General features: G+C 48.4%; 1 protein-coding gene across 2 annotated transcripts; it reads left to right on the top strand.

Annotated features, from left to right (window-relative positions):
- The first annotated feature begins 95,595 nt into the window (after nucleotides 1-95,595).
- On the top strand, nucleotides 95,596-250,397 carry TOX2 (TOX high mobility group box family member 2). Of its 2 annotated transcripts, none has more exons than XM_068207461.1 (9): nucleotides 95,596-95,784; nucleotides 158,309-158,374; nucleotides 186,708-186,953; nucleotides 224,719-224,958; nucleotides 229,143-229,370; nucleotides 239,073-239,153; nucleotides 241,452-241,859; nucleotides 243,399-243,555; nucleotides 243,901-244,130. In XM_068207461.1, exons 1-9 carry the CDS (start codon nucleotides 95,683-95,685, stop codon nucleotides 243,963-243,965), a joined length of 1,593 nt encoding a protein of 530 aa, XP_068063562.1. In that variant the 5' UTR covers nucleotides 95,596-95,682; the 3' UTR covers nucleotides 243,966-244,130. The 2 variants fall into 2 exon arrangements, with proteins under 2 accessions (XP_068063562.1, XP_068063563.1); XM_068207462.1 differs by lacking the exon at nucleotides 243,901-244,130 and adding an exon at nucleotides 250,208-250,397 and having other exon boundaries at nucleotides 95,597-95,784; nucleotides 243,399-243,529.
- The last annotated feature ends 31,987 nt before the right edge of the window (nucleotides 250,398-282,384 follow it).

Below are 282,384 nucleotides of genomic sequence, written 5' to 3'. Positions count from 1 at the left end.
TGAATTCTGAAATTCAGCTGCCAACTGAAAAAAAACCCAAATAAGCCAAGAACATGCATCTCAAAGTGTACTTTGTTCATTTATTTTGACAACTCTAGTGTTTCTTTAATTATTTATAACACTTCTTACTGGAGTAGATTTTTGTAAAAATAATGAAGCCTTAGTAGTATAGCATCTATGATCACATCTGCAGGGGAAGGGGGAGGCAGGCAGCTGCTCTCTGACGTGAGGGGAAAGGAAAATGTAGGTTGGAAGTAAAGTCTTCTTCACTGAGAAAAGTATTCAAGCACCAAAGGAGAGGGCTGACCTGTGAGACACAGCACTGCAAGGGTTAAAAGGAGATTTTTTGGGGTGTAGGTGGATTCCAGAAGAGCAGCTTCCTTCAGGGAATGTGGATTCAATGGCATGTGGATTTTGGCCCGTGGTGCATTTGTCTCTGGAATGCTGTCAGTGAGGAGCTGAGGTTTGGAATGCCATCGGGGGGAGTTGAGGTGCAGAAGGAAGCTCTGCCCCGCAGCCGGTGAGCGCCTCAGCAAGGTGACAGCAAGTGGCTCCACAAGGTGTTCACACCATTGCATCAGGGGAGAATGTTCCACTTGAAGCATCATCCTCCATGAATTCCAGGACCCTGGTAAGAAACACGTTGACACACTTGATGTTGCACAGTGGGCTGAATTCCCTCCTAAGCCAGGGTGCAATGTGATACCACATCTCAGGGCTCCAGCAGGAACGAAATGCTTTTCCCCATCCCTTCCAGGGGACAGGTGGAGGCTGTGCCTGGCAGAGGGTGCACAGGTGAGCACCCCAAGGTTTGCTATCTCTACACCTGGTTGACATTGGCAAGGTGTCTTGGTTTGAAAAGCCAGATTTCTGCTAAGGAAGGCAGGAGCCTTCCTTGAAATGGAAAATGCAAACCCCCTCCCTTCGAATTATTATAATTCTGAAATTAAGGGGCTCTCAGGCAAAGATATGGGAGCATGAATAACAGTTCTTTATTAGGGAAGAAAATAAAAATAAAATAAACAATGCAGTAATACAAAACAACACTGCCAGAGTGAGAGCAGGCCCTGGCAGCCTGTGGGTCAGGGAGGTGGCAGCAGTCCCATCCCATGGTGGCTCAGCCCTCCTGCAGTGCCAGCTGTGCTTCTGCTGGAGCAGGGATCCTGCACAAGGGTGGAGTTTTCCTCTGAAGCTCCAGGGCTGCTGGAGATGGGCCTGGGCTTCCTCTGGGAATGCAGTGGGGAAGAAAGCTGCTCCTCTGGGAATGCAGTGGGGAAGAAAGCTGCTCCTCTGGGAATGCAGTGGGCAAAGGCTGCTGTGGGGCTCCAAAGTCAGATTGGATCCAGGTAGGAATGCTTGGCTCCTCCCCTGGGCGGAGCATCTCCCCATGGGATGATGGCATTTTCTCAGCCATGCAGGGACACTCACTGGCCATGGACAGCAGAGATCTCCTGGAGGGAGGATTGGCTGTGGGAGCGATGAAGAAAAAACTGCCCAGTGAACAGAGAGAACTGCCCCAGCTCTGACAGGTGGTGATAGAATTCACACATATTTTACAGCCCAGGACACAAGGGAGCCTTTTCCAATGGGAAACTTGTACTTTTTTGCCCAAATTCCTGAGCATGTTCTCCCCAGGTAGTCAGGAGCTCCATGGCTGTGTCCTCCTAGGAGCACATACCACCACAGGCCTCTGGACCCACTGTGGGTGCACCAGAGAGGCGGGGAAAGAGGGAAGATCCCAAAGGATGTGGAGCATGTCCCAGGGGTCAGAGAAGATTTCTGGCAGAAATCTGTCCCCAAAGCAAGGCACAAAAACATGGGCTGTGCCTGGCTTCAGGTGAGGGGCCACCGAGGATCCAGACCTCCTTGCCAAGAGGCCTCTCCTTCCCTTCTCCTTATTGAAAAGTTCATTCTACCAGGCAAATGCTGGAAGAATGCAAAACCACAAAGAGTTTATATATTTAACCCACATGAAGAATGTAATTATTCTTTTTAATCAAGTCTATTCAAACCATTTATTACTTTATTCTTCCATTTCAATAGCAGAATGATTAAGATGGAATCTTAAAGGAATTCTTCACAACAATAATAATGTCTCTTATCGCAAGAGGCAGTCTCTGCTCTGTCCTGCAAATTTTCAGTGTTAAAATATTAAATATATTCAATACATCAAAAACCTCCATTTCACTCCTGTAAAACAATTCAAAGGATATGAGGAAGAACCAGAAAGGGGCCCATTACAGCCTGCAAACAAATTCAAAAATAGGGAAAAGGGAAAAACTCCAGCATACACAATGAGCTGCAAATGGAACTCGGGCTCCAGAAATCCAACTTCACGGCAGAGCAGGCCTGGGGGAGAAGGACATTATCATTTTGAAGACTCATTTATATCAGCACACTCTGTGTATTATATAAGAGCCAGACTTCTTTCAGCTCTCGATTTGTTGTCATCTTGTTTTTCAACGCACCATATATCGGTGAGAGCAAAACTTCATCTGCAGCCTATACAGGACACACTTCTCAGAGGGCATAACAGAATAATAAAAAGGTAGAAAGTAGTGGGCTATGAATAAAATCTGTATCTTCCCCAACATGAGGGATACCTCGGCAGGAAAGGCACAGAGGCACAGCAGAGACGTGGCAAGGGCAGGTCTGGCTGAGCCTGTTGGGGCTCCCAACCCTTTTGGGATGGCTCTCATGCTCTTATTATATTTGTTTTTATTATTTGTTATATTTATTATTAATATTAGATTAATTTATTTGTTATATTATTGTCATGCTCTTGTTGTATTTTTAGGTTGTTAATATGCCTCGCTTGTAAGATACAGCTCTCCTGGCTGAGGGGTAGGCATGCTGGTTGTATTTTCTAGGCTAATTTTTCCTCCTGCTGTTGACTAGTCTGTGGAAAGATTTTGGACAGCCTGAAATGGATCTTACATAATTCTAGGAGAGGTCTTTTAGAGCCTTCGGTTTATAACACTTCATATCAGATTGTTTCATGTATGGTTGACAAAGGCCTGAGTGCTATGAGTAAACAATAAGTAACACAGGAATGAGCAGGGATTTCTATGTGTCCAAATTTTATTTATTAAATAGCTCCTGGGACCAGCCTCTATTCATGACTCTGTGGCCTGGCAAAGGGGTTTCAAAGCTGCAGCAAATTCCAGGAGGCTGAAAATGTTTCTCTTCACCAGTGATATGAGGTTTGGGGTCCCAAACAGGCAGTGGACGTGGGAGGTCATCCCTGGAGTGGGTGAGACCAGCCAGGGTCCTGCTCTGCTGCCTTGGAGCACCACTGGCCCCACAAGCACACGGCTCTTTTCAGTTTACAGGGTAATCCAGCACCCTGGGGATCTCACCCAGAACTTTGGGAAGTCTTCAGAATTATCTTGATGGCCTTCTGGATCTGGCCTCTGTAATTCCAGAATGGGATAATGTCTAATATTTTCCATCCCTTTTTTTTTCCTTTCCCAAAATGTTCCCAAAGCATTTTTACTCTTTTTATTTTGCACTGTACCAAGGATGGCCAAACTCAGCCCTGCAGGGTGGTCCGAAGCCTGCAGGAGTTTAAACTGGCTGCATCTCTGATGGCTTTCACAAGGAAGAGCACGGAGGAGGCTGAGTGTGGTTTCTGGAGCTGTGCTGAGCCAGGACACGAGGTCCCCGTTGGCAGAATCTGCCATCAGCACAAAGAGCCCAAAGGTTCGGTTGGCACCTTCATTCCTGCCCAGGCTGATGCATGAGGGGGAAAAGTTACAGGTTAGACCCTTCACCATCCTGTGGATGTGTCTGAGCATCTCGTGAGCAGGTGCTGACCCATCTCATTTCTGTTGCCCTGATTTTTAAAATTGTTAAGTTTTCTTTTATAATTCTTTTGAAAGTTTTAAAGTTCTCATAAAACTTCTTTAACCTTCTGATAATGTTTACATATTTAAGAGTCAGAGTTCCCACACAATTTCATGTATGAATAGAATAATTTACATAATTCTTTGTGAGTAGAGAGAAATAATTGATTGATCTTTAGAACAGTGTGGTTGGAGAAGTGGTAATTCCATCCTCCAATCCACGGTCACTTCTAGAATTCTATAAATACCAGATGTTCGAATAAAACTCTTGCTTTTTTCTCTTTTAAACTTACCAAACTTCTGTGTACTCATTTTGTGTCCAATAGCAACACATTTCTTCTTAATACACGGGCATGGAGAAACCCACAGCATCTGCTGGAGATTCTGACCAATGACCCAGAGAGGGAAATGTTACAGTTTGAGCATTGAAACCATCATGTTCATCCTACATTTATTTATTTTAGCTAGCAGGCAAGTTGAAAAGCTTGGACTGGCTGTGCAGAGAAAGGAAAAAACTCTGAGGAGCAGGAGGTAGAGCTCTGGGTGGGCTGGGGGCTGTGATGGCCTCTGGGTAGGGTGGCAGAGACCTCCCAGGTGGGATGTGCATCTCAGCTTTGGGCAAAAGCTTTGTGTGCAAGCTTGAAATGCTCTCATTGGAATCTCTGGGCAGCTCCAGCCACCCACATTTCCATGGGATGGGTGATTCATTCAGAGAGGGGGGATGATTGCTGAGAGCAGAGGGACCCTTAAACCAGAAGGACTTTTTGTGGTTCAGACCATTTGAACAGCATCAAAACTAATCTGACCCAGCTGCTCCAAGCCACCAAGTGCTCAGCCTGATTTTGGGGACAATGCACTGTGCATGCCCAGGGATGCAGGAGCAGCACCTCTGGAGACCCTCAGCCCCTCGAAGCATCCGTGAATAAATCACTCAGGGCCAGGTTAACAGGCAAACAGTGACACTGTGTGTTCCACCGGGCTGAGCAGGACTTGAAGTGAAAGCAGAAATCAAACATTTCTTTGGCAATCTCTGCCAGGCTCCTTCCCTTTCCGCTATCATTATCAGGGTTGATTTTTGTACCTAGCATTCAAGGTTAAGCAAACTGTGCCCACTGTTCAGCCTTGCTGGGTTGGGTGGAAGGAGGCAGGGCACACCATGGAGGCAGGTACAGAGGTGTTGAACAAACTCCATTTGCTCTGAGATCAGCTCCCTCCAGCCCTTCTTGTTCCCTCTCTCTTGGAAGCATCTAGACCCTGAAAGTCAGAGCCCATCCTCCCTCTGCAGCTTTTGACTCAAAATCCTGCCCTCCACTCCAGCTGTGCCTTTGGAGAAGTTTGACTGCATGCCAGGAATGCTCTGACTGAGGCTCTTGATGGCTTTCATCTTTGTCCCTCCCCTCCTGCCATGCAGAGCTGGGACCTGCTCCCCAGTGAGGCTCCAAGGCAAGGATGTGACCCCACCATAGGGAACCCCACGAAGGAAAGCACACAAAATGTCCCAGAGCACCACAAGGTGCTGAAATCTGCAGCTCCCAGAAATCAGCTTCCTCCCAAAAGTGTTATTCTGCCTTTCTTTCCAGAAAACCTTCCTGAACCACAAATACCTTTCTTATTTTCCCCACATCCTTGCAGTTATCCCCACGGCAAGACAAGGACTTCAGCCTCCAGACAGGGCTGTCTGTCCATCCCTGCAATAAAGGATACAGTGGTTTAATTTGATTTTCAGGCTATGGTGATAGATAGGAAAAAATGTGGAGAAAACTAAAAGGACCAACAAGAAGGGAAATGCACAAGGACAGGGATAGCAGCAATTCTGCAAGGAAAGAAGCAAGGATGGACCAGGATTGTGAAGGAAGAAGAATCAAACTCTGCTCCTCACTGCAGGAAAAATCTGCACCACAGCCACCAGTTCTGTCTGGGAGTAGCACCAGCCCCTTTGTTTTGGGATATTTTTCCAGCAAGTTTTGTCCCAGAATGGTAGAAATGTAAAGCACATTTTTGCTCTTCCTCTGAGGAAACAGCAGGGATATGTCTGTGTGGGAGGGAGCTTTGAGAGGTATGTGAGAAGGAGCAGGGTCTCACAGGCTTGGTGTGCCCACACTTGGAATGGGGCTGCTTCTCTCTGGTGGGAGAGGCAAAGCATTTAATGGAGAATCAAATCAGGCTGCAAAAAGGGTGAAACCCTGCTTCCTCCTGCTCCCACCAACAGAGCTCTAGGTGTTGGACACTTAGGAAAGCCAGGAGAAATGGTCCCAAAGTGACTCTGGGAGCTCAGTTCCAGCCTGGAGGTTCCTCTGGTGAAAAACCCCACAGCCAGCCTCCTTTGGCATTGCTTGCCCAGTGGGGAAGGAGCCTTTTGGGGCTGTGATGAGGTCAGCTGGGAGCTGAAGGCCATCAGCCTCTTCCAGCTGATTGTCCATGGGATTGATGGAAATTGCAGAAATGTGCCCCAGGGCTGGATCGGGGCAGATTCCTTTTACCTTCATGCACCCCAGGAGCTCAAAGTGAGCTTTAGAGCAGGGGAAACCTGCACACCCTCACGGCCTTCCCCAGCTGCCTGCACCCCCTGCACTGCCCCTTCCAACCAATCCACAGACCCCAAAAATGGTCAGGAACCTGGAAACATCCCAAGTGCCTGGTGCTCAATTATCATTAATGATCATAATGATAATTCAGCCTATTCTACTCTTACTGTCCTTTTGAAAAAAAAAAAAAAAAAAAAAAAAAAAAAAAAAAAAAAAAACCACAAAAAACAAAACAACACCCAAAACCTCCAGAACTCCCAAACCTGGATACAGTTTCGAAATTTTCTTTTGGCCTCCATAAACCATTTCCAAGTAATTATACAGCGAGTGGAGTTGAAAAGGAGCCGTGTACAATTGTCATAAAATGTAATTAATTTGGAGTAATTCACAATGGAGAAAAAGTGCTACAAAGAGTAAATTGGACAGGAGACTTGTGTGCTGGGGAGATGTGGTTTTGAAAGGCTGCTGACTAATACAGCACTGACCTGAAAGCAAATCCTTACATTCATGCTGGACCGGCTGTTTCCATGACAACAGTTGTTATTAGTAACTGAAAATGTATTGCTCTTACGAGTGGCAGCATATTTTTTTTCAGTTGAATTCAAGAGCAGCTGGGTACTTTACTCATGAAGATAAAGTGCTCAGATCGCTACGGCACTAATGTTGTGTGCTGCACCTCTCACAACACCAGCCTTATACTTACACATGACACAAAGAAACGGGAGCATTGCTTTAGGGAAAAACCTCCCGAGGCTCGGCGTAAATGGCAACTTGTATCAAAGAAATCAAAAGAAAATAAGCACGGTCATCACCGTGCTTTAAATTAACCCTTCAGTGAAATTCCCGGCGCGTTCAGGCCGACTGGGGCGTTCAAGGAACGGGTAAATCCTGGTAGGAGCTGAGCAAGCCAGCCTGACACTCCCAAATGTGATGCCAGCCCCCCAAGGGACATCGAGGACACCTCACCCTTTAGGTTAAGCTTCTTCTCATGCACTACCCCCTCTTGTTTCTGTCCTGAGAGCAGCAATTTTTATGATATTTATGAACAAACTCGGGAGAGAAAAACTCCCCCCTGGTTCAGACTGTGCAATGGCTCTGACTGTAAAAGCATCCCTCTGATTTTTCCTGAGGAGGACTTTTTTTAAACTGAAAAGGAGTAGGTTTAGATCAGATTTTAGAAAGACATTCTCCCCTGTGGGGTGGGCAGGCCCTGGCACAGGTGCCCAGAGCAGCTGTGGCTGCCCCTGGATCCCTGGCAGTGTCCAAGGCCAGGCTGGACAGGGCTTGGAGCAGCCTGGGATAGTGGAAGGTGTTCTTGGCAGGGGTGAGCTTTAATGTCCCTTCCCACCCAAACCATTCTGTGATTCTTTGAAGAGGACCACACATCAAAGAGTTTGGACCATGCTACCCCTTGAAATAAGCAAAATACTGTGGGTAGACTCCAATTGCCACTAAACCAAGATAATCTCTGAGAAATTCATCCGTGGCTGTTGTGTGGTGTGTATTTCAGATGTCCCCTTCTGGGATCTGTGGAGAGAGTGGAAATCTCTTTACACCAGAGTAAGAGGGGAGTAGAGCTGAGGAAAACATCAGTTGTCAAAGTTGCTTGAGTAGGCAAAACTGCATATTATATTGTGTGAATGAGCCTGTGAATAGCAATAACATATTCAGGAAGCAAATAAGTTACAATCCATAATCAAAAAATGTTGCAAATTACATCCTTAATAGATTACATTTATAATCTACTTGAAAGAGATCTTTAGGCACTTAATTGACACATTCCAAGATAGCTATAACATATTGGCTAGTTAGATACCAATTGACATACTTATTAAATATCAATTAGCGCATTCCATAATTTGGTACCTAATTAGCTTGCTATAGCTATTCTATCAAATGCCAATTAAATGCTTGAAATTTCTTACAAGTTGGCTGTACTAAGATAATAATTAAGAATGCATTGCTTAAGTCATTTTTAGTTAATTACATGGCAAACTAATTTTGACTACACACATTAGACCTTTCAATAAATCCCTCTTTATCAATCAATTGGTATCTAATGAACTCATTATTCTTTTGCTACCTCTGAATAAAACCCTGCTCTGCCATTCTCCTAGATGGATCCCAGCCTGGATGCGGGGCTCTGTGGGTCTGGCACCCCCAGGGCTCCCACAGGGATGTGACATGCCACGTTCCCAGCCTGGTGAGCAGTCGCTGTGCTCCCATCCAGGCTGTTTTAGGAGGGGTGGGTGTGCAGGAGTCACGGCCGTGCCCCCTCTGCAGTGCCACTGCTCCAGCCTCCTGCAGCCTGGAGGGCTCAGCACTGACCAGCAGCCACACCCAGGGCGGGTCTGAGGAAGGATGGAGAGGCTCCTGGGCTGGGAGGAAAGGGACAGCTGGCTGAGGCTGCTCTGAGGGGTGGGGAGTGAGAGGATGGAGAGGGATGAAGGTGTTGGAGCTCAGGAGAGATGGAAGAACAGCATAACTTGATCTGGTGCAATACAGGAATGAGCCTCGCAGAGCTCTCTGTGTCCCCTACAGCAACAGAGCACCACTCAAAATACAAAAATAGCCTCTTGTATTGATGTCTTCTCTCTCTTTTCCCCAGCAGCTATGAGTCAGCTGCTTGATTAGGCTACTGCTGTGTGTGGAGCATCTTTTCTGTCAGAGGAGTCCATTGCATGAAGGTAGACAAGTTTCTGTGGATGTGATGTCCCTCTGGGTTCACAGTTCTGTGCTAGGGGAGCTGCATGGTGACTGCCCCACTCCTGTGACTGACAGAGCTTAGCTGGGCACCTGTAGCATCCAAACTGGGAGACCTCTGGGGGGGCTGCTGGTTTGGAATGTCAGGGTGGGAGTGTGGCTACGGACTGCAGTGAATATGGAGACTGATATGGCAAACTGCAACACACATCACTCCAAGAGTGGGCAAAGGGAAGGTGTCCCTGCCCATGGCAGGGGTTAGAACGAGATGATCCTCAAGGTCCCTCCCAACCCAAACCATTCTGTGATTCTGAGATCGTGCCCATGGGTGGCTGCATCTTGTCTGAGAACACACTCAGGAGATACAGCCCATGACTGCTCTGAGCACTCTCTTTGTCTCTCATTCTGACTAAATCACTGAGCTTCTAGCACCCAGCATTTTGCCCCTAGGTTCAAGTCTTTTGTTTAATTACTTTTAATAAATATAATGAAGATATACCTAAAATGCCTATACTTCCCCTTTCCCTGTTTTTGCTCCCATGTATGTTTGATGTGTACGTGTTTAAATTAGCAAAGCGATTTCAGTGAAGTGGAAAGGGGTTTTTCAGAATGGTCTGGGATGTCTGAATTTCTTCTGGGCTCTCAGGGTTTGCATCCTGCTGCAGAGCATGTCCCAGGATGCTGGTGGAAGCGACCTGGGGCACATGGAAGGGACACAAACAAGTCTAGGAGGGCTGGAATGCTGCTTCCTCTTCCTCATGGACCACCCACTGTTTGTTCTTCACACACTTGCCATCCAAGGAGTGTGTCAGGGGAGTGACAGGACTCTGTCCCTCCATCCCTGTGCAGGAGTGTGTTCATGCTGACAGGGTGGGGAAGAGTAATTCACTGTGTGGGCCTTGACAACTACATTTTTTACATCAAGCAAAGCCAGAAGCTTGAACAAATGCCTTTGTGGTGACAGAGTGAAAGGGCTGCACAATTTTTTCTTCATCCTGACATAATGAAAAAAGGCTTTTGACAAAATCCGTTCTGTCCTTTGAATGAAGTTATTTGTTTGACTAAATGCACTGACTCCATCCAAATTATTTATTAGACTTGCTTGACATTGCAGGCAACCTGGATTCCTGCAGGGCTAGCAGTGAGAGGTAGGCTCTGGATTAATCTCATCAGCTGATAATAAGGCAAATCGAGCAAAGAGATGCTTTTACTTTAAAAAAAGAAGGCTGGTGGGAATACAACCAATGCACACCTCACAGTCTCAATCTGGGACATTCTGGTTGCACTGTGTTCTTCCCACACATCCATGACAAATCAATAAAGTTCATCCCTGGAATCCTGCATTCATGTTGTTGTCAGCATTGGTTTTTCAGAGGTTTCACAGGAAAAAAAAAAAAAACCCCAAACATATGTGCTGGAAGAAGGATTCCAGCTCCTTTCCCTGTGGGATTAGAAGTAAAGAAAGTGAGAAGGAATCTTTGCTGAAGACAAAGAAAAAGGAGAAGCAGGAAATGAATAATTTGATGATTCTATCATTCTGAGTTGTGGTGATGCAGGAACAAGGTGCTTCTCCAGTGCCACTGAGTGCTCCACCAGCACACCCCAGCTCTGCAGGATCCATGGGGGGTTAAGCCCTTCCAGCCACTGCAACAGCCAAACCCAAGTCAGTTGTCTGCCTTTTCTTGAGTAAGCCACGTTCTGGCATTCTACGTGAGAAGAGCAGGCTGGATGGTGTGAACATTCATCTGGGTCAGTTTTCTGTTTAATGGGACTTTTCCATCAACTGAGCACCGTTTTTTACCCCTATTAATATGCAACCCTCACTGACTTGGCCTGAGCTCTCAGTGGAAACTACTGACATCTGAGATGCTGAGTCTGAGGTTACTGAAACTGAACTCACCTAAGCTGCATGGAGGCAAACAGCCCTCTGCCCTCCTCACTCTTCCTCCTTGCCCGGAGCTTTTGTGGTGCTTCTTACTTGGGGTTTCACACCTTGGGGGTCACAGCTCCTGCCTGGTGGTGGTGGGTGGCTAGGGCAGGCTGGGATGGGCTCCTTCAACTTGACCTTGGAGTTACTTTTTCTTGCAATCAAGGATCCTGCGTCACAGGGAGCAGGACCTTCCAGTGACGCAGGGGGAAAATCTAAATCAGTTGTTTTGCGGCTCTGCCGTGCCGGGAATGGGGCAGTGAAAAAAACCCAGCCGTGCCAACAGCCGGGGTCACACTGACTAAACCTGAGAGCAAAAAAGGGCACAAAATCTGTGGAAATTACCAGGCAGAGTGAAACCAGCGGAGGAAAAGCGTGCAACTTTCCACGCTTGGCTTTGGTGCGAGGATCCTGCATTACGGGAAATGTTTGCCGTGGAGCTATTAATAAAACCTGCTGAACAAATACCGAGCCACTAAACAGCTCTCCTGCACATTAATAATCAGATCCAGGGTAATATTTAATCTAACCATTTAGTCTGTAACAGACTAGCTGTTCCTTTGCTTTTAATTACCACTTTCATTTTAAGCTAACTGTACAAATTGGCAAGATTTATGAAGCATCACTGAACACCATACCTCAGCCTGCCTCGTGGCTCTACAATTAAAATGCTCATTTTTGAACACTAGATTTGTTTAATCCCCTAAAGAACCCTTGAAATCATTTGGACAAATATTTTAGCCTCTGTTCTTTCTGAATGAAAGTGAGTACAAAAGAGATTGAAACCAGCTCAAAGTTGGTGCACATCAGTGACCATGACAATTTGTCTGACTCTTAATGGGCAGCACAGAGATATTTGGGATGTTTTTGAGATGAGATGGGCATTTCAACTTGTTTTTCATTCATACTTTCTACTTTTGTCCTCTTACTTCACATGAGCAAGTCTGTTGCTTCTGTGAGCAAGTTATCCCAAATTTATCCCAATGGTTTGTGGGTGGGGCAAGAGGTCCTGTTCAGGCTGTCTGAGGTCTTCATGTTTCTCTGGAGAGTGCTCACTTAGGTTTGTGTTGTAAATGCACACTTTTCTTGGTGCAGTGCTCACTTAGGTTTGTATTTTAAATGCTCTGTTGTTGGAGCACTGCACAAACACGGAATACAGACATTTCCTTTGCTTTACAAAAGAAGTCACTGTCCTTGATGAGAAACATCGATGGTCCTTCCTTAGTAGATTAAGTGAAGATTTAGCTCTTCACCACCCCACTAGGAAACAGCTCCATCCAGATCCTCACAATGGGCAGTGAGTTATCCAGCCAAACCTGACTGACTTCTCCCTCTATCCCTAGGTAGAAGTTGGAAGTCTCTGCTTTCTTTTCCTGCACATTCCCATTGTGGAAATCAGGCAGATTCTGTGAGGGCAGTCTGGGCTGGGTGAACCCCTGCCTGGCTCAGCTCTGGCTCAGGGTCTCCACGTTCAGCTCCAGCTGTGTGAGGAAGAGAACCTTTGATGCACGGGAGTTGCTTATGGAAAAGGAGCCTTGCAATGTAATTTTTATCAGGGCTAAGGCTGTTCCTCACCCTGGAACAAAGTGGAGCAGGAAGCTGGTGAGGAATGGGAGATGACACGTCCGCTCTGCTGGAGCACAGGCAAACAGGCACTTGCCCAGGGCAGCAGCCTGAGGCACAGACAGAAGTACACATGGGATGCTCCAGGGCTTGTGAAAGCTGCTCCACGCCCATAACAGCTCCAAAGTGAGAACAGGCTCATCCCCTCCAGCGCTGCTTTCTGCAAAGCCAGCAGGAGAGAAGCTCTTTCCCTTTTCTCATCGCCTCTCTGCCTTCCTGGACCCCTTCTCTGCACTTGTAAATGTCTTACCTACATTTACCCTCTCCTTCCGAGCAGAGTGGGCGCTCAGCCAGCCCCGCGTGTTGCCCAGAGCTGTGTCTGCTTTGTGCACACCCAACCCAGCAGCCACCCCGTCCCTGCATCCTATGACCTGTCATTGTGGTTCCCTCCATCTCACAAAGCGCTGGCACGTCTCTCTGTTTCATTTCTGAGCAGGGCAGCCCGTGTCTGCGAGGAAATGAAAACTCGAAAGAGTGATTTGCAGCCCCAGCACCCCCCTGAGTCACAGGGCTCCGTTCTCAGCCAGCCCACCTCGCCCTCAGCCCGGGGCGTGGGAGGCTGATTCAGCCCCTGCCGCCCGCGGGGTCTCTCCCGCCTGGCACGGGAACCCTCCCGGGCCGAGCGATGGGGAAACCGCTCCTGAGGCTGCCCGGGCCCGGGCAGCTCTGCAGAGCCACTCGTGCTGGCTCCGCAGGCCAAGTGATGCCACTGTCACCAGCGGACAGTGCTGGTGCCCTGCCGCTGCCGTGCTGCCCCGGCACTGAGCTGGCTGCTCTCCTGCTCCCTGCCTTGCTCCTCTCCCTTTCACTCCTTGCTTTTCTCCACCTCTCCTGTGCCCGGTTCGTTCACCCTTCTCTTTCTTTACCTTGTTCTTGCCCCACTCGATTCTCTTCTGAAGAAGGGAGGAAAGTGTTGGTCCATAAATGCCCCATTCCCCTCTGACAAGGCACTGCACATCCTGGGAGAGGGTCTGGATGGAGGATCCCACCATTCTTTGCACCCCCTCTGAATCTCTCTGCCATCAGCAGTCACGGGCAGCCTGGAAGGTGTAAATCACGGGAAGAGCAGCCCCCACACCATCTTCCCAAGCTGGAAGCCTTCCCAAGTCATGCTGCTGTGGGTGGCAGTGGTTATCTCCATGACAGCAGCCTGAGCTATTCCAGCTCAGCTAACTCTGCCCAGTTCCTGCAGAATCCTGTGGGGTCCTGCATGCTGCTACAAAGGATCCCAGGCCCCACCTAAAGATACCCAAAGTGGAAGGTTGGCCTCTTCCTTTATGAATTTGTCCCAGTGCTGTTAAATGTCATCTGTCTCAAAAGCGTGTGCCTTGTTCCTGAGTGGAAAATGTTCACACTCACCTTCCAGCCTTTTCTTGCCCTGCCTTTCCTTGGCAGAGCTATAAGCTCTTTAGTATCAGGCATTTCTATCCCAGCTTAATTTTTATTATTTTCTTTGATTTCCATAAATGTCTCGTTTCAAGATATTTTTCTTGCTTTGTTATGATTTATTTGGCTGTTCCCTGAATATTCCAACATCTGACTTAATGTATGGATGCCAGAGCTCTGCAGTTCGGCTGCAGGAGTTTGAGGAAGTGCTGAGAGGAGAGGAAAGACAGCATTCCCTCTCTCCCTCTCTCCTCATTCCTTGTCAGAGACACCCCATGTGCTGCAGCAGAAGTTCATGTTCAAGTGCTCGACCACCCCTCAAAGAGCTTTGGCTGGGGGTACATCCTGCCTGGAGCTCCCCTTTCTCAGGCTCCTTTTTTCCTAATGCAACTTTGCATTAGGCTGGATTAAAATGATTTCCTTTCTTTTCCTTTTGACTAGGCCCTGTTTTCCAGGTGACACCAGTGTCTCCAGTGGCAGTGTGGGACTGGCTCTGTGCCACTCACCAGTTCACCAGGCTGTGTGTGACCTGCAGGTCTGATCAGCAAGATTCCTCCAGGAATTTGCTGGAAGGACTGGAATTGGCCAGCCCTCTGCCAGCTGTCCCTGCCACCAAACACTCATTCTTCTCCCTCTGCACACAGTGGCTCCTCTCTGGCAGTTTTTACTCCTTGGCAAATTCAGAGTCATAGCACAGTTTCAGTCCTGCCTCCACAGGTGGGAGAGTTGTAGAATGGATTGGGCTAGAAGGGACCTTAAAGATCATCTGGCTCCAACACTTTGGGCACAGGATGGAGGTTATTCTCCAGTTATTATTAGAAATCATCCTGAAGTCAATCAATATCTGCAGACTTATAGGTGGGGTGAGACTCAGAGCCTCCAGCAGCTGAAGGCAGCAGCCTAACAGCTCATATCAGACAGCTCTGCCTGAGACAGACAGTGTGAAATTACCTATTGAGTGTAAAACACAGAGAGAAAGTTTTTTATGCAGGTCATGACCTGGAGCAGAAAGTCTGGGTTGGGTTTTTTTTTTTTTTTTTTTTTTTTTTCAGTTATTGCCATAGATTTTTTTATGCTTACAGAAACCATCCTTCCAGTCTGTCCTGGAGTAAGGACATGGACAGTGGCTGGCAACCAGCCTGAACTCCTGCCTGCTCTGGGATCACCCAGCTTCTCCCTGGTCTGGAAAACTTTCATAAACAAAAAGTCTCTGAAATAATAGGATTAGAACCACTAAAAGCAGGTTGTAGACTGGAGGGAGAAGTCAGATTCAATTAAATTTCAGAAAAAATTGAACATCCCATCCTACTGTGTGCAATTATTATAACACCAGAACAGTCTTGGAAGGTGTTGGTTTCCCTCTCTTCACTGCCAGGAAGGTGCTGAGTGACTTACAAGAGAATTAAGTCCTGCTACTCTCTTTAGCCTTCTTCTGACTTTTTAATTTGCAAGGATCAGTTTTTCTTCTTGGCTCCACTCACAGGGAAAATATTACTAAAAAAATATTTTTAATGGTAAAACATTGTCTTTGCAGAGTCTAAGGACCTGTTTTGGTGTATCTTGTGCATGAAAACTTCATTGAAGAAAATACACTCCTCACATAAAAGGTTGGGTTTCAAATTGTAGATGTCCTGTAATCATCAAGGTTTTTATTAAGAAGTCTAAAATAGAGATGCAATATACTTACAAAGCTGTAACTAACCCAAAGTGAACTTCACATTCACAATATTTGCTATTCTGACTTTGAAGCCAGTTCTGTGATCTGCATGCCAAGGAGCCCTGACATTGTGAGGGAATCTGAAGCTCAGGGGTGAGTGATGGGACCTGATCTAGAGCCACCCATCCCAACTTTTCTCCCAAGTCTGTGACAAGGAAAATCTGCAGAGATTGGACTGAAGCAGATGAGGAGGTCAGGAAAGAGAAGAACAAGGAACAGGTGAGAACTTGAGTGTTTTGAAGGCCCACTAGAGAATTAAAACCTCCCTCAAGCCAGGAGGTCCAGCACTCCAAAAAGTCCATTTCACTCCATCACTGGAAGGAGTGAGAAGAGTCTCCCTTCGGATTGTGCTGTGCCTGCCTGACAGTACAATGGAACAAATCACCTCAGCAAGGGGCTCTGGAAAGATGAAGAGTTGTCTTGGATTAATTCCCAGCACCATGACTTGCCTCTATTAAACCTGACTAATCCAAAGACATTTTTCCCCAAGCTAGTGAGAAAACATGAGAAAAATGCCCAAAAAGACACCTTTAAAGACAATACGTGTTTGATTTTTTTTTTTTTTTCTTTTGCAAGGCTCTGAGACATTTGTGTGGGACTCTTTTCTCAAGTACATAAAAGGAGCTAAAGACTTAAAAATGTGAGTAAGAAAAGAAAATGGAAAATAATAATGCAGGCCAGTAGCCCACACAGATTCAAGAAAGTATCACTGATGTTGGCTGCAGATGGAAAAGTCACTAATAAGCCATGCACAGATCCCTCCATGGAGCTTGAAAAATCTGTGTTTGCATTAAACTCTGCCATTACTTCTTCCAGAAAGACAAAGTTTCTCCATGTCTGTGCTCCTCACGACTCCTCACATTGCCCTGTCCCTGTTCCTGCAGGACCATGCCCAGCAGATCCAGCTCATCCACGGGCACAGCAGCCTTGTCAGGAAGATGTGCCACAAGCCATGGAGATGAGCTGCTCGTGCCTCTGCTCCTGGGTGGAAAACATACAGTGAAGACAGCCCAGAAAATCAGTGTCCTCTTCCCGTTACTCCCTCACTTCAGCTCGTTATCCCTGCATGTCTTTCCCTGGAAACTGGAATTTAGGGAGTTGCTGAGGTGCAAAGCACTGCCCAGCCTGTGAGCGTAGATGTGCTCCAGGCAGCCCTACTGCTCCCAGGGCCTGCACAGGTTTAGGGGCACTGAGGTTTGATCCTAAGGCAGCTGATCCCAAGGTTTGCCTCAGTGCCCTGGGACCTTGTGAAGTGCCTGTGCAGTTTCCAGATGCTCAGGGCACCAGAATTTCTCCAGGTGAACATCAAAGCATGAACGTTTATGATGGCAGAGTTAGGACAACTTGGAAATCAGAGAATCACAGAATGGTTTGTATTGGAAGGGACCTTGAAGGTCATCTGGTTCCACCCCTCAAATACAGCTTTAAAGGAGGGAGAGTGAGCTCAAGGCTTCAGAGGAAGCCCAAGAGAAGCAGTTGGAGCTGGATGCACACCTTGAGTTCCCTGCCCTATATCAGCTGCCAGGTGAGGTAGGAAACCTCCTTCCCTGTGCAGAGACCACAAACTCTCAGAGGAAACAAGTGAATTTTATGACCATTTCATCAACACTTCAATCCAGGAAGCAGATTTGGTTTTATTTTGAAATCTCCCTCCACCACCACTACCATTTTCTTCACAGAATCTTTGAAAGAAGGAATTGCATAATTGAATAAACAAGTCTAAAAGAGATAAAATAGAATTTAAGAGTAGGAAATATGTTTTTAATGAGTGATTAAGTCAACTACTTCACAAGAAAGCAGATTAAAAATGTTTATGGGTTGTGGTGGGGTGCAGTGGTGGTTGTAAGTGTGGGAGAAAGCCAGCAACAACAGAAATGAAGACAGGCTGGGACAGCTGGGGCTGTTCAGAAGACCTCAAAGCACCTTCCAGTATCTGAAGGAGACCTCCAAGAAAGTCAAAGAAAGACTTTTTATCAGCAACTGTAGTGACAGGACAAGGAGTTCAAACTGAAAGAGAGGAAATACAGGTTAAATATCCACAAGAAATATTTCCCTGTGAGGGTGGTGAGGCCCTAGCACAGGTTGCCCATCCCTGGAAGTGTTCCAGGCCAGGTTGGACCACCCCAGTAATGCAGAACAGATCATAATCCCCCTTCCCTGCCAAAGGTTTTTGAAGCATTGTTCAGCAGTGCCTGAGACACTGGGCTGAGCCCAGGCACAGAGTAAAAGGTCATTTGGTAATACAATGCTCCCTTCCCACACACCCATTTTCACTCGACTAGAAACTGCTAATAAGTTAACACCAGCCCCAAATAGTGCACATGGACCTCAGATATTAATAGAGGGTTTCAGTATAGGTTTGAGATGAAAGTATTAATCAAAAATAGGTGTGGGTGCATTAGGAATATGAAATAGGCACCTTCACAGAGCAGACTTTCAGCCACAGAAACCCTGCCTGAATGGAAAGTCACAAATATCTGCAATCAGCAGTTTCCAGAGCTGATGCACTTGTCAGTCCTCCCTGGAAAACCAGGGATTCCTCAGGCTTGAGCCCAGCCTGGGGTTTCCTCCTGCACAGGCTGGGGACACAGGCCTAAGGCAGCTGGGAAGGGACACGGCCTGCTGCTCCCACTGGACACAATGGATCTGATGGGACATCCTGTGCCATCCTGGTATCCACATCAGCCCACCTGGGATTAGGAGCAGCCTCACCAGCGTTCAGGGGACTCATGATACACCATCAAATATCATTCAAACTGAGACAATTGTCCTGTGAATTGCAAGCTGCAGAAAACACATGGATGTGGGATCTCCTGCTTGATTTTCCCCTTCCAAGCTAAGGGATGCACCAGGGAGAAATATAAGAGCTGGTCAGAAGGCAGTGCTCTTGGTTCTCAGCGTGGGATGGGTCCTTCTCATTCCCAGAGTGCTGCTCAGGTGTTACCAGCTCATGCTTTCTTTTTGTAGTTCCACCCACCCAGAGGGTTCTAAAAACATAATGCTTGGACAGCTTGACACCAAGGGAGAAATGCCATTTTTTTTTTTTACTCTTTTAAAATCCCATGACATCTTAAACCCACTCATCTGGATCATGAGCAATGATCACTTGATGCTGACAGAACCAGAAATGATCACACTGGCTGTGCTTTGGGAACCGTCCCTCCAGCTGAGCTGTGAGGGCACAGCTTCAAAGGAAAAGAGGAAGGAAAGAAGGAAAGCAGACAGCAGGGCCATGCCAGTATCTTTGTGGGAACCGAGGGTGCCTGTGAGTCCTCAAAGAAAAGGAAATTGCAGGACATTCAAGGAAGAAGTGGAGTTCCATTCCACACAGATTAAGACACAAGAATGCTGTTCCAGGTGCCCAGCCCTGTTTCAAGAGAATCACAATGGAGGAAGCACTGGGAGAGAAAAAGCGAACAGATGGAGGGGATTCTCCATCCAGTGGCATTCCCATTCTGGGCAGGGCTGTCCTACCTGGCACCGACCCCTTGCTGCAGTGCCAGACTCTGCAGAGGGAGTTTGAGGAGCCCAGCAGAGTGCAGGCATGGCAGAGGCAGTGCAGGGACAGGGTGGCAGAGGTGGCAGCACTGTCAGGGTGTGCTGGAAGGTCTCACACAGTGGCAGTAGTGTCCCATCTGCAGGAGCAGCTCTGTCAGGTGTGAGGTCAGCCTGCCTGAGGTGCACAACAAGCTCTGCCCACCCAAGAGGAGTGACTGCACAGCTCAGCAGCCTCTCACCACCTGGGAACTGTCCCAGAACCCACTTACACTGGTGGGTGGTGACAGCCTTGCCTTGGCTTTCAGATGCTGCTGTGTCACTGAGGTAACCTTTCCCCAGTCACTGGGGTTTTGGTTTTATGCTGGCGAGTCAGGAGAAGATGCTGATCATCATCATCTCTGCAAAATGAGTTCTCAGTTGTAAGTCAGCCAAGTGTGATGTTGGCTGGCCACAGACACCTTGCAGAAAGGGAAGCACACCCTTGAATGGATGAAGCAATGACTGCTAGAAGGGTTTGGGTTGGGATGGGATGCCCAGATTTGGTTCACAGATGATATTTTACCCTCACCAAATCGTTGTTGTGATGTTGTCCTTATGCTCACAGCAATTTTCCCTCTTCAAAACCCAAACCAAAAATAAGGAAAAAATTAATTCAGGATGATTTCAGATATTGGAGTTCTGGCTCCACAGCATCTTCAGAAATGACCTGTGATCACATAGCATGCAGTTTTGATCCAAACTTGACATAATTACGTTTTTAATGTTCCCATTAGCTTTGTTGTTTGCTAAAAGCAGTCTCCTGACACTCCTGTCTTCCCATCCTCTTTGTGCACCTTCAATCCCCTCTGGGTCTAAACACTCAGTTTCACATTGTCCTTTTCTTTAGCTTAAGACCACGTCTGCTTGGCTTTTCTTTGGGTATCTTTCAGAGATGCACCTGAGAACCTCACTTAAAAATAAAAGCCACGGGAGGCCCAGCCAGAAATGCATAAACCTGTCCTATATTAACGTTTTCCAGGTCATTCCAAGGTGATTATATTGAACCTCTTAAAATTCTACCTGTTAGTAACAAAATATCATCCTTTTTGGTAAATGTAGCAAACCAAATATTCTCATGTTTTTTCTGTACCTCCACTGTGTGACTGGAGCTAAAGGTAGAGCTGATGGGACCCAAACATTTCCAATCTTGGAAAAAAAAATTAAAACCCAATCAGAACATTCAATTTCAACATCTCAATGACAGATGGGGCTTCCCATTCCAGGCCACTTCCTCCATGAGAGGGAATCCACAAGAATCGGAAGCACAATGCACAGCCTGTGCAGCCTCTTGTGCTCATCTGGTCCCCTTAATGTGTGGAATGTGAAATTCCATCTGGCAGCCATGTGCACTCCAAGCACATTTGTGGGGAGAGGGATTGCAGAGCTGCGGGAGGCACTGCAGAAGCTCCGCTCATGGTGCCACCAGAGGAAGGGGCACAGAAGACAGAACAATACCAGTGGCACGCTCTGCAAATGGCGATTTGCAAAATGGGGATTTTATGGGGCTGTGAGAGGTGGAGGAAGTGAAGGAATAAGGTTTTCTTTGCTCTGTTCTGTCACTGAGTGTGGTTATGTCCTGTTTGCAGCAAAGGGCAGCTGTCCTCAGGCTCCTGAGAGCAGAGGTTGTGGTGGAGGGCTGGAAGACCAGGAGGGACTGCTCTGGTACATGACTCTGAGCTCTCCCTCTTTGATCTGGTGCACTAAATATGATCCTTTTGCTCGAGCTCCGTGCTTTGATTACAGGCTGAAAGCTGCGTGTGTACTTAAACGCCCGAGCAAATAGAGTGAACTGTTCTTGGAAAGCGAGCACTCACAGTTTAATTTATCTCACTTATCCCTCCAGTCTGGCAGCTTATAAGTAACTGCTATGATCAGAGACAAGTTGTTTCCCCTTCTATCTGAAGGCAAATAATAGTTTCACAGAAAGGGATCTGACACTCTCTGTACCTAAGTGTTTCTCACACACAGAACATTTGAAAACCATGATTCAAGTGCCGGGTGTGAGGCGAGGAGGCAGCCCTGGCTTTTTGTGGGGAAGCTTCTCCCTGGACCAGAGCCAGCCCGATGTGCCATGGATCAGGTACATCCTGAGGGTAATGAGGCAGCAGCAACACAACTACCACTGTGTTCTTCATAATAGGGATTAATGGGGCATTGCTGGAGAGTGACTGATGCCACGTATGTAATTGTGAGATGGATGTGTGAATTTAATAGGGCACAGATTAGAGAGTAATCAATAAGTCTGGGCCAGAGCCTTAATGCAGCTGATACGGTGAGGAAATGCTGCATGGCAGAACTATCTTTGCAAAACAGCTAAAATTCCTAAATGGTGTTTCAATGTTGCCTTCAGGAGCCATGGAGGAGGATGCTGCGCCCCAGAGGAGGGATTTATGGATGTTCCTGATATGCTGGCTCTTCCCTCAGGTAAGACATGCACCTTTTACTCAGAGAACAACATCTTTGGTGACAGTGCTCAAAGTAGAGCCCCTTTCTTCATACCAACTATTTTGGTGCTCAGTGGGCTCCTCATAGACCCACCTGCTCCTTTGGGACTTCCCTCAAGAGCTGACACCAGAGCAAGAAACATTGCATGGGATTAAAGCCCAAGCTCTGTTTTTGCAGATGGATCCATTGGCTACAAAATTATGTGGGTTTTGAGGGAAAGCCCAACCCAAAGGGCTTTAAAAAACATGACTCAGTGATGCCCTTGGGCTGGGGGAGGGTTGCACTGTGGGAGAGTATCTCCATGTTCTGAGGACACTAAGCTAAAGTGGATCTGTCCCACTGTGCAGGAAGGATTCTTTGTAAAACAAAGTGGAAAGAGGCACGTTACACCCTTTTATGTGAATGACACCAGCTTAGGTAATAGTGTTTTACTCCCTGTGGTGCTAAGCAAGGCATAAATCCTCTGAGAATTGAAGTAATAGACATAACCCCTCCCCTCTCTTCTTCCCCCTGTGACTCCACTCTTCTCCACTCCTGTATTAATGGATATTTTATATCTGGAAGGAATTCAAGAGTCTGTAGTAGGTAGTTAAACATCCAGATGTATCAGTAATAATTATGCTCAGCTTGGGGAGGCTAGGCACTTGAATAACAGGCATGGTTTCCATGGATGGCTACAAGATTATAAACATAAAATTTATAAGTGGAATGGGAACATTTGGTTTATTTTCTCTTCTCTTTACAATCACTGCAGTTTAAATTGAAAACAGCGAAGGGTAGCAGGGCCAGGCAACAACCTGAAGACTGTAAACAAAATAATTCATGTCTTACTGATGGGATATGGTCATATAATCAGTAAATTAATTTAGCCTACTCTAGTTTCACCATTAACTTTCTATTTTCTCATTTCAATGGCATTTCCCTGCCCAGTTTATGTCTCTCTTCAATACATATTGTGCTATAAAACAGAAGCAAATATCTTGAAGGGTAAATAAAGAGGTAACGAGTCTACAAAAAAGATGTTATTGAAGTACATTAAATTCTGCTTACTATCTTTTAAAATCTTCTTCATCCAAGATTCATTTTTACTATTTGATCAGTTTCCAATACAAAAGTAGAATGCCAAGATATTTGATTTTTACACCGTGTCCTTAGTACCTAACAGCACCAAATGTTTCCCTGAGACAAGACAAGAATTTATGACCTGGAAAGGAAGGAAAAGCTTGCAAGCCTGAGGGTATGAAATCAGGATGACTCAGAACAGGAGCTGGAAAATCACTTCAAAAGGTCTTCCTAACCCAGACTGGGACAGTGGTTGATCTAAGCCATGGTCCGGCAAGAGAGGAACCAATAATTCATACTGATTTAAAGCCATGTTTGCTACAAAACAAAGCAGACACCTGATATCCATGTACAAAACCTGTCTGTGCAATAGCGCATCTGTGAACGTATGCAATTAGTGCAATTAGACAGCAATTTATATGTAAATGCCCATCCAGTCAAATGTGTCTTCACTTAATTTGTGAATGCACTGGAATATCATTTCAGAGGGGTTTTCTGCCTTTTCGAAACCCGCCCCTTGATAACTGAATGCAAGAACCCACAGTGCCAACCACGGGCTGGGCTCTCCCTGCTGGGCCAGGAGCTGGGGCCAGCGAGGGACAGGGGTGTGTCCTGGGCAGTGCCATTCCCCCGGGTTGTGCCAGGGAAGCAAGACCCTGGAAGAGTGGCCTGCACCCTGCATGAGCTGCTTTCTCTTCCTGGATGAGAGAGGGCTGCTGTCTCATCTCCTGGAGGATCTGTCCCTGACTCCCAGCATTGAGGGACTGGAGCACCTCCAACTGCTGCCTTGTGTGACCTCAGGCTCGTTCTACGAACCCTGTGATATGGGTATAACCGTCCTGATGGAAGTGTGATCTCCGATCAGCCAAAGCCTGGGGCAGATTTGGGCTCTGGTCTTGTGTTACACTATGACACAAAATAACTCACACATGAACACTAGATGTAAAAGAGGGAAGAAAAGAACTAAAAGAGAAATTTTATTTTCTGACTCCACTATATATAAAATTTCAAAAGTGACAGTGGATTAGAGGGTGAAACTGTCACCTCTCCAACCACACTGGTCAAACCAACAGTCCATCAATTATCTCCACCCACAAAGAAGAATGCAAAACAATCATTATTTACATCAACAGTGTGAGAAGATGCAGTAGAAATATGTAAACATCAGAAGGCATAGAAAACTTTTAGAAGAACTTTAAAACTCTCAAAATAACAGGGTGACAGTCTTGTACAAGAGCAACGTTTGGGTGTTAAAGCTGGCAGCTCTGCTCAGGGATGTGGTTCCATGACTGTCCTGAGAAAGATTAGGCTGTCACTCAAACCTTGGCTTTCACCCACTGCCCTCAGGTGACTATCAATTCTTCTTTGGCAAAAAACTCCAGGTAACAGTCTTTTGTGTCCTTGACATACCCCCGAGGACAGGAGGACCTCAGTCTGTCCAGCTACCAAAAAAACACATCCTCTGCCCTCATCTCTGCCTTGAGCCACTGGGGAATTTGGATGGATAGGATCTGTAGGTCCATGAGAATTGAGAGTGCATCTCAAGAGTCTGCTGGATGAGGTAAATAAAGCACAACCTCTCTCCCTGACACAGGTTAGAGGAGGCTGCTGAAATCAGTGCTCACGGAGCAGCAGCTGTGTGAGCACAATATGCAACGTGTACATAAGGTTTACCAAGAAGAGAATAAATTTTAATAGCAGGAATATTTTAACTGTTCAGCATGCAAACAGGCTGCTGTGCTGATCTGATCAATGCTGATTTGCAGGCCACATTTGCCATGGTGCTATATATAGTGTTCCTGGAGTTTTATTTAATAGGATGCTACATTTGATCCTAATGTGCCATCTCAGAAATAATGAAGCAGAAAAGATCTTTATCTTCTGTGAAAGTTGCAGTTATTGGCAGCCATTCAGAAAAAAAAATAAAAGTAATTGCACAATCTTTGGAGATATTGTATTGCTAACTGATTTCAGTGTGAAGCTTGGGTGGTTTTCATTCTGAGTTAATCAGGCAATGGACCATATATGTTGCAAATACATCACTTTCAGACACTCTCCACATATTGACAAATACAATTGCTGGGGCTGCTGCCTGAACCAAAGCTTTCAGTATCTTTGGATCCTTCTTTTGGAGCAAAATAAATAAATAAGTGAGCAGAAGAAGGAGGACTCTTTACAATGTGCCAAAAGCACTCCTCTTGCTGGAGCACAGCACCGTTTGCCATTCGGTTGCTTTATTTTGGAGCAACTGATGCAGATGGCTCAGGAACTGGTGTGTTTGGGATTGCTCAATGGGCTAAATATAGAGCTGGGAGTGGAGACAGGGCCCTACATTCAGCAGGACTCAGTGATGCAATGGTTACATTTTAGTGCTGCTCCCTGTGGCACAGGAGCTGGACACCTGGAGCCCTCAGTAGCCCCAAGGGGCGCATGGGGCAAGCAAAGAGCAAACCAGGAGCTGCTGAAGTGGCAGGAGGTACTGGGGAGAGGTCTGTAGGGTTAGCAGACCCTCTGAAGATGTGTCTCCATGACTCCAGGGTCATGAAGGCTTCTCCACTGAGTGTTCAGGTCTGTCCTTCAAGGACAGCAGCCAGGCCATGGGGCTGTCTCCATGCTGAGAGGAGGAGGCAGCCCCAAGGCCTCCAGCTTGGCAGTGTCTCCACTGCACCCTCAGCCTCAAAGTCAGTGAGCATGTGGGGGGAAATGCAAGGAATCTTAAGATTTTGAGAAGCTATATTTTGAGTTGGTGCCACAATATGCTATTGGAGCTGCTTGAAACCTTCTTGTGAATCTCACTCCATAAAACCTTTGAACATCAGGCTTTCCTGAGGGCTGCATGAGCTCACTCTTCTCTCCCAGAGGACTTTCATTTTCTGAAGAGCAGAACCCCAGGATTCTTTACTCACATACATGTGAAATTAGGTACTGTGCACACAGATGTGTGACAGATGTGGGCATGGAAAAGCAGGAGCACAACACCTCCAAGCAATTCTTTGCCCTAGACTCCCAGAGACAGCTGTGGGGGGACAGCTGCATTTGTCACAGAATCAGCTGGGAAATAATCAGAAGCACCAGTGGATGGATGGTTCCCTCCTTGCTGGTAGTGATGCCTTAGGATTTTAGCTTTTCTATTTTTCAAACCCTGTACTGCATTAGTGTATAACTCCAAACTCCATATAGAGTGTTAGCTAACTGTCTTCACATTTTGGTCAGACCAAACAATCTCTGTAGGCCTGAAACTCAAGGACACTGCCTCAGGCCCTGAAAAGTATAAATAAAAGTGAGTTGTGGGGCGGGGAGCAAACTGGGGGTAAATGACCTCATTACCTGCAGCTGTAATAGGAGGATTAACCCCTGATATGTAAATAGATCAAACTTATAATTGTCTGAAAAACTCATGACCATCATCCACCTTGGGTGTAGCCCCTCAGAGGCTTTTGGCTACCCAGGGTGTACCTGTTTGAAGGCCTTCAGTAAATACCCAATTTTTATTATCTTAATCTTGTCTAATCTCTGTTCTAGGTAGCCACTCCAAGGCATCAGTAGCAGCTGCAGAGCCTCTTTCTCCTTTGCTGTCTGGCAGGGCTGGTTTTGCCACCATTCCTTCAGTTTGTGCTGGAACCTCGGAACATTGCCAATAATTCATTGGAAAGGCAGTGAACAGTGCACAATAGGATTTGTCACAAGAACACTTTCTCACAGGATCATGGGTAGAAAGCCCATCAATTTCCAACAATATTCCCTAAAAGATATTTGGAACCAACCTGGATCCCTTTGTCTACCTATAATTCGTTTGTGGGTCACCTCAAGCTAGTCATATAACATAAGTGTTGTTATAACATATCGTCGTAACATAAGTGTTATAAAATAATCTAGTTTGGAAAGGTTTCCTGGAAGTTTTCTGTGTCACTCACAGCTCAGAGAAGGACCCACCTGAAAGTTGGGTGAAGTTGCTCATGGTCATCTCCAGTCAAGTTCTGAAAAGTTTCTAAGCATGGACATCCTTGGGGTGTGCTCTCCAGCGCACACACAACACATGTGATGTGAAATCTTTGTGTATTTACACGTCCTGATTTACACAGCACAGAACTCCACCAAGAAGTTGGTAAGCTGGGTTGATTAGAGGCTTTGCTGGGGTTGTAAAGCCTGTGGGAATAACCTGTCTCACAGAAACTACCCAAAATAGCATCACAAGGGCTGCATGCAGGAGGCCAAGCAAACACTGCAGTAACATCCTCAAAACAGGGGCACAGCCAGCACTGGCACCAAGGACAAGGGCCCAGAACATGAGGCCATGGCCTTCAGGGCAGGAATCTGCAGAGCCTTGTACCTCCCCAGGCTCCATCAGAACTTGGAAATAAGGGGTTTGTGACTCCACCTTCCTTATAAAGGGTTCCTCATGAGCTGCAGGTTTTTCTGTGAGTGCCCATGAGCTGCAGTGGAGATAGAAAATAATTTGTTTTACAATGGAAACTTTATGTAATTAGAATGGTGAGGCTGGACTATTTGTCAGCAACCTCCAGGTGATGAGTTGACCTCCCTGACTCTGTCTCTTGAAGAGATGTCCATCCAGTGGCGTTACCTGCCTTCATGTACAGCCCTAAAATGATAAGTGAAAAACATCCTAAAAGGAAAAATGACATCCCACATGCTAAACCTCCTTTTATGATCTTTCACACCCCATTAACAGCTGGGTGTTCATGGTCCTGGACAACAGGTACCTGCACTCAGCATCCTCCAAAAAGGTGAGTTCAGGATGGGCATGGAACTCATCCTGCAGAGAGCTGGGAGGGGCTGTAGCTCTCTACAGCCTGCTCAAGCTCTCCTGCCTTTGTGAGAGTGTTTCCTGGAAGTTCTGAGGGCTCTCCTGGTTTGAATCCTGTTACTGTGAAGATTTCTGCAGGCTCGGTGATGTGTTCAGCAGCTTCCCCCCCTCTGCTTGGTCATGTAAATGTCAATGTGAATCATCAGGACAGAAGCAAGGGTATCAAAACTGCTGCATTTCCTGTCCCAGCAGTGACATTTAGAGCATTATTCAAGCCAGTGATGGTGATAGGGAGGACTTGCAGGAGCTTATCAGAGGATCCAAATAACTCATGAGGAGCCTCATCAGAAATGTGTGATAAAGGGCACCAAATAAACAAAACTGTGACAAAATCTGAAGTGTTTCAGGCTCAGTCACAGCACACATATCTTCCCTGGGATGTTCCCAGAGATCTCTCACCATTTCCCTGCCTTGGGCTGCCTCAGTGCTTTGGGACAGCTTGGCTGCACCTCCAGACACTTTGGGCTGCTCATGGATGCTCCATCCCTGGGGGTGTCCAAGGCCAGGTTGGATGGGGCTTGGAGCAACCTGGGATAGAGGAAGGTGGGAGGTTGGACTAGATGGTCTTTAAAGTCCTTTCCCACCCAAACCATTCTGGGATTCTCTGATTCTGTGGAGGACTTCATGAATGCTTGTGGAGGGTGGGTAGAACCCACTCTTTTCATTGTACTCTCATCCCAAAGGCTTCAGACACCACCCCTAGTACAGCCCAGACTCAATCCATGTTCCCCAGCACCGAGGTGGGCAGGGATTCCTCTTGCATTCTTGATTTTTCATTGGGAGATCATTTGTCCCAGTTAATGCTCATATTTAGCAGGAAGGGTGCTGCTGAACTGGTAGAGTTTTTTCCTGTTTTCTTTGAGTGAATAATGTACAGGAGCCTCTGTGCTCCTACTCCCTGATTCCAGCACTCAAGCTTTGATTGCCATCTCAGTGGTCCCAGTGAAACTTGTTTTTCAGGGATTTATTATAAAAAACATCGAAATTCCCTTTGGGGCAGTAGCTTGGTAAACACTTAATCAACACAAAGATGGGAGCTAAGCTCTAAATGATCCATTTTCAATCATCTTCTCCCTCAGATACACTCCTGCTTCCAAGATTTAAATGAAGAAAGGCTTTTTAGGGAAACTAAATTAAAAATAAAAAATCCTCCCTCCAGCCCCCATGCTGGCAATTATTTCTTCCAACCTAAAAAAACTGGTACAGATACTCACTGGAGCGAACTGATCTGAGCAGCACAGTCTAAGATCAGTAAAAGCCCCCTCAGGCAATATCTTTTAGGTTTGCTATTTTCTTCTCTGAAACTTCTCGCTGTGATTTGCGGTGAAGGAATCTTTCTCTATTTTTAATCACCTTCATCACAATCCCTGCTCTCTCCTCCTCCTCCTCTTGGCTCCTTCCTGGGAGCTGCCTGGCTGTCTGTCTGTCGGTCACGTTTGGAAGAGTGACAGATTGCCAGTTGGAAGGGAGGCGCAGTCTGGGAGTGCAGTCTTTAGCTGATAATAACTATTTCATCAACATCAGTTCTCCTGTTTTACAAAGCGTAATTCATAAAAAGAAAACCCTCTCGGAGGTTCTCACAATACATAAAAGCCTATAAATAAAATATAAACGAAGAAAACAAGACACATTAATTACATACAGCAGAACAGGCTCATCTAAAAAGCTTGCTTGTCAGTTTTGATCTCAAGTTTGCTGGTGATATACTGCTTTTTATGGCTGGTGGAAGAGAGCTGGAGAATAATCCAATCCAGGGATGAAAGGCCAGTGTGGCTGGAGCCTGGACAACAGGGCCACACACAGGCCCTGGGCTTGGGTGGACAAGAGAGCCAAGGGGAACAGAATTTGGCAGAACTAAACTGCAGAGCAAGAAAAATGATGGATGCATCTCAAAGTGGGGTGGAGACGTCTGAAATTTGATGGGGTCTGAGCACAGAGGAGGCACAAAGCAGGAGAGGTGGGCACATCCCCAGCCCACCCAAAGCTGATCAGCCACCTTTGTGCACACAAACGAAAATGTCAAGAAGGGAGCAGGAGTTTAATTAAGCCTGGGAACATTCATGGGTGTATGAATCAATGTCTCTGTGAGACAGGGGGAAGCTCTGACAAGAGCCACAGGGGCCAGCAATAATTCATAAGCAGTACAAAATGAAGCTGGTCCTGCAACTGATACAGAGGCACAGCACGTGTTTGCTCTGGGAGAACACCATGCCAGTGCTGGGGAGAGCAGAGCTGCAAACTGCAACCCTGAACACTCCTGGGGGCTCCTCCCCAGCTGCAGCCCTGCTGGCAGGGTGCTGAGGTGGGCTGTGTCTGCAAAAGGACATGGGAAATGGATGGTTAAAGACAGAGTTAGAGCAAAAGGAGGGACCAAAGTTTGACAGAGTGGAGTCACAAGGCAGAGGGCTCACTGCAGCCAGTGCCACCACTCCTGGGGAGATGAGAGAAGTCCCTCTGAACCCACAAGGTGGTTGCTGTCTTGTTTTCATGCCATGGGACTGAAGGAACACCGTGATGGGGCTACTTTGGACTGAGAGCTCTCAGCCAGGAGGGCTTGAAGACTGTCTGGGTAAAAAATGTTTGGCCAAGCAGGGAGAAATGCTGTGGGGCAGATCTGGACTAGGGAGTCACAAAGTGCAGACTTGACATGATTTCTTTCACAGCAAGACAAAACCTGTTCTATAAGCTCTATGTCTTGGGTGCCAGCAACATTTGGAAAGTTCCTACAGCACGCAGAAAGGCCTTTGAAAAAACGTTGTGCCATCATTTCTAAACCTTGCATGCAGCACAGAAATTCAGCTGCTCGTGCTTTGTGAGGGCAGGCCCAGGGGCTATCGCTGTGCCTATCAGTATGTGAGGGACATGTGGATAAACATATGATCAAATGAGTGTCACAGCTCCCTGGTGCCGTGCCAGGCAGCATCTGTGTCAGCTGCTGGCAGGGACTTCTGCAAACTCGCGTCTCTCTCCATCCCGGAGTTTATCAAAGATCACACAGCAGCCAGCAGCCTCTCGCAGCTGAAAGACCAAATAAATCTGTGCCTTGTCTCCCAAGGTCCTTCCCCGGGGGCTGTTATCTGTGCCAAGAGGAGCAGGGATGTGGGAGAGCGGGGGGTTCACTCACAGTCTGCACCCCCTGGGCTGCCTGCCTTGAGGGTGTGGAGGGGCTGGAGACACCTGGCAAGGGCTGAGGAGACAGCACCAGGCTCTGCTTCTCCATAACAGCCACCGGAGTCTCTGGGACTCTGGGAGGCAGTTTTCCATGGAAAAGTGGGCTGGAGTATTGCTGGAGTGAAGGCACTGTGGGCAAGCATCACTGTCTTGGTTTGAAAAGACAGGGGTCTGCTAAGGAAGGCAGGAGACTTCCTTGAAATGGAAAATGCAAACCCCCTACCTCTGAATTATTCTAATTTTGAAATTAAGGGGTTCTCAGCAAAGATATGGGATCAGGAATAACAGTTCTTTATTAGGAAAATTAAAAATACAAATGCAATAGTACAAAAAGAAAAAAACAAACAACACTGCCAGAGTGAGAGCAGGCCCTGGCAGCCTGTGGGTCAGGGAGGTGGCAGCAGTCCCATCCCATGGTGGCTCAGCCCTCCTGCAGTGCCAGCTGTGCTTCTGCTGGAGCAGGGATCCTGCACAAGGCTGGAGTTTTCCTCTGAAGCTCCAGGGCTGCTGGAGATGGGCCTGGGCTTCCTCTGGGAATGCAGTGGGCAAGAAAGCTGCTCCTCTGGGAATGCAGTGGGCAAAGGCTGCTGTGGGGTTCCAAAGTCAGATTGGATCCAGGTAGGAATGCTTGGCTCCTCCCCTGGGCGGAGCATCTCTCCATGGGATGATGGAATTTTCTCAGCCATGCAGGGACACTCACTGGCCATGGACAGCAGAGATCTCCTGGAGGGAGGATTGGCTGTGGCAGAGATGAAGAAAAAACTGCCCAGTGAACAGAGAGAACTGCCCCAGCTCTGACAGGTGGGGACAGAGCACACACATATCCTACAACCCAGGACAATCACCCTACAACCTTTGCTGCCTGGTAAGTGCAGGACCTGCTAAATGCAGGCTCAGTGCTGGTTTGGCTTCTTTCCTCTGGGTGTTCAGGATGTCACCAACCTGTTCGTGGAGCTTGCAGGAGAATTTAGTGCGTTTTCTCTCAACATTAACACTACTGTGTTGGCAGCCCCACTGGGGAGCAGTTTTTGAGAAAGCCTAATTTGGGTAAAAAAATTGCAGGCATCTAAAAACACGGAATGCGTTCCGGCTCATTATGGTTATGTAACCATCCTCACACTCTGCAAAATACAAAATGCATCCCTGTCATGATTTGAAGTTAATGTAGTTTTACTGAAAACATTGTTAAAAAAAAAAAAAAAAAAAAAAAAGAAGGAAAATTTGAAATTAACAACTCTATTTTGGCCCAAAAAAGTATTCCGTTTTGCCCACAAAGACTTTTTTTCCCTGATATTTTCTGGTTGTAGTACCGCTGGGTGGCTTCAGTCATGGATCCCTGTGCCGTGGAGGTCTGCTGGCACAGGGACTTCTGGCGTTCAGGATGTCACTGGGGAGGGACCAGCAAGGCTGGTGCAGCTGTGCAAGGGCAGGGTCGATGTACTGATGGCTGTGGGTGTCTGTGCTGGGCCACCAGGACCCAAAGTTGGGCAGCGCTTGTTCACTGGGGTCCCCAAGAGAAGAAAGGCATGGAGCCATTGGGATGAGTCCAGAAGGGTCCACAAACATGATCCAAGGGCTGGAGAACCACTGCTGTGGAGCCAGGCTGGGAGAGCTGGGCATGGTCAGCCTGGAGAGGAGAAGGTGAAAGGGAAACCTCAGAGCCTCTTCCAGGGCCTAAAGGGGCTCCAGGAGAGCTGGAAAGGGACTTGGGACCAGGGATGGAGGGACAGACAGAGGAGTCATGGCTTTACAGTGACAGAGGGTGGGGTTAGGTCAGATATTAGGGAGGAAATTCTTCCCTGTGAGGGTGGTGAGGCCCTGGCACAGGGTGCCCAGAGGAGCTGTGGCTGCCCCTGGATCCCTGGCAGTGTCCAAGGCCAGGTTGGACGGGGCTTGGAGCAGCCTGGGATAGTGGAAGTTGTCCCTGCCCATGGCAGAAGTGGGAGTGAGATGATCTTTAAAATCCCTTCCCACACAAACCACTCTGTGATCCAACAATTCTGTGATCAGCTGCTTTTATTCTCCCAATGCCCCAAAATGTCCTTTCCAAAGGACAAGTCCAAGGTGGGAAGCTTAGCTGAGCTGGGGATGTTACAAGCGTGCCTGGGCCAGCAGCAGTCCTCAACTGGGCTGCATGTGGCAAAAGCGTGGTTAAAAGCTGTTAAACTACTGCTGGTTTGAGAAACCCCTCTGGGTCTCAGGTTGTGAAGTGCAAAGCCTCCCTCATCACTAACTGCTGTCAAATATTAATGCAGCTCCCCTTCCAGCTCTTATTCACAACAAATTTTCACTGCAGCAGGCAATGTTGCTACCCACAGCTAGTCTGAATAGCAAAAATGTGGGATTAATTGACAGCTGTAAGACTAAACAAGGAGGCTCCTAACTAAGATATGATTCCCTGCCATGCAAGATGCTGTCAGTCCTGGCATGAGCAGCAGTGAGGGACAGGGAAGATGCCTCCAAGGAGAGAGCCTTCAGTGGAATGGAAAGGAGAATTCTGTTAAAAAATCCCATGGCCTCTTGACAAAACTGAACCTCTCCTGCCTGGGTCAGAGGTGGCAAGACATGTGCCCCATGTTGGATGACAAGGTGATGCCCACACTGCTGCCACAGAGCCCGTGGCACTCACTGCAGCCTCTTCTCCCTCCCACACGTCCCTTCTGCTCCTCCTGCCTCCCACAGAAAAGTGCAGGGCTGCAAGGAGCATGAAGAGCTGATCAAGACAAATCCCAGGGTTACTCTTGTTCCTGGACCCCCCAAACCTTGCCCTGGTCTGCTGTCCCTCTGGCTTGGCAGTCTGCTCTTGCTCTCCAGCTTGGTAAGGTGGTTAGTGAAGTAAAGCCTCACCAGGAACCAAATGGTGGCAGCTCTTTGGATCAGGACCTGGTCTCATCTGAGTGCATCTCTGAGCCTGCCTTGCTGCTTTGCTCTGGAGCCAAGGAGCAACAGGCATTTGTCACCAGCATCACTCTGCCCCTGAGGATTCAGCCCTTCCTGGCTGTCGTGTCCTCTGTGTGTGCTGGCTCTGCTTGGCCACTGCCATGTCCCCTTCTCCCAGCCCTGGGGAGGGATGGGTGAGTTAAAAAGGTGTTAGTTTGCCAAAGGGAGAACAAATCGTGCTCAAGTCCTGCCTCCACCAAAGGCCTCTCTCCCCTGGAGAGCAGCAGCAGTTTGTGAGCTGAAATCGTGCCACAGGACATGGGCCAAGGCTGGGCAGATGGAGATGCTGCACAGACAGGCCTTTTCTGCAACCAAGCAAGCCCAAAATAACAGAGTGCATGAGTCCATCCTCCCTCTTTACACCAGCCTTCCTTTCCTTCTGACTCATTCAGTCTGGGTAATGAATTTTCTTTATTAGTCAGAAATCAATTCCTCCTACTCCTGACCAGTAGACGATGCACTGTGCCACTCCATGTTGTCTGCACTTGTGTCTGGCCTGCCACAGAATGTGGCAGGGACTGGAAATTTCAAGCTGAGGGGGCTTGGGAGGCAGTGAGAGCAGGATGGCCTGTGCTCCACAAACACCAGGATTCTCCAATTCAGTTTTTGAATGTAAATTTCAGATTTAATCTCATCTGGTTTTGCAGAGTGAAGCACTATTAGTGGGGAGGATGGGGTGGAGACAGAATCACAGAATCATAGGATGGTTTGGGTTGGATGGGACCTTAAAGATCATCTCAATCCCTCCTCTGCCATGGGCAGGGGCACCTTCCACTAGCCCAAGTGGACGTGGAAGGTGTCCCTGCCCATGGCAGAGGACAAGGACATGGTGCTCCAAGCCCTGTCCAACCTGGCCTTGGACACTTGCAGATATCCAGGGGCAGCCACAGCTTCTCTGGGCACCCTGTGCCAGGGCCTGCCCACCCTCACAGGGAACAATTCTTTCTCAATATCCCATCTAACCCTGCCTAGGCAGAGGGAAGCCATTCCCTCTGTCCTGTCACTCCATGCCCTTGTCCAAAGTCCTTCTCCAAAGCATTTTTTAATATGTCCTGAAAAATGCAGAGAAAACCTTTACATTTTCAGTGGTTGTAATTGCATACAACCAGTGAAAATCTTTGCCAAATATGACTTCACTCCTTTTACAACAGTCAAAAAATTCTGGGGTAACAATTCTCCATATAATGTGCATTTACACTTTTCCCTGAGTGTGTGTGACTCTGAATGCCAGAGATATTCACAGTTTCCTTGTAGGTGTAAATGCTGCAATGTAGGAATGCTATAAAATCCCAGGGAGTATCACAGGGGTTTGTTGAACACACACAACTGCACTGTCCTGGGGGGATCTAAGCAAGCCCTGGAGAACATCTGACACAACAATTGCCAGCCCTGGAGTGATTCCTGCAGATCTTCCTTCATTTTCCCTACAAACTGCTCCTGGCTCCTACTGCTGGGTGTCAGGAAGGTTGAGCAAATACTGGAAAAGTTGAGTGTGCAAGGTAAATGTGGGTCTGCAAGGCCAGCGAGTCTCTGCTTTTTAGAAAAAACCAAACTGGTTCAAGGTTTTCTTTTGACCACAGTGAAAGCAGGGCTAGGAAAACAAATGATAAAGACAGAAAGAGAAATTATCAACTCAGCTAGTCCTACCCAGTGCTTTGCATTTCTTCTCAGAAAGAGCTATGAACTTGCAAAGTTTTCACATTCAAGGTACTCAAAATTCTTTCAGAAAACAGGAAATGAAAGGAAGGGTCCTAAATACATATTGAGTGTTCATTTACATACCCTACATATCCAGGGTTACAGCTTGGGACCCAGATACTGCAGTAGCTCTGCTGGAAAACTCCAGTGACCCAGGCCACTGCAGTCTGCTTTGGAAAGCCAATCCAAGCAGAAGTAGCAGCAAGAGTAAGTTTAGCCCTTCTTTCCCAGGAAGGTGTTGTTAGGAGTGCAAAAACTGGTTATTTGTACTACATTTTTCCTGGTTTCAAAGGAATGCACCTGAAAAGCCTCGTGCAGGATGAATATGGACATATGAGCAGAATGGAGAAAAGCAAAGCTCTTTTCTGCAAAAGAGGCAATTTTGGAAAGGAGGAAAAAAAAAAGAAACAAAATAGAAGTTCTAAAGAGTTGGACCTGACTGAGGGAGTGTTTTTTTTTTTTATGGGCAGTCGTGAGGGGTCTGTAAGCCTGTACTTTGCAGTAAGGAAGAAAGAAAGAAATCCCACTGTTCTACAAACAGCAGCGAGGGTTTCCCAGGAAGCTCAGAAGACTCATAATCCTGGATGGCACGTGGATCCAGCAATGTCCTGCTGTGTCAGGATAACCAGGTGCCATTAAGGCATTAACAGAGCTGCAGATTATAAGGTCGGGGGGAACACTCTGATCAGAATGAGATACTCCAGAAAACATTCACTTTTCAAGGTGAATCACTCTCAAAAACAGAATTAATGCTAAGGAAGCACTGAAGACCTCTGGCAGAAATAATCTCCAGCAGCCGGGCGCACGAGGCTGTGAGGAAGCTATTTATTTATAGAGCTCAGCAGAGCAGCTTTGCCTGGTGATTGATAATAGTGCCCTCATGGATCATCCCATGTGTGAATCCAGGTGAAGAATCTCCTCCTGTGTCTGGGGTGAACAGGGGAAATGCAGAGCCTTGCTGGGAGCAGTGAGATCCAGGGAACAGGAGCTGTTTCTCTCACAGACCATCCTGCTGCCCATGTCCCAGCTTCTTGTACATCCTTCTCATTGCTCCTTGTCCCTGTCCCAGCTCCCTGGAGTTGTGGGAAAGGTGGAGACCAGAAACTGCCCAAGAGGAGCTGCCATCACACCCTGTGCATCTTCCCACGTGGAGACTGTCATGCCCTGTGACTCCCACTTCGTCCTGGAGGTAACAGTTCAGCTGAATTTCAAGCCCCAAGCCTGGAAGAGCTTCCAGCTCATCCCAGACTGCGTGGAACATGGTCCTGACAATGAGGAATGGGCCAGCTAAACAGAACAAAGCCATTCAGCTGGAAAAAAGGGTTGCCAGGATGTTTGGAAGCTGGCAGCCTGAACTCTGCTGTAGATGTTCTCCTACCAGGTGGCCTCACATGTAGGCAAGGCATTAAAACATGACCCTGAGTGGTGTCTGATGGGTTGGAGAGATGAAGGTGGGTCCATCTGCAGTGGAGTCCATGCAGGTGCATTCACACAGGCAGCAGGAGGTTCTAAATCACACTGGTAAAGATTTTTCAGTACTCACTTTCATATCTGTGGCATTATTTCATTCCATCTCATCAGAGCTGCTGCTATAAATTTCCTGGTCTCAGATACAAGTGTGAGAGATACACACAGACAGCTGACAGTGAATACAGTTTTGAGTCTTTAAAGATTTACTTCCTTCTTTCTGTAAGCTGGTTTTCTTGTGTTCAGTGACAATCCAGAAAGGGTGGGACATGGACACACACCGGAGTTTTCAGCAAAGGCAGGATGTATCAGCATTTAGGTCACAAGCTACCCTTAAAACCAAAGAATAATAACAATATTTTCTGAAAGATGCATCTGTAGGAATGGTCTAAAAACATTTTAAAATAATTTAATTTTATTGACACCTTGATGACAGGATAGAAGCTGAGTTTCCAGATCAGATGAAATTTAAGGGGAGATGGTGAGGTCTTTTTTCTGCCTTTCTGAGGTTCTTCATTCAATGGGCATCTCTTGGACAATTAATTTGGGGATATTTTTCAGAGGCCATCAGAGGTGAAAACAGTGTTGGCTAGTGAATGGCACCACTCAGAGCAGCTGTAGTTTCTGCCCAAACTCCCTTGCAGGGATGCCAGCACCTCAGAGACAGCTAACCCTTGCATCAGGATGGTTTTGGTGGCTAACAGGCCTTGAGAAATTTGTGGCAATGTTAGAAAGCTCTAACAAGCCAAGTGGCTTTCTATTTACATATCTACATCTCTGACCTGATCAGGGCTTGCTCCCAAGTCCCCATTCCTTGGCAGAAAACTAAATCTGGGGATTTTTTTTGCTTCGACTAGAGCTGGGTAAGCAGAGCCAGCATCCCAGAGAGGGCAGCTCCAGGCAGGGCACTGCTCATGAAGATATTTTGTTTTTCCTTCACAAACAGAGTTCCTGGTGCAGGTATTTAGGGAACAAACAGTCCTTTTGTAGACCAAATATAAGTGGTTTGTCATTATCTTGAGAACAAACTGTTTGTCTCGCCAGTTGTAAACACACTGAGAACAGCTATTTAGTCCTGCCACTACAATTAATAGTAATTTAGGTCACTTTTGCAGTATACACTGTCTGCAGATGTAGTCTCCCAGAGTTTCTTGCTGTCCTGGTAGAAAGGATAGAAGGAAAAGAATTATGTACCATTTCTTCTCTACAACCCACAAGTCATACACCAAAATGCAGAGAAAATGCTGCAAACAAGCAGCTGCTTTGTGTCCATGTGTGTATGACAGAGGCAGAAAACACACCCATGCCTTCCTGACAGAACATTTCTTGTCAGGCACCAAAGAGGCCATGAGCTTATTTAAGTGAACATGAGAGGAATTTGCAAATCACATGGGTTTGCCAGCACTCCCAGCAGCCTCACAAATGTAAACTCTTCATTCTCCCAAACCCTTCCCTCTCTGAGATCAGACACTGTCATGCATAATGTCCTGTGCTAATTTTTCTCTAATTATTTTCCAGCAGGAGCCATGTATTTGTGGAGGAGAAAACCTCCTCTTCTAAGTGGCAGCATTCTTACTGTCTCTTGCCATGTTTCTGGGTCATCACAGATCTAAGGAAGAAATTTGCTCTAAGGAAGAAATAAGTCAAATTCTCCAGTTTGGGACTGGAATTGAACTCCTTGGCTTTCTTGGCTGGCCCATTATAAAATCATGGAATATCCTCGGAGGAAAGGGACCCACAGGGATCACCTACTCCAGCTCCTGGCCGGGCACAGGCACCCCAAAAATCCTACCCTCTGTCAGAGAGCATTGTCCAAATCCTCTTGGAGCTCTGTCAGCCTTGGGGCTGTGATTGCTTCATAGCCAACCCCAAATCTCCTGACCTGTGTGGAAAGGCCCCTTCCAGGTGAGTGTGTTTGCACCAGAAAAGGAAAAATCCTAGGATTTCAATACCATAAGGCTGCACCATTGACCCTGGCCTCACTGACAACACAGACTCAGCACTTTCATTCATCCATCTGTCAAAGTTTTGGGGCTATTTCTCTTCCAATCAATCAGCTCCAAAAGACTGGAGAGAAAATTGGTGACAACCTGATCTTTTAGGTTTGGAGAAGAGGCAAAATATCTTTTTTGCAGACTACAAAAAGCAAAGTTTGGCTTTTCCAGTGCCCCTTAGTCTTGTATTTTATACCAAATGAGAGGTAATGGGAAAGAGCTAAAGAAACTGTGGATTTCAAGGGGGAAGAGTTTTGGTGCTGGTGCAAACAAACAAAAGTAGAAGGGATGTACAACAGAAGTGTACCTGGGAAAAGCAAGAGGAGTTCCCCAGTACTGGTGGATCCCCAGGTGTCCTTTGTTGTCCAGAAAAGTCCAGGAGAGAAGGAACCTAAAAGAGAACTCAGATTGGAGCCCTAGAATGGACAGATTAAAAAGAAACAACTCTGGGAAAAGTGTAAAAACAGAGATTATTTGCTCTACACCTGTATCCCCTTGCCTGTTGCTAGCAAAAGATCACCCAAGCCTTTTGAGAGAAATCCAAGGGCTGTTGCTTGTACTCAGACTAATATTTGACAGCTGGAGAATATTAAATACTCAGCTTTCAGACAAGCAAAATGTTATTGTTTTACAAAATCATAACTTGAGTGTGGTAATTAAAAGCATTTTCATTAGGCATTGCCAATTCCGCCCACACGTCAGCGCTCACAACAACTTGTCATCCGTGTGGGAATGGATCCCAAACAAGGAAAGGGCTTTTACAAGTGGTTTTTCCTTATTATTTTTAGGCCATTTTCTACAGTTTTCTGGACTGTTGGGGAGCCACAAACCTGCAGCTGATTAAACCTGTCTAAGGAGAGGAAAAATAGGGAAAATGTCCTCAAGTAAAGAGTTGTGAAGAGGAACATGACTGACTCTGGTGGTGGAGAGAGCAGAATTCAAAGGGCTTCTCTCATGCTGGGAAGGGTCATGAATGCAGAGAGGAATTAAGGAAAACTGGTTTTTCACTCCAAGGACAGTGAAATACTGGGGTGGATCAGCCAGCAGGGCTGGGGAGAGAGGGAAGAGGATGTGAACGGGAGGTTCAATTAGTGAACTTTAAAAGAAATAGGGTTTTTTTAGGTTCCTGTCAGAAAGAAGAAGTATGAAGGGAATATTGTTTGGGATTCACTTTGTGAGGTCCCTTCTAGCCCTACTCTTTGGGGGTTTTGCCAAAAGGTAAATTTGTGTGACCAGGTGTCATGTGCCTGATTCAGGACACTGCTCTTCTTACACCTTCAAATCACTCCTTGGCCACCTGATAGGCAAGCTCTGGATTCTAGGATAATAAAACCTAGTGAACCTTATGGCTTTGCCATGTGCAGGAGACTCCACAACCTGCACTGGGGCCTGGCCTCTCACCTTTAAAATGCAGGGAAATTGCTCCTGGCAGGGCTGGCATGTCCTGTGCAGGTCTGTGAGGGCAGGCAGGGCAGGCAGGAGCTGAACTGCTGCATATGGAAGGCAGAAACCCCCGAGGGCTGGCTCAGTGTGTTACACAGTGCTCACAGAAACACTTGCCATTTGAGTCTAATTTATGGTTATCCCACTCACTTCAGAAAATCCTGTTTATTTTTCCGAGACATTAATTTTTCTGACCGCAGAATAATTTTTAACCCAGTTTGTAGTCAGATGCCTGGAATGCTGCTGCTGCTGCCTATGGAGCACGCTGCTCCTGGTGAGCACTTGGCACTCGTGGGACACAGGAGGATGAGGATACAAGGACAAGCTCCCACCAAGCCACCTGCCCCTCTCTGTTCTGCCTCATCCTGTCCTTGTCTCAGGGTCTCCATCCCAAGCACCTCCTGTGCTTTTAGTGGAACAATTTCCCATCATATGAGAACTTTGCGTTGAAGTGGTGCCTGTAGAAGAGAGAAAAGAGGGACAGATCACTTTGCTGGCTACTGTCCCTTGTCACAGAAGCTCTGGTGGCACCACTCTGGGCTATCTGACCACCCTATCTGACTCTCAGTTTAAGCCACTGAGGGCTTTGCCTTCCAGAGCAGAACAGTGCAGTACGTCCACAATGGTATTCCAACAGGCATTGTCTTGTTCCCAAATTCCTGTGTTCAGCCTGCACCAACAGCAAGGTCACTTGGAGCAAGCCTGGATTCACTACGAGCCTTTTCAAGCCAACCTGAGGAAGGCTTTAAACTTCTTGGCCCAGGCTGTTCTCCCCTCTGTGAGGAGATCACCATTGCAACCTTTGTATAATTTATGTTTTCATACCAGGAGATGAGTGACAGTGGTCACATGTAGATAACATTCCCACCACCACTGCCACTTTCACACTGCGGCCTCAGCACTGGAAAACAATTACAGCCACCCTGGGCATTCCCTGATAATCAATTTAACCTCCTTTAATTAAAGCAGAAGATGGGTCATCAAGCACCCATAACCTGCTACAAAAGCATATTTAAAAGATCCCTTCTAGTCACTTTTGTGGGCAGTAGATGAGCTGATAAAACTTTTAGGCTGGGAAGATCATATTCCCCAGTTCCACACCACCTGTGGGGTCAGGCTGGGATTTTAACAAGAGCTGGTTGCAAAGCTCTCTGTGTGCCATGATTTCTGTGCCAGTTTGTTTTGCTGGCAGAACTGAAGGCAATGGCATTGCTTTCGAGAAATATTTTCTGCAGCTGAATATTTTATTTTGAAGAGTCAGTTATTGTCATTAATACCAGTTTCTAGCTGCAGAGAGCAGGCTTATTTTTCCATCTCAGGGGAGATGAAGAAACAGCCTTTGGGTGCAGTTTGGGAAATGCAGTTGTTTGCCCTCACCCCTTACTGGCTCCTGCAGGTGTGTGACCTCTGTAGCAGATCATCCCAATATCCAGTTTTCAGAACATTTTATTTGGCTGGAAAACACCCAGCACTGGATCCTGCCGGGAGCTGCCTGGAAGCCAGTTACTCCCCACTGGGCTAAGGAGCTAAGGACATCTTAGGACACTGGTTTAATCCATGGATTGTAATCCAATCCATTCCTTTGAGGACAGGACTCCTCCTTTGCTGGGTGGGGGAAAAAGATACCACGGCCCTCCCCTCCTGGAGCTGCAGGTCTGGCTGCTGGGCACTGCCCAGCACTTCTTTCCCTGCCAGAAGAGAGAAAAATCTCTTAATTCCAGAGAGAGATAATTATCCCTGACCAAGTCCTCAGTCTCTAATCTGCAAACAGCTGCCAGTACATAATCACCCTGCTCATTAAAAGTGACAGTGCTCCAGCTCCTTGCTTCACCCACGTCCTCTCCTCCTGCCCTGACATTCCCTCTCAGCTCCTCCTGCTCCTGACTGAGCAAGCTGATCCCTCTCCAGCAGCACCACGGACAAGGAGAAGTGGTGATGGCTCGTCCTTCTCATGCCTTTCTGGAAAATGAAGGCAGAGCTGCACCCATGAACCTTAGATCATCTCTGGCTGCCTCTTGCTGCTGTTTGGACCCGGTCCTAATTCCCAACTGCATCCAACTGCTCCCCCATATACAAATGCTCCTAACTGGATTTCAGTGCCAGAGCTGTTATCAAGGCCATCATGGCAAAAAGGACAGAATGTTTCTGTGAGCAATGAAAAAAGTCACTACAGAGGAGTGAAGTTCTCCTGCTGTTGGGACTGGAGTGAGTTGCTCAGAGCAGAAGCTTCTTATCAGGGCCAGGAAGCCTCTGGTGTCTCTGTGGCATTGGGACAGTCTCAGCCCTTCTCCCTTTGAACCTGCTCCTGCCAGACACTGCTCAGACACAGGATATGTGGGCACATCTCCTCTTCTACTTTTCCTCAGCAATACCTGAAAGAGTTGTTCATCTGGGGTGTGTCCCAGCCTCTTCTGTCAGCACGGTTCCTGTCTAGCACAGGCTGAAACAGCAGCCAGCACTGATGCCTCCCAATAAGCATTTGCCTGTCCAAATTGCCCTGTTTATTTTGCAGATGTTCCCATGTTATTCTGAATTAAATGAGACACCAATTTTCTTTTTGGAGTAGGTTGATCTCGCAAGCTGCCTGCTCCTTTTGGAGGAGAAACTAGGAAAAAACCCACCTGCCTGAGTGGCAAAAAACCTCATTCTGTGTCTCAGGCAGAGTTCTGTGTGCACGTGTGTATGTGTGTGTGTGTGTGTAAAGCTATGTGAACTCCACTTGCCAAGGTGGAAACGATGACAGAAAGCCAGAGAAAGGTCTCATTGGCTCTAAAACTTAAAGGCACCTGCAGGACTCTTGCATGTGTTCCCATGGGAAGTGGGTTTTGAAGTCTCTGTGGTCAATTTTAAAGCCTGAGTTTGAAGCAGCTCCAGGCTGTGTGGGGAAGGCTGCTGGAAAGCTGCTGCTGGAGCTGTCTCTGCCTGCTCTCCCTCATCCCTTCTGGGGCCAGTGCTGGGCCTGACATCCTAACAGCTGCAAGATCCAGCTAATCCCATTGCACCAGTGAAATGGCCCTAAATCATCCCTGTCTGATTCTGGACTCCAAAGAGACATTTCATGGGTGATTGTGAGTGATACAGTGTGTGGTAATGGATGTATTTAAATGGGATTTATGGGTGACACCTGTCACATAGAGCCTTCCATCAGTGACAGGCTGCAGAGATTTACACAGTGACACTGAGATGTGAGCTGCTGTAAGAGCTCCCTCGGCAGTGTTGGAGCTTTACAGGGTTTGTCAGGAGCACAAACTGGGCTCCTTTGGCCACTGGCTGGTACAGCACCACACAAAATCTGTGCCAAAGGCTTGAGTGCATCCTGGCATCTGTCCATAGAGGATTTCCTTAGCACCAAAGCTCTGTTTGCCTTTTCCTCAAACGTTGTGGGAGGTGTTTCAGTGAGTCTTTGGTCACAAGAGCTTCACAGGATCAAGCAGCATGACAGAAAAGCCCCACCACATGATTTCTCCTCCTTCCCATGTGTTTCCCACAGTTCACAGTGTCCTAGAATGGAAGGGACTTCAAAGCTCATCCAGTGCCACCCCTGCCATGGGGAGGGACACCTTCCACTATCCCAGGCTGCTCCCAGCCCTGTCCAGCCTGGCCTTGGACACTGCCAGGGATCCAGGGGCAGCCACAGCTTCTCTGGGCACCCTGTGCCAGGGCCTGCCCACCCTCACAGGGAACAATTTCTTCCCAATATCCAAGGTGAATGTAGTCTCTTTCACCTTAAACCATCCTCCCTTGTCCTATCACTGCTTGCCCTGGGCCTCCCTCAGGTAGGTTCCCTTCAGGTACTGGAAGGCTGTTCCTCTTTGCTGATGACTCTGGCTAAGGTGGACACCCCTCAGCTGTGCCACCAGGCTTCTCCTCTATTCCTGCACAGACCTCTCAGCCCAGCTTCCCTCTCCCCCTTCCTCCAGGATCCCCCCTTCTCCCTGGATCTCCAAGCTGTGGCTCCAAACACTCTCTTCCACCTCCAGATTCCCCCACCTCCAGCAGACATCTCTGCCAGCCCCATCCAAGAGATCCTTCCTGCCCTTCCTGTGGAGGATTGGTGGGGATATCTGCAGTGAGGTTGTTTCTGGGAGACTGCTGACACGGGCCTGATGTTAACTCACCGTGTCAGCTCCGCTCAGGCACAGCCGGGCTGCGCCAAGGTTCCAGGCAGGATTTCCATTGTTTCTGATTTTATTTGGGGGCAGGGAGGCCTGGTAGATTGATTTTGTTTTTCCTCATTGCTTTTTCCCCAAGATCTGTCTCTGGCTGTTTACGTGAGGCAGTTCATATCACAGCTCTCCCAGACACACACAGGCATGGATCAAACAGCTGAAGTCACCAATCAGTCTAAACATGCCCAATATTCACAATATTTTGCTCCATGAGCTATCAAAGGTGGCTGGATACTACCTTGAATTGACCTGTGGGAGTTGACTGTGCGAGAACATTTTCTCAGCAGCAACATGATACATTTTTTGCTTCTTGGGCTTTTGGTTTTTTTTTAATCTATATCTTTATAATTCTGCCGTAAGGCAGCCTTGGATTTGTAAAATTAGCCTGTCATAACAAATTCATGTCCTCATCAAATGCTGCTGTTGTGCTTCCTCCCAGACTGGAGCATTCACAGACTAAAGCTGTATTATCGCAGTAATTTCAAAGTTCAATAGTGTATTTTCAAAAGCAATTGCTTTTAAATGCAGTTTGTTACATAACAGCAAATTTAGACTTACACTTTTCCTCAAAACGAAAATTAAATTCTTTAAATAGTAAGTCAGCTCCTGTTCACTCTTGTCTTTGCTTTTCTTATTCTAAAATGATCCAGCTACGCTTGGTGCCCCTTAAAGTGCAAGGTTAAAAGGACTATATAATGTCCTTTTATTATAAAAAATGGGATTTTTAAGCCCAGAGAAAAGTGAATTCCACATTTTAAATCTCTCAAAATTCTCAAAAGACTTTCACTTGACTCTCTGGCCTGAATGAGAACCTTTTGTGCAGAGAGGTCCAGAGCTGACTGGGATTGAGAGTTATGGATGGCTGTGGTGGAGACTGGGGTTGATGAGAAGGGGATATTGATTGAAACATCTCTGACCAGAAAAAAAACACTCAGCAACCCAAACCCCCTCCTCCTTCTGTTGCAGGACACCACCTTTATTCTTCTGGATGAATCACTGCCCTCTCTTGTCAGGGTGGAACAAGTTCATCTCCTTCAAATCTTGTCTGCTTGTGTTTCCTAGTTGGGATTTGCTCCTGACCCCACAACTCCTCTTTTGTCACATTGCTCAGGACACTGCCTCCTGCCACGGGGTATCCGTGGGGATGCCCACTTTGGCCATTTTTGGCCCAGCCTTTCCTTCCACACCCATGCATGTCCACCTTTCTGCCTGGGATGCTCTTGCCTGAGATACATCTCCTTTTTTTGTGAGGTGCAGAGTTTGGACACATCCAACCCAGTGAGCATCTTTAGCTGGCAAGAGAAAGGAACACCTTGAGTACCACAATTAACTTGACCTCTCTGTTTTACGTGTCTTCAGAAATACCCTTAAAACTACCTCAATATCATTCTGCAAATCCATCCTGAAGACTTTCCTTTCCCCTGGCAGGCACCCACAGGTCCTGGGTGCAATAAAAGCATCATCTATCACATTGACCAATAAAATCAGGCTGTTTAGTTGTATTCCTTCCTCTTTCTGCATGCCCTGTTTTATTTTCTTTTGGTTTATGGTTAAATTGTAAGTTTTGGAGGTGCTGTCTTTTAATCAAATTCCTAATAACAATAATAATTATAATAATAATTTGATGATACACATTTCTAATTAGTTGGGACAGATTTTCATTGGTAAATCTACACAGGAGGATGCTGGCTAATAAATGTTTAAATGTTTACATCCCACTGGAATCTCTAGGACATTTTCCTTTCTTTTCCACAGGTGCTGACTTGTCTTGTAATATAATTTGGAGACACAAGCACTGAGCTCGGTTACTGCTGAATCAACACTGCCACGTCCATTGTTATTTCTGAAAGCTGTAGACTAAACTGGCAGCTTTGGGAGCCTAAAGGCTCCTTAACTCAAAATGCTGATCATCCCAAACCACCATCCATGTGCAAAGACAAATAATAATTTATATGAATGTGAGCTGAAAAGCTGCAGGAATTTGAGCCTCTAAGTCCAGTGCTTACTGTGCCATTAATTAAGGTTATCTCTTTATTAGTCATTTCCCTTGTGAGGGCTCAGACAGCATCAGTCCTAGTGAATAGAAGATGCTCCTAACCTTGCTTTTTTTGGCAGTTTGGGAAATTTGAGTTTATTGATTGTAAAGGAATTCGTACCAACTGGTGCTATGAGTGACATGGGTAAAGGAATGAACTGCAGCAGATCTGGAGCTCTCGGGTCTATCTGTGTGCTGGGGACAGATTTAATCCAGTCCTTTCCCATAAAATATGTTCAATAATCAGCAGAGATAATGTGAGAAGTAGCAGATGGGCTTTCCCAAGGAGCAGGCAGACAGCATGATCATGTGGGGTTTGGGAAGGGTGGCTGTGGAGCAGCAAGGAAATGAACAGAAACAGGTGCTCACTTTTGAACAGTGATTTCTGGGCTTGAATGATCCGAGGTGTTAAGGTGCTCCTAGTTCAACCCAGCAGTGGGCAGTGGGAAACGTGTAAAAACTGGGGGTGAAGAGGGTAAAATTGGTTCCTGAGGTCGCCATCACCCAACACCACTTGACTCTTGTGTTATGGTGACTCTCACCCAAAAAATGTGCTTGCAAACGCAAGGAAATTGCCCAAGAGGCTTCCATGTCCAAGGAGGACCTGGTTGCTGTGGTTTGGAAATGGAGAAGGCTGACAGCACCCATGGATTTGCCTCCGGAGTCATCAAGTTGGCTTCTTGTGACAAAACACAACTTGGCCATTCAAAGGAAGTTCAAGAGCCTCTCAAGTTTTATGTCTTTGCTAAAGGCTGATTCGATCACAAAAGAAATACACTTTTGGCTCTTGGTTGCCTGTCATTCCTTGCTTAGTCATCTCAGCATCCAGACACATTGGGGCATCCATGCTACAACACAGAGGTGAACCAAGACCATGTGAGTCATGAGGAGCAAAGAGTGAAAGCAAAAGGCTGAGAATTGCAGCATAAAGTTCACAGGATGAATTAATGAATGATTTTCATAGAGAAATAAGAACTATACTCTCCAAGGAGATTACTCACAATGAACAATTCGATCTGCTCAGCCTGAAGAGAGGAAAAGGGGAAGAATAAATAGTCTTTCTCCAAAAGGAAAGGCTATTAATACTACAGTGTCTTAATGGCTCACATGAGGACCATTGTTATCAAGTGTATTTATTAATAGCCTGGATGCCTGAGCATTCATCTCAGTGCATGGGCAGTGAAAAGAAAATTTGTGGATAAATATGAAACTACATGAAATGGTCAAGTCTTGAAAGCTCAGGGAGGAAATTCCATGAGTTCCATGATGGGGCAGTGCAGTAGCTCAACGAATTTGGTTTATAAAAGGCAAAGTAATGGGAATTGGAAGGGACAATCTGGACTATTTGTGTCCACTAATGGGTTCTAAATTGACTGTAACTACCCAATAAAAGCTCATCATCAATGTGAAATGCGATGAGAATATCTGCCTCGTGTGGTGTGCAGAAGCTGTCAAACAGCCAACAAAATTTGTGAGCTAAGAAAGGGAACAAGGAAGACATTAAATCAAGCAAGGTCCTGGAGGATCACACTGCCAGAGACCTCTGTGCTTGGATGTTCATCCTCAGCCCCCAGAGCACTGCAAAGCCACTGCTGTCACCTCCCCAGCTCGGAACAGCAGGAGCTTGGGGGAGACAGCCCCAGGTGAAAACTTTCCAAACCTCAGTTCACCAGTGTCTGGGAGAAGTCCTTGTTTTCCAGCCTTGACACAAGCATGTAATCTCCACCATAAGGTCAGATCCCTTCCTACACAGGGGGATTATTCATAGAATCCTTTAGGCTGTAAGAGACCTCCAAAAGCATTGAGTTCAGCCATTAACTGGCACTGCCAAGCCCACCACTGTCTCATGACCCCAGGTGCCACATCTGCTCTTGGTGTTTCCCACCCTGACCTTCTATAAAAGAGCTCAGGACAGCAGCCATCAGCCCTGTGCACTGTTAGTACCAAAACAGCAGCCAGCACAGAGGGAACTGCCCCAAAACCTCTTCCAGAGCTGGAGGTTCTTCCCTCCCTCTTGCTACTGGGACCCAGCAATGTCCTTCAGCAATCCAGGTTCCTTGTCTTCCTTTAACAGCACTAATTACTGTGCTGAACCATTTTAATGTTTTAATCCCACTTCCCCAGGCTCCTTCCTTTGGAAAATGAATACCCATTGCAAGGAGGGAATTTTGTGATTCCTGCATGAACATCCCTCCCTGTGCAACAGCAAATCCCAGGCAGCAGCATGGATCTTGTGTCTCACCCCTTTGCACATGGATTCCTCCATCACTTGGTCTGCTGCTGTCACTGCCTCCAGTGTTTTCACAAGTCTTTTCTCCCTCTCACTTCAGCCAACAATAAATTTCACATTTTCTGTAGGAGAAGAGGCTCTTCCCTCACCTGCCCTGACCCCTGATTGCCCTTGGGTTGCTTTCACACACATGATATGTGTTTGATTTGGGTGTTGGGGGATTTGGATTATAAAACTTTACATATGATTTCATCCAACCCTGAACTCAGTGCTGGCTTTCTGTGCTGGCTCTTTGAGCACCTGTCAGCAGACAATGAACCTTCTCCAACTTTCCTGCTCAAAACCTTCCCTTACCCTAAGCCTACCACAGTGGACGTGGATGTTTGGCAGAGCAGTTTCCTTGGAGTACTGCTTGTCTTCAAACCCCTTCCACATAGTGCAGCATTTAATACACATCACTCTCTTGCTTTTCAGCTGCTCCATGCACCAAGTTAAAATCCAATCTCATGCTCGTTCCATAAACAAGCTTCCAGCTAGCATTCTCTCCCTAATGTTCTCTACTCCCTGCCTGGGCACTTAAAATCTTCCATTACTCTGCTCTTTCTACATATTTTATTGTTTGCTCCTATCACCTCCCAATCCAGTCTTTTTCTCCTGTAGAGAAAAGGAGAGATGATTTTCCCATCACCCCATTTATTGCATTTTTATCTCATGAAGTCTGTGGCTAAGCAAATGCTCATGGTCAAATCCTTCAAGTAAAACTGATGTATATAAAATATTGTACAAGCAGCAGTGATAACTCCATTAAGGAAAGCCCCAAATCTGCATAATTCCACGGGCTTCAGTGGAGTAGGTCTTCATAGGAACCAGAGTAGATGGAAACTGTTTCCAGCACTGGCCACATTAGAAATTGCTATTTTCAGGTCCTATTTAAAAGCTTGCAAAATGTTGTCCTTTGGGCTGAAATTGCCTATAATCAGCACCTATCCCACAGTGATTTCTCCCTTGTTTTGAAAGTTTGTGCAGAATTAGGAGATCTGCTTTTGAATACAGTAAAGAGGAAAATATCTTCTTTTTTTAAGTCTTTCTGACCTTTTTTCCTTGGCAGCTCTACAGCTGAATTGGCTGTGGTTTGAAAGATGCAATTTGGCAGGAAAATAGCCCTCACTGGGGAGCAGTGCAGGGCTTTGTATTGCAGGAAATTGGGTTTGATTTGCCCATGCTAGAAGTATTCAAAAATTGCAATCTGACCATATGCAGTGGAGGGCTTTTGCTAAGCTGATTAGAGGACATGGAGACCACGGAATAGGAGTCTGCATGAGCCAGAGGAAAAGGGAATTCCTGAGGGACGGGCAAGGGGACCCCAGTGTGGTGGAGAGGGATGCTCAGCTCCTTCCACCTTCAGCACAGAATCCCAGGATGGGTCAGGTGGGAAGGAACCGCGGTGGGGTCATCTGGTGCCACCTCTGTGCTCAGGCAGGGCCATCCCCGAGCACGGGGCACGGGGTTGTGTCCAGAGGGTTCTGGAACATCCCAGGGAGGAGACCCCACAGCCCCTCTGGGCTCTGCTCAGGGCTGGCACTGCCCAGGGCAGGAGTTCTGCCTCCTGGGCAGGGGAATTGCTGGGCTCAGGCCCTGCCCGGGGCTCTGGGGCCATCGCTGGGCCTGGAGCAGAGCCTGGAACTGCTCTGACCTCCTGCACACAGGGACAGACTGGGACACACAGACAGGGACACACAGACAGGGACTGGGACACACAGGGACACACAGACAGGGACAGACAGACAGGGACTGGGACACAAACAGGGACAGACTGGGACAGACAGACAGGGACAGACAGACAGGGACACACAGACAGGGACAGACAGACAGGGACTGGGACACAAACAGGGACAGACTGGGACAGACAGACAGGGACACACAGACAGGGACACACAGACAGGGACACACAGACAGGGACTGGGACACAAACAGGGACAGACTGGGACAGACTGGGACACACAGACAGGGATGGACAGGGACACACAGGGATGGACAGGGACAGACTGGGACAGACTGGGACACACAGACAGGGACAGACTGGGACAGACTGGGACACCCAGGACACCCAGGACACCCAGGACACCCAGGGACAGGCAGGGCTGAGGCCCCTCTCACTGGGGCTCCTCTCCAGGCTGAGCAGCCCCAGCTCCCTCAGCCTTTCCTGGGCAGGGAGATGCTCCAGGCCCTTGCCCAGCCCCAGGAGCTCCTGTCCCTGCTGTGCTGAGGAGCCAGAGCTGGGCACAGCACCCACAGGTGTCCCCAGGGCTGGGCACAGGGGCAGGGTCACATCCCATAAGGGCACAGCAAAAGCAGTGGCCCTCCCAGGGCCCCAGAAAAGCCAGGGGGGGCTGAGCCCAGAGGGACACAGGCAGCAGCAGAGATGTCCTTTCCTGTGCCAGACACAGCTGGACATCCATGGTGCAGCCCCAGTGCTGGGGCTGTGTCCCACTGCCCTGTGCAGAGGGACAGGAGCTCTCTGGGCACACAGAGCAGGCACTCTGCAGAGGGCAGGAATGGCTCCATGTGAGGCTGGGCTGGAGATGGACACGAGGAAAGAGCCACCCACAAGCTGCCTTTAGGTCCTGACCCTCAGCTCATGGCTGTGGTTTGATTTTATGTGTTGAACAGTCCAGTTTCTGCACCCCAATGCCTGTTCAACCATGTTATTGCCATGCACAGGAGCCATCCTGCTATTTTCAGTGGCTTTTTCCTGGTTATTTGAGACCTCGTAGGATTAGATCCATACTGCATGATGAAATAAAATTTTTCCCTAGGCTGCATTGAACACTGGGAAAACTGAGTCTGCAGCAATAAACACAATCCATATTTCTAATCCATTTTAAACCAGAAAGGAGATTTTTCACAAACTTCCTCAGCTATGAAGATTCTTCAAATCCTCTTCAGTCCCTTTAAATATTAAATCATTCTCATGCACACACCAGGCATAGCCCATCTCAAAAAGCAGGAATACCAGCAAATCATATTCACATGCACATTCTTTGGAGCAACTTGTGGGTGAGCTGACTGAATTAGTGGAACAGAATATTTGACTAAAATAAAAATATCTTTGGGCCTGGCAACTGGAAATCAGTTTGCTACAGTGATTTCTGATAGACAGTTGTACTGCATGAGCAAATTCCATGCTTCAGGAAAAAGGATCAAGAGACAGGATGAATAAGAGGTATAGTTAATAATAACTAAGCATTGAAGAAATTATCCCTCTGAAACATGGTGCTGGCCATCCTGGACTGCTCTGCTCTCTCTGACCCAGAACTATGTTTTCCTAGTAGAAGTAATTAGGTTTTAATTCAGATGTAGTTTCCACACCCTTCTTTCAAGCTGGTTTGTAGCTTACTCTGCAAATCTCCCAGCTGAAACCAAAGTGTGGGGATAAACTAATGAGCGACCACATAAATCTATCCACAGAGAGGGAGGATTTGATTAACCTGGGCTCTCTGCATTACAAACACCTTCCACTGTGATTTGCCAGGGAGATGAGGATGAGCTGTTGCAGGATGAGTTTATCTGATCCATGCCCTACCCACGGCCTTCATCCTTCCTGGCCACTCACCAAGATGGGCAATTCATACTTTTTTTAATTCTGCTTACCAATACTTCCCTCCTTCTTCACAGCAGGAGACCACACAGAGCACAAAGAGGGAGGCAGTGCTATTCCTGCCCCGCACTGCAGCACAAAACCCATTAATTGCACTTTTGGCAGTGAAGCTCAATGAGGTACGTGCATATAGGCCTCAAAGCTCTTTAAATATGCAGGAAATGTTCCCCTAACAAGCCTTCACTACTTGGGAGCTGCTCTGCGAAGTTCCAGGGGCAGAGGAGTGGCTGTTCTGAATTCAGTGTCATTGGGATGGGAGATTGTGCTTGGGGCAAAGGTGGCAGCAGCTGGTTCAGGCGTGTGAAGGCTGGGGCTGCTTTTTAATCCAGTTCTGAGGAAATCCTGCACCTCCAGGAGTACTGAATGTAGTAGCAAGGAGGATAATGTTATGCAGCTTGATATAACTCAATGAAAAACCCACACCAGGGCACCCTGAGATTAAACAGGTGGTCTTTGAGCCCCTCATGTTAATGTTCTGTGGCTTTGCTGGGTGGCTGCATTCTACCATCTCACAGTGAATCATATCCACATCTTTCTGCCTTGGCAACCTCCTCCCCCATAACAGTGGAGACAAAGCTATGGCAAGATTTCCTGCCTCTCCACCTATGTCCTTTAATTTGGACCTAGAGTTGTTTTTTACTACCTGTCCTCAGTTCTCAGGGCACAGCTGAAGAGCCCCAGGCTGGGTTTCAGGGTGAGAGGAGGTAACTGGTGCTCACAGCAAGCAAAGAGGAGCTCGGGATCAGCCTGTCCAGCTTCCCACGGCCACGCTGTGCTTTGGGATCCAGATGTATGAAACAGAAGGTGGGCTCAGGAATGAAACAGCAGCTCTCAGAATCAGCTAACCCCGGTTGTATCCAATTCAGAAATGGCTGCTGATCCAGAGGAACTGGAAAGAAGAGCCCTTAAGAGAGTGAATTTATATTCTGAGCTTTTGCTTCTCACTCACAGCTGTCTGAAAAACATCACTCCCCCCCCCCCCCGCCCTGAGCTACTCAATGAGAAGAGCACAAGGAGAAGGAACAGCTCAGATCTGGATGGGCTGTTTGTCAGGTATGAATTCTCTCATCCAGCCACTCTCACTTCTATTCAGCACATGTAATGAATGTCTGAAAAATCTGGAAATTTATGTTCAGATCAATGGGAGCTGATTAATTACCTAAGATGTATTCAGATAACAGAGTTGAGAGGAAAAGCAAAGGCAATGCTTTCAAAAATGCTCAATGAAGTAAACCAAGTACATTGCGAATGTGTTTAAAGGATAAGTGCAAAGACGACCCAGGCAAGCGAGGTATCAAAGAAAGGAGACATCCAAAAGCCAGTCTTACAATCAACAACATAGACATGAAGGAGAAAAGAAATCTCTAAAGCTATTAAAATCTGGAAACCTATTAAAAATGGATTAAAAAAGGTACAAGGAAATCAAATCAAGAGACATGGAGTGGCACTTGCAAAAGAAACCCTAAACAGAGTGGAAAAATTACTCTGTGATCCAAGTGAATTTGAATAGTGGCTCCAGCCATGATGGAGAGCAGCACTTTCTGATTTCACAGGCCAGCAGCTAACAGATGGAATGTAGATGTGCCTTCAGTCCAGGGGAACACTCCAGGGGGTTCATCCTGCTGTGCCAGCTATGGTGTCCCCACCTCAGCTGATCCATGATTCCAGAGATCGTTTAAAATCCAGGCTCTGCTCTGCCTCCGGCTCCAGCAGCAGATCAGCGAGCCCTGCCCAGTGTCTCAGAGGGCCAGAGCAAGGGAAGGGCAAGTGAGAGCTGAGCCTGTCTCCCACCTCCCTGCACAATTAACCCTCTCAACACCAGGAGCTGCCAGGGGCCCTGCACAGATGTCGTGCCCAGCCTCCCCTGCTGGACACAGCTCGGCACCGTGAGGATTTAATCTCTTGGTCAATGGAACAGACTCTGAGCCATGGACATGAGAGAAAGCTGAGTTAATATTCACACAGAGAAAGCTCGTGGGTTGGTGTCCAGTCTCAAAGCACAGCCCTTCTACAAAGAACTAATATTTTATCCAGCATGTGATGAGGAATCTCTTGTGCTGCAGCATCAGCTGCCTTCTAGGAACACCAAAGCCAAGCATCAATAGCTGGGGTGAAAGCAGGTGCTTGTGCACGTTAGAATGGACTAAGAGTGCCAGCTCTGCCTCTTCTAGGTAAATATTGCCCAAATCTGGCTTTCTTGTCTCTTCCAGATGAAAATCTACTGGCAGCTCTAACTTTCCCCACTTTCTCACTTCCAGTTTTTATTTTTTCTGTACAAACATCAGCACTAACACCCAAAACATTACTTCAGTGGCAAAGGAATAATAAAGTTCCCACAAACCAGGTGATTTACCTAAGAGAATCATGTGAAAGGTTGAACATTCAGAGATACCAGAGGCACTTGAGTGCTGACCATCATTGCTGCACCTCCAGGAGAAGCAACCTGGCTGTGCTGCAGGAATGCTGAGCCACACCTTTCACCTCCTGCCCATCCCCTTTTTTCACATCGCCCTCCCCAGCCAGAGGATGGGAAAAGACCTCCAGCACGCACACCACACAGCCCACCAGGAATGCCTCCATCTCTTCTCCAAGCCAAGGTTTAGTTTCCTTCTTCCCCTCATCTTCAGGAGACTTTTCCAGACCATTACTGCTCTTCTATTAAAAATCTTCTCATAGCTTCCCAAATGCTTTCATGGCCTGTATGCTGCATTTGTTCTTGTTCCAAGACCGTCCTTTAGCTTAAGTAGTTTTCTTCATCTTCTCTGTTTATTCCCCCTTCTCTTGTTGCACTCAGGTCTTTTTTGTCATTATTTGCTCCTCCTGCACCAGCCAAGCCTCCCTCAGATGAGCTCAGATGAGCAGATGAGCTCAGCCCCTCCCAGAGCCTTTCCCTGCCCCTTCCTGTTGCTGTCCTTCCAGGGGGAAGATGTCTGCAGAGCTCCTGGCTGTGGCCACACCTGGGCAGGGACGCAATATTCACCCTCACCCATTCCCAGTGGGAAAAACCTGTCCTGGGATGAGCCTTTTCCCAAGCTGCACCATGCAGGCAGCTCCCCATCCCCTGTGACAGAGGAGTGGAAACAACTTTCTCTCCTGTTTTGCCATTTCCAAGTGATGAGGCCCAAGCTCCAAGCAGAAATTCATGTTATTACTCCCAGCATGCACAGCTCTGCCCTTTGTACTATTACATTTCATTCTGCTTCTAGTACTTCCCTTGTCAGGATCATCCAAGTGTTTTATTTGTTATATTTGATCCGATTTTCCATTTACCTTCGGGTCTTTAATTATTCTTTCCTTGCAAATTTATTCTGAGCTTTGCATACTGTTGATGTCTCTAGTTGCCTGGATCCTTTATTTCTTTTTTAAAACTGGAGAACTGAGCTTGTCATTTTTCTGCTCGACTTATGTATTAAAAATCCTGGAGAGTGGACTCATGATTTTGTGTGCCAGTTCTTTTAGGAGTCTGGGTTGGATTATGTGTTCCCTCTGGCTTCAGTGCATTAAAGCTCTTTCAGTTTTGCTTTCACCTTGGATGCTGAAATTTCCATTTTTATAAATCTCATGCCCATTAGTGATTGTCTCTGTGCCCTTGTGTCCTGCAGCAGCCTCTTTATTGAAAATTGAAGCAAAGTACTAATTTTTTTTTGTTTTTTATTTCATCCATTTTGCTTTCTTTTTTGTCTGTGTGACCTGGGATTTTTTATTTAAAATATATTTGCAAGTTGTAACTCTGCTTGAGTTTTGGGAACTTTCATTTTAGTCTTGCAATCTCTGCACTCTAAGGGAGTTTGCTGATCCATCTCTTCCTCTATCCCTTCCAGGTCCCACACCCTGCCATGGGCAGGGACACCTTCCACTGTCCCAGGCTGCTCCAAGCCCCATCCAGCCTGGCCTTGGACACTTCCAGGGATCCAGGATCAGCCACAGCTGCTCTGGGCACCCTGTGCCAGGGCCTGCCCACCCTCCCAGGGAACAATCCCTTCCCAATATCCCATCCATCCCTGCCCTCTGGCAGTGGAAGCCATTCCCCGTGTCCTGTCCCTCCATCCCTTATCCTAAGTCCCTCTCCAGCTCTCCTGGAGCCCCTTGAGGATCTGGCAGGTCTAAGGGGTCCCTGGAGCCTTCTCTTCTCCAGCACCAGGAACATCTGCCATAAATTTGATGGAACAACCAGGGTCTGCAGGTGACCACATCCCCTCTCCCCCTGGGAATACGCTAAACACTACTTGTAACATTACTGGGTAGCAGAAGAAAAAGGATTCAGGTTCCCTTCTTCTGATCTTATTTTGTAACAATAAGAACAACTTTGTTCCCTTGCTCACCTAACAGCAAAATCTTATGGCAACAATAAAATAAGAACCAAAACAAGAAACTTTTCTGAGAAATCAGCAACCTTTTCCCCTGCACACGTGGTTCCTGTGGTTGGAGTTTTATTCAAAAGAGCTCAGGTTACTCATATTGCAATTTAGATCTGATTAAAAAAACACCGCTTTGCTAAAAGCTGAAGTTTGTCCTCTGCATTTCTTCTACTTGAAGATTCCTTAGATGCCTACAAGTGCAGTGTCTCTGGATGGGTTCTAAAAAGCCCAACCAAACAAAGAAAAAGCCATTTTAAGGGGAGCCTGGAGAGTTTTGTTCCACACAAAGATATTCTGCATCAGCCTTTCTCATCCTCTCTTTTGTTTGAGTGTTTCTCATCTGGTTTGTTTTGTTTGGTTTTTTTTTTTTTTTTTTTTGGGTTTTTTTTTTGGTTTTGGTTGATTGGTTTGATTTGGTTTAGTTTGGTTTTAATGAGATCCATTACTTCACTGAAATATTAAGTCTAGGGAGAGACAGCACGATCCACTCATTTTTAGTGTCCAGTGAAAGCATTTCTCATCCCAGTGAAAAGTGTTGACACGTCAAAGACTTTCCCAATTTATACTGAGATTAAACCATTTTAAAAATCATTCCCATTAAAAAGAAGAAAACATGATATCCCTGAGTTTAGGGTCACATGAACTTGGACCCAGCTCTGGCTTTTCCTTGAGCTAATCCAGCACCTCATGTCCAACACAGTCCCGTGTTCCCTCAGGATTCTGCTGTCCCCAACACTTTTGAGGTGTTCCAGGAGGGACAGGAGTCTGCTTGTGTCACACAGAGCTGGGGGTGAAACCAAGGAAAGAGTGAATTCCAGTGGGTGTGGGACTGGCATGGATGGAAGCACGCATCTCAGGGAGAAGGGGAGGTTGTGGGAGCAGCAGAAAGGGATGGCTGAAAGGCAGGAGAGGATCATACAAATAGAGAAACAAATGAACTCGCCATCTCTGGTGCCCAGAGATTCCCCAGCTCTTGGTTTTCCGTATGGGGGATCCTCACTGAGGAACCGTTCTGGGGGGCCCAGTCCAACCCCAGCACTGCTGATGGTGCTGAGGGTCCTGCCAGATGCATCCTGCAGATCCCATTGGGGATTTCCCAAATGCTGGGCCCAAGCCCTGACACAAAGCTGTTAGGACAACCTCATAAATCTCTGTCTTTGGAACGATGAGTCAGCTCTGCTGCAAAAGAGAATGAGGACAGAGGTTCTTTAAATGCATTTGATCAAGAAAAGAGTTCCAGTTTTTGTCTGAACTGTTAACTTCCTTCACAGTGAAATAATTCCTTTACTAATGAGGTCCAGACCAACTTAGGAAAAGAAAGTGAGCTAATTCAGCATTTGTTACTCCTCTGATTAACCAAAATCATGATTTTAAGCAGTGATTTTTCCCTATCAGACCTCCAGATGTGATTATTTGCCATGCAATAAAATCTTTTTCTAATGAAATCTAACATGCACTAATAAAGACTAGATTGGCCTTGACAATGCCACCTTTTACTCCATTTCATGCAAAAACTACCAGAGAATGATCTTAGGAGCACAGGAACGTTCTGTGGGTGCTGTTGGTGGAGCCTGTGGCTCCCTTTGTGTGGGATTTTCCACAGGCTGCATTAATGGGACTGAGCCAACGCAAAGGCTCCATCTGAGAGCTCATCACACACTAATTTACTGCAGGTCCTGCTATAAATAATGCATCCAGTGGGGAGCTGAACAGCCCTTTGTGGAGTAATGCACTCAGGCTTCTTCCTCCCACTGAGGCCAAACCTCACGTCTGTGCTGGGATCACAGGAGAACTTTCCCAAATCACCTCGGTGACTTTGGCTCAGGATAGGAAAGACTCTGGGATTTAGATCTTACATCTCAGTCAAGGTATTTATATGTCTGTCAGGCTATTCCTTCCTTTATTGTCAGGAAATGCTGGCTGAAAAGCAGAAAGCAGGCAAAAGACCTGGTTAGATATTCCATGGGGATGAGATGTGGGTTCCCTGTGGGGTTTTCCAGTCACTCCACTGAGGGCCAGCAGTGGAGGGGAGGACAAGAATGGTCACAGCTGCACTGTCCCTAGAGCCCCTCAGGCTGCTCTTGGCAGGGATGGGGATGAAGACTTATCACAGCCTTAGTCCAACACCTGCAAAATGAGAAAATTATTGGTCAGAACTGATTTGGAGAAACGGAGTCAAAAGTTTTTCTGAAAATCCGTTTGAATGCCTTTTTTTTTTCCCATCCAAGAGGAGGATCCAGGTGATCCAGTCTTCCTGCTCTAGCATTGCCCGTGTAGTGAGGATGAAACCTGGAGTTCCTCCCACAGAGCTGTGCAGTCTGTGCCTCTCCAGGTTTCCAGCACAGGGGCGGTTTTAGTGACAGACTGGATATTTTTGGTTTCTGTTCCACCTCTTCTCTCTCAAGAATCTGAAGAGATCTTGGCTGACACCTTCCCTGCCTTGTGTGTTGTTTTGCTTTTTTTTCCCCTCCTTATTCTTTCAGTTAACCCCCTCTTGTGTCCCTTTACAAAACCCTGATGGGGCTTTGGCCTTTCTAGCCACAAACATGCCACAGCTGTGTGGGGTTTGTACTGTTCAAGATGAATGATGGAGATTCTTTGGAGTTTTCATGCCTTTCCTTCCCTTCACTGGCATTTCAACAGTGCCACATTTTTTTGCAGCCTTCCAGTCTCTGACACAACAAGCTCTCTTGCTGCCTGTTTCAGTGGGGGCTGTTTTGGCCTCAAGTCCCCTCCCATCCTTCACAAGGGTGGTTTGTTCTCTCTGTTCATGAAGTTTCTATCGGACAGGAGAAGCGTTTCCCCAGGCCAGGGATCAGTTGTGGATATGAGGACTCTAACACCTCCAGAGTGTCGTCAAGGTGTGAAGGCTTCTTCTGGGGAGTGAGCTGAAAAAGCAAATAAAGAGAGTTCTGTTGCATGCTCTACTTTGCCTTCACCCTGGAAGGGTGTTGTGCACGTGCCTGGGTATGGAGCAGGGATGTGTTGGTGCAGGTGAAGGTACCACACACCCAGGGATGGTGCTGATGGCTTTCTTGGGCAGAGATCCTCAATCCAGAACCATTTTTGCCCAGCATGAAGTGCAGGGGTGAAATAAGGCCATGCCCACACCCAGTGAGGCAGAGCCTGAAGGCCCGTCAGACATTCAGAAGCTGATTTTTGCCAGCTGCTCTGAAGAAAACCCTTCAAAGTCTCCTAAAAACCACCATAAACTTGATGTAGCTCCTTGGGACCCTTGAGACGTGTTCTGTTTGTATGACAGCGAGTTTAACAACAGCACATCCACAGGCCCTGAGAAACAGCCTCTGGAGGTTGTCCTTGGGGTCTAGTTTGAGCTGCAGACACATCAGGGGCACCCGCAGCTGCCCTGGAACTGCCCCTGCCCCCTCCAGGCTCCACACGCACCCCCACCTTTCCCATGGATCTTCCTGCCCCACAATCTCCCCATCCCCAAGGCTGAGCCCACAAGAAGCACTGGGGTTGTGGGAGGGGTTCCACTCTGGGCAGCCTCCACCCCCAAGTGGGATCAAAATTCAGCCGCTGGAAACTTGGGTTGGAGTCAAATCCCTGGTTACACCGTGAGAGTCCCCAGCTTATTAAGCACGGAAGCAGCAGCCCAGTTTTGTTTGAGAGAGGATTTAGGAAATGTAACAAGCTGTTTTGCTGTTAGATGCTGAAAGGGGAAGAACAGAGCTGTAGTAGTTGTGTTGGTTGGTTGCTTTTTTTTTCTCAGTCCCTTTTTATCTTTTGGCAGCCCTTTGTACAATTAAATAGCTCCACGGGGATGCCATATGTTGCCAATAGTTTTACACTTCTCAGCAGTGGGAGGCTGGAACACTTTCCAAATTGACATGATAGGAACCCATTACAAAATTCTTCTTTAAGAGGAACGGCTAAATGTTCTGTCAAGGAACCGAATTAAAAATAGACCCACTGCTATTGTTATCTCCCCCAAAGAATGCACTTGGCATCACCCACAACGAGGTACAGCTGGTGGTACATCTCTGCTCCTGGGAGCCCCAGCAGGAGCCTGGAGGGCTCTAAGGGGTGAGGGATAGGGCTGGGGCAGACCCCAGGGGCAGAGGGGTGGGTTTGGGACCTGCCTTCCCTTCCCCACAGCAGCTGAACAACGTGGTCCTGCAAACCCACTGCCCTAGGCAATGTGCTGTCCCAGCGATGTCCCTGCCTGCCACCATGGAGGACACCACAGGAGGACCTCACGGGACTGTCTGCCTTGCCTAGCTCCAGCACCCTCCAGATAAGCTTTCTCCTGGTGTGCTGGAGCACGATGTCACCCAAGTGCTCCTTGGGTCAAAGCTGGGAAGTGTCAAATCCACTTCAGTGCTGTCTGCTGGTCCAGCACACAAAACTTGCTCCAGATGGATTTTACTTCTCTGCAAGGATGGGGAGGCCCTGGCACAGGGTGCCCAGAGAAGCTGGGGCTTCCCCTGGACCCCTGGAAGTGTCCAAGGCCAGGTTGCATGAGGCTTGGAGAAGCCTGGGTGGCCCTCCCCATGGTATTTATGGTCCCTTCCAACCCAAACCACTCTGTGATTCTACAGTTCTATGAACTGATTTCCTCACAGTTTGATGCTATCGATTTCTGGGCCTCACGTTAAGCCCCTCCCTGGGGGTTCCCCTGTTGGGGGGAAACCCTCCTGGAGCAGTTCTGTGTCAGGAAAAGGAGACACACAGGACTTTTTGGGTCTTCAGCTTCTTGTTTATTGTTATCTTATCTAAAGTTTTGCACGCCGTCTATACCAGACTCTGCGTGCTGGAAAAGCACCGCAAAAATGGCCCACAATTTCTTGTTACGTCTTTTAAAACTAAGCTATCCAATTAAGAAATGACACCTGGATTATTTTCCCTTTTAACCCAACAACTGATCCCTCAAAGCCCGCAATGCAGACTTTTCTGCCCAATTACAAGACATCACCCAAAGTCATGAAGAAGAAGGAAGAAGAAGGTGAAGAAGAACAACCTGTCTCCGCCCTGAAACCTCCATCTTGCTCCCATCTGCAACATACTAAAAATCCCAAAACCTAAATTTCTCACCCAAGTGACATGCCATACTACTCTCTGTAATCTATTTCACACTTTTGTGGACTCTAGTCTATCTTGAAGTCTTGGAAGCTTTCTCCACGATTGAGGGTCAAAGTCAGTGCTTTTCTGAGGGTCAGGACTCCTCAGAGCAGACAGAGAAATATTCCCTGTGCCCTGGGTTCCCACAGGTGCCTTCATGAAAATAGACATTTTTGCCCTCCCCCACCTCCCCCTTATCTTTGCCTGCCCTGTTCTTTACTTGTTTGCTCAGTGCCTCCTCTCTGCAGGGCTGGTTCTGCTGTGGGCCTCGTGGTGACACATCCAGCACGCCGCTGTGGGTGGTGCAAGGGGGATCTCTTAATAACTTGATAACAGCTATTAAGTAAATACCACATACTGGAATAAAATACTTCATTTCAACCTCAAACAGGGTGAGGTTAACAACTAGAACGGAGCTGTTTACCTTGGGCTGAAATGCCTGAATAGGGGGACTTTGAAAATCTGCTCCAATGAATTACTGGTTTCCACAAGGGCTTCTGTTCTAAGGTAGTGACAGCTTAAATAAGCAAAAGGATTTTCTTTTTGTCTCAGTTATGCCTCTTCTACAATCCCAGAGCATCATTCACACAATCAAAAATTGCCAGTGTGTCAGGTACTACAATTGCAATCAGAGCTGCCCCTTTATTTACTCTGATGTTGTGCTGATACTCAGTTAGTTAAAAAAAAAAAAAAAAAAAACCAAAAAACACAAAACCCAGATTTAAAAAAGCCTCTGTGATTCTTACTTGAAGTTTGTACTAAGAAAGAATAAACCAGCAGCAAAATAACCAGGTGTCAATGTTGGGTCAGGGTGAATTTATCTGGTTTTGGTTGCCTGGCCCTGGGAGTGAGCCATGCCGAGCCTCCCTGGATCCCTTGGATGAACCTGCCCTGGGGTTGTGTTTGTGTGCTGGGCACAGGGGAGCTCTGCTAAGAGGAAAGGTGTGTTAACCTGATTGCATGACACCTTTATGGGGTCTGCACACCTCTGTGAGCCTAGTGAACATGTGTCTGTGCTTACAGAGCGCTGTAGGTCCCTCTGGAGCCATGTCCAGAAGCCAGATGCAGTGGTGTAAAATATAACCAGTGTAATATAAACCACGTCATTCAGACACCTGGGCTATCAGAGGGTCAGCTGCCAAAACAAGGGATTTCTCATGTGTCTGCCAAAAAACCCTCAGAGGTCAGTACCTAGTGGGCTAGAGCATATCCAGAACTATACCATAGCAATGCCAGTTTGACAAATTCAAAGTCAGAGGATAACATGCTCCAATTGTTTTTTTATCTTTTTGCCGCTGGGGTCACTTGATCAAACGCCACGTCAGCTCCTTCTCCTGCATGCATCCCACCATGACAGCCCACAGCTAGAGGGAGGGCTGTCCCCAGCCTGTCCCCCTGCTGCAGCTCACCATGGAGCCTCTGAGGGCTCAGGAGGCCTTTGGGTCACCCATTTCTGGGAGGATGCTGCCAACACTCCGTGCCTTTGGTGGGAGCAGGTATGGACCCACCTGGCCCTGAGTCATGTCCTAGCCAATATTTTGCCTTCCAGACAGGAGTAAGTGCCTGTAGGCTGGAGTTAATCAGCATTTCAGCCTCTGAGGCCAAATCCAGCCTCAGGCAGGTGGAGGATTTCAGGTCCCCTCTCAGAAGAGCCTGGACCTGGCTGCCCTGGCTCCCTTTGTGATGCTGCCAAATTTGAGCTGGGCAGAATTGCACTTTTGAAGGGCTGCACAGAGTTGGAGTGACTTCCCCCTCTTGTCCTTTCTGGGCCCTGAGTGTGGCCCCACATGGGAGGATCGAGCCACCCCTGGAGGAAGGAGATCCATTGTGCCTTCCTGGGACATGCAGAGCTGCTGGGCTCATGGAGGGGCTGTCGGGGAAACCTGAGCTGTCTCTGTGCAGGAGCTCAGGCTGGATCATCGAGTTCTGTCTCCTCTGAAGCTCAATGAATCTAGAAAACCATCTCCCCTTGTCATCTGTGCTAAGAGATTCACAGCATCTGCACAAAAGTGCTTTTATGTCTGCTTCATGCATATTGAGAGTTGACATTAAAAAAGGGGGAAAGAAAGAACAATCCATTAGGCTCTGTGCACTAAATCCTAGATTTCAAACTGACACATCTAAAAATACCTATGATATGAAAGCAGATACAGCATGATAATTATATACTGCAGGTCTATTGTACCATTGTGTTCTATATGGGATTCCAGGAGCAAACCAGCCTGGTTCAAATGGGGAACCTTGCTGCTGGATGGATTAATATCAGCAGCATCTCAAAATGCTCCAGACGCTGTACCAGGGCTCTTCTGTGCTGGGAGTTGGCACTGGGGGGCTTTTCCTTGCCCAGGTTTGATGTATTTCTTTGAAGAGTCTTTGGTAGCTGGTCTGAAACCAGTTTCTTGTGAGAAGTGATAAGCATCTGTGCCTTCCCAATTTCTCACGTCCTTGAATGTGGTAGAAAGAATGTGTCATTAAACTACTGCCCTCACATTGGCATGGGGGAGCCACCCAGGCTCTAAATCGTTTAACCATGGCAAAGAATGATTTTTTTTTTGGTGTGTTTCTGGCAATTTCCTGTAGTTAAAAACATTAGTGAAAATTAAGATTAAATTGTAGTCTCATTAGTTAATGATTTAATTTTATACAAATAGACCCAGTAAATCATGCTCATTATTGCATAATAACACAATAATGTGTTTGTTTGTGTTGAAAATGATCTTGAGAAAATGCACCATCCGTATCCCTGCATATGAAACATCTCCCATGGAAAGGAAGCTTTTAGGAGCTTTCCCACTCTGACTCAGTCACAACACAGGACAGACTTGCCTAAAAATCAAGCCTGCTGCTAGAATTCTGCTGCCTGCCTGAGAAAACATGAAATATCCCCTTGATCCAGGCAAAACAGAAACTGACTGGTTTGGAAGCAGCTATTGAGGGAGCAGGGTGGAAGACAGACCCATGCTGCAAATTCCCAGTGTCACCGAGTGTCCCTGGTGCTGGGATCTGTGCTGGCCTTTTGCAGTTTGCAGTGATTCTAAAAGCCCAGTCCTGGTCAGCTGGGGTTGGAGAAGGTCCCATTCCCTTGGTAAAGGTTCTTTGGGAATCTCTGGCTGGCTCTGCCAGCCTCACCTTCCAAGTGGCCGTGTCACTGTGGTGATTGATGTGGGTTTAGCTGGTGAAGCTGGCTGGGATCCCCCAGATGAAAAACTCTATAAAAAGACAAGTTATTCCCTGTAATTTAAAAGTGTTGCCAACCTCAAATGTTAAAAACTTCTAAGGTTCCCAAACCACGAAACCAGCCAAACTGTCACAAGGTTTTCACTTTTAATTGGAACTCCTCCTTATTTTCCTTCTGGTTTTTGAGCCTGGGTATGGGACCTGTTCACATTTACAGGGAAAAGTCACGACGAAGCACAAAATCTCTGGGTTTCAGAAGTGAAACCCAAATATCGCTCCATCACGTGTCTCTCTTAGAAATGGGGTTTCTGAAATGTCAGAGAGGGGGGAGCATCCTGACAACAGCCCCAGCATGGAGCAGGTGCCTCTTTGCTTCCTGTGCGTGTCTCACATGGCTCCTCATAGCTCTGCTGCTCCCAGAGGGGAACACGGACCCCCAAGGCAGCTTTGTCCTTTCCCAGGGAGAGCCAGGGCAGCTCTGTGGGAGGAAATCACTCCTCCTGCTCTCTGAGAAAAGCACCTGCGTTGAAGTGGGTCAGAGAGAGCTGTGAAGTTCACACGTCCCTGCTGTGAGAGCAGGGGACGTGTGACAGGGAGGGTGCGGATCTCACCTCTGGTGCTGAGCTCTGCTGCCAGCAGAGGTGGCCAGGACAGGGCATGTGATTGATATTGGTGCTCAATGCCAGAATTGCTAAAAAACCCCTCAGAAAGAGCCCCAGAGGGAGGTGATTCGTTTTTGTAATTGCTTGCTGCCTTACAGGGATGGTCTCTCCCGAGTCCAGCCCTCTCCTGGCAGTGACTTCCCTGAGTTTTAGGGGCACTAAAAACAAATACCTCCCAACCACGATGTTTCAGAACTGAGGTTTGAGCCTCTTTGTGTCTCTTCCTGTGCTCAAACCACAGGTCAGGCTCTCAGCTGTGCTTCTGGAGACAAGCAGAAGTTTTCTCCCACAGACCCACCAGCTGGGACCTACGAGCAAGGGTTACAGTCCCCTGCCAAGTGACAGAGCTTGCTTGGCTCATGTCCCTTTCCTCAGGAAATGAATGAAAACAGGTCCCAGCTCTCCCAAATCCTTGTCTCCAGCAGTAACTCCTGCACGAGGCACGGCCACGTGTCCAGGTTGAGTACGTGGTGGGAGCATGAGCCAAAAATGAAACCCTCAGGGGTTGAGATGGGCAGTGCCACACTCCCAGTGATGAAAGGGCTGGAATGGGATCCTCCAGCATGCCATGGAAAAAGCTGCACCTCTGTGCCTCAGCTTCCTCCTCTGCTGCTTCTGGAGACAGGGCTGTGACAGGCATTCCTGGAAAAGGCCGGGTGAAAGGCAGGAGTAGGAAACCCGAGAGGACAGAGCAAGCCCAGATTTGCTCAGGAACCCCCCTGGCAGCACCAGGACCTGCAGACAGCTCTCTGAGGTAGACAGTGATGGCCCTAGGGAGGGGTTGCCTCGGCCTTTGGGGCTGCTTTACCAATACAGCTCTTTCTGTCAGGCTGCTTTAGCATCTGCCCAGAGCAATGAGGCTTTTCCCCAGCAGAGACCCCTTCTCTTAGCACTGACAGGACCCAGGCCTTGAAGGAGTCAGGGAGCAAAAGGCTATGAGGTCGTTGAAGGCAAAACACAATTTCAGTGACTGTGTAACCCTGGCTCTCCCCATATGTGCTTTTTCTTGCTTTTCCTCTTGCTTTCAAGAATCTGTCAAAACAGTTTTCCACTGAAACACCTATCCTGGCAGAAATCTGGCTTTAGATACCATTATTTGTACAATTTCCTAAGAATATACGCTGCTGTAAGGACTTCCCTACTTGTTTAAGGTCACTCACCCTGCAGTGCATCTCCCTATCAGTACCAGGTGTGTTTGTAACACAGAATTTCTCAGGAACAGGAGCTCTGAAATCAGTCCTACCAGGAAATTAGGACAAAGGGAGATACTACACCTTCCCTCGTTATTGTTCAGAGAGAGAAAAGAAGTTGCAAAGCAGGAAGAGAAAAGGGGGTTGTGTGAGTAGGAGAAAAGGAAAAATAAAAGTTAGAAAATAACAAAAAAAAAAAAAGTCCATAGAGAAGGAAAAAAAGAAGGGGTAAAGGTGGAGGAAGGCAAAGCCACCTGTCCCGGTGGGTGGTGTCTGGGCTCCGTTACTCGATGGCTCTGCAGCAGGTGCTGCTTTGATCCCACATCCTGCCCTGCTCTGTGATAACAGCCCACAGGACCCCTGCCAAGGGCCTCATCCCAGAGTTTATGGCTCTGTCCTGTCCCCAGAGGATCTGTGGGTGTGCAGCCCCAGGTACACGGTGTTTGTAAACCACCTGCGAGGACAGAGGTGTGCCATTCTCCTCTGCTGAAGAGGCAAAGGAGGGAAATTTGGGAGATAAATGGAATAAAAATTCCCTGTGGGTAAACTCCAGGAATCCCGTGTAGCTTGGCTTGCTTTTTATAGGATTAGCTGTTCCTCTGCATCATCACACAGGGATAGATGTGTCAAAGGACCACAGATTACTGTCGCTATTAAGGTCACCTGCAGGAGCTACTCCGGATTCCCTCTGATAGCACAAACCCCGAGTCTATTCAAGCAACATAAAGTAAAACAGGCTGTGACAAATTTCTAAGCTACTTCCCCAGTGCTTATCCTGCCTCAGCCATGAATCCCCACCGTCAATGTGCTGAGCACAGGGAGCAGGGGCTGCCAGGGTGGGCACGGCCAACGTTCGGGAAAATCCGGCGGCTCCGGTGTTTGCCGACAGGAATGGAAATGATATTTGTTTTCTGATAAAAAGGTTGGTACTTTGCTCTTTTGCAAGGTGCTTTTAAAAGCAGGTACTCTAGGGAGGGATTTAACTCCTTCCATTAAGTTCTGTCCCTGACTCTGCCCATAGAGATGTCATAAAACCTTGTGAAGCTCCTGAATACTCAAAGACATCAAGATCCTCTCGCTTTGGGGAAGAAAGGTCCTTCCCAAATGAAAGTCCATCCCAAATGAAAATCATTACAGCTGAAGTTTTTAGGAGTCTGGCAATGACTGTATCTCACAAAGCATCTCATCCCTGAGAAAAGTGCTGCTGGGCCTGGTGCCTCTCTCTGCTCTCATATCTCCCCAGTGGGAGAAGGAATCTGGAAGGACCATTTGGGATAGGAAGCCCAGCCCCACGTGAGAACTGGTTCCCTGGTGATTCACATGCTATGGGAGGAGTGGTGGTGCCCAAACCACTTCCTTTGGCTGAGACACGAACTAGTTAATCAGAGAAAGTTGACTAGGAAAAATTATATTGGTGAGCACTCTTTGCCAAGCGACAGAAAAAAGATTGGTGATTCATTTCAGGGGGTAACTATAGTTCAAAGCTCCTCAGAGAAGGTTAACTACTTGTGACAATATGCCCAGAAATAATTTATTTGGCAGTGGATGAGAAAAGATTTAAAAAAAAGTTGAATAAACTATTTTTGGATAGTGCTGGATGGCCAGGACCAAGGAGCAGAACATGGGATGGGTCCATGCAGCCAAACCCGATGGGGTGGTGGGTCCCACACACACCTGCACCCACAGAACATTGCAGGGACAAGCAGGAGCTGGTCCTGCTTGGATCATTGTCCCTGGAGTGCCCAGCTTTGTCTCCCTCCCACCCTCAGCCTCCCCGAGTTTCCATGCTCTGTGGTGGGCACGGGGCCAGTTTGCTGGAGGAGCCTTGGAGAAAGAAACCTCTGGTCAAGGGGTAGAATTCCTTGGGAATGAGAGCTGCCGTGCCAGGCAGCAGCAGAGCCAGAGCAAGAACCCCTGATTAGTATTCCTAGAGCTCTGCACTTTTTCAGGAGAGAAGCACCTACATTTAGCAGCCAGAGTAAATATCAGGCCTTAATATTGTGTGTTAATAGACTCGCTTCTGCAGCTACTGATGACTGTAGTTTTGGAAAAATTATTGTTGCTATAAAACGAGTCTCTCTCTCTCTCTCTTCCCTCTCCCTCTCTCTTCTGCTAATTGACAAAGAGGCCCAGTAATTAAAGGACAATAAAAGTTTTCCAGTAATTAGTTTCTGTTGTTTGGTTACAGGCCATCAATTGTTCTTTAATAATACCAATCGTTAGCATGCAGTAGTCAGTGGGCTCTCAAAGGCTTCTGGGGCACAGCCACTTACCAACACTACACATTCCATTCCCATGAGGGCATCCTGCATCCAGCGGGAGATTAACCCTCTCCTAGGATGAAGCACTCCTACCCTGCCTTCGTGTTTTGGGGTAAACAGCTCACATAGCTAATGACCAGGAGATGGCAATTAGGGGAAGGTAATTATCTGTACCTGGGGAGGAGCAGGGGGCAGAGCAGCTCACGTGGGTACGGGGCAGGGCTCTGGCAGCACGGGGGTCTGCCTCTGCTGGGAAGCTGCCATTCAGCATGCCCTACCCTGCTGAAATTCACGGCACAATATTCTTTCAGGGTCTGATTTTGCAGAGGGGCATTCCCACTGATTACAGCAGGATTAAAGGATGAAGTACTTGTGGGGGTTCTATAAGAAAGATGGGGACAAACTTTTTGGCAGGGGCTGTTGAAGTAGGACAAGGGGCAATGATTTTAAACTAAAAGGTCAATTTAAACTGGATATAAGGAAGGACTTTTTTTTTACAGTGAGAGTGATAAAACACTGGCACAGGGTGCCCAGAGAAGTTGAGGCTGCCCCATCCCTGGAAGTGTCCAAGGCCAGTTTGGATAAGGTTTGCAGCAGCCTGGGACAGTGGAAGGTGTCCTGCCTATGGCAGGGGTGGAATGAGATGAACTTTAAGGTCGCTTCCAAGCCAAACCACTCTGGGATTAAGTGACCAAATAGGCAATAAGCAAATCTCTGATGATTACAGCTTCTTATCTGCCCCCCCTGAATGGTGCCTTTGAAGCTTGAGGCTGAAGTTGTTTGAGATTTGGCACCCATCTAGGGAGGGCTGGAGACAGCATTCACTGTTGGCCTCTTTTCCCTTGCTGGACCCAGCTGAGGCTGAAATGAGAACAGATCCAGAGAGGCTGTCTCCAGGAGAGACCTCAGCCTGCAGAGATGTCAGGATCTGATCATCCTACATCAAACTAAAATAGATGCTGAGGGTTCCCTAATGGTGGAAGATCCCACATCCAGGAGCTGTTGCCCCTGCCAGCTCCTCCTCCCTACTGATAGTGCAGGTATCTCAGCAGGCCTGGGTGTCCCGGACTGAGATCCCAACCCAGGCAAGCTCCCTACCACCCACCTGCCTAATTTTGGGACAGATGGATTTGAGGGAAGTATTTAACAGGCAAAGAAGAAAGTAAATCCTTCCCTTCCACAAGGTATTTCACAGGCATTTATTTATACACCTGGCTCACAGTTAATTTGGAAGTTGTCTCTCAAATGAAATCCTTTTATGGTTCTGTGAATGCTGACCATCTCCACTGGTGTTGCTGTTTTTTTCATCACAGGAGTCCTTTGGAAGCTGTGGCTCCTGGAGCTGGGCCCTGACCAGCAGTATCAGCCACCAATTAAAAAAAAAAAAAAAAGACAAAAAAAAAAAATTAATCTCACCATTGCAGAGAAAATATTCAATATATGGTCTTCAAAATTCAGAAAGAAAATTTAAAGCCTCTTCCCATCCTCTGTTCACACTGAGATACAGATAAATACTCATGGATAGTTTTTGTAAGGCCGAGACCCAGTCTGGGGAGATACAACTCCCAGTTTCTGAATCCTCAGGGTTGCAGTGGAGGGGAATTTTGCACCACCTCCTCAAGCTGCAGCTTTTCCCTAACATTCACAGCAAGCTGGATTTTTTAATTTGTTCTCATATTCCATTTTCTCCTCCTTTCCTCCCACAGCAGGTGCAATAGGAGCTGGCAGAAGTTCTCCAGTGGTGTGCTCCTCAAACACACCTCCCTGATGGAGCTTTTATGGACAGCTGCTCTCGGGGATGGGGTTGAACATCAATGGAATCAGTGGAAGCTGTTCCCAGGGGGCAAAAAGGATCCCTGCTCCTGAGCTGGAGTCATTGCTGGCCTGGAGGAGCTCCTCTCCTGCAGGCAGCTCCTGCCCTGCCTCTGCCTGTCTCTGCTTTCCATCAGAGGTTCCTCACATGCCACAGCTGAACAGCTTGGTAGGCTCCTGTGAAAAAACCTTGATTTTGCCTAATCAGAATTTTCCGACATTTCCTGGAAGATTCCCAAAGAGCACTCAAAGCCTTGGGGAGCCTGGATCCTGGACATGATTCCTGGCCATAAATAGCCAGGCTGAAGTTCAGTTAAATAATCATGGCATCCAACTGTGTGGGCCCTGCCAGAGCTTGGCACGGGCTTGTGACCCTGAGCCAAGCACAGGGGGCTGTGCTGGGGTGTCTCAGCCTTCCCTCGGTCTCTCTGGCCACCATTTCTGCCCAGCTCCTCTTCTTCATCGTGTCCTTTGGCTCCTCTTTCTCCTCCTGGGCATGCCCTTGCCCCAGGAGGTGCTAAGGGACATCAGCCCAGATTTCCCCCAGCACTCCAAGGCTTGGGGAGGAGCTGTGGAGCTGCAGAGGAGGATGGGGGGCTCCAAGGTTGGCAGGGATGGATGAAGTGTGGGCAAGTGCCATGAAGGGCTCCCAGGGGTGGTTCACCTTGCTGCAGGGCAGGAGGGAGATGCTGCTGGTGCACACAGGGCAGTACCTTGGGTCACGGGCACACCTCTCCAGTGCAAATGAATACTCAGCAAAACCATCTCCCACACAGACCCCAAAACCTTTTCCATGCACTCCTTGGCAATGGATTTGCCTGCAGTGAGTCCAGGTGAAGCTGCAAGACTACCAGAGAGACCTTGTCCATAAAAACATGTTTCAAATTTAGTTATAACTTCTACCCTCCTCGTTTCAGGCTTCCCTTGGTCCCCACCTTGGCACAATCTTCTGAGGGACCTGCTGGTGTCCCCAGGGCTCTGGGCATCCGTCCCAGCCTGGAGATCACTTCCAGGTGGACACCAGGAGCTCTCTGGAAGGACCACCCAGAAATGAGCCCAGGGCCACTGCAGGGGACTCTTCATCCTCCATTCCTGCTCCAGCCCAAAGAGTGCAGAAGTCCTACTGACACCTCCCAAGGGATTGAGCTGCACTCCCTCAGCCGTGGGAGACTCTTCCATGTCCTCTTTAAGCACCTGCTTTCCCACCTGTCTCCTGCATATTCTGGATTAGACAGGAGCTGAAAATCATCAGCAGAGAAACAACTCTTTTGGAGCATCAATCCTCTTTCTCAGTCTCCAACAGCTGATTTTTTCAAGGAATCAGTCTAGCTCCATCACAGTTGGTGCTAAGGCATGGAGCACACCCAGCACGAGGGATAAATCTGGAACGTGCCCTCCCTTGTGCTGAGATGGATCAAGTCAGGAAGACTTTTGCTCTGTTTGTCACTGTTTTCATCTGTGGCATCAGATTTTGGGCCTCTTCCAGCAGTTCACTAATGGAAAAGATAAAAATGCAAGGGAACAGGATAATAAACTGATGTCTCTGCTTTCACTTGCCTCCCTAAAGGCTTACTGGGAGGCAGCTCATCAGAAATGGGGAGTGCAGATTCTCCTTCAGGCATCTTAGCAGCAACATCCTCTTCTGTAACAACACAGGTACCTGCTCTAGCAAAATGCTGAGTAGCCTCAAATCCTGCTGCAATCAGGCAGGATGGGAGCAACTTCTGCTGCCTAAGACAGGGCCCTGCATGAAGCCTGCCACTTCACCTCTGGTTTTTTTTCAACAAGAGGGATGAGTGTTATCAGACAAGTTTTGCACACGCAGTTTGCCCAGTTCTGCCTCTGTCTGGTGAGGTGGGGAGATCTTAGAGACACGGGGTGAATTCCTCTCTCCATCCACCTGGTGCAGCCCTGGCTTGAATCTGTACCCCATCCTTGGCTTCAGGGATTGCAGAGTGAAGGAAGAGTTAGCCGTGTGTTTAAAGAAATAATTCTCTACTACCTGCCAGTCTGGATGACGTGACATCTTCCTGTGGGCAGGGTTGAGTCCATGCACTCCTCCCTACATCTTTACAGAATTATTTTAACCTCTGTTTAATCTGAGGCGAGCAGGTTGAAAGGAGAAAACTTTGGTGCATGAACTTATTATTTCATAGAATAATGGAATATCCTGAGCTGGGAGGGACCCACAGGATCACCCAGCCCAGCCCCATCCCTGCACAGACACCCAACAGCCCCACCCTGGGCACCCCTGGCAGCGCTGTCCCAACGCTCCTGGAGCTCTGGCAGCCTCGGGGCCGTGCCCATCCCCTGGGGAGCCTGGGCAGTGCCAGCACCCTCTGGGGAAGAGCCTTTCCTGATCTCCAGCCTGAACCTGGGATATTTATCAATATGACAAAGTGGTAACTATCAAAATGCTGGGGGAAAAGCTGGCAGGGCAATCAGGGCATGAGAAGCTGCTGGCTCAGTGCTGGGGGGTTGCAAAGGGTTACATAAAGATTGACTTTCCCTGTTCTCCCTGCTCAAATGAGCTTCCCAATGCCTGGGTTTGGCCCTGCTGCTGGAGCCCTATAAAAAAGGCTGGACACATCCTCAGACTGCACAGATGTGGTAGAAAGCCAGGGGAGGAATATTTTTGGCAAAACCTGAGGCATATCAGACAATCCATTTCTGAGACATGGGTCTTAGGGAAAATAAGTGTAATTCAGAGTGTTTGAAGCATCTCCTAATGCTTTTTCATGTCATAGCTCAGAAATGGCTTGGCCTAGAAACTTCAGATTTGTTTAATTCAAGAGCTCTTGACGTAATCTAGCACAGATGAGGGCTTCTGAGAGGCTGCAGTGCTTATTTGGAGTTATTCTCTTCTGAATTAAAAATATATTAGTGTTTCACCAGCTGTGACAGTGAAAAGTTAAGACAGGCTTTCCAGATTTGTAAAGCAACCTTGGAGTCCTTTTCCAGGATCCCTGTGTCAGACTTGTTTCACGCACACAAATGGTGCAGCAAGGCCTGCTGAGAAACACTGGAAACCAAAGGCAGCCCTGATGTCTACATCTTCCACACCTCCTCAAACCTGCTTTTTTCCTCAGCTAGCAGGGAATTCCTTTCTTCTGACTTCAGTGCCCCGCTCTGGTGTCGTTGCTCCCTCGCCAGGTGCACCCACAGCAGCATCCCAGAATGGTTTGGGTTGGAAGGGACCTTAAAAAATCATCTTGTCCCCACCGCCATGGGCAGGGACACCTTTCACTGAGCCAGGGTGCTCCAAGCCCTGTCCAGCCTGGCCTTGGACACTTCTAGGGATCCAGGGGCAGCCACAGCTGCTCTGGGTACCCTGTGCCAGGGCCTGCCCACCCTCACAGGGAGCAATTCCATCCCAATATCCCATCTATCCCTGCCCTCTGGCAGTGTGGATCTGTCCCCCCGTCCCATCCCTGCAGGCCCTTGTCCAGAAATTGCTGCAATAGACAGGTTCAATGCTCAGGCAGAACCCGATTTCCCTCCTCCCAAATGCCCTCAGGAGCCCTGCCCTGGGATTGCCCACCTCTACTCCCCTGCCAAGCCTGTGCCACCTTCTTTCTGTGGCCAAGGGTGGGCTGAATTTCCACTCATCACCCACATCCCATTCCAGCCAAACCAAATAAAATTAAAAAGTGTCAGACAACTCCTGGCAACAATTCATCTTAGAGAAGGAGTGAGCCAGCATGAAGTTTGGGAAGAGATCTATTTGCAGTAATAAAACTGGGGAGAAAAAAACAACCCCTACTGAAATTCATTTCCTCTCTAATGGCCGGGGTGGCTGGGGAAGTGTGGACTTTTTATTTTTCTTTCTTTTTAAAATAATTATCAGAGCTAAGGAGAGATGTTGCAGACAGGGTGTTAATTAGACCTGATATACTTGGGTATGTTGCATTTCATTAGGAGAGTAAATAACCCCAGCAGATTTTAATCCTGCTGGCAGTTGGCCAAGTGCTGCAGAGGGATTATCTATGAGGGTTCAAAGTAGGCCAAAGAGCTAAAAGCACCCTTTCACGAAAGAAGAAGGCCAAGGATACAGGTTAGGAGTGGAAGGCCAAAGCTGTAGGATAATCAGATTGAATTCCTCAGCAGAAAGTGCACTAAAAAGGAGATCAGTTATTGTAAAATGCAGGCAAACCCAGTGGGAAGAAATGCTGATGTCCAACTCCAGTTCAGAAGGTTGAATGATTTCTTTATTATAACTATGCTATAATACATTAATATACTATTTAAACGAGATACTAAAACTACAAACTTACTTTCTCTAACTACCATATCTAACTATTCACAACTTGTGACCCTCTCTGAGAGTCCAGCCACAGGTGGGTTGGATTGGCCATCAGCTCATACAATCCTCACCAGAATCCAATCAAGCAATCACCACAGGTGAACAATTCTCCAAACACATTCCACATGGGAAAAACAATGAGCAGAAATAGGAATTGTTTTATCTTTCTTTCCTCTGTGCTCCTCTATGAAAAATCCTGAGGGAGAGAGAAGAATGTGCCTGCCACAATCAATCCCAATTGCCTTTCTGCGGGCGAGCAGGAGGGAGGCCAGCCTGGACACTTTCTCCAGCTGGAAGGGAAATATGGCCTGATGTTGTTTGTCTTTCCAGCCCCAGGCTGATGGAGCTGCCTTGGCTGTGGGGCTGAGGGTGACCCAGCACCACTGCCAGGGAATCCTAAGGGCACCAGAGACCCCCACAGCTGAGGGGACAACGGTCCTGGGGTGCCACAGCACCTCTGAGGAGAGGGAAGAGAGATCCCCATGGAGAGGTCACCCCCAAAGCCATGCCTCACAGCTGTCACACGCTGTTTGTGACCCCCAAAGGGTGACAGTCATTCCCTGGGGAGGTGACACTCTGCAGAGGAGAAGAGTGACCCTGCTTTGCTTTGGGTGGGATTTTAGGGCAGCACTGACCAGCCAGCATTCACCCCACAGGGATTTCATTGCTGCTGAGCTTCTCTTCTAAAGGCACAGGTGGATATGAAACCCAGAGGTGAGCTTTTAAATTGATAGGAAACAGGAAAGAGTTCCCAGTCCTGCCTGGTGCCTGTGGTGCAATTGCTCAGAAACTGGGGGAGCTGACCCTGTGCTCCCCCAGGATTTAACACAATCACAGAATGGTGTCTGGGGAATCTAAAAAAAGTGTCATTCCCTCCTGTGGCTACTCCTGTGCAATTCTCCACAGGCACTTGAGAGGAATCTGGGTCCCATCTCAGCATTCAATTGCATTTTAATTGAATTAAGCTCTGTCGCTGCAATCCAGCCATCCTATCACCAAACTCCAGGAGCTTAAAAAATCATCCTGTTCCTGCCAAGGGGAGGGACACCTTCCACTAGACCACATTGCTCCACCAGCCTGCCCCTGTTTACTGCAGCTGCTGCTTGGGAGCTGCTGCTCAGGAGAGATTGATGGACTGAAAATCAGTGGAAAAGGTGCAAATAAAAGGTAAAAATGAGATGTTCTCAAAGCCTTCAGGGAGAAAAAAGAGCTGAAGGAAGGAAAGAGGGCCTGTCTCTGGGTGAACAGCCATGACCCACCCTTCATCTGCCTCCTTACTGCCAGCAAGATTTGAATGTAGCAAATCAATGCTGAAAAAATCAAGTTTCAAAACTTTTCAGCCTGGAAACGAGGGAGAAATTAATTTTTGTCCTCTTCACTTGGGAGCATGACTTGTAAATCACTCGGAGAGCTATTTCAGGGCAGGGCTGGAGTTTGGTGATAGGATGGCTGGATTGCAGTGACAGAGCTTAATTCAATTAAAATGCAGTTGAATGCTGAGAAGGGACCCAGATCCCTCTCCAGTGCCTGTGGAGAACTGCACAGAAGTAGCCACAGGAGGGAATGACACCATTTTATGATCTCAGCTGTGAGTAAAGCTGCTCTTACCCTCCTGTGCCCACAAGGATGCCTTGGTTGGAGAAACCATGGGAAAAGCAGTTTGCTGAACAGCTTCTCCCAGAGCTGGAGAAGAACACAACCATCTAAACATCTCCATCCACTGCAGTGGGGATGAGAAGAGCTCACTGGAGAATGAGTCTCAGTCTTTGGTGTCTGTGGTTCCTGCTGTCCTTAACTGGGCTGGAAATCCTGCTCATGGGTCTGAGACTTTAATATTTAAACCAATTCTTCCATTTGGATCTTCTCCTCCATCTCTGATGTAGTGATCCTTTGGAAATGAGAGGGGAATGAAGCCAGCCTGGAGGGAGGAGCAAACACCAAGGATGAGTTTTGCATTTATTGAGGGATCAAGCCTAGGAAATTGTTTCCTTCCCACATGGATGCTCGTAATTCCCCTTTGGAGACGCTGCTCATTAATGTCTAAGAGGCTTCAGTGCTGTAGGTGGATGTGAAAGAACAGCAGAGCATCTGTTAGGAGGTCTCAAAATACCTTCTGCTTCCACATAATCATTACTTCTAAAGCTAAACAGCGATTTGGAATGTTAAAATTTGGGAAAATAAATTAAATCTAGCTTCAGCTATGGGAAAGGCCAAACCTCAATCGAAGAGGACCCCTACACTGTGCCTAAGAGCGTGGCTGATCAGTTCAAGAGGTGTTTGTTATTTAACCATAGGAGACAATATTGCTGGAAACAAACAACTCTATTTATTTCTTTACATCTGTTAATTTAATCTATTTTATATATGTATTTGTGTTTTATTCATATGTTCAGATATAAAAATATCTATTTATCTTTAGTTATAACACTGCTAGAAACAAAATCTTCTCCTGTGTCATACCTGTTACATCTCTTATTCAGGATAACAATCCTATACAAAACTTGATTTTCATGATAGTTTTCTGAAATCACCACAATTTAATCACAACCTTAAAATTAAGAATATTGAAGTGTTTTCCTGTGCCCAACGTTGATGCTGCCCGTGCCCAGCACTACTCCCTCCAGCCACAGGGAGCAGCTGTTGGTGCTACGTGGGGCTAAAAATGATAAAGCAACACAGCTTAAATGACAAAATCTTTTTAATTATCCACAAGGGACTAAACTGTTCATCTCATAGAGCTGTTCCTAAAAGCCCCAAACTGAGGTGAAGAGGTGATAGATGATGAAGCACAGTGAAGAATAGGAAGCAAACAGCAAGAAAGGGATTTAGGGGCTTTTATGAGTGGATTTCTCAAAACTTTCACCTGTGAGCTCTGACTCAGCTGCTGCTGGGGAGCACTGGGTGGGTACTAAACAGCCAGCCCCAGGTAGGGGCTGAAAACAAGAATTTTAGCAGTGTCCACGTGGTGGAGGTTTAGGTGTTTTATTCCCCAGTGTTTTAAAAAGGCTCCATCCTCTAAAATATAAAGGAAAAAATATAAAGTATTAAAGGGACTAGTTCTCCAGCTTTGCCAGGTGTGTGTGGTTCCCTCTCTTGGATGCCAGGAAGGTGTAAGCTACTGATTATCTGTTGTTTTGAGACTGTTTTACATCTTCTGGGTTCGAAGTCAGGTGCTAATACCTGATTTGAAGAAGGAAAAATCCAGCTGCCATGTGTCATTTAAAAAAGAAAAAAATTAGGAGATGGAGCAGTAAGTTTGGGAGTAGAGAGCTGTGGGAATAGCTTGTCCAGTAAAAAGGCCATGGAAGGGAAAGGCCTTCTCCCTCATGGAAGGGAAGATGCCCCTGAAGAATGTCAGGAATATCTATTCCCTGAAGTGCCCAGCTTGGAAGAATTCCTGTAGCCAGCATGCAAAGCTCTCTCTGCTGTTGTTATCAGCTGCACATCAGGCTACTGCTGAACAATTAGTATTGTTTGCAGGTAATTCAAGAGTAGAAAAAGGTCTCATGATTAAGGAATTTAGGGCATCTAATTATAGAAAAAAAAAAAACAAAAAAACAAATTCCATGTAGTTGAGGTGTCTAGTCATAAAGCTCTTGAAGACAGTCAGAAATACTACAGCTGAGTTTGTCTGTGTGTCCAGCCACACCCTCCCGTTTGGTTCATGTCCAAATGGCTTCTGGCCGAACCAGGGTAACAGAAGTGACCTCAGAGTCAGGGCCCACCTGGTGCCAGGCAGGTTGGAAGCTTTGCTCAGTGGGAGAAAACTCTTCCTCCAGTGGCCTAGCTTGGGTTGGTACTTGGGGCACACTGTGGCAGTTGGGCTAAAATTGAGTTTTCCCATAATAATCTATTTGAAAAGGATGCTCAGGAGGAGATGCCACTGGCTGCTGGAGATGAACAGGAATGGGATGGGACAGGAGCACAAGCACAGGTCATTCGGTGCCAGCTTTGCTCAGAAGGAAGCAACTCCACTTTGCCTCCATTAGATTTGGGATGCAAATGAAGAAAAATGAAGTCAGCTTTCAGGTTCCTGGGGATAGATGACATTCATTCACTCTGGTATTCAGCTATTTCTGTTGTTTACATTTGATGTCTCTCATAAATACACTGTTTCTGATTAAGGAGAAATATTTTTCTTAAGGTTTGCTTAATTTTTCACTTCAAAGTCAATCTTTAAAAACCTCTTTGCCATTATCAAGCCTGCAATGGTTTCATCCTAATCCCTCTTACTCTCTACATTCTTATCCTTTGCTGAGGAGAAATGATAAAATTTATTCTGACACGGAACTCGGATCCAGTGCTGAAAGATAAGCTGTTTCAAAATAAAATCATGGATTTCAAGCATTGGTTAATATTGCCATTTTTATAGATCCATTCCTACTGCAGATTGAACAAAGCATATTAGCTAAAAGGCCTTCTCCTGAAAGAGGAGCTCATACTTTTCTAACCCTCCTTCTTCATTCTAAGTTTCCACTTCTAAGCATTGTCTTTCTATAGTAATGAACATACAGACATCAAACCCAGCTTAATAATTATAAGCGCAATCAAAAGTAGGTCTGGGAAACTTCCAGTGGGTGAGAAAGCTTTAGGTGAACTTAGGTTTAATTGGTAGCTGGGTTTGTTCTAAGACTATTTTTAAGGTGCTTAAAGCCTCCCTGTCTTAAAAACTGGCACTTAGATTTTGTCAGACACACTGACAAAAAGAGATTAGAAAAGGATGCACGAGTAGTCTTGAGCACTTTTATTTGCAAATCCCACTGTCTTTCAGTACAGTTTGTATTGGAGTCGAGGCTGGGAGTGCTTCCAGGTCACATCCAAAAAGGTCTGCCCAAGGGTTCAGAAGAAATTGTCTTGTCTATATTGGAATTAACTGGCCCAGCATAGCTTTTTTGGGTTTTTTTAATGGGTGTGACCTGGAATAATTTCACAAGAGTCAATAGCATCACCAGCTGGGAGTGCTGAAGCAAAAAATCATAGGAAAATGTGGGTTATAACACAGATTTAGTTAAATGTGCATGTTCTGATGGAACCAGAGGGTGGAAGGTCTGCTCTGTTTATGCTCTGGCTGCTTTACTTAATTTTGGGGATGAAGCAAAGCATCCCTGACAATGTGTACACACACAGCCATGAGCTGGGCCTCCAGGGTAGGATACATGGATTAATATGAAATATTAAGTTTTTTGCATTCTTAATATCATGAGGGAAGTGTTAACCCAAGGAGGGAGCAGTGGTTCTGGGGGTTCCACTTTGCCTCACCCTGTCTCTCCATTCCCTAATGAACACAAATATGGAATTAGAGCCTGCAAAGAGCCAGAGACAAACCCAGTGCCTCTGGGCTGCTTGTTCCTTGTTCAACAGCCAAATAACATCAGCAGCCCCTGGAGTTCCCCACAGGATCCTGCCCACCTAGAATCACAGAACGTCCTGAGCTGGAAGTGACACCCAAGGATCAGTGAGTCCAACTCCTGGCCCTGCACAGGACACCCCAAGAATCCCACCAAGTGCCTGAGGGAGTTTTCTAAATGCTTCTTGAGCTCTGGAAGGCTTGGGGCCACTTGTCCATGGCTAAAGCATTTCTATCAACTGGTCTCCAGCTACAAAGTGCCATTAGCAAATCCATATTGCAAATCCAAGTGGTAAATAGTCCTAGAAACTCGCAGCCAGGCTGGAAACTCTTATCTTTAACTTCAAGTACAGCTGTGGCCAACACCAGGTTTGTAAAAAGCTGGCAAAATTCTGCATTGCTGGAAGGTGTCCTGGTAATGCTGTGCACCAAGAATATTGTGTAGTTCTGAGGATCAGCTCTGCCCCACCAAACCTTCTGATGTCCCCAAAATGTTCGTGCAGGAGGACAAGAGGGTGGTCGTGGTTACAAGAGAAGAGTGCCAATGGGGGTGTAACCAATCTGTGTGTTCTACTCCCCTCTACCCGTTTTCTGACAAACTGTTGATGATGGGTCATTTGCAGGAGCTGCCCAGTGCACACCTGACCCCTCAGGCTCAGAGCTGGATGTTAGATGGGAGAAGGAAGGAGAGGCAAACCCTGTGGGGCAGGGCAGTGTTTCTTTTTCAAAGAACCCAGCTCTGATAACTCCCTCTGAGGAAGCACCAGGACAGAGGGGTTCTCTGCTAATGGGCCATCATGGGCTCAGTGGCACCAGCACAATGGGCAGCTGCAACCACTGAGGGCATCAAGGACTCCCAAAAATATCCTATTACTCATAGGATTCCATCATTCCACTGTGAACCCCCCACTGCAGCCTAGGGCGAGGGACTGAACATTCCTGCCTGAATTTGAGCGTATATAATCTGGAAGTTTGGGGCCTGAGGACACCACCACCACCGCTGGATGGAAGCAGAGGAGGAGCAGAACTTTCACAGGATCACTCATTTCAACAGGACTGCAATCACCACTTGATAGGGCTGTGCCACCATCCTGACCAACAGGGTTGTACTCTGAATTTGTGAGTTCAAACCAGTTTTTCTGTATCGCTGCATTTATTGTAATCCTTGTATTAAATTGTAACTCTGACCTGAAATCTCTCTCAAAGTATTTGTGTGGGTTCATTTGTCCCCCCCAGTTTCTTTTCAAAGCAGCACAAAGGTCTTCACCAGCTAAAGACCTTTACCTACCCCATGTTGGGGTTTAGCAATGCTGAGGTAGGCAAAGACTAACCCTCAGACCCGAGAAAAATCATACATTCCGTTATAAACTATGAGATGCCTTAGGTCAGGTGTCTGACCAGGAACTTGGACCCATATGATGGACAGAGCAGATGCATGAAGGACTGTGGGATTGCTGGTGTAGGACCTGTGGCTGCAGCTTTTCCCACGGAGCTTCATATTTGGGGGAGGCTTCAATGAAGGCAGAATGTCAGGACTTTCAGCCACTGGTGTGGAAAATGAAGTGTGAAGTCACAGAGTCATTGAAGGGCTTATTTACTGTGTGGAGGTTCTTGCACAGGAGGCAGGGGTAAAACTGTACGTGAAGAGCCCCCTTGTCCCATATTCCAGTGTCTGTCCTCACCCAACATCATTCATGCTGTGTGTTCCCATCTTTGATCCAAATTTTCACTGCTGATCAGAGAAACCTTTTCTCAAGCAGATTTTGTCAGAATCAATACATTCCTAACACTTAGATGAATCCTAAATGTCTGATTTTTAAGAAGTGCCATCCAGAACCCCAAACCCAGCCCCAGTCTGATGTTAATGAGACCTGAATTGTTGCTTTCAAAGCATGAAATTGGTGGTGATATCTCAAGACTGAAAATGATACACAGGCATCAAGCCCTGTTTAGTTTGAGAGGGGGGGGTTACATTTCACAGCACTGATGGGTCTTATTTGCTGTGTTTTGTACATAAAACCTCTTTACCTTTTAATAACATGAGGAGGGGCTTGTCCACTTGGGTGACTTTTAGGTTTAGAGCTTATAACCATCTTTTCATCTCCGTTCCCGCCACGCTCCGTGTTTTCTAGTAACCTTTGGAAATTGTTCACTTCAATTTTATTCACCAGAGACAAAATGCTAATCTGCTGGCACTTCACATGGTGAGGGAGAGAAGGAGGGGAAGGAAGGAAGACCTATGTGATCTATTCATTCATTATTCCACGGCGCATGGGAAGTCATCTCTTTACATGATTGACCTGCCTGGGTTTGATTACAACACACAGCTAACCTTTTCCAAATCTGCTTGTGTCATACAAGAGAAGGGTTGAAGGCTGTTGCCATGGCATTGAGGTATCTCTTGAGAAAGAGGAAGGGGGAAAAAAAGAGAGAGAGAGAGAGAGAGAGAGAGAGGAAATGATGCTTCTTTACTTCCTAGCCAAGTATAAACAAGAAACACACGCACATGTTTTTGTTTTGGAAAAGCTTTCAGCTTCTTATCGAGTCTCATCTCTCGCTGTGTTTCCTTGGGAAGGGAAAGAAGAATTGTCTGCTTTGCAGATCAGTGGGAGGGGGATGACAATTGGAGGGAGAAAAAAAAAAAGAAGAAATCAGTCTTGCCACCATTCATGATTTATTCATGAGACACGTGAGTTTTGCATTTAAATGTGACATTCTCATGATCTCAATATTGTATATGCAAATCTAAAGATTTCTGCATCTCTCCACATGCCCAGCTTAAGTCTCGCCTCAGATCCACAGCTCTGCAAATATAAAACCAGAGAGGTTCACACAGCTTCTGCTTCTCTCCCTGTTTGTTCTGTGCCTCAAAGACTGGAAGCAACACCAAACTGCTCTTAATAGCAGAGCTGTAATTTAGATTTCATTTTTTTTTTTCTGATAGTGAACGCTCGCGGTCAGGAAATTACCTGTAGGTTCATGAATAGTTTAACTTTCTGAGGTCTGGCCTTGCCTGAGCTTTCCAAGCCCTTTCCTCCTAAGGCAGATCACTTGGGATTAGCACAGAGCAGTGCTGAGCACTGCTGAACAAAGAACTTACACCTTGCGCAGTGCCTGCTTCAATGCTCCAACAAAAACGTGTCACTTGTCACTCAATAAATAAGGGGAATGACCTTGTCTGCAGGTTTTTAATTAAGATATGATTGATAGAGTAAAACATAAGTACCAACTCAAGGCCACGTGATGAGGCTTTGAGCACCCTGATCTAGTGGAAGGTGTCTGGCAGGGGGTTGGAATGAGATGAGCTTTGAGGTCTCTTCCAAACCAAGCCATTCTGTGGCTCTGTGAAATGTGCTGATGTAGGGAGGGCAGGCTCAGTTTGGGGCAGAATCCAAACCTTGGTGACATCTCTGTCCCCAGCCAAGGCACTGACTCCAGGGCCACTCAGCAGCATGAGGGGTGTGAAGGCAGGACTCTGCAAAGCCACACAAACCCAGCTCCCAGCTAGCCCAGGATGTCCCAGCCCCTGCCCAGGAGAGACCTTTGGGCCAACACTTGCAGGAGTGACTTGTGTAGGGAAAACCCTGATCTGTGTGCCTGCAATGCTGCTTCATGATCCTCTTACTTAGTGAACCAACCAGAGCATAAGTATTTTTATAGGTTTTTGGATCAGCTCTGATGCAAAGGTTTCTAAGTTATTAATGACCAACCACAGCATTCACTGATAACAGTGAAATTTGTAGTTTTTATAGCACTTACCCTCATTCATCGCTCAGCACCTGTTTTCTTGTCATATTGAAGCCAGAGCTCGTTGAAGTTGATCACCTGGTGTTCACTTCCTGAAGTCAGGGCCCCTAACAGCAAAATTCTTCCTATTTGTTTCATTATTCTAAAGCCATAAATGTTTTCTGGCTATCCATATAGCCTAAATATCCCATCTCCACCAATGACTGCTTCAGGAAACTGGAAAAGAGACAGAGCTTGTATTGAATGACATTTCACGAGGGTGTTATCTTAGATTTAGGAAAATCTGGATATAGAGACTTCCTGATGTCATGTATTCAGGTCCAACTAATTGCTTTCAAGAAGTTGTCCCTTTCAAACCCACCTGCACATTTGCTCCCCCAGCATGGCAATGGGTGTCACAATTTAATTTCCTATAGGGTGGACAACTACTTATGGTTGGGAAATTTAATGCTGTTGATGCCTACTGTTTTTACCATTACAAGAGCTAATAAAATAGTTGTTCTTGAGCATTCTTCTCCATGCTGCTTATGATTTCAGGAGCCTGTGTCAGAACTCCCTCAACAGTCTCATCTCCAAGCAAATATTCTTAGGTATCTACCTACCCTATTAGGAGCTGCTCTTATGGAAGCTGCTTACAACTGTGATGCTTTAAACCTGTCTCTATAAATTTTCCAGTTCTCTAACATCCTTTCTAAAAGGGAACATTAGGGCTGCCTGCAATATTTACGAAGATGGTGCACCAGGAATTTATGCACTGGCAAAATGACTTTTTCTTTTCAGTGTCTCATCCCACAAACTCTGGCATTCATGTTACATTTTTGACCATCCCTGATTGCTGAGCTGGTGAGGGTTTTTGAGAACTGAGGTCTTTGTGACACAAACAGCCACAGCCTGTCTCAGGGCTGCAGTTGCTGTGCTCTCATTTGCAGTACGTGGCATTTCTTGCCTCTGAATTCCCTCTGCTGCTGCCTCTTGCTCGGTTATTTGGGTGGCTGTCCCACAACACTTCTCCTCCAGCAGCAAAGCTGGTCAAGGGAAATACCTGGATACTTTGGCCTGTGTGCAAACATCTTTGTTGTGTTTAATTGATCTCCTTTCCAGACCACACAGACCCCAGCCCACATCCCTGTGGGGTTCCACTGGCCACCTCTTGCTCAGGTGAGACCATCCCTTTTTTCCTGTCTTTGTTTCCCATCTCCAAACAAATTATTTATCTCCACAAGGCAACCTGCTTCTAGTCCATGACACTGGCTCAGAGCCCACAGTGTGAATGTGTTTTCCTCTCCCAATGATCTCAAACTTGCATTCAGCAGAAAGACAGGGAAAGATTAGCAGGCAAGGAAAAATCTCTGGACTTTAATATTTTTTTTAAAACTGGGGGTTTTTTTTCCGTCATTCTCACATCCTCTTATGCCATGTCTTCAATACTGATACAAGCACCTGAAATAGCACAATTCATAGCTGGCCAGACTGTTTTAGCAGGCAGGGGAAAGAAAATCATGCAGGGATTCCATTGTTATTTAAAGATACGTTATCAGTTTTAGCCCCTATTTAAAAGCTGAGAGATAAAAACATTTCTTTGCAAAGAGAAAAACCCAAATGTGTGTTGTCCTAAATTCACACTGAGTTTCTTCATTTATTCTTGTTTAGCCTGGATTTAGTGGCAGGATCTGCAGCCACGGTCAGCAGTGCTGAAAAAAAGTGGTTTATTCCTGAAAATGCCCCAGTGATGCATTTTCTTCTGCCCAGGGCTCTCTGCCCTGAGGAATGTGAGAGCCTGTGAGCTGAGGGTACTGCTGGAACACCTTTGGGCATCATTTGGGGCTGCATTTGTGAAGAATCATGAAATCCCAGAATGGTTTGGGTTGGAAGGGCCATTAAAGCCCATCTCATTCAACACTCTGCCATGGGCAGGAGCACCTTCCACTCAACCAGTTTGCACAGAGCAAGGATGAAAGGGGCAGGGGGGATAGGCAGAGCTCACGCTGATTTAATTCATGCAGGTGGGATTCACCTTACTAAAGTCTGCTGGTGCCTGCATTCACGTGGAGCAGGGGTGTGTTCTTCCCACAAGTGAAGAATGCACTGCCTTGCAGACCTTGCTTTCTGCAAACGTGGCCCCTGTGAATGTAATCAACGTTGTGCAGAGCTGCTGAAACTGAAAACAAAGGCAGAACGATCATTGTGCTAAGTTTGGGTTCCTCATTGTTCATTGAATTACATCAGTGTTTTCTTTAGTTGCACAGTCAGCTGGCAAAGGTTTGTTTGAAATCTCGAGACTCTCCCCTTTCAGGGGAAAACATGAATTTCCGGAGATGAGGGCTCTGCTCTGCATCACAGTGCTGGGCTGCCCTGGCCCAGGACACAGCCCAGCCACACAGGGGGCTCAGCCAGCCCTCAGCCCTTCAGCCAGGGCTGAAAATGCAGCCACAGGAAAAAGATTTCTACTTTTTTTTCTTTGTATTTAACTTGACTTAATCTGCTTTAAAAAAAAAAAAAAGTGATTTAAATATATTTTGTAGAGAATTCCTCTCCCCAGCTCATGGCCAGTGTTTTGTTTCACTGGCATTTTGTTAAGGTGATCCCATGGGGTAAAACTTTTGCTTTCTCCAAAGATTTAGGGATGCAGAGAGTGAGAGACATGTCCCCCTGGAGCCCTGATGTCCTGCCTGGTGACATGGTGAGTGGCAGTTGTGTCATTGTAATGTGGGAACCCCTGAAATTCCCCCAGGAATATCAGGATGGGAATCAGAGAGTGGTTTGGGTTGAAAGAGACACTAAAGATTATTCTGTTTCAGCCCCCTGCCATGGGCAGGGACACCTTCCACTAGCCCAGTCTGCTTCAAGCCCTGTCCAGCCTGGCTTTGGACACTGCCAGGGATGGAACAGCCACAGCTGCTCTGGACACCCTGTGCCAGGGCCTCACCACCCTCACAGGGAAGGAATGCTTCCCAATATCCCATCTAACCCTAAACTCTGCCAGTGGGAATCCATTCCCTGTGTCCTGTCACTCCAGGTCCTGCCCAAAGTCCCTCTCCAGCTCTCCTGGAGCCTCTTTAAGCACTGGAAGGGCTCTGAGGTCTCAGAGGATCCCCCTCTTCCCCAGGTGAACACCCCCAGCTCCATTGCTCATTTGCATTTAAATCAATTTCCCTCTAAAGGTCTGATTTTCATCATCCACACCCTAACTTCTCCCAGAATCATAGCCCATGCTGTCAGAGCAAACTCTTCTGGAAGGTGAAGTTGACAGAACAAGAGCTGATAAGTGGTGGGGCTTGGCTTTGTGAAAGTTGTATTTTTGTTTGATCCAAAGGATGCTCTGAGGGGCTCAGCCTGCACAGCCCAGCTGATTCCAGGCTCTTTTCCTTGCTCAGGGATGGGCTTCTTTCCTTTTTTAACCGCTTGGAAGAAAAGAGTGATAAAAAGGCAGAGTCTGGGATGAAGTTTATTGAGAATCAAAGCAAAAATCTATCTTGGAGGAAGCTGTACAACATCCATGTTGTACAAGTTTCCTAAGAAACATGCAGAATTTAGGAAAGTCAGAAAGAAACTTTGTCAGGTGTTGTGATGCTGCTTCTGTTTGATGGGGGAGGTCTTGTATAATAACATAGAGAACTGGAACTGCAGCTCAGAAGACCAAGGAGAGGATGCAGCAGTAAAAGGCAGGATGGAGAAGAGGGCAGTACCAGAACAGGGAGTAGGGGAAGAAAAACAGGAGCAGAAACTGAAAGGAAGAGTGTGGATTGTATTTCACCGGGGTGCTCAGAGCTGGGGACCGAGGTCTCTTCAGATGGGCCTGAGGCAGACAAAGCTCATTCTGCAACACTGAGGTAGTGAAATCTGAACTTACCAAGGTTAACCAGCTTGTGATTTGTGTTAATTTTGCAACTTCTTTCTGTAGAGAAAGAGAGGTGCATCAAACAAATTGAAAATATCTCATTTCACATTTTAAAAATGAACCATTTTCAGTTTCCGCTTGGAAAGAAGGCCTCTGTCTCCTCAGCAATGTAATTATCTCATGATAGAGGCAGGAAGTAACCTGACACTGAGCTGCAAGCTCTGTGTCAGACAGGGGACACTTTGGGGTTAACCCCTGATAATTCCCCGCACCCACCCTGGCATTGCTGGAGTCTTTAGTTCTGCCATTGAAATGAAAATCCATTATTTGTGCAGCTCAGCTAATAACACCAACCAGCATTTCCATGGGCAGCAGAAACCCTGGAGGAAGGCTGCCAAAAGCCCGGGGAGTCAGAGTTCCTTTTCATGTTCAAAGCTTCAGCTCTGAAATGCTTTAGCAATGCCATTACAAATGCCTAATGTCAGACCTGTGTCGAGGCTCTCCTCTCCCTCACTCCATTAGCCCTGCAAGGATGATGACAAACCATCTGAGGAAGCAGGAGTCATCCCAGGTCAGGCTGAAAGAGCTGAAAACCTCTGATAATCTCCAGGTTCATTAACATTTTTGTTTTTAAAAAGGTAACTTTCTGTCACTAGGAATGTATAATATATATATAGAGCAAGTGGAAGCTGGGATGTAATTTTAGCCTTGATTCTTGAGGCGATGTATCCTAGGTTGTTGATCAGGGGTGCAGCCCGTCTTCATGTGTGGGAATACATGCAAAACCATTTTAAAAGTGTAGTACATGTGCTGTACTTCAGCTCAGAGGTTACCCTGGGAAATTCCCACCCTGCCCCAAAATGCCCAGTGATGATTTGTTGGGTGAAAGCAAAAACAAAGACTTGGAAATGCAAGAAAAAAAACACAGCGATGAAACTGAGCTAAAATGCATTTTGACATTTAATCCTAGATCAGTTGGCAAATCACACAATAGATATTTTTTTCTTGTCACCTTGGCAAAGCAGAGCCATGGGAAACTAACTTAAAAAAAAAAAAAAAGAATTAATTTTGAAGATCAGCTGCCAATCTTCTCCCTGGGCTGAGGGTGAGCACGAGAGCTCTCCTGCACTGTCAAAATATTAAGTTTAGAGAAAACACAAAGCTCAGGGGATCATTTATAAAACAAAAGCCACTCTCTTCTGCATTGAGGAGTCTGAGAGCTGCTCTGAGAAAGATTAATTTTCTGGGTAGAGGAGGGGAGCTTGGCTTCACCCCCCAAAATGAACTGACGAGATGATTCAATTGCTTCACTTTCCGAGCGCGAGCCCGAGACGCTCACGCAGAGCGTGGTTATAAGAAATGACTCCTTTACTTCAGGAGGAACAAACTGAAGAAACTGTTAAACTTGGTCACAGTATGTGACATCCTTGAAATCAAAAGCAATACTTCTTCCCGGCGACTGCACAGTAAAATTAAAGATACGAAGCCAAATTTGTCTCTGGAGTAATTCTCTTGCCAGTGGCTGGGGAGGCACCTGGGATTAATTTCCTCTATTATACAAGTGGCACAAGACCCTGACAAATTATTTTGAATGTTTTTTGTAGCACTTAGTTAACAGAAACCTTATTCACTACGTGTCCCACACCTGAGAAATGGAGTAGCTGGGATTTGCCTGGCTGAGGATGGGATGTGGGGTGGATTGCAGCTCCCACTCCCTTCACGTGAGCAGAAAGTGGGAACCCCATGTGAATGTACTGATTTCCCACAAAGTAAAAATGCCTCCATGGGGGAGCAGGAGATCAAGGAGGGCATGTCTGCCTTGGTGAAGGGACAGTCTTTGATCAGATCTGGGCTGGATTGTTGCTCTTGCCCCAAACTCCTGGGTTGTCCTGTGGCACCTTCCCCAAAGGGTGACAGGGCTCACTCACCTCTCTCTTCCTGCAGTCCTTCTGTTTGGCTTTGGGGTAGACCTTGCAAACCGTGTGAGATACATTTCTGCTCCTGGACATACGTTCCCATTCTTGGCTTACAGTTTGCCTGTGAAAAGTTTATGTTTTCCTGGAGGAATTCTGAACAGCAGCGTGGTGTGCCAGTGCTCAGTGTGCCAAGGTGAGAGCTGGGGCAATGCTGTCCCAAAATTGCCCCAGATGGGTCCAGCCTTCATCTCCAAACCATCCTGGGTCCTCACTCCTCCCCAGAATGCAAACTCCTCTCTCCTCTGCAGCCATCATTATTTGCTGCCCCAAATTTGGAGGATCATCTCAGGCCAGGTCAGGTTTAAACACGCACAAACCATTCAGAGTTTTTCTTTCCCATGGAGCAGCACAAGGAAGGAGGGAAGCTGTTACACTTCCCTGGGAGACGAGGATCCCAGGCAGCCAAACAGGCAAATAATGACCAAAGTCAAATGCAAAGTCAGACACATGTGAGCACAGAGCCCAAGGTCGGGGTTTCAAGGAAGCCACCTGCAGCTGCCTCCCAAGGCTGCTGCTGGCAAGTAAATCCATTGTCTACACATCTTGGAGGCTTTGAAAAATCAGGAATGGCTCTGGGTATGGGTCTAAGGAGGTGAGGTTAAGGACAAGGTTCTCCCTTGTCTCATGTGTTGAAACCTCTGGGCAGTAGAAGCAAATACATGCGACTTTTGAGAAGATCCTAAAGGTCAGGAGGAAGGTTGCCCAAGGAATCTGTAGTTGCCCATTCCTGGGAGTGTTCAAGGCCAGGCTGGGCAGGGCTTGGAGCAACCTGAAATGATGCAAGGTGCCTGTCCATGGTCTTTTAAAGGTCTTTTAAAGGTCTTTTCCAACCCAAACCATTCCATGATTCTATGAAGAATGGTTCCAAGGTTTGATGCATCAAGCACTTGTATCATCTTGAGCACGAGAAGAAACTTGCTGATATATTTTACAGTATTGGGACCTTCTGTCTTTAGCATATTTCTGCTAATGAAGATAATTTTTTTTTGGGGGGGGGGAGGGGAAATTATTTGCTTATATGCACAGCCAGGTTGGTGTTTGACCAAAGGTGAGATGTTTTCACTCGGGCAGAAGAAAATTGTCAGTCGATGTTGTGAGTGTCCTTAATACTTCCCTGTCATGTTTGAGCTTGTTTTGTTTTGTTTTATTTGGGTTTCTGGAATGTTTCATCCTATCAATGACATTAATTATGGAGTAATTGCCTTAGTAGCATGGAACAACTCTCTTCTTTTTTTTCAAAGAGATTTTCACACAATGTGTAAACTTTGCTGTATATGTGCTACGTTTCTTGTGTCATGAAATAACGTGTAGACAAAATAATGTTTTTCCTGTCAGAAATTCAATGGGCATCTAAAGCAAAGTGACAGGTGGTTAAATAGCTGCATTTAAAGGATGTCAAGAAGATTTTTTGGACAGGTACCAAAACCCAATGCCAAAAAGAAGGCCTAATACCATCTGTTTTGTTTAGCAGAGAGATGCAATTTTACATTAGATTTTAAACGACACGAAATGCCAAATTCATAACCTTGATTTGTGGGTCAGATCTAGCTTATCTAGATTGTGAATGTTTTTATTTACCAGCACAGTTCCTGATCCAGAGCCCACACAGGTAAATTATGATATTTTCAATCTGCCCCATTTTAAAGTCACAGGAAGCTCTTGAGCTGCATTTAATTTTGTTTTGTATTACATGTAAATCCAGATGCAATGTGGATTTAATTAATCCAATTTCACTGCATTTAAATGTACACATTTGCATTGTGTTTATTGGCAATTGGCTTTATCCATTTGTTCAGCATTTTTTATGACCACTGAAACTACTGAATATTTAGAGATCCCTCTACTTCCAAGTGGGAACGAGAAGTGTAGCTCTGAATTAAATCATTCTCAGACATAAACTGTGGATAAGACTAAAATGTCAAAATATAGCTGCATAATACAGTGGGGAGAATTATATCAGTATTTTAAAGTAATAAACTGCACTGAGCTAAATTATTTTAAAAATTGTTCAGCAGGCTTTTGGTTTGGTTCAGATGGTTTGTTGAGAGGAGGAGGACTGCTTTGAAACAAATAATGAAACTGATAGATTTGGAGGCTTTTTCCTGCTTCTGAAAGGTGCCTTTGAAATGATGATTGTTCAGGTTTAGCCTAATATTTAGAAATACTCACAGTGGAGTTTTCCCTTCTTTGTGAGGAGTCTGTGTGGCTTAAATGGGATTGCTGAGATAATCACACTCTGCTGTTTCTGTTCCAGAGCTAATGTTAGCCATGAAATGTGAGTTGTCATGTTGGGAGCTTCTCTTTCAGCTGCCCAACCAAAGCAACTGCAGACATTCTGGGGTTTTGGGGGTCTCAGCTGGGACAAGAAAGGAAAAGATCCCGGTGTTTGCAGCCTGTTTGGCTGCTTGGCTCAGCCTTGTTGGGGATCCTGCAGCTCCAGTGGTATTGCTGGTTCCCTTCAGCCATCCCAGAGCACTCCTGTTGCCTGTGGACACCTGGGCAAAACCCAAAGTCCTGACCTGTTGTGGTATCACAACAAGCCCTGGTAATAAGTCTGTCCCAATCTTTCTTACAGGCTCCCTTCAGCACTGGAAGGAGCTCTAAAGTCTCCCTGGAGCCTTCTCTTCTGCAGACTGGACACCTCCAGCTCTCCCAGCCTGGCTGCAGAGCAGAGGGGCTCCAGCCCTGGGACCACCTCCGTGGTGCACTGTTGATCCTACATGGAGACATCCTGGAGGAGAGCAGAGTTCACACAAATCTGCATCCCCTGGCAGACCCACATTTGCTCGACAGCAAAGTGCTACCAGGACAAAACACATTGAAACACAGGGAAAAATCCTCTTGAAGGAGAATTCAGCAGCAGGCACATGTTGGAGGCTTCCTGGACACATGGTGAGGCCGGGCAGAGGCAGGAGCTGCTGATGCATGGGCAGAGAACCATGGAGGGAGGCTGGAGGCACCCATGGCTACCCAGGCCCTGACCAAGGTGAGGCTCAGCTCCACTGAGTTGTCTTCTTCTGACAGTCTGAGGAGGAGAAGCACTGGAGACACGAGGGGAGCTGTGAGAGCATTGCTCTGATAAGGAGCATTCCCTCTGCCAGCTTCCCTTGGCATATATATGTGTATATACATACATCCATACACACACACACACACACACACACACATATATATATATATATATATATATATATATAAAAAAGCATTCTGGCTATTAATAGCAATAACACTTTGTGACGCCGGGTGTCTCAGATCACTCTCTGTTCCAGGTCTAACGGAGGCAGATGAATGTGCAAAGTTGGACAGGGCTGAGCTGTGTAAATCTGAGAAAACAGGGGGAAAATGAGCTTTGAGAGGGTCTGAAAGGGAGCGATGGGGTGGCTCAGGCACTGCAAATAAATTGGATTGTATCAGCCAGGGAGATGCTGCATGTTTGGTGACAAAATGTGTTCATTTTTGTAGGAAACAACAGAATTAAATCCTGCTTTTAGTGGGAAAGTCAATTCTGCCTTAACTGCAAAGCGACTAGCAATGACTCCACAATATAAGAAATATAATAATTATGATAATTAATAAAGATAATAATACAGTCAAACCTTGCTAATGACTCAGAGGCTGCTTACTAATTACTGACTTTGTGGATAAACAAGCCAGAATAATGCATCAAAAAATACACTTTGTTCCATTATTTTGACATCTCTATTACTTTAATTATTTATACTTCGTAATAACCAGTCACTCTACTTGGGAAGGTTTTACAAAAATAATGAAGCTCTGATAATGTGACATGTCAGTTCAGTATTTGCTGAAACAGGGAGACAGGAAAACCAGTCCTTTCGGTGGATGCGTAAATCAGGAAGGGCACAGATCAGTGGAGCTCAGATATTCGAAGTTTTAATGCAAAATATTAGACATCTCTATTATGCTTTTGACTGGGAGCCCTCGGAGCAGCTTCCCTGGTGGAGAACTCCTGAAGCCAAACTGCTTCACTGCTAAATGCAAAAAGATCGATGCTGGTTCTCCAGAAAAAAATCACAGAGTTTGAAAAATAATAATAAATGTGAAGTAGTTTTTCTGCCCAAGTCAATTTTTATCCTTAAATCAATTTTTCCACCACCACGACAGCTGAAATCTTGTTTTTAATTTAAATGAGAGCTGCAATTTTCACATAATCACTTGATTCCTGGAGCTGGCATTCCCTCGAAACCCCAGCCCGCCTCCCCCTCCCTGAATTTGGCAGGAATTGGCCCCACTCTTGCAATGAACGACACTGGAGGAAGAACTCAGCATTTATTTAGCTCAGTTTTCCAGCTCCAGAGAGTCCTGAAGGGTGCATGTTGGAAATAAGCCTTCGGAGTCAGTCAGGAGGGTTTTTTCTAAGAAAAGAAAAAAAAAAAAAAAGAAAAAAAATCTCCAATTTCTCTTGGAGATTTGCCATCAAACTGACTCGACCAGCACCGTCCCAGCTCTTTGCCAGCATATGGACCGGTTGTTGCAACTTTCAAGCGTTTCCCTCTGCCTGGGGATGGGATAATGTACTGCAAAACCACTATGTATATTACATTCTCTCCCACTGGGCTGCTTTTCCAGAGGGATCTGTTGGGAGCCGCTGGAAGGGAGCGGGAGAGAGCGGAGCCTGCGGCAGCGGGGAAGGGAGGGGGAACCCTGCACGCCCAGCCTGTTCACCTCCGAGCATCCTCCCTCCCCACGGACACATTTGGGTTTTCCATGCCGCTGTGCCCTGAAAATCCCGGCCCGTGGGAGTCAGAGGGGGATGGCCGGGAGGGTGGTCATGGATGGAGCTGCCTTCCAGCAGCGGGAATTATAAAGATGCATGGATGGGATGCGTGGAAAGCCGAGGTGGGGGGACAATGGGGGTTGTCCGTGCCCTGGGGAGCGGGAAGCCAACGCCAGGTGCAGAGGTTGAGCCTGGCTGTTCTCTCCAGCCTGGGGGAGGCACAGGCCTTCCACAAATAGGGCGTAGTTAGGGGTTCTAAATGGGGGACCTATTTGGGGTTCCTACTGAGGGTGGATCAGCGCGCTGGACAGCATCCTTCATCAGCGGGCGGGCACCAGGTGCAGAGGGAAACGAAGCTGCTGGGCGCCGTCCCGTGTCGGGAGAGGGCACACCGGGCACGGTGCGGCTTGTGGGGCACGGAAGACGTGCCAGGGTCCCCAGCGGGCAGCGGGAACCTGTGGGGGGCTGTCGCAGCCTTCCCCTCGCCGGGGCGGCCGGGGATGGGGGCCGGGGAGCGCAGCGGGCTCCTCCGCGGGGCTCCAGCGGCGCTGCCCGCGGTGCCCGAGCTCCCGGCGGTGGCGGCCGCGGGAGGAGCCGCCCGGCCCCGCCGCGAACAATAGCGGCCCCGGCGCGGGGCGGTGCGGAGCGGGGCGGGCCGGGGGCCGCCGCCCGCCCCCCCGCGCCGCCGCCCGCCCTCTCCCCGCCCTCTCCCCGCGCCAGAGGCACCGCCGCCGCCGCAGCCGGGTCCATGCCCGCTGGAGCCCCCGCCTGCCGCCGCCCGCAGCCCCGGCATGGACGTTCGGTTCTACCCCTCCGCCCCCCCCGCCGTGGGCTCGCTGCCCGGCGCGGACCCCACTTGCCTCGGCCCGCTGGATTATTATCACTGCAACAAGGTACCGGGGGCGTGGGTGCCCCGGGCTCGGCGCGTCCCGCCGCTGCTCACGGGGACGGGGACGGGGACGGGGACGGGGACGGGGACGGGAACGGGGACGGGGACGGGGACGGAAAGTGCCGGCGGCGCCGGCTCCTGCGGGAGGGAATTTTGAAAGTGGTCTGGAAGCGGAGCGGGGGGAGCCGTCGGGTGCCCGGCCGCCCGCCGCGGGCGGGGGAAGCCCGAGCCCGGGCGCTGCTCGGCGGGGCGGGCCGGGAGCGGAGCGCCGTGTCCGTGTGTCCGTGCAGGCTGCGTTTAACCTCCTCCGCTCCGGGAGCGCTCGGCCCGGGGCGATGCGCGCCGTGGGGGGGTTGTTGTTGCGGTTGTTGTCGGGTACTTTTTTCCTGCTGCTCTTCGCCGTGTTGTTGTTTTGCACCTTCTTCACGAGCTGCGGAGCCGCCGGGCCGGGTCGCGCCTCGTCCCGAGCGGGGTCCGGCCCCGTGCCTCGCCTCTGTCCCGCAGCTGCCGCTGCGCTCCCGCGGAGGGGGCACCCAGCTCCGTGTGGGGGTGTCCGTGTGCCCCCAGATCCCCAGCACGGCGGAGAGATCTCCCTCACCCACATTTTCCCCGCTCGCTGCAGCTGCGAGGCGAAGCATCCTGCACTTGTAACGGGAGAGGGATGCGCAGGGGATATCTGAGAGCGAGGAGGTGCTCTAGGAAATTTCCCTCATCCTGGAGAAAGCGCAGCGAAGGGGATAGATGCTACTTCAGGGATAAGGAGTTTTCTGCGAGTATCGCCTTGCTCGCTGTGGGTAAACAGAGTTGATGTTTCAGCTACAAAGCCCTGGGATCCAGATCTCTTTGGAAGAAGGGAGATCGTCCCAGACGTAATCCTTACTGCCTTCCGGGCCAAATTCGGGTAATTGCGTCGAAAAAAAGTTAATAAAAGGAGAAAATGCTCTCCTGCGTCGGTACAGCAGCTCAGGATGCTCTCGGCTCACCTCACTGTTGTGATACTTCGGGATCAAACTCTCAAAACACAAGCGGAGGGAAGTGTGTGCGGCTTCCCAGACGCGGCAAATTAATCTTAATGTATCAAGAGATGTATTTAACTGTTTCTCTGTCAGTGGGCTATTTATCTCTTTTTATTAAGTTGTAGCAAACCTAATAGTTCTCGTTTATTTTGAGATGCCGGATTATACTGAAAGGAAACAACTTTCGTTGTTTTCGCCTGTATCTGCGTACTGCTGGCTTCAAAGCGTTTTATTATCATTGCCGTTGCTCTTAAAACACTAAATAAACTCTTAAAATACTAACGAGAGCCGGATCACCTGGGAGCAGGACATTTGTCCGGCTAAAACATCCGCCCGTGGTGTGTGAAAGCACAAATCTGGGGTCATGTGAGCGTGAGCCACTGGCAACTGCGGCTGCCCCCAAATCCTGCTGGCTCTCGGAACTCGCTTTTACCAAGAAGTTGTTGGATGCCAACATGATTTACTTTGCCTTGCAGTGCTTTGTGCGGGAGCTGGGGCTGGCGGCCGCGCTCGCAGTGTCTCAGCCTTGGGGCTGCGTGGTCCCGTGTCCCCCCGGCAGCGCCGCCCGAGCCTTGGGGCGCGGGGCCCCTCGTCGTCAGCTCATCCGTGGCCTGAATCCCTGAGATTAGTCCCGGATTAGGCGGTCGCAATTGATCCGCGGGTCCTCGCCGCCGCTGCGGCCGGGAGGCTGCGGGAAATCGCCTCTTCTGGGGGAGCAGCGAGCTCAGCCCCGGCGGGCGAGCGGGTGCGATGGGCGCTGCTGCTGGCCGGGGCGGATGGGACAGCGGAGAGGAGCAGCCCAGGTACTGACCACAGCCACCAGATGCTGCTGTTGTCACTGCTACCGAGGATCGGTAACAGCGGCAGAAGAAAGGAAGTGACTTACCCTTTGCTGATATTCAGGGTGCTTTTTCCATCCCCCCTCTTCTTTTCTTTTCTGAGTTATCAAATGACATTTGCTTATGCACAGCCGTGCACGTTTGTCTGTGGCATGAGGCCGCTGGAATGAAGCCAGGGATGGAATGGGCTGACTCAGTTTCCCTGACGGGCTGCAGGTATAGCAGCTATAACTTCAGCATCAAACCGTGGCCCGGAGTGGCGCGGGAGGAGCTGTCTCCTGCTGCTTTTCCTTCGGATGACTCCGGCAGGTGCGGGGGGGATCCGGCCAAGGATCACCAGCAGCGTGATGTTCTCTTGTGCCTGCCATGGAACAAGAGTTCTCCTGCTTCCTGGAGCCACATGGGATTCTCTGGGAAACTCCAGAACCTCACACCAATCCCAACCCCATTGCTCCTGTCTGGTGCCAGTGGCTCAGCCCAGGGCTGGGCTGAGACAGTGTCTGCCTCGAAGCATTTCCACTTTAAAAAGCTACAGAGGAGAGTAGGGTGGAAAAATCAGAATTTTCCCACTATGGCATGCAGATATCCCGGATAAAATCCATCTCTGGGAAGGACCTGGGCAAGGAGCACTTACAGCCTCTTTGCTGTCCTCCTGCTTCGCTGAGTTCATGGAGACGCTCTAAAGCCCTTTGATTTAAAAGGCTTGTTTTGTTCAGGATTGTTTTTTTGTTTGGTTTGGGTTTTTCCCCCTTTACTTATTTATTTCTTTAGCGGGAGGCAGCAAAGCTGGGCTGTGCAGTGTCACTGTGCATAAATAACTCACTGGGAGCACGGCAAAGCTCTGCCATCGCCGTGAGCTGCCTTAGCCCAGAGCAGCCTGAAATGTTAATGGAATTGTTTTGTGCACTTACTGGACATGATATTGTTACCAGATCTCCAATCTCGCCTGCACACTGCAGTCAGCCACAATTCCTCTTTGCAGCTACGCAGGGGCCTATTGCACATCAGCATTTCCATTTCTGCAAGGACAAGGGATGTTTAGAGGGATAATGAAATAGGAGTGTGTGCTCAGCCCAGGCCTCCCCAGAAGGGGGGAATTTGCACCCTTTCTTTAACTGCTTCCACAGCGTCCCTGTTTTCCCTGGAAGGGCTGGCCACTGGGAGGGATGGAGAAGGTGCTGATGGGGTGGATACCCACAAGTGGATAACGAGAGCTCTCCTGCCCCATCAGACAGGGTGAGAAGGAGCCCTCCCTGCTGCTGACTGCATTCAGTGAGGAGTTCTGACGGATCAGGAGTATTGGTGGCATGGAAGGTGGGGAAAAGGGTTCCCTGTGTAAACCAGTCCCTGTTACTGGTGATCCTGCATGGAGCAGCCTGCCATGGCAGATGGGGAGAGGAGCCAGCTCCAAATTTCCTGGCACCCAGGGAGCTGCTGATCACAGCCTGATGCTCCCCGGCAGGATTTTTAGGGCTGCAGAGTGCTCAGCCCAAGGTGTGAGGGTGATAAGGAGCCACCTGAGAGGACAAACTGCAACGAGCATTTCCCATTCTGGAGTACTGGCCCTTCCATCCTGTGGGCTGGATCCAGGACCTGCTCCATCCCTGGGACAGCAGAAACACCTCTGGTGTCTTCACAGTGACCACGGGGAACTGGGGAGGGTCAGCTGAAAGAGTGAGGAGCCCTCATCCAAACTGTGACACACGTCCCTGTCATCAACCTCCTGAGCACCACTAAAGGAAACACCTACCTCTGGTTTGGATTCCTTGTTTAAATTTGGGTCTAAACCCCTTTTTCTGTCCCCTCTGGCCATTTTCCTGGGCCATTGGTACCTGCTGCATTCCCCTTCCTGCTCGCTTGCCAGGAAAGCTTTCACAGGGTTTTGAGCAGCTCATGTGTGGTGCCGGTGTTCTGGGGAGAGCAGCATGTTCCTGCACCACCTAAGGGAGTGTTGCTCCCTGGTGGGGCATTTTCCCACCCCTCCAATTGCTTTGAGAAAATGTAGGGATTTTTCCCACTTGAGCTCTAGGGAGATTCTGCAGCTCTATTTCACAATAAGTAAAGCACGGTACAGTGAAAAATGTGCATTTTAGTAATGCCGAGACTCGTTCTGCTCTTAGCAGAGCTTTAGTGACAGGATCTGGTGTGCTGGCTGATACACCAGCATGGAAGGGATTTTCCTAGATCCTAAATTGTGTGTGTGGGTCCACAAAGCTCAGGAGGGAGTTTTTCCTTCTCAGCCTAAGCAAAATTGTCTTGGCAAGGGAGGCCTGTGACAGGAATCTTGCCAGACCACGATACCCTGTGCTCTTTCATGCAGGGTGTGCAGGGATGCTGGGATGCAGGAGGAGTGATCCTGCTCCCCAGGGACATCTTTGGGGAGTGAATTACCATCTCTATTCTTCCTGCAGAAATAAATGTAAATATAAATTCTTTCTGCTTGCTTCTGGTGTTACAGTGGTCAGACTGGTTTAGCACGATGCCCATTTTCCAGCTGGTGGAATTGATGGGGATTGATAAGGAGGAGGAGGAGAACTCAGCCTCAACCAAATCCACGCTGCTGTGAGACCCTGGGAGTGCCCGTGGTCCTTGGGAATTCCCGTGCTGGGGGCCCTGTTATTAACCCTGCAGGATTTCTGTAGGATTCATCAGCACCATCAAACCTTTTCCTGAATCCTGTGGTTTCCTGTAGGATCCTGTGGTTTTGCCTCTCCAAACACACCCTCTCTCTTGCCTTTTGGGCTGATAAATTGACAAAAACTATTTTGCCAATACACCATTAAAATCTACTAGTCATGTGATGGGTATTAGTCTGCAACCAACGCTCTCTTCTTTTAAGAACCCTTCTGAAATGGGATCTGAGCTGGTACGAGCCCGAGTCAATGTAGGAAATACATTTCTGTGAAATGTTCTGGTTTGACTTTTACAATAAATTATACATTGCAATGATAAACATTGTCCCTTTTTCCTTGTTCCAGCACTGCTTTGCCATTCTGGAAGAAAAAATACATTCTTTCCCTTCCTATTTCCAAAGCCAACTCTGTTTTGAAGTAATATAAATCTTTCTTTGGAGATGGAGGATTTTGGATGGAGAACAAAGTCCAGCAGATTTTTAATTTGGGGCCCATTTCATTCTCATTTGGCAGGCAGCTCCTGTTGATTTGCAAATGTAGATTTTTAATTTTTTTTTTCTTTTAAGCCCTGAATATGGGCAAGGGCTTCCTCTGAAAAGTGGTTGAGTTACTCAGTAGGACAACCCTGTGTTCTTCAGAGTGGCCTTTGATGGGCTGCACAGCAGAAAGTGTTTGAAGCTCCATTTTTTTGCCTTGGGCTTGAAGTCAGGGATTGGGAGCTAAATAATGAATGTCCATCCATTCATAGAAAATGTTGTTCTCTCTGCATGCACGGAGGGGAGGCTTTAATCTGGTTGTTTTGGGAACAATGGGAGATGTTTTGAAGACCGATCTGACTTGTGTGTAACAACATGTTTGTTTGGGCTGCTTCTGAATAACCTTGTCAAGGGCCTGATCCATGGAAGTCCTTGCAGCAGAGGAGACACCAAGAGACAAAAAATTCAGGATCAAAACTGTACAAGTTTGTCTGATTTATTTATGATTCTTAAAATCAATGATTGTCCCCTGAATTGGTGTTCCAGAGCCTGTGGGTGTTACACCACCAAAACTGCAGAGTAAATCCATGAACAGCTCTGCCTTGGACCTCTGAGCCTGCAGCAGGCACCAGGATCAGTTTGTGCGTCCGTAACAGAGAAAACATCCTGTTAATAAAGTGAATTTTCTGGTACAGACCAGAGCACTCAATAACTTGGAGGGTGCATGGCTGATCCTCATGCTAGGGCAGTGGGAGAGCACCTGGAACCTTGCAGAGCTCTTCCAGCTTTTCCTGCTTGTAAGGACGGGCACTGCCAGCTCCTTTCCTGGGGGTTGTTGTTCCCATTGCGATCTTTCTGCAGCAATTGCAGAAAAATCTCTGTTTTCATGCTGCCTTCACTTTGCATCTCCTTCCTGCTGGATACAAGGAGCAGGAGGTGAGGATGCTCCAGCACCACAGACTGGCCCCACTGGGAGGGGGGGAGCGTTTTCCCCTCAAGGTACAATTTTTCCCTATTACCTTTGTACTCCTCTGTTTTTTTTACAAAATGAGCTCTAAATGCTTTTACCATAAGTTGGGTTATATCTTGCAGTATAAATGAAGCATATAATTGTGTTTTTCTAACAGCTCCACATTAAAAATAAGTTATTGTGTTGCTAATGTGTTTTTCCTGACAATTTTCCATCCGGTGAGTGCGAGGCTTCTGTCTGAGCTGTCGTGTAGCAGCACCTCTGCCTCCTCTTGAGATCTTATTCAGTATTCCTCAAGTCAGGCTGAAGTGTTAGTGTGATTAGAGCTTTCAAACTATTAATTCCTAATTGGAGGTTTGAGCTCTAATGTTCCACCTTTGTGATTTTACACTCGTTTTAATATAATTAAATAATGCATAATGTATGTTCTATAATATTACACATAAATTATAGATGGCATATACTATATTCTATGGTGTACATAAATTATCTATTATCTAATATATGAGAGAAATTATATTATGTATTATATATGATATATATAATTATAGTAATTGGGGATACACAGCTCAGCTTCAGCAGGAAGAAATCTCTCAACAAAACTTACTGGAACAAGCACTGATCACACCGCTCTTAAAAAATAATAATTTAAAAAAAGATAGAAAACAGCATTAAATCACCAGATTTTGTAGCTGTATGACCAGATTTAAATATCTTAATTGTCTGCCTCCCCCACTACCTTTTCCTATTGTTTCCCTCTGGAGGTTTTGTTCTGATGGATGCTGTTTCTTCCCTGAAAAATGGCCCTGGCTGCCGCGGTGCTGCAGGCAGAATCTTTGCATTGTGCCACAGAACCTCTCTCTGCCTCCCCCATCTTTTGCATGGATTGCTTGACCTCTGCAGATATAATTAAATCTCTTCCTGACGACTGTGAGATTGCAGCTCGGCTCCGTGGCGAAGGGAGCAGGGAGGGAAGTGTTAAACGGGGGCCTGAGCCAGGAATTGGTCTTGTGGAGAGATTATTGGTTTGTGTTGGTCGCTGCACGTGGCTTCAGAAGAAGCTGATCTGCAGAAATCAGCCCAGCCTTGGTCCGAGGCAGCTTCTTGACCTCTAATTCTGGGCTGGGCCTGGACACAGGAGGTGGAATTTTGCCAGTGTTTAAAATGAAGAAGGTTTAATTTTTTTCTATTGGTTTGAGGACTCAGCCCCTTGCTCTCATGCTGCCTTTTTTTCCCTGGGTTTCTAAGGATCTCATGACTTAGCAGGTGATAGGAAAGGGGGGTGACATTTTAAGGACCTGTGGGGCAGGTGGCAGAACTTGCCACAGCTCTGCTCTGAGCCTCTTCTCCCCATTCCCAACGAGCATCATCTTCCAGGCAGCAGAGACCCCCAGCCTGGAGGAGAAGGTCTGGGACAGCTCTGGCACTGTGGTGCTCAAGGGAGGTGGAGGACAAGCCCTGGCACGTGCCACCTTCCCCTCTGGTGACATGCCACCATCCTCACTGTCACCCAGGTTGTGTTTTCCCCATGACCCCATGGATCCTGTTCCACCCCAGTGGCACGGAGCACTTTTCTATCAGATTAGCTGGATCACATCAGCAGGTTTCTCTTCCCACAAAACTTGCTGATGAGTCAGAGTTTCCATCCCCATCTGGGCTCATCAGGGAGGCTCCATCCCCTTTCTTCCTGGCTGTCTGCATGTGCATGGTGCTTTTCCTCTCCACTTTAGAAAAAACAATCATCTTCCTCTCCATCTCTGTTCTTGCCAGTGGCCAAGATTGGGAGATAAGAGCTGTGTCATGGCTCTGCTTTTTATCCTCTCCAGGAACTGGCCAAGCTCACCCTCTCCAGATCAGCAGCTCAGTTCAGGGCCCCCCAGATATGTGGGGGTTATTTTAGGAATAATTTGAGCCACGCTGAGCACTGAGTATCCATTGCAGGAGATCCAGGCCTGTGGATAAGTGCACGCAGAGCCTGGGACATCTGAAAGGCTTCTCTCTTCCAAAGATGTGGAACTCCACATTTATACCCATGAAGGAAGTTTCACCTTTCCAGCCAGGTTCATCCAGCTGTTTACTCCTGAACATCTCCCTCTCCCTGGGAAGGTGGTAGGGCTGTGTAGGCTCTTTAGGAGTTGTCAAGCCTTTTGAAAACCCTCAAATGCAGCAGTTTTAGTGTGAAGGATGATGCTGGGAAGGGAAGGAGATTGTCATGGAGAGCTTGGCCTCGTGTGGAGCTGGTGGAGCTCAGCCCTGTTCCAGCAGTGCAGGCTGAGCTCCTTTCTCCCCTGAGAGCAACCCCTTGGTCAAGGATGAGCTGTTTGATTCCACCCCACCCTCACCTCTCCTTTATGCAGAGGGGAGGATGCTCCCAGGGACCTCTGTGGTGCTGTGGGAGGCACAGGGTGGGCTGCTGAAGGCCCCCAACACAAGAAGGACATGGAGCTGTTGGAGCAAGTCCTGAGGAGGCCACGGAGATCCTCCAAGGGCTGGTGCCCCTCTGCTCTGGAGCCAGGCTGGGAGAGCTGGGGGTGCTCACCTGGAGAGGAGAAGGCTCCAGGGAGAGCTGAGAGCCCCTTGCAGGGCCTGAAGGAGCTGCAGGAGAGCTGGAGAGGGACTGGGGACAGGGGATGGAGGGACAGGACACAGGGAATGGCTCCCAGTGCCAGAGGGCAGGGCTGGATGGGATACTGGGAAGGAATTGTTCCCTGTGAGGGTGGGCAGGCCCTGGTACAGGGTGCCCAGAGCAGCTGTGGCTACCCCTGGATCCCTGGGAGTGTCCAAGGCCAGGTTGGATGGAGCTTGGAGCAGCCTGGGACAGTGGAAGGTGTCCCTGCCCATGGAAGGGATGGCATGAGATCCAACCCAATCCATTCAGTGATTTTGTTGCATCACTTAGAGTTACTAAACCCTAAGATTTTTATTTCTTTTTTGTCAATATATAACAGATCAATTCCCTGTTTCTTAGTTTTCTTGGGTGCTTCTTTGAATGGAGGGGTTTTATACCCTGAGCCATCTCAGAACATTGTGCCTGCAGTAGAAGAATGAGGTATTTTTAGGGAATTAGATCTGTTGTCTGTACTGTCAGAAGAGGGGCAGTGTACCCTGGAGTCCTCAACAAAAAGAAGAGAAACTTTGACAGCATGGAAATGAAATGTATGAAAACCTTTGTGAATTCTAGCTGAATTATTTTGGTTTGTTTCAGCTTACACAATGGCCCAAAAAGCATTAAAATATCATATGAAGAAGAAAAAGCAGAAATACTGGGAAGGGGGGACATAAAGAACAGAAACTGGGGCTTGTAGCAATGGAAAACATTCCCCCCCATCAGATCCTGCTCTGTTTGTTCATGCTCATCCCAGGGAGGCAACTTTCCCCCTGCCACATTATCTTGTCTCTAAATAGCATTCAAAGGAGAAGAAGAATGTGCTGTTAAAAATATCAAACTTTTGGGGATGGCTGGCAGACTTTAGCCCTGATAAGCATTGTTGATTGAAGATCAAACAGCCCTGGAAGAAAAACCTTCCAGCAAGCACCGTGGGCCCAGCCCTGCAGCCAGACAGTGAGGTCAGCCTTCAATCCAGGGATATTTAGGGACTGACACTGGAATTATGGTCTGGGCTCCTCTACCCCAGACGGATGTTGGTGACACCGTGGTTTAAACTTGATAAATCTGTTCAAGCTGAGACCAGCATTTATTATGTGCGAAGAGTTTGCATTAGTAGGTGGTAGCTTTATATATTTTTTTTCCTTCATTTAAGATAAAGAGAAAAGGCTGCAAGTCATAATGTGAACTGAAGACTGCTGGCATTTGTTTTTTAATTAATTGACAACCTGAATTTCTGTGTCAAGGTTGCAAATTAATAGTGGGTGGCCATCTGTTTGCAAAGCATATAGTTCTGGCTGTGCCAAACATGTGGAGTATTTAACCATTTGATTTAAATCAGACCAGAATGGTGGTTTTTTGAACACTCTATTAAGATGGGTTTTCCATTTAAGAGTTGGGCTTTGAAAAGGTGAAAAGTATTGAAATGGTCTTTTTAGTTCAGAAACTTGCAGGCCTTTAAGTGAGTTGTTTGGCATATTTGGCCTTCTTTTTAGGAGAGGCCAAATCCTGGTGGGAATAACAACATGGAGCTTCAATCACCTGTGGAAGTGGGGTACCAAATTCGTGTGAGAGCACCAAAGGAACAAATACATGTTAAAAATCATAAAGTAGCTCGGGCTGGAAAGGACCTCTGGAAGTGTATTTGAACTAATTTCAATAGCACCTTCTGGGATTGAGATGGCAGGAAAGAAAAATATCAATAGATTTTCTATTCTAATACAGTAAGAGTCTCAGTGGTGGTGGCTGCAATCAAATGTTAAATAGAAAGTTTGCAATAAAAAGGGCTTTAGTTAGAATTAATAAAATGTGAAATGCCTCGTTCCTTGGAAAACATGTGGTATTGACTGAGATTTAGAATATGTCCTGGGAGCAGGGATCTGGACTGCAGGCTCCAGAGCTGACTCTGGCATCTTTTCCCTGCATGCATTAATAGTATTTTTTTTTTAATTTTATTTTTTGCCTGGAAAGGTCACAGTGTGCAAGCTGGAGAGGAAATAAATGAAGATCTGGAATCAAGGGCAGCCCTGCACAAAATTATCATCCCATTCCTTCACCTTCCTGTGCTGTGCATGGCAGGGAGATGATCTTTAAGATTCCTTCCAGCCCAATCTGGATTCTAAACCAGGATCCCTGTATCACAGGCAAATCCAAGTTTATCATGGATACTTTCCTGATTAAGTTTGATTTTAAGTCCTGCTATCCAAGCTGTCCCCAGAATCTGCATGTGAAGCCACAGGTAGTTCCCATTTTCAGGAAAGCACTGCTTGAATTCTCTGGGAAATGTGGATTTTAACATCCTCCTGTTTTGAGGAATTGTCTTAGGATGTTCTGAAGCTCAACTGGGGCTTCTCATTTGCCGCCAGAGATGGAAATCTTGGATAGCTCAGAGGCAGGAAGAGCCTGCTGCTGGATCTGGGGCTTGAGCTTGTGTCACTGTCATCGTGCCATGAGCACAGGGATGGTGCCAGCTTGGAAGGGATGCTCTGCTTGGCACAAAAAAGTCTTGGGAACAGGCTGCTTCCTTGCTTAGCACAGATACAGCAGGAAGGCTGCAGGACCCACAGGCTCCTGGAGAGCTGCTGGGGCTCTTCCCATCACTGGGACACCAGGCCACGGTGCTGAGGGACCAGATGCCCTCAGAAGCTGTGAGATAGGGCTGGTTGTTGCTGTCCTGCTCTTTGGGTGAGGGCATGTGCCTCCAAAAATGTGGAGACGAGGTGCTTGGGGACATGGTTTAATGCTGGCCTTGGCAGTGCTGAGTCGATGGTTGGACTCGATCTTGGAGGTGTTTTCCCACCTCTAGGATTCTCTCATTCTCTGGTGGCACTGTGGGACATACAGTAGGACAAGGCGAGCTGGGCCACATGAAACTCATCCCTTTGGCCATTGTGGAGCCACTCACAAGGCCAGTGGGGCAATCCAGCCTTCTCTGGGGCTTTTTCTGGATTTGGTTTGGGATTCTTAGGGCTGTCCCATGCCAGGCCAGGAGCTGGACTTTGATAATCCTTATGGGTCACTTCCAACTCGGAATATTCTCTGGTAAACATAACCTGCCAGAGGCAAACCCAGCCACACCAGGCCGAGTTGAGTTAAAAATGAAGAAGTTTGTGTGACGGAAGGTTTCACGTTGCCGGGTGCGGTGATGGAGCCGGGCTCTGCAGGGTGGGTTGGCCAGTGAGCTCCATGCCTTTGGGACCCTGCCTGGGCTCCTCTGAGCCCCAGAGTTAGTGGGAGCTGCTCATCCCTCACAGCCCTGGAGCTCCGTGAGGCTCAGCTTTGCCCTGGTCATGACTGAGTGTGGCAGGCATGACTGGAGCGCCTTGGTGAAGCGCAAAGCTCGGTCCCACGGGGGTGGGAAGGAGGTGACAATAGAAAGTTTAATTCCCTGCTCGTCTCAGCCACGGTTCAGGCTTGGTTTCCCTCTGTGGAGGCTTCCCCTCTCCCTCTCTGCTGTCCAAGCTTGTTTCTTTTGCATTTGTTATTTATTTTCTTCCTAGCCCGGGGGCTGCTGCGAGAGGTGTCTCTTTGCTCTGCCGGCTGTTCCTGATGCTTCCTTTTCCTTGCTAATACCAATTGTTTCTGCCAAAAGCGCTCGGTGGTGTTATGTAAACCTCGAATCACACGCTAACGCTTCGATCTGGGGGCTCCCAAAGGCACTGGCTGGGATTCGCCCCCGCGCCAGCTCCGCTGCCATCAGCCTCGTGCTGTGCCAGGGGTGCCTGGGCTGCTGAGCCCAGGGCTGGGGTGGCACTGGCCACAACAACCCCGGCCACCTGAGCCAGCATTGCTGCTGTCACCGGCAGCTTTAGTGGGGGCAGGAAAGCTCCCTGGGCTGGGCTGGGGCTGTTCGTGCGGAGCAAAGCTGCGTTTTTGGCACACTTTGTGGTTTTTGTAGCGGTGTTAGTGGATGCTATGGGAGGGTTCTGCTACCACTTGGTGCATCTCCACCCCACCCCTGCCCTCGGTCCAGGGCAGAGCTTGCCTGAGCAGTCCCTGTGCTTGCTGCTGGAATTGGAGCTCCTGGAGCATCTTCGTGGAGATACCATGTTCCTCCAAGGCTCCTGGGTGGGCACCTCTTCTCCTCAGCCAGGTAGTGTTCTGTCCAAACAACTTATTTACCTGGAAAGTGATATTAGCAAAATCCTAATGAATTTCCAAGTGCTGCTTTGTGTGATTTGGCAGCCAGGATTCTCTCAAAAAAGAAAGAAAATAAAAGAGAGAGAAAGAGATCCACCACTGCTGTGTGCCCAACCTCTTCCCCATCCACTCCACTGCTTTTGAGAGATTAAAAAGAGATTAAATCCTGCTGAGCTGGCAGGTGATGTTGATGAATGTTTGGAGGGGATTAGGGTAAATCCATTCCTCCTTGTGGTTTAGCTCAAGATTTGAACTCATTGATAAAATTTGTCCAGGCTTTACCTCTGAAACCTCCTTTGAGCCGGTGAAGGTGTAAATGAAGGCAGAGCTTGTTTTTGGAGCACAAAGGATAATGAATTAGCCTTTGTAAGGCTGATGAAGGCTTAAGATTGCTGTGCATCTACAACTGTTGCAGTGTCCAGTTAATCCTCACTGCCACAGAGTTAGAGGATGCCCAGGCCTGTTCCTTGGCTGGGGGAGTCTGGCCTGAAGCTCCTGCTCTAGTGCAGCACAGCTGTGAGATGCTCTGCAAGAACCAGCCTGCCTGTGAGGACGCTGTTTCCATGTGGGACTCGAGTTCCCACCAAAAAATGCCATTTCTCAAACTAGGGATGGCATGGAATGGACACAGCTGCAGACTGGGGCTCAGGGGCTGCACCCAGCCAAAGCTGTCCTGGTGTTCTGGCACTGTTTGGGTTCTGTGGTGGCACAGCAGTGGGACGGGAGGTAAAGAGGATGTTCTGGCAGCCTCCAGCAGCTGTTGGACCTTCTGGTCCTCCATGCCTCCTACAGCATGGGAGCAGGGATGGTGGGACTTCAGAGGGTGTTCCTGCCAGGTGTCCCAGCATCCAGAAGATTGTCCTCAGAGGAGCACTGAAACCTGCAGTGTGGCCCTTTGGGCTGAGGCCCAGTGCTGGGACTGGCAGCAGCAGAGTGTGCTGGGTGTTGTGCTGGGGCTGCAGGAGAGGGTTCCAGTTCCAAGGATATATTTGGGACAAGGCTCAGCATCAGCACTGAGTGACTGTCCTGGTGCTGGGAGGAACAATCTTCACTGCTCTGTGTTGCCTCAATGAAGTCCTTGATGCACAGGAAGATCTGCTGGGAGGGCAGAGGTGCAGTGTGGAGCCTCCAGCCTGGAAGAGCTTTATAAACCAGGGCAGGGCATTGCTGCCAGAGCTCTGCATTGCCCAGGGCATCCATGGCAAGGCAGAGGGAGGAAAAGCTCTGTGCAAAGCCACTTGGGTGGTTTTGGTGAACAGCTCCCACCTGCTGCCCTGTTTGGAGCCTTTCCCTGAGACTGCTCATTGCAGAGGGCATGGCTTGGTCACCTCAGCATTCCATGCCTCCAGTGCCCAGCTCTGAGTTCCCCTGCATGGAAAGAGTGGTAACCTTGGGATAGCAGCTTTGCAGGTCTCTCTGTGCTGCTTGGCAATACTGACATTTAGAAATCACCTGGATAGAGGTGAAGGTGCCAGGTGGCTGATGCTGAGGGTGACCTGGAGCTGCAGGCTCAGTAAAACAGGGCTGAAGTCAGAGATGGTCTGAAGAAGCAGAGCTGTGGCATGGAGGATACCAGGATCAAGCTCGTTCCCTCTGGAGCAAATCTGCTGCCTCTGAGCTGCTTTGGATTTATGCAGTGATAGCAGCAAACACAGCCCCCTCCCAGTCCTTAAGGATGCTGGTGGGGTGGGTAGGAAGCCTGATAATGTCACAGACAACCGGGAATACTTTCAAGAACATAACTGGGAACAATTTAGAAATAATTTCTAAAGAAAGATATTTTTTTTCAGTGTGTCATTAGAATGTATGTTTTTCTAGAAAGTAGGAGGAAAGAGAGCTTGAAATTAAATGTATTATTAAACAGACCTTTCTTAACTCTCATTAGGGAAGAGGATTTGGAGGGAAGTGTTTTCCAGATTCTTTATCACGTTGCTGCAAAATCTGGTGTTTGCCAAGCCGGTATTCTTGACTCCTTCAAGAAGAGCAAAAATGAAAGTTAAATTCCTCTTATATTGGAAAAGAATATTTGGTATCCGTTGTTTGTGATGATGTTAGTCTGTTTAAAATAAAGTTACCTTTGTATTTGCTTAGTTTGACTCTAAACAGGAAAATAATGGCTTTTGTAATGTCTCTATTAGAGGAGCATTGTTTGAAAGCACTTTGGGCTTACATTAGCTAAGTGCAAAATGAATTCCTGCTCTGGAGCAAATAAACCCCAGTGGGGCTGGATGCTGGGAGCTGCCAGTGTGATGTGGGGATGCGCATCACACAGGTCTCTGGGGGCCAGTTCTTGATGTAATTCTTCATGCTCCTTGTCTTCCCTCCTCCCTTCACTCACCTCAGTGATGCAGCATCTCACCCCAACAAACTGGTTTCACATTTCCATCTGAAACTGGGGGCACTGGGCAGTGTGAGGAGGGGGCCAGGAAGCTTTTCAGTGCTTTAAGTAAAGCTTCTCCGTGTGTCAGCACGTGAGTAAACAGACTTTGGTGAAATAGCTTTTATTTTCCCATGTGAACAAACACTTGCACTTTGGGGGTTTTCTTGGCTTTCTTTTTTCCTAATGGTGATGGGAAAACGGGAAGCAGAAGGAAAGTGCTCACTGGTGGTGCTGGGTGTGTCAGGAATTGCACAAGTAGCTCTGGGGTGTGTGAGGTGCCTTGCACAAGCACCAGAAGCAGCTCCCAGAGCTGCAGGTGCACACACAGGGTGTGAGCTGAGGCTGCTGAAAACTCAGCACAGTTTGGTTTTCCAGCAGTACCCAATGATGTGGCTGCCCCTGCATCCCTGGCAGTGTCCGGGGCCAGGCTGGGTGGAGATTGGAGCACCCTGGGACAGTGGAAGGTGTCCCTGCCCATGGCAGGGAGGGGGATGAGATGAGTTTTTAGTTCCTTCCAACCCAAAGCTCTTTTGAGTGCTGTGTCCAGCTCTGGCCCCTCAGTTTGGGAAGGACCTTGGGACGCTCGAGCACATCCAGAGGAGGCAACGAGGCTGGAGAGGGGCTGGGAACACAAACCCTGTGAGGAACGTTTGAAGGAGCTGGGGTTGTTTAGCCTGGAGAAGAGGAGGCTTATAGGTGACCTTATTGCTCTTCACAACTCCCTGAAGGGAGGCTGTACACAGGTGGGGTCGGTCTCTTCCACCAGGCAGCACTGACAGAACAAGAGGACACAGTCTCAAGCTACATCAGGGAAGGTAGAGGTTGGATATTTGGAAAAAAAATTCACCAAAAGAATAATAAAGTACTGGAATTTTCTTCCCAGGGAGGTGGTAGAATCACCATCTCTGGATGTGTTTAAAAAAAGACTGGACATGGCACTTGGTGCTGTAGTCTAGTTGAGGTGTTAGGGCATAGGTTGGACTTGATGATCTTAGAGGTCTCTTCCAACCTCATTATTCTGTGGTTCTGTGATTCTGGGATGATTCTGTGTGATGCAGCAGGAATTAGGAGAACAGCATCTGGGAGCTCTGCTGTCCCCATGGCACTGCAAGCAGCTGTTCAGACTCAATGTTCAGTTTAGTCACATAACAGCATGGTAGGGGACCCATGGCACAAGCAGTCAGGACCACCTGCTTGCCTCTTTTCACAGAAAATAATGAGGACATTTTCATAAAAAGTAGCTAAATGCATTAGAAAGAGAAGCCAAGATCTCTCTGTGCAAAGGTGTCAATGCTTTGATTTGAAGCTGGATGTTGCCTTTAGTTTGTTATCTACATATTATAAAATGTGGGTGTGGATGACTCTGGTATCCTGCTGGAGGGATGGTGCCCCACTGCGAGCAGGAGGTGTTTTCTGTGCAGAGCTGGGTGGGACGTGCTGCTGGGGCAGCTCTGGACTCTGGAGCTCTGTCCCACAGCTTCCCCCAGGATGCAGCGTCCCAGTGGTGGTTGTGGCATTGCCCCTTTTCTGTTCCAAAGCAAAACAGAGCTCATAGCTGGGGTGAAGCCATGAATTTGGGGGATAAAATGCAAGCTCCTGCTCTTCCATATTCAGTTCTTAAAGGGGGTCAATAAAGATGGGGACAAACTTTTTTTTTTTTTTTTTTTTTACAATGACAGTGGTAAAATGTCAGATTATGCCCTTTTCTGACCCAGAGATGGGGAACTGAGAGGCATTTTAAAAACTTTTATTCTATTCTCAGTCTTATGTGAAGGGTGAGACAATGCAAATATTATAATTCATGCAATACAAGTGTTATAATTCATGTTATAATTTTTCTACAAATTCATTTCCTACAGTAGAACACTGGCACAGGTTGCCCAGAGAAGCTGTGGCTGCCCCGTCCCTGGACATGTTCAAGGCCAGGTTGTGGCTTGGAGCAACCTGGGATAGTGGAAGGTCCCTGCCCATGGAAGAGGAGTGAAACTGGATGGGCTTTCCAACCCAAACCATTTTTTCTGGCTAGGATGTGCCCAGAGGATGCAAACCTCCCTGACTGCTTTGCAGGCAGATGTGTGGCGGTGGCTGTGGAGTCTCCCAGTTCTGCATGAGCAGAGGATACAGATGAGCTCTGCTGGCTTCCTTTGTGGCTCCTGTGGGTACAAAGCTCTGTTTAAACTTAGGACCTGGGGCTGTTGGGTACTACTGCAATGACGTGTGGCCAGCAGAGTTTTGAGGCTGCAGCTCAAAAATGTCCTACTGGGCACTTAGGAAAGGATGGTTCCTAAAAAATATAGCTAAGATGGACAATGAGTGTGAAAATGTGGGTGCATAAGGGAGAGAGAAATCATACTGCTCCCTGGGAATTTCTTTCCAGGGTTATTTTTCAGAAGAATCTCAGTGCTGTGAGTGCTGCATTACCAGTGTGTGTGACACGTGGTACCCCAGACCAGAGCAGGGCCCTGGTGTCTGGCAGAGATGTCTGGCACCATACTGCTCCTCCCTGTCCTGCTGCCAGGGAAATCCATGTCCTTGCAAGCCATGGGCTTGGTGAGATTGCAGCTGGGCTGTGGCCTCTCTCTCTGCTGCGGTGGGGAGTTTGCACTCTGGGTAATCATTAGATAAGCATAAGAAAGTACAGGGGTGATGCAGGTAAGAAAGTGTGGTTTAAGCTCAGCTTTAGCTCCAGAAGACCTCTGAGAACATCGATGTCATCAGCATCCTCCAGCTGCGTTACACAGGGGCTGATGCAGCCACCCATGGTTGGCACCAGGCTGCTGTCTGTCAGCAGCACTGACCTTGGAACAGGCTCTGAAAAAAATGGGACTGGTCACACATCCCTGGTGGGTTGCAAAAAATGTGACTTCAGTCATCAAAGAGTCAACTTTCCCTCTGAATCCCTGGGCACTGTGGTTGATTAACTTGTGGAGTGGGTTCCTGGAGCATTCTGAGGTTTGTGGCTTTGGTTTTACCAAAATAAACAAAGCTGGAAAATTCATCAATCCTATTCTTTCCTCCCAGTGACCACATACTTGGCAAAATTCCCACATTTTTCCTTTCTCTTTCTCTGTGTGTGAGGTGTCCCACTTTCCTACATGAAGGGCTGCAGGGATGAGGATGCTGCCTGTGCTGTGGGAGCCCTGGACACTGCTCTAAGCCACGATGGAATGGAGCTCCAGCTCTCCATCAGGCTCTCCAGGCTGCCAGGATGGTCCCTGTTCAGCATATTGTCTGCTTCTTTTCCTTTTGGAAAACTCTGGGAAAAAATGGTAAAAGAGGAACTTGCCCATTTTCAGGCTCTTGCCTTGCCCCAGTGGTGAGAGGGTTAATGGAGAGGTGGCCACTGGACTGGTCACCACTGTCCCCATGGGTTTTGCTGAGTTCCTAAGCAATGAACTTCAGAGCTGGGCTGAGATCCATGCTGTCAGTGAAGATCATGGGGCGCACAGCTGTCCTGTGCCCATGAAACCGTGCTTTAGGAGGGAAGGGTGGCGCTGACAGAGGGAATTCCCCCAGAGAGGCCAAGTCACTGCTCAGTGGTGGCATCAGAGGAGGCTCCCTGGAGCCCCCACAGGGGCCAGAACCTGGGTGTTGGCTTGGATTGGTGTCTCTGCACCTGCCTGGGGATGAGGGGGCCGTGGAGGGGAGGGAGGGGTTAAGATCAGTGCAGCTTGTCCAACAGGAGCAAGCACCTGGCTGTGCAGAGAGACTCTTCTGATGCATTGTGCCCTTTCCAGACAAAGGATTGCAAAGATCAACCACGGAGCAGAGAAGAGCCCCCACTCCTGTGCCCCTGGCACGGAGGAGGTGCCCAGATCCATCCCCAAGGCCTGGGCCTTGTCCTTAAAGCCTTCTCTGATACTTTGGGGCTCCCAACTCCTGTTCCCGCCTCCATTGATCCTGAGCACCAACAAACATATGAATGGAAAGGAAAACAGTTCCAGTTTACCACATTTGTAAATTTGATATGTGCAGACTTTAATAATGAAAAAAAACCTCAAAAACAACCAAAGAAAATCTTCTAGCATGAAGCCCACGAGATGGGTGGATTTAAGTGCTATTAAGAGATTACTGGTAATGCCCAGCTGTTTGTGTTGCTTCAGCTGCGAGGCAGCAGCAGCAGCACAGCCTCATTCCTCGTGCAAGTGCAGCTCATCCCTGAGCTCTGGAGCCCCATCTCTTCTTAGCAAAGATTCTTTGGTGTCCCCATCTCTATCTTTTCCTCTCTGCTTGTCCCAGCAGGCTCCATGAGCCCTGCCAGCATCATCCACAGGGATGGGAAGGAAGGTTTCCCTGGGATGTCCATTCTTTGGTCAAGATGCCACTTGCTGTTGGACATGGACCTGCAGCCCTAGAGCTCCTGGGTTTGAGTGAAACAGCTCCTGGCACTGCTCCTGCATGTGCCAGGAGGTTGTGGCCTGAGGTCAGGGTGAGAAGCCTCAGCTGGAAGGTTTGTGTTCACTGGTTTTAGTTTAATCCCTTCACATTTCCCATCACAGCTCCTTGATGATGATGATGATAATGAGTGCTTCTCTCCAGCAAGTCACTCCTGGTGATTAATTAAATCATGGCATCCCCCCACACCCCCTTTCCAGTATTCAGTGTTCGGAGCTAAATTAGAATAGGAATCTTTTCAAACCATTCCCTTAATAAAAGTATTTGGTTAATAGATGATGCATAGCTCACAAAGCTTGCAAGAATCTGACACAGGGTATCACAATATTATGATATTTAACAGCAAAACCTACTGCATTATCAACTTATCTCTATAGCATGGAGGAGGCAACAGCTGAGGCATAAAAACTAATGCTTCAGTGTGACAGAGCTAAAATTGAACTTGGCAATTACCGCGTGCCTGATTCGCAGTATTGTGAAGTGAAGCTACTATATAAATCAGCTCCAGTAATCACAGGGTTTAAAATTAGTCAGTTACTATTAACTCTGCCAGTGTTAGCATATGCTGAAGAATTATAAAAGTGAAAGGTATGGAATATCTAAAGTACAGGTTTAAAGTAAACCACTTGAACAAGCTCCCAGTGGGAGGATTTGAAGTTCATGCAGAAGTAAGGTTTTGGATACTCTGACAAAGGGTTGTGGAACACATTTAATTGCACATTGCTGTCTAATCTTTTGAATGCTTAACATCCTTTCGAAAGCACCTTTTCATGTTCCCAAGACTTTCACAGTTCACAGAGGGTAGAGTGATGATTGAATTTAATTTTTCCTCCCCTACAGGATTTTTTTTTTTTCAGAGCAGCGCAATTCAAATAGTTTGCCGAGCTCTTCAATGCCAGGCATAGAAAAAAGGAAACAGCAGGATAATGTTTAAAAATCATTACAGGGAAGTGAAAGGCTGCTCTGAGCACAGCACAGAAATTAGCAACTGCTATGATTGCTAAATTTTTATTCCATGCAAAATTCATGGAATTTGCTGCTATGAAAAATAGGGGAGTCAAGTTATTTAATGGGAGTCTAAATTATGTAGGATGCACAAATATTTTATATGGGGCAGGGAGCTGTGTGCGTTTCTGTAGGAGAGCAGAAGCTGGGAGCAGCTTTGCTGGGGTCAGGTGGCTGTTGCCCTGTCCAGTCCTGTTCCCTCTCTCCTCTGTCTCATAGCAATGTTTTTAGCTCCTTTTTGGAATTATCGCTGGCTTGGTCTCAGTGACACTGACTGTGGTGAGCGTGCTGGGGTTTGTCACCTCTGAAGGCTTCCTAGGAGAGGTGGGGACAGGCAGCTGCCTGCAGCAGGGTCTGTGCCCCTTGCTCCGTGTCAGGGGACGTGTCACACGTGGCATCTCTTCTGGTCACAGGGACCTCGTGCTTGTGGCTTTTGTTGTTGGGGCTGCGCTGTGCCGGGGTGATTCTGAGTGAGTGCCCCCAGGGTCAGAGTGATGGAGGGGATGGCACAGTCCCCTCGGGGCTGTCAGCCTGCCCTGGGCTGCTCCTAAAGGATGCTCTGGCACTTGGTGTCATTTCAAACGCCTCAGTCCCTGGTTTGTCCCTCTTGCATCCCCTCCAGAGAAGGTGGGCTGCAGTCTCATGGGATTTCCTAGCTGCAAGCTTTTTCTGCCAGTGGATCTAACTCCCTGTTTCCTTACCTTCCCCACAGCTCAGGCTGAGCTCTCACACCCCACAGCATTCCCAGCACTCCTGCAAGGCAGCTCCAGCCATGGCTTTGCTCTTTTCATGTCTGACCTTCAGATTCCCACAGAAGTCATGATGGCTTTTGTGGGTTTTCTTTCCCTGCTTGCCTCCTGTCCATACTGTTTTGTTCAGTCACAGCCACATCTGGTTTTCCAGAATAGGCACCTTGTGTCTTGTTTCTGACTCCAGTGAAGTGGAAACGTTGCAGCAAATCTGTGCTTCAGTCTTTCTTTACTTTTAGTCCCCCCATGTGTCCTAATTATTTAGTGCAACTTGTTCAGCCGGTGGTTTTGAAGATGCTCCTGCTCTGGCAGGGATAAGGATCAGATGAGACTGTTTTTTCTCTCTTTCTCTTTTTTTCCCCTCTTTTTCTCTTGCTTTTTAAAATAGAGAACCAGAGCAGTGGCAGCAGCTGGACCGTGCCATGCTCCTGGCAAAGAGCACACAGAAGATGCTTTGTTAATCAAAGTGCAGCCTGATCAAAAGGAATTACAGAGTCACAGAATTATTTGGGTTGAAAAGGACTTAAAGGCTCACCTTGTTCTACCCCTACCATGAGCAGGGACACCTTCCACTAGCCCAGGTTGTGGAAGGTGACCAGGGTGGCCTGGCCAGCCTGGCCTTGGACACTCCCAGGGATCCAGGGGCAGCCACAGCTTCCGTGGGCACCCTGTGCCAGGGCCTCCTCACCTTCACAGTGAGGAATTTCTTCCCAATATTCCACCTATCCCTGCTCTCTGGCAGTGGGAGCCATTCCCTGTGTCCTGTCCCTCCATCCCTTGTCCCCAGTCCCTCTGCAGCTCTCCTGGAACTCCTTCAGGCCCTGCAAGGGGCTCTCAGCTCTCCCTGATCCTTCTCCTCTCCAGGTGAGCACCCCCAGCTCTCCCAGCCTGGCTCCAGAGCAGAGGGGCTCCAGCCCTTGGAGGATCTCCGTGGCCTCCTCTGAGCTCATTCCTCCACTGGTGGGTGCAGCAGTGGAGGTGGAGTCTGATGAGAGCAGGAAAGGGGCAGAAGGCCCTGGCTGTCCTTGTTGGGATGAGCCCAGAGGGAAGAAGAGATGGAGAGGTGAACACCAGGGGCTGTTTGGGTGCTGCCCTGCACGTGATCACAGAGTCTGTCCCTGTGCTCTGTGATAAAGATTGAAGTCTGTGAAGGTCACTGTGCACTGATGAGCCTGTTTGCCATCACACTGGGGACTTTGCATTTTGGAAATAGGCTCTGTTATTGGCCTCGTCCTCAGGAAGGCGTTCCTTTATCAGTCAGAGTTAAACCTTGCTGCGTTCCATTAGAGGGTTTTGAAATATATAATTTTCAATTGACTGGTACAGGGCAAATTGCCCCCATTCTCTCTGCCAATAACTTTAAGATTCATGAAGAATTTATCAGTACATTTAACTCTTCCACTCAAACTCTATTTCGGAGGTTATGGAAATGAGCTACAAATGAAAGTCACAATTCAGAAAGCAGGAAACAAGCCTGTGAGTGAGGAAAAAGCTGTCACTGGCATTGTGAAGAAAGAGAGGTATAAATAGGGCACTGGGTTAGAAAGCAGGAAATCTGCGTGCTGTGGGTTTTACTTGGAATTTCTTCTGGTGACCCCAGATAAGATTGTTAACCCTTGTCTCTGCAGGCAGCTGTACGTGCTCGCTGCGGGCTCTGCTTTTGGGATTGTCTGCATGAGCTGGCTGTTTGAAAGGGGAGCCACTCCATCAATCATGGCCCTGTGGTTTTCGTGCTTAGGAAGGATCACTGCACCAAAGAGACTGGATTTCTCAATATTTCCTGTGCAGTAGTATTTAGCCTTGTGCCCACACTGCACAGCCTGGGGAGAGCGAGCTCAGGGAGAAGGGTCTGACCTTGTGAGCAGCCAGGGGAGGCTGGGTGGTGTCACAGCCCCGAGGACAATTCCTGCTGTAGATGAACTTGCTGCAGTCCATGACCACAATTTCATGTTCGGTTTTATTTTGATGGAGAAGGTGAAATAAACACTGTAAACCAAGAGGGACTTTTCTCATCTCCATGATGGGCCAAGAAGAGCGTTCCACGTGAGCCATGGGTGTCCCTGTGTGTCAGTCCTGGCCCGCAGCCTCCTCAGGACCCAGCAGAAATGGCTCCAGTGACAAGGCTGTGTCCTGGGTGATGCAAAATTCCAGTTTCCAGGAAAGGACAGGTTTCTGCCCAAAACATGCTGTGGTGTTTCAGCCTCCTGCCAGCACTGCTAAGTGTGTAGTGTATCTACAGAACATGATCTGGTGTTTGTTACATCCTTCAGTATAACTTTGTTAAAGTGTTTGGGGTTTTTTCCAGCATACACCACATATGCTGATAGTCTTGGTGGGGGAATCAAGGTGGATAGCAGGAATGGAAAAGGCACAGAGACAGGAGGGATTGTTGCCACTAAGACACTGTGCAGGATCCCACCAGAGCGAGGTGCAGGGATGTGCATTGCATCACAGAATCACACAATGGTTGGGCTTGGAAGAGGCCTTTAAAGGTCACCTAGGCCAACCCCCTGCCATGGGCACCTTCCACAAGACCAAGCTGCTTGGAGCTCCATCCAGTCTGGCCTTGAACACTTGGGGTTCAAGGGTTGGGGCATCTTCATTCTCTCTAGGCAACCAGTGTTTTACCATCCTCATTGTAAAAAAATTTTCTAATATCTTATCTAAATTGACCCGGTGGCAGTGTGAAGCCATTCCCTGTGTCCTGTCCCTCCATCCCTTGTCCAAAGTCTCTCTCCAGCTCTCTTGGAGACCCTGTAAGCACTGGAAGGGGTTCTAAGGTCTCCCTTAAGTCTTCTGCAGGTGAACACCCCCAGCTCTCCCAGCCTGGCTCAAGAGCAGAGGGGCTCAGCCCTCAGAGTATCTTGGTGTCCCCCTCAGGGGAGATGTGGCAGTGAGAACAGCCATCCCACTGTGGTGTTTAGTGCCTTAAAATCCATACTGAGACAAAACTGATCCTGGGAGAAGGGGCCTGGCCTCTCTGACAGCTCTGCTTTCAGTTCCTGGGCTGGCAGCTCCAGAGCCTGTGCAGGTCAAGGGGTCGTGCTGGCCTTAAATAAAATGACAAGTGACTATGATAGTTCTGCCTGTTACCAGTTGTAAATTTGGCCTAGGGAGTTATTTCAGGCTTGTGCAGCCTAAAATTTTCTCACAGCCTGAAATCACATCTCCAATAGCAATAATAACCCCCAATTGCTGCCATCTCTGTGTGCTCTGTAATAAACAAATGGTGCTTCCCTGGAGGTGTCACCCTGGGAGTGCTGGTGTCGAGGAGTGCTTGTCTTGTGGATGAAATTCAGCAGTCAGGATGTTTGCCATGCAGCTCCTGGTCCCGGAGAAGCTGGGAGCAGTAGGTACATTTTGATCTTGGCTCTGTTCTCCAAAGGTTAAAACAAAAGGGGAAGGTATTGATTGCTTTGTACCTGGGCAGGGGCGGCTGATCAGCTCTTGCAAGCTCAGTCTGAATCCTCCATAAGAAAACGTGAAGGATTCCCCATGTTTCCTATTCTTTGATGTCCCTTGTCCCCGACACCATCTGGTTGTGAATCCCAGTGCTTCCACAGGGACATTCCTGGTGCCAAACCTGTGAACTAGTGACTCCACGCAGGGAATCTCCTGCCTTTGACTACAGTGAAACCCCCAGTCCTGAGCATATTTGGGAAAGGATTTGCCCTGCCTGTGTGGCCCTTTGCAGAAACTGTAGCTGAAACTGGTGGGGACAGAGCAGTCATACTCCTGTGCAAGAAAAAGCAGAATTTGTCCTGTCCCTGGAGCACACAAACATTTGCTCTGTGGGCTCTGCTCTTCTCTGTGCACAGGTTGTTTTGTTTCCTGTGGTGTCTCTGCTGCTGTTGAGGCAGTTCCACGAACCTCCTGTTTCTCCTAGGGCTTGTTTTCGTGGCAGGTGTTTGCTGTGATAAAATATTGATGGGGAGGAGGAAGGAAAGCTCTGTGCTCTGGCTGGCCCTGCCTCTCGTTGTTTTTCAGGTGGGAGGTACAAAAAGGGTGACATGGTGATTTAAAAATCAACCATGGTCAAGATGGAGAGTCTGAATTGTGGAACTTGAATATAACTGGGTTTTGGTATCATTCAGGATAACTCTGTTAAATGCCTGCCTTTGGCAGAAGTTGAGGCTGATTCTGGCAGGTCTGACTGCCATGGACCGAGGGGCAGATGCAGCGAGGTCTCCTGCAATGATTTGAGGTGTACAGCAGCTTGTGCCAACCTGTGCCACTGCACTGGATGTCCCAGCAGCTGAGGTCACCACATGGCCTTCAAATGCCCCAAAATGCAGCGTGTTCCAGCTCTTGCTGTCTTTGTTAATGTCATCAAACTGTAAGACCTAAAAGCCAGTGGGCTCTGATGAGCAGAGCAGCTCCTGACTCTGACCTGCCTGGATCCCTCCAGGAGGAGACTCCAAAGTGATGCCAGCCCATGGCACGTGGTGGGCACAGGCTGAGCCCCAGCCTGGGTGCCTGCCTGTGGCAGAGGGGCTGGCACAGGTGGCTGTGCTGCAGCATCACCTGTTTGGCACCTGGCTGAGGGAATGAGCTGTTTTGCACCCCTGTAGGACCCGCTCCTGATGGGGAGAGGAGACTCGTGGGGCTGGGAGGAGAAGCTGCATTCATTTGCTTTTACACTCATTTCATTGCTGCTTTTGTGCTCTTGCCCAACCCTCTGCTGCCTTTTCTTCCTGCCTGCTCTTCCTGCCAGTTCTGATTTTCTGCCCCAGCAGGCTGAGGCTTCCCCAGCTGTAACTAAAGGTGAAGCACAGCGTGTATAAAGTGATTTTGTACTGTAGTGGACAGAGATGCTGAGTATTTAATAACCAACCTGGAACCTGCAAGCAGGAGAGTTTCTCCCCTACATTGCAGGTGGCAGGTTGGGCAGGTAGGACCTTGCTCCATCACATTTCTGTTTCATTCTGTAAGTAAATATGTTGGATGATCCTGTTCCCTTCCCAAGAAAGAACAAACCCTGATGCTTCTGGACCTGTTTTATGGAGTAATGAGAAACATCAGTGTGAACATGGTGAAATCAGGAATGAAGGGAAGAAAACCAGAGGAGACCAGCGTGAGGGTGGAGACTTTCCTCTGGCAGTGAAGATGGGACCTTGCTGCACCAAGTGCAAGACTGAATGGGGTTTTGAGGAGCTGTGGAAAAGCTGCACACAGCAGGGTGGCTTCCAGTGAGACCAGTAAAGCTCTCTGCGTGGCTGCTCCCTGCACACCCAGTGCAGGGCTCAGCAGCTTGGCCTTTGGTGTTTTATTTTTAATACAGATCTGAAAATAAAACGCACTTTTGTCTTAATTGAAACAAAAACAGGAGGTGAGTGCCTCAGAATTTCACAGTGCACAATCTTGAAGTGGCTGTGGTTTTTGTTTCTAGCTACTTATAACTATCTGATGAACCGTTTCTGCTGGGTTTCTTTTCTATTTTTTTTTCTTTTTCTATTTTCCCTGCATGAAGAAAAGCTGATTTTTTTTTTCTGGCCAGTTTGTAACTCTGCTGTTCCCAGCTTTTGCCATCAGCAGCCGTGTTCATCCTGGGCGCAGCGAGCGTGCCCCAAATCCACGTGCACGTGCCAGGTCTGAATGTGACCTCCAGGGAGGACTTTAAATGACTCTAAAAGCCTTTCTGCAGCAGTGCAGGTGTAACACACCATGGATTTGCTGTTAGCTCTCACTAATGGCAACAACATGAGCTGCAGGGTGAGGGCTGCAGTGCCTGGTCAGCTGCACTGGAATTCCCAAATACCAGTGGGAGTCACACACGTCCGTATGGGCATAAGGTGCTGTCCACTCCTCTGTGTACTGGTTTTGGCTGGGATAGAGTTAATTTTCTTCTTAGTAGCACAAAACAGTGCTGTGTTTTGGGTTCAGTGTGCCTGTAATGCTGATAACACACTGATGTTTTAGTTGTTGCTAAGCAGTGCTCACCTAAATGAAGGACTTTGCAGTTTCCCAGGCTCTGCCAGCGAAGGAGAATGGCCAGGACAAGTGACCCGGACTGGTCAGGGGGATATTCCACGCCACAGGCCATCATGCCCAGTAGAGAAACTGAGAGGAAGTGGCCAGGAGGGACCAGTTGCACTGGGCACTGGCCAGCAGGTGACAAATGACTGTATTTGGCATCACTTGTCTTTCTTGGGTTTCATTCCTGTCTCACTCTCTCCTGTTCATTACAATTATTATCATTATTACTAATAAATTTTGCTTCATTTCAATTATTAAACTGTTCTTATCTCAACCCATGGGTTTTACTTCCTTCTGATCCTCCTCCCCATCCCACTGGGAAGGGGCAGTGAGGTGGCAGCTTCCTGGTGCTGTGCTGTTCTCTGGGGTTAAATCAGCACATACCTGCCACAACTAAATATCTGCTAAGAGTTAAACAAATGTTCACTCACTATTAGTACTAAGGAGAGACAGACCTGTGCTCAACTCAAAGGGACATCCAGTAACTGATCCATGAGTTTGGAGTTTGGTTTAGGTTGTTACAGTGAACACTTCTGCTTCACAGGCTTTTTTCTTCATTTCTATGGTCCTTTGGACTTGCTGTTCCTGTTCCTTGTCACTCATGGGCTGTGCTGCCCAGGGACTGCTAAAACCCAGCAAGGGCTTGTCAGACCTAATCCCCAGAGGTGTTTCATCCCTTTGCAGTTCCAGGCAATACGTGGGTTTAATTTGTCATTATCCAGACACCTTCCTATATGTGGAGTTTGGGCTTTTTAAAGCCTTCCCAAAACAAGGGTTCTTTCCAAAAAAAGGCATCGAACTAATTGGCCTGACCAGCTGCAGCAGATCCTACAGTGCAGGATTCTTTGAAAGCAGACTGATGTGACTTCTTGGTGGAGTTGGCATGTGGGTATTGGGGGGAATTGCTGGAGCAGGGAGGAAGATCTGGTTGGAAAATGGGAGACACTTACTCTTTTCAATATTCTGCTATTAAACAAGATGATGCCCTTCACTGGAAGCAAAGGAAACTCAACAAATATTTACCTGGTTGTAAACCTAGATCTTCTTGAGAAAGGGGACCAACAGCTTTTGGGGAGTGAAATTCCAGCTGGTTTTTAGTTCTGTCTTCCTTGCACAGTCTCAAAGTCATAATACCCAACTATCAGCTTAATAAACCATGGATTAAAAATGCCAAGTTGTATCTAAACCTTTGAATATGGTATCCCCTTTGAATATGGTAGTCAGAAAATCACAGAATGGCTTGAGCTTGAAGAAACCTTGAAGAGCATCTGGTTCCACCCTGCTGCTGTGGGCAGGGACACCTTCCACTATCCCAGGGTGCTACAAGCCCCATTCAACCTGGCCTTGGACACTGCCAGGGATCCAGGGGCAGCCACAGCTTCTCTGGGCACCTGTGCCAGGGCCTCAGCACCCTCACAGGGAGGAATTTCTTCCTTATATGTAATCTAAATCTCTTCTCTTTCATTTTGAAACCATATTGCCAGCAACTGATGGAGCACAGACTCACAGCTTAATATTTCCAGCGCTTGGTTGTGGTTTCTGCACTGTTCTGCTGGGGACATGCTCAGTGTTGATCATAATTTGTGGCTGGCATTGAAACAGGCTCAGGGAGGAGCTGGTGGTTGGTTGGCTTGGTGGTGGTGAGCAGAGCCAGGGAGCTCAGCTCTGCAGGTGGACATGTCCCCACAGCATGGGGACCTCTCTGTCCTGCCCTGTGCCCAAGGCCAGCTCAGCCCTGCGGCAGTGTGCTGTGCTGACTCTGCTCTCACCCAAAGAGATGCCAGTCCCTTCTGTCATTGGCATCTCCTTACAAAGAACCGCAGCAACGCCTTATCAGATAAGCAGGAGAACATTTCTGATGAAGGTATGGAGACAAAGTCCTTTAGATAAGATTTGTGTGAATTATGAGGCCTCTGAAAATAGCTTGTTCTTAGAGGTTTGCGTGGTGCAAGGCAGACTCCTTGTGCGTCAGCCCGGTGGCAGATGTCAGCTGAAGGATGTGCTGAGTTCCACTGGGGCCCTGTGCCAGCACAACTGGCCGGGCCTGGCATCCTGGGCGAGCTCCCTGTGCCACTGATTCTCCTGGCTGTTCAGGAGCGGGCTGTCAATGCCCTTGTGTTTCACTGCGACGCCCTCGAGGTATTGTTTGAGGAGCAGTTCTGTGTGCCTTGCAGCCTTGCTGGATGTTTGCAGACAGTTTGGCGTGGTTATTTATTGGTTTTCGTGGGGCTTGTGCACAGCTGAGCAAACGAGTGCTCGTTCCTTGGAGGGTTTTTGCACGAAGCACCTCAGAGCCAGCTCGAACAAGCAGCCTCAGCCTTGCTCTGCATCCTGTCAGCTGTCCTGGGCTGCACCAGGAGAGGGGAGAGCAAAGACCCTTCCTGCAAAGGAGAGTGAAAAAAATAGTTGTCTCATTAATAAGTCAATTGGCAATTCATGTGATTTTTAAACTTTCTTTAATGTAATTTTTAAACTTTCTTTAATGAAATTTTTAAACTTTCTTTGAAGGCTCCTGACACAGATTACCACTCTGTAGCCCTGCCTGTTTTGGTCAGAGGTGTTGCTGCCATTGCCCTGAGCTGGGTCGTGGCTATTCCCCCTGGCCAGCTGTGGCAGGTCCCACCTGGGGCATCCTCCCACCCCTGGGAGCAGCAGCTGCATGTGCTGACCCCATGAATTTCTGTTAATGGAAATACTATTTATTACAGAAAACAAGGAAGTGAAAGATATTTAGGAGTCATAAGGCCATCAAATTATGTCATGGTCACCCAATGTTTGACCATCCTACCTTGTGGTGAGTCCCACCTCCCTCAGAGCCGCAGAGATCTGTGTCTGGCTGACACAGCTCTGGTCTCCTCACTCACAAACAACTCATCCTCCTCGTTCAAAGCGACCTGTGCTAGCCCTTCCCCTGTTCCTGGGGCACACTGGGAGTCCTTGTACCCTGCTGGGGTGTTCAGTGAGAGCCCTGGCACGAGCTCTGTGCCCCTGCAGCCCGCGGTGCAGAACCACACTGTCAGTGTGCGGTTTTGTTCTTATGTTCTCTCTCTCTCAGTGGGAAGGATGCACCCTGTGAGAGGGGCCAGGGTGCAGCACCTTCATTGTTCTGGCCACCACACACCCCAAGCAGCCGAAGTCATCACTTGTAGATTGTTATCCTGCACTTGTGTCACGTCCTGTAACCACCTGCCTCTTCCGATGGCAAGAGCAGTGTGAGATCTGGCGGGGCAGTGGCTTCCCAAAGACGCAGGGTTTCAGTGTTTAAAGATTCTTCTGTGTGCCACGTGCTCTGGTCCAGTGCGGGACTCAGAGGGCAGCAGCCCCCAGCTGGGCATCGTTTCAGTGTTGATTTAAGCCTTTCCATGGGGCATGAGGCATTTGCTGTGATCCTGTTAATTTAACAAACCTTTGGAGGGATTGCTGCCCTGCAAGCCACCTTAGGATAACGACGTCCCCTCGGGCAGGCAGGTCAGCATCCACCCCAGGAGTTGCAGTGGAAGGAGGGCATCCCTGAATGAAATGATCCCTGAATGTTTGAGCAGAGATGAATGAAATGATGCTAAAAGCCATGCGAGGGGGGCCGGTGCTGAGTGTGGCAGATCCTCCTTGGCTGGGCCTCAGGTGAGCTCGTGGCACGATGAGCAGGGCTCTGTCTCTGTTAGCAAAGCCTACAAAGAGCACATGCATTATTTATGCAGCCCGGATCCTGGTGTGACGGCACAAAAGCAAAAATGACAGTAATTAGAATGGATCTGCACTCAGTGACCCAGGGAAAAGGGAAAACCTGGGAAGATAATCGTGAGCGAAAGAGGCAACGCACGCCACAGAACAGTGATGCTTACAATCTGAATGAGGAAACGAGCTCCTAAAGCAAACTAGCTCCTGGAGATCCCATTAATGCTGACAAATACCCAGCTCCAGGATTCAGGAAGTATCACAGCGAACATCTGTTCAGGTAAATAATGAGGATGAATCCAGTTGCTGTTTGGAAACGCTGCCTGCTCCCCTGCTTGAGGTGAGCCTGTTAATGTTCTCTGCCTGGTAAAAGCACCTGTGCTCGTTACAGTGCTAACAATTATAATATTCTCTGTGGCCGGGGATTAGGGAACACCTGGCTCCCACATTAACTGCGGCCGAGGATAACCCCGCCCCTCGTATTAGGGATGATGGATTGCCAGAGGAGAGCTGAGGAGTGGTTTTAAACTAAAAGAGAAGAGATTTAGATTAGATGTTAGTCCTGGCACACGGTGCCCAGAGAAGCTGTGGCTGCCCCATCCCTGGAATTGTTCAAAGCCAGCTTGAACAGAGCTTGGAGCACCCTGGTCCAGTGGGAGGTGTCCTTGCTTGTGGCAGGGGGCTGGAACCAGATGAGCTTTGAGGTCCTTTCCAACCCAAACCATCTTGGGATTCAATGAAAATGGGTGAGATTACAGCAAATTCAAGTCTGGATTCTGTTTTGATATGTTCACTCTTCCAGCTGACTGTTTCAGGTCAGGTTTTAAATCTGAACAAATGTTCTCCTCTGTCTCCTGAATCTGTCTTGGGTTTGTTTACTTTTCATAAGGAGGCTCAGCTCATGAGCTGAAGAAGTCCTGAAAGGTCCCCTCTGAAGACAACTTTGCCCTCAGCTGGCTGGAGAAGTGATTTATTCAGCATCACCATTTTGCAGACGTCCAGCATAAATCATTTATAGCCATAAAAACAACCCTGGAAAAGAGCCCTTCTCATCCAGGAGTGCTGGAAGCATCACACTGGTTTTGGACATGGCAGCCCTGGGGACTCTGAGGTTTTTTGGATGGCTTTCAGTTTTGTGAAGATAAGTGGAGGTGCATCAGACTTGTGACTCCACCAGGACGTCTGGGATCGTGTGTGCCTTTGGAGAGCGGCCTCTCCTCCTGCATCCTTGGTGACACACCCCGTGGCACTGCCTGGGCTCCTTCAATACAGGAAAATAAGGACATTTTGGTCCAAGCTGCCTCTTGGCCAGAGAACAAAGCTGTAGCTGGATGGGGAGAATGTTCCAGGCTGCTCCACATGCACAGGGAGGGGCAGTTGATCAGGGCTGGGTCAGATGCTGTTCCAGGGCTTTATTCATGTGTGAGGCCCATTCATGTGTGAAGGAAGCTGGCAGCTCTGTGTGTGAGCCCTGTGGTCCTGCCCTGCACCCCCATGAGCAATGTGAACATTTTTGGGACAAAAACTGCTGCTTTTCAGGGTGCCAGTGACAGCAAGACCACCTGAGCCATCACCCAGAAGTTGACTCCTGTGTAATTTTCTCTGTCATTAGTCCCAGTGGTCCAACCTTGTCCATCCCTGGCGTGGTGGTTTTCATCTGGGACAGGCCAGTGGGGCTTGGGGCAACTTGGGAAAGCAGAAGATGTCCCTGCCCGTGGCAGGGGGTGGAACAAAGTGATCTTTAAGGTCTCTTCCAACCAAACATTTCCACAATTAGATGATAAACTGTGAGTGAAGAAGGGACACAGCTAAACGGGGAAGGCTTTTTCATGGGTTGAGGTGTTTTGGCTGAAGCCTGGTGTGCAGAAACCAGCCCAGAGTGAGCAAGCTGGGATCACTTTGATCCCCAGAGCATGCAGAGTTGCATTTCCAGGTCCTGTTGTCATCCCTGCCATCCTCCATGGGGTTCTTTGCCTGCAATAAGACACCAGAATTTCTCTCTTGGCTCTATTTGCTCACCAAAGGCAGTGCTGCAGCGGGACAAACTGCAGGAAGGAAAACTTGGAAGAGATCCTACTTATTTTCTATTGTTTTATCCTTGTAGTAGGATTTTTTTTTTCTTTTCATGTAAAGAGTGTTAAATGTTTCAGAAGTGACAGGGCTAGGCTGGGACCCAGCACATGTGGGAGAACAAAGCGTGTCAGCGAGTCCCTTGTCCCTGGGCTGGCTGACAGCCCTCTGTTCTGGCTAATTTTTGGTGTCATCAATCACAAGCAGCCAGACAGCAGCCTCGGTGTGCCCTGCGTGCACCGTGGAGCTCATTGAGTGACCTATTAGTGCTTCCAGTTAATTCTGGTGACATATTTATAGCAGGGAGATCTACAGCACCGATTTCCTACAGGACACATCAGCCTTTGACATCAGATTAAGTTATAGAGTCCCTTTTCCTGGCTGGATCAATAGACAGAGTCAAACAGAGCCTCGTCTATATGCAGATGAGGAGGATTAGATTTAAATTGGCAAATGTCAGTAATGGCTGCTTTTCCCACCAAGGGAAGAAGAGGCAAGGAAAAATTTCCATCATTAATAATTGAAGTTTATTGGGGGGGGGGGGAGAAAAAAGAAATGAACGTATCATATACCGCTCCTGCAGATAACAGGGCCCTGCTTTTGCTGATAATTCTGTCTGGCAGACAAGTGCTAAAAAATTATTATGATTATCACTGGGTTTCTGAATCTGTTATGAGTCTTCTGCAGTCATGGAATATTTTAACAAATGCCCTTTTGTAGCACAGCTGAAAATAATATCAGTAGCACGAAAGAGTTCATAGAAAAATACAGACAAAATAGCTGGAAAAGAGAGTTGGTTTAATTTGCCAAAATGGGGAGAATAACAAATTCTGGTGGAAAGCAGCGTGGGGTGGGTGGCTGTCTCCCTCACCAGCTCACAGCATGGTGGGCACTGGCCAGCAATCCTTCCCTGATCCCATGGGAGAGCACTGGGGCTTGCTGGGTGTCACCGTGCTGCTCCAAGGGGCTGCCCAGGGCTGACAGGAACCTCCAGAGGCAGTTAAAAAAGAGCCTTTTGTATCTATTTGCAGCACAATGTGTGAAAATGCAGAATTCTACTGACTTGAGGAGGACTTTTCTGCACTTTTTTGTGTTTTCAGGGAAGGCTCCCAGTGGTAGCCCAGGGATTTCATGTGCAAGCCATACCGGTCGATTGTGCTGGCAGGGACCCATCAAGTGTCCATAAAACGTTTTGGTCCCTCTTCATTGCTGCTACTCTTCCTGCTGCCAATAATTTCTCCAGGCTGCACAGCACTAGGGGTCGTGGTGCTCTGCAGCAAAGATCTCTGCTCTGTGCTCCCTTGGCTTCCAAGAGCCTTAATCCCAGCAAGCATTCCAACAACAACAGCCCATGTAAATCACGCAGGAAATAATACATGGGAAGGAGGCAGCATGAATTTCTAATTAACTAAATTTGCAACTGGTACACACAAGTTAAAGGGCATGTGATTTATCACCTGTCAGTAAAAATATTGGTTGTAGCTTGTGCTTCCAGTGCTGTGGTGTGTGCAGAGCTCAGCTGGGGAGTTAAAGGGCATCGGATTTATCACCTGCCACGAGCCATACTGGTTAGAGCATCACAGCTGGGGTGGCACAGACACCCCCAAATGGCCGTGCCTTGGCCATTGCCCCAGCAGAGAGAGGGGGAAAAACTTTGTTTCAATAAACAGGTAAGGAAAAGAAAGAGTGGCAGCTGCTTAACCCAGCTGAAAGGGAGCACTGGATAGCTGTCAGAGGTTCCTCAGGGGTGTTGGTTCCATCCCTGGCAGTGTCCCAGGCCAGGCTAGACTGGGCTTGGAACAACCTGGTCTAGTGGAAGGTGTCTCTGTCCATGGCATGGTTGGAATGAGATTATATTTAAGGTCCTTTCCAGCCCAAACTATTCTATGATAATTCTGTAAATGAACTTCTTTGTCTGTGGAGGATTGAGTTTGTTGAGACCAGACTTTAGGAAGCCCCTTTAATTCCAAGCTCCTTCCTATGTATTAGGAGCTCTGCTTGTGCTTCCTGGCCTGAGCAAAGCTTAATTTTTTAATACTTTCAAAACCTAGATCCTTTCTATTCCCAGCAAAAAGATGAAGGAGCTCAAGCTGTGTGTGGGATGGTGTGGCCTGCTCCCTGTTGGATTCCAATGCCATGGGTTCAGCTGCAGGAAGTTCAGTGCCATTTTAGCATGCCCAAATCAGCCCAGTTATCTCTCTATGCCAAATTCCAGTTTCCAGGGGTTTGTGAAGGAATCTCTAGGAGCCAAGTGTTCACTGTGCGTGGAAGGTTGGCCAAACCGGATTCCGGCCTTGGGCATCAGCAGGTACTTGCAAGTGTCAGTCTGCATTGTTGTGTCTGTGATCTCCTCTTTTGACACCTGCTAGACTTGAGGAAAGGCTGCAGTTTGACATGCTTTTCTCAAGAATTAGGTGCTCTCTGAGAAGAAGCAGCTGTAGGTGGAAGTGGAATAGATGAGTTCCTGTTCTTCCTTGAGAGTCCACACAGAAGCCACAGTCCTATCAGGCACAGGAGCTGTGCTGCTGGAGAGGAATCCTGTGAAATTCTTCTTCCCAGCTCCTTGTGACCTTCAACAGGCACTTTGGGTAGCCCATCACCTCCCAGGGTTTGGTGGGGTCTGCCACATCTCTGTCACATTTAGGGACCAGTGGTGTGAGAAGCCAGCACAGTTCACACAGCTGGGGTCTACCAGAACATCAACCTGTTGTGCCTGGGTCATTCTAACTGTAGCTGTTAAGACAGACTGGGGTAAGGTTTGTGTGTGATCTGACAGTTTCTGGAGTATCTAATGGAAAATCCTGAAAACTTTTCTCTCGGTGTTTGTGTGTGTAGTCATTGCTGTTGGCTGCAAACTCAAGAGAATGAGTGAGAAAGCTCTGTGGACCACAAAAACCTCATTACCTAATGTCTGGAAATACAAGACATGTATGAGTTCAAGTAGGAGCTACAGTAAATCACGAGGCTCTTGAGGATGGAGGAAACTCTTTTAAGTGGGTTTGAATTACCAAGCTCAAAAAATCTCCCAGCCCAATGCTGAGTAGAAGTTGGTGCTGACTGGAAGGGTTGGGTGCTGAACCTGATGTTTTCAACTGAATCAGTTCCTGGATGACGCTTCCAAAAAGCTCTCAGATGATGAGCAGAAGCTCAGGGTGGTGGGAATCTGTGTTCATCACCTGGCTGCTCCCCATCATGCAGGTGAGTTAGAGCAGGTTCTGTGAGGGACAGGGAGTGAAGACCTGTCTCCAGCTCATCACCCAGCTCTTCTCCTGGGCCCTCCACTGTAGTCTTGCCCTAGTTCCACTTTTTTTCTGTGTCCATCTCACCTTTAGGTTTGCTCCTTACAGTCCCTGTGATCCACATGCCAAGATTTAGTTGCTTTGGGGCTTGATTTTTTAAAGCTTTTAGTCTTCCTCTTGCTTTGTGTTTCGAATGTTTTGCAGAGGAGGGCAATTATTTATCAGGGTAACCAAAGTGTCCCACTAACAAGGGAAATATTCCATCAGCTAATAAAATAAAAGTCTGGTGAAGTCTTCCACATTCCAGGGTCTCAGAAGGAGTACAGGAATGAAAAATGGGCAATGCAACAGCATTCTGCTGCTCCCTCAGCTGAAGGATGGAAGGAATCAAGGTAACATGTTTGTTTGACAGGGAATACTTCGTGTTCTTGTGTAATCCGTTGATCTGAAAATTAAATCATTTTCTTCTTTGCCTTCCGTGCCATTGATCTCGGAGTCATTAGTGGAGGTACAAGGCGTCATGGTGGCACGTCCCCTGCCTGGCACAGCCCACAGGGAGCACAGCCTGCAGCAGCAGGTGCTTTATTTGTGTGACTCACACTGGGCTGGGCTTGTCCCAAACCACTGCGAGGAAGAAGAAAAACAAGGAGTTGTGAGACTCATACAGATTCAGTCAATTTTCCCTAACAGTTCCCCTTTCCCTGGTTTTGGAGCTGACTCCCCCGGGTGGGCTCTGCTCTGATGCCTTCGAGCTGGGGTTTGTGGTTTTACAGCTGGGTGCCTGTGGCTGTGAGGAGTGGGGGAAGAGGGGTGCAGGAGGCTGCAGAGCAGCACCCACCCGGTCCCACAGCTCCTGCTTTCCCAGCCCTGTGCCTGCCAGGCTGCTATAGCACCAAGGCAACAAATTGAGCCCCCAGTCTCAGTGTTCATATTCATACATGTGTGGGCTCTTGTGTTATCTTTGTGTGTGCATATAAATATACAAGTATATGATAGCAAGTCTGTGTGTGTGAATTCGCATGTGTGTACAGTCTAATTTCTACAGAATTTTAGCTCAGGCTCACAGTTGTACTCTAATCATAGAAACACAATCAATTTGTGCTTTAGAGATGCAGACCAAAATGAAAATTTGATAAATTCCACCAGAGGACTTAAACAATTGCTTTATTTAAATTGTTGCTCTGTATACAGGATTCAAGGTGACCTTATATTTACACTACATTATATTGAGACATTTAGATTTAAAAGAAAGGAGATTTAGATTAGATATAAGGAAGTTCTTTACTCAAAGTGTCAGGTGAGGCCCTGACACAGGGTGCCCAGAGAAGCTGTGCCTGCCCCTGGATCTGTGGAAGTGTTCAAAGCCAGGTTGGATGGGGCTTGGAGCAACCATTAGCAAAGTAATGGAAGGTGTCCCTGCCTTGAGAAGGACAAAGGATGGGTTTTGGACAAAGCATGCCAACCTTGCCATCCATCATGGCAGGAGTGGTTGTGGGTGCCTTGCCACCACCATCTCCTCTCCCAGCATGTTCCCACTCAGCTTTCCAGAGAGGAATTTTTGTGCTGCTAAAGCTGTTGTTTAAAACCCTCTTCTGCTGGTTTATTCCAGCTGCGAGGGATCCCTTAAAAACCACAGGCTGCTTGCCCATGAGTGCTTTTGGGATAGAGGCAGCATGAGACCTGAGTAGGGCCACAGAGTGCTGTGCCATAGCTGGGAATAGATTAAAGGAAGGTGGGTGTTGAAAACATTGGGCGAAATAACACAGCACGTGGCATTTAGGTTTGAATCTTGCAGCTGCCTTCTGGTTGTTTTACTGCATTTCATCACTATCCCACAGGGATGGACATGACCCAAAGGAATGGGCTCGCTCCCCACCATGCTGTTTCCCCTACACCTTTCCCTACACCCTCCTCCTGAGCTCCCAGTTGGATTTCCTGTCAAGCAGGGTGCCAGGTAACCAGGGACAGGTGCCAAGAAATCAGCCCCATGCTCCTGCCAGTGCAGGGAATTGTCCTGGAAAGCAGAGCACAGGGCCCGGTGTCTCACACCACTGGGAGGGATAAAGAGAAGGGAAGATAAAAGAAACAATAATATTTTTACACTTACTGTTACTCGGGTTCAATTTTGTATTTCATTAATTATTGTTTTGCCATGTTAGGAGCCTGGGGAGGAAAATATTAATCACAGGTTTTGCTGAGTGCTGTTTCAGTAAGCAAATTAATTTCAGACAGGAAACTTGTTTGTGGATATTTGGCTCCTTCCCGCTGTCGGCAGGCGAGCTCGCCGTGCTTCCCGGCACCCTGCCGAGCCCCAGCCACCCCCTGCCCGACTTTTTGGCACATTTTTCTTCAGGATTCACTGTCACCACAGCAAGAAAGATTGCAGGTCCCCTTGGGTTTCCTTTTGCTTATTTTTATTTGGTTTTTTGTTCTCCAATAACTTCTGGCAGAAGCCAAGGCAAAGAGATGCTGAGTGTGTCTGAGGCAGGAGGTGGTAGCAGCCATGGGATGCTGCAAAAATCCAACCTGGTCTTTGCAAAACTCCTCTGGCCTGAGGCAGCTGTGTGAAAAGAATCTAATAGCCAGGACAGAGGATGGCCCATTGCTCCTGTCCCCTTTCCATCCCAAATCACAGCTCACCCTGGCTGTGTCCCGCATCCCTCTCCAGGCACAGGGCTGTTCCATCATCTTTATTTGCCCACTCATGGCCCTGGGGAAATTCCAAACACACTTTTCCATCTTTTTTAATAAACCATAGCCAGCATTTCTTTGTCAAGAAGAGAGCCCTGAGGTAGATCTGATTAATGGCACTCAGCAGGTTGCCCACCTCCCTGTCTTAGAAGCAAGCAAGGAGCAGTGTTGGCTGAGCGTGGATCAGAGCAGTTACACCTCAGCTCCTCAAGGCAAACCTCCCAGGTGCCTATTTTGGGAGAGGGCTTAGCATCCTTTCTCACTTCTGGAATTTGTGACCCCAGACAAAAATAAATAGCATGTAACTGCTCCTGCTCTGGGTTATTTCTGGCAGCAGCACCAAGTAACTGAATTTCAGAGGGCTGTGAGTGTGTGTGTGTATAAACCAGTAGATCTCAGTAAGATAATCAATTATATGCAAGAGGAAACCAGAACTTTTTCCATTGATTTTATCAGATATTGTGGTCAGTCAAGGCAATTCAGAGCAACTCGGAACCCGATTACGTTCATTCTTCCTATAATCACTCCATCTCTGTTTACCATATTCAGTTAAAGTGGCTTGTTTGCTACATCCGCTCTGCTGCCAAAATAACCTCATTTACTCTTGCAAACGGCTCTGCTGCTGTAGTGTTCCTGCCTCGCAAACACACACTTGGCCACAGCCCTGAGGTTTGGATATACAGTTCTTTGAATCCTGACCCAGAGTTGATTGGTTGGCAGCTCATTCACTTTCAAATACCTTTTGAATGACAGCAGGCTGGTTTGGGTTTTTTTGGAAACATGGGCTTTGTTTTCACCCGCTGTGGAGCTGAGCAGTCTCTGAACTCCAAACTGCTTCCTTGGGGTGTTGGTGCTTTGCTATTTTTGGGTGGTTTATTTTGTTTTGGTGGGTTTTTTTTGTTGATTTTTTTTGTGGTTGCCATTGTTTTTGTTGGATTTTGCAAATTTAACCTTCAAACAGAAGACTCTGTTAAAAATACTCAGGTTGCTGCTTGATGGAAAGTTGAACGTGGAGCTGGCAGGAGCCTGCTGCAACTGCAGGGTGCAGGAAAGGGTTTTCCTGCACAGCCTGCAGCCAGCAGCCTGGGCTCTGTGGGCCTGGGTTGTTCTGCTCCTTTCCTCCTGCCCCTTGTTTTTGCTGGAATCACATGTGGGAAGTGCCACTGGGATGGGTTGGTTTGGTGTGATGCTGGAAGAGCTGTCCTGTTTGGGGGAGTCCTGGCATGGTTTGGGTTGGAAGAGACCTTGAAGATTTGTTTTAATCCCCTGCCATGGGCAGGGACACCTTCCACTAGCCTGGGCTGCTCCAAGCCCCGTCCAGCCTGGCCTTGGGCAGTGCCAGAGATCCAGAGGCTGCTGGGGTCAGGGCCTCCCCACCCTCACAGCCAGAAATTTCTTCCCAATATCCCATCTAACCCTGCCCTCTGGCAGTGGAAGCCATTCCTTCTTGTCCTGTCCCTCCATCCGTTATCCCAAGTCCCTCTCCAGCTCTCCTGGAGCCCCTTAAGGCCCTGGAAGGGCTCTGAGCTCTCCCTGGAACCTCCTTTCCTCCAGGCTGAAAAACCCCAACTCTCAAACTGTGTTCATGGGAAAGAGTGCAAGGAAATCTGGGCAAACCATTTAAACCCCGGGTTTTTGCCTTGCATTCTCTCTCTTTGCCATGGCTCAGCCCCTGCTCCTCACCCTGGCATGCTGACTGAACGTGCATGAGCATTGTTGGTGCAAGCACAATTACCTTGGCCCAGCAGCTCCTTGGTCTCCAAGGACCATTGGCCAGGTTGGATGGGGCTCAGGGCAACCTGGGCTAGTGGAAGGTGTCCCTGCCCACAGCAGGGGTGGAACCAGACGAGCTTTAAGGTCCCTTCCAACCAAACCATTCTGGGATTCTGTGATATCACCCTGTGCTGCTCCATCTTCTGTCACTGCACCTGGGATGAGGGAAGCAGATGGCGCTGGGCACCAGGAACCTGGATCTCGTGGTGGGATTTCATGTGTCCCTGCTGGGCACCTGGATCCTGTCCTCTCCCTCCTAGTTAGGCTTTGCTCCCGCGTGTGATGTGCACCATCACTCGATGGGAAGAAAGAGCTTTGTCTTCTTGAAGCTCAGGAAACCACCATGGAAACAAAGACCCAAAACTACCCGAAGCAGGGATGGTTTTATGGTGCTTTTGAGTTTCTCACGCCTCTTGGCTCAGAATGTGATCTTAGTGCTCCAAAATGAAACTGTCTTGAAAACATTGTGGGGGTTTTTGGTTGTTTAGGTGGGTGGAGAGAAACTGCTCAGAGAGAGAAATCTAAAGCCAGAGGTGAATTTGTCCCTCTTTGTTTTCCTATAAGAATTACCTTCTTCTTCAAGACATATAAGCATTTTTTAGCCTGAAATTCTGCTTTCAGTGTACAGAGCCCTGATTTGTTTCGCTATGAATCGTGGCTCTGACCCAGCCCCCAGTGGGAGCTGCATCTTCGTTACAAAACTGGAGATAGGAGGCTAAAGTGGCAGGACAGGGGATTCTCCTTTCAGTGAACCCACAGGCTTTGCTCCCCGCAGGAGCATCATGAAGTGATTCATTGCTGTGCTGAAGATAAACACAGTTATCTGGATTTCACATGTGGGGATATTGATAGTTTCTAAACGAGCCCATTTGGGGCAAGATTAGAGCAGTTTTTCCCAGGGTGCTGGGACTCCCACCAGCTCCTCAAGCGACCCTTTCCCAGGAATAGCCCCTATGCAGGGCACTTGGATCCCTGCATTGAATGATTTGCCAAAATAAATGATTTTATATCTTGTCATAGGTCTCTGCCACCTTTTTTGAGAAAACAAGGCCTTTTCCTTTTTTCTCCCATGAAACATCTCCGTGTTTCAAATGTCCTCTCTCGCCCCAGGGCTTTGGTTTCCCGTCTTTCTGTCTTTCTTCCCTTGTTTTCTCATCTCTCTCTGCTGAGAAGGGGGGAGTGGAACTGAATTCAGCACCTGGAGCAAGTGTGTGCTGACAGTTTGGGTAAGAACATTACAGGATTTTCTGTGTTCTCTCCTGACCCTTTATTTTTGCACTCTGTCATTTTGATATTGCCGTGCTTTCAGTGGAAGTTTGTGTGGGGCAGCTGACATGATGGTTGGTATTACCACTAACTGCTCTCTGAATTTGCCCTCTGCTAAAGTCTAGAAGGATTTCAGACCCCTCCTTTCTGCGTGGACTGTTTTGGATTTGTCAGCACAGGGTTTCTCCTGCTCTGATGTTCCCTTCTGCTTGGTCAGGTGGCTCAGAAATTCCCAAGACTTCATTTTTAATTAACCTAAATAATGTTCTTTTCATCCGCAAACTTTGTTTCAGTCTGCATCCTAGTTTTCAGGTCATTAATAAAGATATTGACAACAGGAGACCTGGTTAAATACTTCTGCTGGTGTGTTGTTAATTATTTCCCTATTGAAAAACAAGCCCCAGGCTTACTTTTGTCAAGGCCCTTAGCAGCCTCAGGTCTGTGTTCAGTGTCACCCACATCTAAAGCCCAGTTTGGTTAAACCAAAGCTCAGCTTGGTATGGGAGGTCTTCACACAGCTGAGTTCAGCCTGGTAATAATTTAGGCTTAAGTCAGCTCCTCACAGAGCAGCTGAAAAAATGAAATTTCAGTTGAGAGCATCCACAGCAGTGCAAAATACATCTTCATTGAAGTGGGCTGGAACTCAAATGGAGGTGGGTTCAAAGCTTTAGGTTTCCTTTCTAGAGAACTCTGAGAAGAAACCTTGGAAAGCATCAACACACTGTGTCTCTGAAAACCCTCATCGCTGAGGGTGAGCCCCAGGATGCTCTCTGGGACCATTGTGATCTCTTACAGCTCCTCTGGCTCTTTTGCTGTCACCAGTCTTCCTCACCCTACCACAGTCATCCTTATTTTCAGGTTTGCTTTCCAAGTCTCTCTTAGGGCCAGATGTGCCATTTGCCGACCCTGAGCTCTTTTTCAGAGCAGCTGTTTTTGCTGGTGATTTTGTGCCTGTCGCGTTTTATAGGCTCCTTTGGGACTATTGTGCTTGGAGAGGCAAAGCTAAAGATGCTCTTGCCGTGACATAAGCTGGAGTTTAAGCTGGTGATAAAATGCTTGTCCTAATTGGATGTCTGGGGTGGGTAGTCTGAATCCTTATCCCCCAACATCATTGTAAGCCCTGGCTGGGAAGCCTCAGAGAGGGGCAGAAGGATGGGATTGCTGCCATCCTCTTCACTGGCTGATGGGCCTGTAGCTTAGCAGTGGTGGGAGAGAAGAAACTCCCCAGGAGGGGCACAAGGAACCTCATTTCTGAATTCAGAGGATAATTAAATGCCCTCAGGTGTTGGGAGTTGTCAGGTGCTGTGGCCCAGGCTGCTCTGAGAGCCAGGGGATGGATGGATGGATGGATGGATGGATGGATGGATGGATGGATGGATGGATGGATGGAAATCATGTACCAAAATGATGGTCTCTGGGCTGCCTGCAGTAAATATCTCCAGCAGGCTTAAACTCCAGCCCTGGCAGGCAGCAAAGGTGAATGTGATTTGCACAGAAAGTGTTTGCTGGGGCTCATCTGTGTCAGCACTTGCAGCTCCTTCAGAGCCAGCCATGTTGCCGCTTGTTTCCACTCTGACTTGCAAAGATTTATAGATATATTTTTAGACCTAATGTATTAATACACTCTTTTCCAAGAAATATAAACTATGAGCTTCCTGCTCTCTGGGAGATTCATTATGTTTTGCTGAAAGCAACCAAAGTTGTTTTCCTTTCCAATGAGCACACAAGTGTCTGGTCCACTTACTGACTGAAGAAGGTGATTAATTCCTCTGGTTTTGGAGGCAGCAGCAAAACACAGTCTGCAGATGCAGAACCACCCTGCAGCCTTGCTGGGGCTGAATTATCTGGCACAATGGAGCCTGTAATTAGCAGGTGGAGAAGATGCTGCACGTGGAGTATTAGAGGATCACAGAGGGACAGGTTACAGGGCAACAGAGGGAAACAAAAGATTAGGTCCAGGCAGTAACAAATTAAGTGTTTTCATCTCTCCAGGATGCTTAAATCTCTATAATACAAAATTGAATAAAGAAAGCCTTCACTGATGTAAAAGAGCTCAACCAAAACAGAGTCTGTGCTGTACCACATAACATGCAGCACTGGTATAATTCCTGCTGCTCTCTGTCAGAACAAGGAGGATTCTTTCTCTTAACAGTTAGGAAAATTTGGGAAGTGGAGGAAAAAAGGTATCTTTACAGAGGTGCAGGTGAAATACAAAATGGAACATATTCACTGGAGGGCCTGAAATCTTGGTGTGACTTCCTGAATCAGGATGCAGAGTATTGGTGGAAATCACTTTCCACCATTAAATGGTTTTGGAGAGAGTATGGGATACTAAGCATTACCCAGTGAATAGGATTTTTTTAGGTGTCTGACTTGGGCATGGTGAAAACCTGAGCAGAGAGTCCTTTTCTCTGGAAGCATGGGGATCAAAATAATCTCATGAGATGTCATAAGATGTGGGGCAGTGCCATGGGCATAGCAATGATGGGACAATGGGCATGGGCACAGCAGTTCTGGGACAGAGGGCAGTGCCATGGGCACAGCAGTTAGGGGACTGAGGGCAGTGCCATGGGCACAGCAGTTAGGGGACTGAGGGCAGTGCCATGGGCACAGCAGTTATGGGACAGGGAGCAGTGCCATGGGCACAGCAGTTATGGGACTGAGGGCAGTGCCATGGGCACAGCAGTTATGGGACTGAGGGCAGTGCCATGGGCACAGCAGTTATGGGACTGAGGGCAGTGCCATGGGCACAGCAGTTATGGGACAGGGAGCAGTGCCATGGACACAGCAGTTATGGGACTGAGGGCAGTGCCATGGGCACAGCAGTTATGGGACTGAGGGCAGTGCCATGGGCACAGCAGTTATGGGACAGGGAGCAGTGCCATGGACACAGCAGTTATGGGACTGAGGGCAGTGCCATGGGCACAGCAGTTAGGGGACTGAGGGCAGTGCCACGGGCACAGCAGTTATGGGACAGGGAGCAGTGCCATGGACACAGCAGTTATGGGACAGGGAGCAGTGCCATGCACACAGCAGTTATGGGACTGAGGGCAGTGTCATGGGCACAGCAGTTATGGGACAGGGAGCAGTGCCATGGGCACAGCAGTTATGGGACTGAGGGCAGTGCCATGGGCACAGCAGTTATGGGACTGAGGGCAGTGCCACGGGCACAGCAGTTATGGGACAGGGAACAGTGTCACGGGCACAGCAGTTATGGGACAGGGAACAGTGTCACGGGCACAGCAGTTATGGGACAGGGAGCAGTGCCATGGACACAGCAGTTATGGGACAGGGAGCAGTGCCATGGACACAGCAGTTATGGGACTGAGGGCAGTGCCATGGGCACAGCAGTTATGGGACTGAGGGCAGTGCCATGGACACAGCAGTTATGGGACAATACCTGCTGCTTAACTCCACTGGCACAAACGGGGTGGACATCCTGGGATGTGGGCAGTGGGGCTGGTTACTCATCTCCTCAGGCTTTCAACCTGGCCTTGCAACCCCTGTCTGGAGCTGTTGGCTGCAGGTGTGCTCAGGGCCTGGATCCATCCCAAGGGTAAAACTGTGCTTATGTGGATGAAATCCAGAGCCAGCAAGTCCATACACAGCATCCCTCATGTGTGCTTGTGGAAAGTGCCCCATGGTGGGGAGGGCTGCTTGCAAGGACCCGGCCCTGGAGTCCCGTTTGCTCCTCAGGTGATGTTTTCTCCTCTGGGGAGGAGATGAAGCCCAGGCAGGTGACTGCTCTGACAACCCAGCCCACACAGACATGGACTGGGTGGACAGCAATATTCCATAATACCCCTCACAATTGTTCCTTTAACAGGCGTTGCTTGGATTATTTGCAAGAATTAATAAATATTAGAGTGGATTTAAGAAAGTGGATTTAAGAAAACCCTTTGGTGTTGGTAATTGTGACTGGCAGCCAGCACCACTGAGCACAGCTCCTCTCTGTGTGTCCTGGCAGGTGGAACATGAGCTTCTTTTCTTGTAAAGCCCGTGCTGGGCTCCTCAGGGCCATTCTGGTGGTAGCTCCAGTGTCACCTTTGTGGTTTCTCAGGCAGGGTACAGAGTGTTGGAGCACAAGGATTTCAGCAGGGGTTAATGCTTCCTCGTTAGTGTGGCTGTGCTGATTAATGCCTGTACCCACACAAGGGACAACAGCCAGGCCTTGGTGCTCCATCCCCATGAGAAATCCACAGCAGCCAGTTTGGGGAGCATCACCAACCCTGGAAGGGTGGCACAGCCAGAAATCATCCATGATCCGAGGGTGAGGGCTGTGGGAGGAAGATGGGAGCTCAGCTTGTCAGGGCAGCCTTTGCATTTTCACTTTGTCAGCGCCAGCTAATGTTGAACAGGGCAAATCCTTCCCCCCAGAAGGAGCCTGGCAAGACCTTCCCTGTGAATATATGAATAGCAGTTGGGTAAACAGTGCATCTGAATTTATGAATGATTTGACACCGACAGGCTGGAACGAACTCTGTAATTTTATTGTGGTAGATTTAGTAGGTCAGACATATACATGCCAAGTCAAAATGACCTAGAAAACCTTTCTAGGTCAAATTATTGCTTGAAAACTTCTCTTTTTCAAAGGCAAGGCCATAAGTTTTCGTGCTTACTATGACACATTTTCCTTCTGAAAGTGCAACATGAGTCTTCAGGACAGGATTTGTCATGTCCTACACTGAGAAGAAAGAAAGAAACCTGAAGAAGGGGGATACTAATTTCTGAATGGAACAAGACCTTTTCTGGCCACCTCTGTTGTCCTGGGATAGAATGTTGGATACCTGGCTGGCAGGAATTTAGGGCAGAAGTTGCAACACTGATTGTATTCACACTGTGCTGTTTCCAGTGGTGCTAAAACCTTTCAAACTCCTGGGTCCTGCAGCAAGCAGCACCTCCAGCCTGCCTTTGGAGCCCTAATCCTTCATGAGATGGGAAATTGTTTATTAGGAGCTCTTTCTCCCCTGAAGAGGTTCGGGGAGGCTGGTGAGGTTTGCATCTGATGGTTCCTCACTGGAGCTTTGGGGTGGGGCAGAGCCATACTCTGCTGCCCTGGACACTCCAGCCTAGGAGCCACAGGTGTGGGTGAGGCTAGAAGGATCCAGGATCTCAAAGTTGTCATCCTGAAGCTCCTTCCTGCTCTGGTAACTCCTGAGTGTGATCAAAGGCAGCTTTCGTGCTGTTAGGAGGAAGCCTGAGCTGCTCATAAAATCTCAGCTTTTCTTTTGGGTTACTTATTTCAGAGTGCAAACAGAACATAACAGAACCAGGGCTTCAACAAGAAGTGCAGAGGGCTCCTCACCACCCTCATTTGTTTTGGGGTGGGCTGAAACATTTTTGTCCTGTGGTGCTTGTGGCCATGCTGTGAGATGTGGCCGGCTGAGGACCTGGGTTTGGGTGGAGCCCAGCTGTTGGTAGAGGCTGGGCTGAGCTGGCAGCATCCTCAGAGGCGCCCAGATCATGGAATCTTTGGATGGAAGGTTGGGAAAGACCTCCAAGATCATCAAATCCAGCCTTCCACTGAGTGTCACCGTGCCCACTAAGCCACACTGGGAGATGCCACACTGGGACACGCCACACTGGGACACACCACACTGGGACATGCCACAGTGGGACACACCACACTGGGACACGCCACACTGGGACATGCCACACTGGGACACGCCACAGTGGGACACGCCACAGTGGGACACGCCACACTGGGACACGCCACAGTGGGACACGCCACACTGGGACACGCCACACTGGGACACGCCACAGTGGGACATGCCACAGTGGGACATGCCACAGTGGGACATGCCACACTGGGACACACCACACTGGGACACGCCACACTGGGACACGCCACACTGGGACATGCCACAGTGGGACACGCCACAGTGGGACACGCCACAGTGGGACATGCCACAGTGGGACATGCCACACTGGGACACGCCACACTGGGACACACCACAGTGGGACACGCCACAGTGGGACATGCCACAGGGGAACATACTGGGACACGCCACAGTGGGACATGCCACAGTGGGACATGCCACAGTGGGACATGCCACACTGGGACACGCCACACTGGGACACGTCACACTGGGACATGCCACACTGGGACACGCCACAGTGGGACACACCACAGTGGGACACGCCACAGTGGGACATGCCACAGGGGAACATACTGGGACACGCCACAGTGGGACATGCCACACTGGGACATGCCACACTGGGACACGCCACACTGGGACACGCCACACTGGGACATGCCACAGTGGGACACGTCACACTGGGACACGTCACACTGGGACATGCCACACTGGGACACGCCACAGTGGGACATGCCACAGTGGAACATACTGGGACACACCACAGTGGGACACACCACAGTGGGACATGCCACACTGGGACACGCCACAGTGGGACACACCACAGTGGGACACGCCACAGTGGGACATGCCACAGTGGAACATACTGGGACACACCACAGTGGGACATGCCACACTGGGACACGCCACACTGGGACACGCCACATCTCTCATGTTTTTAACACTTCCAGCCATAGTGATCCAGCTGTGCCCTGGGCAGCCTGCTCCCAGCAGGAGCTCCCAAGCAGAAGTCCTGCTTCCCAACTGGAGCCAAAGGCCCATCACCCCTCTGGCTGTACTCCCCATGAAGAGTGGGCATCCATCCCATTCCCCATCCCATGCCCAGGGCTCCTCCCTGCTCCCCTCCACCTGCCCAAGGTGGGGCTGTTGGTAAGAAATGATGTTCAAAGGCCTCCCAAGCCAAACCATTCCACGAATCTGTGGTTAACCCCACAACTGGGCTGGGTCAGGTGGGAGCCATCACCGTGGGCATCCCACCAGCTCCCTGCCAAGGCTCCCACCGGAGCAGCACAACCCAAACTCCACAGGTTCCAAATGGGTTTTTCAGCCCAGCCCTGACCTACTTGAAAGTAGCTTTTGCCATCCCAGGGAAGTGGGTAATGGGAGGCTGCAGTGCCTTCAGAACAATTACAGCTCACAGCAGTCCAAATGAAAATGTTTGTTGAAAACAACATGTGCATAATTAAGGCTTAATGAGCCCTTGTCTGTTTGGAATCTGCAATTAGATTTATAATAGAAAATACCAGCAAATGCCAAATAGCTTTAAAAGAAGATGAGATAAAAGATAATTTTGCTGCAAATCTATAGTAATACTGTAATTTAATGAGCTGGAAGTGGTGCAAAGAAAGACTGTAAAAGCTTTGGACAAGTTTGTATTGTGTGTGTTTATCTTATCTGCCCATTTCCCTATCTATAAAGCTGTCAGTCTTGCTTTTAACTGCTTGGAAAAAGGCAGGACTTTGCTAAAATCAGGAAGACTCCCTTTGTTTATTTTTATTTAAGTCATTAATTAGTCAGGCAAAGCTGCTCTTTTCTCTTTCTCATCAACATGCTTTAAACTTCTTGTTAGGGTTAATAATAGTAATAATAATAATAATAGTCATAATAATATCTTTATTCAATTATTTACAGTGAGGCAGGGGCATAATAATAATCAGAGGTGCTTTTTTCTGGTTAGTTTCATTAATTTTAATGAGTTTTTAACTGTCTTTTTAAGATGTTGACAATTTTCAGCACTAAGGGAGATATTGAACAAGTGAATCTAAGGCCGGCTTGGCTGCAGTAAGCACAGAATACCTTTAGCCCTAATGAAAATGTTAGAGGGCAGTAAATTGTGGTGGAATGATTAATAAAGTGAACAGACAGGTAGCAAAAAAAAAAAAAAAAAAGGAAGAGAAGCTGAAATTAGAAGTGCTTGAGGGAGATGGTTGGGGTTTTTTTCATATTTAATAGTTGAGGTTGGGAATGAAGCTTTAGGTGTGACACGTGGACCAAGGGAACCAAGGCCAGGGCAGTGGGGTGGTGGGGCTGTGATGTGCACACCCCCCTGGAAACACAGCTCAGCAGCTTTGTGTGACCAGCCTAACTCAGCACTTGATGAAACAGGGCCACAAGGATGTGGTGCTGCTGCCTGGGGAGGCACCTCCCAGATATGCTCTTATGGCCCGTGGGAAACACTGCTGAGCCTCAGCTTCTGTAAAACCCTGCCTCTGCCTGCCTTGGGTCTCCTGCGTGTGAAGCTCCAGCCCTGGTGCTGTGTTTGCAGCTTGGGTGCTGCAGCTCCAGCTCAGCCTTGCCGGCAGTGATGGGGGCCTGTGCATCCCCCAGGGCTGCACCTTCCCAGCCCTGCTCCTGACCTGCTCCACAGAACCACAGGACACAGAATGAACCAGCTTGGGAAAGGTCTTTGAGATCATCAAGTCCAACTTACTAACACCTTCTCATCAACTAAACTGATGCCTTAGGATTTTAGCTTGTATATTTTTCATCTGTTTGTAACCCTGCAGTTCTTTAGTGTATAACTCTCAACTTCATATTCAGTGTGAGCTGCTGCTTTCCCATTTTGAGCAGACACAACAATTCCTCTCCAGGCCTGGCAATCAAGGACACCTCACTGCCTCAGGCCCTGAAAAATGTAAACAAAAGTGAGCTGGGGGGAGCAAACTTGGGGTAAATGCCTTCATTGCCTGAAGCTGAAATTGGGAGATGAGCCCCCAATATGCAAATGGACCAAACTTATAAAAGTGTGAAAACCTGTGACCTGTGGTCCATTTTTGGGTGGACCTGGGGGGCTTTGTCTGCCCAAAATGTACCTGAAGACCCTTCAATAAATAGAAATGTGTTTTTTTAATCTCTTAATCTTGTCTACCCTCTATTTTTAGATAGTCCCAAAAAGGCATCAAAACCGTGGCACTGAGTGCCACATCCAGGCATTTTCTAAACACGTCCAGGGATGGTGACTCCACCACCTCCCTAGGCAGGTGATTCCAGTGCCCAATGACTCTTTCAGAGAAGAATTTTTCCTGTTATCCAGCATGAACTTCCCCTGGCACAGCTTAAGGCTGTGTCCTCCTGTCCTGTTCCTGGTTGCCTGGGAGAAGAGCCCGACCCCACCTGGCTGCACCCTCCTGTCAGGGAGTTGTAGAGAGTGATGAGGTCTCCCCTGAGCGTCCTCTTCTCCAGGATAAACAACCCCAGCTCCCTCAGCCACTCCTCCCAGGACTTGTATTCCCTCACCAGCCTTGTTGCCCTTCTCTGGACACGCTCCAGCCATGTCCTTCCTAAACTGGGGGCCCAGAACTGGACACAGCACTCGAGGTGCTGCCCAAGCAGTGCTGAGCACAGGGGAAGAATCACTGCTCTGTTCCTGCTGGCCACACTGTTCCATCCACTGCTTCCCAGGGTTTTGCCCTTCTCAGGGACATGGAGCCACATGGTTCTTCTGGATCAGGTAGCCCTGTCCAACCTGACCTTGCAATTTCAGAATCTACCTTTCTATCATTCTTGTTTTAGGGTTGGGTTTTATTTAGTCTTTAAAGATTTCCCTGTTCATTACTTTTATTCTTTTTGAGTCAGGAACCAGTCCAGACATTGTGAAATGGATTGTACTTTGTCAGCCCTTTTTTCTTTTATTTCCAAGTCATTCTAAGTACCACTGCAAGAGTATATTTGCATACAAAGCGGAGTGCAGAATCACAGAAAGCAGGTTTTTGCTGGTGCCAAATATCCATGTGTTGGAAACTATTTTCTAAATGACTGGCATGGAAGATCTCTGATTTATTTTTTTTCCCTCCCAACTAGCTGGTTTTGCATAATGTTCCCCATGGTCTTAAAAAAAATCAATTATTTGTTTCCTTTATGCTTTGCAAGAGACGAAAATAGACAAGATCTTGAATTCAGGGGTAGGGGGCAGAAATGTACTTTTGCTCGGAAAGAGGTTTGAGTTGGAAGGGACCTTAAAGCTCATCTCGTTCCACTCCCTCCTCTGTCCAGGTTGCTCCAACCTGGCCTTGGACACTTCCAGGGATGGGGCAGCCACAGCTTCTCTGAGCAGCCTGTGCCAGGGCTTCACTATCCTCTGAGTAAATTCCCTTGTAATATTTAATCTGTGCTGAAGGAGCAGGGGCTGTGGGGTGAATTAAAGCTCCTGTTTATCTTTGTGAATATCAACTGAGTAGCACATGTGATTTTAGGAATTATTGGAGTGACTTAGGAGGTACTTGTGATCCAGGCTGTTTACCTGTGCAGCTGCCAGCAAGGCATTGGGATTGGAAACAAAATACGTGCTCTTTGGAAAGTGCCCAGCATTGAGGCAACCCCTCCTCACTCCTCTGACAGCTCTGTTCCTCGCGTCGTTATTTAGTCGCCGTGCAGTCAAGAAAAGACAAATAGAGATTTCCAAACCCATTCCTGCTCCGTGTACATCAAAGCCAGCGTCACCCAGCCACTGCTGCTGCTGGCAGCTGCTGCCTCACTCCCCAAGGAATTGCTTTGATTCCATCCAGGAATTCACCTCAGGTGTGTGGCTGAGCATCAGTGCCTGTTCTGCACACTCCCAGGGCAGAGGGGACCAAATTATAGGGTGGGAAAACTTCCCTCTTAAGATTTCTTCATTCCCAGCTGCTCCCTTGCCTCCTTGGCTATCCCAGGGCCGTGTGGAGCCCTTCTCCAGTGGCTCCTGTGGCTGTTCTGGAAATCAGCACCTCCATAAAAGACTCCCAGAGCAGAGCCAGGCTGGTAGCTGCTTACCAGGCACGCAGGTATCAGCTCTATTTTTATCTCAGCCCCGAGGTTTTATCTTGCAGAAAACAATGTTTCTCTGTGCCTTTGACACCGGCACTGTTCTAGCACAGAGTCTCCGCGGCTTCTTTTAGATCTTTGCGTGTTTTCTGCCTCTCTTGGTTTCCTGTGAATTACAAGTGTTGCTGGAGGAGCAGGCAGTGCAGTTGTTGCTCATTAGCACTTATTGTATTTATTTAACACACACCAGGCCAGTGCCAGGGTGGTGCTGCATCCCTGTGCCCTCCTCCCTCCCCTCGCCAGGTTCCTCAGCTCTCTGCTCACTCAGCTGCTGACGGGTGAAGGACCAGCTCAGCAAGAGCCTGGTATTTATATTATTTTGCAGATAAACTCCTTGAGCACCTGTGATAAGCAGCTCCAGATGTGGTTGTTGTTTGGTTTTGAGAAGGAAGTGATGTACATGCCTGAGCCTTGCAGCGGCAGCGCTGCACAACAAACAGCATTGAGCTGGTCAGCAAAGGGCTGGGGAGGTTCTGGCTGAGAGCAGCGGGTGCTGCCCACCTCCCAGCAGCCTGATTTCAGTATCCATGCCCAGACTTGGAGAGAAATCGGAAAGGATTTGGGTTTTGGCTGCAGCTCTGGTGAGCTCTCGGTGCCACGGCAAAGGATGGAGATGTGCTGAGCACTCTGTGCACCAGGGCAGCTCAATGCACCAGCAGCAGCTCTCCCCAGCAGCATTATTACACCAGGCTAAAAGCTAAACACAATCATCTGAACACAGCCAAAATGTATTAGATCAACATCTGCCCTCAGGAGCAAAACCTGCTCAGCTGAAACCCCAACCCCTCCTCCATGCACAGCGAGGTGTAACCATGAGTGACTTTGGCCTTTAAATTAATCACCCTTTCTCTGGGTACCCTTCTCCTCTGTGCAGCTGGGAGAAGAGGAGGCTGGATGGATGGAGGAGTAGCTGCTCTGTGCTGCTTTCACTTCTTTTTGGAGCCGCACGAGAAAGGGTTAAGCAGAATTTTGATCTCTGCAATATTTTCATGCTTATACATTCTGTTTCTCATTTCCATGACAAAGATGGTAGGAAGAGCAGAATAAGGTACAGAATTTGCAGAGCAATTTTAAGACTGTAATGAGAACAGAAAATAGTAGGGGGAGAAGAATTGTAATTAGAATATGAAATGGGAAAAAAAATTAATCTATTTCCATGTCAGTCTTAAGACTAAATTCAGCTGCTCTCTGTAGCTTTCAGTGGACGGGTTTTTTGTGTGTGTATGTGAAGAGCTTGAACTCTTCTGCAGGCTCTGAAAGATCCAGGTAAATGAGTTTAAGGCCTCATCCCCCCCAAATAATGTAATCACAATAATATTGTCTGCAGTGTTGACAGAAAGCCAGCCAGTCTCTTAGATAAATGAATGCTGTCACTGGAATAGTGGTGGCATTTCAGGAGAATAAAAGGGGATGCTGGAGATGCTTTTGGGGTGGAGGTCTGTGTAAGTATCACATGATCTCATATCACAGAAGCCCCCAGACACCAAATATTGCCAGTCCTGAGGGACATCGGTGTGTCCTGAGCCCCCCAGGCAAAGCTGGGCCACCCTCGTGGGGTTGTGCAGTGCCTGGTCCGGCTGAGCTCTGAGTATCTCCAGGGATGGAGGTCCCACAATGATATCTGATCACCCACATGCTAAAAAATGAGATTGCGTGTGCCCACAGAGCTCCCAGGAGCCCAGAGGTCAGGGTTTATTACTCATCTTTCATTTGTCCAATTGCTGTTCTGGGTCCCTCTAAGCCACAGCATCCTGCAGCAAGAGGTTTTGGTTTTGGGTCCAGTATGAAGAACTTCTCTGGAAGGGTTTAATTTCACTTGCTAATAATCTCAGTGTCTGCCTCCTTGATTTTAGGCTGTTTGAACCCTGCTCTCATTTTGTTTTTTCACGTACATCTTCATTGAGTCCATCTAACACCCTTCTGTCCCTTCATCATCCCCGTTTCCTCATCCACATGTGCCATTCCACACCTTGGATCCTCCTTGCAGTTTCCCTCTCTCCTTCTAATAGCACAGATGGTAAAATAATCCTTGGTCTTTCCTTCTTTGCTCTCTTTCTGATTGCTTCTAAAACCCGAATGGCATCTTTGGCAGCTGCTGAGGACTGGAAAAAAATTGGAAGTGAACTCTCTAGAAAAGTTTCTCTTCTGGACAGCAACATCAATTTTAAGGCTCATTGTCATGTCTGTCGTTGGGATTGCTTTTCTTCAGTGCATTACTTTGCATTTATTGACATTAAATTTAATCTTCCATTTCCTCAGTGCCACTTAGTGCAGCGAGAGCCCTAATGCAAAGCTATTCAAAGTCGCTTTTAGTTTTGACTGGCCTGAATCATTTCTGTCTCATTAATAAACTGAGCCCTTCCAGATCAGCTGTATGATGAGCTGAGTAGATTTTACTGCAGATGGATCATGGACCACGATCCTCTGCTTGCTAAAACCTACTGAGTGTCTTGCTGTGAGTAAAAAAACCTTCCCCTGGGTCCCATGACGTGTTGGGTTTTGGGGTTTAGAGCTGGTTTTTGAGGAACCTTGTGAGAAGTTCAACCAGAGAGATCAGTTCATCTTTCCTAGGGGCTTGCTGACCCTTCTAAGGGTGAGGCACAAGGTCTTTCATCTTGGCTCCCTCTGGGCTCTTTGGGCTGTGTTGGAGGGTGATGGGTTCACACTGAGGGAGCTGGACATGCTGCTTTGGAACCTTCCCCTTCCCACTCCTGTTTGTTTGGGTGCCGAGACAGAAGGACAGACATTTTAAATCACTGAATTATTTAGGTTGGGAAAGACCTCTGGGATTGTTGGGCCCAACCATTGACCCAGCACTGCCAAGGCCACCTCTAGCCCATGTCCCCAAGTGTCACATCCACGTGTCTTTTAAATCCCTCCAGGGATGGTGGCTCCACCATGCCCTGGGCAGCTGTGGCAGAGCTGGACAACCCTTTCAGTGAAGAAACTTTGCCTTATCTCCAGTCTAAACCTGACGTGGCACACCCTGAGGCCGTTCCCTCTCCTCCTGTCCCTACCCCCAGCTGTCCCCTCCTGTCAGGAGTTGTGCAGAGCCAGAAGGGCCCCCTGAGCCTCCTTTTCTCCAGGCTGAGCCCCTTTCCCAAGTCCATCAGCCTCTCCTGGTGCTCCAGTCTCTTCCCCAAGCTCCATTTCCTCCCCTGGACATGCTCCAGCCCCTCAATATCTATGTTGTCGTGATGGTCCCAAAGTTCCCTCACATTGTTTTAGAGCAGGTGGGTGAATGTCACTTGGCCATTGGGTTCCTTGGGGTTCCCTTGGTTGGTTTTATGTTTTCCTTCTGGCCAGCCCAGTGTGAGAGCTTCTCAGATGGGTCTTTCCAAGGGAGATACTCCAGTTTAGGAATTTCTGAATACTCACTCCATCAGTGTCCAGGCTGGTGAAGGTCATTCCTTTCTTTTCCACCTGGCTGTAGTTTCTTGACAGTTTTTACCATACCTTGGCTCCCCCAGCTCCGCAGGTTTCCTCCTCCTGGTGTATTTGAGAAAAAAAAAAAAAAAAAAACTCCTACCAGGCTTTTATCCTACTTGTGCACTGTTCTTAAAACAAACAAATCAACCAAACAAACCACTTTTTACTGTAAGGCTTTAAGCCTCACGATTTCAACTGTATCAAGCTGAATTTCCCCTGGGATAATGTGTGAGAATATTCACTGTTTGTAGGAAACTCAGCCCCTCAAAGCCCCGGTGGCTCCTGTGGATGCTGCGTTTGTGTTGTGCCTCTGACACCTGCTGTGGGGTCGTGCTCCCTGTTAATGCCATTTGTCCCCAAACAAATCGCAGTGCACAGCCGGGCTGGCTGGGATGCACACGGACACGCCGAGCTTCCCCTGCAGGGCTCTCCTGGGGGCAGTGTAAATCTCCTGCTGAACTCCTGACCCTCCCTGACAGGATCAACCCAGGGGCTACCCAAGCATTTCAGCACACAAATAAATAATGCTAAGTAGATCACTCCGGGCCAGAGGTCGTGTAAAGACCTTAATGGGGGAGCTGCAGTTAAAGAGATTAAGCTAACCTCAGCCGTGTATTCCCTGAAGAGGTGGGATGCTAAATTACTCCTGCAGGAATTTGCAGTGGCAGCTCAGCCAGCAGCAGCGCTGGCAGGGGCAGGGCTGAGGTGAGGATTTCACATCCCAGAGATGTGTACAGAGAGCATCCTTGTCGTAGTTGAGACAGTCACAATACAAAGCAATGCTCCATTTTCAGAAGGCTTCAAACCCATTTTTATTCTAGCATGCATGCTTTTTACACACTCTTACAAAACTCAAAGTTCACACTTTACTCATTGGTCAGGAAAGACAAACAAAGTGCTCACTGGAATAGGCAGTTGCAGGTTTCTCTTATTTATCCTTCTTTCTTTCTTGGTCTCTATGTCAACAACCTTGGTAAAAATGTTTTTCAGGGGTGAACATGGATCCTTTTATGAAACTTCTCTCTGGCTGACAGAAGTTGCTGTAAAACCTCCTCCACAGTTCCTTACCAGGACCAGCATCCTTGGGTGTGGATCCCTCAGAAGGCTGAGCCTGGTGTGCAGGAACAGCATCCTGGGGATGCAGGGCTTGGAAGCACCATGGACAGAGTGCACTTACAGCAAAATGTGCCACTCAGATAATACTGATAAAAATGTATTGTGGATAAAACCATTCCTGAAACACTTTCTAAAGAGTTATGTTTCCCCATGATGCCATTGGAAGCAGCTGAGTGAAGGCCAGCAACACATGGGCTGCAATTTGAGTTTTTTTGTTTGTTTTTTGTTTTTTTTTTAATGAGGAGTATTAAATACAAATTAACTGTGTTACACAAGTTTTCTTGGGTTAAAATTTAGTCACTAAAAACCTAAAGGCATTCCTTGCATGGCATTACTTTGGGTCTGATGCCTCAGGTTTTAGCTGTTATATTTTTCAGATTCTGTGCTGCTTCAGTGTGCACTTCTGAGCTTCATATCAGGGGATGGTGAGCTCTCTGCACAGAGCAGGGAGACAAAACAATTCCTTCTCCAGCTGGGGACCAAGGACAAATGATCCAAACCTCAGGCCCAAGAGCACAAACAACGTGGGCTGGAGAGAGAAAAACAAGCAGGATGGGACTGCATGGGCTGGAGCTGGAATGGGACAATGAACTCCAATGTGCAAATGGAGCAGAGCTGATCACAGTGAGAGCCCCCGGGAGCGCTCGTGCATTTTGGGACCATTTTTGTTCATTTTGGGTGCAGCCCTGGCTGGGCTCTGGTGCTGCCCAAGGTGGACCCACTGAGGCCTTTTAATAAATCCCTGCTTTATTCTCTAGCTCTGTCCAGTCCCTGTTCTAGGTCATCAGGTCACTCTGTCTTGGTGCTGGTGTAGCTGAGCTGGAGCTTGCTGGGAGACAAACCCAGATGCATTCCAAGAACCTCCAGTGAAATGTGGCATCCCCAGTGCACCCAGTTTGGAAATGAGGTTGTCATGAGAGGGAGCCCACTGCCCATCTCCTGTGTACAGGGAGGCAAACCAGAGGCAAGTGTTTATAGCTCTGAGCAGTAGGAACCACTGGAGGCATCCAATTTGTTCTTAACTGGTCATTTTGTAGCTCCTAGATGGTGATAGCTCTTAATTACTGATGGATTTGTATTAACAGGCCACGTTTTCAAGCTCTAGAACCTCAGTGGACTCAAAGTTAAGGTGATCTGGTCTGGTAGAGCCAAAAATGAGTGTCAAAATTTAGGTAGGACCCCTCAAAAAAACCAAAAAAAACCAAAAAAAACCACCAAAAACACCACACATAAAATAAAATTAAATAAAAACTTTGGAAAGCTTTTGAGATCTTGCAGGTATCACAGAAGGTATTACTGGTATGAATTTTGCCCACATATTCTGGTCTAGTGGAAGGTGGCCCTGGCCATGTCAGGGGAGTTGAACTGGGTGATCCTTAAGGTCCCTTCCAACCCAAACCAATCTGTGATTCCACATTTTCATACAGAGCTCAAGTTTCCATCTCAGTTCATGGCTCTCACAAAATAAAAAGGATGTGATGAGATTCATAATAAAATTGTACAAGCTGGCAGTGCCATCCAGGAAAAAGTAACACCTTCTTGGAATCTTGGCAGGAGGTTGTGTTTCTTTCCACTGGGCCCTTCCCAGTTAGCAAACATTTGCTCTCCCTGTTTGCACAGAGCTGGAAATCCCACAGCTGCTGCACTTTGGGGTCTGTCCCAGCCTGCTGCCTGCATTTGTTTTTCCTTTTCGTATTCATGTGGCTAACACGAGACCTGTGTGACCTCTGGGCACGTTTACAGGTTTGAAAATAATGCTATGGAGCAAAAATAACAAACCAAAGTGAGTCTAGAAAAGCAATAAAAATTTTAAAAGTACTTTGTACAACAGCATCTGAATTGAGCTCCGTGTATGGGCTGATAGAGCAGTGCCAGCTGCAGCTCCCCTGCAAGAGCTGTAGTAAAAGAATTATATTTTTAATTAAATTCTCCATGAAAAACTGAATTTCAGAGGGTGTTTTCTCACACTTTTATCTTTTGCTTGGACCCAAAATACTCAGTAGGTTGTCCCATGGAGGCGTGCAGTTGTGGCTTGGTCTCCATCACCCTGATGTCCTTGGAGCTCCCTCTCTGAATGAGGCTGGCAGCATCCTTGTCCTTATCCACCAGTGCCAGGCAAAGCCACCTCCTGTGGCACGAGATGGCCTTGGGGCTGGAGCTCTTGTCACCTGCAGACCAAGGCAGCTCAGTGGTGTCCATTTGACTTTGTTGCCAGAATTAGTGGGATTTGGGGCACTTTCCCTTCTCTCTCACCCTTTCCCTTTCACTTCCCCCTTTTTCTTCCCCCTCCCTTTTTATTTCCCTCTTTTCTTTTCCCTTCCCTCCCTGGCTTTGTGCTCATTTCATGCAGGAGAGAATCAGCCACAGCCACTGATTGTTTAATAGGCTGTTCCTATTAACCAAAAATAATAAAATTAACTAATTGCAACCAAGAAAAAATGATAAAGTGATTAAGACAACTGCACAAGAGGATGTTGCTTTTGAATTAGGACTTGAAAATTATCCCTGCCACATCATTCAGTGCAGGCTGGGTTTTGGGGTAAGGAGGGTGATGAATGGATGTATCCAGGTTTGGAACAGGAGCTAGAGTGAAGGAAAAAGGGGAGGAGGCCTTTATAACCAAGGGGAAATATTAAAATTTCTGTTTCTATCATAAATCTACCCGATATGATGGGGTTGATTGTTTTGAAGTGCATTCTGTAGCAAAACAATAATGAGAAGAGGGAGAGAACATTTCTTATCTGCTCTACCTGGCTGCTGCATAACTGGCAAACATCTAATTGAAAAAATATCCTGATGGGAGAATTTCTAATAAATTTGTTTGCACCTTCATAGCCTGGAGGAGAGGGGAAAAAATCCAATCAGCACTGGGGAAATTCCAAAGTTTCCATTGCATTTTGAGTCTTGATTTTCAGGCTCGCTGCTCAGCCTGGAAATCAGAGAAACAGCAATTTTGAAGGCAGGATTCATTACAGTTGTTATGAAGGCATCAAGGGCAGAAGAAATTGTGGAATGGAGGTAGGGGAACAGTAGAAAGCCATAAAAAAATACATTCTGACAAACAGAAGCATGTGGAGGCAGGGGAGGGTTTGTCCTGCTCTGGGCCTCGCCACTGACGGATACTTTTGGTTTGCTGAATGTAACTTTCAAGGTAATTTTTTTCCCTGGAGAAAAACGTGGTGGCCAGATATGGGTCAGTGTCTTCTCGTGGGTAACAAGGGGCAGAATGAGCGGAATCAGCCTCATGTGCACCAGGGCAGGTTTAGATTGGATAATAGGGAACATTTCTTCACTGGAACAGTGGCCAGGTGCTGGAACAGGTAGCTCAGGGCACTGGTGAAGTCACCATCCCTGGAGGGATCTCTGAGAGGTGATGTGGCACCTGGGGACATCATTGAATGGTGGCCTTGGCAGTGCTGGGAGATTGTTGGACTCAGTGATCCTAGAGGGCTTTTCCAGCCCTAGAGATTCTGTGATTCTCCACCAAGCTCTGGCACCTCTGCTGCCAGTCCAGGTGTGTCTACTGGGGTTGGTGGGGCTGTCAAAGGGTATTTAGGTGGGGTCAGAGGGTATTTAGACTGTAGAGCTGGTTGGATCTGGGTTCCTGGAAGCTTCAGCGGGTACTGTGCTGCCAGGAGCTGGCTGGGCCAGTAATCATCTGACAGGTGGAGGGAAATCCAGGTTAAAGTGGATGGTCCCCAGCTGCCTTCTGGGGAAATGGTTTGTCCCAGTGCTCACTGCATCCCACAGCTCCTGCCTCACTGGTGGATCTCACAGAATCCAGCAGTTGCACAGGAATCCTCTCCCACCTGCTGCAGCTGCTGCCGGTATCACTGCATGAATGCCACAATACCTGCTCCAATTTTACAGCTTTTAATTGGTTTGCTGTGCCAGAGGACAGTTTGGCAATTAGAGGATGTCTGAGGCCAAGCAGAGCTGTGTTACCCCCACTTGGCTTTACTAACTCTGCTGACTTTAATAGCTAATCCTGTAGCACTCTGAGAAATGGAAGTGTAATTAATTGTCTAGGCTGAAAATCTTCACCTGGTTTTATTTAGATTTCGCTTTTATTGCTCTTAATATGGCCAATTTCTGTTAAGGCATAACTGGAATCAGCTTCATATCAGAGAGTGAGAGAACAGGTGAGAGGTGAATGATCTCCAATTCATCACCCTGCTGGTAAGGGCAGGAGGGTTGGCTCTTCCCCTTGTTAAGTGCAAGGTGTCGCTCACAGCTGGTACCTCCATCCTCATCTCGGGAGTGTTTTATGGCACAGCCTGTTTTTATTGCCATAATTAATTTGTGAACTCAGCCTTGAGGCCTGCCCCAGATGTACTTGGAGCCCGGAGACAATCCTGGAGGGCTTTTTTCCTTCCTTTGGAATCTGAGCGAGTGAAAAGCTCCCGTTGCAGCTGATTAGTGAGAAGAGTTGTAGTCCTCCATGGGGGTTTTGTGGCACGAGAAGTGGATTAGCAGCTGGGAATCGGGTGTGTGCTGGAGCTGTGGGACACAGGACAATGGGCTGGGCTCGGGCGTCCCAGCCCAGCCGTGGAGCAGAGCCCTGGCAGGGCAGGCAGGAGAACAGGAGATGAGGGGATGGATGTGTCGGGCTGTGCACAGAGACCCCTCCTGGATGCTCCATGTTGTAGGTGAGACTGAGACAATACAAAGCAATGCTCCATTTTCAGAAGGCTTCAAACCCATTTTTATTCTAGCATGCATGCTTTTTATACACTCTTACAAAACTCAAAGTTTACACTTTACTCATTGGTCAGGAAAGACAAACAAAGTGCTCACTGGAATAGGCAGTTGCAGGTTTCTCTTATTTATCCTTCTTTCTTTCTTGGTCTCTATGTCAACGACCTTGGTAGAAAATTCTTTCAGGGGTAAACATGGATTATCAAACTTCTCTCTGGCTGACAGAAGTCACTGTAAAACCTCCTCCACAGCTCCAGAGTGATTCTGCATTGCTGCTTTGCTTTGCTTTGCTTTGGTGTTGAGATCTGTAAGAGGATTGAATGCAACCTGCCCAAGTCTGGACATTTCCATTGATGGAAGTTGGCTTTTTATATCAGATTGGTGGTCTAGTAGGAATTTTAGTAACAGCTTCTTTTGGGTGATCTTTGCTGCAGGAGGCGTCTGTGGGTTCACACATTTGAATTATTTCTTTGGAGTGATTCATTCCTCATTTCACTGAAAAAATCCCATATCCATGCTAAGTTAGCATATCCCATTGCAATAACTGGGATGAAGGTGTGCTCATACACTCTCAAAAATGTTCAAACAGCAGCTCAGGGTTTTCCTCTGGGAATTCTGGTTCTTGATGTGAAGAGCCAGGAAGGTATTTGGGATGCACAGGAACATGGTGTGCAGATGACATTTTATTAACTCTTTCTTTTGCCTTTCTAGTTTGATGGGGAGAACATGTACATGGGGATGAACGACAACACCCAGGAGTTTCTATCGGCCAATCAGGTAAGTGTTGTTTTGCTGGGGTGAGATTTTTAGGGGACTAAAGCACAAATTCTAGGAGCTCTCTGTGAATCTGCCCTCCTGGGACATCAGGAGTGTCCATGGAGGAGGTCAGAGCCCAGCTGCTGCTGAGGAGCAGCGGATGCGCTTGGTGGAGGGATTGAGATGCACTTCCATCCTGGTGCTGCTGCCTGTCACTGGAGCCTGGCTCTGCTGAAAAGCTCTGCTGAAAAGCTTTGCCTCGGCATCCCTCGCCCAAAATGAAGGTGCATTTGATGTTTCTGGACACAGTGAAGTTTCCAAGTATTGTGTGCAGTTCAGGTGTCTCCTTCCCTCATGTGGAGCATTTCCTGTAGCTAAATAGATTAACAGGGGAGAAAAAGGAATCAAAGGGTTCCTGTTTTGGAGCTAGAAACCCACGTGTGGGGGACCAGAATAGAAGTGTTCATGTCTTGCAGGTGCCTGAGCCTTCTCTGGGCTTGGATATACATGGAAAAAACATGGAGTGGGGTCCTAAACCTGTGTATGGGCTGGAACATGATCTTTAAGGTGATCTTCCACCCCAGTTCTGTGATTCTGTGAAGTTAAGCCCATATTTCAGTCCTGCTGGGACAGGAGGACTTCAGCACATGCTTTTCTGTCCTCCTGACCTTTAGATGAGAGCTGGCCCCCTGTGCACCCCTCAGGGCTGGCCTGGCATGGTTAGAGGTGCTGCACCCTCAGCACAAAGCATCTCATCACATGCAGCCTCGGGAGGGAAGGTGGCAGCTCCTTGCTGACACATCCCAGCACCCCATTTTTGGTTGTGTTGAGCTGTTTTGTTGACCATAGATCCAGCCCCTGGGAGGGCCCAGCACTCTGGCCCCTGGGGTTTGGGACATCACTGTGGATCACATGCAGGGTGCTCCAATGGCAGCAGGGGTTAAACTCTGTCCATATTACACTGGGAATGGGATGAAATCCTGAGGTTTGCCTCCTTGGAGCACAGCAGTACATTGGCTCATGGCTGGGAAGAGTTGTTCCTGCTCTAGCTCTGGGAGCTGTCACTGGAAGCCATCCTCACTGTGGTGTGGGGAGAGGTTGTTCTTGCGTGAGGAGGAATTCCAGGGTGGGGAAGGAACAGCAAACCTTGTGCTGCTGAGTGATTCAGCAGAAACAAATATGTGTTCAACCAACAACGGCATGGGGTTGATGTTAGAGCCAGGAATTGCCAGAGCTGAGTAAATATGGGAAAGAATGGGGTGATCCCTGAGTGCCCCATCCAGGGGTCAGCCCTGTCCTCCCCAGCTGTGCAGAGCCACATGTTGTGGATGATCACAGGGCAGTTGTTGTAGATATTTTGCCTTTAAAACCTCCCAAGGGACAAGGATTTCCCTAGGAAGGGCTGGCAGTGCTGGCACAGGGACCAGCCTCGGTCCCTGGCCACAATGTGCCTGCAGGACCGGGCTGGATTTGGGCAGAGCCCTGGCCAGCATGAACCACTGGTGTTTCCTGCTTAGCACCTATCTCATCCCATTTCCCTTAAGGGTGGGCATGAGAGGAGGCCAGCAGGGTGCTGTGGGGCTGGGAGTGGTTTGCTGCACCTCAAGGAGGATGGTTGGCTCCCAAAGGAAAGCAGAGATTACCATGTGGTGGAGGAGTCATGTCCTGAGTTTGATCCTGGAGAAGGATCAACCAAACCAGCTTAGATCCCTGTAACTTGGGCAGCAGGAGTTCAGTCTTCATTTGCTCTCTGTTTATTTGCTGTTTCTCATTTTGGAGCAGCAGTTAAGGGTGGAGAGGAAGGAAAGTTCTTTCCCTTGGCAGAGGAGGGCAGGAGCCCCCACTGCAGGGATGGCTTCATGCACAGGGGCTCTGCTGCTCTTTCTCCACCAGCAAAAGCTCTGTAGAGAGTGACATGGAAACTAAATGTGGGCCTTTGCCTTGTTTGGCATGCCCAGTTCCCTCCCTGGGCTGGTATGGGGCAGTCAGAGGGGAGCTGGGAGTACAAGGGTGCAGGGGGCACCTGGGGCTCTGTGGGAGGCTGCAGTGACCCCCCCCATGACCTCATCTGGGGTGGCAGGAGTGTAACTGGGAGGGAGGGTGAGGATCCCAGTTCATGCCCTTCAGGGATGTGGGTGCACACCCAGCATGAGCTTTGGCCAAGGAGGAAGAGGAGCAGCTTCCTCCTCACCCTCCTTAGTGCATCACCTCCCTTTATTTACCTGCACATCAGCACTTGTTTACTGGTTTTACAGCCCCAGCCATGACTTCAGCACTAATGACACAACTCTGTAATTTAAATGGGACTTCCAGATGGTTTTTATTGTTCACTAAACCTGTTGTAACCCAAAGGAGTACATTAAATAGCAGGAGGGGGGTTTCACAATCTCACCTCAGAGGCTGTTGAACCACCAGATACCTTTACAGCCCATGAGGGACATCCAACAGCCCTTGGGTTCCTTCAGGACAAAGGCAAATTGTACACTTTCAGGGCTGGAACCATCACACTGCAGTAGATGAGCCTGGTGGGTTGGGGTTTTATCTCCATCATGATCCTACAGCTTCCTGACAGCAGCTCTGTCTCAGGCCTTTGTCTGGTTTTTGATCCTAAGGAAGTTCTGTTCAGCCCAGTGGAGAAGGTACCAGGGAGAGCTCAGAGCCCCTTCCAGGGCCTAAAGGGGCTCCAGGAGAGCTGGAGAGGGACTGGGGACAAGGGATGGAGGGACAGGACACAGGGAATGGCTCCCACTGCCAGAGGGCATGGATGGATGGGATATTGGGATAAATTCTTCTCTGTGAGGGTGCGGAGGCCCTGGCACAGAGTGCCCAGAGCAGCTGTGGCTGCCCTTGGATCCCTGGCACTGCCCAAGGCCAGGTTGGACAGGGCTTGGAGCAGCCTGGGACAGTGGACGGTGTCCCTGCCCATGGCAGTGGGATGGAATGGGATGAGCTTTAAGGTCCCTTCCAACCCAAACTTTTCTGGGTTTCTGCAGTTTCTCATGGCAAGAGTGTGGTAAAGCCAGGATCAGGGTCCTCCTGCCTCGCCTTCATTATTCCCTGCCTAGCTGCCAGCTTGAGGGGAAGAAGAAACAAAACCCCACAACAAAGCCCGTGTAAAACCCCCACAAAACACCATCCAACACGTCTGGAAGCCAGGTGCCCTCTTCCTTCCCCTGATCTTCCTTGTTGGGATGGATTTTGTGCCATGGCTGCAGCTCTTGTCATCCTAGAGGGGTTGGACTCACCTGAGGACAAAATGCAGAAATAAAGGAGCCTATAACATAATGAGAGCACTGACAGCTCACGCCAGCACAACCTGCTTGGGGAAAATAATTCCTCTTGTTCCATCAAATAGGGGGGACATTTGACCCCCGAAGTGAGTCAAATGTGAAATGTAATTCAACCTCCAGCAGAGGCCAGGGTATAAATGCAAGCTGACATCTGATCAAACCATCATGGACATTTGACCCTCAAGATGAGTGAGGTATCTCTTGTGTCTCGTGGAGTCAGCAGAGCATCATTCCTCACCCCTGTCAATTTTCCTTCTTTCTTTCCCACCCCCCTCCCCAAACAAAGGAAAGGAATTAAGTAATGTGAAAAATCCCAAGGAAGACACAGATATGAAGTGCTCTGAAAGATCAACAAAAACGCAACGGTGCTGGTAGAAGAAATAAAAACACTTGCAAAATCAGTGGCAAAAGATATTTATTATGGTCATTGTGATAGGGAGAGTAACACCAGGAAAGGGAAAGGCTGAGGAATGACATTGGCTTTATTTGGCATTGAGACTTTTGCACTTGCAGGAAGAGTCCTTGGGTGCTTTAAAAACATGGGTTAACTCTGCCTGGGAATCCCCGGTGGGAAGGTATCATCATCCCATGTGCTGGGTGAAGAAATGCAGGAGCTGCCTTGTCCGGGAGCTGGGGGTGATGTGATGAGGTTGTGGGGACTGTCAGGCCCTGGCATGGCTTTGGAGACCACTGTCCCCTGGCATTTGGGATGTGACTGTGTACCTGGTCAGTGCAGGGACATAATGGAAAGCCTCAGCGGGTGTTTGCTGCATTTTCCCTCCCTCCATGAATATCTCTGGCTGCTAGCTGGGCAACAGGCAGCTTGAAGGAGGAAAGAGATGATTATTTATCACTGGACAGTTTGGATCCTGTGCTCTGCCTAATCCCAGGAGATTTCAGTGTATGGCTTATTCCAGCTGAGCAACCAGCCCGTTTCTGTCCCAACAAGTTCATTTGTGTGACTCCTCATGGAAAGGCTGTTCAACACCACTGGAGATTGTTCAGGCCAGGGAGACTGTAGCTCTTTGCTTTTGGAACTGAGGGCACAGACAGGACCCACTGCTATAAAGTGTTGAAAATTTGAGAGCTCAATTGAAAATAGGAGAGTAATTTGATGAAGTTCTTTTCCACATCATTTCCTCCTCCTAAAGCTGTTCCTGTGTGTTGCTTCTGCTGGCAGGCTCATGCTGCCCATCTGTGTGTCAAAAGTGTCAGGTCTTGGCTGCCAGGTTTGCACAGCAGCACTGAGCAGCCTGGGGCAGTGGAAGTTGTCTCTGCCCATGGCAGGGGTAGGAGCTGAATGGTCTTTAAGATCCAACCCAAACCATTCCAGGATTCTACAGCTGAAAAAGCAGGATGCCTGGAGAAGTTGTGACTGCCCCTGGATCCCTGAAAGTGGCCAAGGCCAGGGTGGATGTGATGCCTCAGGTTATAGCTGTTATATTTTTCAGATTCTGAGCTGCTTTCTTGTGTAAGTCTGGGCTTCATATTAAGCTCTGAATGGTGAGCTCTCTTCACAGAGCAGGGAGACAAAACAATTCCTTCTCTAGCTGGGGACCAAGGACAAATGATCCAAATCTCAGGCCCAAGAGCACAAACAACGTGGGCTGGAGAGAGAAAAACAAGCAGGATGGGACTGCATGGGCTGGAGCTGGAATTGGACAATGAACTGCAATGTGCAAATGGAGCAGAGCTGATCACAGTGAGAGCCCCCGGGAGCGCTCGTGCATTTTGGGACCATTTTGGTTCATCTTGGGGGCAGCCCTGGCTGGGCTCTTGTGCTGCCCAAGGTGGATCCATTGAGGCCTTTTAATAAATCCCTGCTTTATTCTTTAGCTCTGTCCAGACTCTGTTCTAGGGCAGCCTGCACAAGGCATCAGATGGGGCTTGGAGCAACCTTTGATAGTGGAAGGTGTCCCTGCCCATGGGAGGGGCAGAATGGGATGAGCTTTAAGGTCCCTTCCCATCCATCTAATCCCGATTCTATGACAGAAGAAGGCAGGATTTCACCCAAGCCTGGTGAGATGATGTCAAGTGTCTCACCTGATGTGTAGAGCAGCACAAGGGGCTTTAATGTGGGCTCTGGGCATTAGGGTGGGAGTGGGTAACTCGTGGATGGGCTGTTTACACTGCCAAGAAGGCAAATCCATGGGCAGGGATGTGTTTCTGGGGACTCTGGATACATGTAAAGCAGAAGGTGGATTTTCCCTGCCTGTGTGTGACTCGGGGAGCCCCGCTGGGCACAGGGGTTTTGCTGACACCCCAAGGGAGATGCAGTTAGGAGAGATGATGTCTATCATGTGCAGAGACATCCACAGCATCTGTCTGCAGCCATGCTCCAGTATGAGCCTGAGTGTGGGGTGAGCCATGGCCGCCCGTTCCCGCCCACGTGGGATCCATCTGTGGGTGTCCCCGTGTGCCTGCATGTGGATAAATCAACATTTATCTACTGCATCTATTGCCCTTTATCTCCCTGCCTCCGTATATCTCCATGCTGGGGTCTATATTAGCCATAATAGATACAGTGAGTCACTGATCTGGTGGGTCAAATGGTCAGGGCTCTTTGATCAGCCGTCAGGATCCATTACCACCAGGGCCTCTGCTGGGGCTGGAATTACAACTTACATTTGACTCATTTCTGGGGTCAAAACGTCCCTCTTATTTGATCGAATGACAGAAATTGTATAATTTGTATATATCCCTGAGCCATATGTGCTCTGAGTGCCACTCTAATGTGTTTTATAAAGGCACAGCTGTCTTGGTGACTTATTTAAAATGGGATTTTGAAGTAGTGTTCTTGCCGTTTAATGTCCTCATTCAGGGTTACACAAGGTTTATCAAATAATAAATAACATTTAGAACATTGGTTTTAACATAACAATGGCTTTGCTGCTTATAAGGAACTGGGCGGTCCAATGACGCTGTGTTTGGTAAATAAGTGATAATGCAGAAAGCAAAGATAGGATAATTAGAAATTAATGATGTGTGGGAAGCTATGGATACCTTCCTCATGTTCTGCTAACGCTCCAGACGAGACAGAGCTTGTCTTGGCAGCCTCTGCTATAAAATATGCTTTCAAACCTTGTCATAATACTGGCAGACGTGTTGTTCCCACCAATCTTGACTGAATCACAGCAAAATGTCAACACTTGATAAAATAAACCTGGGGCTGGGGCAGACCCACGTGAGTGCAGGGGTTCCCCATCCCTGCAGGGGACCTCAGAGGCAGAACACAGTGACTGAAGTGGCCGTGGAGCCCTGGGCGGAGTGAGGGTAACTGGGTGCTCTTAATGAAGATGTGGGTCACCCTGTCCTCATTCTTGCTCCTCCCTCCAGAGTAGGAGCTGGAACCAAGGTGGTTTTCAATCCATCAGTGGTGGGGCTGCTCTCCCACTGACAGTGAAGCAACAACATGCAATTGCCCAGGTGTGAGATGTCCTTAGGGCAGTTGGTCTCTGGCCTACCAGATGTGTGAATTTGGAGGAGCTTCCAGCACTTTGTTTGCCCCATAAAGTGCAGCAGGTTGCTCATGGTCACCACAGCCACTACCTCAAACCTGGGATTGCTTGGGAAGAAAGGCAGGAAGAACCCAGGAGATCACTTGGCTGAGCAATTCCCTAGGGTGTCCTTCTCTTGAGTCTTATAGAAAGGTCTGCACAGAAACTTAGAGCCTATAGTGAGGTTATTCTTTGGGCAATTTCCACTCAAGTCCCTTAATTGACTTTGGTGTTTCTAATTAATCCTTTGCACATTAAGAAACTTGTTTTAACTTTCATAGAGTCACAGAATGGATTGGGATGGAAGGCACCCTTAAAAGTCATCTAATTCAAACCCTCTGCAAGGAGCAGGGACATCTCCAATGAGGTCAGGTCGCTCAGGACCCTGTCCAAGCTGACCTTGGATGTTCCCAGGGATGGGACATCCACAGCTTCTCTGGGCAATCTGTGCCAGTGTTGCACCCCACTCTGAGTGAATAATTGAGGAGGCAGGGTTTGGGGGCTCTGTATTCTGTTGATTTTTGGCTTGATCTGTTGATCACAGGAGCAGATGATATCAGAGGTTGCTCAGTGTTAAAGGAAGTCACATGTAAGTGAGGGGTTTAAATAAGGGGCAATATGACCTCCTTTTTTAAGGGGTTGTGGAGAGCTCTGGTGCTCCTGAATCCCCAGCTGTCTTGTGCTCTTTGGACTTTATTCTCTTGTGCCCATGCAGAATCTTGGTCTCTTCCAATCTGCAAATAATCTGTATTTTTGAAGTCTGGAATTGGCCCCATCAGGGGCAGAGCACACCTGAAAATAAATAACTGAAGACTCCCCACTCCCTGAACAAGGATACATTGCAAATACTGCAAGAACATACAGATATATGAGTATAAAAGACCCCTGGTGAAGGGAAGAGAGAGGTTTGTATAGACTCAGAGTTGAAAGAGGATTACACAGAGTTTGGGAGTGTGCACTGCAGGCCCCCATGCTAAGATACAGATTTTTGCTCTCTCCCTGCTGTTCTTTGAGTAATACTGTATAATTTTATATGTTGTGCTGGAGAAGAAAAAATAGAGGGGAGACATTGATAGATCCTAAATGCCGTTCTCAGCAGACGATTCAGGAAGAATCTCATGTACTATTTTAGAATGAACAATAGAGTGTTACATGTCATTTATTATAATCAGCAGCTAATGGAAACCCTTCCAGGAGGGGTTTGGGAGTTGAGCACAACTACAGCTGATGATCCAGGCTTGTGAATTTTGCATGAACTCCTGTGTGACAGCAACATTTTTGAAAGGTGCAGTCAGGAAGTGATTCCTGTAGCTTTGTCATAGCAAGAGGAGGTTTTACTGCTGGTGCAAGGCCAGTTGTAGTGTTTAAATAAAATAATAATAAAAAAATCCCTTTGTATTACAAGCAGAGTGAACATCATCTTCAACCCTTGGTCTCAAGGGACTCCTAAGTTTTTAGCAATAGGGTGTTTGAAAAACAGCCACCAAGCATCCCAGAGAGAAAAACTAATGCAATTGAGTCGTTCCAGACCAAAATGGATGGTCTGTGCTTCTACTGCACTCACCCTGGGGAAAAAAGGGAAAAAGAAATAGCATCTCGAACAGCTGAAGACACCTGTCAGGTGGCACACAGCACCTGGTAGGGATGAGAAACACTGAAACTGTTGTGGTGGCTGAATTTCATGGGCAGATATTTCATCAAGGAGATTGCTGATAGGTTTAGGTTTAGGGCCAAAGGCAGGAGGGAGAAGGAGATCCTCAGGTGCACTGGAGGACACACACCACACTTGACAGCCTGAGGGCTGGCCACCGCGTGCACCACTCTCCAAGGTCCCCTGGAGACCATAGCCAGCTCTAGCCAGCCCCAGCAGCTACCTTTCCTTGGCTTTCTTCTGTCTTTCCAAGGTTTTCTAGGATATGAATCTGCTCAGAAAATGTTTTAACCCAAAAAAGGGTGTATGTATCAACCAGCACATCTGGCTGTAGCCCTTGTTCTGTGAGATGTGGAATCAAAATGTGCCTGAGGATCTTCAGCCAGAGCTGGGATTTCTTTTGCAGTGAAAAGGTCTGTAAACAGTGAAACACTTAAAAATTAACAATAAAAATCCAATCTGTGCAGGAGATTGGCCCAGGTCTGGAGGCAGCAGAGCTGGGGAGGTGGTGGGAACCTGGGGGTGGCAGAGAAGGAGCAGCAGGTCCATGTCCATCCCCCTGAGAAACAGCCTTTGCTGCTGCTGCATCTTGATCTGAAGGGTTCCATATAGAAAATACCGGTACCAGGATGAGTTCTGATAGACTATTGGACATGGGTGGTTCTTGGTGCCGAAATTCCACCCTGCCCACCAGTGGGGCTGCAGGAAAGGTGTATCCTAGATCCCAGGAATGCTCCCTGTGCTGGAGGGTGAAGGAGATGGAGTGACAGGGACTGCTTCAGAGCACCGCGGGGCACAGCTGAGGTCCAGTCAGACTGGACAGGATCTGCTGGTGTGCAGGGTGGCTCCTGTGACATGAGGACACGTGGCCTGGCTGTCCAGCAATGCTGCCGGGTTTGTAAAGCCGATGGCTTCTAAAAGAGCAGCAAATGATGAGGAAGGTGGTGTGCTTTAGCTAAGAAAGTGTCACTTTATCAAGGATTTCCCATGTGCTTTTACTGCTGTAAAGGGACTGCACACAGTGTAAAGAGATCCACTGTCTTTGATGGTCAGCATGGCCCAGGGCAAGGTGAAGACCTGCAAGGGGGACAGCCTGGAGCAGCTCTGGAGAGAGCAGACCCCCTTTAAAGCACAGCTCTCAGGTTGATATGGTGCTTATGTGTGATTGAAACCCTCACCAGGGCCACTCCTGCTGCTCCCAGGCTGGCCTGGAGTGGTGGCAGTCACTCAGCCAAAGGCAACCCCATCCACAAGCTGTTTGTGCCTTTGGATCCTCCAGCTCCTTGTGCTGAGCTGATTCCCCAGCGTGTGTCCCCAGTTCCTGCTGTGACACAGTGTGACAGGGAGCCACGGCTGTGCATGCCAGGACTGATGCTGAGCTCTGAGAGCGCAGCCCAGCACTCTTGGGGAGCTGAGATGAGCAAGGATTTCCTCCTGTGTCCTGTTGGGGGGTTGGGTTTGGCTCCTGCAGAGGGTGGTTTGCTTCTCTAATGGACCTCTGGGGAGTTGCTCTGGAAAACTCTGTTTATTTGTGGAAATGCAGCTCCGTGGGCTGCAGCAGTGTGCAAGAAAATACCCAGCCCATTGCTCTTGGGATTTCCTTTCCCAGCTGATTGATTACTTCTTCCCTCCTCATCAGAGACCCATCCTGAGCTGATGTTTGGGTCTGCTGTCACAACACAGTGATTAACTGAGGAGCCACTTACTTCCAGCAGGAAAATGTTATTTTCCACTTCAGCATTTGGATGAAGGCCTGGGCAGAAAGGAAAGCCCCTCTGTTGCCTTGGCTGATGGCAGAATGAGCCCTTCTCTCTGTGTCAGCTCTGAGGCTGCCCTGGACACGTGCAGGGTTGGGCTCCATTCCAGGACCATCAGCAGAGCATCTGTACCCAAAACAGAGTGACCAGGAGCACTAGGACAGTGATTGTCCCCTGTGCTGGCACTGCTGGGGCACCTCGAGTGCTGTGCCCCGTTCTGGGCCCCTCATGAGAGGCTGGAGTGTCCAGAGATGGGAACAGAGCTGGGGAAGGGGCTGGAGCATCGGGAGGGGCTGAGGGAGCTGGAAAGGGGCTCAGCCTGGAGAAGAGGAGGTTCAAGGGGGACCTGGTGGCTCTGCACAACTCCTGACAGGAGGGGACAGCCGGGGATGTCGGGCTGTGCTGCCAGGCAAATATCAATAGAACAAGAGGAAACAGCCTCATGCTGTGCCACAGGAGATTAAGATTGGATATCAGGAGGAATTTCTTCTCTGAAAGAGTGGTCTGACATTGGAGTGGGCTGCCCAGGGAGGCACTGGAGTTCCCATTCCTGGAGGTATCTAAGGAGAACCTGGCCATGACTCTCAGTGCTCTGGGCTGGGTGACAAGGTGGGGATTGATCACAGGTTGGACTTGATGATACTGGAGGGCTTTTCCACCCTGAATGATTCCATGATGTCAGGGCTCTGCAGGCACTGGAGGATGATGAGGGCTGTGGATCCCAAGTGCAGCCATCCAGCTCCTTCTGCGCAGAGCCAGGCTCTGGTTGACTCCGACCTCCCCTCGCTCATGAGGCTGGGCAGAGCAGGGGACCTGAGCAGGCTGGGGAGAGAATGCCACCAGTCCTTGTGCTCCTGCTCCTTTGGGGGAGGCTGAGATCTTCCCTCTCAGGTGACACACCAGGCCAGGCTGGTCAGAGCCGTGGTGGGAACCAGAAACCAGGGGCAGTTGGGCAGCTTTCCCAGGGAGCTGAGCTGTGACACGGGGCCCAGCTGAAGGATGGCTGTCACAGCAGCTCCATGAGCTCCACGTTTGGCCCATGTTCCATCACCTGTTGGGCTGTTCAGCCAAGGGCTGTGCTGGGTCTCACCCATCACTGCCACCATGATCAGCAGCCTCTGAGACGGCCTGAATTAAACTTATCTCAAAGTAGCAAATCCATCAGCTGCCATCAAAAGTGCCAGGTCTGATGCTGTCCAGCTCAGGTCTATCTATCTGTGTACACCATAAAGGGCAAAATATGGCTTGGCTTTTATTACTTTAATTAAAACATGAGTGAAGAGTATGAGATTTATATTGAATTGTATTTTCCTGGCTGCTGTGGGAAGGAGCTAACTGATCTGATTACCATGAAGATTACAAACTATCAAAGTGAAAAAGGGCTTTTTGCAAGTATTTCATATTAAACCTTCAAACATAACACTTAAAGAATAATTATAGTTGTATTACTGGAAAATGATTCATGAATTCTGAATAAATATAAGGCCCTTAAAGGGAAATGTTCCAAGACCACAGTTTTCATTCCAATCTGATGAAATTTAGTATCATTTTGCAGCTGTAGAATAGAATGAAAAAAAATATGTACATAGACTGTATTGAATATATGTCAGACTAAACTAATGAGATTTTTTACATCAACTCTGAGCACGAACGCAGACAAATGGAATAGCCATCCTCATTTTCTGTAATAGAAATCACTGAAAGGGAAGGCAGAGAGGATCTTACTGCTCACAAGTCTTTATTCCACCCTTGATTGTTAAATAATATATTTTAAGTTCTCATATCTCGCCCGCAGAATGTTTGAACTGACACTAATGGGTATGTAAGAGAAAAGAGTGAGCTCTAAGAAAAAAGAGTGAGGAAAGGCTAGGTTTGGGAATTTTATCAGTATTCCCAGTAGGCTGTAATAAAGATACTTTTCACACAATACAGTGAATGTTTACAGCAGACAGTTTAGTTTCCTTCCAACAATTATGAGAGAAATTGAATCTCAGGAAATGTTAGTTTTCGCTAAAATTAGACATAACAATAAAGATACCCCTGAAAGTTTATTAAGGAGGGAAAAAAAAGAAAAAAAAAAGCCATCAGTCTCTGGAAGACAATTTAGCAAATTTATTTTAAGAATTCCAGATGACTTCTAAACAAAACCACACACCTATGTGGCACTGAGGGCTCAGGTTACCCATGGGAGCTGCTTTTCTCCTGAGAAGCTTTCTTTCCCAGGCTTCATGAACTCCTAGTGCATTTTGGAGGCAAATATCCAAAAGGTGCTTGTTTCCAGGCTGGATCCAGCTGGAGGATGATGCCCATCACTTCTGCAAGCAGATGGAACAGCAGGTCACATTTTTTGGGCACAAGTCAGGTGCTGCAAGGCTGGGAACCCACACTGGTATTGAGAGCAAGTTACTGAATGTCCTTAAATGCAGCTTTAGGAAGGATCTTACCATGCTCAGACAGAGATGCTGGAGATCCAAAAACAATTAAAAAATAAAAAAGGAAAGATGCTCTGTGAAGTGCAGGAAACTCTGGAGTGCTCTGAGCAGCTCATGTGATTGTGTTTAATTTTTGAAACTCAGCAAGTGGAACTTGCAGTGGAATTCTGCTGTCCTGATTTCCAGATTTCTGCATCGAGGAGTGCTGCAATATCCCTGTTAGAGACACCTGCTTTCCTCTTCTTTTGTCCAGGCAATCCTTGATTTTTGACTTCTTTCTCACTCTGTTTCAGTCTGGAAAGAGATTCCTGTTATTTGATATCAAGAACAGGGATGAGAGAAGTGGTGAAAGCTGATGCAGCTTAGCTTGCAGACAATGTGTCCCATTTTGGTTGTATTTGGGGTCAGAGTGGGTTGATGCTTTTTGGTAACACCAAGTGGGACTTGAGGTGCCCAGTTTGGTGCTAGAATTGGCAATAGAAGCACTTGGCTCTGAGTCATCCCAGGTTTATGGAAATATCTAGGCCTTGTGTGGGCTTGGATTTGACAGATAGCAGCTGCAGCCCTTGAATGCGTTGGGAAATGTGAATTTTTACCATGAGGTTGATGTTTTTGGCTTCGTTATGTGCAGCCCTGTTGTGCTCAGAGCCTCCCCCTCCTCTCCATCAGCATCTCTCCCTCTCATTTTGACTCTTCCACTTCTGCCCAGTTTTTTGGAGCAGTTCAGGTTCTACCTGGTGTTTCTAAACCAGTGAAAATAACAGAACCACCTCTCCAGCTGCTCAATGAATGCAGAGTTTCAGGTGGTTTGGCCTCTGGAGAGCTGGGGCTGGGTTTCTCTTCTGACCTCATGCCTTGGGTGTTTGCTTGGGCCTTCTGGTTGAGTGATCCGTGTTGGGCTGGTGTGGATGTGAGGCCTCTTGCACCTTCTTTTCCTCTGCAAAGCCATTCCCTATGTGCACAAATGTTGTCCATGGCCTCTGGATCTGCCAGTGCCAGAGCTGGAGCTGGTTCTTGATGCAGGCTCCTGGCTGTGAACAGCAGATGGATGCCCTGGCTGACCTCCTAGATGGACAGTTGTCCTTACTTTAGGGAAACATTGCTGTTTTGATTATTAATGTGGTGGTTTTCCTTTTTGCCTTCCTCTTGAAAGGCCAGTTCCTACTCTCACTGCTCATTTTGTCCGGGTTGCTTAATGCTTGAGAAGGAATTTGATGAGTGTCTGATTTAGGGCATAGATGAGTCTCTCCCAACCATGTGTGTGTTCCTGCCTTTTTTTAGATAGCATATATAAGCCTGGCTTTATTAAAGAAAAAAAAGAAAAAAAAGTTGTTAAAATTGTTAAAGAGAAAATCTGTTTGTTTCCCAAAATTCACATATTGGAGGCTTAAGGCTGAGATTTTCACACCTACTCTGGGGATTTGGATACTTGGCCTTGCACCACGTTCCAGATCTCACAGTTCTGTCACGAGTCTCTTGGTGCTTCCTGCTTTCCCTAACAGCCCCAGCACCTTTGTCTTCCTGTGACATGACAGCTTCTGCTTTGGATAAGGGAGGAAAAGAACAAAATTCTTGGAGCTGTGGTTGTGAAGGAAGAGTCATAATTGTGGCTCTCAGCAAATGCAAAGGAGGTAGAGAGAGATCCTGTGTGATTATCATGGCATGCTTTGGGTGGGAAGGGACCTTGAAGTTCACATGGTTCCACCCCTTGCCATGGACAGGGAACCTGCCACTGTCCCACGTTGCTCCAAGCCCTGTCCAGCCTGGCCTTGGACACTTCCAGGGATCCAGGGGCAGCCACAGCTTCTCTTGCCTTGACATCTCATGGACTGGGAGTACTGGGAGTACTGGGTTCAGGGGGTATGGGCAGTCAGAGGTTGGGCTTGATGGTCTTGGAGGTCTTTTCCAACCTCAGTGATTCTGTGATTGTGTGATTCTGTGGCTGGCCCGTTGCTGAGTTGTGCATATTTAGGATCTGCAAGGAGTGAGACATCCCAGCCCCGTGGTCAGTCTGTCACTGACCTCCCTTGGCCAACCACACCCTGTCACTGCCACTGGAATTGGGTCAATGCCCTCTCTGTCCCACCTCAGGGTTTGCTTTGGCAGAGCTGACTCAGGAGTACTTGGCTTTGGCACATCTCCCACGTGCCAGAGCCAGATTCGGGGGCTGAGGTTCTTTGGGATTACGTGGGAAGCTGATTTATCACCCTGGAGATTTCAGTTCATTTCCTTTCCCCATTTCGGCAACTTCCTGGCAGCCTGAAATATTTGGCAGTGGATGGGTGGTGAAGAATTTCAAGCTGTTCTTGGGGGTAAAGAGTAGAGACAGGAGGGAAGAAGGTGGCATTTTACAAAGCTGTGGTACATTCTTAATTTCAATAAAATAAATGTAAAAAAAAAAAAGGTAAGCAGCACCTCAGCTGCTGAGGTGACAGGCGCTTAAGAAGCACTGAATAAATACATTAAACATATTTGCTGAAGGCATTTGTTGTTGGAAGTTTAAACATTAAACATGCCTTCTTCGTCTGGTACCATAATAAAGCAGGGATGTTCAAAGAGCCATTAGTGGCGCTCTGACTACAGCTTTACATCTTCACTCGTGTACCAGAGAACCTGCATTACATCAGCAATGCCTCAGTGAGTTTTGCCCCCAGAAGGGAGGGATTTCAGTGTGGGCTTGAGCTTTTTTTGTGGTGCATTTCCCTTTTCCCATCCATCGATGTGGGTGTTTTGGTATTGTTTCCCTTGTAAAGTGCTGGGGCAGGTCCAGGGGACGCAGCAGCTCTGCCTTTGTCCCGCTGTCCCCAGGCCTAGTAAGTGCTGGCTCGGGGCCTGATGAGACAAATAAACAGGTTTGTGTACTTAGGTTTTTAAATTACAGGCTAAGGAGGAACACAGATACTCAATCCATTAAGAAATAACTAGGTGGGTGATTCAGTACCGTTTGTGTAAATGGCACTAACTCTGGTCTGCCTGCACAATTTATTAATACTTCACGGGATGAAAAAAAAATTATTTTAATCTCATAATGGATGATGAGCTGTGAAATTGCTTCTGCAGCAGCTGGGCACCCTGGGGGAGGTGCTAGATTGCACCACATTATGCAAGCCATCCCCACATCCCTGCCTTCCTCGTGCTAATCACACACATCAAATCTGGCTGATGGCGAGGGGGGCACTGCTTCTGCTGGGGTTTATTACTTTTTGATTTTTTAATATCTACAGTTTTCTTGTCAATTTGCTTTGGGGTCCCAAGCCTGGCTTGGGAAGTGTGAGGGCTCAGATCCGAGTAGGTTTGTGATGATGCTTTGAACTTCAAAGGTGTTGGCAACAGGAAATAAAGAAATTTAGCAAAAGTACCAGGTCTGGCCCAGTTAGTGAAGATTTCATCTTGCTGATACCCACACTGTGAAAGAAAGGGTACCAAGAGCTGTTACTGCTCTTTGCTCTGCTGTTATGGGACTGGGACCATGAGCAGGACCGACATCCCAGGTGCTGTGGAGTTCCCACACTAAAAACAGAGCCTGAGGTTAAGGACTTTTGTTCTGTGTGGGAAGAGGGAGCAAAGCAAGGGGTAGTGTGGGGCATTTAGGAAAAAATTGTAACTGTCCCTTTAGCTCCAGCACGGGATCCTCAGCATTGGTGATGTGCTCTTGGTGGTGTCTCTGGTGCCTTGCCCACACCACTTCTGGTGTGCTCTGGGTGCTGAGGGCCATGCAGGGCTTCTCTGGAAAATGTCTCTTTGCTGATGAGAGCAAAAAACCCAAACAGGGTATATTTGGGGGGAAAAAGTCTGGGTTGCAGATGGGTTGTGTTGGCATTGTGGCTTTGCTGAGGGACCTTGCTGCAGCCCACAACACCCCAGAGCAAGGGACGGCTGTGAATGCCACACGCCACACATAGGACATGTCTTTTGAGATGAAACTCTGAAAAATGTGGTGCAAAAGAATCATCCATGTGAAGTGTGGCACAAAGGATTTGTTTAATCCCTTAACTCCACTCCTTCAGTTTTGAGCACAAGGGAAATACTCTAAGACAAAATCTGAAAGAGAACAAGCGTGGTACAGAGTGTAGTTTCCTTCCTGCTCTGCGTCCTTCTGGCTCAGCTGAAGCCAGGTTGAATTAATTTCTTAGAGTGCTTTTTGCTAATTCTTCCTTGCTTGTGCCTGGTTTTGGGCTGCCTTATCGCCTGACCTGCTTACAGTGCATTATACACCATTGTGTAACACACCCTGGGCTCAGCACCCTTCACCAAATCCATCCAGCCCAACAATGGATTGCTGTGAGTGCACTGAGCTCATTATGCAAGTTCAGTATGCCGTGAGACAAAAAAGCCAATTATGTAAAACCTGTACTCAAATAATTCCCTGAAATGCATGATGTTCTTGAGCAGAATATGATATTCCTTGTATTCACTTCAAGGAGAGATCCTAGGAAAGAAAAGAAATGGGTTTATATTTGTCTGGCCTAGTCAGTCTAATTTTAGATCCCATTGGCTGCTGTCTCACTGGGTGTACAGCGCCTTTAATACATTTTAAAGCCAGGCAGAAATCATTATAAACAATTTTAAGGAGGCTGATTGTGAGGCAGATGACAGAGGCTGCTCTTTGCCAAGGTGGAGCAGAGCTTGCACATCCCCTGGCTTTGCCTGGAGCATTGCCACGTTTGCTCTGAGAGCCTGGGGAAGAACAGCCACGGAAGCAGGCAGTGAAAGGAAACAGCTCCCTCCTCAGCGTGGGGAGGTAAGGAAAAAATAGGTGAGGTGAAGTGAGGTGAGGTGAGCTGCTGCTCTGGGTCACCCAGGAGCAACTGTGCATCAGACGTGCCCCCCAGCCCAGCCCTGCACGTGGAGTACAACAAAGGGTTTGCAGAACCCTGGTTATTGCTGATGTTTGTGTAAACCAATACTGAGTTCTTCTGAAAACGCTGTCAGCAGGAATTGAGCCTTAATATCCCATCTGGACAGGGCTTGGAGCAACCAAGGGTACCGGGAGGTGTCCCTGCCTGTGGCAGGGAGCAGAGCTGGCTGAGCTTCCAGGTCTGTCCCAAGCCAAACCACTCGGTGATTCCATGCTCTGCGTATCCAGGAGTGCAGGTCTCTGTGCAGGGACGTGGTGCTGCCGTGCAGAGGTGGCACCTGGTGGCATGAGAAGGTGGCTCTGGAGGGACAGCTGTGCCAGCAGGCTCACGTGGGGCTCCCTCTGGGACATGTGGGGTGCTGGCAGGGTCCTGCCCTGCCCTCTCCTGCAAGGCAGCTGCTGCCTTGCCATGAAAGCAAGAAAGGCTGAGATGTGTGATTACATTTTTCTTCCTCTTTATTCCTGGGGGTATCTACTTCCAAAACTCATTTTTGTCTGTGTCACCGGGGAATTAGGGGTCTGTCTGTCTCTCTTTCCTCAGGAGGATAAACAGAGCACTCCTAATCCTTTCTGCACCCCTGCCTGCTGCACTGCTGCCCCTTCCATCTATATCTGCCTTTATGGAAACCGTAACCTTTGCTTGAACCAGAGATTTTCCTGAACAGGAGCCCTTGGGGATCTGAGTGGGCTTTCCTGGATACATTTTTAATAAACACAATAATTTGACTGCAAACCCATTACCTATCCCCTGTTTGTTCTATGGGATAGTCATTTCCATGCCTGCAAAAGCCACTAACTCACAGGGCAATCAAAGGAGGAATGACAACCAGGATAAAATTGGTCTGTGTTGTGATAAACCCGTCCATCTTCACATCGTGCTCTGGAGCTTTATGTACTGCCTATAAATAATGGCCTCAAAAAGATATTAAATCTTTAGAAAGAATCAAGCCTAATTGTAACTATATTTTTGTTTTCCATTTTGGTTTATGTACAGTATATGACTTCTGCGGAGACATTTTTATTCCAGGAAAATGACAGGCCAACAAGAAGCCATAATTGCACTGATTTTTAGAAGTGCCTGCATTACTACAGATCTGATGTACTGCAAGACATGAATCAGAAAAATTCTATTAAAAAATCTCTTGAATGGCTGACACAGGAGTATTATCCATGATGATTAATTTGACTTGGTCATTATGAACACAGACAAGTCTGACAAAATTGCATTTCATTCCCCACTGAATTCATAAAATCACTATACACATAATAAGAAGTTATACTTCCCTGCTATCCACTATTCTTGACAGGATTCCAGTTCTGGATAAGATACTGATTAAAAAAAAAATAGAGGGGGAGAGAGAGTTGTGAGCCTTTTTAAAAGCCTACAATAAGGCTGATTTCTTTTGCTCTAAATTGTTCACAGAACTCTATTATTTTTAGATTTTTTTTTTTTTGTGGTGATGCAGGTCAAGAGCAGTTTGGACAATATCAAACCTGACTGTGAGATTGTGGTGCCATGGGAGAGGATGCAGCAGAATGACCAGGTTAAATCTCAGGGATTTCCCATCCTTCAGATAATTATAAATAATTGGCACCTTATTCTTCATTTCCCACCCACACAACAGACAGGTTGAGGCCAGAGGGTCCTGACAATGTTGTTTCTGTCCTTAGTAGCATGTAAAATAATCTCCCAAAATGCAGAAATGGATGCAAGCCTCCAAATTTTTTTTTTTTTTTGGTGTGAACTGAGATTTTCTGCTCCCTGTGGATATTGTTCCCTCCACAGCCCCATCCTGCTGAGCACCACACCAGAGCCTACCCTTTGCCACTGTGGCAACTTCCCAAGGACATCCAAGGTTAGTAGGACAAGCAAGGATGTTCAGGACCCTCTGTGGACAAATGGTTTTATGAAATACAAATTTTTGTAAAATGTGTAGAAGAGAGACCTTTCTGAGCTCTCAGATTTGGTTGAAACCATCCAGGCTTTGGGAAGAGCTGTGGCTCCAGGACTGCATGGGATCTACAGGAGATGGGAGAAGGTCAACTCATGTAAAGTTTAAAGGTATAAACATCCCACCGATTCAAAGGTGAAGCCATGCAGAAGAGCTGGGATTGAGTTGGGAATGGATTTGTGCTGCAGTTGTAGTGTAGAGTCTGCATCAGAGCAATGCCCATGGAGTGGGGAGATGAGGGTTTGATCTTTGGGACAGCCAGCACTTGCTTGGGGTTTTTGGAGAGAATAACCTTTTCTTGGGAACAGGCTGGGAGAGCTGGGGGTGCTCACCTGGAGAGGAGAAGGCTCTGGGGAGAGCTCAGAGCCCCTTTCAGAGCCCAAAGGGGCTCCAGGAGAGCTGGAGAGGGACTGGGGACAAGGCATGGAGGGGCAGAACCAGGGGAATGGCTTCCTACTGCCAGAGGGCAGGGATGGATGGGATATTGGGAAGGAATTGTTCCCTCTGAGGGTGGGCAGGCCCTGGCACAGGGTGCCCAGAGCAGCTGTGGCTGCCCCTGGATCCCTGGCAGTGTCTAAGGCCAGGCTGGATGGGGCTGGGAGCAGCCTGGGCTAGTGGCAGGTGTCCCTGCCTCTGTCAGGGGGTTTTGAAAAAGATGATCTTTAAGGTCCTTTCCAACCCAAACCATTCAGTGTTTCTATGATTTTAAACCCCTCTACTCTGGATATGGAAGAGGAGCACACACAGAGGGAGGAAGAGCCCACTTTCCCACAGGTTCCCTGCTGCTCTGCTGTGCCCCCAGCCTCTTGCTGAATATTGTGCAGACACTTCCAGGGCACATTTCTGTTCAGGCAAGAACTCGTTTTCCCTTTTCAACAGCATTCCCCTAGTAAAAAACCTGAGCATGTGAAAATTAATGTAGCAGGGGCTGGGAACACTTCAAAGACAATTTGTAGATAGTATGTGACTGTTAATAAATACTTCTTTCCAGTATTTATCCACCTCTCCCCTCATAATTCATTGACCCTGGTATTCACACAGATCTCCATGTGTGAGGATGAGGCAAATCAATTTCCATTCCTAAGACCCAGAGCTGCTGACGCAGAAAATCAGCACTGCTTCACTTCTTGGCACAGGGCTTTGGGAACACGGGTGTGAACAGGAGCCCTCTGCCATCCCTGCCTGCAGAAGGAGTGATGGAAGGGGCAACCCCCCTTGCCACCCCACAGCAAGCACCCATCCATTCCCATGCTGGCCCCAGTGCATTTCTCTGGAGTTTGCAATGTCCCAAGTGACTTCCACCTTCTCCTGCCACCTCAACTGACATTTCTGTCCCCGTGGCTTCAGTGCCATGAGATGAGCAGAAAACTCCTCTGGTTTCTGTGCTGGAGAAACGTATCAAAATCTCCTTCTTGCAAATAGGATCGTGCCTGTGTGAGTAATGGGTGTAGTGGGAGAGGAGACCAAAGGCTTTTGAGGAAATACGGGCAGCTGGTCCTCAGGAAGCTTCAACTTTACCTTTTTCCTTGTGTTTGGACTCTTTCTGTGGCTCAAGGCGTTCTCTCAACCTGGCGATCCCTGCAGTTGCTGTGACCAGTGGCATGTGGTGAATCTTTGAGGTGCTGTAGGGAATGGGGAATGTGTCTGTATGGTAAATCCATCCATGTGCTTCTCTGTCTCCTGACTCCATCTCACACATCATCCAGCTTTGGATAAATCAAGATACCCCCAAAACCACCTGGCTGCCTGTCTGCAGCTCCTTCCCTGTGTGGTGCTGGTGGGAGAGTGCTCACCCTGGGTCCTGCTGGGATTGGGGGGATTGCCATCACAGCTCATGGGATGGTGTGGGCACCCCATAACCTCCGTGTGCTCCTTGTGCACACCAGGAGCCCAAGCTGTAGCACCTCTCAGCCTCACAAATATCAATGTTTTCCTCACTTTGCAGACTTGCCAGGCTGGTTCGGGTCTCTTTAGATCCATGTCATTTCTGAAGTGTCAGGAGTGTCACTGAGCTTTTGCATTAGCTTCAGGAAAACCCCAGTTAGATGAGGGATGGCACAGAATCCATGGTGGTTTGTGTCATCTGGATAGATTGCAGCAGCCTCCCTATTTCCTTGTACCTTCCCAAGAACAAATGTTCTCTCTCAGGCTCACATTTACTGTTGAATGCTTTTTGACAGGACAAATATTTACCTGCAATAATACTACAAATCTTTATCCTTCTCACTGTGAAGAACATTTCTCTGAATCAATGCTTGGCTGCAACTCCTGGACCCTCACGGATAATCACACAGAACATGACTCAGTGGAGAATTGGGGTCACTGGACATTTGCCACGCTGCCAAGGAGGAGAATGGTTTCCCAGGTCCTTGGTCAAGCCATGTCCTCTGTGATTTATACCAACATGCAGTGCAGAGATGGTGCTGCCTGGCTGTGGAGTGTTTTGTAAAGGAGAACAGTGCTTTCCTGCCCTTCCAGGAGGGGAGAGGCAGGAGAAAGGTCAAGACATCATTTATAGAGCATATCTGTAAATGATGTCCCTCCCTCCTGAGTCACCTGCATGAGGATGTGCCCTCTGAACATGGCTCTGCCATGGCTTTGGCTGGGTCACAGCTGGTCCCCAAGAGCTGCGTGACATTCAGACATCTGGAGGTCCCTTGGCCCACCCTCCTCTTTGCTGCAGTGCTAGGAATGCTCCCCCAGGCTCAGGGGGTTCTGTTAAGGGATGGCTGGTGGGAGCTTGCTGGGGCTTGGCTTCATTTACAGTCCAAGAGGAGGTGCAGCACAGGAGCAAAAGGTGAAGCAGCAGCAACATCAAGGGTGGTTTTGGGGCCATGGCAGAGGGTGAGCAAGGTCACTGTGCCCATCAGGCCATAACCCCCAGATGTGCTCTGAGTTTGCAGCAGAGGAGCCACCTGCCATGGACAGACATGTCCCCAAAGCTGCCTCCCACCTGAGAGCCCTCTCCTGCGGGTCCTGGGCGTCTGGGATGCCTCCTGTCCATCTCTGCCTCCCTCTCCTGAAAAGCATCAGGGAATACAGCAACTCTGGGAGATCTTGGCACCTTGTCCCTGTGGTGGGGAGCAGCGTTGGCAGGAGACCACTTTGGGGTGTCTCCAAGACCGTCAGGTGCTTTTGGCAGCTCAGCAGTGGGGCCTGGCTGTGCAGGCCAGCCCCTGCTCTTGCAAGGGGTTCAGGAATTCTGCCTTTCCTCTCAAATTATTCCAAATATCATGTCTCCATCCCCGTGCTGTGAGCTGGGAGGGAGCAGCCAGTTCTGGCTCCTCTTGGTCTCGCCCATGGCCTGGGTGTCATCTTGCCAGGAACCAGAGCCTCTCTCCTCATTACAATCCCCCCACATCACCTCCCCTCCAGTCCTCTGTCTTCTGACCCTGAATCTGCTGTTGGATGGAGATGGTGCAGGGACCCCTGCTCAGACTTGGATTTCAAGATGGAAAAAGTGTTTTAAAATACAATTTTGCTGCTGTTGGAGGTTGATTGTAGCTGGTGTGATGCCATCCTGTGCAAGCATGGGGCAGAACCAGGTTTATGAGGTGCTGAGGCCCTGGCACAGGGTGCCAGAGAAGCTGTGCCTGCCCCTGGATCTGTGGAAGTGTCCAAGGCCAGGTTGGATGGGGCTTGGAGCAACCTGGGATAGTGGAAGGTGTCCCTGCCGTGGCAGGAGGTTTGGAATGAGATGATCCTTCAGATCTCTTCCCAGACTATTTTATGATTCTGCAATAACCCTGGGGGCCGTGCTTAGGGCAGTTTGATCCTGTACAACCCCTATGGCTGGTACACAGGGAAACCTGTGGGGCTGAGGGCAAGGGGAGCACTCAGAGGAGGGGCACGTCCCCTCTGTGACCGGGTCTGTCTCCATCCTGTGTCTCCAGCCCACTGCAGGGCTTCCCTGCTCCAAGCTGCGCCTGGCATCTGCCCGGCAGCACCAGCCACGAGAGGGTTTGCAAGAAGAGGCTTGTTGTTTCAGCTGATTTCAGTGTTTTAATTTGAAGAGGAATAATGTGTAATCACAAAAACTGTCATCTGTTTGACAGTGGAAAATCCTCGATCCTTTTTTGTGCACAGTAAATGGGCAGCCATTCAGCAGCACGAGCTGCTCCACGCTCGGAGTCCTGGTGGGATGAATGGCTTCAGACCAGCCCGCTAATCTAATTTGTAATGTATCCTTAGAACGTATAATTGGCTCTTTAATTTAATTCAAATTAACATAAGAATAGGAAATATAATCTGCCACAGAGCCCACATGGTGGTGGAGAGGAGCTGGGTGTTGCTGCAGAGGGGCTGAGGGGACGGCTCTGTGCACACTGTGTGAGACCACTCCTTGTGGGGACAGAGGTGTCACTGTGGACGCGTCAACATGCACCGTGTGTGACAATAAACCACCCCTTTTCCCAGCCTTCTGAGTGTCTGTGTGCCTCATCTCCCTTCCTTATCTCTCTGACCATCCATTTCAAGCAGACGTAGAGGGAGCGAGGGCAGCCTGCTCGGGGAAGCTCGGTAGCGACAGGGTGTGAAAGCTGGCAGGCGCCGAGGCTGATTATGTTGATTGGATATTGTCTAATCTGATTTTGATTGTGTACAGCTTTGATTGTAATTTTGATACGTCTGCAAAATGCTGTAGCTATTTGGAAAGCTTTGTGATTTAAACGGGTCTTTTTTTTCTTTTCTCTCTTTTTTTTTCCCCCTGGGTTGAATAGAACAGAGGCAGAAACGTGCCTGGGGGTGAGCAGGGCGCTGGGGCTTTGGCACCCTGTACAAAACCACCTCAAAGTCCTTGGGTGAGCTGCTCTGCAGCAACACAGGGGACTCAGAGTTTTGAAGAGAGCTTTAGGAAACTTTGAGTGGGTTTTACATAATTTAGTTAAGTACAGCAAAGCCACTTGCTTATATACCTGATACCAAAATAAACCAGTTGGAGGAACAAGTTTGCTGTGTGATGATTTATTTAAATCCCTTTCTGTAAAGCATGGAGAGAAATCCTCTTAAATAACTGGGAAAGAATCAGTGTACCTCGAGAAGCGTGGCCCAAATGGAAACCTAGCTACGAGACGTGTTAAATGGGATCTCTCTGTCTGCCTTGAGTACATCCCCTCAGCCCACTGCATTCCCTGTATCACAACAATGATAGACAGAAGCTGCCTGGAAAAAGAGCTGGGCTTGAATTTTCCCTGAACACTAACACTGGGTACAGGGCTGTCATGGCCCAGGCTCTCTCCTGTGTTTCTGTCGTGCTCCTGTTTCCCTACAGCCAGTGGGAATCTCAGGCAAACGTAAAGGTTTGGGTCAGATATGCAGAAGCTGCTCTTGAATCACAGAATCAGCAAATGGATTGGGTTGGAAGGGGCCTTGAGGCTCATCTCATTCCAATTCCCTGCCATGGGCACCATCCCAGGTTGCTCCCAGCCCTGTCCAGCCCTGTCCAGCCTGGCCTTGAGCACTTCAAGGGATCCAGAGGCAGCCGCAGCTTCTCTGGGCACCCTGTGCCAGAGCCTCTCCACCCTCACAGGGAAGAATTTCTTACCAATATCCCATCTAACCCTGTCCTCTGGCAGTGTGAAGCCACTGCCCCTCTTCCTGTCTCTCCAGCTCTTGGAGCCCCTTTAGGCACTGGAAGGGGCTCTAGGCTCTCCCTGGAGCCTTCTCCAGGCTCCAAACCCCAGCTCTCCCAGCCTGACTCCAGAGCAGAGGGACTCCAGCCCTTGGAGCATCTCTGTGGCCTCCTCTGGAGCTCCAACAGTTCCGTGTCCTTCTCCCATGTGAGCCCCCAGAGCTGCAGGCACCCCGCAGGCAGGGTGTGCAGAGAGGGGAGCAGAGGCAGGGTCCCCTCGCTGCCCACGCGTGGGTGAGCCTGGCACACGGGGGGTTCTGGCTGCCAGGACACAGGGCTGGCTCCTGCCCAACCCTTCCTCCACCAGAATCCCCAAGTCCTTCTCTCACAGGGCTGTTCTCAATATTGACCTCTCCTGCTCTGTACTCCACCTGGATCACCCCGCACAGGAGCAGCTCCTTGACCTTGGACTTGTTGAACCCCATTAAGTTCCTGTGGCCACACTTGTCCAGTTTGTCCAGGTGCCCCTGGATGCCATCCTGTCCTGCTGCTTTTTTTGTTCCTTTCTGCAGCAGGGTGAGGGAAGGTGAGAGGTGTGGGCTCAGCTTAGCAGAGGATGAGCCTCTTCCAGCCCCAGCTGTGGGGTGAGGCAGGAGTGCCCCTCTGCTCTGACACCCCACAGAGCCATGGTTCTCCCTGGCAGTGCCCTTTCACCAATCCCTCCTTGCTCCCTCCTTGCTCCCTGCTGCCTCTCCCACTGACTTCTGTACTCCAGTTAAACACAGGCTTTATTTTATTTTATTTTATTTTATTTTATTTTATTTTATTTTATTAAGGACTTTGTCCCCACAGTCTGTGGTGATGAAGAGCACGAATCCAGGGGTGAGCTCTGGGACGATGGATTATTAAAGCCTACAGTGCTTAACTGTTTTTTTTAACATCTGGGGTTTTGCTCTTAAATCAAGTATTAAGTCCAAATCCAACCATGAAACTAGGTGATCTGGGAAATTTAGCTTTAGCATGTGTGTAATGCTATAGCTAATCAGAATTTCATATGCTATAATAATATGTGAAACAGTAGATGTTTAGAATAAGCCTCCTCTGCCAGAGACTCATTATATTCTGTGCTGGTAATTAATGATTTTGGATAGATTCACACGTTATGAAGAATAAATGGTTTTGTCTGAAGTGAAAATGCACAGGTGTGATAACATATTTTTATATAAATGGGAATGCTTAGAAGTAAACAGGCCATGAGAAAACATGGGGAGCAGACAGAGTTCCAACATCTCTGCATGTTTGTGTCACCTCGAGGGAGTGTTAGTAGGGACGTGAGGGAATGCTTTTCCAGATGAAATTTGGGAGGGGATCTAAGGAAGAACAAATCTCCATGTGTAGTGGAGTCATACAGGCTTTCTTTAAAGGGTTTTTAAAGAGTGATGGCTGGGTTTCCAAATCTCCCTCCCTGGTTGTGGCTTCTGTGCTGGAGTTTTTCAGGATTCTGAGGGAGTTAGGATGATAGAGAATGGCTTTAACCTGAAAGAGGGAAGGATTAGATTAGATATTAGGGGAAAATGCTATACTGTGAGGGTTGGGAGGCCTTGACACAGGGTGCCCAGAGCAGCTGTGGCTGCCCCTGGATCCCTGGAAGTGTCCAAGGCCAGGCTGGACAGGGCTTGGAGCAGCCTGGGACAGTGGAAGGTGTCCCTGCCATGGCAGGGGATGAGACTGCATGGGCTTTAACATCCCTTATAACCCAAACTGTTCCATAATTCTTTAAATTTTGATCCCAAGTGATTGTTATTTCTACAGCTCTAATTCCAACAGCAGCTGTTAAAAATACCAGCTGTAGGTTGAGAGCTGAGCTGGGTGCCCAGAGAGAGACTTTGACCTAGGTAGGCAGCAGCTGGTCAGGAGGCAGCCGTGCCCTTCCATGGCTGTGGTCCAGGTGTGGGAGTTCCTGCTGAGGTTTTTGGGACTCAGAGATGAACAGGAATGCCGTGAGGGGGAGCAAGGGGCTCCATGCCTCAAGGGGCTCCATGGTGTGTTCCTGATGGATGGTGCAGTGCTGCCACACTCACACCCTGGCTCCTATCTCATTACAACCTGGTGTGCAGGACTGGAGGTGTCTTTTTTATCACAACAATCACAACAAACCCATTTCCACTGGAATCCGTATTTCTTAGAGAAATAGTCATTTTTTCTTTGCTGAAGCAGCAAGGCAGTGATGATTTGCAGAATAAGGACTTTACAATTAAAATTTGTAAAGCAGGTACGTTTTACTCCAGCTGGGACAGATGGGGGATATTTCCACCAAAGACATGGGGGGTATTTCCACCAGAGACATGGAGCTATTTCCACCAAAGACATGGCGGGTATTTCCACCAAAGACATGGGGGGGTATTTCCACCAAAGACATGGCGGGTATTTCCACCAAAGACATGGGGGGGTATTTCCACCAAAGACATGGGGGGTATTTCCACCAGAGACATGGGGGGTATTTCCACCAAAGACATGGGGATATTTCCACCAATGACATGGAGCTATTTCCACCAAAGACATGGGGATATTTCCACCAAAGACATGGGGATATTTCCACCAAAATCATGGAGCTATTTCCACCAAAGACATGGGGATATTTCCACCAAAGACATGGGGATATTTCCACCAAAATCATGGAGCTATTTCCACCAAAGACATGGGGATATTTCCACCAGAGACATGGGGGTATTTCCACCAAAGACATCTGTGCCTAGTGAGACAGATTTCAGGTTTAAATACACATTGATCCCCCAAGCCCACACCTCCCTGCCTGCCCATTCTCTGCCCAGAGTCTTTGGTGGTGCCACACCTCCTGGTGGTTGTGGGCTGGCGTCTTTGATGAAGTAACCTCATCTTCCTCAATGCTCTCTGCTTGACCCTTTTTCTGGGCAGGTGCAGTGGAGGTTTGGCTTTCTCTCAGGTCAGTTTGTGCTGGCCAAAAGCAGGAGCCTGGTTCTTGCTGGCTCCTTAAGCAAAAGGTTCTGCTCTATGGGTTTCAACAATACCGAAGTCTTGCTTTACTGAGTTTTCTTATCTTTACGGCCTTTACCTAGCAACTCAATTCTTATGTGCTGTGTTACAAGTTGTCTCTACCTAGCAAGTTACATTCATGTTACAAACTGTGTTCTGCACTTTTGCAAATTTGTTAAATAAGCAAATTTGTTAAATGCATTTGTTAAATATATCTCTGTTATTTCAATATATTTCTGTTTTCCTCCACCTGCCTAAGTGCATTATATGCTTCTAAAGTTCTCAATATTCATACATATCAGTGACACGTTGCAAAATGTCTCTTTGGTGTTTCAGACGTACAACAGTCAGAATGAGAACAACGAGGACTACGAGATCCCTCCCATAACGCCTCCCAACCTCCCTGACCCATCCCTCCTGCACTTGGTGGACCATGAAACTGGATACCACTCGCTGTGCCACAGCCTCCCTCCCAACAGCCTGATCCCAGCCTATCCCTACCAGAACATGGACCTGCCGGCCATCATGGTGTCCAACATGTTGAGTCAGGATGGGCACCTCCTCTCCAGCCAGCTGCCCACGGTCAGTGCCTTTCCCCTCTCTCTGCCTTTCATCCAAAGCACTCTGTGTTGCCAGTGAGTGAGCTGAGCAGAGGAGGGTGTTGGTGATGGGCTGTCTGCTGTGAGGGGTGGGATGAGCTGGGGTGTGTTGGCAGGTCTCCATGCTCATGGTGGCAGTTTCAGCCTTCGTTTGGTGTCCTCCTGAGCCTCATTAACCACTCAGGATCAGGGCAAAGGGTTTTTCCCCCGTGTGTGGAACATCCTCCTGTTGCCTTTTCCCCCAGTTTGGAAATGAAGCTCGAGATAATTTTAGTAAGGAGGTAATATTTTGGGGCTTGGTCTCTTTCTCCAGGCAGCACTGACAGAACCAGAGGACACAGTCTCAAGCTGCACCAAGGGAAATATAGGTTGGGTATTGGGAAAAAGTTTTTAATGGAAAGAACTTATGTTCTGGAATAGCTGCCCGGGGAGGTGGTGCAGTCACCATCCCTGGGTGTGTTTAACAAAGCCTGGATGTGGCACTGGGTGCCAGCGTTCAGTTGAGGTGTTGGGGCTGGGCTGGACTCGATGATCTTGAAGGTCTCTTCAACCTGGTCATTCTGTGAATTCTGTGAATATAAAAGTGGATTTTTTTTGAAGGATTTCAAGGGTAGTCATGGAAAGATGTGCACAAAAGCCCACCCCCACAGGGGTGAGTACATTTTTATAGGTTTTAGGAAATTAGCATAATTGATAAAAAGCACCAATTAGGAGCACAAGTGGTGAGGCAATTCCCCCCCAGTCAAGCCCCTTCTCTGGAGTCCCCCCTTGGCACTGGCTGTTCTCTGTCCATGAAATGGATCTCCAAGAGTTGTTCATGGCCTTGGTTCCCAGGAAGAGCCAAGAGAGCACTGGGGTCCTGTACCCCTCAGGGCTTGGAGCTCTGGAATTTGTTTGGTTTTCTGTCTAGGAAGAGGCCATGGGAAATTACTGGGAAAATGAGCCATTAATAGAATATGCTACAGAGCTACAAATACATGTGTGAAGAGTACAGAGAACATATCAAAGAAAAAAAGGCAAAACCAAAAGGACATCACTGCCTGAACCAAGCGAAGTGCATGTGCCCCATCCCCCATGGCAAGGTGGCCAGCCAAAGCCCCAGCATCCTGGGTCCTTTCTGTTCCTCCCTGTCACCCGTGTCCCACCGCCAGGGTGGCACCAGCAGGAGGAGCACGGATGCTCCCTGAAGGGAAAGCTCTCCTATTGATTTCAGGGGGAACAGGATCCCTCCTCGCTCTCACAAACTCCAAGTGCCTCCTGGCTCACGCTGTGGGAAGGGGATACCTTGCAAAGTTTCAAATGACTGGTGCAGGGATAAACAAGGCAGGGATAATGAAGTGAAGTGGGAAGAAACTCCAGGGCTAATTAGAGCTTATGGTGCTTCTGCATCAGCAGCACCGAGGAAAGGTTGTGACTTGATTTTGACAGTGATATTGAATTAATATTGCTGCTGTTTAATACCATTTTCCTCTCCAGCAGCTTCAGCCCCATGGTTGGTTTTTGACATTGTTTCTCTCTAAGATCATTGATTTTGAATGACATTGATATCAAACAGAGTTAATTTTACTTAAAGAGTGTGGCTGGGAGCCTGGCCCTGCCTAGCTGGGAAACGCTTGGTGTTGATTGCTTCAATAGATAAGGGTTTGAAAGGTAGTGATATTTAAATATTTAAATGGGATATTATCTCTTAGTCTAGGAAAATCCCAAGGCTTTCTGAAGTCCTGATGAGTCTCTGAGTTTCATTGTTAGTGTGTTTAAGAGAAATATCATGTTCTGCCCATCAATATTGAACAGAGGCATATTTCTATGGAATTAAATATTACTAAGGGCTCTGTGTTACCTTTTAGGTTCTTAGGTGATTAAAACATTCATTTCTGAGACAGAAAGAGTCAATTTCAGATGAAATATTTTTCCCTGGTTTAATTTAAAGCACAGCCCCTTTGCCTGACCTCTATTTTCATAACATGATAATTTTATCCCATGTTGATTGTCTCATTTTTGAGAGGTGATATTACACTTATAAATCACTTTCTAAAATACCTAAAGAAAAAAAGAAGAGGGGCATTTATTAAGCAGCTTCTCTGTGTCTGAAATAATTTATTTTGGAGTAGTCCTTGGGAAATGTTCTCTTTCTTACTTTATGGTACTGTTTCACAAATGCAGCTCAGTGGCGATAAATCAGGGCCGAGCCACAGAAGATAAGAAGGGGACTTAGTGGGCTGTAAATGTAGAATAGAGAGATTAAGATTTGTTTGCCCCTTACCATGAAAATAAAAAAAGTCCAATGAACCCTGAATTTCCCAGCTGAGAGTGAACTGAAACTGCTCAGTTTTGGAAACCCTCGGAGCTGTGCTACATCTCCAGAGGTCCCAGCAACAAGGGCATCAGGGAGGGAGCTGTGTTGCAGTTTACGGTCAGAATTATATCGTGCCTTACCCTCCCATCACAGCCTTTTTTCCACTGAAGGGTAGAAGGTACCACCTTCTGTCCCTTTTGGTGGGGAATCAAGTCTCCCTTTGCTGCAGCACCAGCCCACGATGGCAGCGCCGGTCCCAGAGCACACCTGTGGGTGCTGAGGGGAGCAGCATGTGCACAGCAGGGCACAGAAGAATCCTGGAGAGAAAGCACACTTTGAACTCATCTAGTTGGTACCTAATAGCACCTTCCAGTGCCTACAGGGGCTCCAGGAGAGCTGGAGAGGGACTGGGGACAAGGGATGGAGGGACAGGATACAGGGAATGGCTCCCACTGCCAGAGGGCAGGGATGGATGGGATATTGGGAAGGAATTGTCCCCTGTGAGGGTGGGCAGGCCCTGGCACAGAGTGCCCAGAGCAGCTGTGGCTGCCCCTGGATCCCTGGCAGTGCCCAAGGCCAGGCTGGATGGGGCTTGGAGCAACCTGGGCTAGTGGAAGGGGTCCCTGCCCATGGCAGGGGGTGGAAAGAGATGATCTTTAAGGTCCCTTCCAACCCAGACCATTCTGGGCCTTGTTTGCCTACACTTCCAGAGAGAGAGGGGTTCTTTCACCCACGCAGTGATGGGAGGCCAGTCTGGGAGTGAGCCTTGCCTGCTCAGGGCTCAGAGGAGGTGGCTCAGTGTGCAGAGGTTTTGGGTTTGTTCCAGGACCAGCATTGCTGATGCAAATGCTGGAGCTGGAGCTTCTCTCCTCCCTGCTGCTCTCTGCTGCAGCTCACACAGGTTTTTGCATGCACAGCTATTTCCTGCCTCAGTTGCCATGTCTGTATGTTTGAATACAGTGAGAAACAAAAAGCAATTTATGGTAAAATGTTTAGACATTGGTCAGACTTTTGCTCTAAAAATGTAACTTGAGCCTTAGGATTTTTTTAAGTCAAAAAGAAAAAAAAAAAAAGGACAAATCTCTAACTGCTGATAAGACAAGAGCCATAGGATTGGTATTTTTTCCTGAGAGCTCAGAAGTGAATAAAGAAAATCCAGCTGCAGGTTGCTGTTCCCTGGGTGTGTCCCTTGTCCTGGGATGTCCTACATTACCCTCAGACTGCATCAAACCTCCCAGTGCCTCTCAAGGGATATCCTACTGCTCCCACTGTGCAGGTGATCAACCCCGAGGGAGTTTAATCAGCACAGAAATTCCCATGGCAGGATGGGAGCTGGGGAGTGAAGGAGGAATTGCTGTGTGCCAGCCCCTGCTCCTCGCTCCAGCTCACCCATGGGCTGTCAGATGGACACCCTGGTTTCAGCAAAGCAGCTGTGCCCTGATGGGGAAACCCAAAATCCAGCATCCCTTCTGTTTGCTCATGCCTTCAGCAGCACCACCCAGAGCACCCTCCACAGCACCAGCTGGATCTGCCCAGGGATCAGCTCCACATTTCCATGCCATGGCTCTTCACTGCTGTTTTTGTCACTTCATTTCCCCTTTTTCCCCCCACCCGTGAGTTTTTAGAAGTTAAGGGAGTTTTCCATCCCTGATCAGGGTACAGGGAGCTGCAGAGCAGGGAAGCAGGGATGGATGGACAAGAGTAGGCAAAGACATGGCACAGGATGTGATGAGTGAAAAGCTGCTGGAAGGGGTGGGGGAGGGCTGGGGAGGAGGCAGAGCTGGCTCCTTTGGGAAAGGTTTGTTTGGTTTTTTCTGTTGATGACAAGAAACAACCAGAAAATTCTTACTGCAGTGGATTTTTCCTTTCTAGTGATCCCTCTTTTCCTGTGGGGAAAAAAGGAAGGGAAGAGAAGGGAAAGAAGGAATGGCAGGAGGGAAAGAAAACAGAAGAAATGTGACTGTCACTGAGAAATGGGAGTAATTAAGGAAAAGTAATCAAAGAGGAAAAAAAAACACATTTTCCTTGGGAAGAGAATAACTTTGCTCACTGTGAACATCCCAGCAGCAGCTGAGCCTTCCAGAGATCCACAGGGAGTCCTGCTGGGCTGGGATCACACTGGGGCTGGGATTTGGGGCTGTGGGGAAAGCAGGGGAGGGGACAGAGATTTGCTCTGGATCAGTGGGGAGGTGGGTGAGCGCTGGGTTAAAGAGCTGCTGGGAATAAATGAGATTTCAGAGTGGATTTGGCAGAACATTTTTGACAGAAACAAAGGGTGATCAAGGTCAGAGCCCAGGAATCTCCAACGCAGCACAAACGTATTTCCATAAATATTGGATAGCAGCCGAGAGGGCTGGGGGTGCCTCTGCTTATCAGGTGGGACAGTGCTGGGGTGGGGGGAGCCAGGAGCCCCTTACATGCTGAGACAGCACTGCCCAGAGCCCTCCAGCACTGCTCCAGGACCCAAAACTGTGGTCCTCCAAGCCTGGCCACAGGATGCATCTACACACTCCAAAAAAGCAGCTACCCTGCTTCTTCTTGCTCTGCCCTGGCCAGGGGCAGTGTGGGCACAGCCATGCTTTTCTGCATGTGGGAAGCATCCTTTGGGGCATGTGGGAAGCATCCTTTGGGGCATGTGGCTGCTCCTGTGGGCCAGCATGAGCTTTGTAGGTGTATAGAGCTGGTTGGAGAGACTGACACCTCTCCCCGTGTCTGCCTCTTCCCATTGCTTCTCACGATGAGTGATTTTTGTGACTCCTCTAAAAGCACTAACATTTCCTTCAGCCCACTGGGGTGCCTTTTTATGCTCACAGCAAGCTGGTGTGAGGGCAGAAAGGCCTCAGCCACAACCTGAAAGGTTTCATTTCAGTTTGTTGAGTGGAACGGAATTATTTGAAAAATATTGAAAATCCTCCGAGACAAAAAGGAACATCCATGGTGTAAAATGTCACATTTCCAGTGAGCTGTGGAACCTGTTTAGGTAGAGGTGAGACAGTAAAATGGTAAATGGGGGTGAATTGTAGAAGAAAGGTGAGTGCCACCCTAAAATTCCAGAAGTTTTCAGTTGACTTTGAGCAGCTGCTTCCCAACACACCGGGGCTTTGGTGTGGAACAGAGAGGAGAGCAGTAAAATAAACCAGCAGGAACCCAGCTGCCTGTGTCCCACGTGAGAAATGGAAAGGAAAAGTAGCCCTTTCCAGAGCTGGGATATGCATTCCTGGGATGCTGTAGGCTCCAAGGACAAGCTTGGTGATCACCAGGCCTCGAGTGAGGTTGTCCTGCAGGAAAATTGCAGGGCCAGAACCCAGATTGCTCCAAACCCCATCCAGCCTGGCCTGGGACACTTCAGGGATGGGGCAGCCACTGCTGCTCTGGGCAACCTGGGGCAGATTTTACCACCCTCATTGAAAAAAACTTGTTATGTCAATTAAATATTGTCACAAAAACCAAGTAAGCTGTGCCAGTCTTTCCTCCAGGCCGCTGGAAATCCAGGATCCCAGCGGGCAGAGTGGTTTACATGCTGTGGGCAAATACTTCCAATGCATCAATATTTCAACAATTTTGAGTCACTGCCTGCTAAAATAAGTGATTTAAATTAATCCACATCCCAGTGCAGTGTCCAGGCAGCATTGCCCTTCAAAGCAAGTTCCTGCTCTTCAGAAGAGCCTTTATAAATAAGCAAACCAACAAGAGCATTGCTCGGGTCACCAGCAGCAAAAACTTCCCTGAGTTCCAAATGTTTCAGTCCTGGATAAGTTTCCACTGGCAATTTTGTGTTGTGAGCTTTAAGGTTTTGACTAATTTGGCTTTCTGCTTATTAATGGTTCAGTATTTAAAAACTAAACTCCCAAACATGAGGTGGAAAATAGTAATAACGCAACCCTACATGAAGGGTTCTTTGTATTAAGCAGAGCCCTGTTTGCAATTCTCTGCTAGTGTTTTTCTCAGAGGCAATAAATGAAAGAAATATGTCTTTTTAAATTTTATAAAACTCAGAAAAATGGTTTTAAACAGCTTTTCTTCACCTTCTATAATTATTTATTTTCAAACAGTCCTTCAGGGTAATGTTCCGTTTTCTTATTTCACACTCCTTTTTCTCATAAATGAACCATCACTTCAATAAATCATTATGAAAACAGAGACTAACACAAACCCTGAAAGGTTGAAAGATTTATGTAACACATTTATGTTTTCCATTTTCTCATTCTGGTACTCCACTGCTAAAGCTAAGCTAATAAAAGCTGCTATTAATATTTCTTGTTGCCTGGCAACCACTGAGAGGGAGTAATAGCTTTAGCTAGAAAAATAGATGACCGATAAGGAAAAATTCAATTCTTTTATTATCTCAAGGGAAAATGGGCTTTTACTGGAACATTATGATGTACGAGTGTGAAGTTGAATACAAAGGGTATTTTTTTTCAGTTGTTTTTCTATTTTTAATGAACATTATTTTACCTTCACAAACTCGTTTAAGGCATTTGCCCCACCTACTTGCAAGCTTAATTTAGCAACACCCACACACGCTTCTGGCTCTAAGTATCTGTTGGCATTTTCCCTTGGAAGCCCCTTCCCTCCTTGCCTCCCCCCGAGCTGGAGGGCTTGCTCATAAAATTTCACTCCAGGTTGGAACCTGGGAGACAAGATCCCAAATCAAAGAGTAAATTGTTCTTGTGTGCGTTCAGAACTTGCTGTCTCAGAGGAAGGGGCTTGTGTGGAGAGGTGTTTTCTGAAGTTTGAGGTGTCGTGGCTGGGCTGTCTGTGCTCAGGGAGAGCAGGAGCCACTGCTGCTGCTGGGGGTGCCAGTGCAGAGCTGCTGCCTGTGGGCAGAGTGTGCGTGGATCCCTCTGGCAATACCAGGCCTGGGGATGAACAGATCACAAACAGCCCTGGGAGAAGGACTTGGGGGTGCTGGTGGGTGAGAGCTGGACATGTGGGTGGGAGTTGGACGTGTGTGTGCCCAGAAACCCCCCAAGCCCTGGGCTCATCCCCCAGTGTGAGCAGCAGGGCAGGGGGGGATTCTACACCTCTGCCCCACTCAGGTGAGACCCCACCTGCAGAGCTGTCCCAGCCCTGGGGCCCAGCACAGGGAGGACCTGGAGCTGCTGGAGAGAGTCCAGAGGAGGCCACAGAGATGCTCCAAGGGCTGGAGCCCCTCTGCTCTGGAGCCAGGCTGGGAGAGCTGGGGAAAAGGAGGATCCAAAAAGCCTCAGAGCCCCTTCCAGGGCCTAAAGGAGCCTATAAAAAATGCAGGGATAGACTTTTTGTCAGGGCTTGGCTTGTAGCAATAGGACAAGTGGGAAAAATTTCAAACTGAGAGTTGGTTTAAATTAGATATAAGGAAGAAGTTTTTTGCAGTGAGGGTGGGGAGGCCCTGGCACAGGGTGCCCAGAGAAGCTATGGCTGCCTCTGGATCCCTGGAAGTGCCCAAGACCAGGCTGGACAGGGCTTGGATCCACCTGGGCTAGTGGCAGGTGTCCCTGCCCCTGGCAGGGGGTTGGACTAGATGACCTTTAAAGGCCCATTCCAACCCAAACAATTCTATAATTCTATGAATACAGGCCCTGTTCTATGGGGGAGGTCCTCTCTGAGTTTCTCAGTCATCCTGGACACCAGCAGAAGCTGCCTGTGGAGCAGCCCCTCTTTTCACATGGCTGAGGCAGCTTCTTCATGGTCCCTTGCTAAGTGCTGCTGTGAGAGAATTGGGGGGATGTGGGTCACTCTCAGGACCCGGCTCTGTGAGTGTTCAGGGAACAGCAGAGCTTGTGAGGACTGGGCTGTGCTGAGGGCAGTGAACGTGAGGAGCCTGGATGGTTGTGTGCTTGGTCTTTAGGTTCACCCATGGCTATCCCATTTCTGAGATCTGAGTAACCAGGGTGTCATGATACACTTTTCACACAAGGGAACTGTTGTGACAGCTGAGAAGCAAAGCAGATGTGGGCTTTGCTTGGTAATGAACGAATTTCTCCCTGAACGAGGGAAAGAAAGAAGACAAGGTGTCACTTGAACTTGCAGAGGGTGACTGTCACCTGCCAGGGTGGGAATCTCACATGGGAATCTGCTTTTTTCCCTGGAAACCCCTCATAGCCACCTTCCTGCAGGAGAACTCCTCCTCAGCAGGAGATCCCTTCCAACCCAAACCATCCCAGGAGTCTATGTCCCAGAGCAGGGGGTGCAGGAGAGCCTTCAGCTGTGCTCTTACCCACAGCACCCACATCGTGCCTGCAGGAGGGGCCCTGTGATGCCTTGTGCAGGCTGCCCTAGAACAGAGGCTGGACAGAGCTAAAGAATAAAGCAAGGATTTATTAAAAGGCCTCAATGGATCCACCTTGGGCAGCACCAGAGCCCAGCCAGGGCTGCACCCAAGATGAACCAAAATGGTCCCAAAATGCACGACCACTCCCGGGGGCTCTCACTGTGATCAGCTCTGCTCCATTTGCACATTGGAGTTCATTGTCCAATTTCAGCTTTAGCCCATGCAGTCCCATCCTGCTTGTTTTTCTCTCTTCAGGCCACGTTGTTTGTGCTCTTGGGCCTGAGATCTGGATCATTTGTCCTTGGTCCCCAGCTGGAGAAGGAATTGTTTTGTCTCCCTACTCTGTGCAGAGAGCTCACCATCCCCTAATACGAAACTCAGAAGTGCACACTGAAGCAGCACAGAATCTGAAAAATATAAAAGCTAAAACCTGAGGCATCACCTGCACAATGAACTAACATGTATGTGTGTGTGTGTATGTGTGTGTAAGCCTGGCTGCAGACTTGTCTCTGCTGCCTGTGCCCCTTTTGGTTCTAGGCTGCGAACTGGGTCCTTATCTCCCCCTATTCATCTCTCGGCCAGAAGCCAGCAGGTCCCATCCAGAGGTGCACCTGCTGCTCTCAATGAACCAGCAGCTCTTCTTCATTGTTTGCACTTCCCTTTTTAGCTATTCCATGAAAATTCATCCTCCTAAACTTTCCTTTCCTCTCCTTGAGTTGGTCACTCTGTCTCTCTGATAAGCCAGTACCCTGAGGACAGTCCCAGTAGGGAAAGTCCCCTTATCAGCCATACAGGAGGGCACAGCCAGATCCCGAGTGGGACAGTCCCTCTTGTTCATTCTGTACCTGCCACAGCTGCCATTAATTGCTGGTGACACAATTTGCTTTCCTTTTACGGCACTTTCAGATAGCCCTGACTGCGCTTAAACTCGCGCTTAAGCAAACTCGCGTGGAGCTCTAACGAGCGCGGTTTGCGTAAGGCTGGGGAGGAGGAGGAGGAGGAGGAGGAGGAGGAGGAGGCTGGCTGTGAGCAGCGCCTGTGTATCAGCGATGTAATTAAAATATCAATTACGCCGTGTTGACAGTGCGCCAAAGAACTGCCTCTCGTGTGTGCGCTAAACTTAATCACTCCAAAGTCTCCTCACAAAACCTGACGCAATCGTGGTGCCAAACACAACACGGACCCGGCTTTGCTAAAGCACGGCTGAGATATTACTCTGTGTAATGGTGCCGTGCTCCAGAGCTGGTATCATGTTCTGGAAATTATCTTTTAATGTACAATTTGTATTGCTGAGAAATGTCACTTACTTTGAAGAACGTCTCGCCGGCATAAAACCTAAGATTTATTCCTGTCATTTTTTTGTCTCCTCTGCCATGTTGATAATAAGAAGTCTATTTTATGTGCGTAATGCCTGTGTCAGTTTTGAAATTTGGGGTTTCATAAAAGACAGTGGTATAAATAAAACATGATATAAATTAAAAACATAGTGGAAAATAAAATCTCTGAATTACGGGAGCAGATGAGATGAATGCACCGTGAAGGAGGTTTTCAGAACAATATCAAGTAACTCCTGTAAATATGTTCAAGTAATGGGATGGATCTTTTTTAAGATCTGATTCTGATCTCAGATGTGTTTGTCTCTAGTGCACAGACATGCAGGTAGATGTCTGTTCTTTGCTCAGTTTTAACCCTTTAGGTTTAGGCCATGTCCATCTTTGGAGTGAAATCGTTTTCAACCTTCTTAGCAAAAAGCAATTTTCCTGGGTGAGGTTAAAAATCCATTTTGCCTCCATCGAAAAATCCTGCAAATGAGAACATGCAACATGCTTTGCAAAATGAACTAGAGATTTCAAAGAGAGTTTCTCTGGAGTCTGGGATGTGGCTTTAGGGAAAGAGTATCCCAGCATGAGCAATTCCTCATTTCCTGGTGAAGGATTTGTCAACTCAGCCCCAGAAACTGGAGTTGGTGCCTGGATGGGCTTTTCCCCAGCCATTTGAGCTCTGGTGTACTGTGGGACCATCTCCGTATCATAATTTGTAAAAACACAGGAAATTATGTCAAAAGTAGGCATGAGGAAAGATAAACAAACTGAATAGATAAATAATGGTCAGAAAGTGTTGGGATTACCCTTGTTCATGCTGACTAATCTGGGGCATTGTGGAATGTCTTGCCTTTAGTTGCAGCATGAGTTAAACGATGCCAGATCATCTCTGCTTAAAGACTGGTTGTCCTTGATGCAACAGTTTTAGGTGTGTTTGAACCTCAGGGGTCCCAATCCCTTTGGGAACAGTAGGTAAAATGAACTATGTGTTGCCAGGGTCTCTGTGCTTACCAGCACATGGGTTTCAGCAGCAGCCAGGTTCATGTGAGAGCTGCAGGCAACATCTTCCTCGTTCCGTTAAAGTGTTGGACATGGGTTGGAGCAACCTGGTCTGGTGGAAGCGTCCCTGCCCATGTCAGGAGAGTGGAACTAGATGAGCTTTAAGGTCCTTTCCAACCCCAACCATCCTGTGATTCCTTTGCCTCTTGTTGAAAGTACTCAGCCCTCTCTCAGCTGATTAACCAGAAGTTGCTTCACCCTCCCCAAAATGCTGCCCTTGTGCCTTATTTTGTACATGTGACCAATGGTGCAGGTCATCTGAGGACTTGTTTTTGTTTGGGTCACACAAAGGAAAACAGAGGCATTTCCAGGCAGGAATAATCCCCAAGGCACGTGTCCCTGCACCTTCTCCTGCCTCCGATTCCTGCTCCCTGACTGTGCCAACAAAGCTGAGCTTTCATTGCCACCTCTGGACTGACAGCAGGGGCCTAAAGTGAGGAAGTGGTTTTGCCAAGGAGATGGAGCTCCCTGCATCCTCCTGGACCTTGCACCATCTGCCCACCTTGTTTGCTGTCCTTTCTGCTCCATGCTTCTCCTCTCTTTTCTCATTTCTGTGGGAATAACAAGATGTGGTGGCTGTGAGTCAGTGCCAATGCAAAGAGGCTCCAAAAGACAAGTGAAGGGTTTTAATTTTCATCATAGCCTCTGCCACACCATCAAGTGTTCATGTTCCCATGTGTGTTCACACCCCATAACATAATGTGACATAAAATCTTCTTTGCAGTGCATCAGGCAGCTGTAAACAGAACAATTTTTGCCACTTTTTAACCAGCGTCACCTCTGATACAAGAAAAAACAAAGTAGCGTGTCTGGCAACTCTTTGCCATCCATTTTGTGCATTTTGATCAATGTTGCAGACCATCTTTAATTGCCCTTATCCCTTAGATCAATCATATCTATCTCATAGCTGTCACTGGCCTCCCCTTTGCATGTTACCAGGGTGCATTAACCTGCTCCAGCAATCACTCATTGCCCCGCACAAAGAGGGGCTGTGGAACTTTGAGGTTCATTCCCAGTCATGCACGTGCCTTGCTTTCCATTGCTTTTCCAGAAGTTTCAGCCCCAAATGGCCTTGCAGTGACTGGTGTTGGTTCCATTCCTGTCCCGCCCGGGGCAGGAGAGCACAAAAGGATGGAAATTTCCACAGCTTTTGTTTCAGCTGTAGAAGTTATGATGACTGTTCACTGCTGTAGGTGTGTGCACGTTGAGTGAGTCTCTTTGTATTATTTCAATGGGAGCCGTTTTTAGAGGCAAATAACAGAAAGTGCTTACAATAAAAATAATGGGCTGTAACAGTCTTTGTTATGCAATGAGGAGATCAAAGAGCCACATCAGCCACTCGGCCGAGCTCCGGAGTGACAGGAGGAATGGTCCCTAATTGGTAGGTAAGATTTCCTTAGCTGGTAAATAGAAATGGCAATCCCAGCCCTTTCAGAGGAGTTTTCCCCTGCCAGTGGCCTCGGTGGAGATTGCTGTGAGTGTGAGTGATGGTGCAGAGCAAGGGAGAACACAAACAGCAATCCCAAGGCAGATTTCCCTTTCTTCAATAAAAACTCCCCATCTCTACTTGCCTTTTGTGTGTGAATCTGACAAGGTCCAGCTGCCAAATTCGGACCCCACCGCAGAAGACTGAAAGCTTTGAATGTGGGAAGCACACCCTGAGAAAAGCTCTGGCAGCCCCTGCTTCTGAGTGGTAGAGGCTGAACCACTTCACATCCCTGTAGCCCTGAGAAATCAAAGTTATCATTTAAATGAAGAGTGCTACTTGAGTCCTGCCTCTGTGAAGAGGTGTGGGATGCAATGTCAAGAGAAATTATAATGATTGCTACAGATGCAGCTTGTCAAAGAAAGAGAAAAATATTTCTGCATCTGATGCATGGCAGCGAGCCAGTTGGTAATGTTATATGTCCGAGTGTTCCACTCGGGCTCTGCTGGCTGGAAAGCATTCCTTAATGCTCTGCCTGGCTGTTCCATTTGTCTCCCAGCTCTGCAGAATCCCATTAGGAACCTTCAGTTTACACCATGGAAATTGTTCAGTCTCAGCTGAGGGCGGCCCAAGGAGGGAGCCGGGTATTGCTGCAATCCTTCACCAGCCACAGCAATTGCCAGCTGTATTTCTCACTTATCCCTGCTGCACTGGGCATTCCTCATCAGGGATCCAGGTGTCCTGGAACCTGCAGCAGGCAGCTGTGGGACACCAGGGTGCTGTTGGAGGAAGTGGGATCTGCTCCCTTTTCCCAGGGCTGGCCCCAATGTCTTTTTGTCCAAAGCCTGGGTATCAATTTGGAGCTAAAGAAACCAAAGGTGGGTATGTAGTGACCAACATGGCCAGTCCTGTCCCACCATGTGTTGGACATGGCTCCCCCCATGGACACCTGTCTTGTCCCTGTGGAAATGGGCAGCAGGGCAAGTGGAGCTGATGGAAGTGGAAGTGGCAAACTGGGAGGAGCATTCCTTCTCCTTGTGCTCCTCCTGAGGCAGAGGTGGATGAAATCAGGGCAGTTTGAGGTGTTGCCACAAAAAAATGGATAACAAAGTGTCAGGGAGTGGCTGCCCTGAACCAGGACATTTTCTGTAGAGGAGAAGAGTTTTTTGCCAATCTCTTCCATTCTTGATGTTATTTGCAAACACTAGAAAAAGCAGTGGTTAAAGACTCGTGTACCTCATGATTTGTGAGGGTCTCTCAAGGTTTTGTCATTACCCTGGATGCTCTGTTGTTTATGCTTTTGCATTAACGATGCTGAATGTAGGCAGTGAGGGATAAAACTGGAGGGTGACACAAAGAAATTGGACATATTTGGGACAGAAGAAAGGAAATTCATAGAGATGTAAGCATAGGAAAGAATTGGACTGCAAGATTGCAAAGGCAGTTTGTTCAGCATTGATAAATGTGGAATTAATGCATGTTGAGGAGAAAAATATTCACTATTCATAAAGCTTGCAGTGCTCTGGATTGACTGCTAGAAAGCACCTCAAAAAACCTTGTGCAGGGATAGAGGAAGGGAAAAATTTGTGGAAGGGGGTGGTTTGGAGAGATGTACACTCTGTACTGTGTTGCTCATCCCCTCTCAGGCAAGAGGGCGAAAAAAGAGGCTCAAAGAATAGAAACAGAAATTATTATGGGTATGGAAAGATCCTCTGCAATGGCAGTTGCTCAGCTTAAGAGGGAGGCAAATAAAGTAATTGAAATCATAAAAGTGCATGGAATACACAAGTGAAAGCAGCTACATCAGGAAACTTCATGGGAATTGAGATTTGGAATTTCAGAGCAATAAAAGGGAATACTTTTGTCCATACAGGCAAGGATAAACACTGTGACTTGCTGAGAGTAAGGGTGAAAATGAAAATGCCAAAAAGATATTTTGAAAATGCTTATGGATCTACCAAAAACATGGGGAGTTGCTGTAGTAGATGTTAAAATGTGTGTTGGTGGAGAGTAGTAAATCCAGAGCTGATTTCTGGCTGGAATTAATCTGAAGCTGGGAGCACCAGGTCCCATTTCACCTGTACTGTGTCTCATTACAGGGAAGGTGTGGTGGAATGGGACCATCTCTGCTTTGGGCTCCTGGGAGCACCTTACATGTGCTGGTTTTGCCATAGAATATTGTTAAAGAACAGTGACTGAATCAACTCTGGCTCCACTGTTACACAGAAATGCAAGCAATGTGTTGTTTCCCTGTGCATCCAAACCCTGGACCCTCTTTCTTGACAGGGCAGGGGCAGAGATTTGGGCACATTCCCAAATTAAACCTCATAGTATTAATAACTCCTTATTACTCAAAGCATTTTTAAAACATCTCATCAACATCACCTTCTCTAACATAGAGAGAAGGTCTGTCTCAATACATTTCTTCCAATTCCCACTGCTGCCAAGCCCTTGGGACAGAGCAGTCTTCCTGAACCACCTCTTTGAAGGTGCACTTTCCACTTGGGCCTGGCTTACACTGAGGCCTCAAGTTTTAGCTTTTATCTTTTCCAGATTCTGTGCTGCTTTAGTGTGTGGGTCTGGGTTTCCTATTAGGGGATGGTGAGCTCTCTTCACAGAGTAAGGAGACAAAACAATTCCTTCTCCAGCTGGGGACCAAGGACAAATGATCCAAACCTCAGGCCCAAGAGCACAAACAACGTGGGCTGGAGAGAGAAAAACAAGCAGGATGGGACTGCATGGGCTGGAGCTGGAATGGGACAATGAACTGCAATGTGCAAATGGAGCAGAGCTGATCACAGTGAGAGCCCCCAGGAGCGCTCGTGCATTTTGGGACCATTTGGGTGCAGCCCTGGCTGGGCTCTTGTGCTGCCCAAGGTGCATCCATTGAGGCCTTTTAATAAATTCCTACCTTATTCTTTAGCTCTGTCCAGCCTCTGTTCTAGGGCAGCCTGCACAAGGCATCAGCACGTGCAGGACTGGCCTCTGGAAGAGCCCAGCTCTAGTTGTTAGCGCAGGTTTTGTGCTCTTGGTGCAAAACATCCATCTGCCACTGCCAAACCACCTGCTCCACCACAGAGGGTTTCTGCACAGTGCTGGAGACAATCCCTCACACAGCTCCAAGTTTCACGCTGGTTGGGATTTTTCGTGGCACATTTCCAGTTCTAAATCAGTTCTCTGTGTCTGTCCTAGAGACTCTCAGATTATTTCAGCCTGTGGTTTTTAGCAGCAGTCTACAGGCAGTTGGCATAAATCTAGGGGAGGAGGAGGCATGTTTACCTGCAGAAAAATCACTTCCCTTGCAAAATGAGTCCTGTCAACTTTTATTACTGGGATCAGTAACTGAAGTTGAGCTTTTGCATTGATTTCCATGTCTTGGCACCTCGATGAGGTGGAAGGTGCCTGCCCCCTCACCCAGCATGGTGAGGCAGGGGTAGGTCACTGCTCAGCCTCCACAGCCAGCTGAGGCCAGCTTGGTTGGTAGTGCTGGCTGATTCTCTCCTTTGGGAAATCTGCTCCTTTTTAAGCTCATGTCTCATGGTGGCACTGGGTGGGATTCTTGGGGTTGTCCTGTGCAGTGCCAGGAGTTGGATTCAGTGATCCTTGGGGCTCCCTTCCTGCTCAGGATATTCTGTGATAGGATTTGTGGCTACCACAGCCTCACTCCCCTTACAACTGCCCCATAAGAAAATACATTCGGGGTTGTTTTCCTTCTAACAGAGCTGAGGGTACAATTAGGCCCCTGTGTGTGATATGGGAGGTGAAAGGTCCAGAAATAAACCACATTGTGGAGATCAGAGCTTCTGCGGACATTGAGCAAATATTTGCTGGTGACAGAACTGTCTTCATGGCCCAAGAAGTTACTCCAGGACTTTCCTGGGGTGTCTTAGATGCCAGGCAGCTGTAAGTGAAGAAGAAGGTTAATTTTAAGGCCTCCACACTGCAGGCTGAAGGATAGAAAGATCTGTGCTTATGTATCCTCCTATTGCCTCCATCCCATCAGCTCGCTGAGAGGACCCAGCACTTCTTGCTCAGCTTTGTCATCTTCAGGGGGTTCATTTCTTCTTCATCGTCTGCCTGTTCCACCAGAATTTCAGCCCCCTCATGGAGGCCAGGAGATGCTCTACAGCCTCTTCAGAGAATCTGAGAGGTGTCCTAAGAATTAAACCCAAACAGCAGAGACCAAGACAGGAAAAAAAGGCAGTTAAATCCTTCCACCAAAGCAAATACTGAATTGGTGGAGTCTTAGTTGTGCCAGGAATCCCTATTACCTGTTCCAAGAACATCACAAGGCGGATTAGACATCCCTGTCCCACGTGGGGTATGGCTGATTTTTAAAGTCCTTCTTTTACATGTAGTTCTGCCATGGCCGTGCTGGTTTACAAGGCAGAAATGCAGTTCCTGGAGGGCTGGAAGCCAAGGTTCAGCACAAAGTATTCTGCCCTGGTGAGGAGACTGTGTTGATGCCAAGTGGAGGAGCAGTTCCACTGCTGATTTCCTGGGATGTGTGTGTGGCTAAGCAGCATGAGGTGAACATTTCCCCTGCTCACCCTGTGGCTCCTCGTTTTACAGTCAAGATCAGTAAAATTAATCTGCTTGTGGAAGGGCTCCCGTGTGGAATTCTGCCAGCAAGTTCTGCAAGTGGGACTTCTTTTAAACGTGGTTTTTCTCTGGCTTCTCACAGTCACAGAGCATTGATGAAATGTGACCTGATAGAGCCTCCCTGATGTGGATTTCCAAGGAATTTGGTGGAAAAGAGCCTGGATCTGCTAGGATCAAACACAGAGCTGTGTCCCCCAGCTCCTTGCACGTGCAAGGGCTGGTTTGTGTGTGCCTGTCTGTACACATGGCTGTTGTGCACTGATTTCAGTTCTGCACAGGAGAACTTCCCTCTGTGCCAATCCTGCCTTTTGTTTTTATGCTTTGCATCTTACGCCTCAAAAATCCAGGACTAAATTGAGGCCCCTTGGACAATTTGGATTTCCTGATCCATAATGGTTGATGGGAGCTGGAATTCTCCTGAGTGACAGTTTGCTTCATTCCCTTTTGCTTTGCTTTCTCACTGAAGTAGAAAAGTCATATACAGTACAATGACTTTAGTGCAGTCAGCAGCATTTCAGCCATGCTGATTTATTTGAGCCATTCACCGAGAAGCTCTGCCCTGCTCTGGAAGTGCTGGTGCCCGTGAATTTCATGTTGATTTTTTATTGTTGCCTATGAGTGGTCAAAGGTTTTAGTTATTACAACCAGATTTTTGCTGTTCCCTGGCTGATGCTGAACTCAGTCATCCAGCTGTGCTTGGAGGATGCATGGGTGGAAGTGGATCTGGATGGAGGTTACTCCAATTTGGGAGTGGGATTCTTGCAGTGATTTTTAATCATATTCCATTGTATTTACATTCCTGCAGTGCTTGTGTTGTTGTTGCCACATGATCACAATAAATAGGTGTGAGGGAACAGCCAGTAACATTTTTAGCACCCAATCGATCACTTGGCACACCCAGATGCCATGTACACCACGAATAATAATAACTGGCCCTCAGTTACAGCTCACATTGAAGGGTCACCAGGGACAAATTAGAGGAATAACTGCAATTATGGCTGTAGCAAGATGGCTTCTTTGTAGTCCATCATCTACAGTAATTTAAAATCGTGGATCATTAAAATCAATACATATTGCAACCAGACCTTAGGAGCTCACACAGATGTGTCAATTAATCTTGTCAAAGCTGGCAGCCAAAGTTACAGGACACAGCATTAGCCCAGGAAAGGTTGGACTTACTGTTTCCTCTAAAAAACCTTTTCCTAGTTCACTTCTTCCCTGTGTTTATCACAGAATAGGAATACAAGTATTTCATTGTAATGGTTTTGTTCACCAATTTGACATTTTGCCAATTTTGAGATTTCCTGGCCAATGCATCAATGAGTGTGGTGGGTTCAGTGCTGCCAATCACCAGTGCACTCACTTCCTGCTGTGAGATAGGATTAGGAGAAAGGTAAAGCAGGCTCAAAACTTTAAAAGGGCATAAAGAAAAATTTATTAACAGTAACTAAAAGAAAGAGTAATAAGAATCAGAACAAAACCTTCAGAACACTTCTCCTCCCTCCAAAACCTTTTCTTTCCCACTGACAAGGTAAAGAAACAAAACCTAAAATTTCAGTTTACCACCTCTAGAATAGACTTTTCTTCAGTTCACTTAGGGAGAGGAGTCCCTCTTGTTAATGTCATGGAGACTTCTCCACAGGGAAAAAAACCAGTTCTCTCGTGGGTGTCAATTTTTTCATGAATAGCAGCCCCCCAGGGAAATCTGCAATCGTGAAGTCTCTCCCAATTTCCACATATAGATAATCATAGAATCATTTTGGTTGGAAAAGACCTCTAAGATCACCAAGTCCAATCATTAACCTGACACTTCCATGCCCACCACTAACCCATGTCCCAAAGCACGTCATCTGTATGGTTTTGAACACTTGCAGGGATAGTGATTCCAACATTTCCCTGGACAGCTTGTTCTGATGTTTGACCTCCCTTTCAGTGAAGAAATTCTTCCTGCTGTCCAACCTGTACCTCCTCTAGTGCTTGAGGATGTTTCTTCACCATGGGAAAATTGAAGCCACCTGGTTACTGTACTTTTAGGTGACTTCTTCAGTGCCAAAACAACCAAAGAGGAAAGAAGGAGAAATGCCCTGCCCTGATGGGAATTGGGCCAGAGGAACTGAGTACAGACAGGGCTCTTCCTGAGTTATGAAAAGTTTCTACGACATAACAGCTTACAGAGTCCTTAGAAAAAAAATTCTCACTGAAATAAAAAAAAATAAGGGTTTTCAGCCAAAGTCAAGAATAAGATTCCCAAGTGCAAGATGGTGTCAGTGTTTACTGTAGACTATAAAAATACTAAGTAGTGAGCCTGAGTATTTTGTTAGAAGCATTCCAAAGGTGTAAAACACCACATAAATAAACCAACTTTGTGGAGAGATACCCAGGGTGGGACTGAATGAGTCCCCCAGGTTTCTTTCACAGTAAGAAGCTCTCCTGGAGTGTGATTCATTGAACTGTCTGAAATCCCTTCCCTGGGATGAAACAAATGTCACTGCAGGGATTCAAGGAGGACCAGACCCCCAGCTCAGACACATTAACCCACATTTTGAGTGTCTGTGTTTGTACACATGGTGATTTTTCCAGGAAGAGTTCCATGTCAGAAGTGAAGGTTAGTAAAAAATTCACATTCTGCCTTCACAACACACTGAAGAGATGTGAGTAGACATGAACATGGCAAGGAACAGGTGGAGTTGGGAGTGAAATCCTGGCCCTCAGAGGACAAGGCATTGGTGGGGTGGGGTGAACAGGGGCTGAGGTGCAGGAGGGAAGGGGCTGAAGGGACAGAGGATAGCTGTGATTTGCAACCTCTTCACCTGACACAAGAAAGGAACTTCATAGAATCATGGAAAACTGGGACAACATTTGCCAGCTTTCAGTCAGCTGGCACCTCTCTGGATTCTGAAGACTGCTCAAAAATCATTGAGAGAGGTTTTGTGATGACATCAGCACAATTTGAGTATTCTCCCACAAATTTCAGCAGGCCTCATGGATTTGTAGAGATGAAGCTGGAGCAGCCAGTCCTGCACAACTCCAGATCAGCTGGGACCTGATCATTCTCACAGTCCTGATCCTCTAGCTCCAGGCACTGAGAGCCCCTTGGTCCATCACCTGTGTTGAAGACAGAAGAAAAGAATGCATTAAACACCTCTGCCATGTCCATGTCCCAGCTTGTGAGGGGACATCATCATCCCCATCCTGGAATCCACTGATGTTTTTTCTACACTGCCTTTTGCCATTAATATAGTTGAAAAATCTTGGCAGCATTCCTGCTGGTGTCACATGAGGGACATTGCTTGATGCATCATCCCTTGCAGCATCGACTGCAAAGGCAGAGCAGCAGGACACGACCCTGCACTTGTGCAGCAAGGGAGGTTTCCTGAATTGACCTCATGTTTCTCAAGGGTTGGGACAGCCAAGAGCCTCATCCATGCCATGGTGCTGCAGCCCAGCCCTCCTGGGTGAGCTGTGTGTTCCAGGTGTGCCTGGAGCTGTGCATCAATCCCATCCAGCTTAAGGAGAATTTTAATGGGAAACTTGGCACTCGTGTTCACTAAAATTTCAAGAACAAAATTCTTCCATGGACTGGGAGTTTCCTTCCCACTTTCTCCTACATTTAAAACCTGGCAGATTTCATTTTCAATGGACTGTCCTTCCTGCCTCTGCAGATTCTGCTTCTGGCGTGGAGGCAGCTCTTAAAGCCATCAGTCTCACTTGGGCCACGAGATGAGGTGATCCAAAGGGAACAGAGTAATGACCCACCCCATTTAGCGTGCTGGATACAAGGATCAACCCACTCCCAATCCTCAGGGCTTCCAGCTGAGCAAAGTGCCTTTTCCCAGTGTAGATTGCAAAGCTGGGTGAATGATGGCAGAGTCTGTAGGAGCCCAGCCAGCTCCTTGTTTCTCAGGGAAGCAGAATGAGCCCTAGATCTGGGAGCATAAAGGAAAACATGTCTGAATCATGCATTGACATCACTGGAGCGCTGCTGCTCTCCAACTCACGTCAGAGCTGGATTGATATGGTTACAGCAGAGTGCGTGCCTTTTGGTATTCTGGGAGAGCTGCTGCTGTGGCAGAGAAAATTATTCATGGATCAAAAAAAAGAAAGCTGTACAAAGTGTCAGGGTTGTCTGTGTTCCACTGTGAGGCTGAAACACGGTGCCAGCTGTGGTACATGAGGAACAGCTGGAAGAAACACCAACAAAAATGCACAGATTAGTCTTGAAAGACCCTTGCAACTGCAGCCAAGGTATCACTTACTAATTTATGGGGAAGTACAGCGGGTGCAGAGCCCTGAGCTGACTCACAGGCGGGTGATCTGGAACAAGAGGGATCACAACAGAGGAGCAGAACAGTCGGATGCTTTCTGTCACTGGAAATAAAGGTTGAGGTGAACAGATGATCTGCCAGCCAGCCACAAAGCCATAATTAAGAGATGCCAAAACAGCCTTTTGTCCTACAAGGGGGTGGGAAAAAGGAATGCAAAGATCACAGAGGAGATGGTGGTTCCTGCTGTGCACACAGGGGAATAGAGGAGGGAATAATCTTCCCCACGAGGAGTCACATTCAGATTCCAGCAGGCAAATGCTGCACAGAACGTTGAGTCCTGTGGCAGAGGCATAACATGGAAAAAGGAGCAGATCCAAAATCACCTTAATGCCTGAAATCTTTTAGTAGGATCAGTGGTGGAGTGTTAAGTTTGGCAGTGTGAGTACTGCCAGTGGAGCCGTGGGTGGTCAGCACCAACCCACTGTCTCCACTGGTGGAAGTAAAACTGTGTGTAAAATACGTGTAGGTGTCTGCAGGAGGTACCATGAATGCATTTCAGAGTTAGGAACATCCAAATACAGGGCTGGAGGAGAAACACGTGTGGACCTCATTTTCCTTGAAACTGAGTCTAAAATCCTTCAAATTATCCCAAGCCACAAAAATGCCTCGGTGCAGAAACAACTTTGCAAAAACGTTGTTTCGTTAAACTTCTGCGGTTTTGAAGTTGTTCGTTCAGCTGAGCCATCGGTAATTAGCGTTTAAACACTCTGTGAATATTCATTAACTTTGCCAACCCTCCTGGCAGAGGAAAATCACTCCTGGCATCCAGGAGGGGTTGGGGGTCAAGGCCCCTGGCAGTGATGTCTCCGGAGGGAGCTGGGAGCTGCTGGGGACCCTCCTCTGCCTCTCCCTGTGCTCACCTCGGGACACGGGAGCCACAGAGCAGCTCCTGGGCACAGCAGCATCAGCCAAATCTCCTGCTGGGATAAACTGCTTGGCCTCTGGTCTTTCCTTCATCCATGTGCTGTTGAGACTGCTCCACACGAGACAGGGACAGCGATATTGTCCCCTGAGCAAGGCAGCGGGGTTTGGTGTGCCTGAGAGAAAGTCCTGGCCAGTGTTCGCTCCAGAAAAAAAATCCTGTTTTCTCTGGAAATAAGGCAGTGGCTGCTGTTATTTCCCACCTGGCAGCTCTGATCTGATAGGGTGGAAGTCAGTGCACAGGAGGGAACATTTGAGTCTGGGGGTTTTCCTGGAGCTCACCACACTGCTGGGAGCACTCAGCAGCCCTGGGAGAGCCTGAACCTCCGAAACCTTCAGGCTCATGTCACCACCCCGTTTGCAAGGAGGGAATATTCCCCCCGTTGGCAGGGGGAAGGAATATTTTAATTTCTGAACTAACCTTGTGTGTTATGTGGTGCTGCTGAGAAGCTGCAGCCAGCGAGTCCCACGATGTCATTTTTACAGTCTCTGGTCAGAGCAGGATCTCACTTTGAAATGAAAACATTCAGGCTTAAAATAGAAACCCACACAGAATTGTACAGCCTCTTGAGAATGGCTTTTTAGGGCTGCTGCTAAAAATGCCCCATTAAAAGCCTGTGAGGTGCTGCAGAGCCATCAGGCTGCCACATGTAGGGATTTTATGGTGGCTGCATTTTATTTCCTAATTTTGATGGGCCAAAGGCTGGTGACCACAGAGCAAATATTCACAGTTATCCCTGTGTTTCTCTCTCCTGTGCAGTGGGAGTAGGGCACAGCACAGCTGCTGGGGTGCCAGCTCAGACTCAGGCCATCCCACATGTGCCACCCACATTTGTTCTGGGCAGTGGGGCAAGCTGTGGTGCCAAAGCTGTGACGTGGCCACACGTGCCAGCCTTTGAAATCCTGCCAGTCCACGTGCTCAGAGCAACCAGGAGGGAAAGAGCCACCCAACATTAATTATGACTTTTGAAGCCTTGCCTAATTACATTGTCTCTCTTAAGAAAATGACACAAATATTTATGAGTGGGACTTTTAATTCTCATTGTAATCAGTGACATAAATAGGTAACACCTTTATAAAGAGTTAATAAAAATGTGTCAACACAAGCTCCAGCACAAACTATCGAGCAGTGTGCAGTAAAACATTCCAGTGTTTATTGTATTGATTGAATATTCATGAGATGCCAATTTAAATTACAGTTCACAACTGTTGCTGTGTCTAATGAATAATTTAAACAAGTGTGGCCAAAGAGATTTCAACGCTGCATTAGCAAACTGCAAGGGATTAAGCAACAGAGAATTTATAATTAGCTTTGTATATCCTATAATAAATTCATTGGAAAGATGGTTTTAATTATCCCACATGTTAATTCAGAATTCAGTGCATTAATTTTCAATTGAAAAGTAACCCTTTCTTCCCAGATAATATATTTGGCTCTTCTTCATCTTCCACATCTCAAGAAGAGAGAATTTCAAGTATGGATGGCTCGATTTTTGCAAATCTCATCCATCATGACACAGCATTTGTACCTGCCCATCTCAGGTCTGGAGCAATTCCTTTTTTTCCATTTCCAGCTGGAGAAGTTGCAACCAATGAGATCAAATCCCTTCCTACAAGCTGGATCCCAGAATCCTGCTGGAGCTTCTCCCAGATCTGTGTGCTGCTGCACATCCTCTTTGATCCACTCGTGGCTGCTTGGGCAATATTGTCTGCTCCTGGCAATCAAGTCTGTGACAGTGATGGAAGTTTTTTGCAGTTGTCTCCTATAAGCAGTTTTAGGGTTTTGTTTCAGAAAGGAGGATGTGTGTAGATAACAAGTGTAAACCTCAGAGCTGGAGCTGAGATTGCTGCATTCTTCAGAGCCAACCAGGGATGGTTTTATCTCTATTTGGCAAGTCTATAAAGAGCTTTTTCCTGGGGGAGATTGGTCCTTTTGCCCATAGGGACAGGCCTGCAGAGTCCCTGCCATTTGTCCACATCCAGGGTGAGGAGGGCACCAGCCCTGTGCCTGTGAGAGGCTGGGGGCTGCACTGACAACGTGGCTTTGACCTTGGGTAGCAAGGGGACAGCAATGTCCTCAACAGCAGAGAGGCCTGATGAGCTCCTCATCAGCTGATACTCAGCCCTTAGAAAGTGTGAATATTTCTTGTGCTTTCCCCTCCACCTGCTCTCCCGAAGCCATCCCTTCGCCTTGCTCGTTGTCCCCAAAGCTTGTCCATACGTACGGACGCAGCTGTAGCTCTTGTAGAAACTCAACACTTGTGCTGAAACCCCCTGGCCAGAAAAAACTTGGGAAGTATTCCAAGGAACATAAATCCTCACACCTCCGTGCAGCCGCCCATGCTCAAAGCCTGTCTGGGAAGCTCCGAAGGTGTTTGTGGTGCACGTGTGGGAGGAAAGCCCTGCCTTTCCAGGTGGTTTTGTTTAATTCCAGGGCAGCAGGTTAATGAGATTGCTGGGATATGTGACTTTATCTGGAATGTAAACACGAGCCTGGCACGTGTCCTCGGTGTCTGATCAGATGGAAATGCAAATGCGGCGCCAAGTGTGGCGCGCCATCCAAAATGTTTTGGTGACACAACGTGCAAGACAAAATAACGATCACTTTTTTAATTGAAATGTCTTCTGTTGCATTTGAGTCCTGCCATATCCATCTAATCAACAGCCTGGCACCGAGGGGGATGTGCCTGAGCCGGAGGTGGAAGCTCCTTCGGGAGCGAGGAACACCCAGGGCTGTCCCAGGAGCCACCGGCTGCGCTCAGACTTCCCCCAAGAATTTAATTGCTGCTTTAGTGCCTCTGTCTTCTGGGTGACTGGAGTTACTTAAGGTGATGAATGGAGAGCATGGCTGGAATGCAGTAATGTTGTTGGCACGTATTGATTAAACCTCAAGGCTCAATTGATCAAGCTCCCCAGTGCCGGTGTGTAATCCCTGGGGAAAAAATCAAGCTTGTAATGGGGTTATGCTTTACTCTTGGTTTACCACTTGGGGTTGTATGTTTTGGGAGGGAAGGAAGTGTTTGTGATGGCCTGAATCCCTGCTGTTACCAGGATTAAATGAGGACTGGCAGTAGGAACACTTGTTATTGTGGCAACCCAAACCTCATTTAACATGGCGTATCTCACCTCCAGGAACTGAGCGTCTGTCTGGGTGTTAGAAGGAAATAAATGAATCTCTGAGGTGTTTGTTATCCATCATGAGGAAGCCCAAGAGGACAGAGATGCTGCTGGACTGAATATTCTTCCCCTGGTCTCCCTTAATATACTAAATTTAATCTAATAAACTGCATTGCACAGTGCAGGCAGAGCAGCAGCTCTGGTTAATGTTGCTGCTAGAACCTAAGTGAGCACTTCCTAAATCTGTATGGCTTCAATTCTGCATTTATGTAGATTTTGGCCTGTCTGTAACTTGGAAGAGCAGCTTCAGTTGTATTGCCTGGCTAAGAAATGAGATGGGTTTGCCATTGTCAGGAGTCAGAACAGAAGTTAGATCATCTGGCTCTTGTGGCAACAGTCAGTGCTGGAGTTTCCCTTCCCTCTTCCCTCCTGCAATTAATTTTGTATCTACACAGTCATTAGGGCTTTTCACACCTAATTTAAGAGTGTTCAGCATTGGCTATAATTAAAGGCAGGAAGATAACTGACTGTGCCGCCTGGTAACAGTTTGTGTGATGCAGCAAGGTCGTGGCACATCCTGCACTTCCCCTCTGCAGGGCAGGAGCATCACTGTGCTGGTAGAGAACTGGTGTGCTGGAGGTTCAGTTTTGTCTCAAACTGCTCCAGCAGAGATGGGCTTTGAAAATCCCACAGTTTTCCAACACATATTCAGCCACAGAGCCATCCTCCTTCCCTGCATGCTTGTATTCCTGGTATTAAGAGACCCTTATGAAACACTTCTTCCAAACTAACACAATAATCCCAGCAATATCTGGCTGCAGTGGGAAATTGAGTGGGGGCAAAAAGGGGGCACTCCTTGCAGATGTGCAGAGGAGCTGTGGTTTGTGTGCAGATGCGGGATCAGCACTGGGCACCCAACTCTTCCTAATGCTGCAACATTTCTTATGGTGCTTGAAAAGTGGGCTGTTAGACTTTGCAATCAAAAAAAAACGTATTAAAATTCATTCACAGAGTTTAATCCCACTGGGATGAGTTTTCTATCTAGTCTTCCCAGTTTCCTGTTGTGTTCTAAAATTGCTTCTTTTTGCCTTCTTCTCCTTCTCCTTTTTTTAATGCTCCATGCAATAAAACGTGGATGTCTCTCATTACCTGTGAGTCTATTGCTTTATGTGAATGCAATATCTAAAATGTGTGAAAAGAGCCAGGAGAGACATAAAGCAAAGGGTGGCTGGGAGTGCAGAAAGGTTTCCATCAGCTGCACAAGTCCAGGGAGGGGGCAATAAATGCTGGGGGAGATGAGGGGGCCACCGTTGGGATGGGGGAGTGTTTGTGCTGCCGTGGGTGAGATGGGGCCCATGGGAGCTGGAGGTGCTCTTGCCAATGTTAGTTTTTATCTCCCTGAGAAGCAAAACACCTGGATTTACACAATCCAGCATCTTCTCCAACCAAAGTGAAGCTTCTTGCTGCCCTGCTAGGCTGGGCACAGTTCCATGGTTATCACCAAGTGTGCCAGGGTGCTCTCCCTGGGGAGCAGGATGGGGAAGGGCTCGGTGTGATGCTGCCCTGGCAAGGACACACAGCAGAGCAGCAGAGCACACTCTGGCCTTGCCCATGCTGCTTCCACAAAAATTAAATTAAATTATTGGCCTCCAACCAACCTGGAGCAGAACTTTTGTCCATCCCAGCAGTTCAAAGTCTTGTAAGGAGGCTGAGCTGTAACAGAGGATGTTAAATACCTAATAACACCAAGGATGTGGCAACCCACCAGGAAAAGAAAACCCCCCAAAGAATCTCTGTCAAGCTGAAGATGGGAAAAACTTTCTGTCTCTAGTGTTGCCCTGCTTTCCCTTTTGTTTTTTAATGCCTAAGGTTATTGACATGACACCAGATTGCTGCTTCTCAGGAGTTTATTTGTGTCTCACATCCTGCCCTTGACCTGTGGGATGGCTTTGCTGGGCAGGTGATGGTCCCATGGAGTCCACAGCTTAGCAGGATCCTAAATTCCCATTCATGAACAAAGGGGCACCTCAGACATGTGGCCAGGGACCACCTCTAGCCCCACACCAGTTGAGGTGTCTCAGCCCAGCCTTGGAAGCAGCAAGTTCTATTTATAGGGGTACTTATTGCAGAAGGTTTTAACCCTGGCCTCTGACTCGATATTTCACCAGTGTCTTTGGGATTAAAAATGAAAGAAAATCTGATGGATAAAGAGGTCTGATACTGAAAGATATTTTCCCCTTGCTTGGGATGGTTCTGCCTCACCGTTACACCCAAATAATGCAACAAAAATACTCCATGAGACAGTTTGTCTGCTCCTCCATCTACATGGAGTGTGGAGACAGCAATCCAGATTAAGAAAATTGTTCTAGATAGGCTCCAGGGCTGGTGCAGAGCCTTCTCAGCTTCCAGCACCATCTTGGCCTCCTCATTCCCTCACCTTCACCCATGAAGTTTTTATAATCTGCCCCTTTTGCTTCTATTCCCCTCCACAGCTGGTCCTCCCTGTCTCCAATACACATGTAGGGGCTGTGACAATTTTATTAAGTTTTATATTCCCCATGGGCTATAAAACAGGGGGGGTCAGTGTCTGCTGCTGTTTAATTACCTCCCAGTGCCCATTCCAGGGAATTCTGCCCCAGCTTTTGGTGATGGTGTTATGGTGTTCTGCCTGGATGAGCATCAGTTCCCTTCCTCTACAAATGGGTTTTGCAAAATCGCTAAATAATGCGTTCAGAAAACAGGCTGGAAATTAATGGGATAGATTATTTGCAAACATGTTCACTGGATTATCAGGCTTGTTCTTTATCTGTAAAATCATGTACTTTTATAAAAATGGAGTTTATTGAAGATGTTATTTACAGACAGTTCTCCAGCTGAGAACTGCAGGAGCACCGATGGGCACGCGCACAGCCCAGCTGCTCTTCCAGTGCCAGGGGCACCCCTGCTCCTCCAGATCACTGAATCCAGGCATGGTCGGGCTTAGAAGGAACTCAAAAACTGTCCACTTGCAGCCCCTGACATGGGCAGGGACACCTGCCACCATCCCAGTCTGCTCCCAGCCCTCTCCAACCTGGCTTTGGACACTTCCATGGATCCAGGGGCAGCCACAGCTGCTCTGGGCACCCTGTGCCAGGGCCTGCCCAACCTCACAGCCAGAAATTCCTTCCCAATATCCTATCCATCCCTGCCCTCTGGCAGTGGGAAGCCATTCCCTGCATCCTGTCCTTCCATGCCTTGTCCCCAGTCCCTCTCCAGCTCTCCCGGAGCCCCTTTAGGCCCTGGAAGGGCTCTGAGGTCCCCCTGGATCCTTCTCTCCTCCAGGTGAGCACCCCCAGCTCTCCCAGCCTGGCTCCAGAGCCAAGAGGCTCCAGCCCTTGGAGCATCTTTGTGGCCTCCTGGATCACTCCAGACTCCACATCTTTCCTTACTTTGGGGTCCCCAGATCTGGGAGCAGCTCTGCAGGTGGGGTCTCATCAGAGCAGAGGGACAGGACGCCCCCCTTCTCCTGCTGCCCTCCCTGTGGGACGACCCCGGGATGCAGCTGGGTTTCTGCGCTGCCAGTGCTCATGGACAGGTCATGTTCAGCTTCTCATCCACCCAAGTCCTCCTCAGAGCTGCTCTCAGTCCATTTCCACATAAACACAACTGGGAGAAGTCCTGGGAGCCTTGTCTGGGGACACTGTGTGGCTTTAAGATGAAGCTTTAACTTTGAGAGCATTGTATTTGAAACTGCCAACATTCATTGGAAAGATCACAGTTTTATTTAAAGCATTTAAAGCAGAAAAGTTTCTTTTCTCATATTTGTCTGCTCAAGTTCCCTCTAAGCCATCAGGTTGAGCTTGTCTGTACAGAGAACTGACTGAGGAGCTCTGCTAAGGCTGGTATTTAATAATTCCTGGAATATTGGGGAAGCTCTGGGAGACTAGAAAAGAGCTAATGTGCAAATATTTAAAAAGGGAAACAGAACAGCCTGGTAATTACAGACCTGTCAGTCTGCCATCAATCCTCAGCAAAATAATGGAGTGGCAGATCCAGGCCTCAATTAATAAAGAATTAAGGGAAGGTAATATAATTGATGCCAATCAACATGGGCTGATGGAAAACAAATCTTGTCAAACTAACTTGATATCTTTTTTGATGAGATTACAGGTTTGGGTGATAGAGGTAACAGTGTTAGCATAACACACTTAGACATCTGCAAGACTTTTGACTTGGAAGCACAAAATCATTGAGGAAGTTGAACAATACAAACCCAGTGTTGCACAGGTTTGGTGGGCTGGATTGTCACTCTGTCTTGCTGGAGGGTTTTTTATGTTTCTGCCAAAGGAAACATTAAATAATTGCCAGTGGAGCTGGCAGATGATGGTGCAGGGAGCAGGAAGGTGGCAGAAGGCAGAGATGCAGAGCTTTTGGCATGGCCTGGTAAACTGATCCCTAGTAGAAAATGTGTGCTTGGGAAAACAGTACTGCCCCCTTTGCAGGAGTAAAAAAGGCCTTTCAAGGTGAGGACTCCTCTCCTTAGAGATGGTGGCTCTGGAAAAGGGGTGTGAGATGTGCTGGGTGGGAGCTGCTGAGGAAGATGTGCAAAAAGCATCCAGAGCCATGAGCAGGGTGGGGAACATGGAGAGAGGGCAGGGCTCTGTGTCTTTGGCCAGGGCAGAGCTCTGTGGCTTTGGCCAGGACAGGAAGGGATTGATGGTGCTCTGCAAGTGCTCTGGGGAAGGAGAAACTGTGAGAGCCCTCCAGTCTGGCCAGGGAAGGGCTGTGAGCTCCAGGGATGGACTGTGAGCTCCAGGGCTGTGAGCTCCAGGAATGGGCTGTGAGATCCAGGGCTGGGCTGTGAGCTCCAGGACTGTGAGTTCCAGGGCTGTGAGCTTCAGGAATGGGCTGAGAGCTCCAGGGCTGTGAGCTCCAGGAATGGGCTTTGAGCTCCAGGGATGGACTGTGAGCTCCAGGCTGTGAGCTCCAGGGCTGTGAGCTCCAGGAATGGGCTGTGAGTTCCAGAGCTGTGAGCTCCAGGAATGGGCTGTGAGTTCCAGAGCTGTGAGCTCCAGAGCTGTGAGCTCCAGGGATGGACTGTGAGCTCCAGGAATGGGCTTTGAGCTCCAGGGATGGACTGTGAGCTCCAGGCTGTGAGCTCCAGGGCTGTGAGCTCCAGGAATGGGCTGTGAGTTCCAGAGCTGTGAGCTCCAGGAATGGGCTGTGAGTTCCAGAGCTGTGAGCTCCAGGGCTGTGAGCTCCAGGAATGGGCTGTGAGCTCCAGGCTGTGAGCTCCAGGGATGGACTGTGAGCTCCAGGGCTGTGAGTTCCAGGAATGGGCTGTGAGCTCCAGGCTGTGAGCTCCAGGGATGGACTGTGAGCTCCAGGCTGTGAGCTCCAGGGATGGACTGTGAGCTCCAGGGCTGTGAGCTCCAGGGATGGGCTGTGAGCTCCAGGGCTGTGAGCTCCAGGGATGGGCTGTGAGCTCCAGGGCTGTGAGCTCCAGGAATGGACTGTGAGCTCCAGGCTGTGAGCTCCAGGAATGGGCTGTGAGATCCAGGGCTGGGCTGTGAGCTCCAGGGCTGTGAGCTCCAGGAATGGGCTGTGAGCTCCAGGACTGGCAGCACAGGCTGGCCATGGAGGCTGCATCCTGCTCGTTCCAGGGATCAACCCCAGGGGGATGTGATAAGTGAATTCACCCCCTGGGCAGTTCTGAACCCCACCTGACAGGGAGGGGTTCCCCACCTCCTTGCCACCCTCCTCTCTCCATCCCCTGCTCGTGTGGTGCCCCATGAGCTCACTGAGGTGCTTTAGATCCCCCGTGTCACAGCCACCACAAAAAAAAAAAAAGCAGGAAGGCTCAAGGCTCATGAAACTGAGGGCTGGGGAAAGCTGTGCCTTCAAACCCGCCCCAGGGCAAGTCTGTGTCTCAGAAATGCTTTTTTAAAACCATGGATGTGGATTCTTCCTCTTTGCTGCCTGGCTTTGAGTTCAGAGATGCTCCTTCAAAATCATGTTGGCAAGCTTGAGTTTGTAAAACCTTTCTTTTTCCCACTGTGTTCAATGAAGACAAACTGTAATTTCAAAATAGATCCAAAAATTTCCGTGCGCCCAAACCCCCAAAGCTGGCACCAGCAGTTCCCATGGGCTCCTGTGCTGCTGGGCCAGCAAAGCCCCCCCATGGCATCCTGGTGGGGGTACAGGTCCCCAGGAGCTGGCAGAGGGGTGCTTGGTCCCTCTGGGAACTGGACACACCCAGGAGGGAAGTGACAACCACAGCTGGGAACACCAGTGCACAGAGAAATCCTCTGCCATGTGATAAATGCCCCCCACCTCCTCCAAAATAAATTACTTCCTTTTTAAATCCTTTCCAACTGTTCCCCTCGTGTTCATAATAGGATGATCGGTGGAGCCAAAGATGTGGCTGCTACTTTAAAGGATAAATTAGTTTGACTCTTAACTCAATAATTAAAACTGTTATGGCTATGAGCCTGCAGGGATAATGTACTATTATTATAGTCATTTGTTTCAATTAAATGCTTACTGATTTTACAATAGCAGCTGGGCACCTGTGTGAGATAGCTATTACTCTGAACAAGACATCTCAAATTCCAGCAGAAATTTGTCACTGCACTAAAGCATTTTACACAGACCATGAAAGTTTATTAGGAGCAGTTACAAATCGGGAAGAGGAGGGGTGGTAATTGGGGATATATTTTCTTATCAGCTCCTCTCTCTCCTGCTCTCTCTCTCTTTTTTAAGTAAATCATCTTTAAGTATTTCAGCTATGGTGATGCGTTTACATTGAAACTTCAATACAGAAAAAGCCTGCTGGGAAAACTTTGCTTCAAAGCTGTTCAGCAGATAATTCCTCTCCCTGGCTGATTGTGATTATAATGGCTTGTTCTTGGGAACAAACCCAAGGAGAGGGAAGCTGTGCTGTGCATGAGCCTGGTGGCTGCCTCTGGCGTAGCTGCTTGCCTTGCCTGCAGAGGAATATGGTGAAGAAGTCTCTGACAGCTCAGCTCAGTCCAGCCCACCAGTGTTAACTGACCCTGGGAGGGGTGGGAGTCATGGAATCATGGAATGGGTTGGGTTGGAAGGGACCTTAAAGACATCTCATTCAACCCCCTGCCATGGGCAGGGTCACCTTCCACTATCCCAGGGTGCTCCGAGTCCCATCCAGCCTGACCTTGGACACTTCTAGGGATCCAGGGGCAGACACAGCTGCTCTGGGCACCTGTGCCAATGTTTAACACCCTCATCATAAAAAGTTTCTTCCACATATCTACTCTGAATCATTCCTCTTTTAGTTTAAAACCATCACCCTTTGTCCCTGTCCCACAACAGGCCCTGCTAAAAAGCCTGTCTCCATTTTCTTAGAAAGCTCCTTTAGGCACTGGAAGGGGCTCTCAGGTCTCCCTGGACCCTTCTCTTTTCCAGGTGACACCCCCAGCTTCCCCAGCCTGTCTCAATAATAACAGAGGTGCTTTTGCACATCCCTCTTTGTCTCAGGGGGATGCAGCGCAGTGCTGTGTGGCAACCTCCAGCCAGGTTTCTCCTTTCGCTGCTCCCTGGCTAACAGCACGCGTGGTGTGGTGTGGTGTGGCATGGATCCCACCCAGGGATCCCACCCAGGACTGCAGCCCAGCCAGGCAGGCAGCAGGGCTGGGGCACTTGGAGCATCATTGCAGAGCACACCAGGGGGAACACCACAGAACCTCTGGGTTTGTCCTTCGGCCTCCTAAACACGGGGTTTGTTCAGGGTGTGGCCGAGACCAAGGAAGGTGAGAGGAGGAGGACGAGGAGGAGGAGGAGGAGGAGGAGCGTCTTTTCTTACCCAGAGATGGGGCAACTGAGAGAGGTTTTAAAAACTTGTATTCTATTTTCAGTCTCATGTGAAGGGTGAGACAATACAGATGTTATTATTCACACCATCACAATCAGAAGCTATTTACTAATTATAATATATTATAAACATTTCTTGGCTTATGATCTTTTTATCATCTAAAATTACTCTTTATAAAGAGATTATATACTACATTATATATTTTTAAATTATATTTCTCTAAATTATCTAGTATTATTTATAAAACTATCTTTTAAAACTTATTTCTAGTTCTATTTTTCTTTTAACAACATCTATAGTATTCTATAATATTTCTAAGTTAACATTTCTTATCTCAAAGTTTATATACAAATACATACTATATAACCTTTCTATCAAACTTTAATTCTTTACAAATCCATTTCCCACAGAGGAGGAGAAAAATCCCATGGAAGGCAAAGGCAGAGGTGGTTTTCGGGGTGGGACCTGCCTCGAGGCTGCAGCTGGGAGTCAGGATTTAGCAGGAGGCCATCCCATGACACAGCCATCCCTGCCACATCCCGGGGCCCGAGCCCCAGCTCTGCTGGATGGTGCCCTACCCCAAGAGCTGCTTTTTACATTAGAATTTTGGGGAACTGTCCACTTGAAGCTGGGCTTGACACATTTGAAACATTATCTGTGTTAGCAGAGCACCCCAGTCCCCAGCTGGGCTCTTCCTCATGGCATTTGTCACTCCTGAATTCCCCCTCTCCCTAGAAAGAGGGAACATGGACCATGTGCTGTTTGTCTGCCTGCTTTTCTCTCCTTCTCTGGATTAGCTGGAGCATTTATGGGCCTGATATGCATATTCATTAAAAGAATTGAAATATTGTGGAAAAAAAGAAGCTGTCTTTGAGTTAGCACAGCCTTTGGGAATCTGCTAAGTAAGATGCACTTAATTACTTCAGCTATGACTACATCACATTGCACTCTGGGTTTCCTCTGAGATGCAAAACATCTTTTCAGCACAGGCTGCAAACCCATCCTGGGCCTTTTGCAGCACCTCGTGGTGAGCTTGTAGTGCTGAATTCCCGGGGTGGAGAGGGGATCTGACCTGCCTCTCACAGGCTCTGCTCCTGGGGAAGGAGCTGATCACATTTCTGGTGGATATTTAATTCCACGTGTGTTTCCATCAGGTTCTGTGGGTCTGCTGAGTGCTTTGGGGCAGGGAAAGGCATGGGAGAGCCCCACTGAGCCAGGGCTGCATCCCACAGGAGCAGCTTGTTTTCTTTCTCACAGCATTCATTGCCTCCTTTCACTTTGGTTTGCCGTGATCACAATTTAATTCAGCATTTACTTGCCTAATTAGGCTGTTTGCTGCAGGGAATCACCTCAAAATCCTGCTCCTGGGGCTCTCTCTTTCCTTGGGTCTTTTTTGGGGGGGTATCACCTGCTCTGTGTCCCCCTGAAATAGTTGTGTCAGCAGGAGGCCTTGAGTGAGAGCCATCCTCACCCTTAATCCCATTTAAGAAGCTCCAGTGCTGCACACAAACAATTCACCTTCATTTTCACTCCAAATATTTTACAGCTGGAAAACTCAAATGGCTTTTCCAACACTCCTGGGGACACCAGGAGCTGTCACCAGGAGTGATGGGGAGGTGGCAGCCTGGTGTGTTGCTTCCAAAGTTGCATTAAAAAAAAAAAAATAATAAAGAGAAGTGGAGAGAAATGCAGTGAGTGCCAAATGGTGGGGGCAGCTCCTGCCTGTCCAGAGTGGTCAGCAGGGTGCATGTGAGGAGCTGTGCATATCCTGCAGAACGTCCTGGACTGGGGGAGAAGAGATGGAGATGTGGGAGAGGGAGAGAAGGACCAACAGTATTCAACTAAAAGCACTTTTTTATCAGTTTTGGCTTGGGAGGGACCTTTAAAGGCCATCCAGTGCCACCCCTGCCATGGGCAGGGACACCTTCCACGATCCTAGGGTGCTCCAAGCCCTGTCCAGCCTGGCCTTGGACACTTCCAGGGATCCAGGAGCAGCCACAGCTGCTCTGGAAAATCTGTGCCAGTGTTTTACCACCTCCGTTGTAAAAAACTCCTACATTATATCCAACCTAAATCAACCCTCTTTTAGTCTAAAACCATTCTCCCTTGTCCTGTCACCTGAAAAAATGTCTGTCCCTTCCTTCTTATGGGGTCCCTTTAATGATGTAAAGAAGTTAGGAGGAGGCATCTGGGCATAAGATATCCTTGGAGAAGAATGTCCCAGGAAAAATGCTGTCTCTCTGCTACTTAAAAGGGTTCTGTGTTGGGCTTGTTATGAGCATGGGGCTTCTGGAGAGGTTCTCTGAGCCAGGCCCAGGTTCCTGTTTTTTCTACAAATTTTCAGAGGCATTTACAGCATGTGGCCCATATCCATAATTGCACTCCTGGACTTGTTCTGCTCTGATGCATAAATAGCATGCACTGTAAAGAAAAATGCGTGATTACATATTTAACGGATAAACTGAGCTGTTGTGGTCCATTGGCTACATAATAAAAGTTTCAAAAAATTGTCTTAATACAGTATTTCCTCAGGAGACTACTGTAGCTGAAACGTGAGCAAGCTATTTTAAATTTTAGAATTTTTTAAGCCATATCTCATAGCCTGCCCCATTTTTCCAACACCCATCTTCTAAACTTTCCCTTCATTTAAATTTAAAATAAGGACAATAAATTATTCTTTTCCTTAGCAGCTGGCAGATCTTCTCCAGCATGAAAGGTCTGGATTAAACTGACAAAACCCAAGACAAATGCATGCTTTTTTGGCTGGAGTTTGGGAATGGCTGGCTGCTCAGCTGATGGGAGCTGTGTCCCCACCTTGCACAGTCCCTGTCACTGCCTGCCTCACCCAGGCCATTCCCATGACTTTTGCAAATTCGGTTTACATGCAAAAATTGCACCTCTGGTGCCTCCTGTGCTGCCCAAGCCTGGTGTCTGTCTCCATGGCTGCATCATCCTCAATGTCTTTATGACCAGGACAGCCAGAGTCGGGCACATAATAAGGTTTCAAGAGCACATCATAAAGTTTTAAGGGCACACAAAATTTGCCACAGTTAATCTCTATGGCCCTAACCAAAGCATAGTTAAGCTCTGTGCCCCTTTGCCTCTAAGCAAAGCCAGCCCTGCTGCCTCCTTGACACCACCAAAGCCAAGGGCAGCAATTCAGTGTGGCCCCTGAGTCAGCCTCAGTCATGCTCGTGCTTTTGAAATGCAGAAATATATTTAATTCCTGTGAGTTAAATCCCTTCACAATTCATACAGGAAAAGGGCAGATCCAGGGAAAGCTGTTCCCCTGACACTGCTTCTCTGCTGCTGGAGAGTCCAAAGGAGAACAGAACGTTCTGTCTGTGTAAAGGTGTGGTGTAAAGTTCTTGGTTCCTGACCTGCAGCAGTAAATCTGGGTTTGTGTTTGGATTTATGTCCTCTGAAGCCTATGGAGCCCTCACAGGTCTTCCCTAGGTTTCCTTCTGTGTGTGCTGCTGATGGAGCTGGCAAAGCTCCCCTGGTAACGAGGGGTTGCACCTCAGTGGGCTGATCATGTGGAGCTCAGGTCTTTAAACTTGTGTTAGCATTAATCAGATTAATGTAAAAGGGGAAAAGTCTGGCAATTTTTCAGATAGGGTTTGCCTCCCTCCCACTCCATGGCAGGATGAGGCTGTGCAGGAGCCAAGCTCTACTAGATGAGCAAGGATGGATCCTGGGGGAAAATGGGGTTTTGGGAAAATGATTCAAACTGGGAATGGGGTCTTGATGCAGAAGACAGCAGGGTTTGTCCTCATCTCATCTCATCATCTCATCTATCTCATCTCATCTCATCTCATCTCATCTCATCTCATCTCATCTCATCTCAATTTGCTTCTTGGTGTAGAGGGGCTGGACCTGCTGGAATGAGTCCAGAGGAGGCCATGAAGATGTTCCAAAAGCTGGATTCCCTCTGCTCTAAGCCAGACTGGGAGAGCTGGGGGTGTTCACCTGGAGAAGAGAAGGCTCTAGGGAAACATTAGAGCTCCTTCCAGTGCCTAAAGATGCTCCAGGAGAGCTGGAGAGGGACTTTGGACTAGAGCCTGGAGTGACAAGACAAGGGGGAATGATTTTAAGTTATAGGAGGGTAGGTTTAGATGGGATGTTAGGAAGAAATTCTTCCCTGTGAGGGTGAAGAGGCCCTGGCACAGGGTGCCCACAGAGCCTGTGGCTGTCCCTGGATCCCTGGAAGTGCCCAAGGCCAGGTGGGATGAGGCTTGGAGGAGCTTTCCTTCTCCTGGTGATTTTGCCATAAATCATTTGTTTATGAACCTTTTCAGACCCCTGATAGGTGCCAGCCACCAGTGGTTCCTGAGGCAGTCAGGGGCACCTTCTGGGCACACAGCCCCCCCCCCACAAAGCTGATTTAGCACCTCTCTGTCGGGCTCATGGGCACAGCAATGACTGCACAGTGCTCAGCTCTCACCTCATTTGGGAGCAAGCTCAAGGAAGACTTTCCCAGCCATGTAGAACAATTTAAACAGCAAATCAGCCTTAAAGCGATTTGGCAGTATGGCAAATAAATGAGTGAATGAAGGAATGAATTTTGTAGTGACAAGTGATCTCCTCCTCCTCCCTCAGATCCAGGAGATGGTGCACTCGGACGCCGCGTCCTACGAGTCCAACCGCCAAGTGCCGCTGCTCAACCGGCCCGGCATGCTGGGCGGCCCCATGGGTGCCCTCAGCCAGTCCCAGCTCATCTCCCAGATGGGCATCCGGAGTGGGGTCACCCACGGCTCCCCCTCGCCCCCCGGAAGCAAGTCTGCCACCCCATCTCCCTCCAGTTCCACTCAGGAAGAGGAGACCGAGTCGCATTACAAGGTACGTGAGGACGCGCTGGGTTTGGTGCTTTTCAGAGAGGGGTAAATGGTGCTAAATAAAACCACAGACTTCTGGTCTTATTCTGCCATTTATACTGGGAGACTTTCCCAAGGATGAGGGCACTGCTCCCAACCTAGGGCGAGGTCCAGCGTGGCAGGCTGGCACTCACACAGCAGGGTTGGAGGTCACAGTTGTTATTCTGCCTCCATGTTTGACCAGTTCCATCAGGCCACAGGATTTCCTGAGATGATGATTGCCACGAGCAAAGCAGCTTCAGGGCTAAGATTCTGCAAAAGCTTGGAGCTAAATTAGATTTCTGGTGGTGGGTAGAAGAGACTGAAACAGGGAAGGAAAATAACTCATGGTGGGATTTAACTGAGCTCATTGGACATGGCTTGCTAAGGAAAACAAACAGGAATTCAAAGAATATTCTGCCTTTTAGTTCACTAAGGCAGTGTTTTAAGTGGTCAGCAGTGTCCCAAAGGGTATCTACAGCCAACACTGTAGTGTTTGTTGTGGCGCCAACAAACCCAAGGAATTCCTGGGGGTTTGGGCACATCTTGGTTGTTGTCCATCTCTCTCCAAGTGCACCAGCAAAGCCAAACAACAGGTGCCATGTTCCAGGAGTCTGTGGCTGTTATTTGCTGAGGGCAAACTGCAGCAATCACAGTGCCTCTGTGCCTGCAGGTGAATTGCTGGGCTCCCTGGGGACTTTGATTAAAGCCTTCCATGGAAAACCTTCTCCTGGAAGGCACTGATATTGTAACCTTGTCCCACCCAAATAGACTGTTGTGACAGGGTTTGGATGTATAACCAGAGCAGCAAACAGTGCACAGGCTGGAAAACTAGGAAAATTATAGGACTGAGCAAAAACCTTTCCCTCTTCATGGAAACCCAGGAAAATGGATTCCCATCAATCCTGTAGTTTTTCATCCATTAGCAGATTTCACTTCAGATTGGGGCATTTCAAAGCAGAGTGCTCATGTGGGTGGAAACACAGCTTCAGTGGATAAAACTGCAAAAAGAAGGGATACACGAGGTTAAAAACAAATGGAATATTTCAAACTCTGTGATTCCATGTTCAGGGGACACCATGGGAAGGGTTGTGCTGCTGGACCCCACAGTCTGCCATGTCCCAAAGCCTGCATCACAAAGCTCCAAGCTTTGTGCACCTGGGAGCTGAAATCTTTCAAGTCAGGAGAAAATGAGTTTCAGTTTAATGACGCACCAGGTTCTGTCTCTCTGCCTCCACCAGCGTCACCCAACTTTCCTGTCATCCACCCAGGAGTCCCTGAGCAGGACACAGCTTTGGGGTTGGATCTTCTGTTTTCTTGAGCCAGTGGTACCCATGGGGTAGGAAATTTGGAGATGCCCAGGTGATGACAGCTTGCAGAGATTAGAATTTTTCCTAATCCTCAAGGCAATCCCTCTCATTGTTCTGCCCTGTAAACCCCCCAAACAGGTGAGAGTGATGTTTGAGGGAGGAGGAGATGCTGAGTGGGAGGAAAGCAGCAGATCCACGCTGTGGCCTGCAGGTTTCTGTTTGCTTTCCCTGTCTGCACAGCTGCTGCCTTCACCCATCAGTCACTTTTTCACGTGACCATTAAGGGCTTTTCTGCAACAAGTCATCAAAACAACACCTAACAAGCAGAAATTAATCTTGTGAGCTAGAAGGTCACAGGTTAAAGAAATGAGTCTGATGCTAGCAGGTCCTTCAGGTCATCTGAGCCAGGGAGCTTTTGAATTTCAGAGGTCTCTGAGCCTCACTGGTGTATTTACCTGCTCCACAGCTTGGGGGGTGGGTGCACATGAATGGGAGGGACAGGTGGGTACAGCCCAAATTCCAGCTGGATTAGTGGCCTCTCTCCATAGTTATTCAAATCACAGTGTCCATGAGGTTTCAGCTCTTCCTGAACATCTAAGAAGGCACCAAGTTTCTGGGATCACATCATTGCCCCAGTCCACATCTGCCACCAAACAGACCTTCTGCTGTCTCTCCAGGGCAGGTCCAATGCCAGTGGCCACCATGGGCAGGTGGCCATGCTCTTCATCCCCCTGCCCAGCCTCCCTGGTCCCTTTGACCATGGGGATGACCCCTGGGGGTGCAGATGCTCTGGGGCAGCAAGGCACTGGCTCACTGGGGGTTGACTTTAGCCATGAACGTGGTTTGGGTTGGTCCAAACTCTTCTGAGGTCCAAGCCCAGGCTGTTGTCTCATCCCACGTGTGTCACACCTGGAAAGCTCCATGAATACCAAATCCTGCTCTGCTCCCTGCTGCTCTTTTCCTTAAATCCCATGTGTTCTTTGGTGCTGCCTGAGCTGTAAATGCAGCTGGGGTTGTGCTGCTGCTGTTCCAGCTCCTTGGCTTGGTCAGTGGCAATGTGGGATCAGGTTCCCCACAGCACTCCATGAATCAAAAGGGATCACAGTTAGTTAAAATACCATCTCACTTCCTAATGGGCTTAAGCCCTGTCATGCTTTTTTTTTTTTTTTTAACTTCTAATAAGCTGGCCTTTCACCTCCAGGCCTCCCATTCAAGCCCAATTGGGCAATTTTAAATTAAATGCAATTTTTGTGGTCTCTCTGCTCATTCATTAATGGTCACTGTCTGTTTGACAAATGTCACTGCACTGATACTGAAATTAATGATAAGTCAAGAGCTACAGAGTGGAGAGCAGGAACGCTGCTGCCCTTTTCCTCCCCATGCCTGGCCTCTGCCAGCTGAAGGGAAGCCTCTTAAATCCTGGCACTGCCAAGGACATGCTCAGATTGACCAATCCATCAGGAGAAGAGGCTGTTTGTCCCCAGCTCAGCTGGAGGCATTGTTTTCACAAGATCTTGATGTTCAGAGCTGTGTCTTTCCAAGTAATTCAACAACCTGTGCAGCTGATGGTAGTGCCTTGAGCTCAGGGCCTGCAGGAGGAGGGGCTGGTGTCCTGTTTGCCCTCAAGGATGTAGAGATCCAGCCAGTGCTTCATTCTCTGCCATCTGGTGTAGTTAGGTTTTCCTTCACTATGAAATAAGGGTAATGGTGCTTCCCTGTAGTGTGAGCTTTCACTGCCCACAGTTAATGCCAGTTGAGAGCTTTGATGGGTATCCAAGTGTTCTCCAGGGGTCTTTTCCTTTGCACATCCTTCTATGGAAGCTTCTGCAGTCCTGTGTATTCACAGAATCATAGAATATCATGAGTTGGACCCACAGGATCACCCAGCCCAGCCCCATCCCTGCACAGACACCCCCACAGCCCCACCCTGGGCACCCCTGGCAGCGCTGTCCCAGCGCTCCTGGAGCTCTGGCAGCCTCGGGGCCATGCCCATCCCCTGGGGAGCCTGGGCAGTGCCAGCACCCTCTGGGGAATAACCTTTTCCTAACACGCTGCACAGGGCGTCCAAGGGAGACTGATACAGGATCTTCTTTCCATGCTGCCTTCAGTGGAAGCATCCCCATTTCCAGCCTTGCTGTTTCACTCCCCAGTCCAGTGGCAGCATCCCTGCTGAGCAGCCACAAAGGCCACCTCCTGTTCCCTGTGCCCTGCGCCCCTGAGCTCCAACACCCACTGGCACTGAGTGTGGACTCAGCCATTCCTGGTCACCCAGCTGCACCCAGATCAGTCAGAGGGGTGAACAGCACGGGAAAAGCAGTTAATTTGGGTGATTACAATAGTTCAATTCCTGGATATTCTTCTGGATAGGGGTACATATATGTTAGCAGGATGGAGCAAATTTTGGATGGTCCTGGTGTGGTGTGGTGTGGGGTGGAAATCAGAAACCATGTGGAAGCCAAGTTTGGAAAATTCATGGACTGCTAAAGCAATCTCGTTGGGAAGCAAGGCATGTGGAGAGGTTCCAGAAAAGGATCAAGGAGTGGGTGTTCTGGGGAGGAGGGTGGGGAAGGAGGAGAGTGGGACTGAGGACTGGAAAGCCCCAGATTTGGAGCAGGGACAAAGGGATGAGCCCAAGCTATGATCTGGTCTGAGAGGAGGCACCAAAGCAGGCTCAGACCAGTTTGTGCAATGATCCAAGAGGCTCCTGGGGGACAAAGAGACCCTCAGGGCTGCTGCCCCCTCTCCATGCTGGGACGTCTCCACTTCCCATTCCCTCTCTCATCTCCTTGGCTCAGTAGCTGTAGCAGGGGCTGGTAGCAGACCTTAGCTGACTACTAAGCTTCATCTCTTGGTTTTGCAGGCTACTGGAGAGAAAAGACCTTCAACAGACCTGGGCAAAAAGCCCAAAAGCCAAAAGAAGAAGAAAAAGAAGGACCCCAATGAGCCCCAGAAGCCCGTGTCAGCCTACGCCCTGTTTTTCAGAGACACACAAGCAGCCATCAAAGGGCAAAACCCCAACGCCACCTTTGGGGATGTGTCGAAAATTGTGGCATCGATGTGGGACAGCTTGGGAGAAGAACAAAAGCAAGTGAGTTACTGAGTTATTTATTTTTGTGTTTAAGCTGTTGAAATGTGTATTTCCACAGTGCAGGCATGCTCAGGGCATGGCCAGGGGCTTCCACAGGCTGAAGTGCCGGACCAGAAGGTGTTTTTAGGAGCAGTGCTGAAGTGCCCACTGTGCAAAATTGCTGTTGCTGCATGGGGAAGAGCAAATTTTTATGACAAAAAAACCTAATTATTCTTGATAAGCTCATACTCTGCACAGCCATCAGTGGCCTTTCCCTGACGTGGGGTTTTACAGCTTGTGGTGGGAGATGGGTTTGGATTCGCTTATTTACTTACAAGGAGTGACAGCCTGAACACTGTTAACTCCCTGTGCTGCTGCCTTCAAACCCAATGTTCAGGCTTTAAAAGCTTCAGAAGGAGATGTCTGAAGTGGCCTCACAGAGGAAACCTTACTGCCCTAAAGCTGTCAGCCACTTTCAGTCTGCTTCACGTGGAGAATTCCAGCTCCTGCTTTCCCTCTTTGGTTGCTGCTGAGTCAGTTCCAAAAGCCTGTAATTGCTCCTTGCCTATGGAGAAAACCCCAGGGAGCACTTCCCGGAGCAAGGATGGCTGTTTATCAGGCAGAGTGAGATCTGACACAGTGTGTGATGTGTCCTGGACCCAAACAGGCTGGGAGCTTTTCTCCTGGAGCCTGGCCACAGCTCCAGCTGGGCGTCCATGGCCAGCACTGGAAGCAGCTTTATCTGGGGAGAGAGCAGCAGGGAGGCAAAAAGCCATTTAACTGGAAGTTATGCTGGGAAAGAACCTTGATTTCCACCCCACACTGAGTCAGGAGTAAGAGCAGAGGCTCTTCAGGAATGAAAGCTCTTTTGCTGCTCCCTTTTCTCCTCTTTGGGTGGATCACTGTAGGATCATGCAGGCAGCAATTCCACATCTGAAGAGGGGAGGAGTGTCAGGAGGCTGACCCCAGCCCTGGGAAGCTGTAGGATAGGGGCTTGGTTTTTGCTGTTGCTTCAGGGTGTGGGAGGTTCAGGAGTGTGGAAAAGATTTGTGTCACCTCTTTCTCCTGCTTGCATCCCCCCAGCATCTCAGGCTGCCCCTCCTTTACTGCACCTGGTTACAAATACCATCACAGCTCGGGCACTGAGCGTGGCTCAGAGTGGAAGCGCTGCTGCGACCCTGACTCAGCGCAGTGCAAACGCTCAGCTCTTAATTAACAGCAGGGATTAAACCAGCCCGTTTATCTTCCCTGCTAACTCTCCCTCCTCCTGCTCTTTCATGAGCTCGCAGCAGCCTCCCGTCTCTTTACACACGCTTTCTAAGTGGCTCCATTTCTCCCTCTGTAATTGATTTAATTAAGTCATTTGTTCCTTGTCTGAATGCTTAAATATTAACTTCCTGGCTTTGTCTCCAGCTGGATACTTCTCTCCCACAACAGTTACCTCCCTGCCCGGGACTCTGGCTGGAGAGACACAATTTCTCTTTGGTTCTGGGAGCCTGTGGCTGGTTTGTGTGATGTGGCACGTTCACTCTGGAAGTGTCTGGCTGGAGGAGAGTTTATTTAGCCCCTGTTTGCTTTCCTCTGCCAACATCCCTGGTGAAGCTTTTTTTAGATTCATGAGGTAATGCAATGGAAAGGGAAAAAGGAAAAGAAAATCCTAAAATGCCTTTAATATGTGAAAACAAGTGCCTGGGCTGTCCTGTAGGTGTTTCCTGCCCGGGGCTGCAGGATGTGGTGCACACATTCCCTGTGAAAGCAAGCAGGTATGCCAAGGGCTCTCCTGGCACATCTGGAGAGGGGATGGTGTCCGAGCAGCACAGCCAGGCATCACTGGCCAAAATCCTGCTGCAACCTGGGGGTCCAGCCTGCCACATGGCTGCACCAGCCCATCAGCAGGCAGGGTTGTGTTCTGGGAAGGGGTGGAAAAGCTGGAGAAGGGAAGTGTTTCAACAGGGACACTGCTTTTAGCTTTTTGGACAACACTGACTTCATGTCCTCACTGCAGAAAGCAGTGCAGAGGACAGCCTGGGGAAAAGCCAAGACAGAGGTGGCACAGTAGGCAAGCAAAAGCCAAATCTGGGTATTTTGGCTAAATTATGACCAAAGTTTTAGTTAGAGAACAGTTCCTCTCTTCCTGGCTTGAGAAAGGGTGGATGTGAGGCTGTAGGATCTGCTCTGGAGCTGATCCCACACTTGGATCCCCAGAGGTGCAGAGCCCAGCCCCACTGTGTTCTGAGCAGTTCTTTACATCCCTGGAGTTTCACAAACATTATCCCAAGCCCTCCAGTGGGCCCAGTCCTGGGGGCGTTTTTGTTCCCACCTTGTGGGAAAGCAGCAGGGAGGGGGTTCCAGGGGAGCTGGTCCATAAACCCAGGGCATTTTGTGATTTCCCCCACGTGTGAGCAGCCCCTGACACGTTCCTGCTGTGCCTGCCCCATGTCCATCCATCCCCCAGCTCCATCCTGCACACAGGGAGTGCACAGAGGTGGGGTGGCCCCCGTGCCAGGGCCAAAGGGCTGAGGGACGCCCAGTGCTGGTGGCTTGTAGCCATGCCAGACAGGGATGGGTGGTCCTGTGCCCCCTCCAGAGCCCCAGCCCCTCTCCACAAACACCTCCTGGAGCATTTCTGCTAGCAGCAGTGACATACCAGCCCTTTGCCAGGTAGTCCTGGCCAGCTCACAGAGGGTTAATCCTCTACCGTTTGTGCTGCTAATGATTATATGCACTGTAATATCAAAGCTGGAGCTATTTATTTGCCATTGAGCAGGTGCTGCTGCTCCCACAAAGCAAATTTGCTTTCTCCTCCTGATGAAACAAGGAAAATAAAGGTTGCTCACATCCCATTTCAGATATGTTTTTTTTTCCCTGTGCACCAGCTGAAATACAAACACAGAAAGGGAACCAGAATGCATATTATGCAAGAAACCATATAATCTAGCAGCATCTTTGATTTGGCTGCTGCTGTCACAGACATGCATTTCACAGAGAGGCTTTTTTCTCCCCCCTTTCTTTTGTTCTTACTGGTTTATCATTTGTGGCTTTGTCATTTTGTTCCTTCTTCTTCTCTTCTCAGCCTCTTCACAATGAATCTTCATTTTCCCTCTGACACACTTGTATCTAAATTTCCTTATTTCCTGCCTTTTTTTATTTATATCTGTTGCCTGGTGATTTGATCATGCTGTGGAATACAGGATTAGCAATCTCCGTGTCCTTGGGTACTGCTCAAGGACACCTGTTCGGCAAAGCACCATATTCTTCCCCATTTTAACCCCTTCCAGTGTGGCTGCAGAATAGGAATAAATAACAATACCTTAAATATCCCCAGCGCTGCGTTAGCAGGACGTTGTAATCTTCATTCTTCAACAGCTGGCATGGCCCTTCCTAAGGAGCTTACATGGGAATCTGAAGAATGTGACTCGAGGAAAAAAAAGAAAAAGAATACATCCTCTTTGAACTTTGCAAATAGTTTAGCAGCTGTTCCTGTAGAGATAGCTTCGACTTTGCTGCAGAGTGAAATGCTAATTCAGCCATTAGCATCCAATGGGGTACCTGCCAGAGGAATCTGCCCGCAGCTCCAGGTCCCAGCTCCAGAATCCCGTGCTTCGGTGGGAGTTTTTTCCATTAGCAGATCTCAAGCAGCGTTCCCCAGCAAGGTTTAAAAGGGCTGCCTGATTTGACAGAAATTAGAAGAAATTGAGCGCTAGATTGGAGCCAGCTCTGCTATTCCCTAGGAGGATTTTTCCCCTGGCACAGACAGCCTGGTCCCAGTCTGTGCCACCCACAGCCCCTCCTCTGTTTCCACAGGGCCACCATGGGCCAGATCTGCTCTAGAGCAGGTGACAGCAGCCCTGATGACTGCCCTCCCTCAGGGGGATTTCCTGGAGATGATAAGCCTGGAGACTTTCCAGAGAAATCGCTGGTGGGATTCACTCTTCTCTGCCAATTTCTGCTCTTCCCTCTCCGAGCATCTCCCTGTTCCCTGCAGCATTTTGGTGAAGAGGAGGTTGGATTGGAGCCAAGCAATGGTGGAGACCACGGAGATCAATGCCAAGGTGGCAGTTGCAGGAGCCTCTGGAACCAGCTTATTTTTGTCCGCAAATCCAGCAAATCCAGCAAATCCAGCCACAAAGTCAAAGCCCTGGGCAGGTGTTTCCATAGGCCCCGGGAAATGAGAGCAGAGGAATCAAGGAGCTCCCAAGCAATCTGCTGGGTGATCCCCAGGCTAACCCAGAGCTTCCCATCTGAAATGAGCAGAGACTGGGCAAACCCAGAATTTTCAGTTGAGTTTCTGAGTCTGGGACACAAAGGTACCAGAGATGAGTTCTTGCTTGTGTTTCACCAGGACCAGCTCAGTAATGCCGAGTAACTCCATGGCCAAACACAAATGGGATTTTCTGACACACATGTACAGCCTGGAGAACAACACAGCTCCAGGGATCAAGTCACACTCCAGGGGTAAATTACCCAGCAGAAGAGTTGCCTGCTCAGAAGAAAGTAATAGATCACCCATGTAATCAGATCCATCTGCTCATTGAACCTGATCCATCAGCTGCTGACAGGACACTGCAGGGTCTGTGGTGGGACAGAGGCATCATGGGCCAGCTGTGAAGTTGTTTTATGGAAGAGCCACCAGAGGGGAGAGATCCCACAGGAACAGCCATGCTACAAACTGCCCAGTTCCAGCTTTGTACCGAGCTGTCAGCGACAGAGCCACAGCAGGAGGCACTTTCCTCCTGCAGCACCAAAGCCCTGGCAGTGAGAGGCTAGAAGGGTCCAGGCAGTTGCCCTGGCCTGGAAGAAGGTTTCAGCATCTTCTGGGCATCGAGGAAAGCCATGCACCAGAGAGGAATCAAAGCACCAATCCCAAACAAGGCTTCAAGAAAGGTCTGGTGGAGAGCAGGATAACGATGGGGAGGATGCAAAAGGTCAGATCTGCTTTTAACAGCTCCACGAGTGTTACTTTTCTTGTTGGAGAGCAAGGTCAGAGGTTTGGAAGGTGAATGGCATGCTTTTGTTGGAGGTGAGGGTTTGGATTTGTCACCCTCCTGTTCCCTTTGGAATCTCCAGCGGATTGTCCTGGGAATAAGCTTGTGCCCTCACATGGAGCAAGGGATGACTTCCACCCCATGAAGTCGAGGCAGTGGAGAGCAGGAATCTCTCAGGATGCTTTGACCAATGGCAATTCCTGCTTCATTGCAGGCTCTTCCATTCATTCTCCAAAGGAATTTCTTCACAGCACTGTGTCTCCACCAGGATAAAGCAGAACTCTCCTGAAGCCATGCTAATAGTTCCCACAGCCAGGGTCTCCCCTGGAGGTATCCTCGGGGTTGTTGACCTCAAGAGTTACAATCCAGACCACAGGCTTTTTTCTGGAAGTGTAGCTTGGGTTAGTTGGTTTTAATGGTGGGAGGGACAGAATAAGTCTTGCCCTAGAAGGGGATACAGAGGGGGATGCAAGGAGGAAAGGAGGATCTGGGAAGGAATAAGAACAACCTGTCCATGTTTCCTATTTGCCTTTCCAGTGGCTGTGGTAAGGATGTGTAGAGAGAAAGGGGAATGTGGCAGGGAGGACATGCTTTGAGACATCTTGTGAATAAGCCATAAGTTATAGTGATCTGAAGACATATCTTGCAGGAAAGTGTATAATAGTTACAAGAAAAGCCCTGCAGACTTACAAGCAGAATAAAAACCAAATTTACACATTTGGGAGAAGAAAAAAACCAGTCATGGAATCATAGAAAGAAGGGCAAGGAGAGACTTAAGAGGTCAACCAGACCATACTGATGCCTAAAGTCAGGATCATCTCTACTTAAGCCATTCCTGATGGATGTGTTCCTAATCTGTTCTTAAACCCTTAGTGGTGGAGATTACACATCTCCCCAGGCAATGTCTTCCCGTGCTTAATTATCCTTACTGCTTCCAAGGCTTCCCAGTACTTACCCAACATTTCCCTTGGTGCAATTTAAGCCTATTTTGCCTCCTTTCCTACATGCAGAGGATCACCCCGTGCCTCCTTTGCTACATTATGGTGGCTCCTCTTGGTCTTCCCTCCCAGCTTTCCTCCTGGAGACCTGTCCTGCACTTCCCATCTCTCCTCTCCTGATGTTCTACCTTTTTTATGAAGCAAAACACCCCAAACTCCACCTGGGATTGCAGCAGAGACCCTCCCACTTGGGGTCAGTGCCCCCCTGGATTTTTTGGGGGAGAGTTTGAGTTCTTCCCCTTGTTCCCCAGGCTTGGGAAGCAGGGTTGCTGCTGGAGCAGGAGGGCTGGGATGCAGAGGTTACGGCTAACAGCTCCAGCTGTCACTCAGCGCCTGCGCGACACGGAGCCGCTCGTGGGCGTCAGCAGGGTTTGCAATAATTGTCTTCTCTAATTAACTTGTTATCAAACAAGAACATTTCATTATGGTACAATTACTGGCTGCTTTGCTGAGACACAGAGGTGTCAGGATTACGATCCTGACATATGCTTCTTACAGCTCTGATTTTTTTGTTTTCATTATCACTAACCATTTTTATTTCCTCCCCCCCTCTCTCCAACCCACCCACTCACTTAATGACTAATGAATCCTCCTGCTAATGAATAAGGAAAATAAATCAGTGGGCATGGCAGGTTAGGAAGAAAAACATGCAAAATGTTTTGAGGATCCTTAAATCTGATAAATTACTTCAAAATTAAAATCCCTGGGAGAAAATGGGATTTAATTAGAAAGTAACATGGTTTTGTCAATGTTTAAATTAAAATTTTAAAGGTTATAAATGTTGCACTAGAGCTGTCTTTACACAGAGGATTTGTGAGGAGCTTTGTTCAGATCCCACGTCAGCATGGTGATTCCCTGGGGACAGGCAGCTCAGTGTCCTTGATGGAGCCCTGTGTGGGTGCAGGGCAGGACTGCAAAACTCCCAACAGGAGACCCTTAGGGATGGTTCTTTACCATGAGGGTGGTGGCACAGGTCCCCCAGAGAAGCTGTGGCTGCCCCCGTATCCCTGGCAGTGCCCAAGGCCAGGCTGGATGGGACTTGGAGCAGCCTGGGATGGTGGAAGGTGTCCCTGCCATGTCAGGGGTGGATCAAAATGGTGCCTTCAACCCAGACCCTTCTGGGATTCTATGATTAAAACCCAGACAATCCACCGGGAATCTTCCAGAACTTCCAGCTCACCAGAGAAACATCAGAGAGCACAATCCCTGAGCTTCCCCCATCACCCTTCTTGGCAGCCCTGCTGGTGGCCAGGCTTGAGCCAGGGCTGGCCCAGGGAGCACAGAGGCTCCTGCCTGGAGCAATCCCCCCTCCCTTCAGCAGAATGAGCCACTGGCTGCCCCTGCCCAGTCCTGCACCAGACCCCGCCCAGCAGCACATCCCAATACGAGATCTCTAAAAGACACAAGAACAGATGAAGAGTGGCAGAAAAAAAAAGAGTTTAGCAGGAAAAGCAAGTGATGGAGATGAAGATAGGCACAGACCTTATTGGTTATTTATTTATTTGCATTTACTTTTAGGAAGTCTCATATACCTGTCCTCTCATTGTCCAGAAATTGCAGGTTTTTCTCCAGGCAAGTCTTGCTAATAATTAAATTTATCTCTGCATAGCTCTGAATATTTTGTTTTCCCACCATCCTGGGAAAAAAAAAAAAAAAAAAAAAAAAAAAAAAAAAAAAAAAAAAAAAGTAAAACCACTCTTGCATTTTGCTGTTATAGAGGAAAAATAATTAAATATCCTCTCCATAGAACAGCATCCAGCTGTGGCTTCTAGTAAACACTGGCCTGAGATACAGGAATTCCTATTTCATTGCTGTGAGGGCACCAGGTACCACATTTAATAGCATCCACCTGCTCTGCTGCTGAACACAGTAAATTCTGTGGTGCTGTGATGGGCACAAACCTGCTCCAGTGGAAGGTGTCCCTGCCCATGGCAGGGGGATGGAACTGGAGGAGCTTTAAGGTCCCTTCCAACCGAAACCACTCTTTGATTCTATAATAAAAGATCTGGAGATTGTAGAGAAAGGTAATAGTTTTTATTAAGGGAACTGATACTGTTTGAAGAAATAGTTACTTTTCACAGGCAAACTCTTCTTCAGGCTGACATTTTGAAAAGTAATTTTGTTCTGAATGGAGCAAATGTAATATTTCCTGAATGCCATAAAGCCAAAGACAAACGTAGAGAAATGCTCCATTTCAGAAAATTGCCGTCTGAGACCTCCAGTGTGTCGAGTCAAAACGTTTCATTACAGGACTCACTGTGATTTAGCAATGAAAATAAGGTTTTCAATCCATTTTTAATAGAATTTATCTGTACTGATTTTAAACTCACATTCAGTTCAACTGCTGGAAGGTTACTCTTCCTTCAGAGGTCCGTGTTGGGAGGGACTCTGCCATGGCCATGGAAATTTGGAGGGGAAATAAGCTAAATCATAGAACTGGGGGATTGTTTTGTTTGGAAAATACCTGTAGGATCATCCTGTCCAACTGTCAGCCCAGCACGGCCATGGCTACCATGTCCCCAAGTGCCACACCCATAGGTCTTTTGTACACCTCCAGGAATGGTGACTCCACCGCCTCCCTGGGCAACCTGTTCCAGGGCTGGGCAACCCTTTCCATGAAGAAATTTTTCCCAATATCCAACCCAAATCATCCTGGACAGAGAATGTGCCCACCAGGCTTCAGAGTTCCAATTGCTGAAAGCTGTTTTAAAGCTGAATTAAGTACATGTAAATCTGTTCTAATTGAAATCAACTTTCAATGCATCACTTGAGGAAGGCTTTGGGTTTCCAGTGGAGAAGAGGGTCGGTGGGTATTTTTACTGGGAGTTCTGCCTTTATCCTGAAATTTTTATTCCATTTTAAAATACTCCTCTTTTATTCAGTTTAATCTGCGTAATCCCACGGGGACTCACTGCTGGAGGCAGACTGGATCACACCATTATTTATTAGAGGTCTTCACCTCCATGTGGAGGACCAGGATCCAGGCAGGAAGGGGAGAAGCACTGACATGATCAAGAGGCATCTCTCATTATGAGGAAAGATGGAAAAACAAATCATAATTCACCCTTCCAAATCTTTTATTTTTTTCTTAGGGAAGCAAACTGTCCAGGTACTTGCTGCTTCCCTGCAAGATCCAGCTCACCACGTCATAACATGAGCCAAAAATCTCAGCTTTTATAAGATCAAAAATCAGTTCAGACTGTCCAGACTACAGGGAAGAGCTGGAGTTTTGATCTCTAAAGGATTAATATTGGGAAAACCAAGAAAACAAATGGATAATTTAGGAATTCTGACTGTCTCACATGTTTTTAAGCTGGTCATCATCACAGAATCATAGAATGGATTGAGTTGGGAGGGACTTTAAAGATAGTCCTGTCTTTTGAGGATTTGGGCTTTTGTCTTGCTCTTTCAAGAGCCTGGATCACTCTTTGCTCTGCTTCCTGTTGGGAAGGGATTTCACTATGTTCACCTTATCAAATCAGACTGTGTCTCTTACAAATACCTGTCTAAACACACAGACCACTCTGACCAGAGATCTCAGCATGGGATCAGATCAAAAATCCCAGCATGGTCCAATGCAATCATTTTCTTGGATTGGCATAAATTCCTCTGCAGCAGAATTGAGTTTTTCATGCACACAGCCCCACTGAAGGGGGTTCCCACTGAGCAGGTGGGGTGCAGTCAAGCCCAGCAGACCCTGTTCCCTCTGCTAATGATTTTCTATCCCTTGGTCCTTTCAGGCATACAAGAGGAAAACAGAAGCTGCCAAGAAGGAGTACCTGAAAGCCCTGGCTGCGTACCGGGCCAGCCTCGTCTCCAAGGTACAGCCACACTCACGGACAGGTTACAGCTCACCAGAGCCTCCAGGGAGGAGAACATTTATCAGAAATGCTGTGTAATTGTGATATCAGAACTGATACCAGCATTAGCACCTTCCCAACAGGCTTGAAAGAGGGGCTCTGCAGCACGGTTAGGGCAGGAGCTGGGCTATCATCTGCCTTGAGAGCCCTGCAACAAGACCCCACTTCGGATGGGTTCAGCAGCAGGGAGGTTTCATCAGTGTCCCTGTGTGGAGTGAAGGGGTCCCTGCTGCCTGTCCCCACTGTTCCTTGCCCGCTTTTGGGGTGTGAGTGCAGCAAAGGGGTCAGGAGGACAAGGTGGCACCAGGGACTGGCCCAGGGGAAGGTGACACCCAGTACTGGGCTCACTGGTACCAGCATGCTGCTGCACCCTGCACCATGCACTTGGGCTGTCCCACCTTCTCAGGACCCCAGGGGTTGCTTCTCCTGTGCATGCTCGACCTAGACCAGATTTTTAGGAACTATTAGGGAGTTTTCAGGGAGTTTTATGGCGTTTATCAACCCCATAACTGTGGAGTGATGAGATGTGAGCACATGGCTGCTTACCACACTGCAGCCAGGCCAAACCCAGAGAGCCCATTCCAGTGCCTAACAGTGAAATTCCAGGGCATTTTAGGCTCAGAGAGGAACTCCCAGGGCTGCAAGACCACACTGGGGAGCAATGATGGGCCCAGTCTCCTAGATGTGGATGCCCATCCCAAGGGACCTCACAGCCTGCCCTCCTCCACTCCTCCAGAGAGGGGACACAGCTTTCGCTGCTTGGGAGTTTGGGCTGGCTCCTGTGGAGCTCAAAATCTTCCTGGCTCAGGGGTAATGCTGCCCTTGGGTAGTGAGTGATCCCCCTTCAAAGCTACTCCTTGGTGCCACACCACATCCTCAGAGCCTAACCATCACATTCAGCTGTCCTGGGAAATAAAGTGATCTCCCAGACCTCCCCTCACCTGCAGGATCTGTGTGCTGATGGTGACCTGGAAAGACTCAGAGCCTCTGTGCAGACTCGTAGCTGCCAATTTCTCAACAGAACAGCAGCAAGGACAGAAAAATGGGATGGGAAGGACTTGTTGAGGATTTAAAACTCTTGTTGGTTCCTCTGGAAGCCTCTGAGGGTCTTTTCTTGAATGTTCCTCTCAGCAGTGTGGGGCAGGAGTCGTGGAAGGCGTGGAAGTTTTGGAGGCATCTGCTCTATGCCTTTGGTTTTTCCCCAATTTCTCCAATTGCTCCTCTGCAAAACTTTGTTTTGAGTAAAGCAACACAGTGTGGTCCTGGCTGCTGGGTGAGAAAGGATCAGGACTATCATTACAGGGCCAATCACAGCACAAAACCCTCATTGTCCAGCCCAGAAAATTTCCCCTTGTCCTTCTCTCCTTCCTGCCAAAATGATGCCACGATTGTCCCGTGCATTTTAGACCCACCAGGGCTGCTGGGATGGACAGGATAGGGAAAGCAGAGAGTTTATGGACCCAGTTGTACTCAGTTGGAAGCAGGAGGGGTTTGTCAGCCACCCACAGCAGTGAGCTGCTGGTGGGCAGTTTGCCTCTGCACTGGTTTGATGCCTTGTGCAGGCTGTCCTAGAACAGAGTCTGGACAGAGCTAAAGAATAAAGCAGGGATTTATTAAAAGGATTGCCTCAATGGATCCACCTTGGGCAGCACCAGAGCCCAGCCAGGGCTGCACCCAAGATGAACCCAAATGGTCCCAAAATGCACGAGCGCTCCCAGGGGCTCTCACTGTGATCAGCTCTGCTCCATTGGCACACTGGAGTTCATTGTCCAATTCCAGCTCCAGCCCATGCAGTCCCATCCTGCTTGTTTTTCTCTCTCCAGCCCACGTTGTTTGTGCTCTTGGGCCTGAGGTTTGGATCATTTGTCCTTGGTCCCCAGCTGGAGAAGGAATTGTTTTGTCTCCCTGCTCTGTGCAGAGAGCTCACCATCCCCTAATAGGAAACCCAGACCCACACACTGAAGCAGCACAGAATCTGAAAAATATAAAAGCTCAAACCTGAGACATCAGGTTCGTTCCCCCTGATGCTCCAGGCTCTGCCAAAGGCACTGCTGAGTTACTGGGCTTTAGTTTTCCAGCTCTGGATGCTGCACCCAGCCTGTGGGCACCCCGCTGCTGCAGGGCTGGGAGGTCTCGTGCTGGCAGGTGGGAGAGGAGCAGGATCCACGGGGAGCTCACCTGCACTGATGGATATCTCGGGATGCATATCGATGTTTCCTCTTTTCCTTCCTCACCACCTTCCACTCTGTTTCTCCACAGAGCTCTGCCGACCAGGGGGAGACAAAAAGCACCCAGAGCAACCCCCCTTCCAAGATGATCCCCCCCAAGCAGCCCATGTACCCCATGCCTCCGCAGGCATCCTCTCCCTACCCTGGCCTGGGCTCCTTCCTGTCCCCGTCGGACCTGCAGAGCTACCGTGGCCACCCCCACGCCGGGCTGTCCCGGACCCTGCCCTCCAAGCCCCTGTTGCCCAGTATCAGTGCCTCCCCCCCGCCCTCCTTCCAGATCAGCCCCCCGCTCCACCAGCAGCTGTCCTTGCACCACCCGCAGAGCTCGCTGCTGCCCCAGCCCCTCAGCATGCAGCAGGTCCCTCAGCAGCCCCTCCTGTCCCCTCCCATGGCACTACAGGTACAGCCCCCCATGAACGCCTCGCCTCCCGGCCAGCAGGTCAGTGCTCGGGGCTCCCGTGGGCTTGGGGCTGTTGGGTTGAGGTGTTGTCCTCCACTTGGGTGGAGTCTTCCCAAAGAAGGGATTGGAGCACCAGGAATGGCTGAGGGAGCTGGGAAAGGGGCTCAGCCTGGAGAAAAAGAGTCTCAGGGGGTGTTGATATTCTTAGTTCAGTCAGAGAGAAAAAGAGAAAGATTTCTGCCAGGCTAAGCCTGGGGAAAAGTCTGGGAGGAATGTAAACAATCTGTTACCTTGCTTTCCGTTCATGTTGTTTATAGATATGTTCTACCACGCTGACCTAAGTCCACTGTACCAATCAGGTGAAATGTTTTTACCTTAAGACCAATGGAATTAATGGTCACGATGTTCTCTATAAAAGAGAGAAGTGCTTTTGAATGAACGCTCATTTTGCCTTCTGAAATCGTGCGAGTCATTTCGCCCGTCCCCTGGCTCAACAGCGTCAAGGGGGGACCTTGTGGCTCTGCACAACTCCTGACAGGAGGGGACAGCCAGGGGGTCGGGCTCTGCTCCAGGGAACAGGGATGGGACAAGAAGAAATGGTCTTGAGTTGTGCCAGGGAATGCTTAGATTGAAAATTAAGGAAAATGTCTTTGTTGAAAGGGTTATCAGGCAGTGGAACAGCTGCCCAGAGAAGTGGTAGAGTCACCATTCCTGGAGGCATTCAAAAAATGTGTAGATGTGCCACTTGGGTTTAGTGGTGGGGTGGCAGTGCTGGGTTAATGGCTGCACTTGGTGATCTTGGAGGTCTTCTGCAACCTGAATGATCCTGACTTCTCCAGCACAGGGGTTGGATTTTAGCTCTGCACAGCAAGAGTGGCTTCTGTAATTTGATGAAAGCATTATAGGGGATCCTCACACTCACTCATTGGCATGGGAGCTGTTGCTGAGGGCAACATTTTCATTCCACATAGTTTTTGAATGAAATATTTATAACAAAAAAATCCCCCATTGCCCTAATTTTGGTATTTTGGAAAAAATCATGTTCTTTGCCAGGTAAATATCATGAATCTGGTTTATATGCATCGCCTAATGGATATAAATTTAATTAAACCCACCCAAAAAATGGGGAAAACTGATCAGCTTTCAGCTAAAGCAGCCCCTCAGTGTCCTTGCAGAATTGCCAGTGGTGGCAGCTTGTGGGGATGGAGTTGCTTGTGTGGCTGTCCCTTGTTCCTGAGCACTGGGGTGGGGCACTTAGCACTGCACTGGACACTGGGTTTGGTGGCCAGACTGCAAAAATCCCAAAGGCTTTTGTGGCTGCGTGCCCTCCACAGCCATTCCTACCCCCAAGGAGGGGGTTCCTGACAAAAAGAGCAGGGAAAAGGCATATAATATGTGCTGCTGCACTGACACCATGTCTGGGCTTGGACCTCCCTCTCTCCCTGGGGTTCCTCCTGTGCTCTGAACTGACAGGGTTTGGGGACAACGCCTCTAAATGTGATTTTGCACTATTACTAAATCTGCAGTTGTCCTGCTTTGTATGCTCCTGTAACCTTCCTTTTCCTCTCCACCCTGCAGGACTTCTCCCATATTTCGCCTGAGTTTCAGAACAGTGTTGGACCCCGTTCCCCTGGTGCATCAAACCCCTCTGGAAGCACTGAGTGGGACAACGACTACCCCAGCAGGGAGTGTGGGGTCAACCACTGCAGGCCAGTAGACAAAACAGCTCATTGCTGTTGCTTAATAAGTATATAAAAACTTAGTGAGTTTAAGAAAAAAAAAAGAGTAAATTTTATTTCTAACCTCACAATATATAGAATTTCAAAAGTGACCGTGGATTGGAGGATGAAATTACCACCTCTCCAACCACACTGGTCAAACCAACAGTCCATCAATTCTCTCCACCCACAAAGAAGAATACAAAACAATCATTGTTTACATAAACAGTGTGTAAAAACTCCAGTAGAAATATAAAAACTTTATCAAAGGACTAAAGAAGCTTTAGGAAAACCTTAAAACTTTCAAAAAAACTATAAAAGAAAATTTAACACTTTTAAAAATCAGAGCAACACATTGCTAGTGCACATCTGGGCTGTGACAGTGCCCAACAGCTCCATGCCTGCCCTACAATGCATGGCCAGCTGAGCTCAGGGAAACTCTAGGCTCCCTCATCTCTGTAGGCTCGCTGAAGTGATGCTATAGAAGCAGGTAGCTTAAAAGGCATGGATAAATTCCTCGTTGGACATGGAAAGTTGTATTTTGTTTTCCCATTTTTTTATTTATTTCCATTCCATGGAAGGGTTAGACACATTTCTTTCTGGAGCAGTCCCCCCAGAAGAGTTCCTGGAGGTTTGAAAGCAGCCATGTCCATAAGGCCAGGCCTCAATGTGGCCTTCCAGTACTTGAAGAGTCTTATTAAAAAGTTGGAGAGCAACTAATTGCAAAGGCAGGTAGTTATAGGACAAGGGGGAATGGCTTTAAACTGAAAGAGAAGACATTTAGATTATATGTGAGGAAGAAACTCTTCCCTGTGAGGGTGGGCAGGCCCTGGCACAGGGTGCCCAGAGCAGCTGTGGCTGCCTCTGGATCCATGGAAGTGTCCAAGCCAGGTTGGACAGGGCTTGGAGCAGCGTGGGACAGTGGAAGGTGTCCCTGTCCATGGCAGGGGGTGGATTGAGATGGGCTTTAAGCTCCCTTCCAACCCAGATGATTCTGTGATAAGCAATGTTCTTCTGTTCCTAAGCAATTGCTCTTATCACTGAGGCCACAGGCTCCTGTAATTGTCTCTACCAGCAGAAGCCTTACCATTCCTGGGGTTAGTGTACAAATCCTCAATCCTCCCAAGAGCCACACAATGCTCCATCCCCCTGCACCATGCAGGAAAGCCCCGCTGACATCTGCACACATCTTCCCCTTATGCCCTACAAGCTCTGGCATGAATGTGCCAGCGTGAAGGTCCCTTTCATGCTGCTGGAAATCCTCAGTAAATGAAAACATCAGGGTAGCCTTAAAGCTGGGGAACGAGCAGTGTGTGGAAGCCATTTCCAGCATCTGCCTAGCCCACTGCCCGTGGCTCAGCTCTAATGGTTTGGAGGCTCTGTTGTGCTCTCTGGAACATTCCCGGGGTTCTCTGTGGGAACAGGTTGGGAAGGAGGCTGGATATGGTCGGAGTATTGATTTCCTTCGAGTGCTGGAACACAGTGCTTTCACCAGAAATAATAACCAGCTCCCAGGCTTTTCAGAGCACGGCTCCTGTCTGTGCCAGCAGAGCACTCACAACCGCTGGCTGGGCACAGAGTGTAGTGACATTTATTTCTTCCAGGGCAATAAATAACTGCCTGATCCATTTAAATATCCCTGCTGTCTGCCTGCCCGAGGGGCTCAGGGACACGGATAGGTCTGACCTTTGCATGCTCCTTCCTGAAGTCTCTGCAGACAGCCTGGAAGAAGGAACATGACCAAGACCTGATTGTAAAAGTCACTTCACATGTCGTGGGTAAAATGCTGAAGATGCTTGGAGGCATCTTGAGGATGCTTGGCACATGGATCCTGATTTCCAGAGGTGCTGGGCAGATCCCAGGAATTATCTCCCCTAGAAATAAGCATCACTTCTTAAGGGATCAGCTGGGAGAACGTTTGATTCCCTCTGCAAATCCCACTGCCTGGGTCCCATGCAGAAAACCCAGGGCACTCCAGAAACAGGTGAAATGTTCCCATAGCAGTGGGGACTGAGTCCTGGGTTGCTAAAACAAGCTCTGTGACATCTGGCTGGAGTGCCACACTGTAAGCAGAGGGCCCATGTAATTCATGATCAAAGCTCATGCATTTCATGCCTTTGTCACAGCAGAAATATCAAATTTCATGGGTTTATCACAGCTTCCTGGAAAAAAATAAGTCATTCTAAACCCAGACAGATTATGCAGAGACTTCCAGATAATTATTAGAGTAGATTATAGCAAGGAACTCGGATGGATAGAGATCAGTCCTGCAGAAAGTGCTTAGTGCACTGAAAATATCATTGTGTCTGCTGAGGAAGGAGCCATCTCCTGTGACTAAAGGCACAGGAGCTGCTGGCAGCCAGTGCTCAAAGCTGGATTGTTCTCATTTATTGTAAAGCCTGGTATGCCAGCAGTGCCCTCACCTCCTGCTTCTGCTGCCCTGGGATTCGCAGCCTCAGTGCCCCCTCTGCATCACCTGGAGCAGTCACAGACATCTGCAGCTCCCCGTGCCTCAAGGTTGCTCACAAGCCAAGAAAAGAGATGATCTGGATCTCCTCACCCAGGGCAGGCAATGATGGAGCAAGGGGGAATGGCTTCCCACTGCCAGGGCAGGGTTAGATGGGATATTGAGAAGGAATTCCTCCCTCTGAGGGTGCTGAGGCCCTGGCACAGGTGCCCAGAGAAGCTGTGGCTGCCCCTGGATCCCTGGCAGTGTCCAAGGCCGGGCTGGACAGGGCTGGGAGCACCCTGGGGTAGTAGAAGGTGTCCATGGGAACAAGATGAGCTTTAAGGCCCATTCCCATCCAATCCACTCTAGGATTCCATGTTCCCCCTGACTCTTCTCCTTTCTCCAATGCACTTTGTGCTGATTTCCAAGTGACATTCAAAGTTGTCATTGGGCTCCTCCACAGCACCTTTTCATTAGCTGGGTGGGTTCAACCCTCAGCAGATCTTGGGCACAGCAGTGATAAAGGGATGTTTTCTCCATGGGTTTGTTTCATCAGTGCTGCCCTAGGTATATTTGGGAAATCTCTGGACCATGTAATGGCCCATTTCAACCTCAGAAGGGCATTTGGCTTAACTGCAATTAAAGCAGCACTGTGAGGAGTAAAATCTGGCTGGAAAGAGAAGGGATTATTCCTTGATGGGATGTGACTCAGCTGTAGAGCCCCAGACCCCTGGAAGAGAGGATCATCCCAACCTCCCCAGCACACAAACAGCCCTGTTGGGTTATGGATTTTATTTCATGTCTAACCTTGATATTTCTTTAGCTTCCAACATCTGTTGGCACTGGGCTGGTGGGGGTAAAACCTCCCAAGCCTCGTTTTCTTTTGTGTTTGTCATCCAGATAACTTCTGAAAAACTGACAAGGTGGTCTTTCTCTCTGTCCTTCTCTATCTAATAAGGGAACTGCTGTAGGGATTTTTGTTTCCCAGCCTATCCTTGCTAGTTAAAATCCATCAAATCACACGTCTTCCTTCAAATTCTGGGATCCTGTGAGCAGACACTCCTTAATTCATAACTCAGCCATGCTGGAGAGAGAGTTTTAAACGTTTCTTACCTCCTGCTCTCCCTGTTCTTAATGACTTTTTGCTTAATGACTTCCATCCAATTTTCCTGGCTCTTTCTGGGCTGAAGCCCAAGCTGTCCTAGATTGTGAGTGAAGACATGGGGAGCATTTCTCAGCTCCTGCTTGGTGTTTGACTAGCACTTCCCACAAGCGACTGCAGCACACAATTTCAATGCTTTTTTGCCACCACATCACAAATTCCTTTCCTAGTCCCCTGTCTCCCTCACCTGACAGCCTGATTCTGGCACTTGCTCTTTCCCAGGCACTGAATTCCTCTGTTTCACAGTGATTTTCTCCAAGGCAGCTGCCTCACCTCCACCAGAGGAGGATTGGTTTACAATCACGTGCAAATCTTTCTAAATCCCTAATTCAATCTTAACTCCTCAAAGCACCTCCCTAGTTTTTCCTGCCTTGTTTTCTGATTACAAATCTCTCCACACCTTCTCCAAGGGTTGTGTCCTTTCCATCCTGAAACATTCTATGATTTACCTTTGTCCCCTCACACATAGGTATTTTGGGGATAGCACTGAACTGGATTCATCTTTCTATGTCCTTCCTCTCATTTGCAAGACATGGATTAGGTTCTCTTTGGCTGACATCCTTTAGCAACTTTCCCCCCCTGCTCCCACTCTCATTTAGGCTAAAAGATGGGACACTGTCCATTACACCTTGTCCAGGCACAAAAATCCATGCACAGCCACTAGATCCAGACAATTATAACCTCCCCAATTCCTTCCAACAAAGAAGTGATCCTCTCCAAAGGGGAGAATTTTCCAAATCAGGAGCTAAATGAGCAAACACTATAAAAAGGCAAAGATAACCCATCACAACTGCACTTAGTTTGGATTCAATTATTTATGGAAATACTTTGTAATGAACTGGGAAATGCTCTGTAGCATGCTGTGTAAAATTAATGAAGTTTTAGGACTGGAATACCTCGCTGCTGCTCAGTGGCATTAAATCTTTTCTGAGTGCAGGAGGGAAGACTGTGCATTTTAAATGCAGATTATAAAATGTGGAGATTAGCAGAGGGTGGGCTCTTGACTCTATCAGAAGACAGCTCTATCAACACCAGCCCTGCTTTGCTGTCTGCCCCTTCCCTATTATTCCACTCACAAACACACTCACACCAGAACCTCCCAAGACTTTTAACTTTAACTTTTAACACTTTTTAAGGCCAAGATGTCTTTATGGAGCTGGTGATGTTTCCATCGTGTATATGCAGGTGATAAACCCCACTGAAAGTCCTGAATCTCAGAGCAAAACCCCCACAGATCATCAGCCAGGGGAGAGGGGCTTCTGACACTTCTCTCTCTACTTTGTCCCAAAAAAAAAAAAAAAAAAGCGTCTGGGCTCCCTCTTTGGGCTCTCCTTACGTAGTGTGAGAACAAGCACATTTGATCCAAAATTAACTCTCTAAACCTCCTTGGCTCAGCCTCAGGTGTGGTGAAGCAGGGCATGGTGGCCCCAGGGCTGATCCCAGGCAGAGCATTCCAACATCCTGCTGGTGGGATCTGCAGGGACCCCCAGATCTGGCACTGCCCTGCAGCTCCACCAAGCCAGAGGAAGGAACTGATGTTGTAGCCTTTATAGCTGAAATTCAGGAAGAAATAAAATTGCATCCAACTCTCAGGGGGACCTCCTCACTCTCTACAACTACAGCCTGAAATTTAGAGTTGGAGTTAGGGTTACCCCCTGGAGTTAGGGTTAGGTCAGGGCTATCTCCTGATGGAGGGTGTAGCCAGGTGAGGGTTGGGCTCTTCTCCCAGGTAACAAGGGACAGGACAAGATGAAACAGCCTCAAGTTGCACCAGGGTATTGGGTACCCTGATTAGATTGGGTATTTGGGAAAAAAAATCTGGAGGGAAACACTGGTCAAGCATTGGAAGAGCTGCCAAGGACAGTGGTGGAGACACCATCCCTGGGAGGGCTTTAAAAGCCACATGGATGTGACACCTGGGGACGTGGTTTGGCTGTCCTGGGAGAATGGTTGGACTTGATCTTAGAGGGGTTTTCCAACCTGAATAATCCTGCTGTGGTCCCTCTGTGTGCAGCCCTCCCTGTGTTTTGTGCCGTTGATGCCTTTTTTCAAGCTGTACATGAAACAACACACACTTTTGAGATAAGTATAGGAGGTAATATGAAAGCTGGTCTTTGTTGGAGGCCTTCTGGGGCAGTTATGGAAAAATGTCCACAAAAGCCCACCCCCATGGGGGTGCAGACAGTTTGATAAGTTTGGGAAATTAGAATAATTGACAAAAAGCACCAATTAGGAGCACAAGTGGTGATGCAATTCCCACCCCTGGGTCAATCTCCTTTTAAGTCTTCCCTCTGTCACATGGGACTGGTACTTTGTTGATGAAAATGTCTCTGGAGAGCTGTTTTTCCACCTTGGTTGCCAGGGAGAACCAAGATAGGACAGGGGTTTTGGAATATGTTTTGTCTTTCTGCCTAGGGAAAGGGCATGGAAAACTACTGGGAAAACTAGCCACTAACACAATAGGTTACAAATATATGTGAAAAGAATACAGAGAATATACCGATGCCTTGGAGTGGCTACCCAGAACAGAGCTATACAGAGTTAAAAGAATAAAGTAGGTATTTATGGAAGGCCTTCAATGGATACATCTTGGGCAGTGAAAGCCCTGGCAGAGGCTACACCCAAGATAGATAACAGTCACGAGTTTTTCAGACAGATATAAGTTTGGTCTAATTGCATATCAGGGGTTAATCATCCAATTACAGCTTCAGGTAATGAAGTCACATTCCCCCAGTTTGCTCCCCACATTTCACTTTTGTTTGTGCTTTTTTGGGCCTGAGGCTGCAACGATGTCCTTGGTTCCCATCTGGAAAAAGATTGTTTTTTCTGACCAAAATGTGAAGAGAGCTTACTAACACTCTGCATGGAGTTCAGAGTTATACACCAGCGCAGGGTCTGGAAAAATATAAAAGCTAAAACCTTAAGGCATCAATAGAAAAGAAAAAAAAAGGTAAAAAACAAAACGGCATCACCCTAAACGCCACGGCGTGGCACAAACCGTGTGCCAGCTGTGCCAGCCCCTTCCCTGCTGCCTCACTGCCTCTGCTTTCTCTTACAGCATGCTGCCAAGGGACAAGGCACTCTACCTCACCTAAGGCTCAGCATCCCTTTGGGAGGAAGCTCAGACGAAGGACACTTGAGAGGGTCAATCCTGCAGCCCGCGCGGGAGGCACGGGCGGGTCAGACGGGCGGGACAGCGGCCACCGCACCTCGGCGCTGGCTTCGTTTCCAGGCTCTAAGAGCAGTTTTTTGGGTTTTTTTTTTTTAATTTTCTTTTTGAACTCTAAAAAAAAAAAAAAATAAAATAAAAAGTCTACTTTCTGTGGAAGCCCCCTCCAAAAAAAACACAAAAAAATACCCCACCTCGTAAATCGCAAAGAACAAAAAAATAAATAAAGAGAGAAAATCCAAATAAAAATAATAAAATAAGCGCAAAACCAACAAAAAATAATGAAGTTAAGCTAAGGACACCGTTTTTCTGCTTGCCATCAGCTTAGCTACGGACTATTTTCCTAGTGAACTGCTTTTAGACGCAGCATAAACCCAGGTCTGGTGTCCTGCAGCATTAGGCCAGCTCAGTAGGAGGATGCACTCTTTTGACTTGCTAACAGCACTAAACTTTGTGCAAGAAAATGTGAAGTTTGTGTGAATATTGTACATGCAAAGGCCTTGGACGGTCTGGCAAAAAAACTTACAAAAATAAATAAAAACTATTGCTAGGTAGGTGGGGGAGAGAGCAGAAGGCAAACTACAAGAGGACAAATGTGAAAGAGATCATGAAAATATAATTTGTTGGATAGTTGTAAGTAGTTTACTAAGTGTTTTAGAGCTGTGCTAAAGACATCTTTAAGATTTTTTTGTGAAAGAAATTAGTAGTTTACTTTATAGTAAAAGCATTTTATATTAATTGTAGCACATTTTTTAGTTATACATAGAAGGGAGATGTGTATAAAAAACCAACAAAAAAAGCCTGCCAAACTTGTTTTTATTATTTGTACAGCAAGAAATGGACAATTTATATCCATGTTGTATGGCATTATTATTTTTTTCCGGCCATATGTCCATCTATTTAAAAAATTGCTGACAATGATTTTTGTCTATTTATGAAAAATTAGAGAGCATAATTACAGTTTCTCATAAGGTGCATCTTTGGGGCTTTTCTTATTTTTTATTTTGTTTGAGGGCGCTGCTTTGGCAGCACCTGGCACATTCGGTTCACAATGCTTATCTTACCTTTCTTTATAATAAAACGTATGAAAAGTAGAGCTGAAGCGGTCTCTCCTTTTTCTGGGGGACATCCTGGATGTGGCCTCTGCTTTGTCCTCCTCAGCTTTCCAACCCTCTCTCCTCTCCCATCACATCCTCACCTGCCCCACCTTCTTCTCACTCTGCAATATCAAAGTAATTAATTTCATAATAAATACGCAAGGATTAAAATAAGGGGGGGGGTGGGAAATGGAACATTATGAAAACCTTCCTGGAGTTATCATGGCAAGGAGACAGGATTTCCTCCAGGGAGAGCTTCTGAGGTGTTAATTCTGTGTGTGTGTGGCAGGTAAGTGGCCCTGAGACTCTGAAATTGCAGGGAGGGGGTTTCCAGCCCTGGGAGAAGGTCTGGAAGGGATCATCACTGGGGGTTTTGGTGCCACCACGTGCCTGTGGTTTGTCCTCTTTGAAGGAAAGTGCCACCCATGATGTCCAGCCCCCTGCAGCCCAGCGGGCAGCCCCAGCTCTGTCACCTTTGGGTCACTGTGGCCATGGATTTGGAGCCCTTTGGAGGCCTCCACTGGGAAGGTTTGTGGGGCTGCAGTGCAGGGAGCCACTGAAAGGTGGCCTTGCTAATTCAGGGGCAGCTGTGCAAAGCAGTAACCACATTTTTGACAACTTTCTGGCCACCTCCCTACATTTCTTCAGGGGTGCCTCTGCTTCTCTCAAAGGGCTGGTGGCTGCTCTGGGCCACCACGGAGGGCACAGTGACCCATCTCCAGCCTTGGGCATGTGGAGCCATCTGGGGAATGGAGGGCAGTTGGCTATTAGAGAGCCCGGAGCATTAATGAGAAATTGTGGGGCTTTCCAAACCACTTTAATCCCTACTAATCTCTAAATTTGCATGATGGCAGCTGTGCTTGAATGGTATTCCAGCTGTTGGCTAATTGTCACGGAGCTGGAATTGCTCCAGGGAAGCAATTGGGAGCTGAGCCTGCCATCCACCATCACGGCTGGCTCACAGAGACACAAAGTGGTTTGGGTTCAAGGCCTTAAAGCCCATCTCAGTCCACCCCCTGCCATGGGCAGGGACAACTTCCACTATCCCAGGCTGCTCCAAGTCCTGTCCAACCTGGCCTTGGACAGTTCCATCGATCCAGGGGCAGCCACAGCTGCTCTGAGCACCTGTGCCAGGGCCTCACCACCCTCACAAGGAAAAAAATCCTTCCCAATATCCAACCTAAAATCTAAACTCTTTCAGTTTAAATCCGTTCCCACTTGTCCTGTCACTATCTGCCTTTGCAATTAGCTGTTCTCCATTTTTATCTGCCTCTCCAAGTGCTGAAAGGACACATCCAGCTCAACAAGGGGGTTCAGCCCAGCCCAGAGGCTCAGGACCTGGGGCCCTGGGCCAGGCAGGGATGGTGTGGCTGGGGGAGCTTTCCCCTGCTCTGAATCCTTGGTCTATTATTAACAGTAGTGGAAAATTCAGTAGCCAGGTCTCAAGAAGCCTCAGGGCAGGGTCAGCTCTCCCTTAACCCTTCCTGTGTGCCTAACCTCCCTTTAAAAACCTTTAAATTCCAGGCAGATAACCCAAATCTCTCTCCCTACAAAGCAAATCCCTTGCCTTTGAACACGGGGAAGAATTTATTGCTTTCCTTGTTGTGGTAATTTTTTCCATATTTGAAGAAGGATATTGGCTGCCCTTCACCTCCTCTGCAGCTGCCCCAAAGGCAGGGTGGTGTTCCGGGGCAGGATGAGCTGTGCAGCTCCCTGTTTTACTCAAAGAGCACCAGTGGGGTCCTCAAAAGGCTCAGGAACAGCTTTGGGAGCAGGGTTTACAGGGCAGGGGAGCAGGACCAAGGCAGGCATTCCCAGACTTCAGGCTAATGATGGACAGGGATGTGAAGAGGCAGGAGCAGGGAGAGCCCTGGTTAATTGATTTTGGTTCATGAACACATAATTAGCAGTGCTGCGGGATGTAATAAGGGGTTTAACAAACCTCAGCAGCAGCACCTCGGTGCTGTTAACCCTTTGAGCACAGCCTCCTGTGGGTGCCATGCCTGGCTCCCACAGAAATGGGGAATATCCAGCAACATCTCACTGCCCCACCAGGACACAGCCTCCCACACAGCCAGGGTGTGTGGAGAGAGTCTGCTCCCCACGTGTGGATCCTCCTGTGGCACCACCCTGAGCTGTGCCCATGGCACAGGGCCACGAACGCCCCGGCAGGGCTGGGAGAACACTCTGTTACATCTGTGTTATCATCACTGAGGTGGTGGAATGGAAGGGAAAACAGCCCTGATGATATTGACAGAAGGATCAAAGAAAGGACTTCATCTGACAAATCCCAGGTAGGTCCATGACAGCTGCAGCATGTGCTGGGAGCAGGGGCTTTGTGCCAGCCTTGGTGAGGTCCTGGTCCCCACCCAGGGCAGGCTTGAACCTTGGCAAGTGTCCCTGTTCCCAAAGGTCCTGTAGTCCGGATGCAGAGCGAGTCCATGGTGAAGGACATGAGCTGTAGCCCTGGGAGCTGGCTCTGGGCACCAGCACCCTCAGGCTGGGCAGTGCCAGGCACAGGCTGGGTGTCAGACCCAGCATGGGCTGCACAGCACCTCCAGCTCCTCCTCCTCTTGTGCTTCACCAAACTGGGGCCACCAGAACATCCACAATGCCACCTGTGGCCGCAGAGGCAAGCATGAGATCCGAGAATCACTGAATGGTTTGGGTTGGAAGAGACCTTAAAGCTCATCCCCTTTCATCCCCTGCCATGGGGGGCAGGACACCTTCCACTGTCCCAGGCTGCTCCAAGCCCTGTCCAGCCTGGCCTTGGACACTTCCAGGGATCCAGGGGCAGCTACAGCTGCTCTGGGCACCCTGTGCCAGGGCCTCACCACCCTCACAGGGAACAATTTCTCCCTAACATATAATCTAAATTTCCCCTCTTTCAGTTTGATCCCATTCCCCCTTGTCCTGTCCCTGACAAAGAGTTCCTGACAGAGTCTTCCTCTGCTTCCCTGGAGCCCCTTCACACTCAGGGAAGGTGCTCTGAGGTCTCCACACAACCTTCTCTTCTCCAGGTTGAACAGCCCCAGCTCTCCCAGCCTGTCTCCACAGGGAAGGTGCTCCAGTACCCTCAGCCACTCCATGGCCTCCTCTGGACTTGCTCTAACAGTTCCACATCCTCCTTACGTTGCAGGCACCAGAGCTGTACCCAGTGTTCCAGGTGGGCTCTTTGCTGCATGGAACAAGGCTTGGGATGGGAACCTCCTCAGCAGGACCAGCTGTGCTTCTCCTGCCCTCTGCCCACTGCTGTCCCCAGGGGGTGGAAAGCTCTGCCCACCAAGCAAACATGACATGAGGCACCTTTGCCATCCTTCTGCAGACTGAAGAGGCCAAAAAGGAGCCTGTGTCTCACAGGGATGAAGCACAGCCAGTTTGCTTTCACTCCATGTGCTCCACCCTGCAGTGGGAGGTTTGTGAGTCCGAGTCCCAAAAACTCAGCATCCCCTTGGCAGCTCACCACAGAGTGCAGGCAAAGTGCTTCTTCCAAAACACGAGGAGTGCAAAATTCCCGGTTTGAATGATGATTTTTGAAGATGAAGAGAGGAATAACAATTCCTCTGGATGAAATAGTGTGCTGGCCAGAAGGGTAATTTAGAGTCAGAGTTGAGATCAGATGTTTTATCATTTTCTCCTCAACTCTTCTTGACTTTCAAGTGCAATTTGATAAATCAGCATAATACCTGGCACAGTAATTGCTGGAGATTTTATTCCCAATGGGGTTACTTTATTACAACTGCAAGCACATTAGAGAACTTTCTGCTGCTCTGCCATTATTATTGTGTGGACAGAAGTCAAACAAAGCAGGGCTTAGGAGGTGGTGTTTCTGCAGATGATACTGCTGAGCTCGTTTCAGGTGTTTGTGCAGCTGAGTGCCTTCAGCAGTGCTCAGCCTCTCCCTCTCTGCACCTCCACAGCTCCTGCCCCCACCCTGCTTTGCTCTTCTCCCTGTGTTCATGCTCCCATTGTGGCTCCGAGGCACCAAAATCTGGGAGCACACAGGAAGCCTCACCCAGAGATAGCAGCAAGGACTGGGAGATGCTGCAGTGCTGTCCCTCCTCATGGCTTTTAAGGCCAGCCCAGCCAGGTGGGGACCTGCAGCTGCCTGAAGTCCCTGCCAGCACTCAGTCACGGAGGCAAAATGCAATTCCTCAGCCGGTGATCCCATTAAAATTTTATGATGAATGAAGCCTCTTGCACTGCGAGTCTGTGGGAGAGAGTAACACTTCTACTGCTCTTCAATGTGTAATTAATGCACATTTCATTGCTTCCCAGATGAATTTTTGGTCACAGGAGGTGGTTATGACTATAAAATGACACTTATCTTAGTTGGGATACAGACCAAAGGTCAGTGTCTTGTGCAAAGCCAAGAGAGCCATGCGTGCCCTGGGCCGTCCATCTCCCTCAGAGCCGCTGCGTGTGGAGGGAAGGCAGATGGAAAATGTGGATCCATCTCTCCTAGAGGGTCTGCTGGAGTCTGATGTGACTTCACCCTCCTCTTACACCCCCCTGTCCCATGGTTGAGCATCCCTGTCCACATTGCCATCGGGACACCCTTTGGCCGAGCAGCTGTTCCACAACCAGGTTCCTTCAGCTCCTCAACCCTTCCTGTGGCTCCTGACAAAGGGGGAAATTTAAAATGCCATGTGTTAGCAATAAACAAGCTGAAAATCCTGTTGGACTCTGAGAAATTCCTGTGCAAAACCAGCAATTCCCCTCTGGATTCCCTCCTGATCACCCACAGGCTGGTCAGAGCTCACTATGGGCAGGTCTGGGGGATGTGGCTCCCTGCAGCCCTGCCTTGGTTTGAAAAGCCAAGGAGGTTTGAAAAGCAAAGGCAGGAGCCTCCCCTGAAATGGAAAATGCAAACCCCCTCCCTCCAAATTGTTATAATTTTGAAATTAAGGGGCTCTCAGGCAAAGATATGGGAATAGGAATAACAGTTCATTACTAGGAAAACTAAAAATACAAATGCAATAGTACAAAAAAAACCAAACCACTGCCAGAGTGAGAGCAGGCCCTGGCAGCCTGTGGGTCAGGGAGGTGGCAGCAGTCCCATCCCTTGGTGGCTCAGCCCTCCTGCAGTGCCAGCTGTGCTTCTGCTGGAGCAGGGATCCTGCACAAGGGTGGAGTTTTCCTCTGAAGCTCCAGAGCTGCTGGAGATGGGCCTGGGCTTCCTCTGGGAATGCAGTGGGCAAGAAAGCTGCTCCTCTGGGAATGCAGTGGGCAAAGGCTGCTGTGGGGTTCCAAAGTCAGATTGTATCCGGGTAGGAATGCTTGGCTCCTCCCCTGGGCGGAGCATCTCCCCATGGGATGATGGAATTTTCTCAGCCATGCAGGGACACTCAGTGGCCATGGACAGCAGAGATCTCCTGGAGGGAGGATTGGCTGTGGCAGAGATGAAGAAAAAACTGCCCAGTGAACAGAGAGAACTGTCCCAGCTCTGACAGATGGGGACAGAACACACACCCCAGCCACATCCTGCATTTCCAACCAAAAACAATTCCTGATTTAATCCCTCCATCCCTGATTTAATCCCTCCATCCCTGATTTAATCCTGCACTTCAGCCCCATAGGGAGCAGCAGGACCATTGGATCCACCCTGCATCTGATGGGAGCAAAAGGGAGCAGGGAAGACTGGCTGGAGTGAGCCACCTGGGCCACCTCAACTGCAGCCAACTTCATCCACCATCCCTTGGAGCTCCATGCAGCAGGAATGTCCAGAATCAGACTTCCTCTCTCCATCCCCTTGGGCACATGGAGCATGTCATCATTTCTGTCTCCTGAGTAGGAACTTGTAACTCCCACAATCAAAAGGAGGCCTGGAAGAAGTCCCAGGGATTTGGGATTTCTCCAGGAGACAGACTGGCTTGGGGGAAGTTAGCAGAGAAACAGGATAAAGGCATTTCTGACCATATTGAACCTTTTTTTTTCCTCTTTCTGGAGCGCACAGACTGTCAGAACACGAGATACCATCTCCAGAAGCACTACACTGCAAGGAGATTTATTGGCTTGGAGCTAAATTTTTTTCTCAAGCAATTTACACCAAATATTTCAGTAGTTATACAGAGGAGTTTTTATAATTAGAGCTTTATTTGAGTGCTTTAATTGTGGCTGGTCTTTTGAGTAGTCCTACCCTTTAGGAAGCTCATCCTGCCTCCCACTCACCCCAGTGAATGTGGGATACAGAGGGGAAAAGGCCACAGGCACTCTCCCAGTTTTCCTACCAACACTCCGGTAATGGCCCGTGGAGAGGCTCTTCCAGCTTCTAAAATTATCCAAGGAAAAAGGTGAGGCAGGATGGATTTGAAGGCCTTTTCCACCCTCAGATCTCATCTCCTGGGAGTTACTCGTTTCACCTCTCTCACAGAGTCTTGTGAAGGAACATCTCTAGGGAGAGCCAGCCTGCACACCGAGGATGGATTAATTAAGCAAGTCACACTAATTGCCCTGGCAATGGGCACAATGAGTGTCAGCTTATGGATTGTCCCCCTTGCTGATGTCACCCAGGTGGGCAAGTCCCAGCTTCCCTCCTGGAGCTGCAGCAGTGCCCACAGGGACTGTCTCCTTCTGTGGAAATCAGAGGGAAATAAAAGCCAGCCACAAAAAAACCCCAAATTTTTGAGGGTATTTCTGCCAAAACACCATGGGCACTCAGGGCCTCTCTCAGTACTCAGTAATACCATTGAGAATATTCACAAAATCTACATCAGGTTTGGGCTCCAAATATCAAGAGGGAAAAGGCAGCTAAATATCTTCTTTTGAATAATTGAAAAGCAATCTAAAGTCATGTTGCAAAACAAATGCACAGTTCCCATTTTACAGATTAGAAAACTTTGATTTCTTGACACACCCCACCCCCAGCAACTCAAACTCTCAATCAAAAGTTTCATGGGTTTATGTTGTTTTTTATTTCCTTTGACCCTTTCATAACACTGAATTCATTAAAGCAAGAAATGCCCAAGAATTGATTTCTTTTCTTTCCTCTGCACTGAAATGTCTCAACACTTCACTTTTTCCCTTTCAAGTTGCCATTTTTACACAGTTTCAGGCATTATTTAGAGCTATAGAGTTGAAAAAACTCACAAACCTGGAGAGAGTACATCTCCTCTTCCCTATAAACATTTGCCATCCATCCCTTTGTATTCTCATTTTTGGCACAGAGGAAGAGAAAGAGAGAAGAGAGAGAGAGAGGGCAGGAACTGGAGACATGAATAATTTCTTCTTTCTCAAAACCCAAAATGAAAGGAATACAGAATGAGACATAAACTTTAAATTTCTTTCTTTCATCTAGGAATTTCCCATGAAAAGATAATAACACACCTCCACTGCATCCTTGTCTTCAGCTCCTCCAACACACAAATCCCTGGCAGGAAGGCAGGGGAATATTTGGCTTCCCAGGGGAGTGACCAAACCCCTTTGGGGGGTCTCTGGATTTGCAGAGACATCAACACCCTGGAGATGTGGGCTTTGCAGGATGTTCCAGCCATGCAAATAATCAGTGCAGCTCTGTGAGGGTGGAGTGAGCACAAAATGGGTCATTTCTTCCATGCTTGGATGTTCTCCTTGGGGACACTTGGCTGCACTGAAGTGAGCTGTGGAGTGTTTCCTTTTGGAGGTGGAAATAGCCAGATTCTGCTGGATGTCAGAGCAGAAAGATGTGTTCCTAAAGGGTTTAGCACAGAGAATGGTTTAGGGTGGGAGGAACCTTAAAGCTCAGCTCATCCCATCCCCCTGCCACGGGCAGGGACACCTTCCACTGTCCCAGGTCGCTCCAAGCCCTGTCCAGCCTGGCCTTGGGCACTCCCAGGGATGGGGCAGCCATCCTGTGCCAGTGAACACCCTCTGAGTAAAGAATTTCCTCCTAACTCCTAACCTAAATCTCTCCTCCTTTAGTTTAAAACTCTTCTCCCTTGTCCTGTCACTTCTGGTTTAAGAGCTGCTCTCCCTCTTCTCCACAAGCCCTCCTCCAGGCTGCACAGTGGTGTCCTCAGAGTCTTCTCTGCTCTGTGCTGAGCCACTCCAGCTCTCTCAGCCTTTGTAGGAACATCAATAAAAGCAAGGAAGGGTTTTATCAAAGTGCCCCAGAAGGAACAGCTGATTCTTAATGCTTTCAGAGGGCTTAGATCAAGCCAGATTTATGTTGTAGCATGATGAGGTGTTGTTTAACTCTGTTTTTTAAACCACCAGGCAGGTTTATTCACCTGGTCACAGAGTAGGTCAACCCATGATCAACCCACACTCAACCCACCAAAGCACACTGGTGTTTGAGGGTGCCTGGGCTTGGTTTCATGGCAGTTCTGGGCCCTGGAAGTGAGCACTGCTCAGCATCAGCTCATCCCAGCACGCAGGGCAGGGCATGGCATCAGATGCTGTTTGGCCTCAATGCCACTGCTGAGTTCTGCAGCTCCCCTTGGCATTCCTGCACAGCACTCGAGGAGAACCAGTTTGTTTGGGGAACAGAAGGAGTTTGTCTTGTCAAACTGGCAGCTGGGCTGACAGCTCTTCCTGAATTCTGTGTCCCCAGGAGGGGGCTGGTGTGGTGATGGCACCATACCAGGGTTAAAAAGGGCCTAAAGGCATTCCTGGACAGCACCCCAAAGTCTAGCTGAGAGGGCACAGGCATGCCCACATCCATGCCCAGCACTGCTGCCGGGGTGCATGGGGAGTGGGCTGCAGGATCCAGCCAGGCCCACGGCCCAAAACAGCATCACCCAGCACTGCTCCTGGACACAGCCCATGGCCCTGGCCCTGCACAGCACAGGGCATCAGCTGCAGAGAGCTCCAGTGGCACTCCAAGCTCCTTGGGAGCCCCCTTGTCTCATCAGTACCTAAGTGTTTGCCCTGGGATAACCTCCAAGAACCAAATCCCATTAAGAGCTGCCTGTCTGGGAGCTGCCTTGACTTTGCCAGGTGCAAGGGAAGAGCTTGACTGTGAAAACTCAACGTTAGTGAAGGTTTTCCTCGAAGCTGAGCGATGCAAAGCTCAGCTGGCAGTTCCTGGAGAGCCACGGGAGCCTTCTGTTCCTGCAGCTTTTCACCATTCCTCCTAATTATGATGTTTTAGGCATGAAATCTGCTCTGGGGTTTGAAGCAGCAGTAAGCATCACCCACTGCCAGCATGACACTGAATGCATAGCAGGACAGGGCTGGGGGACATGTGGGACAGGGCTGTCACCGGAGCTTTGGGTAACACAGCCCACCAGATGTTTTATCCCCACGTCCCTTCCTTGCTCAGAGGTACAATTCCAACCCCCAGCAGTGCATGTGGAGACCCCTCAGAGCACCTGGTGTGACCACAGCAGGGTTTGTCGTGTATTTATAGAACCATGTCACACAATCACAGAAGGGTTTGGTTTGGAAGGACCTCAAAGCTCAGCTCATCCCACCCCTGCCATGGGCAGGGACACCTTCCATTGTCCCAGGCTGCACAAGAGTGACCATCCCTGTCTGGTGGCTGTCCAGCCACAGTGTGTTTGGGGCTGGGAGAGCAGAGCAGGAGCAGCTTTGCTGAGCCACCTCTGTGCAAAACAGGCTGCAACAGTCTCAGGATGAAGCCTGGGAGATGCATTTAGCACTTTTGTTTTGGCCTTGACGCTGTGAAAACCCTGAGGGGTTTGTGAGGCTCCTGTTAATGCTCTTCCTTGCACACAGGATGGAGAGGGAGCAGAGGAGCACAGAGACAAAATGCTTTGGCAGGACAGGTGAAAACTGCCATGGAGGTGTCCAGGGCCAGGTTGGACAGGGCTTGGAACAAGCAGGTCTGGTGCAAGGTGTTCCTGCCCGTGGCAGGGGGAGGAACGAGCTGAGCTTTAGTGTTCCTTTCAACCCAAACCATTCCAGAGCTGCATCAGAGGTGGCCAACAACACCTGGGGGAGAGACAAGACTTTCAGAAACTTGGGAAAAAAAAGCTCTTTACTAAAATAAGTGCCGGCGAGAGCACAACCAGGAGCTCCCAGAAGCAGAGGAGCCCCACACCACGGGTCCCACAGCGAGGGACACGATGACCAGCAAAGGCTGGACACGGCCAGGGGCTGAGGCCAGCGCTGGCCCTGGGGCCAGCAGCCCAGCCCCGGTTATGCAAGCGGCAGGACAGAGGTTTCCGCTGAGATTTGCAGTGCCCGAGGCGCAGGGTCCGCCTCCCCCCGCAGAGCTTTGCACTCCCAGCTTGGCTGCTCAGTTGATTATCTTGCGGTTTGAAACAATACAGGAAGGATGTAGGTGTTTGCAAGAAGAGGAGGAGGAGGAGGAGGAGGAGGGGGAAGGGAGGGAGGGAGGCTCCAGGGCCGCGGCCGGGCTGCTCCGCCAGCATGGCGTGCTCAGAGCGCTCACCCACACACGCTGCTCAAGGTGGGGACAATAATTGGGGGCAGAACAGAGCAGAAAAGGGGCAGGTTCCCACCAGAGGTGAACTGGGAGGGGCAGAGGTGCCCTCCTGTGTGATGGGTGTCCTCATGGCAGCCCTGGTTCCTCTGCTGGAGGGATGAACTGGGAATGCAGCAGAGAGGATGAAAGTGGGGATGGCTCTGGGACTCTAATGAAACAGCTGGGAGCAGGATGAGGTGCAGGCAGCCCCCAGCCCACAACCCAAGGTGTGTAGGAGGCCCAGAGGTGGGCAGAGAGCCTGGCAAGAGGCTGACAGGAACTCAGGTCCTGCAGGTCAGCCCCAAAGATCTGCCGTGGAATATTTGATGACAAAGGGATGAATGGAGCTGGCTCATGCAGCCCACACAGGTCCCAGGGAACTGTGTCTGCCCTGGGCACTCCAGAAGGACTGGGAGATCCTGAGGAGCAGACAGATGTGAGCACTGCACCTCACCTGGTAACAGAGCACATCACAGCAACAGCAGCAAAGGGCTGTGAACCAGAGCATCCTGGTCAAACCCTGCATTTCCCACACACAGGGGGCTCTCACATGCCTCCTAAAGCAGGATTGTCCTGCTTCCAGCTGGGATGGAGTTCATTTTCCTCTCAGCAGCTGGTCAGTGCCGTGTTTTGGGCTCAGCATGAGAATAATACTGATAACACGCTGATGTTTTAGCTGTTGCTAAGGAGTGCTTACCCTAAATCAAGGGCTTTGCAGTGTCTCATGCTCTGCCAGCGAGCAGGAGAAACCAGGAGGGAGCATGGCCAGGACAGCTGATCCCAAGTGGCCAAAAGGGCATTCCATACCATAGACCATCATGGCCAGTACAGAAACTGGGGAGGGACTGGACAGGAGAGGCAATCACTGCAGGGGAATGTGCTGGGCATCAGTCAGAGGGTGGTGAGCGACTGTAGTGGGCATCACTTGTCTTTCTTGGGGTTTATTCTTCTCTCTGTTTTTGTTCTTTCCCTTTTTATTGTTGTTGTTGTTGTTGTTATATTATTATTTTACTTTATTTCAATTACTAAACTCTTTTTATCTTGACCCCTGGGTGTTTTATTTTTCTGGTTCCCCTCCCCATCCCAGGGGTGTGGGGGAATAAGCAGCAGCTGTGTGGTGCTGAGTTACCAGCTGGGGCTAAACCACAATGAGAATAAAGTCAAATATTTGGGGTTGTGTATTTTTTGTGTACAAGAAGAAACCACACCAGACCAGTGTTATTTTGAAAACTTCACTTTGGAAAAGTACTGAATTGCTTTGTGGAAAGATGCCCTCATTTTAAAAATATTTTATGGCATTGGCATTACGTTACTGTCATATCTAAAGTTGGGCTTGTAGCAAGACAGCAACAAATGAGCAAATGAGTAATTTTTTTCCCATGGAAACCCTTCTGGACTGCACAGGCCACTGTGGCTGATCTCCAAAGTGCCAGGCAGGCCATGCAGGCAGCCCCTGTGCCCCCCTGCCTGGGAAAGCTGACCCCGGTCTGGTTTTCTGCACGGGGTTTTGTCCCTGCCCTCCAGCAGGATCACAGCACCAGAGCAGAGGCATGGCATACCTGCAGTGCCTGGGGCCAGCACACAGCCCTGGAAACCCGGGGGCTCAGCTCAGCCTCAGCATCCCGGGATGCTGCTGGGGGCCCCTGGCACTGGGAAGGGAGCTGGCAGCGATCCAGAGTGGGATGTGAAAGGTGTATGTCTGCTGCAATGACAGGAAAGCTGTTCTCTTGAGCGGCGTTATCTCATCTATTTTGCAAATACAAATGTGATAGAAATCTGCAAAATAAGGAATATGCATTAACTTCTGAAAAGTTTTGACTACATATCATTATCTGTAATTTCAGTGCTTTGATTTGCATATTCATAAAAGAAACATGCAGCTCGAATGTGTCAAAGGCTTTCAGATGAGCAGGAACAAAACCAGCAGACTTGCAGGCTCAGGTGCTGAAGATATTGCCAAGGCACCTTTGCTTTCCCTGCTGTCAGAGTGATTTTGTGTCCCTGGGCTGACAAAGCCCTTCCTTGGTCCTGCTTGGGTGAGCTCAGCCCCAGGATGTGAGCAAGAGCTTTGGCTGGGCCGGGTGCTGGAAAGGGAACGTGGCTGGAGAACACAAGGGCCACCAGCACCAGCAGAATGGCTCAGAGGCTTTCCAGCCTGGATGCTGCTTTCCCAGAGCAGCTGTGGCTGCCCCTGGATCCCTGGCACTGCCCAAGGCCAGGCTGGATGGGGCTTGGAGCAGCCTGGGACAGTGGAAGGTGTCCCTGGCCATGGTGAGGGTTGGAAGGAGCTGGGCTTTAAGGTCCCTCCCAACCCCACCATTCCATGATTCTGTGCTGTCCTGGCTCTGAGCTGATAGGAGAGGCCAGCTGGGTGGGCAGAACCCAACAAGGTTTGGGTGCTCAGGCTGGCCGTGCCTCTCCCCACCTCAGTCCGTGGGCACGTTCAGGGGTTTTGTGTGTCCCTGATTTTTCATCCAAGTGACAAAAGCAAGCAAACCTGGAGCTGCTGTCCCTGCAGGCATCGTGGAGGCGTCAGCACCTGTAGCACAGCTGATAACGAGGTGATAAAAAGTGCAGGTGACTCGGCTTTAAACTTCTTTCCATGCCTTTAAGCTGCTGAGTAGGTGAAGCCACTGCAGCCGCCACTGCACCCAGCCACCCTCCGTGCTGCTCCGGTGTCACAGTGATGAGATTCCAGTGCTTTTGGGGCTCCTGTGGCTCGTATCTGAGTGCTTCAATATTTATAATGCCTGAGCTACACCCTTCCCTTCCTTTTCCTTATCCTCTCCCTTTACAGAGGAAGAACTCATGGAGGTGGGGTCCCTGGAGAGATGCAGCACCCAGGATCTCACCCAAGCACTTGTACCCAGCTGCAGCAGCACCCACTGGCTCAGACATTGTCAGGAGGCCGGAACAAAGCCAGTTGCTGTCTAAGGAAAGCAGGTGTGGCAGCAGGAAAAGGGGAAAATGTTATTTTTCAATTTCCCTCTGACATTTTTTCAGGCAGAGAGCAGTGGGGTTTTTTAACAACAGAGAGCAAAGCAGAGCTGACAGGCTCAAGTATACCCTGGTCTTCAGCGTTGGTTTGGGTGGAGAGTGTGAATTTCTGCTTGTAAAAATAAAACGTTCTGGTTTTGAAAGCGTAACCCTTCCCCCCCTCCCAGCCAGCAGAGTTAACCCTCAGCTTGGGGCTTTAGTTCTGGCACTAAAGCATCTCCTGTCCTAAGGGATCCCAGGTCTGGAGGGAACTTCAGACTCTGGCATCACCTCAGGGAAGTCCCCCTGTCACCCCCATCACTCTGCAGCCTCCCTGGCACGGGGATCATGTCACATCTGGGAAAGCCAGTCAGCAGCCAGAGCAGCTGGAAGCCCAGAACCAGCAGCTGGGGGCAAAAAGATTCCCAGAGGCTGCAGAACTGAGGCCTGCAAGGGGAAAGGGCTGAGCTGGACCTGCCCATTCCAGTTGCAAAGGCTGAACCTGATGCCTCAGGTTTTAGTTGTTATATTTTTCAGATTCTCTGCTGCTTCAGTGTGCACTTCTGAGCTTCATAAGAGGGGATGGTGAGCTCTCTGCACAGAGCAGGGAGACAAAACAATTCCTTCTCCAGCTGGGGACTAAGGACAAATTATCCAAATCTCAGGCCCAAGAGCACAAACAACGTGGGCTGGAGAGAGAAAAACAAGCAGGATGGGACTGCATGGGCTGGAGCTGGAATGGGACAATGAACTGCAATGTGCAAATGGAGCAGAGCTGATCACAGTGAGAGCCCCCGGGAGCGCTCGTGCATTTTGGGACCATTTGGGTTCATCTTGGGTGCAGCCCTGGCTGGGTTCTTGTGCTGCCCAAGGTGCATCCATTGAGGCCTTTTAATAAATCCCTGCTTTATTCTCTAGCTCTGTCCAGCCCCTGTTCTAGGGCAGCCTGCACAAGGCATCAAACCCATCCCTGAACACGAGCTGCTGGTCCCTCTCTGCCTTACAGGGCTCAGCACTTTCTTTTTCCAAGCAGCTGCAAAGTCTCTCCTCTGGCCAGTGGCCACTTACTTATGTGAGGCAAAAAATGAGCCTTTGGCTTTAAAGGGAAGGCTGCAAATGGAAATGCTGCATGCTCAGAAAGCAAAGCCAAGCACCCAGAACTGAAGATGTGTGGCTGTAAATACAGGCTTTTCTTCATTCACTCTATGGGTGTCACGAGTGAGGATTTCTGGACATTCATCAACTCCAGGGTACCAAGCTGTGCCTAAAACTGCTGGTACCAGGGCCTGGAGGGTCACTGAGCAGTGAGAAACTGGGCCCAGGGATGTGCCCAGTGCAGTGGGGCTGACCTGGATGCACTAGGGCCTTCCTTGGCTACAAGAAGGAAATTGAGGGGTTGGAGTGTGTCCAGGGAAGGGAACAGAGCATCAGGAGCGGCTGGGGGAGCTGGGAAAGGGGCTCAGCTGGAGAAAAGGGGGATCAGGGGGGACCTTGTGGCTCTGCACAACTCCTGACAGGAGGGGACAGCCGGAGGGGTCAGGCTCTGCTCCAGGGAACAGGGACAGGAGGAGAGGGAACGGCCTCAGGCTGGGCCAGGGGAGGCTCAGATTGGATTTTAAGGAACATTTCTTCATGGAAAGGGTGGTCAGGCAGTGGAACATCTGTGCAGGGCAGTGGTGGAGTCCCCATCCCTGGAGGTGTTCAGAAGACGTGTAGATGTGGCCCCTGGGGACAGGGTTAGTGGTGAACATGGTCCTGCTGGGTCAGTGGTTGGACTGGATGGTCTTGGAGGGCTTTTCCCACCTGGGTGGCTCCATGACTGTGGGATGCAGTGGGCAGGATGGGCTACAGGGTGCACATCCACAGCCCAAATCTGCCCTCCCTGGCCCATTGTCCTGTTGGACCTCTGTCCTACTCCACAGGACAGGATCACCTTCCTCAATACCAGCTGCTGCTGTCCCCCCTTTCCCATGTTCTATCTTGACCTTTTCACCTCCTCTGGCCCTTGGACAATGCCCAGGTTCTCTTATTCAGTCCCAAGTTTCCATAAGAAGAACCCTTCACCCACTCCTTCCTTTTCACGTGTCCCTGGTGAGCAGCTCCTCCATGGGATCCCACGGTGACAGGGACACTTCCTTGACACCCCTGGTAGTCCAAGAGCTCAAATCTGGCCAGGTGCCACATCCAGGTCCTCTGAGTCTGATTCATGCATCTATTTTAGCCACTCACCTGTTTCCCTTACAAATAATCACACATGACATTTTGCAATAAATTACAAAGAAAAGAATTCAAAAGCTTTTGTTAAAATGAACCATTTCTTTCAAACGAGAGTGGTGTTTTCATTGAGCAGCAGAGGGAGGGAAAAAAAGCACATCCAAGAGCTTTTGAAACCAAGAAAGTTCACATTAAAGCAGCAAACAGACCAGGGACTGGAAAGTGACATCAGCTGAACACCAACCTCCCCTCCTTGGGCACATCCCAGGACTCCAAAGGCAAAGGAAAGGATTTGATGAGTAGCTACAGCCTGCAAGCCAAGGGCTTGGACAGCCAGTGCTCCTCATTCCTGCCTGAAACCAGCCTTCCTGGGTACACTTTCCAACTGTTTTTTGCAGGTCTTTGTGTTCTCTGAAGTTGTTTGAACCTCCAGCACTTGCATCCAGGGCTGCAGTTCAGGCAGCAGAAGGAAATGGTCCAGCTGGCAGTGGGAACAATCCAAATTGTCATTTAAAAATAATTTCCAATTTATTCCCTTCTCTGTGCTGCTCAGATGGGAGTTAAATTGATTTTTTTACACTGCCCTCATTTAATGTACACAGCGCTCTCTCTCTCTCTGCATCACTGGAAGGAACCTATGAAAATCAGTTAAATAAACACATCTGTGCTCAGAGCCCTGCAAACACGGAGTGGGCGACTCCCAGGGGAAACCAGGGGGGTTGGCAGAGTCCAGGAACAGAGCTCCCAGCTATGGAGGGACTTGAGGACATCACGCCCAGAGCAAGTGATAATCCTAACCCTAATCCTAACCCTAATCGCCTCCAGGGATGGGATTCACTCTGGTGAGACCCCACCTGCAGAGGTGCCTCCAGCTCTGGGAGAAGGACATGGAACAGTTGGAGCAAGCCAGAGGAGGCCACAAAGTTGATTAGAGGGATTGCTGTGAAGAAAGGCTGAGGGCATTGAAGTTGTTTAGCCTGGAAAAGAGAAGGTTTTGGGGAAACCTAAATCCCTTTCTGTGCCTGAAGGGAGCCTGCGAGAGAGAGGGAGAGAGACTTGACAAGGGCCTGCAGTGACAGGACAGGAGGGAATGGCTTCACACTGGCAGAGAGTGGGTTCAGCTTGGGTGCTAGGAAGAAATTCTTTACTCAGAGGATGGTAGAACCCTGGCACAGGCTGCCCAGAGAAGCTGTGGCTGCCCCTGGATCCCTGGAAGCGCCCAAGGCCAGCTTGGACAGGGCTTATGGGTGACCTCAGATCTCTGCCAGTCCTCTTGGAAGAGGATAACGCCAGGAACTGCTCCCATTGCCCTGGAGAATCAGCCAAAGGTTTCAGCCAAAGGTTCCAACCAAAGGCTTCTGGACTTTTCTGCTGGGAGAAACACAATGGCACTTTCTTGGTGGGTGCCAATGAGGGAAGGAGGGGAGGGAGGGGAGGGAGGAAAGGAAAGGAAAGGAAAGGAAAGGAAAGGAAAGGAAAGGAAAGGAAAGGAAAGGAAAGGAAAGGAAAGGAAAGGAAAGGAAAGGAAAGGAAAGGAAAGGAAAGGAAAGGAAAGGAAAGGAAAGGAAAGGAAAGGAAAGGAAAGGAAAGGAAAGGAAAGGAAAGGAAAGGAAAGGAAAGGAAAGGAAAGGAAAGGAAAGGAAAGGAAAGGAAAGGAAAGGAAAGGAAAGGAAAGGAAAGGAAAGGAAAGGAAAGGAAGGAAATCTGGGTGGTTATGATGACAACATAGCTTGAAAGAAGGTGCACCAGCTCCAGCCCCAGGGATGGGGCTGTCCAGACACCGTGCAGCCTCCAGGGGAGCTGGAACAGCAGAAACAACACCCTGAAGTGGAAATCACCCCTGGATTTGCCCCCCTGGAACTCCAGGAGTTATACAGGAAATGATGGATGTTTAAAGGGAGGTGGGAAGAACACAAACCTCCCTTTTTGGGGCCTGTTTTCCATACTGACCCTAAGTGTTTGTTGGATGAAGACCACGCTCCCGGAGCTATGGAGCTAATGGCTCTCAAGGAGCCACCATCTCTTTGCTGATGGCTCGTAAAGCTCAGCTATTCAACCACCAGGAAAACATGAACAGAGACTTCATAAAGGCACATTTCCAATATACAAAAAAATTAATGAATTTGTCTGCTATCCTGCCTGCAAGACACATTAATTTTGATAGACAGCACTCAAGGCTTTAAGAGCCAGTTCTGCAGAGGGTGGACAGAGAGAAAGCAAAGGAGAGTAAACAGAAGAGAGATTTCTAAGTGCCCATGACATTTGTTCAAATACTTTATTTCAATCAGCTTAAAAGGGAAACATAAAGCTGAGCTTGCTCCTAGGAAAGGGAATGAAATTGAAAACCAAGTAATGCACTGAGAGCAATTCAAAGGGAGCTGAGAGGCACCATCTGCTGCAGAGAGGGCACAAGCAGCCCCAACAAGGGCTGGGTTTTGCTCTTCTCATGATATTTTTGTCTCCAAACACCATCTCGCATTGTCTTGTCTGGAGAAGAGAAGCCACTCCAAAAAGCCAGTGTCTGAACACCACTTAGGAGAGTTTCACCTGCATAGACTAAGGGATTTCACACTTATTTTGCCAAATCCTTGAGGTGAGGGTCCAGGCCAGACCCTGCCCTTTAGGAGACCATCCACGGTTCAAAGCTCGTGTTTGATTCTAGGAAGACCAAGAACCATTAGCAGGAAAAAGGGTGGGGGGGGAAGCAAGAACTGAAATATCATCTCAGAAAAGGTGTGAAATTCCACTTTGGCGCTAAAAATTTCCTCTTTCCAGTTCTCCAGCCTCTTCCATGAGCACACTGAGAGGAGGAGCAGTGTGTGATGTCTGATCTGGGTGTCCTTTCCTGGGCAAAACCATCTGGTTCCACTGGGAAGCAAGATTTGGTGAAAGCTGTTCTGGTTCCAATCCCATAATATCCCCTCTCCAAATCCCATCGCATGGCAAGGCAGGGCTCTGCCTCCAAGGCATCAAACCACAGCTCCAAGGGGGGTAATGAGGTGGAAAAGTGGATTTTGGGGCAAAGTGATACCTGTGGCTTGGTTTCCAAGGAAAGTTGTAATTTTTTTGTTTTGTTTGGAAAATAGAAACCCATCAAGCTGATGAAGAGGGAAGGCTGTTTGTGACCACCTTCTACAGTAGCCTGTGGGGTAAAAAGTGTATTTGTTCAGCAATGTAATTTACTTTTTGCAACAGAAGAGAAAGGTGAGGCTATTGATTTATCATTATTTTCTATTTGTTTGCTCCTTTTTTACATCCATTTCGCTCCCTGGGTTTCCTTTATCTGAAAGCTGTCTCTGACAGGACCCAATACATTCAGCATTTCTATAAATATGTAAATATAAGATCTGTATGTGTAAACACACCCGCATAAATCAAATGGTAATGATGTGTGTATCTATATTTGTGTACATATAAAAGCTAAATTATCTCCAATTTATCCAATGCCCTTTCTATCTCCTATGTGCTTCCTATGTATATACAGTCTTCATTTTAATATGAAAACAGCATCTATGAGGAATACAGATAAAAGACTAAAAAGCCTTCCTGGTGGATAAGTCACTCCTAATTCCTTAATTTCTTTCTGCTTGTTCCCCAAAGCAAGCAGTGGAAGATACATAAATAAGTCTGCACATGTTTATTTAACCTCCCTGTTCAGCCAGTTTTAGTGGGGTTTATATCCAAGATACCTGCACTGGTGCCAGGAGGAGTCTGTGGTTGTCCCAGGAGCTGGTGCTTTGGTCCTGATCCAGAGCAAACCTTGGAATCAGGAGCAGGAAAATAAGGATGCACCAGACAAGGTGAAGACTGAGAGGAATTAAAACACAGAGCAAACCTTGGAATTATGAGCAGGAAAATAAGCTTACCTCACACCAGGGAAAGGCTAAGAGGAATTTAAATATCCCAGGGAGATCTTGAGCTGAGTGGTCCTTGAGATGAATTTTCCTTGAGCTGAATTTTTCCACCTTCCCTTTCCCCCCTGCACAGAGTTAATTCTCAACCTTCTCCGGCTGCAAGGAAAGTAAAGCAGAGGAGAAAATTCTCTCTCCTTGTTAAAAACTGGGAGATTCCCAGCAGTGCACTGAGATCCAGATTTTGTTCCAAATGGAGTCTTGGGGTCACCACGGTCTCTGCTGCCCCCTCCACCCTCTGCCCATCTCCTGGGAAGTTTTTACTGGAGCAAGGAGGAAAGCTCCTCCCATAAAGGGTAGCCCAGGGTCTGCGGTGTTTTGTGTCAGCAAACGCTCAAAGGGCCAAATGCTCCTGGAAATGGGCACAAGAACCCAGAAAACCAGCGAGGTCAGCTCAGATGATGCCTGAGCATCTTGAGCCTAAAAACTGCAGCTCATTCTGGCTCTTTTCAGGATTTAACAGTGCCCCAGCCAGGCTGAAGTTCTGGATTCATCACAGAATCATCCCAGAATGGTTTGGGTTGGAAGAGACCTTAAAGATCTCATTCCATCCCGTTGGGCAGGGACATCTTCCACTGTTCCAGGCTGCTCCAAGCCCTGTCCAACCTGGCCTTGAGCACTTCCAGGGATCCAGGGGCAGCCACAGCTGCTCTGGGCACCCTGTGCCAGGGGTCTACCGCCCTCACAGCCAGGAATTCCTTCCCAATATCCCATCCATCCCTGCCCCCTGGCAGTGGGAGCCATTCCCTGTGTCCTGTCCCTCCATCCCTTGTCCCCAGTCCCTCTCCAGCTCTCCCGGAGCCCCTTTAGCCCTCGAAGTGCTCTGAGCTCTCCCTGGAGCCTCCTTTCCTCCAGGCTTTCCCAGCCACAGCTGCTGTTGACCTCCCGGCCCGTCTGTGCCGGGCAGCAGCGGGATCATTCGTAGGATGACTGAGGGAGACGCCGGCACGCTCAATTTCTCCCCGGTTAGAGGCAAGGTACGAAAGTGGGGCTCAGCCGAGCGGATTTCCCGCGAGCAGGAGCGCGTCCCGGCGGGATGCGGAGCGATGGAGCTGCCGCACGCCACGAGCTCCCCCTGCAGCGCCCGGGCCACAGCGCCTGGGGGACCAAAGCCACCACCTCCAGCCAAAATCCCCCTCTGGAGCCCCAAAACTGCCCCTCGCCATTGACACGGTGCCAAGCCGGAGCACGGGTGACCCCCGGGGTGGAAGGAGATGCTGGGAGAGTCTCCTCTCCCTCTTTATCCCATTTGCCGTGCCCGTGTTTTAGCAGTACCTAAAAGAACAGCAGCCAGAGCTGTGGGCTCTGCTGAGGGGGTCCCTCAATGAGGGTGACAGGGACAGACCAAGCCCCCACATCCCCCTGCTGCCACCTGCCTCCAGCAGCCAGCCCCCACCTTCCTGCTCTGGCCACGTTTCAGGAGTATTTGTGCAAACTGTGCTTATTTTGCACTCTCTGGCCATAGATGTAATGGAAGGGGGGAAAAAAACACTGATATTTTGGGATACCTTTTTCAGAAACAGACATTTCCAAAATTTCCAGAGCTCTGGCATCATTTTGGCTAGAGAGCTGCACTCTGGCCCGTTGCTGGTGGCTTTGATGCAATTTTGGATTTGCTCTCTAATGGAGAAGGGAGCTATTTATGTATTTATATATTTATAGCTCTGCTGGGCTGTGCTGGGCATTAACACCATCCTGGAGCCAAGAACCTCAATTCCTGCTTTAGGCTAAAATGACATGGATATCAGAGCCACCCCACCAGGGAAAAGGGCAGGCTGAGGAGGTTGGGAATTTCCAAAGGAAATCCCCCTTGGCTGCAGGATATGGATGGGCTCGAGCCCAGGTTGTAGGGCTGGGAGTCCTCAGCTCCCTGGTCCCGGTGTTTTGGTGCAAATGTGAGCAAAGCCACACCAGCACAGGGGATGCTGGACATGCAGTGTCACTGCCAGGGGCTCTGCAGACAATTTGCACTTCTCTTGCTTCCCTCTAAACATAAAGGTTATGGGAATTACCATCCACTCCACTCTCACTGCCCTGAGCTGGGATAGCATCCCTGGGGTGGGGATGAGCTGCGGGGTGGTGGAGCCAAGCTGCAGTGCCCAGGTCCTGTGTTATCCCTGGCTCTCAAGAGATCCAGGATATTTCCTCCAAGATATCCATGGGATGACTTCTCCCTGCTGCAAGGATGCCCTAGAACAGAGACCGGACATAGCTAAAGAATAAAGTAAATATTTATTAAAAGGCCTCAGTGGATGCACCTTGGGCAGCACAAGAGCCCAGCCAGGGCTGCACCCAAGATGAACCAAAATGGTCCCAAAATGCACGACCGCTCCCGGGGGCTCTCACTGTGATCAGCTCTGCTCCATTGGCACATTGCAGTTCATTGTCCCATTCCAGCTCCAGCCCATGCAGTCCCATCCTGCTTGTTTTTCTCTCTCCAGCCCACGTTGTTTGTGCTCTTGGGCCTGAGATCTGGATCATTTGTCCTTGGTCCCCAGCTGGAGAAGGAATTGTTTTGTCTCCTGCTCTGTGCAGAGAGCTCACCATCCCCTGATATGAAGCTCAGAAGTGCACACTGAAGCAGCAGAGAATCTGAAAAATATAACAGCTAAAACCTGAGGCTTCACACAGAGGGTTTTCCCTGGGCAGCAGATTACTTCAGCCCCAGGTCTGTGCTCTCCCCTGGAGAGCAGGGGCACAGAGTGCCAGCAGCATCCAGGGATGCCATCTCCCTTCCCTCAGCACTCTGGTGAAGTCAGAAATATTTCCGGGTGTTTTGCCGGGAGAGATTTCCTGGGACAGTGCTGCCAGTCTGCCCTGGCTGGGTGTGGGCATGGCAGGGTCACCACAGGCAGTGTGCAGCAGCTGGAGGAGGGAGAAATAACAGTTCCCAGAATAGAATCACAGAATATCCTGAGGTGGAAAGGACCCACAAGGATTATGGGAGTCCAACTCCTAACCCTGCACAGAACAACTCCAAGGATCCCACCACGTGACCCATTAGGGCATCCCAGCAGCAGAGGTGTCAGAGCAGGGAGGATGCAGCCTGTGGGTTTGGGTCAATTTTTCCCTTTCTCTCTCCATTCCTAGGTAAGGTTCCCCCCTCCACAGGGCAGAGAGCGCCCACAAGAAGGATTCAGGCTGGGGTATCCCAAGGGGGTGTTTTTACCCCACATCTCAGTGCTGCCAGCAGGCAGGACACTGAGATGCCCCAGACTGAGCCCCAAAACCCAGAGAGAGCCATGAAACAGCCCCAAAGCTCTGAGCTGCCCCAGCACTCTCAGGCTCCTGTGGCTGCCAGGATATCCCTCCGTGCCCTGTGCTTCAGCTCTGCTCCTCCCTGGACAGTCCTGCACCACCAGGACACAAGCTGTCCCTTGTCTGGGCGTGCCAGGGCACAGGCATGGGGACATGGAGGTCCAGCCAGCTGCTCCACACCTGGAGCAAGGTGCTTTTCCCAGGGTATCCCAGCCCTGCCTCCCACACCAGGCAGGTTCAGACACCTGGACTTTTCCACTGAGGACGTCACCCATTGCCTCTTGCTGGGTACAAAACCTTGGGTATCCTGTAGGGAAAAATACAGCTTCTTTCTTCTCTCCCTTTTTCCAAAGTTTTCTGCAAACACATCCCTTTTCACCACTGGGGAAATGCTGACTCGCCAGCACTGTTTTTTAGCCCATTTACAAAATTCAAACCAAGGAAAACTTCAGCCAACATGCTTTTCTCCATGATTTTCTCTTTGCCAAAAGCTCAAAGCCTTCCCCAAAAGCTGCTGCAGCTCACAGGACTACACGTGTCCCTGCAGTCCAGGGGGATGTGATGCCATGAGGACGTCCCTGCTGACACTGGAGCTTCGGCTGCTGCCACCAGACTCCTGCAGGGTCCTGGGGCTCCCCTGCAGCCCACCCTGCCCTGCACCAGCCCAGTCCCTCCATCTCCAGCATTTTTCAGTGGATGTGCATGGCTCCAGGTGCACAGCAGGGTTCAGCTCATCCACGCTGCTCCCCCAGGCACATCACAGGAACGTGGAGGAGCTGGAGGCAGCCCAGTCCTGGATCACAGAATATCCTGAGCTGGACCTGATGCCTCAGGTTTGAGCTTTTCTATTTTTCAGATTCTGTGCTGCTTCAGTGTGCACTTCTGAGCTTCATATCAGGGGATGCTGAGCTCTCTGCACAGAGCAGGGAGACAAAACAATTCCTTCTCCAGCTGGGGACCAAGGACAAATGATCCAAACCTCAGGCCCAAGAGCACAAACAACGTGGGCTGAAGAGAGAAAAACAAACAGGATGGGACTGCATGGGCTAAAGCTGGAATGGGACAATGAACTCCAGTGTGCAAATGGAGCAGAGCTGATCACAGTGAGAGCCCCCGGGAGCGGTCGTGCATTTTGGGACCATTTTGGTTCATCTTGGGTGCAGCCCTGGCTGGGCTCCTGTGCTGCCCAAGGTGCATCCACTGAGGCCTTTTAATAAATCCCTGCTTTATTCTTTAGCTCTGTCCAGCCTCTGTTCTAGGGCAGCCTGCACAAGGCATCACAGTGCCCACAAGGGTCAGCAAAGACCAGCTCCTGGCTGTGGCCATGGGCTGTGCCCCCATCCCTACCTGCAGAAGGTGGCAGAACTGCTGGCATCACTTCCTGGGCTCCTCTGGCTCGTTCTTCACTTTGCTGCACAATATTTCATCATCCACCTCACTGAAATGTATATTTCCCTTTTAAGAGCTCTCCTAGAATAATATATTTTTTTATTATCGTGACAGTGAGGGCTCCTGTTGCCATGGCTACATGCCCTTTGCTGGAGCAGGAGCTTTCTGGGTATTGGAAATTCCACAATTTTTCCTGATCTACGTGGTTTGATTTTATTTTATTTTAATTTTATGTTTATTCCCATTATCATCTGCTGAAACAACAGGTTATGTATATTGCATTTGGATGTGTCACCAGTACAGCAAAGCCTTCAGAAACAACCTTCTGCTTTCAGAAGGAATTATTTTGGGGAGGAAAATATCTCCCATGCAGCATTGATAATATGTAATATAACAAAACCACAGGAACTCTGAATAGGTCTCATCTGTATCTCACCACATCATACATTAAATCCCATTTCTGAACTCCTGAATGAATGTTATAAAACCAAAGCAAATTTTCTGTGCTTTTCATCTTATTGCTGTAAAACAAACCTTTATCTTCTGGTTGTCAATTGAGCCCCACTCAGGACTGAGCCTCTTGAAAACTCATTTATTTGGGAACACATGGAGGGAAATTAAATGGATGTATTAAATAGATAGATAGATAGATAGATAGATAGATAGATAAAAAGAACAGCTCAGTTTTTTGCTCCAGCATTTCCTTACAGACAAGTGCCATAACGTTTACATTTAGAAAGGGATCACACATAGACAAGGACATTACAGCAATTTTCCCAAAGGTTTTCATTCCTTGGGATATTTCATGGTGCAGGATTGTGCTCTTCTTCTGCTGTCAACACACACTGGGAGGGAGCAGGGATGTGCCCATTATACAGAAAGGGAAACTGAGGCACAAAGCCAACCCATCCCTGCTCCCAAAGAAAATGAGTAGCAGAATTGAGGTGAAAACCTCTGGATTTCTGCTGAATTTTCTCCCTGTGTTTTTAGTAACAGCATCCAAACCACTGCCTCCTTGTCTCCTGCTGAGGAGGATGATCCAGGTGTCACCTGTGGGTTCTTTTCCCTGTTCTGTCAGGAGCAGGGATGCTGCATGAGACCCGTTTGCTTCCCTCCCTCTGTACTCTCAGCTTTTATTGTATTTTATTTTTAAGTAAAAATAGTAGAAATAAGAGAGCAAATAGTCCAGAAACTTGAAGATTTGCCTACAGTAAGGCAAAAGGAAGCCTTAAAAGGAAGCAGGTGAAGTGAGGTACTGAGAGGATTTAGCTGAAGCACACAGGAGAGTCCTGGGAGGGGAGGTGAAGCTCCTGGAGAGTGTGTAATGGCAAGGAAGCAGCAGCTGGGGAAAGGAAAAATAGGAATGTCCTCACCTGGGGACGGGAAATGAGGGAAAAGGTGTTTATATTCCACCTCAGCCCTGTGGAGAGGCCAGCTCTGCCTGGAACAGAGGCAGGGAGAGGCAAAGGGACATGCCAAAGGGACTGAGGAACAGCTCCAGCTGGACTGAGGTCCCACCTGGGCACAGCATCTCCCTGCCCACACCAACCTGCTCTGTGTCCCCACAACAAGCTGCACCAAGGGAAATACAGGTTGAATATTAGGAAAGAGTTTTTCACAGAAAGAGTGATAAAGTTCTGGAATGGCTGCCCGGGGAGGTGGTGCAGTCACCATCCCTGGGTGTGTTTAACAAAGCCTGGATGTGGCACTGGGTGCCAGGGTTCAGTTGAGGTGTTGGGGCTGGGTTGGACTCGAAGATCTTGGAGGTTTCTTCCAGCCTGGTCATTCTGCGAATTCAGTGATTCTGTGAATTCTGTGACTTCTGTGAATTCTGTGTTGAAGGAGATTTCCACCCAAGGACATGGCTGAACACTTCCCCACCAGCTGCCCTGTTATTTTGGGGGAGAGTCTCCCTGAGAATGTCACAGGTTCCCCCAATTTGCTACACCTCTAATTCCAACGGGAGAAGAGGGTTACCCATGACTCATTTCTCCTGCCATCCATGAGATTCCACATCATGTCCTGTTCCCATGGAGATGTCACATGGGCCACCTGGAAGGGACCCAGCACCCGGCACTGGGGAGGCAGAAAAGGATGAACAAGCGTTTTCCAGAGGGAATGAGAAGAGCAGGAACATGGGAGAAAGCAGCAGCCCAGTGGGCACAAGGGAAATTATCAATTATCAGGTCCTGCTTCCCATCCCTGGCTTCCAGCAGCACCCATGGAGCAGTATGGGGTGTTTGGGTACCCTAAGCACCAACCCACATTTGAGAGCTGACCATATTCAAAGTGCAATTTTTAGGTGCAATTTAATAAAGGTGAGAAATAAGCCTTAAAAAAAAAAAAAAACTGCTTTTCACAGAATCATGGAATACCCTGAGTTGGAAGGGACCCACAAGGATCATCAAGTCCAGCTCCTGGCCCTGCACAGGACAACGCTCAGAATCCGTAGTTGTGACACAAATGCTGATCCCAGTTCTCATATCAAATCCTAAACGGATGTCCCTGCACAGAACTTTGGTTCTTCAGGAAAGCAGCTCATGGAGCAACACTGGGAAAATACAGCGAGAGCATTTTGCGTAGCTTAAGTTCTGTAATTAAAACAAATGTGTTAATTTATTCAAGTATTGCATTAGCAAAGGAAGAAAAGATTCAGAGTATTTTGGACTGTTTAAGGCTATTTCTGGGATGAGGCTGTTCCCAGGCAGGGGAGAGGGAGCTCTGCTGCCCTGGTTTGCAGCCTGAGTGCTCTGTTTGGTGGAGGCAGGAGGAGCACTGAACATCACGAGCAGCAGTGTGGGAAACCTTGTCCAGACACTTCCTCAATGGATTGAACTCCATAAAGTGGGAAGCTATCCCATGGGAGAAGACACTGCACGAGGACAAGGGGGATGGAGGTAGGACCTGGGGGCTCCCAGGGGTGTTTTGGCTCCCAGAACATCCCAGTGTCCCACTGGGACATTGGCTTTTATCTTCATCAGGCAAACATTTGGGCTTGGTTCCCCTGGAGAAAGGTCTGGAAAAGCCCATCCCTGTCCAGGGAAGTGCATGAGGATGGCACAGCCAAACTGCCACCATGGGGCACATGGCACAAACTGCCACATGTGGGGCTGTGGAGCCAGGGATGTGCCAAGGGATGCACCATGGGATGTGCCATGGGATGCAGTGAGGGATGTGCCATGGGATGCACCATGGGATGCACTGAGGGATGTGCCAAGGGATGCGCCAAGGGATGTGCCAAGGGATGTGCCATGTGATGCACTGAGGGATGTGCCATAGGATATGCCAAGGGATGTGCCAAGGGATGCACCAAGGGATGCACTGAGGGATGTGCCATAGGATGTGCCAAGGGATGTGCCAAGGGATGCACCAAGGGATGCACTGAGGGATGTGCCATAGGATGTGCCAAGGGATGTGCCAAGGGATGCGCCAAGGGATGCGCCAAGGGATGCACTGAGGGATGTGCCATGGGATGTGCCAAGGGATGTGCCAAGGGATGCGCCAAGGGATGCACTGAGGGATATGCCATGGGATGTGCCAAGGGATGCACCGAGGTATGCACCGAAGGATGCACCGAGGGATGCACCGAGGGGTGTGCCATGGGATGCACCAAGGGATGCACTGAGGGATGTGCCAAGGGATGCACCAAGTGCTCACTTTCCAGGGAAGGATTCAGCCGAGGCTGAGCGAGAGGAAACATCCTCATTACAGCCTCGGATCCCTAACATTTAACACAGCCGACCCACTCCCCCAGGGCTCCCTCCTGGGGAAGATCTCTCCTGTTTACACCCATCAAATGCCAAATCCAGTTTCCTCGTGCCCTGATGGGGTGATGTGGGTGGGATCACACGAACTCCAGGTGAATATTGACTTTCCAATGACACTGTTCCAGCCCAAACACCACTCACTGCACCGGGCAGCCGAAGGGGGCCGGCATGCCGGCAGTCCAGCAGAGGAATTATTTGATTCCCCTGCCCTGCAGCATGCTGTCTGCCAGGAAATTTTCATTTGGTCTCTCCAACTCGAGAACCAATTGTAAATGTCAGTGCTAAACACTCAGATTTAAGTGTTGGGTTGTCTTGTTTGATTACGGCACCGAAAGGTCAGAGCTGACTAATGGAAGTACAAGCGGTGTCAGGAGGGAAACTGTGTTCTGACAGGGGTGAGCAAACACCTGGGGACAACCTAATCACTCTTCCTGCTGCATCTCTCTCTTCCCTCTCCAGCTCCTTCAGTCAGGGCTGTTTTTCAGGTCTTACAACCTGGAAAAGCCATTTCTGGGGAAAATTCCTGCTCGTGATGTTTCCCTGGGCTTCCCTGTGGAGGAAAGAGAGCTCATCTCACCATGGCCTGGCTGGATTTTCTCCCAAAGGGGAAGGGATTGAACCAGAACTGGGCTGCTGTCACCCCCACTGGCATCACCCATCTCTCTCCATGCATGGCTTGGGCTTTGATGCCAAAGTCTCTGTGTCTCCACTTCCATTCCCCATTTCTGGCCTGCTCTGGCAGCCAGCATCCCAAGAGCTCCACAGAGTAGAGAGCAGAACAGGCCTGTTTTCCCTCCTCCCTTCCCATTCCACATGCCTCACACACCTTTGAATTCCCCTTGCCCTGAGCTGTTCCAGTTGTGGTGACCAAATAAAACTCCAGCTGCCTCAAAGTGACCAAGCTGTGAAAATCTGCTTTAACCTGATGATTCCCATCACTCCAGGTCTGTAAGCAAGTTCAGTATATTTATTTTAAAGCTGCTTTTAAAAATACTAGTCCATCTGCCTGGCACAATAAAACCCTTAGGAGCTTCTACTCCTCTCCAGAGAACAGCGTGGTGGTCCCAAGCAGGAATGTTCATCACTCCATACAGATGCCATCCTGCACTGGCATCCAGTCCCTGCTGCCCACCCCAAAATCTTCCCTGGGCAGAGAAATTCAGTGATTCCAGATGTCTGAATGTTTCTGACATTTACATCAATGAGCATTGGAAATTTTAGGAAAACTAGGAGTGTTAGGGGATAACTGCAGTGTTTTTTCCCCAAGACTCTGAGGTCTGTGATGAGCACTGGCCTCAATTTTATGGTACCAGCCTGGAAAACAGCCAGGGTCCCCAGAGTGCTCACAGCACCCCTCCAGACATCTTCCCAGGAATCCAAGATCCTGCTGGGATTAGGGAGAGTTCTCCAGCTACCTGAGCCTCCTTTTCTCCAGGCTGAGCTCCCCCAACCCCTCAGTACAGGAGGCAGTTGTCTATTGACAGGCCCCTCTGCAGGAGCATCCCTGGGGAAAGGATCCTGTTAAGCGACGGATGGTGCCAGAAGGGTGAAAAGGCTGAGAAACCACCATAAAATGTAGAAGGGGAAAAAATCCACACACCATCACCAAATGCAAAGAAAGCCAAGAAAATAAATATCCAACTCCAAATGGAGCTATTTCCTCCCAAGCTCAGGCATGGAGCAGCAGCGCTGGGAAAGTCAAAGCAGTTTGTGGCCCATAAGATTAATAGGAAATCTGTTCTGGATTGGGAACGATTCCCTCTTTTATTGCAATGAACCCCAAAGAGTAATGGCTGCAGGGCAAGAAGAGGAAGGTAAATTGCAGTAATAATGTGTTTCCTTGTGCTGACATGCTTTTGATCATAGAAAAATACACCATGTGTTTCTAAATTACTTGTTGTATTGATTTAACAGTTAGGAATGGGGGCGGAGGGGATCTCTTTTTTTTCTTTTGCAAATCCATTTTGCAAGGTCTCCTGGAAATCTGACAGTTATGTGCAATAAGAAGGGCTTGTTAATCATAAAAGATTCCTGCTGTCAGCCATGGGGCTGTGCTGGGAGGAACGGGACATCCCCTTCCTCTCCATCACCCTGTCCTGCCAGCAGCTGTGCAGCTGAGTGCTGATGTACCCAATAGGAATTATTTCTTACACCAAATAAACTCTTACTGTGCTGCTTCTCCCCTGTGAGGGTGGGGAGGCTCTGGCACAGGGTGCCCAGAGGAGCTGTGGCTGCCCCTGGATCCCTGGAAATGTCCAAGGCCAGGCTGGATGGGGACTGGAGCAGCCTGGCACAGTGGAAGGTGTCCCTGCCCATGGAATGAGCTGAGCTGTAAGTTCCCTTCCAACCCAAACCTGTGGTTCCACGGCTCCTCCCGGCCCAGATCACACCCACCTCACTGCCCTTATTGCTCTCTGTAGATTTCCTTCCTTTCTTTGCAACTTCTCCCCTTGCACCCCAAAGGCTGCCACAGCACCAGGGTCCCTGCCCTGGGGAGCAGTTCAGCACATAGCAAAAGCACATGTGTCACCCCAATACCTCCCTCAAGGCTCCCCCTTCACAGGGCAGCAGGATACCTGACATCATTGAAAACCACAGAAGCAGAGAAGGTCTGGGTTGGAAGGGAACTTAAAGCCCAGCTCATTCCTCCCCCTGCCATGGGCAGGGGCACCTTCCCCTATCCCAGGTTGCTCCGAGCCCTGTCCAAGCTGGCCTTGGACACCTCCAGGGGCAGCCACAGCTTCTCTGATATTATTTTGCTGCTAATCAGTTGTTGTTCCTCAGCCTGCAGCCTGTTTTAGTCCCTGGCTAATGGCTTTCCTGGGAGACTCCAGGTGCCCCCATGGACAGGGCCAGTCCAGAAGGAGGAGGTTAACCCAGAACTTGGCACTGCAGTGATGCAAACAGCCCTTTCCTGTTTTCTTAACAACTTTCCAAGCCTCTGCTGCTGCTCAGTCAGGCAGTTGCGATTACTGGAAAAATATAAAAAACAAAACACAACTTTCTTGAGTTTGGAAATTATGCCCACCCTCCCCTGAGCATCCTAAAGTGCAGGGAATCCAAACCCACTTGTTCACCATCACAA

Source organism: Anomalospiza imberbis, chromosome 17 (genome assembly GCF_031753505.1).
Source record: "Anomalospiza imberbis isolate Cuckoo-Finch-1a 21T00152 chromosome 17, ASM3175350v1, whole genome shotgun sequence".
NCBI lineage: Eukaryota > Metazoa > Chordata > Aves > Passeriformes > Viduidae > Anomalospiza > Anomalospiza imberbis.
Note: the sequence above shows the minus strand (reverse complement) of the source record. Positions and strands in the feature narration are given on the sequence as shown.

Excerpts from the sequence above, each read along its gene's own strand:
- TOX2 (XM_068207461.1), top strand. The coding sequence starts at position 95,683 with ATGGACGTTCGGTTCTACCCCTCCGCCCCCCCCGCCGTGGGCTCGCTG. Across the intron at positions 186,954-224,718 it reads TCTCCAGCCAGCTGCCCACG|ATCCAGGAGATGGTGCACTC; the intron begins GTCAGTGCCTTT and ends CTCCTCCCTCAG. Across the intron at positions 241,860-243,398 it reads CCTCGCCTCCCGGCCAGCAG|GACTTCTCCCATATTTCGCC; the intron begins GTCAGTGCTCGG and ends TCCACCCTGCAG.